Source organism: Chrysemys picta, chromosome 25 (genome assembly GCF_011386835.1).
Source record: "Chrysemys picta bellii isolate R12L10 chromosome 25, ASM1138683v2, whole genome shotgun sequence".
Classification (NCBI taxonomy): Eukaryota; Metazoa; Chordata; order Testudines; family Emydidae; genus Chrysemys; species Chrysemys picta.
In genome coordinates, this window is record NC_088815.1 from 9,201,806 (window position 1) to 9,445,598 (window position 243,793).

General features: G+C 44.5%; 5 protein-coding genes and 2 long non-coding RNA genes across 23 annotated transcripts; 2 read left to right on the top strand and 5 right to left on the bottom strand.

Annotated features, from left to right (window-relative positions):
* Nucleotides 1-3,028: 3,028 nt before the first annotated feature.
* Nucleotides 3,029-8,471, bottom strand: TICAM1 (TIR domain containing adaptor molecule 1). Its single transcript, XM_005281170.5, has 2 exons — nt 8,203-8,471; nt 3,029-5,675 (listed from the first exon to the last, which is right to left on the bottom strand). Exon 2 carries the CDS (start codon nt 5,435-5,437, stop codon nt 3,326-3,328), a length of 2,112 nt encoding a protein of 703 aa, XP_005281227.2. The 5' UTR covers nt 5,438-5,675; nt 8,203-8,471; the 3' UTR covers nt 3,029-3,325.
* A 2,464-nt stretch (nt 8,472-10,935) lies between these two features.
* LOC101953359 (perilipin-3) lies at nt 10,936-27,653 on the bottom strand. Of its 3 annotated transcripts, none has more exons than XM_042841498.2 (8): nt 27,535-27,653; nt 18,564-18,643; nt 17,855-18,050; nt 15,454-15,536; nt 14,317-14,992; nt 13,099-13,298; nt 12,717-12,845; nt 10,936-12,624 (listed from the first exon to the last, which is right to left on the bottom strand). In XM_042841498.2, the coding sequence occupies exons 2-8, from the start codon at nt 18,624-18,626 to the stop codon at nt 12,046-12,048; spliced, it is 1,926 nt and encodes a 641-aa protein (XP_042697432.2). In that variant the 5' UTR covers nt 18,627-18,643; nt 27,535-27,653; the 3' UTR covers nt 10,936-12,045. The 3 variants fall into 3 exon arrangements, with proteins under 3 accessions (XP_042697432.2, XP_005281225.2, XP_023961519.2); XM_005281168.4 differs by having other exon boundaries at nt 10,936-12,627; XM_024105751.3 differs by having other exon boundaries at nt 10,936-12,627; nt 17,855-17,979; nt 27,535-27,627.
* A 5,265-nt stretch (nt 27,654-32,918) lies between these two features.
* On the bottom strand, nt 32,919-41,898 carry ARRDC5 (arrestin domain containing 5). Its single transcript, XM_042841503.2, has 3 exons — nt 41,507-41,898; nt 38,079-38,261; nt 32,919-33,527 (listed from the first exon to the last, which is right to left on the bottom strand). The coding sequence occupies exons 1-3, from the start codon at nt 41,757-41,759 to the stop codon at nt 33,010-33,012; spliced, it is 954 nt and encodes a 317-aa protein (XP_042697437.1). The 5' UTR covers nt 41,760-41,898; the 3' UTR covers nt 32,919-33,009.
* On the top strand, nt 38,074-71,764 carry UHRF1 (ubiquitin like with PHD and ring finger domains 1). Of its 4 annotated transcripts, none has more exons than XM_008168828.4 (17): nt 38,074-38,210; nt 46,795-46,963; nt 54,044-54,307; nt 54,765-54,940; nt 55,530-55,745; nt 59,784-59,890; nt 60,082-60,268; nt 62,832-62,955; nt 63,047-63,154; nt 64,174-64,278; nt 65,651-65,757; nt 66,752-66,914; nt 67,030-67,167; nt 68,650-68,764; nt 68,868-69,025; nt 69,551-69,649; nt 70,366-71,764. In XM_008168828.4, the coding sequence occupies exons 2-17, from the start codon at nt 46,805-46,807 to the stop codon at nt 70,510-70,512; spliced, it is 2,373 nt and encodes a 790-aa protein (XP_008167050.2). In that variant the 5' UTR covers nt 38,074-38,210; nt 46,795-46,804; the 3' UTR covers nt 70,513-71,764. The 4 variants fall into 4 exon arrangements, with proteins under 4 accessions (XP_008167050.2, XP_023961516.2, XP_008167052.2 ...); XM_024105748.3 differs by lacking the exon at nt 38,074-38,210 and adding an exon at nt 43,520-43,796; XM_008168830.4 differs by lacking the exon at nt 38,074-38,210 and adding an exon at nt 46,148-46,399.
* Nucleotides 71,765-75,435: 3,671 nt separating this feature from the next.
* On the top strand, nt 75,436-241,433 carry KDM4B (lysine demethylase 4B). Of its 12 annotated transcripts, none has more exons than XR_010594959.1 (23): nt 75,436-75,608; nt 108,779-108,941; nt 115,196-115,371; nt 118,460-118,574; nt 122,260-122,453; nt 152,683-152,732; nt 158,345-158,448; nt 163,509-163,646; nt 188,940-189,136; nt 194,902-194,940; nt 199,696-199,868; nt 206,456-206,982; nt 213,901-214,021; nt 216,033-216,211; nt 216,578-219,608; nt 223,656-223,732; nt 223,934-223,989; nt 224,676-224,784; nt 231,290-231,475; nt 231,566-231,730; nt 232,795-232,914; nt 235,825-235,917; nt 238,422-241,433. XR_010594959.1 is itself a non-coding variant. In XM_005281166.5 (23 exons), the coding sequence occupies exons 2-23, from the start codon at nt 108,801-108,803 to the stop codon at nt 238,605-238,607; spliced, it is 3,369 nt and encodes a 1,122-aa protein (XP_005281223.1). In that variant the 5' UTR covers nt 75,436-75,608; nt 108,779-108,800; the 3' UTR covers nt 238,608-241,433. The 12 variants fall into 12 exon arrangements, 10 of the variants coding, with proteins under 10 accessions (XP_005281223.1, XP_065434758.1, XP_023961514.1 ...); XM_005281166.5 differs by having other exon boundaries at nt 219,386-219,608; XM_065578686.1 differs by lacking the exon at nt 238,422-241,433 and adding an exon at nt 238,062-238,414 and having other exon boundaries at nt 219,386-219,608.
* Nucleotides 76,464-78,067, bottom strand: LOC135977458 (uncharacterized). Its single transcript, XR_010594961.1, has 2 exons — nt 77,496-78,067; nt 76,464-77,300 (listed from the first exon to the last, which is right to left on the bottom strand). It is a non-coding gene; the product is annotated as an uncharacterized LOC135977458 (long non-coding RNA).
* Nucleotides 96,474-100,090, bottom strand: LOC135977459 (uncharacterized). Its single transcript, XR_010594962.1, has 2 exons — nt 99,515-100,090; nt 96,474-99,214 (listed from the first exon to the last, which is right to left on the bottom strand). It is a non-coding gene; the product is annotated as an uncharacterized LOC135977459 (long non-coding RNA).
* Nucleotides 241,434-243,793: the final 2,360 nt, after the last annotated feature.

Sequence of the window (243,793 nt, forward strand, 5' to 3'; positions counted from 1 at the left end):
CTAACACGGGGCAGTTTCCCACCCCCGCACAGGAAGTTGTAGTGGTGCAGTCTGAGTCCCAGGTAGTGCTGGGAGAGGGTATAAAGAGCAGCGCTCACGCTAGCCACTTTACAATGGAGTGGTCCACTGGGAAGGACATAGCGATGGCTTCACCTGGGTGTAGAGGAAGGTAAAGAGCTGTTCCCCTAAGGAAGTGTCTGGGTCTCTCCTTTTTGTAACTCAAGGAGGAAGAAAGAAGCCAGCTCTGTAACTGGGTTCTCCAATTCCATCTTTCCCCTTAGGGCTTTACACGGAGCTTCCTTCAATGAGATGAGACAGCTTTTTTGTTTCAGCTGTGTAATAGTCGGCCGCCTGGGTTTGCTCAACCCTAGGGGCAATTTTCTCTGTCTCTCGCTGAGCCCGCTGAGTTTGCAGTACTGGTAGATAGAACAGCCTCCGCCCCCCGCATACACACTGCACCATGACCACCATTCCTGTTCTTTCTTAGGGCAAAATTTGCTCTGGCAGTCAGTGGGCCACAATAGGCAGGGAGCATGTGTGTTTGCACAGCAGCGAGTGGGGCCCTGCTCTCACTTTAGGGCCTTTAAACACGACTATAAGAGATGTAATAAATGGGCAATTCCCCCCCCCCCCCCCATCAGCCATTTTCATAAAGTTACTTTTCAGAATAGAGCCATACATGGGAGATTTCCCTTATGGCCTCCACCATTGTGCGTATTGCCAGCTTTCGGGACTATCATGGGTCTTTGCAATATTTGGTCTTAAAACCCCAGCGCCTGGAGTCAAGTGATTATATAAGAATCTCAGCTTGCCTTTACAACAATTATGTTTCTAGTCCTTATGGTTGCAGTAACCCCCCCCCCCCCCCCGACTCAATCCCAGAGGGGAGATAAAAAGAACCCAACACTTATTAAAGTCCCATGGTTTTTAAGCCAATCTCATAACTTTGGGGGGGGCCTGATTCATGATGTTCGATTGCAGAGGGATGGCGCTGCAGGTTTGTTTCTCCTAATGCTGCAGGGAGGCCACAGGGAAATAACACCTATAAAAACTACATCGACCGTAGTTTGAAGGTTGAATCCCAAATTTAAGGGTGCAGTGACGATCCTAGCTTGCCCTGTTGGGAGTGTTTATTGCTATATCCATAAGGGGACATATCCTCTGCAAATAGGGAAATTGATAAATTCCATCTTAATTAACTGGCAATTACATCACAGGTGCTGTGAATGGCCCTTTATCTAGGCGTTTCTAAAGCCTTCATCCCTGTGGCATCTCAGTCCCAGTTTAACACACCTTGATTAATTCCTTGGACACATACAGCAGATGTTACTTAATACAACAGTATGTTTGTCTGGACCATTGTGCTTTAGGTTGGTCTGAGCTTTCATAGAGTGCTTTAAAACTGTGGTACAACCTCAGTTGTCCAAAGGTGGTTGGGACACCCCAAATCTTTGGATATTGAAGGGTACAAGCTCTGGGGACTTTAAGGGTCAGGCTCACTGGAGCTCCTGGGTGCCTGCAGCTGTGCCAAGTGTTGTTTGCATCGGGGGGGAGCACAGTTGTGTTGCTGGTTGGAATCAGGAGTGAAGCGGTTTTGTGCCTAGACTGGTACATTTTCATTACAGTTTTTGCAAAGGTCTTTCAAAGCCTGCTAGCTGGTTCCTCCAAGGATGGGTAGTTGGCTGGCTTACCTACGGCCAGCCAGTTCCACAGGACGTAGGCACTTCAGTAAATTGCCTTTGTCCAGAAATACAGACCTCACGCCCGCTATTTTCTTGGGGCCAAATCAGCCCACGTCTAAACAGGTGTCACTCCCACTGACTTCAGTGCAAGATGTGTGTCTCACTGAGGACAGAGTCTGGCCCTTGAATGTGTCTAATCATCAGAGTAGCCGACTGCAGATTAATGGCCCCTACAAGGAATCTGGTGTAACAACTGGAGTCAAGTGCACAATGGGAGGTTAATACCAGTTTCTAAATGCAGGATCAGTTTCGTCACCAGCGCTGGCACGTTGTGCTGCTTTTGATCATGCCTAGGCAATGCCTGGACATTCACACTTGCAAGGGGGAGGAAAGACGTTTGCCCTTTGACTCCGTGCTGGGCCCAGCGCTGTCACACAACTGGACTTGTTCTGTTACCTTCCCGCCAAGGGCTCCACAGCCCTGAGTTGTGGGGGTCGATGCAGACTAGTCAGGGATTGGATTTGTTTCCACCTGAAGTTGCACATCGACACCCACTTCTGCACACACACGCGCAGGCGTGCACACAAACCCGGGGACCTCCTGACTGTTATCACGGGGAGGACCTCTTCCCAGGTTCAGGCGCTTCTGATAACCCGCTCCCCTCCTTGCCTCGGGGATAGTATGGCCACAGAGTGAGTGGCACGTCAGCATTTTATACTTGCTTCGCACCAGAGGGTGCTGGACAAGCTCTTGGCAGTAGGTAAGGCACTGGGTATAGAAGTGCAGGGATCACCATGCAGCTCCGTCGGAGGGGGGTGACAAAGGGGTGCATCACTCTGTGCTTGTTTGGGGATTGATAATACTTAGCCCTGTAGCTCTCCACGCACTTCACAGAGGCATATAAGCACCACTCTCCCCATTTCTCAGAGGGGGAAACTGAGGCACAGAGTGGGGGGGGGGGGAGAGGCCTAAACATAAAGGAGTGGCCACTGATTTTTTTTTTCTAGGTGACACCCTGGGGCCTCCGGAGTACCCACCACTCCCATTGAAGGCAATGGGAGCTGTGGGTGCTCAACACCTCCAAGAGTCAGACTCCAGGCATCTCAGGCTAACCATTTTTGAAAAACTTTGGCCTAAAGTAACTCACCCGAGGTGATGCAGCAAATCAGTGGCAGGGCCAGGAATAGAACCCAGCAGTCCCAGCCCCTGGCCCTATCCATTGGGCCCCACTGTCTCCCCCTCGCTATTGGCACATCGGACAGGTCCTAGAGAGGTAGCATTAAGAATAAGACCAATGGCAGCCCTTCCCACCCCGGCAAGAAGGCGGGAACATAAAGGAAGAGAAATAAATTAACTAAAATTTATTTCAAAAACCTTTGAGTCTCTCAGGAGTTCTGGGAAATGTTTTCCCAGGAATTTGAGTCTTTCTTTTCCTCATTCTCATTCTCTTCCCTCCAGCAGAAAAGATGGTCACTTCCTTCCACGCTCTCCATGTTCCACCGCAGGCGAGGAGCGGGACCTGTCCTCACCGGGCAGGCAAGTAACAAAGACCACAGCCCGGGCCCTGCCTTAGACAGCTTGCAATTTAGCTATGAAACGAAGTGCTACTTTCTCCAGACCGTGTTGAGTTCCGGCCCCTCCAATCAGTGACTCTCGCTGGTCTCTTCATCGGAGCTCTCAGCCACCAGCCTGGTCCTCTCCACCTGCATCTGATTGTGGTCTCCAATCTGCACCATTTGAGCATTCTGAATGATGAGGGGCTGGGGGCCTCCTGACCCCTGCATCATGTTTTGATGGTTGGGCGGGAGGATGAAGTGCTGGGAAGGAGAGGGAGCCGACTGGGTGGGCATGAACTGACTAGCTGGGTGAGGCTGGTACATGGCAGGAGGGGCAAACATTGGAAGAGAAGATGTCTGGAGTTGGAGACTAGACACAAGCTGCTGCAGAAGTTGCTGAATTCCTGAAGGATACGGCAACAGTCCTGGCAAAGGTATTTGGGATGGGTAGCCAGGCTGGGACCCCAAGTTCAGACCAACTAAGTTCTGTTGCAGCATCTGGAGGTGTTCCTGGTATTGCTGCTGTTTCCTGCGCTGCTCCTGGATGTGCTGTAACTGGCTCCACATCGCCTTCTGCTCACTGATTCTCTTGAGGCGGAAGGTGTTCTTCACCGTCTTGGAGAACACCGGGGAGTTCTCATCCAGAGGCACCAACCCCGCCAGCACGCTGGGGATCGGACACTTTGAGGGGTTCTCCTTGGGCAAGAAAGGGATGACCGAATTGTACTTGGGCAGCCGCTGGAGGGAATCCATCAGGGCCGTGTTCATCTGGTGCATGTAGAAGTGGGACTGGAAGTTCTGGGTCAGTAGCAGGAGGGTGAAGGCAGAGTTGTCTATGGCATCCTGGAAGCAAGTCAGCTGGCATTGCCCAGGGATGAAGAACTCCTCGCAGAATGTGGCACCGTCGGGCACCCCCATGCTCTCCAGCATCTCCTTCACCCGGCAGGCAATGGCCACATCTTCGCTGGCGTGCAGGACAACGAAGCTGAAGAACCTTTTCTCACCACAGTCCAGCTCTGGTGTGGGGGCGGCTGCTGCCTGGGGAGGAGGGAGGCCCCCTGAAGAGGAGAAGGATGCCGTCTCTGCTTTCTCTGTTAGGACACAGGAATCTTCGACTGGCATTCGGATGGAACCAGAGGCCGGCCCTGGGGTACACACGCTAGGGAGCTCGATAAGTGACTCTTGTTCTGGCTTTTGGACCACACGTTCCTGCAGTTCTGCTGTCCCCATGGTGGGAGGGTCAGTGCATTCCACAGGACAGTGCACAGCACTCGGATGCGGAAGTGGGGTTTCGGGAACTGGAAGAGATGGGGGAACAAAGCTACCGGCCTGGGGATTCTCAGAAGGGTGGCTTCTTACTTGGCTTTGCAGAGGGGGTGCAGAGGAGCTGCTGAACCGGCCGGCGTCCCGTGGGCCGTGGCTGACTCTCCCTCCGCCAGGCTGCACGGTGCAGTTGGCGGCGCCCCCACAAAGCTTGCTGGGCTGCGGGACATGGTTACGGTGAGCCGAGCAGGTGTGAAACTCCATCGTGGGGGACTGGCTGATCTCAAAGTGGCTGATGAAGGAGGCTGGGCTGCCAGAGGAACGCAAAGTCTGTGGCCCCGAGAGAACTGATCTGCTCCCGATCTGCACTGGGGGGCTCCTCGTCACTGGAGCCGGGCTGGCAGTCAGGAAATGCCCAGGGTCAGATCTCAGTGTCTTAAATTCGTTACCCGTCTCTGTGGAGCTGAAGTCAATCGTGCACTTTTCCTGAGCCTCGGCCAAGATGCTGCTCAGACTGTCTCTCCGAGGATCCTCGCTGGCTCTGAAGGCCATAATGGCAGCCTTGTAGGCATTGTCCCTGGCCAGGTGAGTGCACAGATTTTCCTCTACCAGCAGCGAGTAGATCCGTGCCAGGGCCAGGAGAGCACCTGCCTCTTGCTGGGGAGTCAGTGGGTTCTCGCTGCCTGCGGTACCCCATTTGCTCCTCCAGATACAGAGGGCTCCTTCATCATCACCCAAAGCGTCCAGACATATCCTTGCCTCTGACTCTCGTCCCAAAGTCAGCAGGACCATGGCTTGCAACAGCTTACAGCTGCTCGTGCAGGGTCTTGTGTGCTTCAGCTTATGTTTGAGGCTAACAAGTCTCTCTTCTGGGATCCTAGATAAAATGCTGAAGACCCCCTCAAAGCCTGGCTGGACCTCGCCAGCCTCTGCCATCTCTTCAACTGGTTATCCAGACCGTTTGCTGAAGAAGCAGGTGATGAAAAGAGCATATTATAGCCTCTGGATGCAGGGACGGAGCAAAGGCCTGGGCCCCTGCTGTGTTTTGTAAAGCACCTGGCACGCTTTGGTAATACATAAATCCTCTCGCGCTCAGCGGCTCTGCTCCCAAATACTTTCAGGATCAAGGGGTAGTGCTGCCATCCTCATCCTCTTTAAAACTCGCCAGCTGGATCTGCAATCAAACAGAATGGGAAGTTAACAGAAACGGGCCAGGCAGAGTCTGGGCACTCCATGCTAGGTTGGCCCAAGGTCACTGGGCTGTCAGCATTGCGTCTACACCACACCTTTTTAAAGAATGTCACTCCGCTTTAGTATGTAGATAGTCTTTGCCATTTGCTTGGTATTATTCATCTTTACTACATACATTATTGCAAGTACATAAAACTCGAAGCACATGGCAAAGCTATAAACACTTTTATATACATTTGCAATGCAGACTTTAAAGTAATCAGTGCTAAGTTATTGACATATTTAGAAACATAAAAATTGCCAGACTGGATCAGAACAATGGTCCATCTCATCCAACGTCCTGTCTCCAACAGTGGCCTATTCCAGATGGAAAGTGCACAAATCCTCTTAATGGGCCGTTATGGAATAAGCTGTCCATAGGGAAAGCATCTTCCTGACTCCAGGTTTATGTCCTTTCAGTTCGTTTATGCCCTTAAGCATGAGGGTTTATATCCGTTACATAGATACAATCTCATGTAATTGTGGATGTTCACATTATCCATATCCATATCTAATCCCTCTTCTGAATCTTGTTAAGATCTTAGACTCACCAATGTCTTCTGGCAGCAAGTTTAATTTAATATCAGAATTCACTCTAGTAGGGTGGAGAGGCCCGGACCAGAAGTGGAAGGTTGATGCGTCTGTCAGTCCGGAGGAATACTGGCTATAGAAGACCAACAGAATATCTGACCCTCTGGAAAAATCTTCCAGTATTTAAAGGAGCATCAGAAAAGAGTGCCTTTAAAAAATGCAGACAAAACAAAAACTCCCACAACAATCTCGCTTTCAGGGGGAAATTTACAATTTCACTGTTTTTAGCTACTAGTTTTTCTACCTCACAAAAACCCTCTGATTGCTTAATGGATGAGATCAGACATATATCTAAGGAAGTTATCCTCCCTTTCCATGAACAATTCTGGTTCACAGAAACTTCTTGAAAAACCAAAACAAACAAAATGATCACTGCCTTTTCAAAACAGCTCCAACTTTGTAAGTCAGATCGATGTTGCATTCATCATCCAACGTTCTGTTTATGCACTTTGCACGAGGCAATACTATCTTTTCGCAAGGGGGAATTGACACTTCGAATATGTTCATGGGGCTCTATGAAATGACTTTTTAAAAAATAAAAACAGACGCTTGGCAAGTAGCACATGCAGAGCAGGTAACGTTTTGGAGAAGGGGGACCTCAGTCAAATTTTAAGATTTGGTTTAATTTTTTAGAAACCTTTGACTACTTCCTGCAGGTGGAAACTGGAGATGTCAGTCTCCTTCCACTCCGTACCCCCCTTCCTCTATACCAGGGATCAGCAACCTTTGGCACGTGGCTCTCCAGGGTAAGTACCCTGGCGGGCCGGGCCGGTTTGTTTACCTGCCGCGTCCGCAGGTTCGGCCGATCGCGGCTCCCACTGGCTGCGGTTCGCCGCTGCAGGCCAATGGGGACGGCAGGAAGCAGCGGCCAGCAAATCCCTCAGCCCACATCGCTTCCCGCAGCCCCCATTGGCCTAGAGCGGAGAACCGCAGCCAGTGGGAGCCGTGATCAGCCAAACCTGCAGATGCGGCAGGTAAACAAACCGTCCCATCCCATCAGGGTGCTTACCCTCGCGAGCCGCGTGCCAAAGGTTGCCGATCCCTGCTCTATACTCATTACTTTACCTTTCTATTCTTCTGTTGTTGTTTTTTGTTCTGTCATTTGGGGGGTGGGAATTCTTCAATAAAAATATCACTTTAAGCAAAGAAGTGTGCGGAGCAGGCCTCTGTTGCTAATCCTTTCCCCATTCAGTCTTTCAAATCCATGTAAAATTGGGATCCCCCCCTTCCAATTCTTTTGTTTGTATTTTGAAACATCCTCCAACGGAAGCTATTAGAACATTCATTGGGAAGTAACGCACAGAACCATGAAACCTGCCCAGAAGTTAAGGATCGTAAACTCCTGCTTTTCCTAGGAGGCCCTTGCCTGCCATCCTCCCCTACCCCCCAACTATCCTGCCGTGTAAATCGACATAGGTCCAGTGACATCACTGGGGTCGTGCCAATGTATACCAGCTGACGATCTGCTCCCTACCAGTTACCAATTCCTTCCCAGGGTATTTGGAACCAAGATTCCTCTGCTGCTGTTCTTTACCAGTCCTGGAAAAATACCAAGGCCAGACTTTTTTCCCAACTTTGTCGGGGCGTCCGATTAATTGGCATTTAGGAGCCAAAACAGGATGGCCGGCGCCTCGTTCTGACCAGGCCAAGTTTGAAAATGTTGCCCTGGCTGGCAGCAGCCATGGGATGAATGAAACAGGGGCTGGCGGGCCGGATCCTGCTTTTAGCTGCACCCCAAAATCTGCTGGCAGAGAAGTCCTGGCTCCTAGGACATTGTCCTCGTCCCTGCTTGGCCCCTGGGAAGGGCAGGGCTGGCTGGCTCCACCTGTCACTTTCCTCTTCCAGCGGGGCTCTTACAGGGGCGAGGGAAGGGCGATTACCTGGGTCGCTTGGGTGCACTGAGCGTGGGGGTCCTCAGCTGCTCGGCGCCCGTTTCCAAAGCCGGGTCCCGAGCCAAGGGGGCGAGCTGGCCGCGGGGAGGCGGAAGTAGCCTGACCCCGGTTCACATGGCCCGGGAGGCGGAGCCGCGGCCGCGGGTTTGCCCCGTCGCCACCCCGCGGCAGCCGGAGCCCGGGGGGGGGGCGGTGACGTAACACGGGGAAGTGGCTACATGTCGCTGGCTGGCTACAGCGCGTTCCAAAGGGGGCGGGGCCCCGCGGGGGGGGGGCTATGGGGGAGCTCAGCCCCTGGTGGAGGAGGAGGAGGCCGAGGTGGGGGTGGGATCTCGCCCTCCAGCAGAAGGGGATGGGGGTGTCCCCCCCCCCAGCTGGAGTATGGAGAGCCCCATGGGGACTCCCCCCAGCGGGGGCTATGGGGATCTCGCCCTCCAGCAGAAGGGGATGGGGTGTCGTCGTCCCCAGCTGGAGTATGGAGAGCCCCGTGGGGACTCCCCCCAGCGGGGGCTATGGGGCTCTCACCCCCCTGCAGAAGGGGATGGGGGTGTCTCCCCCCCCAGCTGGAGTATGGAGAGCCCCATGGGGCTATGGGGCTCTCACCCCCCTGCAGAAGGGGGGGTCAATGTGGGGAATGTCGCCTCCGGTGAAGGAGAGGGGGATCTCGCCCCCAGGGGGGAGGGCTATGGGGAAATCCCACTCGCAAAGGGAGGGGGGGTGAGTGGGCGTGGCTCTCTCCCAGCGGGGGGAGCCATGGGGGGATCCCCGCTCCAGCTAGATGAGGGGGGAGCTAGGGGGGAATCCCTGCCCCAGCTGGCGGGGTGGGAAGCTGTGGGAGGCTGGAGAAGTTCTTCAGAGGACTCGCCCCCTCCCCAGCAGGCCAGGGCTGCTCAAGGGAATTCAGTCCAGTGCCCTCCCACGTGCAGCCTCGGGGCAGGGGGGGCTCATGCGCTCAGATTGGGGATATTCCCCCCCCCCCCCCCCGCGCACCAGCCAGAGGCTGGACTGATGCGCCTTCAAGTCCAAGGTGAGCCCCCACTGTTCCCACCAGCCGAAGCCAGAGGGCGCGCTTGCCATAAGGAAATCTAGCCTTCTCCCGGGGCTCCGGGTTTGTCTCTGGCAAGCTGGGGGTCGGGCAGCATTGCGATTGTACCGATTTCTTTGCCAACCGAGGAGAAGGGTTAAGGTAACATGCAGCCTGCTCTTTTCCCGGGACAAAGCTCCCAGTTCGCTGCGGACCACAGAACCTGCTTCCATCTCCTTCTCAGCATCAGTCTGCCACACTGACACCATGCTGCCAGGGTACCAGGTACCCTGTAGGACAGGGGTAGGCAACCTATGGCACGTGTGCTGATTTTCAGTGGCATGCCCACTGCCTGGGTCCTGGCCTCTGGGGGGCTCTGCATTTTAATTTAATTTTAAATGAAGCTTCTTAAACATTTTAAAAACCTTATTTCCTTTGCATACAACAATAGTTTTGTTATATTATAGACTTATAGAAAGAGACCTTCTAAAAACGTTAACGTGTATTCCTGGCACGCGAAACCTTAAATTAGAGTGAAGAAATGAAGACTCGGCACACCACTTCGGAAAGGTTGCAGACCCCTGCTCTAGGAGATGGTGTACCTCGCCTGTTCCCAACAGGATGTATAGGTACAATAGAACCCCAGAGTGACGCACACCTGGGGAATGGCGCGTGTTCCTAACTCTGAACAAAACATTAGGGTTGTTCTTTCAAAAGCTTACAACTGAACCTTGACTTGATACAGCGTTGACACTTTCCTATGCGGAAGAAAAATGCTGTTTTTAACCATCTTAATTTAAATGCAACGAGCACAGAAACAGTTTCCTTACCTTCTCAACTCTTTTTTTAAACTTTCCCTTTATTGTTTTTAGTCGTTTACGTTTAACAGCACTGTACCTCATTTGCTTTTTTTGGTGTCTCTGCTGCCTGAGTGTGTACTTACGGTTCCAAATGAGGTTTGTGGTAACTCTGGTGTTCATAACTCTGAGGTTCTACTGTAAGTATATTTAATCAAGAGGCAAACTTCAGTCTTTAAGACATTAGTCATAGAGTTTAAGGCTAGACGGGACCTTCAAATTACTGACCCATATCTCCCAGTCCATCAACCCCAACCAGCACCTGCACACCAAGCCCAACGACCAGAATTAGCCCAAAATAGTGCAGCCCTCAGGGGACTAAACTATTATGTGCCACAAGCAGAGAATTGAAGGGACTGAGGTGCATTGTTAGAGTAAGAAATACATTGTGGTGTGGTTTGCAGCTGACAGGCATGGGAACTAGGGCTAAGAGATGAAGGTGACAATGTTAACATCATGGGCGGAGCTGGAACTGACCGGGAGGGTCCCTTGGGCAGAGTGGCCAGGGCAGAACACACAGGAGCAGTGAAGTAGAGGATGCTTTCACTAGAAGTTGGAGGTCGAATCTGAGCTGTGCCCGGGCACTGAAGGGCAAAGCCTGATAGAGCAGCTTTTGGGAAAGAGTTCAGGAAGGAACCGGTAGTGAAAGACCAAAAGTACGTTCAGCGTTACCTAGAGAAGTTGGCTTAATTCCTTCGAAAGAACTAAAAGCAGAGCTCGTCCAGACTCTTGTTAGGGTGAGAAGAGGATGCTCTGGGTTGCTGTTTTTCTAATCAGAAGTGCTTCACCTTCAGATTTAAAGATGCCAGGAGAGAGAGAGAGAGACACTGCAAACCGCTCTCATGGTTTGAAAGCAATTGAGATTTATTTTGAAGACCATGTTGCCATTTTTCCATAAATTAAAACTCAGCACTTTGTTTCTGGAGGGACTATTGGAATAAACATCAGTAGTAAAGGACAGGTTTCAGAGTAGCAGCCGTGTTAGTCTGTATCCGCAAAAAGAACAGGAGTACTTGTGGCACCTTAGAGACTAACAAATTTATTAGAAAAGTAGTAAAGGAGTCACTAGGAGTTGATCACCAAGACACACCAGCACCAATCCTTCCCACTGTATAACTCAATTAATCCCACGACAATGGCAATGTTGGATTCATCTAAGCAACTCCTGGAAAAGCTGCTGTTAGCCATTTTTTTCAGTGGCTGCAGAGTGCCTGGGGTGAATATGACATGCACAGAGTTAGTTTTTTGAGTAGGATTTTTAAAAGCACCGAATATGTTGGAAGCACGAGTCCCATTGAACACTGGCACTTTAAAAAAAAAATCCCCCCCTTGATACTATTTCTGTGCAAAAGAAAGGTTTGGAAATGGTCTTGGGAAGGAGACACCCACAGCTGCAGCCGACTGTCCTGTTGATGGTCTCAGCCCTGCAGGGAGCAGAACAGTCAGAAAAGGGGTAGTATATTGTAGTGTACATGATGGACAGCTATAACAATTAAGAGGAGGAAACAGTATCAAAAGTTAAGGGCATCGTTTTGTTGTGTTCAGCGGTCCACAGCTTGGGCGCATACTTGACTTTTTGCAAGACTGCTGCTTTCCTCTACATCTGTCCACAGCTAGGCATAGCAATCCACGCATGGATCGCCACAGACGTGCTGCTCTTGCAACCAACATTGAGAACCCCCCCTCCCCCACCTCAGCACAGTCTGCTTCAGAAATAAGGCAAGAGCGGTAGGTGCAGACAGTCAAGCCACTTTGGTTAGTGAGTTTCCTGCAAGATACAGCTAGATGAGTTGACTGTATGTTAGCTCTGAGCATGGGATAGTGTGTCAGGGGTAGGTGCAGAGAGGCAATCACCCTCCCTTTGATGGGTCTGGCAGGTATGTGAGTGACTAAAACCTACAGGGAAGTTCTGTTCTTTCCATGGAAGCTGGCTGCAATAGTTGGAACATTTCAAGGATATGTCTTAGTTTCTTTAGCCACTGTCTTCTCTGATGCCTTGGTCAATTCCTCTAATGCCTTCTTCAGTGCTTTCATTGACTCCTTTGGTGCTTTAGGTATTTTGGCCTCCTCCTTCAGTGCCACAGCCATCTCCTTCTCTGGTGCCTTGGGGACCTCAGCCACCTTCTTCTGTGCTGAAGCCACCTCTTGCAGGGCAGATGATGTCATCTCTGTCATCATAATTTCTTTCGGCTCCCCTGTGGCTTCTTGGGTCGCTCTGACTGACGGAGAGAAGGGGCCCACAAGCCAGTTGAGGGGGGTGTTGTGTGAGACGTACTCCAGTAGAGCATCCAGAGATTCCTGGGCCTTTGTCATTTTCTCCCGGCTCTGGGTCAGGGAGCTGCTGGAGAGGTCCTGGAAGGAATCAGCTCTGGAAAAGGAAGCGTGGAGCTGCTGCACGTTGTTAACAGCCTGTTGCACGGTTTCCTGGATGTTGCTGGGGAGGCCTTGGATGCTGGATACCAGATTCACATAGGCAGGGTGCAGCTGCTGGGTGATGATCCGCACCATGGCTAGAGTACGAGGCTCGACCTGCTGAGAGGAGAGTAGTGGGTAAGACTTACACTGCGAAACCAGTGTTTAGTGCACCATCCGTCCCAGTAAGTACTCCCCACTAGAGATACCTCAGGCTGGGAAGCATCCTTAGCTGGGCTCCCTCTCGGCTGGGTCCGGCTCCACTCAATCCACAGCTGTTGAAGCTTCTCCAGGCTATCCTGAAGCTTATGCCCAACGCCCTGTTTTACGTATTCGATCTGGCAGGGAGACAGGAACGATCATTGCAGATACCTGTGATCAGCAAGAAACTCTGCAATGCCCAGTCCCTCTTATACAGTGGGGTCCCGAGAACGGGAAGCAGGCAGGACCACACCAAGGAAGCTGCCGCGCATCAAGCAGAGATGGGAACGTAGGTAGACGTGTGACCCAGAGGGCACCCTGGGAACAGAGCAATTTAGCACTGGGGTGAAATGCTTTGCACCGCCAGGGCGGGAAAGGGGGTGTACTTACGAGGTTTATTGCCAGCTGGAGTTGGGAAAGACTGTGCTGGGTGTTTTGCTTGATAAGCCGCAGCTTGTTCAGGGAGTGCTGGTAGGCTCGGTGGCGGACTTTGTTTGAGAGGGAACCCAGGCGCACGAAGTAACTCTGACGCTGTTTCTGTTCTTCCACGGAGGCCATGTTGAAACCCTCGACGGCTATGGCAAGTTTAACTGAAGGGAACATTTGTATAAGGGTCAGGTTATCAGCAGGAATGCCCGCCCCCAGCGATGGTCCTCTTGGGCCCACTGCACAAGATCGGCGACACACAGTCTAGCACTAGCATGACCTAACGGCCCCACTCCTTGTCTCTGTGCCTCTGTTTCCCTATCTGTAAAATGGGGATAATGATACTGACTGCCTTTGTAAAGTATTTTGAGATCAACTGAAGAAAGAACTAATGGTTATTATTCGTGCTCAGACACAGATTTTGAGAGGACAGCCGCTGCCTGAAGGGATGAAGAATGCACGGATATATTGATTTATTTATTTTTTTGCACGGATCTCACCTGCTTTTACCCACCATTTTCAAGGCAAATAAGACAAAACAGTAGCTAGCGAACATCGGAACCTCCTCCCTGTGTCACATGCCAGCTCCTAATGTTGAGAGAAAGTCATTGCGGTGACAAGTCTAAAGCAACTTACCTATCCCAAGACAGGAGAAGGCCTCTGCCATGTAGCAGAAGCAATAGTGTCTGAGCTTGGAGGGAGGAGAGAGGTGCATTTTCTATTGCTAGCACATGCTGTAGAGCAATGGGTCTCCACCTTTCCAGAGTACTGTATCCTTTTCAAGAGTCTGATTTGTCTTGCGTACCCCCAAGTTTCACCACCCTTAAAAACTACTTGCTTACAAAATCAGACATAAATACACAAAAGTGTCACAGCACACTATGACTGAAAAATGGCCGACTTTCTCATTTTTACCATAGAATTATAAAAGACATCAATTGGAATATAAATATTGTATTTACATTTCAGTGTATAGTCTATAGAGCAGTATAAACAAGTCATTGTCTGTATTAAATTTTAGTTTGTGCTGACTTTGCTAGTGTTTTTGATGTAGCCCATTGTAAAACTAGGCAAATATCTAGATGAGTTGATGTACCCCCTGGAAGACCTCTGTGTACCCCTAGGGGTACGTGTACCCCTGGTTGAGAACCGCTGCTGTAGAATGTCTAAGCACTTTCTCACCCAGTTCCTCATTTGTCAGGGGGAGGTAGTGATCCACCAGCGCCTGTGATTTCTCTAGCACAGCATCCACTCCACTCGCCACCAGCTGGCCTGCTGCCTTGGCTTTATTTAGGCTGTTGGTCACCACGAAACTGGTCATCTCCACGCCGTCCTGGACAGCCTCTCTGCTCCGCCCTACAACTGTATTCACTTTGCTGGTCACAATGTCCTTTGCACCACAAGCAGCTTCCTTGGCAGTATTGACAGTGGAGGACACCACTGATTTGGTCAGCTCAACGCTGTCCTGGACAGTCCCTCTGGTCAGGTCCACTGCTTCGGTCACCCTGTTGGTCACAATGTCCTTTGCACCATAGGCAGCTTCCTTGGCAGTATTGACAGTGGAGGACACCACTGATTTGGTCAGCTCAACGCTGTCCTGGACAGTCCCTCTGGTCAGGTCCACTGCTTTGGTCACCCTGTTGGTCACAATGTCCTTTGCACCACAGGCAGCTTCCTTGGCAGTATTGACTGTGGAGGACACCACTGATTTGGTCAGCTCAACGCTGTCCTGGACAACATCTTTGGTTACATCTACAGCGCCGGCCACTCTGCTGGCCACCGCATCTTTCGCGCCATAGGCAGCATCCACCGCACTCATCACTTTAGTAGACACCATCTGCTTGGTGTCTGAAATGACCTAGAGGGGAGAGCCAGAGGAAAGATTATTGTACACTCACTCAAAGACTGAGATGGTTTTTTCCACTGGGGAGATACCAGATACCCCTTCCTTCCCAAGTGGCCCTTCTCTAGATAAATAGTGGCATGGCTTGGTAATGTCATCCATTTGTTTCCAAAGCTGTAGGGCCAACAGGCAGCATGAATTGATGTAGCTCCAGGACATCAGCGCCACTTACACCTGCCAAGGATCTGGCCCTTAGCCTCTCTGTCAGCGGGCAGCTCCTTTTCTAGCCCAAACATCTGCAAAGCAAATGTCTCTTAAATCAGAGTTCACATTGCTCCGTCTCTCCCTCTCGGCTAAGCGCTGCAACCCATCTGTTTCCCTATGGCAGGCCTATGCCTCCCTATCCGTAGCATTGGCCCTTGAGCAAGTTGTAGCTTCCCCTCCTGGGGAAGGACGCTGGATGCAGAGGCACTTACCTGCTCCGTTGGTTGTTGAAGGAAGGGCAGGTTCTCCTCCAGTTTGTCCAGTCCCTTGCAGGCGTACTCATTTACCGATGTGACTAGAGAGAGGGAGAGGCACAGACTTAGTTCTCTGAATCTGTTTCAGTTTGACTCCGGCTCCCAGTGGCAAGGCCAGGAAGAGGGAGCCTGGTCAGCCAGGATAAGAGCTTCACAAAGACAACGCAACCGGACTGGTTTGTGTAGCCTTGTGGCCACGCCCTTTGGGAACCCGACTCCCTGTGATGGCAGGAAGTTGCTCCAGGCAGAGCTTAGCACACTTCTCCATCGGAGGGGGTGTCTTTATGGCTCAGTTGCAGCCACTTGGGAGCCACATTAACTGGGAAGAAGGAATCCTGGTGGTCCTCCAGCTGAAGGTTGGAGGATAGGAAGAAAACCTCAAGCTATGGGGCAAAAAAGACTAACCAGCCCCTCTTGCCCAAGAATGGAATAGCTGGGCAGTAGGCAACACGGACTCCGATTTAATACCAGGCTCCAGGACAGAAATGCACGGCGTCCCAAGTTCTGGAGGGCAAACATGTCAAGCAGGTTGGAGAACACAGAGTGGCTGCAAAGGGCTAGATGCCAGTCTCACTGGAGTCCATGGCATTAATTTCACCAGGCTCAGGATCTGGCTGAACCCAGGGGGCAGCAGAGTGGGGGAGTCAGCAGTGCTATGGCTAAGCAAAGAAGTTAAATGGAGGAACTGCTGGTTCCCTGCGGTCTGTGCCAAGCAAGCCCAGCTATTGTTGGAAAGAGTTAGCTAAGGTGGATAGGAAATATGGCTGTGCGAGGAGATAGAATCATAGGGCTGGAAGGGACCTCGAGAGGGCATCAAGTCTAGTCCCCTGCGCAGATGCAAGACCAAGTAAACCTTGACCAACCCTGACAGGGGTTTGTCCAACCTGCTCTTAAAACCTCCAGTGATGCGGATTCCGCACCCTCCCTTGGAAGCCTGGTCCTGCGCTTCACTATTCTTATAGTTCAAAAATTTTTCCTAATATCTAACCTAACTCTCCCTTGCTACAGATTAAACTCATTACTTCTTGTCCTGCCTTCAGTGGACATGGAGAACAATTGATCACCGTCTTCTTTATAACAGAAGACTTATTAAGTTCCCCCCTCAGTCTTCTTTTCTCAAGACTAAACATGCCCCGTTTTGTTAACCTTTCCTCATAGGTCAGGTTTTCTCAGCCTTTTATCACGTTTTTTTGCTCCCCTCTGGATTCTCTCCAGTTTGTCCACATCTTTCCTAAAGTGTGGCACCCAGAATTGGACACAATATCTACCTGAAGCTACACCAGTGTGGGGTACAGCAGGACAATTACTTCCCATGTCTAACTTATGACACTCCTATTAATATACCCCAGAATGGTATAAGACATTTTCGTAACTGCATCACAATGTCAATTCACTTTCAATTTGCGATCCACTATAACCCTCCAATCCTTTTCAGCAGTGCTACTGCCTAGCCCGTTAGCCCCCATTTTGTAGTTTTGTGTCTGAATTTCCTTCTTAAAGTGTAGTACTTTGCACTTGTCTTTATTGACTTTCATCTTGTTGATTTCAGACCAATTCTCTAATTTGTCAGGGTGGTTTTAAATTCTACTCCTGTCCTCCAAAGTGCTTGCAACCCCTCCCAGCCTGGTGCATTCCACACATTTTATAAGCGTAATCTCCATTCTCCACGTCATTAATGACAATATTGAATAGTACGGGACCCAGGACTGACCATGAGATACGTCCTCCCAGTTTGACAGCAAACCATTGATAACTACTCTTTGAGTATGATTTTTCAACAAATTCTGCACCCACCTTGTAATAATTTCATCTAGTCCATAGTTCCCTACTTTGCTTATGAGAATGTCATGTGGGATAGTGTCAAACGCTTTACTAAAAATCACAATAGATCAGGCCTACAGCTTCTCCCCGTCCACTAGACCAGTAACCCTGTCAAAGAAGGAAATAAGGTTGGCTTGGCATGATTTGTTCTTCACAAATCCTTGTTGGCTATTCTTTATAATATCCCTGTATGACTTGGAAATAACTCAGATGCTAGTTGAGGAGCACGTACAGTAGGAAGGGTGTTAAACCCACAGCTGTTTTTTCTCTTCCTGCCCCATACTGGGCATCACAAACAGACCTTAACCACATCGCCAATACTCTCAGCAGCTGGGGCGTTCACACCATGGGACTAAAGTGCTGGGATGAGAGAATGAGCCAGCTACCCAATGCTGCTCTCCTGTTAAACAAGTCTTCCCTGCTGGTCTGTGTCCTGAGCCCTCCCACTCTTCGGCCGTGCAGTGTAGTCTGAGAAGTCCCAGGAGGGTTCTCCCACCCCCGCGCAAGGGAGGAATCACTCGTCTCAGTGTTTACTCACTCTGAGGTTCCAGGTGGCTTAGAATTGGCTGCACGCCACCAACTGCGCTGCCCACTGCCATGGCAGCCACGGTCTCTGCCACGCTGCAGATGTTGCTGATGTACGGATGTATCCCCTTGGTGTAGCTGTAAGCAGAGGAGACCAGGTTGTAGGCAGAGCTGATAAAGGGCAATCTGGCCACCCTGTTTACTATGTTCTGAGCAAAGGAAAGAAGAAGTGACATTAGGGGCAGATCCTGTGGCTGGCGGGTGAATATAAACTGTAGTCTGAGCCATGCGTATTCCCAGAGAGGGTCTTTATGGAAACCACTCTGTCCTCTGTCTGCTCAAGTGCAGTGACAGAGGTGAAGGGACCTTCTCAGGGCCACACCAGGAGTCAGTGACAGAGCAGGGAGTAGAACTCAGGACCATGCTTCTTGTCAGTCACCTACCGATTTAACATCACCCTACCTGGATTTAGCACTGGAACCCATGGCAGATCGGTCTCTCAAATTTCAGCCTTATGGCGCTCCCCCCACACGTGAAGTTACCGCCCTCTCCCGAGCAAGAGGAAACTGCATTCTCCATATTAAACTAGAGCCTCAAAGCAGTCTGTGTGGCTGGACTCTTCTCTTGCCTGGATGTTGGGATGAGTTAGTGCGCTGAAGCACCTGTTGACAGGTGAATTGCGGATTACACTTTGTAATACTAGCTACCTGTGATTTACCTACCACTTGATGCTCTTCTTCAGCCTTTAGAGGGCCAGTATTCGTGGCCTTGTTTTCAGATGCCATTGTGAAGTCGGATGCAACTGAAAGGAGAGAAAAAGAACAGTTACAACATTATGAGTTAGCCTTCTGATATTACCAGTAACAGCTGGTAGACAGGATAACGCCACATGCACTTGGATTATTGTCCACCACATCTTAGGAACTTCAGAGCTCCTCTTCCTATCAGGGGTGGCTCCAGGCACCAGGGCAGAAAACGCGTGCCTGGGGCGGCAAACCGCAGGGGGCGGCCTACCGGTCGCTGTGAGGGCGGCAGTCAGGGAGCCTTCAGCGGCATGCCTGCGGGAGGTCCGCTGGTCCCGCGGATTCAGCGGCAATTCGCCGGCGGGGATGCCGATGGTGCAGCACTGGCGGACCTCCCACAGGCATGCCACCGAATTGGCGTGACCAGGGGACCGCCCGCAGGCGCGCCGCCAAAAGCCGCCTGACTGCCGTGCTTGGGGCGGCAAAAAACATAGAGCCGTCCCCGCTTCCTATTCCTTACAAGAAGAATGTGAAGATATTCTAATAGCTCCGTCAAGTCATAGAGATTTCATGAGTTAATGTGAATCTTTACCAGGGATCAGAATGGGTATGTAGGAGGGAAGCAATATCAATCTACCCAACCTTCTTCCCCCATCCCAAGTCAGCTGGATGTTCTTACTAAAATAAGCAGCACTGAAATTGCGTGGATACATTAATTTCTTAGACATCAGAGTTAGCGCCCCAGTGAGATGAATTGGGGCAGTTCTTACTCATATTAGGCCCGATATATCTGTCTAGAAGACAGAGATACTCAGGCATCAGTGTCATGTTCTGAATGTCCTCTCTGCAGCTATTAGGGTGACCAGACGTCCCAATTTTGTCGGGACTGTCCCGATATTTGCTCGTTTGTCCCGTGTCCAAACCAATGTTTGGTCGGGACACTGGACAAACAAGCAATTTTTGCCCTCCGCTCTGGCTTGCGCCCCGTCCCTCGCCCCAACTCCGCCCCCTCCTTCCCCCATTGGATAGCTCCCCAAATCCTCGCCCTGGCCCCACCCCCTCACTGCCCCATTGGATCCCTCCCCAAATCCCCGCCTCTTTCCGAAGCACGCCGCATTCCTCCTCCCTCCCAGGCAAGTGCTGGAGGGAGGAGGCCCGGGGACGGCAGGGTGAGTCCGGCCTGGCCCTGGCCCGAGCGCAGGCAGAAGGGCGGGGGGGTACCTGCAGGGGGCAGCCCCGGGTCCAGCCTGGGGAACCGGCTCCCTACGCGCCCATGGGTGGGGGTGGGGGGGGCAGCAGCTGCCCGCGTGTGGACTCCGGTTCCTCGGGGCTTCACCTCTGCCACGTGCATCCCGGCCCCGGAGGGGTGTAGTTGGTGCTGGGTGCCAGGCACATGCCTCTGCCTGACATGCGGCGAGGGAGAGGCGGAGGAGCGGCTGGAAGGGCCGGTCGGGCAGCGGCTCCGCCGCGGTGCTGGGGATAATTAGAATCTGTGAGTCTGTCTGCCTCCGGGGGGCAGGGTGGGGGGAGCAGTGCATGCCTGGCTGGGTGTGCGACCCTAGGTGAGGAGATCCCGTCCCGCGATGCTTGGGCGAGTCCCGGCCTGGGGGCCGCGGCAAGGTCCCGCTTCTCCAGCGGGGTGTAGCCCAGTGGCGTGAAGGTAGCTACAGCTCTGCACTCCTGGGCCCGCAGGGAGCTGAAGCCTGCCAGGGAAGGGGCTGCCACACGCCTGCGGCCAGCCCAGGATGGTCTCCGCGCAGGGACTTGGTGGGGGTGCTCCCCCTGTCCGTGCCCATCTCCGCGGCATCGGGGTGTCAATCCTCGGGCTCCGGGCGGGGGTTGTTGCATCCCGGGACTCGGGGGCCGCTGTTTACATCTGCGTGTGGCCAGCGTTCGTGCTTTTTTTTTTTTCCTCCCCACCGGCTTTTTTATTTTTTGGCTCCGCCCCCTTCCCTCCTCCACTCCCCGCGTCCCGATATTTCGCCTCTGTGATCTGGTCACCCTAGCAGCTATAAATTATAGGATGCTTGAATAAAAGCTTACACCCTGCAGAAGATGATGGCTTGTGTCACTGCATGTTGTTCCTCATCTTACTATAATTAATCTTGGCAGAATTTGAGGTGTATTTATTTTAGAATTTTGATGGATAATTTAGATTTTTATTTTTAAGCATTTTTTGATTTTTATCAATTTAAATTTTCATGGTTGTGGGAAATTAGGGGGGTTCAGACAATAATTATTTAATGACAGCAGACACTGAGATTCAAAAAGTTAAAGCTTTTGTGACAGACCCAGACCAGTGGGGTACAGGAGTCTGGTAGAGGGCAAATATATTGGTCACTGGATGAGTAGTTTTCTGTTCCCTGGGTGACCAGAGCAGGGGCTGCACTAGAGTAATCAGGAACCTGCTAGAACCAGTTAAGGCAGGCAGGCTAATTAGAACACCTGGAGCCAATTAAGAAGAAGCTGCTAGAATTAATTATGGCAGGCTAATCAGGGCACTTGGGCTTTAAAAAGGAGTTCACTTCATTTTGTGGTGTGAGTGTGAGGAGCTGGGAGTAAGAGGCGCAAGGAGCTGAGAGTGAGAGGGTGTGCGGCTGGAGGACTGAGGAGCACAAGCGTTATCAGACACCAGGAGGAAGGTCCTGTGGTGAGAATAAGGAAGGTGTTTGGAGGAGGCCATGGGGAAGTAGCCCAGGGAGTTGTAGCTGTCATGCAGCTGTTACAGGAGGCACTATAGACAGCTGCAATCCACAGGGCCCTGGGCTGGAACCCGGAGTAGAGGGCGGGCCCGGGTTCCCCCCAAACCTCCCAATTGACCTGGACTGTGGGTTCTTCCAGAGGGGCAGGTCTCTGGGCTGTTCCCCAACCCACATGGTGAATCTCTGAGGCAAGAAAATCCGCCAATAAGTGCAGGACCCACCAAGATAGAGGAGGAACTTTGTCACACTTTATAACCTTTAAAACGCAAACTGGCAACATCACATGTCAAACTATACAAAGTCAATAGCCTTAAATCAAACTCCTACATTCTCAAGCAGCATTTTTCTTATTTTGCCGATCTGTAAATTTTGATCATCCTTGACGTAAATACGTTTTCATGGGTTTGGGTGTGTATGGTGGAATTGACGTTTATCAACATTTACCGCTAAAAATCGAATCCTTCCAAGCTTAACTATAAAGACAAGAATTAACAATCCAATATGTCATCTTGACAGTGACTGCTGCAAGAGAGAAACTGCATCTTAGCCGTGGAATGAGTGGGGAAGGCAGGTTTTCAGAGTTCTAATTTTGGAAACCTGGTTAGCTCATTGTCATGATATAATGACAATGGTGTTTAAAGTTCTATTTTTAAGACAACTGAACTTGCTGAACAACCGCTTTGAAAAAGCTCAGATTTCCCCCATTGATTCTGACATTAAGCTGGGTTTCCCCATGTCTCAATCTATTTCCCAACAGGATGACGCGTTTGAGAGCACCCTGGCAAAACCTTAACTCCCATGAGAGAGAGACACAAGGGCCAATCGCCTAACAGAGATGCTGACACAGTGGCAGGCACTTCCACCATTAACAATTTGATGAACTAGTAACCGTGACTGCCATGTTTGTTTCAAGGCTCATTCGACACAGTCCTCTGATCTTGGAGTCTCTCTCGCCACAGCTCTGCCTACTCTAGGGATGCTTTAGCATATTTACCGTCACTGCGAGCACCAGTTCAGCTTCACCAGCAATAGCAACTTTGGAAGTCTTAGAACTTTGTGTGTGCATGGGGTGGAGTGGAGAGGGAAGGGGTATATCCTGTTGCCTTGACTTGCTGGCTGGTTCAGTTAATATATTTTGTCCGTGGGAGTTGCTATGTAAGCAGTGGGAAGAAGCTAAGGAAAGGAGGACAAGAGAATCCTTGAAGACCGCATGTGTTGGGACAGGCTAGCTACGCACACAGCTAGGGGAGACTGAAGAAGATACACGATATCGCTATCGGCGTCCTTACCAACTAGCTACCCGGTTGTTATTGGTTGTCGTTTTATGGCAACCATTGCAGCAGTCTCTAACCAACTGTCGGAGCACCCAGGCCTCAATTCAGGAGAGTACTTAGGTGCACGTTGTCCAATTAGACTCATCCTTAAGTCTCACCGAAGTCGATGTGACTCAGGTGGGCTTAAGTGCTGCCCTGAACTGGGATCCTGGAGCTTGTGGACTGGGCTCTTGGGGGGCACGGGCTGTGGCAGCGGCAGGCACAGGAATAACAATTTGGCTGCTTTTGGAGGGGCACTTTCTGCGTCCCCCGTGGCTGGAGGAGCTGCCTCCTCCCCCTTCCCCAGCGGCCCCGGGGTCAGAGGAGTTCTGTGCCCCTGCTGATTGGCTTGCCCCCCTCCCCTTTGCGCATGCCTCTGGGCTGTGGTGTTTAAGTCTAACACACACAGTGTGGATGGACTTCTGGCTGCCCTGGCATTTTTAACTCTGCACCAGTTAGACCGGCTCTGAGCCGAGTTACATGGCACGGTGAAGTCTTTGGGCTAAAGACTGTGTTTTGTGTATGTACAGCACCTGGCACAATGGGGCCTCGATCCTGAATTGGGCCCGGTTAGGCTCCACCGCCGTACAAATAATGAGTGTTAACACTGGTGGCAGCATCTGGCGAGCTGTCTCCACCCGCCCCAGCCAGCGGTGCTTGGTAATCCCTGTGGGGCTTTCCGTTTATGTGGGTACAGCACCTTGCGCAAGAGGGTGCCTGAATAAGGGGCCCATTAGGGCACTGCCACAATCTAAACAACACCTACCCTGGCGAAACGGCACCAGGGTCTGTCTGCACTGCTGAGCTGGCCCTGGTGATTGGCACTACCCCAGCACCACAGCAAAGTCCAGCCCCGTTCCTGTGTCCTCCTCACTGGCGCTGTGCTGCGCAGTGTGCATGGGTCTTTGTGTCGCACTGAGCTGAGACACTCTAGGATACTTTCCCAGTGAATTGTGGGAGAACTTGTCTGCCCTTCTGGGCACAAGGTGTGGGGGAATGGTGGGAAGGTGCCGGAGGACTGTCGGCACTCATGTGGTTTATCCCGCATCCTCATGGCAAAGTGGCTAGTTACCAGCCCCGGGGAAAGTAGCACCTGGGCTCTAACCCACCCACCCCCCAGGCAGACCAGTTTGCCTGGGTTGAAAATAACACCCCACTTGGGTGAGAAGATTGTGTGTGGATGGGAGGGGGGGTTGGGGCAACACCCAGGTGAGGGCTCGGGCTAACTCTGCTGTGAAGACAAACCTCAGTATTAGCCAGTCTGGGAAATTTGTAGAAAGTTTTCCTAACGTAGGCAGGGCCTGGGAGTGGTGAAGGCCCAATACCAGGAATCAAGAGGCTGCTCACAGGATGCACGTGACTAGCAGTAGTGGTTACACTTTCAGGAGGCTGGTTTGTTGTCAAAGGCTAGGCTGAGTCAGCCTGCAGGATTTGTCAAAGGGACCTCCCCGCCCCTCCACCCACCCACCCAGCGCACAGATGATGCAACACCACGTAGGGCAGCTCCTGCCCACAATTAGTTTTTGTTTTCAGTCTGGAAATGCACTTTGTTTTTGCACTATAGCTCACTGGCCTTGGAGTCTGGGTTACTCTAGAGTTAAAATCTTGCCCCGTAAGATTGTCTCCTAATTAGCGTGTCAAGGAGCAAGGACAGAACACCTCGCTCCTTGGGCAGCCTGAGAAAAACCGAGGGCCTGAGTTTCCTCTCTCTCTCGCTGGTGGAAATCAGGATCAGCTCCTTTGGCGTTAAAGGAGATCTGCGGGTGTTAAAACTAGACATGACAGGCCTGGTTTTGGTACAGTTTTCATATGTGAGTGACACGGTGCTTGGGGCATGAGCGTGTTAAAACACGGTTTGCACGTGCCTGCGTAGGTGGGACCAGCCCTTGTTACGGCGCCAGTATCTGCAGCGTAGGCAGACCCTTGTAATGCTGCGGCCTGATTTTTCAGAGATGCTGAACAGCCTCTCACTCTCATTGACCTCGGTGGATATTGCAGGTGCTCAGTACCTCTAGGGGGGGAAAAATCAGGTCACTGGTATCTCAAGACTTTTTTTTTTTTTTTTCTTGTATATACAGGTCAATACTGTAGTGTTCACTGCTGAAACTTCCATCTGGTTGCGGAGACCAGAAGCCCGTTCACCCCTTTGAAATGACTTACTGTTGCAACAAAAGTGTTTGATCCTAGCTGGAGGAAGGCCTCTTTCAGACAGGCCAGTCCGCCCTTGTGGAATACCCCAGCCTGCTTTCCCAATTCAGCACATTCTGAGGATCGGCCAGATGTTTGCTCAAGACCACATGAGGTTCTGCTTATCAAGGTAAGGACTAAGTTGCTGCCATTGCTTTATCAGCCTGAATGTGACTTGCTTGTGTGAGCCAGGAGATGGCTTGGGTGCCAAGTGGTTTTTCCCTACATGTGGAAACAGGTTCTGCTCGCGTTCGCTACTGGTTATGTCCGCTTTATTTGCTACATTCTTATGCAAATAGAAATCTGGGATCTCATCAGTCTGGAAATCTGCTTCCCGCATTCAAGTAATCTTTGAAGTCCAGTCTCTCTCCTCCAACTGGCAAGGACTGATTGATCAATAGGAAGTAGGAAACTAGGTAGACTGGATAGCTAATGACTCTTTTATGAGCGACAGCTAGGGTTAATCGTTTGGATGGGAGGAGGGAACACTAGAAAGAATGTGAATGGGTGTGTGGACTCTGTCAGGTGTCCTGGGTTCCCATCCCAGTTTTACCACTGACTTGCTGGGTAACTAAACACTGTGCCTCAGATTCCCTGTCTGGAACATGGCGCTAACAACAAGAGTTGGTTGTGAAGTGCATTGTGATCAGAAGAGGCGTCATGGCCAACATTTTCAGAAGTGGCCAGTGATTCCCAACTTGAGACACCTTGGGCCTTAGGTTTCAGAATTGCTGGGAGATGTGGCTCCACAGCTCCTCTGACAATCGGACCCAAGAGGTCTTGCCCTGGCCCCCCAAAACTGATGCACCCACAAAACATAAACGTCACTGGCTGCCTTTGAAAACGTTGGTCCAAGGAGTTTTGTAACATGGTGTGAGGCTGTGCATGGGGGAAACCAAGGGTTCTCAACCTTTTTCTTTCTGAACTCTCCTCCCCAACGCTATAAAAACTCAGTGCCACAACGAATGTTTTTCTGCATATCCAGTAGATTAAAAGCCAGGGCCAGCATTAGGAGATAGTCAGCAGGGCAATTGTCCAAGGCCCCACGCCACAGGGGGCTCCACAAAGCTAAGTTGGCTTCATCCCCATACTTAGTTCAGGCTTCAACTTTGGCCTTAGGCAGTGGGGGGGAGAGGGGACTCAGGCTTCGGCGTTCGTCCCTGGGCTCCAGTGACTCTAATGCCAGCCCTGCTTTCTGGTTTATTTTGGCAGACCCTCTGAAACGTGCTCACGGCCCCCCAGGGGGCCTCAGACCTCTGGTTGAGAACCACTGATGTAAACGACCCGTATGGGTTGAGTAGAGAGTCAGACTGTGCTCTGATCTTCTCATTGCATCCTGTCTACTGTCTATCTTGTTTACTCTGAATCTTTTAGGTCAGGGACTCTATTTGTATCTTGTGCAGCACAGAGCATGTTGTCAGTGCTTAATAATTAGCATAGCTGGATGCCCTGTAAGGTTTCTAGCAGAGCCTTGTGTAATTAGTTGCTTTTTCTTCCCTTGGAAGGTAGAGTCTAAAGCATCAACTCTAGGCATATATAGCTACCACCATTTTTCAGGCCCTACTATTATCCTACTGCAGAAATACTGAATGTCTGTATCATGCCTATGCCAGATGGTCACCACTATAGAAAAGTTCCAGGCAGGTCTCAAGGTCCTGGAAACTGGAGAGACCCTAAGGTTTCACTCATCAGTTTCTCTTAGTCATTGGATTGCTGACATCCCTTGGATAGCCACAAAGTCTGTGTTAACATTAGAGGTAAACAGAACTCAATAAGTCAGTTCTTTGCTTATAGCCCACCCCACTTCATAAGAGATCGACCCTCCCATGGATTGCCTCTCAGTCCCCCATTACTTGGTTCTCAAAATGTTTTCTTCTGCAGGCCGCTAGTGGCCCGTGGGCCACGGTTCAAGCACTGCAGCACTAAGCAATCCCACCAAGAATTAATTGAGCCTCACTACCAGTAGCAGGCTTCTGAAAACCACAAGCCCCTTCTAATTTCTATTATGGTCGCATCCATAATAGCTCCAGGGGTGGAATCCGGCACTGTACAGACATAGGAAGATGTATCTGCCCACGAAGAGCTTACAGGCTAGGAAAACCCTGCCCCCCCAAAAAACTGCACAGAAGGTAGGGATCAAAACAAATACACATAAAGCAAAGTGGTGTGTGTGTGATTGCAGGTCTTGTTAGCACTGGTCTCCCCACTGGTCTTAAAAAGTCTCTCTCCCCCACACAGGTGCATGGGGAAGGGATGAGAAAAGGGTAGCCTTAACTGGGTACTTTCTTGCCTTTCTGCCCTCTCAGTTTGGAGATGGTCTTGGAGAGACCAAGGATAGAAGGTCAAAAGCAGGGGCCCGATTCTTCCTTTCCCCTGCAGTTCGTGTCGTTCGTACGCCAGTGCAAAAGGCAGACCTTCGGATCGGGTAGCGGTTCACACACCCACGTTGCACTGGTGTAAATAACTACACAAGGGGCAGGGCAAATCTGAGGGGGCCCCCAAATCTCCGGATCCTCCCCGACAGAGCAGCAGCCGTGACCCCCAGAGCAGAGACTGTAGGGCCGACGGACAGGTTGATCCTCCCTTGGAGAGCGCTGTCTGATCTCCCTCCTGGTGGCAGTGGAAACGGCTCGTTCCAAAGATCCCAACCAAGCACTGAACTGGAGTAGAGAGTTAGCCTGGAATTTAACATGCCCACTTGCCAAGTATAGCCAAGGCTACAATACTGCACCTGCCGCCCGGTCTTACCTGGTCTTTTGTCTCCTGCTCGCTGCGGCGCCCGGGATTCCTTTGCCCTCCTGCGCAACCGGCCAAGTTCTAGTCGGAGCCTGGCCCGGGACTGCCCTGCACATGACAGACAGCTGAAGAAAGCCAATCCAGGAGCGGCACTCTCCACCCTGGCCAATCAGAAGTGGCAGGTGGGTGGGGCTAGAATGTTGGAAACAAGGGGGAGAGGGAAGTGGCAACGCAAGATTCCAAAGGGCTCCCTGCTGGGGCCAGCAGGAGAGGGGAGCTTTCTCCAGGTCTCCAGAAGCGGGAGGTAGGAGAGGCCCAGCTCAGCCCAATGGTTCAAAGGGCTCAGGGCTGCCAGGCCCTGCCTGTCTGAACAAAGGTGGGGGGATTGCAAAAGTGACTGTTTTGATTCTCAAAAGCATGGCTCTGGTGGACGGGGGTGGGGGTGTTTGCTGTTGGCATGGCCTGAAGGAGCTAGTCAGGAGGAGGACCCACAAAGTATGGTGGGGATTCTAAGTGCAAGCCCCCAGGATAGCCAGGGATTGAGGGGTGATTGGGGGGCACCCCTGTAGGAACTGCCTCGTTTCAGGGGGCACATGTATCCTGCATCCTGGGAGCTGGGGGTGAATTCCTGGGCACTGGGGGACTTGGGGACAGTATGGCATGTCAAGGTTCATTCACATGGCAATTCAGTGTTCATTTTCACACTGCTTTTATGTAGTCCTGAGTCTTAGGAGATGCTTCTGGGCTTCTGAGTCCTTCTCGCCCCCCTCCCCAATTGACTGGCATAGGGTGGTATTGGTGCAATTCCCAACTCACCCTCTCTATTTTCTCTGTCTGCTGCTGAACTGACGGAATTAGCTTCATCCCCATGAAACCCACCCTGTCTACGACCCCCCAGATGCTGCCTTCTCTACCCCCATGAACTCCCGTTGCTTAAATCCCTGAGCTACCAAACCCTGCAGCTCATTTTCATGTCACCCCGGCCCCAATGCCCATCCTTGCTGCTCTATATGAAGGAGGGCATCCTGGCTCCTTCAGAGAAACTAGTAAATTAACCAGAGACCCCAAATGTTATGGGTACCCCATAAATAAAGAGCCATGAAAGCAATCCAATGTGTGCAAAGTGCCTCAAAGAACTGGGGTGCATGGTCTGAATAAGCCAGAATATTTACCTTCCAGTCCTCTCCTGCCCTGAGTGCAGGTCCCATTGCTAACAAGGGAGTTGGCTGGTCCCTCCTGTTCTAAAATCTTAGCTGGCTACAGATTGGCACAGGCAGCAGTGGGCTGATACATGTGACTGTACCTCCACACTGCACAACAATGAAATGACGTGAGCCTCAGGTGACGTGTGAGCTCTTTGGGGCAGGGACTTTTGTTTGTACAGTGTCCAGCATAATGGGTCCCTGATCCTGATTGGGGTGTCTAGGTGCTTCTGTGATAGAAATAATAAATAATAAACATAATGAATACTTTGCTCTGCTGTAGCGTCTTTCATCCTGGGATCTCAAAGCTTGTGCCAAACAATTGTTAGCTGAGCTCCACAACACTCTCACAGAGGGGGAAACTGGGTCACCACAAGGAGTTAAGGCCAACATTTTCTCAAGTGGATCCATTATTCTGAATATTGTAGTTTTTGGGTGAGAACGTAGTCTGATTTTTCATGGGATCCATGGGATGCACGGAAAGGACCAGGATCTGTGGGTGTTTGGCACTGGTGGAAATCTGAAGTTTGGTACCCAAAAATGTCGGCATCCAGAGTCAGTTGCCACTTTTGAAAATTGGACTGCATGCGACTTGTCCCATTCCTGGGTGAGGTGGTCAATGACGTAAGTTAACCGTCGGTGGGTGAAAGGGAGTCTAAGTAGGCCAGTTTCGGAAATGGTGGTGAAAGCCTCGTCAGACGTGGGTCTGTTACGCCATTCAAGGCGTGTAAACAGGCAGTGCAACTTGGGAGCAATCTAAATGTGCGGCATGTGGGACTGTCATGTGGCACAGCAGTTGGTTGGCTGGATTTGAATGGCTATTGGCCGTCTAAGTGGCAGGTGGAATGGGTGTGCATATCTCAGCGATGATGATTAATTCTATATATATTGCCTTAAGTGCAGGTGATCCGAACCTCACAATCTAATGTATTTATCCTCACAACATCCCTGCTATTATCCCCACTTTACGGATGGGGAGATAAGGTACAGAGAGGCTAAGGCCGGGGTCTGCAAGGGGCTTAGGTGTCTAGTTGCAACGTTAAGCACTTAAGTCCAGCATTTAGGCTTGGTCTACTACAGAGTTAAGTCGACATAAGGCAGCTTACGTCAACCTCATTATGTCAGTGTCTGCCCTAGAATGCTGCTTCCACCAAAGTAAGTGCCCTGCTATCCCGGTATAATAACTCCACCTCTATGAGAGACGTAGCACTTATGTCGGTGTAGTTAGGGAGCCGCAGTGTCCATGTACACACTGCGTTATTTACATCAGTTCTTGGCTGTCATTCTTGTCAGTTTCATGGCTGCCTCTGGCTCAGAGCAGCACTGCTGGGCTCACAGCTGGAGCCATGAAACTGACAAGAATGTCAATTTCACTGCTGGTAGGATCTGTGCTGTGAAATTGAGCCTGGCGCTGGTCTCACAGCTGGCCCTCCACCGCAGCTGTCAGCCGGGCACTGAGCTCACAACTGGAGCCCCCACCCTGGGAGTGACAGCCTCCTGTTTCCCACTCACATTTGCCCCAGGTAGTGGGGCTCCATTCGGGTGCATGCGTCTGGCCATGCAGAAATGTTTGCAGGATCAGGGCCTTAGGCTGTAGGCTCCCCCAACTTTCTCTGCACCTCCCTCCCCTGCGTGGACCTTCGTAGCCCAGCATCTTCTGCCTGGGGACCAGGGTCCCTGAAGTGCTGCAGCCTAAGGGTCACATGTGACCCAGAATGTCTTAAAAGGTGGCAAGCGTAGCATAACCGCAGTGGGGAAACCATCACTGATTCACTGCAGGTTTGTTGTGCTGGCAAACTCTGCCAACAAGCCATTCCCTGCTGTCTATCAAGGCAGATGCAAGGAGGAGCAAAGACGATTTGTGAGGGCAACACTTAGCTCTGGTTTCTAAATGGCACATAAATCAAACATGGCCCTCAGGTTACTCGGTGGTGCCACAGAGCCCAGGTGCCCCTCCTCCAGGAGCTGAGGAATGACGTTATTTACTAGTAGGTGCAGCCCACAAGGGCTTTGCCAGCCCCTGCAGGCGGCGAAGGGTTAATAAAACACTGGCTGTCATTCCCGCACCCTTCTTTCCCCTGCTGCTTTGGGAATCCACCTCCTTATGTTCTTCTCCTGTCCCCTGCAGAGGCGCCTTTGTAGAAAGGTTCTAAGGTTGTAGAAATATTTTCAGCTGATAGCCTTGATTAAAAACATTCCCCACCCTCTCCGCAGCATCTTCGCTCCTTTGGGGACTACTGGCCAAGGCCATCATCTGTGGGGGAAGGAGCGTGGCGCATCCTTGTGCTGAACCAGCCCGTCAGCCCCAGCCCGTCGGGTATGCAGACCCCTGAGCAGAGCAAAGGAAGAGGTGTAGGTGGAGATTTTTGCTGGAGCAGTAGCCTTTAAACAGTGCTGGAGCTGCCATGGCTTGTTGTCAGCCTGCCTGGCCTGGTGGAGAGAACAAACTGTACTTGGCACTGGTTATAGCTGTACGTTCTAGTCCCAGGCCTGCTGGGGGCTGCTGGGAATCCTCAGGGGCACAGTGGGAAGGAAACCTCCTCTCTAGGCTCCAGAGAAGCAGCGGTTCCACTCCACAGCTGCCCATCCGCCCTAAGAACTGGCGTAGCTCATGCTGCCGGAGGCTTTTTTTGCAGTAGTCGTATTAAGTCTGGCGCGGGGGGGGGGGGGGGGGGGGGCCTTGCCACCACGTGGCCTTAGTCTCAACAAGCTCTCTTTGCCTGAGGGAGAAAGGTACTAGTGTCCCTTAAGAAGCCTGGGGGATATCTCCAGGGCCTTCATTTAAAATTTGTATTTTAACATGTCCTGGGAATTGATCAGTTTTTATTACAAAAGAACCCAACAACAAATAGGTGAAAACTGGTGCAAAAAATTATCGTCACAGTTTTCTGGGTAAATATCAGGGTTAATTTTGGGGGACGGGAGGACAGGAAAAAAAAGCAACAAATAGAGAAAGAGAAGACTATTGAACGTAAAAGCAGTTTAACGCTCTGGTTCGTTTCATGAACTGTACGTTAAGAGTAGGTACACATGGAGGCACATGTCTGTATGTGTGCATCTTCCCCACTACCTTGTCTGACTTTAACCGACAGCGTCACATTGACACCAAGACTCATGTATCATTAACGGAAAAACATCTACCTATTGCAGTGGATTAGATGTTCTGAACTTACTCAGTCTGTTCATGTACTTGACTGGTTAAAAATTTGGGTGAAAAGCAGGAATACCCCAATAATAGCTTTTGTAAAACGTGGGAACTTGCTGGTAAAAATTATTAAAAACTGAAAACAAAGGGCCGTAGGGATGCTCCAGTCAAGCACCTGGCTGTAATTCTGAGGTTCCCTCCTTGCCCAACTCCTAGACCCTATATTGTTTTCCTGGCTAGGGGATTGCTACAGTGCCTGGCAGCCTCCTCTCTGCACCAGAAGATGCAGAGGGGTCTCATCTATCTTTTGCTCCCTGTATACCTGCTGCCTGGTCCCCTTCCCACCCTGGCAGCTCCATTAGTGCCTTCCCAGCCTCTGCCCCTCCCCAGGCTCCATATGCAATCCCACACAGCCTGGTTTCTTTCCCCAGCCTCCCCTGATGCTACCCATTCAGCAGGCAGGCTGGCTTGTTCCTGCCCGCTTTCCCAGCCCTCTGCTGCTGGCTCTCCACCTGCCAGTTCTCCACCCAGGCCTGCTCCTCCATTCTTCCCTGGACCTTTAGGTGTTGTCTCTGCTCCCAGTGTGTGTGTCCCCCTGGGGCCAGCTATTTAAAGGGTATTTGTCCTCCTGGGTCCAGGCCACTGACCTAGGTCTTCCTTCTCACGTCCAGACAAACCATGACACAAGACACTTGGGTGGGTGGGGAATGAACCTGTGGGTCTGCTCTAGTATTATCCCCATTCTACAGAGCGGGAACCCGAGGCACAGAGAAGCAGTGAGTCAGCAGCGAAGCTGGGGTTAGAAACCAAGGCTCTTGATGACCCTTCCTCTGATCTAACTAGAACACATTGCAACCCTGAGTTGGGAGGCAGGCAGCATCGCTTTGTATTCTCACCCTGCTCTTGGGTCCTAGCTAGCCCCACCCTCCCTCATTTTGTGACTCATTCTGGCACCTCGGCCCAATCCAGAACCCGCTTGTGCAAAGCCCGGTTGTGAAATCAGGCAGCTGGCGCACACATGGTTCACAGGAAACCTTTATTATCTGGACCTCAGCAAACTTGTTCCTGGATCACTGTATAGAGATTTGTCTGAAAACGCTGGGTGTGTCCACGTGGTCACTTTGCTTCTGCACCCCTCTGCTAGTCCTCAGGGATGCCTACAGCTGTGGTTCTTATGATGATAGGCACTTTGGCCACAATTGTGGTCATGGACCAGGGAAGGTAAACTGTCCCTATCAGCTCATACCGGACTTCCATGATTTCATTGGCTATGGACATGCTGCTGACAGACAGTAACTTGGGCAGAGAGAACATGCTGGTGATCCTTGTGACCTCAAAGGGGGCTGCCTTGGTCCTGGATTCCAGCCTCATCACTTCGTTTCGGTCTTCTAAGGAGCGCCGTTCTGCCCTGACGGTGTAGCCCAGGTAGAGGATGATGGAGTACAAGGCAAAAACCACCTTCCTGATGGACCTGCCTGTCTGGTTGTCGATCTCTGTCGTGAAGATGATCTGTTCACCGGGGGCGAATGTGTTTTTCACCAGGGAAATCCGGAGGATGACGAGGCCGTGTTTGAAGCAGCAATGATAAGCTACGTGCTTGTTGACTTCCACCACCAAAGGGTACTGTATGGGGAGGGGAGGTAGAGTACGGTGAGTGCCTATCACAGGATACAATATGATTGCCTCGGTTCCTTACCCACATGGAACTGCAGTTGCAGGAGCAGAGGCTGCTTCACACTGAAAGAAATCTGCAGACACCCAAAACTTCATGCTGCATGTGTGGCCCTTTGTACGTCATAGAAGCTGTCACTTGAGCTAAAGGAGAATTTGTGTTAGCAGTACAGGGCATGTGACACACAACTTAGCAGTCCTGATTCCATCCAGTAGAGCGCAAGGGAAATGCCCACAATATATATCTACACCAAATTCAGGGGAAGGTCACAAACAGACCATTAAAAGTAGCATTTTCTCACCATCTTGATGCAGTGATTAGCATTAGGTCTCAGGCCTTGGCTACACTTACCAGCTAGTTCGACGGCTGGAAATCGAACTTCTGGGTTCGACTTATCGCGTCTAGTCTGGACGCGATAAGTCGAACCCGGAAGTGCTCGCCGTCGACTGCGGTACTCCAGCTCGGCGAGAGGAGTACCGCGGAGTCGACGGGGGAGCCTGCCTGCCGAGTGTGGACCAAGGTAAGTTCGAACTAAGGTACTTCGACTTCAGCTACGTTATTCACGTAGCTGAAGTTGCGTACCTTAGTTCGAATTAGGGGGGTAGTGTAGACCAAGCCTTGGTGTAGGGGATTTCAGTAACAGACAGATTGTATGCAGTGCAAAGTTCACTCAAGGGCTCAGACCCCAAAGCAAAAGAACAACATTAATAGTCACACTTCTCTAGCCCCTTCCATCCACTAATCTCAGAGCATGTTACAAACAAGAATGAATGAAGCCTCATCATCCACCTTGTGGGGTAGAGAAGTGTTATCTCGAATCACTATATTATTTACGCCACACCATAAACTGTGCAGTCAATAATACAAGTCAAGTAATAAAAGACCATAGGCCTGAATCCGAGCTCACTGACACTCCCATAATTCCATTGACTTCTACAGAGTTAATCCTGATTTACACCTGAGAGAGAGAGCAGAGTTTGGCTCCACAGTCCGGATTCTCATTCATGCTCAGGCCCTTTTACACCACTCTGGCAGTGCAAAGGGGCCGTACTGTAAATGGGAATCAGGCCCCATGTCTCTACCATAATGAATTTGCAGACAAAGGGGCTAATCCTGAGGCATGCGAGTAGCTCTACTTACCCATTGAGTTCAGTAGGACTACTCAGGTGAGTAATATTTTCAAGACTGATCCCTGGGTGTATATGTATAATGTAGCCATGAAATAAGAACATGCATAATTACTGTTCAAGGAAAACGATGTGTGAGGACATTTCTCCTGGTGTCTGATAACGCTTGTGCTCCTCAATCCTCCAGCAGCACACCCTCACCCTCTCAGCTCCTTGCACCTCTTGCTCCCAGCTCCTCACACTCGCACCACAAACTGAAGTGAGCTCCTTTTAAAACCCAGGTGCCCTGATTAGCCTGCCTTAATTGATTCTAGCAGCTTCTTCTTAATTGGCTCCAGATGTCCTAATTAGCCTGCCTGCCTTAGCAGGTTCCTGATTACTCTAGTGCAGCCCCTGCTTGGTCACTCAGGGAACAGAAAACTACTCATCCAGTGACCAATATATTTGCCCTCTACCAGACTCCTGCACCCCACTGGTCTGGGTCTGTCACAATACTTATAAAGTGTAATCAAGTCACCCCTTAAACTCCTCTTTGGGTACGTCTTCACTACCTGCCGTATCGGCGGGTAGCAATCAATTTCTCCGGGATCGATATATCGCGTCTCGTTAAGACGCGATATATCGATCCCCGAACGCGCTCACCGTTGACTCCGGAACTCCACCAGAGCAAGCGGCGGTAGTGCAGTCGACGGGGGAGCCGCGGCCGTCGATCCCGCGCCATCTGGACCCCAGGTAATTCGATCCAAGATACTTCGACTTCAGTTACGCTATTCGCGTAGCTGAAGTTGCGTATCTTGGATCGATTTCCCCTCCCCCCCAGTGTAGACCAGCCCCTTGTTAAGATACGGAGCAGGCAGCTCAATCTACTTATCACTATAAGGCAGGTTTCCTAATCTTTTACTCGTTCTCGTGGCTCTTCTCAGAACTCTCTCCAGTTTATCAACGTCTTTCTTGAATTGTGGACACCAGACCTGGACAGCGTATTCTAGTGGCAACTGCACCATTGTCAGGAGTAAAATAACCTCTATACTCCTACTTGAGATTCCCCTGTTTATGCATCCAAGGATTGCATTAGCTATTTTGGCCACAGTATTGCACCCACGAGCTCATGTTCAACTGATTATCCACCAGGACGGCCAAATCTTTTTCAGAGTCATACTTCCCAACGTAAAGTCCCTCATCCTGTGAGTATTGTCTGTATTCTTTGTTCCTAGATGTATACAATGACATTTAGCCATATTAAAGCACACATTCTTTTGCTTGTACCTTTGCTTACCAAGCAATCCTGTCCTCTTCAGTATTTACCACTCCCCCAATTTTTGTGTCATCTGCAAACTTTATCAGTGATGATTTTATGTTTTTTTTTCCAGGTCATTGACAAGAATATTAAATAGTGTAGGGCCAAAAACTGATCCCTGCAGGACTCCACTAGAAACCCACCCCTTGCATGATGATTACAATTACATTTTGAGACCTATCAGTTAACTAGTTTTTAATCCATTTAATATGAGCCATGCTAATTTCATATTGTTTAGATTTTCAATCAAAATGTCATGTGGTACCTAGTCAAATGAGTTACAGAAGTCTAAGTATGTTACACCAACATTATGAGCTTTATCAACCAAATATGTAATCTCATCAAAAATATATCAAGTTAGTTTGACAGGATCTGTTTTCCATAAACCCCTGGCGATTGGCATTAATTGTATTATTCACCTTTAATTTTTGTATTAATCGAGGCCTGTATTAACCATTCCATTATCTTGCCTGGGACTCATGTCCGACTAACGGGCCTATAATTACCCGGGTCATCCCTTTTTCCCATTTAAAATATTGGTACAACATTAGCTTTCTTCCAGTCTTCTGGAATATCCCCAGTGTTCCAAGACTTATTCAAAATCAACATTAATGGGCTAGCGAGCTCCTCAGCCAGCTCTTTTAAAACTCTTGGAGGCAAGTTATTTTGACCTGCTGTCTTGACCTGCTAAATATCTAACTATAGTAGCGCTGTTTAACACCATCCTGAGATACTAGTGGAAGGAGTGTCATCATCATATATGACATGACTACATCGTCTGTTTGTTTCCCAAATAAAGAACAGAAATATTTATGGAACACTTCTGCTTTTCTGCATTATTTACTGATAATTATTCAAGATGCGTCTGATGATGCTTATTGGCTCCTCTTAGTAATATAGCCAAGTAGCTACAAAAATTAATTCCAGTGTTTCTGTTGATTAAATCACTGTAATTTTAACAATGATCTTCAACGGAAACAGATAATGGTTGTATGGATTTTTTTCTGCTTTATGATAAAGAGAAAAGGCATGGAAGTTCTTTTTCCCCCCCATGCCTGTTCTTTTTTTAAACCTTCCTATAAATATCAGGAAAGTTCAGCCTGTACGCTTGAGAAAGAAGACACAGGGAACACCTGCAGCACATCTGTTGATCAACGTGGGCTAATGAGACCACGTTACTCCAGTGCTCCATCTCTTCACTGGCTGCCAGTTGAATATCAGATTGGGCTAGAAAGCCCTGGTGGGGCTGAGGCAGATGATGCTACCAAGCCTAGAGTTTTATGGGGGTCCCTGTGGGATGGACTGAAATGTGAGGATGACGTTTTTCTTTTACAGTGTCACTTGATGTGGAGCCCTGAGGAATCGAGGTGTCTCCTCCTTTCACCGTGGCCCTGTTGGCGCACATCTCCTATTTCCCCTATTCTCCTCTTTAATAGGAAACTTCCAGCCACTAATTCCCCAACTGCCCTCCACAAACATACATGCTATCCTATTGCTACCCTTTACCTTCCATGGAATTGCATCCCCTTAGCTGACAACGCCGAGCAATTAGGTGGGAGAAGGTCATGCACTGACTCTTAGGCTTGGCCTGCACACCACTTTTGTAACAATGTCCGTCAGGGGTGTGACTTTTATTGTTACTGATATAAGCATCTTTATACCAGTAAAACGGCATCCACTTTGGGGTGGGGTTGGGTGGGGCTGGAGTGTAGTGCTTTAAGATGTACTTAAAGTGGCACATGGTACAGCACGTAGCCATGCCCTTAGAGTGCGCGGCCCTGATTCAGGTGGCTTTCCTGTGGGTCCCCATATTTGTTTGAACCAGCTCCCAAGTCCTGGTCTTGCTCTCCAAAGCGCCTCGTAGGCCAAACTACATGTCTTTGGAAAAGGGGAGAGAGGAGACAATTCTAGGTTCTGTGTGTAGACCACCTGTCTGGACTTACGTAGTTTTGTAAGGGCGCTCCAATACCATGGGGATGGGCGTGGCACAAATAGCTAGCTAGACCTCATTGGGAGCAGCACCGGACCCTTACACTCTTTTTCTCTCCTCCTGTCACAGGACGAATATTCTCTATTTACCTTACCTGGGATTCTATTTTATTTTTAAGGAGGCCATAGGAGGTCCCTTGCACCAGTAAATATTTCTTCTGCTTGGCTAAGATGAGCTCTCGGGTGGCGCAGGAGGCTTTGAGGAAGTAGGAGACACGGGCTATGTTGCTGCTGAATGTCGATGGAAGTCTGTCAGGTAAGTTGAAATGGAAGTCAAAGATGTGGGTGCCTGACGCCAGCCAGTTACCTGAAAGCCAAACGACACGCCCTCACTTACCGAGCTAAAAGATCACCTCTTATTTATGGGCTGCCTTGCATTCTCGATGGAATTTTTTAATGAGGATAGCAACCCACAGCTGCTTGCAAATTATTTTTAGGGGTCTGCTCCTGCCAAATGCTGAGCGCCATGAACTGTGAATGTGGTCACTAGGCATGAAGGGTGCTCAACAGTTCTCAAACCCTACAGAAATCAGGCAGTGAAATGAATATCTACTTCTCCTTTACTGGTGTCACTGGATACAACAAACCCTCACAGAGCCTAGTTCTCCACAGCCTGGCTTTTTGTGTTTTCAGATACGGGTTAAATTGCTATCAGATCACTTGCACCAGTGATAATATTTTACTTTCACTTTGCATGAATGTGAATGACACAAGATGCAAGGCCATGGAAAATCATTTCAGTGTCTCTGCTCCTGCCTCTTTCTTAAATTCAGTTTGTAATGTAAGCAGGGCCGGCTCCAGGCACCAGCTTCTCAAGCAGGTGCTTGGGGCGGCCGCTCCGGAGAGGGGCGGCAGGTCCAGGTATTCGGCGGCAATTCGGCGGACGGGCCCTCACTCCGCCTGGGAGTGAAGGACCTCCCGCCGAATTGCCGCTGCAGATCGCGATCCCGGCTTTTTGTTTGTTTGTTTGTTTTGGCTGCTTGGGGCGGCCAAAACCCTGGAGCCGGCCCTGAATGTAAGCAGGTGCAATTACATTTAATTTAATGGAGAGGTTTCCTGCTCACACCAAGCTAAAGTTGGCCTTGTCTCACTTTGAACTGATAAGATCATCTTTCTGATATAATCCCCCACATACATGTACTCTTTGGGGATTTAGAATGCCTTTTGTTTTCAGTTTAGTTTAAACCGCTTCTAAAGAGACATAAGCTAAACTGAAAAAGGCACTCTAAATCCCCAAAGAGAATGTGCACATAGGGAGTTATACTGCATAGCTATAGTGATATAATTATACTGGTATAGGACTGCTGGTAAATTTTGTGAAAGAAACCTTGAGAATTGTGGTTTCTTAGTATCTCTGAAAATCAGGCTGTTTATTTAGGAGACTAAATATGGATTTAAGTGCCTGCCTTTAGGCACCCAATTTTGAAACATTTGGCCTTTAAGATATAGAGTTGAAATGTATGATAGGAGCACTGCTTGTTATTATTATGCTAAATATCGGAAAGAAAATTTCACCCTAGATTTACAATAACACCTGGCACAACTTTCAACTTGTAGAAGGAATTTACTTGCCACGGTGAGAGGTAATAGGTCAAATCCAAGACTTGATTGCACATGTAGGAAAAATGACCTTTCCGGTGGGGCATAGCCTTTAAATCCTAATAGTCTAGGAGGAGTTGAAGTCTGACCATTGGAGGTCATAGGTCAAATCCAAGATTTAATGCATTGACGTGCAGCCTAACCTTCAACTCTTAACTATCTAGGAGTTGTTCACAACCCACTGCTTTTATATTCCTGTAAACATCGGGGGTTAACTAATTCTGTATATAAAAACACAGTAAGACCCTGACTAATTTTCATTTACCTCCTCTGTGTAGCTCATAACCTCCCTGCCTCTCAGCAAGGATATAACAGCATAAGCCATAGTGAGGTCTCATGTTATCAAGACTTCAATATTTTGACAAGATGTACTGTGGTACACTTATCAGCACATAAATATATTAAAAATGACAGTTGACAAAATAAATGAACAAAGCACATGGATGCCTGGCCTACACTTAGGACTCGTCTGCATTTAAAATACTACAGTGGTACAGCTGCATCGTAGTTCTTCATTGTAGACCAGTGGTTCTCAACCCCTGGCCGGGGGGCTGCTTGCAACCCAATCAGTGCATAGCTGCGGCCCATGTGACATCCTCAGGGCCATACAGGTAGTATATATATTGTGTGGATGCGGCCCACATAACACATAGAAAGCTCCATATGCAGCTCCATGGTAAATAGGTTGAGAACCCCTAGTGTAGACACTACCTACACCGAGAGGAGGGATTCTCCTGTCAGCATAGGTAATCCACCTCCCCCAGAGGTGGTAGCTAGGTCAGTGCAAGAATTCTTCTGTCAGCCTAACGGTGTCTATACGGGGACTTAGGTTCATTGGTTTAACTACGTCACTCAGGGCTGTGGATTTTTCACAGTCCTGAGCAATGTAGTTATGCTGACCTAATTTTCTAGTGTAGACCAGGCCTTAGAGGTTTGACTGGCATAGCTATATGTCATTTAGGGGGGTGATTCTTTACCTACATAGTTATGCCAGTAAAAGTCCTAGAGTAGATGCAGTTATACGGGTATAGCTGTGCTTATGCTATTACAGATTATACTGACTGGGAGAATTGGCATATGTTATACTGGTATAATCACTTTTATCCCAGTATAAACGTGTTCACTCCAGAGGATTTTGCTGATATAGCTATACTGATATAACTATACCAGAAAACCCCTCCTAATTTAGACAAGGTCTCAGTGATGCATTACTCTGACTATATGTATACACACTCACTAGGGGCCAGATTGTGATACCGTTATTCACATTGAGTGGTACCTTACTCCACAAATCAATCCTTAGATTTCAATGGGACTATGCACGATGTAAACTACTACTAAGTGAGAGTAAGGGTGTCTCAAACTGGCTCTGATGTGCAAAATACCATCATTCACCTTAGGTCTCCTGTTCTCCTTTTCTCCTAATACAAGGACAAGGGGACATTCCCGGGAATTGAAAGGGAGCACATTTAAAACTGATCAAAGGAAATACTTTTTCTGCACAAACACAGAATTAACCTTGGGATATCCATTACCACCATTTTTCATTCACACTTTAAAAAAATGTAAATCCAAATAAATAAAGCTCTCATGGAAGCCAAGAGTTCAGAGGGAATAAAAGGCACTGGACTGTTACATGGATAATGAGATCATCCAGAGTCTAAAATTACATATTTTTTAAAAAGTGCCCAAAGTTTAGCTTCCTGCTGCAGGGCTTAAGCCAACCTCCAATCAATAAGGGCTAGGAAGAAATCCTTCCTGTGGGCAGGTTATCACATAACTGCCTAATGAAGTGTTTCTTGCATTTTCCTCTTAAGTAATTGGGGTAATGACAGGATACAGGGCTAGAATGATCACTGATCTGATCCGATATGGTAATTCCTGTGTTCACTAGTGCAAAATTAGTGAGGTTTTACTCTGTGTTCTTTGACCTCTATGGTTCCAATTCCTTACCTTCTATATAGAATGTCTTTGTTTGATTGATGTAGTCAGCCTTGTTATTGCAGATAATGTCTCTGCTGTAATCCTTGTCAGCATTAGTCTCTTCATTCCACTCCAAATAGCCTCTTCCCACGAGCTCTACCTTTACTATGGGGTTGATCAAAGAGTTGTTAAGGGTCAGAATCACTTGGCCAGCTATGCTGGAGCCTGCCAAATACACCTTCTCTTCAGGCAGCACCACGTTAATCGATTTCACCACCGACATCGGGGAAGAACAAAAGCCAACGGTTGTCTGTGCTTCCTAAGGATCTGTGTGTCTGTGATGTCAAAGGTTTGTGACATCACCGCACTTACAGTGGGTGCGGAGCATCTGCAGTTCTGCTTGGCTTCCATAGCAGTGCCAGGTGCCCTACAGCTTTCAGGATTTGCTCCATTAATGATGTTTTTGAGGGCCTTCTTATTTAGTATTGTATTATGGTAGTGCCTAGTGGCCCCAACTGAGATCATCCGAAGAAGTGGGCTGTAGTCCACGAAAGCTTATGCTCTAATAAATTTGTTAGTCTCTAAGGTGCCACAAGTACTCCTGTTCTTCTTCCAACTGAGATCAGTGTCCCATTGTGCTGGGGCCAAATATACAGTCTAAATAGACAAGATGGACAAAGACTGGGAGGGAAAACAGAGACTAGAACCCCAGTCTTGTGATTCCTGAGACTCTTTTAGGGATTTGATTGTTCCTTAGAGAGAGGGGACACTTCAGGAAGACAGTTTGAGGGGTCATGGCCATCAGGGGAGGGCACTTGCTCATCTTTGCCAAGTTTCCTTGGAGCTTGCATGCATTACTTTTTGTCAGCAAGTGTCTTATGAGGCGTCATGAGGAATCTGTCTGCTGAGAGGTCCATTGTTCTGCTGCCGTTTGTTTCAGACTGAGTAATGCTCCATATTTCTCCCGTTTTTTATGAGCCACAGGGGAAGTGCTGGGTTTTTGCCTGCAGACTAACTGTTCTTGCAGGCACTGGCCCGGCTTCAGGAAAGCAATGAAGCACGTGCTCCAAGTTGGGCACCTGTTTAACTGCTTTTGATGCCTTGATTTCTTTTGCTAAACTGTTATCCTGGGAGATGAGCTGAGTAAAGGAGAGAGAGAGTGCATGATATCAAACCTGTGCACTTCAAAGATATCTTCATGGATGGAAGGAACAGAGCCTGCTCTGAGCTGCTGGGCTCTTTCTTCTCCTTACCCCTCCCCTTTTAGTGGAAATGATATGTGTCCAGCAGTTCCTTGCCTCATTACACCCCTTGCCTCAATCTCCTGTGGTACCTGAGGGGAAGGGGAGAGTTCTGCTTGCCAGGGGCAGCAGCTCTGACTGGCTGTCCTTGCAGAGGAGAGCGGAAATGGGGAAAGGGACTCCATCAGGTGGTTTCCCCAGGAGGATAGACCTGTAGCTTAGGGCAGAGGTGACAGGTCAACGTTTGTCATCGCAATACATTGCAAGCAAGGGGGATGGAGTTCAAAGTGCAATGGAGGGGAGATGGTTGCTCCATAGGCCATGACCTCGGATGGCCCTTCTGACGGTGAACTAGAGCCCTCTCCTCTCCTGTGGTTTATTGCCTAGAAACTCCCGGCCCCGTTGTGCGGCGTGGCTGTGCGCTGTTCAACGTCCCCCCTGTTCCACCCCGGAGGAGGCAGGGTTTTCCTACGGAGCGATTTCTCTCGGGAGGTGGCGCTGAAGAGGGCCGAGGTGAAAGACGCTGTAGGCATTGTACCAGCCACGGGAGAGAGCTCACCTCTTCCAAAGCCCGGCTGGAATGAGCCTCAACACCTGACCCAGGGGCTCATGCGTCTTGAGTCGGACTGGCAAGGCTGGGAACAAAGCAAGCCCCAGGCGGGATGCAGCGGCACCTTCCAGCTCCCGTGCTTCGGTCCCCGCATCCCAGCGCACCCCACCCGGCGCCCTCCCCACCCGGGCCTGCAGGGTGCACCCCAGGGTGCTGCCGCAGCAACCCTCCCTCCCCGCCCCCGGCATCCCCGGGCCGGGCGTGGGCTCCTCCCCGTCTTCCTCATTCCCGCCACCAGCCACCAATCGGCAGGAGCCCGCCCCACACCGGGCTTTTCCGCGCCAAACTCCAAAGCCAGCCGCCGGGTTCGCGGGCGGTAGCAGTCGCTGCGGGGGGAAGCTGGGGCGAGCGGCTCGGGTCCGGGCTCCTGGCGCTGCATTGAATCCCGAAGCGGACCGGAGCATCGCTTGCACCCGCGCGCGCCCTTTCCCCAGTCTCCCACCCCGTTGCAGGCACCCGATTGCGAAAGGTGAGTGTCTCGTGGTGGTCCCGCAGTGGGGCTGGCTGAGGGGTGAAGATGGCAATGGCTTGTTTGCAGGAAAGGGGGGTTGCAGCGTGAGCGGGGAGCAGCTTGTGGCAAATGGGAGACTCTTTGCCTCCTTCCTCCTCCCCCCAGCAGAAACCAAGTTTTGCAAACATCGGAGGTCCTGTAACTGTCCTAGCTGGGGTGTAACCTGCAGATTTGTCTGTAAAGGACTATTTGCAGTATAGCGATAAGGAGGGAGGGGGGAAGTTATCCCATCAGTGGTATCTTATAGGAAAGTCGCTCAAGTATGAGATCAAGTCACTGCAAAAGTCCTGGTGCCCCTACCCCTTATGAAATACCAACGCGGAATGGAGCAACTTAAGGGGTTTTTTGTTTGTTTGTTTGTTTTTCGGTTTTTTTTTTTTTGCATTTTAAAAAAAGTTTGTTGTAGAAGGGAGGAGCCATTTGCAGATTGCTTATTCACTGACAGCAGCTAGGAAGCAGGGGATCCCCTGAGCCCGCCTCCCAAGTGCAAACAGAGAGAGGGCGAGCCTATGCCCAAAAAAGTGTCTTGCTATAGCAGCAAATGCCAACGAGCAGGGAGACATTTTGAGTCCCGCAGGGTGTTTATAATGTCGATGTTTAGACGATGGGATCTTGCTCGTACAAGGAGCAGCTGCTGTGGGCTGTGCAAACGTGGGATACACACACAGTAGCTCCTCGGAGAGACAGTCCCCGTCTCTTAAGCAGTCTGTCTTTTCCCCAGCTCTGTCCCTTACCCGCAAACTCCAACTAGTTCATGGTATGTCAGTAGAGTTAAAAATTGGGTGCCCCTATTTATAGAGTGCAGCGTTTACCGGGTATGGCATAATAAACGGATTCTACCTTTCCCCATCTCCAAGTACAAGCAGAGACAAAGTTCTCTGCGCCTCGAGTCCTGAGATGCAATGGGAAGGCAGTCTGGAGATCGCAATCGGTTTTTATGTTTTAAAGCCTATTTTTAGAGAGGATAATAGGTTTAGGTAATGAGCAGGTACGGTCTTCGCCTCCATCCGTCACAGTTGCCAACAGGGAGCAGGCCGTTTCAGAAAGTGAACGGAAACTAGAAATCTTGCAGTTATATGTGAAATTCATTTTAGGGACTGGTGGGTTTGCAGATTTTATTGGCTTGCCATTGCACGCACAACTTGGAAATACCTCCCCCTGAGAAAAAAAAAACAAAATAAATAAAGCTAAAACAATTGAAAGTTTAAAATGTCTTATTGCCGGGAGGCATTGAGAGCTGCTTGCCTGTGATTTGAGCTCTGGTTGTACTTGGAGAGAGCCCTCTGGGTCTACATGTTCATTGGCAGCGAATGACAAACAAGGAACTCCCTCCCAGGTCAAAAAAAGTGTCCTGCTATTCTCAAGTTCTAAAATTTAAACTGCACCTATCACCTCTTTCTACCTCCCTACCTACTTACCGCCTTGAAGAGGATTTGCAAACTGCCATAGACTACCATCAAATGTGCAGTTTGTATTCCCATGTCCCCACCCCCGCAAGTACTCCCTGAAATTTGTAGGTGTTTGTTTTAAAAGGCCACTCTTGCAGCTAGAAATCGAATTATAGAAGCTGGTAGAAGCACAGCTTTTGTAGTAACGGTCTCTGCATGCACTTGGAGGACTGGGAGACGCATCTGCTGACCACATTCACCATATGCTGCCACTGAATACGCAGACAAGTTTCCCCTCATCCTAAGTGCAAGCAACAATCGGACACGGAGTTCCTATACTCTCACCCTAGTCCCTGAGATGCAAATGTGGGAATAGGCCTTCTAAATCTTGCACTTGTTTATTCTTAACCTATATACTATGGGCTTTTTTTTTGGGGGGGGGGAGAATCGGATTTGCACAAGACAAATTAATTGTCAGCCTATGGCAATTTGGAAACCCCCAACTCCAAAAGGTAAGAGGTCCCGTTTGCATTTCAGAGCCTGGCAGAAGGACGCTGCTTGGTCTGTGCTTGCACTTGGTAGTTCTCATTTGTGATATGCTGTAGCTAATGCCCAAACAAGGGACTCCTTCCTCCCGGGGCAAGCAGGCAGTGCAGTAAGAGTAGGTGAGTGACGTGTCCTTCTGCCTGTCAGGCTATAAAATGCACCCTAAGAATGTGCCCCTCTATAAAGGTTAAGGAACGTTGCAAACTATAAAGGGAGCATGGGGGAGAAAGATTTGCACCTTCAGTGGCATCGCTGGTCTCTGACCCTTTAGAACTGCCCCTTTAAAAAGCCTGGCAGCTGTCTTCTGTTATTTACATAACCACGCGAGATGTTCCTCGTGGGGAGGAAACTCCGCGAGACTGAAGAGAGCGTTTCAATTGTGGCGCGAGATACAGTTGGCGCGCGGCGCCTGCCCGCGAGGAGGGAGACGGATGGCCTGGCGCAGCCTAATGGGCTAGGTTGCAGGGCGGGGCGGGCCTGGGCCAATCGGCGTTGAGGCCGGCCGGCTGCGAGCCAATAATGTGGGAGGAGAGGGCGGGCCGCTCGGAGCGGAGCGAGTGTTAGGGTGAGAGGTCTCATTGATTCGGTGGCTGAAGACCGAGCGTCGCCCCCCAACTTGTGGCTGAGGTGGGCGCTTGGGAACGTAGCGAGCGGCCGGGGTGGGTCAGGGCGGCGGCCGGCGGATGGTCCTGGGCTGAGGGCCGCCTCCCGCAGCGGGGCTGGCCGGCTGGGGCAGCGGGATGTCCGCCTTGGGGAGATCTCCGGGGGGGCTGGTCCTGGGGGTGGCCGGCCGGGGTGGGAAGGGCTGAGGCGGGATGGTCCCTAAGCCGGGGGGGGGGGGAGTTAAACGTCTCCCTGGAGCGCGGTCTCGCAGAGAGCTGTCCCCCAGGATGGGGGGTGTCACCAGGCGGGTCTGCCTGCAGGATCTGGGTGTGGAACCAGCCCTAGACCCGCCCCCCCCCCCCATCCTGGGACGTCCCTGTTGCTAGGTGTGTCACCCGCTCCCCCTTCTTCCTTGGCAGAGCCGCCGCCATGTGGATCCAGGTGCGCACCATGGATGGCAAGGAGACCCACCGGGTGGACTCGCTCTCCAAGCTCACCAAGGTGGAGGAGCTGCGGCTGAGGATACACGAGGTGTTCGGCGAGGGCGTGGAACCCGACAGGCAGAGGCTCTTCTACCGGGGCAAACAGGTACCTGCCCTGGTCCCTTTCTTCATGTAATGAACCGGCACCCTCCAAAAATCCCCCTCACATTCCCCTCCCCATAGCGAGTGGGGGTGAAACTCCCCCCTTCTCTACCCCCTGGGCTGCATGGCCTCAGACAAGGAATCCGTCTTAAACTGTGATCAAATAAAGTAACAAGTCTAAGGGTAGTGTTAATTAGATGTTCCTGCCCCACTGGAGTGACCAAACAGTACAATACAAGTCATTACTTTAACAAAAAGAAGAACAGGAGTACTTGTGGCACCTTAGAGACTAACAAATTTATTAGAGCATAAGCTTTCGTGGACTACAGCCCACTTGTTAGTCTCTAAGGTGCCACAAGTACTCCTGTTCTTTTTGCGGATACAGACTAACACGGCTGCTACTCTGAAACCTGAAAAAATAGCGTTAACTTTGTGACCCCATAATTCACCCTTTTACAGAACTATGATAAATTTGTACAAAGTATACCTCATGAGGTATCGTTTGAAAACTCATAATGTGCTGATTATTATTGTCCTGTTAAAACTTGTGGCAACATTGCATGTAAAGTTACAGGATTCCTCTGTATGGAGTTTCTAAGACATGTTCCATGTCTGAGAGGAGCAGCCACAAATCAGGTGTCAACAAAGTCAAATGGACCATCACCTCGTTATGTGGCCATTCTTTGGCAGGGAAGAGGATGTGGGTGAAAATCTAAATCATGACAAAACAGCTGGGGGTTCCTGTCCAGATAGACTTTGTCTCCAGAACCTCAGCTGGAGATGTTTCTCGAAGAAGAGAGAGAACTATAAGAGGAGAGGGGAGATGCCCCAAATTATTCCTCTCCTTCTCTAGCCGTGGTATCCACAACACCTGACGAACAAAGGAAACTGTTTTGGACTGGGGAAGGGATCCTGACTTAAAGAATTCAGCTAGTAAGACTGCTAGAACATGTAGTGAGAGAGACCTTTGCTTTGAATTCACTTAGCTTGTTAAGTTAAGCATTAGTTGCATTTTACATCTATTTCCTTGTAATCAATTCTGACTTTTATGCCTTGTTACTTGTTGTCACTTAAAACCTATCTTTTGTAGTTAAAACAACAAAAAAGTTTATTATCTAAACCAATGTGTTTGGATTGAAGTGTTGGGAAACTCCATTTGGGATATCGTTTTCTATTAATAAAATTATGGACTTTATATGAGCTTGTATTGTCCAGGAGAGAGCTGGGGGAAAATCTGGGACTGGGAGTTTGCTGGTGTTGCTCTGCAGTGTAATTCATAAGTGGCTAACTGTAGCACTCATACAATATAATTGGGAGTAATTTACATGCTGGAGGCTGTGTGTGAGGAGACTAAGAGTGGTAACCTTCACAACGAAGCATGTAAAAGGCACCCCAGTTTGGAGAACTGAGGGGACAAAGCTGTTAATCAGTCCAGATTGTACCCTGGGTAAATCAAGCACAGCTTTTATGTGGTGAAGACATAGCCTATGTGAGCCTTGAGCATTAAAATGTAAGGGAATAGTATATCTTGGTATATGAGAGAGCCTCCCTCCTATTAGGGGTATGGTCCCCCCCTGAGCCCATTGTTTACCATTTTTGTGGCTTGAATGCAGTGCTGGCAAAGATCTACTGAAGAGATGGTGGTTGTGTGCAGGGAAGAATTTACCTTTCTTTAGCTCTCATGAGTGAGAACCGCATGGTATTAGGTGTTAACAGGGTGGGTTTGTGGCTTAGCAGAAGTGACTAGTTCTGGTAGTATGCCTGTGAATAGAGTAGACCAAGGAATTAGTGTAAAGACAAAGGAGCTGGTTAAACAGCACATTTGAGTATAATGTAGTGATTCAAACTGGAGAAGTACTGTGGCAAGTTTTGTCTGGTGTCATCTGGAATCATTTTGTTTTTAAAACTATGGATTATGCTGCCATCTAGTGATTATTTTTTTTCTTACACGTTTCTATACTTTGTGTTTGGGATATTCCATGAGGGATGGTGCTTGGCTGTATTTGCTAGAATAGGGGTAGGCAACCTATGGCACGTGTGCCGAAGGCGGCACGCAAGCTGATTTTCAGTGGCACTCACACTGCCTGGCCACTGGTCCGGGGGGCTCTGCATTTTAATTTAATTTTAAATGAAGCTTCTTAAACGTTTTAAAAACCTTATTTACTTTACATACAACAATAGTTTAGTTATATATTATAGACTTTTATAGAAAGAGACCTTCTAAAAACGTTAAAATGTATGACTGGCACGCAAAACCTTTAATTTGAGTGAATAAATGAAGTCTCAGCACACCACTTCTGAAAGGTTGCCGACCCCTGTGCTAGAAACTTAGGGGATACTCCCATATACAGTCAGTGTTGGCTTTAATGGTCATTTTCACAAGCTGTGTGTTTTTCAATTTTAGTTCAGCTATATCTATATAATGTGTACACACACACATACGGTCAAAGAGGGTAGGGAACATAGTTGTGGTCTGCTCAATATGAACCATTATCCAATTAGAGCATGACTTGTCTTAACTCCCCTAAACTTAATCATCAGTCAGTTTCACTGCATAGGTATGATGGTGAAATGTGATTTATAGACTGATCCAAGGGCTTGTCAACACATTGAGCTATTCAGAAACAGCGCAATGTGTGGACACGCTTGTATCAGCATAAGAGTACCCTCTTCTGGTTTAGTTTGCTGTTCTTGAATAAGTGTGTCCAGACATGGAGTTATTCAGAAATAGATACTCAATTTTAAATTCACACCTTATCTTATTCTGGAATAATGTTAATGTATGGGCAAGTCCTAAGATTTTTGATGATTGTGAAGAAAATTAATTGGCTGTAAACCAACTGTAGTGTTTTCCTGAATCTGCAGGCAGACAGGTCAGTGCCTCTTGTTGTTCAGAGCTTCATCAGTTAATTCTGGATAATTTCATTACTGCTAATTAGAATCTGATGGGTGGTAGTGAAAATGTCACTAGTCAGTTTCGTGTTGCTTTGCTTGAGAAAGCTATGAACTGCAGCTAAGTCAGGTGTTGTTCAATTCATTTGGTGGTAGAATATAAAACAAAGGCTGTGGGAGTGTGGAGAATCTCACCACCATCATAGTAGTCTGGGGAGTGCTAAGAACTTGACATTTTAAATAAAAAGGATGGAGCCCCTGAACATCGTTCAGTGAGAGTGCCCTAGGAGACGTTCTAATACCTCTTCTAGAAACTGGGCTTCTCACCAGGACATCATTCCTGGACTTCGCTAGTGGGGCTGTCATCTTTCATTTTTCATATCTATCTCTGTCTATTGCATCACATACATGTTGTAATGTCTGCAGTATCTGCAGTTGTGCACACACATTGCATGTAAGTACTTCATGTAAATAGCTGAAAACAGACCGCTGCTGTGAAATAGATGACTTTAATAAATAAATGAAATCTAGGAGTAGTCTGCAGTCTAAAAACCAGATTTATTCCTAATCCTGGCTCAACATCTTGGTGTTTATCCAAAGTAGGACAGCTCTATTTTAGTTGGTCAAAGGGTACTTGTAAGAAAAAGGCAGTTACTGAGTTTGTAAAATCACATGGTATCTATGAATCAGATTTTACTAGGCTCTGTGTGATCTCAGACTGTTAGGTTTAGTACTAAGTTTTTCAAGTTCTGGAAGTTTTACTGCTTTGAGGGGCTATAAAGATCTTGATTCACAGGAAGTAGTCTGTCTCCTGATAGCAGAGCTTTTTAAAAATCATGGGTAGCTGCTATCAAGTTAAACTTTGGCTTGGTAGTCTTGAGTGATTCAGTAAAAAAATATTACATTCCTGACACTGTGTAGGACATTACATTTGTGTAACCAGAATGTGTTTCCTTCCGCAAGAAGTTACTACTTCTATGACTAGCTGAATTTCTGGTAAAATAAGCTTAAAAGGCTCTTAAATACAGGGCTCATATCCTACACTGATTTGCATCATTCAGTTACATTCTAAAGCTTCATGCAAACTTCAGCTTGGTTAATTGGAAATTAGAGTGCTTGGAGAAGGAAGAAACCCCATTTATTTTACTTGACGTTTTTGCTTTAGCAGCACGTATAACCAGTTTCCCCCTCAATTATGGTTACTGCCTTCTGTTAATTGTTCTAACAAAAACAAACCCCACAGTTGTAAAGGGAACACTTACCACTTGTCTGGGGGAAATAGCTTGGGTTTGTTCAATATGAATGTCTCCTGTCATGCTGGCTGGCTGCTAAAGTCTCAGAATGCGTGCGGTGGAACACTCCGAGTACAGTGCTGATGTATTGGGGTGCCATTGGAAAGCTGAGAGGTTTATTTTCTTGCGTTCAGGCAGAACTATGCGCCAAGTTGTATGCCTTGTGTGCTGCCAGAAGCACATTTGAATGAGATTCTGCAGAGATTGTAAGTTTGTCTACGTATTTGGCAAATGAAGAAGGATTCCTTTTGAAGGAGCCAAGAGGATGGAGAATATTTTGGAACAAATTTGAAACAAATGCAGAACTTTAGCTCTCATTCAGTGCTTAAATACCACAGTGCCTTTATAAGTAACTTGAATATGTACAGACACTAACAGAAATAATGGTTGTTCTAAAATATTTGGGGTCCTTTTTCAGAAATTGGGGCCAATCTCATCTTGGAATCAAGCTATCAGGGTAGTAGGTGGAATCAGGCTGTTTGTTTCTTCCCTTTTTAATGTTATTGCTAGAGTAGGAAGATTGAGCCCCTGGACCAACTCTGCAACTCAGCTTAATCAGCTGTTTGCTTGGCTTGTGCTTAAGGCCAGCCTTGCGTTTTTAGTAAACATTATTGCTAAAGAAGTTGTCACACAGTACTCTTTTTCCAGTGTGGACACAGTTCAGAGAAACTTATTTTAGAAAAAAATCCTACCAATCAAATACTGGTAGCCCTGATGCAGGCAAGGTTCCTGCACCCAGAACTGTTTTAACCACTAATGTAACTTTACCCTGCTAAAAAGCAAGCCTAATCAAACATGTACCAGAGGTATGGACCCTCTCTGGTTTGAATACCTGACCCAGTGGGGATATTTTGTTAAATTTTCCCAGTGTAGGTGGGACTTTGAGAGTCTGAGCTTTGGCTGCAATCATCCTTGAAAAAGAGAACTTGAATGGTACTCCTGTGAGAGCCGTTATTAACATCATGCTTTCTTGGTTGGAGAGGTGGTGATTCTTTCCTCCCTTCCTAGCTCCCTACCTCCTTGCTTTAGCTCATTTTTGCATGGTCTGTTAGTGAAACTTGCTTCCTGAAGAGCGGAGCTTTAACAAAGCAGGGTTTTTGTAAAATACAAAATTACCCACATATTAACTGGAGCAAAAGATAGTAGTATAGTTGGAACGGTTAACAAGAATTCTCCCAAAGGTGAAGTGTCTCAAGATACTCCTATTTAAATAAGTGACTAGTGGACATTGACACACTGGGGGCCTTGAATTAATAAGAGCTTTGGGAACAGTTATTAACAGGTATTAAAACTCCCACTGCAAATTGCAGTGCTTTTGGCAAAGCGTAGATAAAGCAGCATATTGTTACTGTTGGCTATAAAGAAACTAGTGCTGCTGTTTAAATCCCCAAAGTATCTTATTTTGTTTTACCTTGTTTAGGGTGAGGCAGGGAATGTAGCTTGCACAGACTTTAGCAGCCTCAAATGCATGAGGGAACCAAAGAAGACTTTAAAAAAAAATGCAGACTTAAGAGAGCTGTGAAGTGTAATGCTAGTACTGGCTTGCTATGTATTTAATGGAGTATTCTCTAGTATGAGATCAGAGGGACTAGACCACAAAAGACTCATTCAGGGCACAGAGAAGGAATAATGGACTCTGATGGAGAGAATGTTTGAGGGTAGGGTTTAGAGTGAGATTTTTCCCCAACGTAGTGCCTTTTCTGATTTGAAGTCTGTCAAGTTTGTGATCTGATTCATATTGCAAAATGATGGCAGGGGGAAAAACCTCCAATAATAAAACATTTGCAGCTGATATTGCTGCTTTCAGCATGTCATCTGGTACTCTATGCTCCTGTGGCTGCTCCTTGTGCATGTTCTCTCATCCTGTGCTGCTCTTTTCTTGATCTCGTCCTTTTGGTGTTCTCTATGCTGTTCTTCTGATACTAATTGCCAGTCGGAACCTGATTTTTGTGATACCATTACTCTGGTAGTAAGTATAAGAAGATTCAGCTGATTCTCGATTTATGGATTTGATTAGTGCTATGATTCTTCGTCTCTTTGCTGTTCTCATCCATATTTCTAGTAATAGCCCCACAATTATTTTATGCCATGAATCACAATTCATTCTCAGTGATTCTTTTGAAGTGCAAGTTTTTGTGGTTAACTTGTTTCCCGCTGATAGAGAACAAAGCTCTGAGGATCACTTTTTTTAGTGGTTTGGGCTGGGAGGGATGATGATGATTTCCTGTAGAATTTCTGTTAGTCAGACCTTAAATATGTGGTGAAGCTTGTCTAAACTGCTAAACTTGCTCCAGCATCAAGTCTTGTGCCTTAAATCTGGAATAGTAGTACTTCAGTAACTTCAAGAACTTTAAAAGGTACAGATTTATTTGGTCATCCATATCTTTATTACTATTTATGTAGTCAAAAGTCAGAGTTCTGCCATTGTGCGGTGCCTCTTTTTTCCAAATTTTAATTTAACTTTCCTTCAAGTTAGCTTTATCTTTAAAAATGTGAGAGACAGTTCAGTCTTCTGAGTCTGTAGACTGATTCCAGAGACTGCAACTGCTGCTGGCTTTGCTGAACAGCTGCAAAGTGAAATTAGGACTGGTCCGTTTCACACTGCCATTCAGAACCTAGTTAGAGAAGTGGTGAGTTCTACCATAGCGCAGATGAATTTTTTTCTCCAGTATTTGCATCTGAGTTTGTTCTATGAACAAAGAAATTTCCAAACAGTAAGAATAAAAATCTACTAGACACTCATAAATGTTTGAAAATTACAAATATTGCTTAATTCTTGTTGGTGCTTTTCAAGTATATTTTTTACATATACCTGCATACGTAACCAAAGGCCGTTTTGAGTTGGCTTTAAAATATAAATTGAATTAACTAGATTGTTACTTTCTGAATTTATCCTGTAGATGGAAGATGGTCACTCCCTCTTTGACTACAATGTTGGATTGAATGATATTGTTCAGCTACTTGTAAGACAAAGCCCTGCTATGCTTCCTATGGTTAATAAAGAGAAGGACTCTGAACTGTCAGATACAGACTCTGGCTGTGGCTCAGGCCAGAGTGAGTCTGATAAGAACTCCAACAATGGCGAGGGGACAATAGAGTTGGAGTGTCAGCCTAGTACAGTAGCACAGGCTGACTGGGTTGATCCAGGATTTGGACTCTATAAGGTGAGTGTACACTAGATTTTTTTTTTCCCTCAGGTACAAAGTACTACACAAATGAACAGCAAAGCCTCTTTCTAAAACCTTTGAGAAACTGATTGCTCAGAACAAGTTCCTTTTTTATATGCTTTTTACAGTGGGATTTTTAAGGTATGAGTGTGTTTTTACCGACCCAGTACAGACTATGACCATCTTGCAAGGCTGTCCTAAATTATTTACTAACACCATTGTGTGAGTGATGATGCACAAGACAAATGTTTAGACAATTCCTGACCCTATCAGAGAGAGAGAGAGAGAGAGGTCAGGATGTGCTGTGGGACCATCAAGAGAGTTCAAACATAGGTACTTAAAAGTGGCCAGTTATAGTTCCCAAAAAACTAAGCCCTGTAGAGAGTGGCTTAATTGAGTTTCAAGCGTACTCTGAAAATTTATTTTGGAGAGTTACATGTCTTGCTTTGTTTAGATCAACGAGTTTGTAGATGCTCGGGATATGAACATGGGAGCATGGTTTGAAGCCCAGATTGTAAATGTGACCAGGAAAGAGAAGGCAGCAAATGAATCAAGTGATAGTGATACAGAGTCTGAACTGCAATCAACTGCTGCTGAAGAAGATATCCTATATCATGTGAAATATGAAGAGTGAGTTATAGCTAATGAAGGTCATTTTGAATGAGATACATTCCTGATGATGATGGAGAGTTTGGTCCTGTAGAGAAGCAAGATTTTTGGCCTGATTTGCACTAGAAAGCTTTATCAGCATAGCTGTATTGGTAGAAGTATAGAAAGAAAAAATCACACCTCTAAACAACAAAGCTGTACTGGCAAAAAAGCCCCTTTATTAAAAATGTCTCCAAATGGAAGGCGCTATACCAGTAAAGCTGCTTCTCCACTATGGGTATTTTGCCAACATAGCTCTACCATCTATAGTACTAAACCATTTTAAGTGCAGAAAGGATGTAACACTCCCAGCTTGTCTGAACTCTATGCACTTTAAAACTGGAGGATAAGTGTCACTTTTGTTGGACTAAATGGCCAAAATATTTAAACGGGATGCAGCACTGAGAATTTTGGTGTGCTCTATGCTAGCAATGGATATGCTGGGGTGGAGAGAAGAGAACCAACTTTTGAACAGTTTTATGTTGTGTTGGCATAGACTGTTCTTAAAAACAGGTGGTTAAATGTGAAAATTAGATTATATTAAATAATTTAACTCTTTTCCCCAAAAAAGCTACCCAGAGAATGGAGTTGTAGAACTGAGTTCAAAAGATGTACGTACTCGAGCACGGACTGTTTTGAAGTGGCACCAATTAGAAGTAGGGGAAGTGGTGATGGTCAACTATAATCCCGATGAACCAAAAGAGAGAGGTTTTTGGTATGATGCAGAGATTCTGCGAAAACGGGAAACCAGAATGAACAAGGAGATGTACGCAAAGATACTGCTTGGGTAAGTAATCCTGACCCTAAAAGAATGAAATAGAGATGTAGAGTCCCAAAATTACTTTTAAATGTTCTGTTTGTAAGTATTGCTCTTCTTTAATAGGTTTTGCTTGTCATCATTGCCTTCAATAAAGAAACCAATTACTTTCAACTCTTAAAAAAGCAGACTTTGTTAGTCGTCTTAGCACCATAACCAACTGAATGGAATGTAAAATTCTAACTCTTAGCCATTTGTTTTACTTATGTGGTTCATTTTGATTTGGACAACAGATATTAGACTAGTGAGTCCCACTTGCTAGTTTTAATTCACTAGCCCAGATTTGATTATGAACATTGTCAGGAAAGGTCGACAGTCGGGTAAAAATCTTTCTCAATAACTTTATATAAAAAAAAAAAAGAGAGAGAGAGAGAGGAAGTGAACTAATTGTTTTCATTTTACAAATGCTGTGTAGAAAAATCCCTTTGTGTGTAGGTTGCCATGTTAAGCTCCTTTTTGACCAAGTTCTGATCTAGAACATGAAGGTAGATGCAAATATCTGGACCCTATGAACCCATGCCTTTGAAAAAGAAAGTATATTAAAAAAAAAGTGTTCTGTGCCTACATGATATCCTCACCTTTGTTTATTACATCATTTAAATGTTAAATTTTTTTTCTAGGTCTTATCTGCACACTTCTATTTTGTTTTTGGTGTCCGTTTTTAATTTGCACATTTTTGGCCAACCTTGTGAAGGGCTTATACTCAAATCAGTGGCATTTTTGTTTGTATGTAATGAAGTAATTGAATGTGGCATTTGGAGAAAAAAAATGAACATTTTAGGGACTGTTCTGGGCATCAATGGTCAGAACCCTATTGATTTTTAGGGAATTGGAGTCTCTCCCAGCTCCTTAGCATAACCCTAGCTTCTAGAACCTAGAACCTCTGCAGTTGTCTACAGATCAAAGAACTGCTTGATGGTATCCATTAACACTTTCTAGCATAATAAACCTCATCTTTGCTCATCATATCAATAGTTTGAATATATTGACACACTGACTTTTCTCCAAGACAGAAAAAAGAATAACGGCGCAGGAGGAAGTGCACACAGTCCCTGGAACAAGCAGCAGAGAGTCCTGTGGCACCTTTAAGACTAACAGATGTATTGGAGCCTAAGCTTTCGTGGGTGAATACCCACTTTGTCAGATGCCTGACGAAGTGGGTATTAACCCACGAAAGCTTAGGCTCCAATACATCTGTTAGTCTTAAAGGTGCCACAGGACTCTGCTTTTTACAGAGCCAGACTAACACAGCTACCCCTCTGATACTTGAGTCCCTGGAATGTGAAGGGAGAATAGGGGACCCTGGTGTCAGGGGAGGGGGAAAGGTGGGCGCACGCAGTCCCTTACATGTGAGGGAAGAGAGTAATGAGAGTTCATACAGAGCCCTGCCATAGGGAGGGAAGAGTGGAGCATGCTGGAATGGGGGAGGAGGGTGATGTTTTGTGTTTTAGCCCAGACCACTAAGGGATTGTCAGGACTTGCTCTGCAACTTTGGTTACCTTAAATGCTAATGCTGCTGTGGCTCAAAGCCCTGACACTAACAGGCAGTGTGCAAGTCACACCCGCGCTTCCACCACCCAGTTACTTTTTGAAAAGTGATCGAACACCCACTTCGGCTTGAATTTCCTTGAAACAGTCTGCCTCTGTAGCATCCAGTCCTCTTCTGGAACATTCACAAGTGGTTATTAAGTTTGTTGTTCCTTTAAAGAGTCAATATACTGCAACTCATTAAATTAATGAGTTTTTGACAAACACTTATTTCAATCACAGCACTGAATTGGTTTAGAGTAAAAGTAAAACACTTATTAAACAAAAAGTCAGAGGCTTGAGTGATGCCAACTATAAGGAGTAAAGATAGAAAGGGTTACAAATAAGTAAAAATATGTTTCTAAGATGAAAATGTAACTTTGGCAAGTTACAATCTTTGCTGAGGTTTCTCACCTATATTCAGTCCCTAGAGACTTCAGCTGCCTTGGTTGAAGGACCCAATGTTCTGTGATTTCAAGAGCTCTGGTCCCCGGGTGATGGACCAGTAGGTAGTTTTCTCCCCTTTCTTTTTATAGTCCAGGCAACCTTTAAAATGTATTATTTGAAAAGTAAGCCCAGACTAAGCTTCTCTCTCCTGTTTGTTAGCTTGCTAGGTTTGTTTACCTTATGTGTTAACGTATCTTTGTTGTCTCTGCCTGATGACCAGGCAAATACATGTTCCCTTGACTAAGGCACAGTGTGCTTATGCATTCCTTGTCAAACACACTTTCAGAATATAATTCTAGCACATACTTACATCTTTTGTACATGGCCTACACATATATCACGCTAATATTAATAAGTGAGTTGTTAGTTTTTCCAATGAGATGTTACATGACACCTTTTGGGTATATATCTTAACACTGTTAGGTGTAGTAAGTATGTCAGGCCTGACAAGAGTTACTGACACAGAACAGTGAATCAATCACCAACGGGCCTTTGTGTTTTAGGGGGGCACGCAGAATCCCTAGTGGGTGATAGGGATACACTCTAGACCTGGAATGGGGAACACACAACGCATGCCATGGGTGGATATAGGAATGGCACAGAGCCATTGGTGTGGGGGCAGAATGGGGGACCCTGGTATGGGAGGAGTATGGAATGGGGGGCACATAGAGACCCTGGCACAGAAGAGTTTGGGAGGAAATGTAGGGAGTTCCTGAAAAAGATGGGGATGGAGGGTGGCACACGCGGTGTTCAGTTTCCGTAATAAAAGTTTGCAACCTTTTGAGGATATCGTAATAATTTAAGCATAGTTTTTGCTGAGAGACTCTTTTGAACTGTAAGTTCAAATTCTGCAAAGTTCAACTCGGCCTCTAAATCTACTTGAGGTAGTGTTGCCTTCAACCAATCTGTGTTAAGGGATATTAAACCCTTCATGGGTGAATTTATTTAATGTGAAAAGGAATTCAGGTTGGTAGTAAGGATTGTAAACTTTCAGGCAGAGGCTGTCTTTTGTTCTCCATTTGGAATCTAGGTGGGGTCCTGGTCCATGACTAGAGCTTCTAGATGCTACCTCAAAACAAAGAACAATATGGGTGGGCGGGGTGGAGACCAGGCTAGAGGTGCTGGAAACAGCCCGGAATTGTTGGGTAGTCAAAGTGCAGCTAAGGTAAAGAGGCTGTTAATAGAAGAGGAATTTGCTATGGAACTGGATTGAAGAGGCATTGGTTGGCCAATGGCAGAGGGGCAGTGGCATAGGGCAGGCATGTTCCAGGTGGATGTGGAAAAGACAATTGGGGAGGGTGGACATGCTGTAGTGGAGGAGCAGACACTAGAGCTTGGGAAGAAATGACCAGCTGCGTAAACAAAGCTTTTGTTTTACATAATAGCCCTAACTTGACTAAAATAGCTCCTTGGAATGAATTGATTAAAGCTCCTGTCTTTTTTGTAAGAACAGGCATTACTGGCATGCTTTTTAAAGAAACAAAACAGCATAGTTAGCACTTAACTCAGAACCCAATCACCATTTAACGCTCCATTGCAGAGACTTGGGGAATTTAACACATTTTTAAGACTTCTTTACACACAGGCTTTGCACCACTATAACTATAAAGCACTTTTATACAGGAATAACTGCATCGATACTCGCAAAAAGAACAGGAGTACTTGTGACACCTGCATCTATACTAGGGTTTTTTATATTACCTTTAACTAGATCTGTTTCTAAATCAGTATAGCTGCCCAAAAATAGGGTATAGACCAGCGCTTAGTACTGTTGCTCCTGTCCAGCTGCAGACTAGGGCCATATCTATACTATGGGCACTAGAGCAACATAGCTACAGTGCTGTTGCCTCATTGACTATTCTAAATCTGTTAACTGATCATCTTGTACGTGATCCAGATGCTTCATTGAAACTACTTGTGATCCAGGATATATTGCACCTGCCTCCCAGCCTGCATTACATAGTATATCTGTGCAGCAGTGAGGTGTGTTTGTTTAAAGGCTGATTTTCTTGACTTATGCATTTCTCCCCTTAGGGATGCTGGTGATTCCTTGAATGACTGTAGAATTATCTTTGTGGATGAAATTTACAAAATTGAAGAACCTGGCAGTGTTAGTCCAGCTAGCACCAGCCCGTTAAAAAGTGAGGTTTTTTTTTTTAAATGTTGCCCTTAAACTTTACACTACATCCTATTGTTATGATTTTAGTATTGGATACCCAAGAAAATTAAACTTTTTAATATGTTTGTGGTTGAGGCTTTTTGTCCATTTTAGTGTAACTAGTATTTTCTGAAATCTGAAGCAGCAGTAATTGTGGTTTCTGTATGTTCATAGGGCAGAGTGGACCAGTGTGTAAACATTGTAAAGACAACCCAAACAAGACCTGCAGGATGTGTGCCTGTCATGTGTGTGGAGGTAAACAGGATCCAGATAAACAGCTAATGTGTGATGAGTGTGACATGGCTTTCCACATCTACTGCCTCAACCCTCCCCTTAGTAGCATACCAGATGATGAGGACTGGTAAGTCATAAAAATGCCTGTTCAGGCTTGTAACTTGTATGTAGGCTTTAGGTGGTGAAAAGTGTAAGGCCTTGTGCGTGCGCGCACACACACACACACGTCTCTGAAGATGTGTTTTTAACCAATTGTGTTATTCCAGAGCAAGACCTCATGAATGATATTAAAATCAATTTAAAGCTGAATTGTAGCTATTTAGTTTTAGCTCAAGTCAATTCCTTTCCTTATTTACTTACTATAATTCAGGTTTAAGTTGATTTTTTTTAATTGATTCCAAGAGATTTTGCTCTTGTTTAACAAAATTTATTAACACACCGTCAGAGACATTTCTGCAGCTTTGGCCTGTCTGTGCTCAAAAATTAGACTGACTTAGCTATGTCACTTAAGGCTATGAAAAATTTCACACTCTGAGCACTGTACTTAGGTCACCCAAACAACCAGTGTAGATGTGGCTAGGTCTACAGAATTTTTCTGTTGACCTAGCACCACCTGTTGGAGAGAGTGATTGATGGAAAAGCCTTTGTCAATGTAGTTAATCTAGAAAGCCTTTACGCCAGTGGCTCTCAACCTATTTACCAGTGTGGGCTGTATATGCAGCTGTGTCATGTGGGCCGCATCCATACACTATATATTCTACCCATATGGCCCTGAGGATGTCACTTGGGCTGCAGCTGTATGCTGATTGGGCCATGTGTTGAGAACCACTGGTTTACACTATATGGCGCTACAACGTCACACTTGCAGTGTCATAGCTGTGCTGCTATAGCTGCTGTAGTGTAGATAGGCCTTTTTGTGTATAGTCCAGGCCTAAATGTAAATACTTGTTTTGATGGAGGCTATACCTTCTAGAAGTATTGGGACGTAGCTGCGTAAGACGTTACCAGCCCTATTCAGCTATGCCTTCTCTAAATTGGGATGGATCTCTGTGAATGTGGCCTTGTCTACACTACAGGGGAAATTCTATCTAAGCTACGCAATTTGAGTTACGTGAATAGCATAACTCAAATCGACGTAGCTTAGATCTACTTACCGCGGGGTCCCCACTATGCAATGTCGACCGGAGAGCGATCTGCGGTTGATTTAGCGGGTTTTCACTAGACCTGCTAAATTGACAGCCGCTGCACCGATCACTGCTCGTTGATCCCCCAGTAAGTGCAGACAAGCCCTAAGACTGTTCTGAGCTTTGCAGCATTTGCTGAAACATAAATGTTTGTTTATAGTACTAAGGCCTTGTCTTCACTTACCGGAGGGTCCAGCGGCAGGCAATCGATGTTCTGGGATCGATCCTGGAAGTGCTCGCAGTCGGCGCCGGTACTCCAGCTCGCCGAGAGGAGTACGCGGCATCGACGGGGGAGCCTTCCTGCCGCGTCTGGACCGCGGTAAGTTCGGACTAAGGTACTTCGAATTCAGCTATGTTATTAACGTAGCTGAATTTGCGTACCTTAGTCCGAAGTGGGGACTTAGTGGGGACCAGGCCTAAAAATATGCTGGGCTTCTTACAGAAACATATGAAAACCAGGTCTGTGATTCAGTTAAAAATCTAAAATACATTTAATAACAAAGCAAAGTTTATAGCATCATAAGCATGAGGTTTCTTCAGCCAGATTATTACTCTTCTTATAGGTAAGTTTACTGAATGCTAGTTCTATGAACAGTGCTGATTTGTGGAAAGCAAAATAAGCAGCCACTTTGTTGCTGTTAACACTAGCCAGTCAAGTTTGAAAATATGCAGTGCATACATTTCACAAGTTAAAACTTTCTCCTGGTCTCCTTGGACTAAATTTTCTAGAATGATTAGTGATTTTTGGGGTGGAAGGGATTGCCTAAGATGACTCCTTAAAGGGGTCTTCAGTACTCTGAGAATCAAGTCCCTTTTAAGGCATCTCAACTTGGGCAAGCAAAATAACTAGATTGGGTGGGGTGGAGTAGTAGGGGCTCTTCTCTCAATGCTGCATTGTTGTGGAGGTGATAGCTTATGTATTTTTTAAAACTAGGACCTCTAGATATCTTATCTGATAAATGCTCTCTTGTCAATGTGATCTTTACAGTTGCTAATCTGACTTGTAGCCTTAATTGATAGGAAAGAATGTAGCCCTTTGGCAGAATGGGAATGAGGCAACTTGTTTTCAGTACAGGTTGCAGTCACATGCAGATCCTATCCATAGTGGAGTCAGAATGATGCCAGCTAGTTGAACAGCTATTGCAGACTTCGTGTATGTCTTACCTTACCCATCATGAACAGGCCTTTTTTGAGAACCATGTCAGTTAAAACATGCTGTACGTTAACATTCTTTTCTCTTCCACATGCTCTATTCCAACATTCCGTAACTTGGGTTTATAATATTTCTCAGAAACAGCCAGGAAAGCTGTGCGAGAACCCTGTCCTAACAGCTTTATTTAGTACAATTTTAATTCTGTTGTTGAGAGGCTGTCAGTATAGGGGTGTACACAACTTCAGATAAACTTCCCAAGTTTCTACTTTATAACCCACCAATACACTAAGAAAAACACCATTTTTAACTTGAGGGGCTACCACAAACTAATTTTTATTGACTGGCAATTCTAGGTATTGCCCTGAATGTCGGAATGATGCAAGTGAAGTGGTTTTAGCAGGAGAGAAGTTAAAAGAAAGTAAAAAGAAGGCAAAGATGGCATCTGCTAATTCATCCTCTCAGAGAGACTGGGGCAAGGTTGGTGTAAAGCTTGTTTTGTCTTGTATCTTAATATGTAAAGCATGATGATTGATGGCAGTTCTTAGATCTGGCTTTCTTATTGAAACAGGGTATGGCATGTGTGGGTCGCACAAGGGAATGTACCATTGTCCCCTCTAACCATTATGGACCAATTCCTGGGGTTCCAGTTGGCACCATGTGGAAATTCAGAGTCCAGGTATGAAATAACAGTGCTGGAGTGAACTTCCAGAGTGGGAAATAGGAACGATGTAACTCTTGCCCAAGGAATTTGAAACAGAAGCTATGTTGGCACACTTGCCACAGGACTTCAACGTGCAGAGAGGAAAAGACTGGCTTTGTCTGTTGCGAGTGTAAAGTGTGGGGAATTGTTTTGACTTACACTTTTGATGTAAAAAAGACATGAAATATTTTAAAAATACCAACACAAGCAGACAGAAAAAATAATCTTCTACAGTCTTGCTGAAAACCTCCTTTGAGTCCCTGGATATATGAAAAGGGGGGTCCTTTCACCCCATAATTGAAGGGAGTGAGGAGTGTGAACTGAATTAACCAGAACGCTTTCTCCCCCCCCAACTCTTGTGTTATGAACAGTTGGAATAAAATTGCTTTCCCTCTCAATAGTTTCACTTCCTTGGTATCTGGAATATCCTATACCTACTAGTTGTTTAGTTGGCAGTCTTCCAGCACAAACATTAAGATAAAACCTGAATTTCTGATGATTACCTTCACATAGTCAAGCTATTGTTGGAGGGGGGAAAAAGTGGATTTGTCCTTTATGGGTTACTCTTAAGACTTCATCTGTTCCTTCTCTCTTCAACCTGAAGTTATAGGGCCCAATTAATTGTTTCTCTACACCTTGGGCAAAGCAGATGCAAAATGCGAATGTTTTGATTTCACGGTATTTTACACACACTTTGCACTGGTGTAAATGACTGCACATTGTGCAGGGCAACAAGTCAGGACCCTTATCTGTTGGAAGATGTGTAATATTAGATATTTCTTGATGCAGGTAAATAGGAACACATGAAAAGATTCTATTTTTGTACATACAAACAAATATCTGAAAACGATAAGGAAAACAAAAACTGAAGAAGTTGTGCGGGCCATCAGCAACTTAGTTGTGCACATGCATTGATTCATTTTGGTGCTAAATAATTGCAGTTATTTGTGGCCTGTTGGAACAGCTGTCCAGTAAACTCTACTCATCTCTTCTAGGTGAGTGAATCTGGTGTTCACAGGCCCCATGTAGCAGGTATACATGGCAGGAGCAATGATGGTGCTTACTCCCTGGTCCTGGCAGGAGGTTATGAAGATGATATAGTAAGTGAATCTTGGAACTGTTTACTCGTTGATCTTCTCTATAAAAGATCCCAGAGTACTGAATTACACTTTTGTATTTAAAACAAAAACTTGGGTTCATCTGATACTCTACATTCTACATCACATCTTTCATCTGAAGAACTTAACACCAGTTCAGACAGGGAGTACCAGGCAAAGAAAAAACATAACCCTGAATAATAGGATATTTTTGCTTGGAAAGAGGGTCAGGGATAAGTTAAGTAAGCTTATGACACTTGTGCAGCCTATCCCCTCTCCAGGAAACACTGTCCTCTTCTTAGGAGACCCATTTCCCACTCCAAAAAGTGCCCAGAGAACCTCCTGTTTCCCTCTTGCCATATCTCCCTGTGTCAACAGTATTCAGCACAGTTAGGAAGTACAATTGAACCACTACTGTTAAGTATTTGCCCATTGTTTTTGTGGGGTGAATAGCTTTGACTGGCACTGGCTTTGCCCAAGAATACTTCTCATTTTTCCACCTCTTCCCAGCCTTATTTCCCCCAATGGGTGCCTCCACAATCCATGAAATAGTCAGTTGAAAACATAAAATGTAACTGGACTGCCCAGTGGCCTAAGGCTTAAGTTTACTTGCCACAAGGTCAGTCTTTGGCAGATTTATGTCTACTATTGCAAGGACCAAGGGGAGGCAAATTGTATCCCCCTAATTCTAGGGCTGCAAGGGCTGGTTTGATTTCCTGATGCAGGCTAGTGGGGAGCCCTTGTAACTTGTGCTATTGGCCCTTCCCTGGGCTATTTAAATAGGAAGCTGGGTAAGGGAGAGCGGAACAGAAGCTGTGCAGTAGGAAGTGGGTTCTCTCTGGCAGCAGGAGACTAGCCTGACCAAACTTGACTTTGTTCGAGAGTTTTAGGTTTTGGAGCTCTGAGTCCTGAGGTGAGGACTGTATGACATGTTTATTGTAACTGCTCCTTTCCTGAAATCTTTGGAAAGTGGTTATGCTGTTTTGTTAGTATGTGTGGGCTTTTCCTCCCCCAGATCTGTTTAAAGTGAATTTATTGATGCCCATTTGGAAAAGTGAGGTTGCGGCTCCCCTGCAGTGCTAGAGCTGATCACAAGTGGGTGCACAGGGACTGCCAACACCTTTACAAGTCCCTTTTACTGGTGCTGTACACCAGGAGTCACCTTGCAACTGTCCTGTGGCTCCTTTTGTAGTGGCTACCTCAGCACAAGGACCCATAGGACAACTGAATCTGGCAGAGCTGGGATTAAGAATCTGAATCCCCTGTTCTCTCTACTAGATCAGTGTATTACTCTGTACTATTGCACTAGATCTGTATTATTTTGTTTCAACTATTTTGTGAGTATGAATTACTGAACAATCAATGTATATTTCAGGATCATGGAAATTCTTTCACTTACACGGGGAGTGGAGGTCGTGATCTTTCTGGAAACAAACGTACGGCAGAACAATCTTGTGATCAAAAACTCACCAACATGAACAGGTTGGAAACATTCACGCTGTGCCTCATGAAACTTTAACCAAAACTAAGAGAGATCTTCAAAGTTATGGCTTCGCTGTGCATGATGGTTATGCATCAATGTGTAATGGGAAAATTCCCAGTAGGACACTGGAAATGGGATTAGACCCCAGATTTAATATTTGCTGCAACTTCCAAGAACAGAGGGATGAATTAGAACACAAGTTTTCAAACTGTAGCCTGTAGTACATTCATGATCCGTACAGCACTTGCTACTGATCTGCGGAGATGGCAAGTCACATAGGACTGTTCTTCTCCACCTTATTTTTAGCTGCTAAATTACATTAAAACAACTAAAAACACCTTTAAAATCCTTTTATGTTCGTACTCTTCCAAATAATCAAGTACTCTTGTTGGCAAGAAGATGTGTTTGTGAATGGGAGGTAATTGAGAAAGGCAGGACAGGCAATCTCTGTATAAATACTCTGTATTAAAATTTGGTGATGAGGACCATTATCATGTTTATACCCAAGTGATTGCTTGGCCTTCCCTGAAAGTTAATATTTCTCACTTTTTGTCTGGGCAAAGGAATAAACAAAATGGGTGGGCAAGATTCCATACTGTTACCTGGAATTTTGGAAGATTGAATACCTTCCTTACTGCAGAGAGTCGTAAAAGCACAGATTGGCAATAATAAGTAAATCCCACTACTGAAAAGGGAATAGTGCCTGAGCAAAACCGGTCATGTCAGACTGCATGGTAACAGTGACTGAGAAACTACTAGCACTGGTGAATCTTGGCTGTATATCTCTGTTCTGCTTCATACAATTCCATGTTGTGTTTCCTGCTTTGGCTTTGATATATGTGCTGCTCAGAGGGGTACTGAACATTAGTACTACCTTACTGTACTTCATATTCATATCCTTTCTATAGGCTTATTACCAGGCTTTTCTTATTTCATATCTGCTTCTGGATAGTTCTTCCTTAGTAAATACATTAAATTGGTTTATTCTTGCAGAGCTCTGGCTCTGAACTGCAGTGCCCCCATCAATGATAAAGATGGAGCAGAGGCCAAGGATTGGAGAGCTGGGAAGCCAGTCAGAGTGGTGAGGAATGTAAAGGGAGGCAAACACAGCAAATATGCTCCTCGAGAGGGAAACAGATATGATGGAATATACAAGGTAAGCAGACATTCCCATCTTGGAATTAATTGGGAGAGGATGATGAAGATTGATGTTTGGTTATGGCAGAAATATGTTTCTGTAGCTTATAAGTGGCTTATGTCCTTCCTCTTAGGTTGTGAAATATTGGCCTGAGACTGGGAAATCTGGCTTTTTAGTGTGGCGTTACCTACTTAGGAGGGATGATGAGGAGCCTGCCCCCTGGACCAAGGAAGGGAAGGACAGGATGAAAAAGCTTGGCCTAACAATGCAGGTACATAATTCTTATTAACGAACTGTTCCTGCTGAAAACTAGGAGGAGTGCAAGGATTGTTTTATTGTCCTTTTACCTTGGCAGATGTGTTAGGATTCTCTGCTTTGTCTGTTTGAAGGAGGAACTTAAGAATTAGTATAGTACTTCCTCAATTGAGGGATATTGCACCTTTATTACTGTGAATTATTTGTTACCAGTCTATTAGCATATCTGAAAACTAAACTTGGTTTAGTGGAATCTATTCACTGTTTACTCCAAAATACAGGCAAAATGTACTTAGTCCTACTGGAACTCTTCTATCCCAAACTGGTGTTCTGTGGAATATAGAGTTTTGCTGCTTGTACTCTGCTAGCAAATGTATCTGAAGATCTTGTCTTCATAACGCTCAAAGGTGCCACCCCTTCCTATTTCCCTCAGAGCTGGTCATAGGGTGAGTGGTTATGGTCAGTGGAAATTGGCACCTTCTTAATCACAAGTGTGATCTAAGTGCCGGGAGTTCTGCCTGTTCACCTTACTACATTAAATTGTTACTCCTATTGCTGCAGAACCAGCACAGTTTAAGGTAGGTTGAATTGAGATTCTCTTCTGGCTAGCACATCAACAACAGAATGGTTAATGTCTAATAGCAGGGCCAAATTCTGCTGTTATTTGCACCCGAACAATAGGATTGTATAGGCAAAATTTGGCCCATGAAATCTTACAGGTGGTGATGTACAAATTAGGAATAAATCTTAACTTCCAGAGGCCAGTTTGAGCTTGTTGAACAGGTAGTTGGTAAAATTCCCTTTATTAGTAAAGTGAAATTGATCTGGGGTCATTGAGATATAATAAACATGGAATCTCACAGTACAAATTTGTGTCACTTTTTTGGAGTAGAACTGCAATTTTTATTGATTTATTTGCTAGCAGTGGTTCCCAGTGTTACTTGTCAGCAATGTATTTATCAGTAGGAAAATTGAACTCTTGGAGCCAGGAAGATGCTACTTAATGGATCTCTTTTGAGACTGGTTCACAGAATCCCAGGTTACAAGCAAATAATGGCCAATTTTATTCTTTGTCTTGGGTTTTCTAGGAGAAGCTGCTGCCTGAAATCCTTGCAGTGTGTTTAATATAATCTACTGATAAGTACCATTACTAAAATTAAAGTTATTAAATGGCATAATTGTAGCATGATATTTTGTTCCTACCATTTGTTTACATAGACTTTTCCCTACCATTTGTCTGTAAAATTATGGAATAGGAAACCAGAAAGTTTGACGTTTCTCATTTTCTGTAGCCTGAGCCTGACATGTTTTCCAAAGGAGGAGGGGCAGGGGGTTGAAAACTTGAACATCTTTCTAAACTGGCTTTAGATCATTTTGGTGTAACCTAATCTGAGAGGTCCTACCAATGAGAGTGGTACGTTTGCATCTGATATTTTTATAATTTTTTTCTCCTCCATCTTCCCTGCTCCCCCCCCCCCCCCCCCCGCCCCTCCCCCAGTATCCTGAGGGGTATTTGGAAGCTGTTGCAAACAAAGATAAGGAGAAAGAAAATAAGAGAGGTGATGAAGAGTGTGAAACACCAGGGAAGGGAAAGAGGAAAAGGAAATCAGCAGGTTGGTATAATAGGCAAGTGAAGGTGGCAAACTTTCTTTAGCTCTTTTGGTGCTTTAGCAAGCTGAATATTTTGTCTCTAAAAAGGTCCACATGCTTTTTTAGGTGATGAGATAAAGCTCCCCGCCTCTCCTAGAGGGACTCCAAAAAAGACTAAAGTTGAGCCGTACAAGCTGACATCCCAGCAAAAGACCCTTATTAAAGATGATGAATCCAATGAAAAACTATGGAATGAAGTACTAGAAGCTCTCAAGGATGGACCGGTATGTCAGATACTCCTCATCCCAGAACTGTAGTAGCAATAGCTACCTGTTTGTCTTCAGACCTGTGCCTCTTGGCCTCGCTACTTACAGGGGAATAGCCTCGCTGAATTCCATGGGAAACATTCCTTTGAGTCGGCAAGGGTGAAGGGATGGCTATCTTCATTCAGAATGCTGCAGCCAGGACTGTTGTGCATTGAATCCTGTTTCTGGCTTCCTCAATTGTTCTAAGCTCTTCAGACAAGAATAACTTCCAGAAACTACTTCCATTCAATTATGTCAACTGCTGTTTTGCTACCTGGAAGTCCATAGCATGACTCAAATTGAATACTAAATATTCTGATTGGAGTAATCTGTTGTAATTTAGGTTCCTTTCTTGGAATTCTACAGAATATTCTGCTTTCATCTTCAATTTAAAAAAGTTTCTAGCATTTCGCAGTTTTATGAATGGTGTCTTCAGTAATTTTGGATTGTGCTGCATGTTTGGAGAGCAGTAGTAATGGAATGACTCTGTATTTTCTCTCCTAGAAATTCCTGAATAAAGTGGAAGAAACCTTCCTGTGTATTTGCTGTCAGGAAGTGGTATTTCGGCCAGTCACAACAGTGTGCCAGCATAATGTGTGCAAGGTGAGTAGCCAGGATGTCTGTTGCCCAGTAAGAAAGCTGTGAATTTCCCTATTCAGAATAAAACTTCTCTACAGCCTTTAAGAATTGTATTATGGCTTGACAGTTATGTAATAGTTCTTCTCATAGGTAAATCAAAGTGTCTTTTGATCTTTGTTACGGTCACATGAATGATTACTTGAATATTCTGTGACACAGAAGTGCCTGTAATGGACTATCCACTGTTCTTTCCTGCCAGCATCTGAGTAAGAGACAGCAAAAGATTAATCTCTGTTGGTTGAGTAAGCCTGCTAGCCCATTTAACTATTTTTTGCAGGGTCATTGGTACCAGGATATTAGCGGGACAAGATACTGCCTCACCCACCTCGTGCCCCCCACTTTAACTATTGACAGACTTGTAAATGATTGTGAGAACTGTTGTGAATTATTTCCTGCGGAGACGGTGACTGTTCTTAGCAACTGTGGAGTTCTTGCTCTTTCATAGTGTAATCATATATTGAAACAATCCATATCATGTATTTAAACCTTGTGTCTGACCAAATCTCTTCACAGAAGAAAACATGCAAATACTTCCACTGTCTCAGATAGCCAATCTGGGTTTTTCTCAAGTGAATTGACTTTGCGCATACCTTCTCCTCTGCCCAATAGGGGCTGTGTAAAACGAGTGAAGCTCTGCAACTTAATCTCTTAATGTCTCTTCTGTTTCTTTCCTCTCCCAGGATTGTTTGGATCGATCCTTTAGAGCAGACGTGTATAGTTGTCCAGCTTGTCGCTATGATCTTGGCAAAAACTATACTATGCAGGTGAACGAAACGCTGCAGGCCCTTCTAACTCAGCTCTTCCCTGGTTATGGCAATGGACGATGATTCTGTAAAGCACTTCTAACTTCCTTTTGTTTAAACTTGTTAATGGGTTTTCAGTGGGCTTAATTTAAAGAAATAGTTTCCCTTCCCCAAAAAAGTTTTAAGTCTTCCTTGTTATAAAATCTATAAACTTTGCGAAATCTTCTTTTGTATGTTTGTGGGTATTATGTTTTTGTTTAATGTTGGATTTTGAGCTCCTTTTTCCCCCCCCCGAAACCTGCCATTCATCAGCACAGTGTGGTTTTTTTTTGTTTTTTTTTAATGGAATTACAAACTGCTTCCGGTAAGGCTGCTAAAGATCATGACAAAGTTCTCAATGTTCCCTATATTTTTGTATTCATTCAGAAAATGGCTTATTTGCTTAGAACAATCTTTATGAAGTCTATGGATTTGGCCATAAAAGTAGATCTGGGTATCTCTGTGGCAGCATTTTGATGCTCCAGTTGTACAAGATGGTTCCTGGCTTATGACTTGTGACCTAGGTTGTTTTTTGGTAACCTTTTTTCCCCTTGTGCTTGTATCAAATTTTATTAAAAGCCATTCCCCACCAGTTTTGTCCACAAAAAGCCTTCACGCATTAGCCAAGTAGTTGGGGCAATAAGAACTACTACCTCAGTTGGACTTGTCTCTTACTTAGGGAACTATTTGTTCAACCAGGTGCTCTCTTCTATCCAGAATGCCATAGTAGAACATACTAAAGCCATTTTTAAGTGCCTTTGGTCCTTTATGGGAAAGACAGGGGTCTGAATTGCCAATTTTTTTTTAAGCACTGTAATGTTTAAATTGCCAGCCGGATTTCTTTTGGGTAAAAGTAACACGGTAGCTGTATGTCAGTAGTGTGGAGTTGCAAAATTTTAAGGTTTTTTCCTGGTGCTAGATGTATTATCGTAACATGCATTTACTTTTTCACTGCATTTCTACCTAGAAACGAAGAATAAGTTGTTGAAAATTGTTAATTAAACATCTGATGATTGTACATGAGACCAGGAAACCTTAATTTTGTGAATGGAATGTCTTTTCCTAACAGTACCAAAGTTAGCAGTTTAATACCTCAGCATACCAGGGTCTTTTTAATTACACTTTAGAGCGCACAGACTGGAACAAATATGCCTGTTTTTTAACTTTTACCCTTTTTAAAATTATAATGTTAATATGTTAGGGAAAAACTTTTTTTTATAGTTTTTTGCTGAATTTGTCACATTTTGTAAAATGTGCAAGTTGAAATTCTCAAAATAAATATCTTTTCAGATTAAAATGTTTGCCTTTTGTCTCCTTAAGTTTTGAGATTGTGAAAATATTTCAATATTGAGATTAATTAAAATCTAAATTGGGATTCCTTTGAAAATCCCACCCTAGATCTAGTATAAATGCAAGAACAAGGTAGAAATTAATTTGAATTTAGAAAACTTCGTACTCTTAACACTTTTGTTAAAGGGAACAAGGAAATGGATTTTCAGACACATCTAGTTCTGGAGGATTGTATTGGTGATTCATTATAAGGAACTCATTAAGATTTCTACCTCTGTCACAATTTTTGTCAAGGTAACAAATAAGATTGTGGAAAATAACAATACTGATAAGATATCTTTGAAAGCTATTGCATAGACTCTATAAGAGAGGATTATATAGTACACCTCTACCCCGATATAACGCGACCCTATAGAACACTAATTCGGATATAACGTGGTAAAGCAGCACTCCGGGGGGGTGGGGCTGCGCACTCCAGCGGATCAAACCAAGTTCGATATAACGTAATTTCACCTATAATGCAGTAAGATTTTTGGCTCCCGAGGACAATGTTATATCGAGGTAGGATGTAATTGAAAAACAAAAATGCATGTGTAAAATATTCCTGCAGATGTATACTTCTTTATATGAAGGATCTAGCTATCTGTGAAAATCTGTCTTGCTCTTACATTAAAGAACAAAATGAACATTCTGCAGTTTAGGGCTGTTGAAATGTGCAGAAGAGTGCTTCATGTAATCTGTTGGACACCATTCATTGGAATACGGTTTTCTTGTTTGCCTTTGAGGAACTTCCCTATGGCTTTTACCTTCATTTAATACCTTCCTTCTTTTCCCTCTTCCCCAATCAGTTGGAAATTGTTGTTTGTCTACACCACAAAGAAAAATCCACTGTACAGAGTCTCTGAGCCCAGGTCAATTGACTCAGGCTCATGGGGCTTGGGCTGTGGGGCTAAAAACAGCAGTACAGATGTTCCTGTAAGGGGCAGAAGGATCTTGGAGAACACATGTTTTGACTAGAAAGTTTTGCTGGCATACTGCTGACCGCTATTTTGGCAGTGGGCGTTCATATCTGGCTGCCTTTTGCCACTGCAATGTCCTGCAATACTGATTGTATCACTTAAAGACTTTTTTTGTATAGACATCCTTGTATCCCTGCACTGCCCTCTGGCACTTTAACTTGTGGGGAAAGTTTTGCAGTGTATTGTGGTGCTGCTGTCTACTGTGGGCTACCATCACTTTCAGGGAATTGAGACTGTGAGGTCTGTTCCATCCAATAATGTGCTTTTTTCCCCTCACTGTTTTTTCCATCTTGCTGCTAAAAAACATAGATTCAGCACAAATCGTGGGACTGAGCCAGTGATTTTCTATTTGTGGAACCACAGTAGCTGGACATAAACAGGGATACTGAGGATGAATGGATGAATAGACCGTGAATGAAGCTGACTAGCTACTGCGGGTATTCACAGACCAAGAGCGCACAGTGGAGTGGTGGCTTTGGGCCTGTACAATGAGGAGAGGGGTGGGACTAGAATATAATCCAAATCTGCAATGACCAGCAGTGGTTCCAGAACTTTTGGATGCACAAGGCCATGTTCTGGAGTTCTGTGCCAAGCTCACCCCAGCCCTGCAGTTCCCAGACACCAAGATGAGAGCTGCTCTGCTGGTAGAAAAGTGGGTGGCAATTGCTGTCAGGCTATGGACAATCAGTTTGGTGTTGGAAAATCTGCAGGGGAGGGGGGGGGGTCACTCATGCAGGTATGCAAGGTGACTAAGTGTATCCTGCTGCATAGGACTGTCATATTGTGCAACATGCAGGAAATAGATTGATTCAATGAAAAGGGCTGGTAAGGTGATATATGGGATACATATTCCAATTTCCTCCCAGTTGTTGGTCTTCTCCCCCAACTTTTCACACTCCATTATTTCTCAATACATAAACTGAAGAAGTACTTCACCATGAATATGCAATCACTGTCTCACCATGGATAACTTACTGACATGGAAAGTTGGCTGATCAGAGAAGGCTGCTCTTTTCTGTAGGAATACAGGCCTTCATTTGACAAGCTGAAAGCAGGGACATTTTCCCCAGTGCAGCCTATTGATGCTATAATGAGATTGCAATACCAACTGTGATTCTCTGGAACATAACCTCTCATTGGCTTCCTGGCTTATGAAGTCATTCAGTGGGTATCTGGACAGAAAAAAGATTTAAGTATTGCCTGAGCAGGTGCAAGATGGGTGTGGAGTGTGTTTGGAAAATTGAAGAGCAGGTGCATATGTCTCATAACCATGCTTGCTTGGTCTCAGCAAAAAAGATATTCCTGTTGCTGCATGCTGTGTATTGCATAATATCTGCAAGGCCAAGGGGGAAATGCTATTACCAGGTGGAAAGGTGCTGGCTTTTGAGCAGCCTGAGACAAGACCAATTATTGGTGTTAAGTGCTGTGCAGGTAAGGGAAGTGTTAAAAGCATACTTATGGTATGTGGTACCTAGCCAGTTACCTAATTTATCAGTTGTGGTGGTGGGGCATTTGTATCCGTGTTGTATGACAGAATAAATCTGGGTCTTCAAACAAAACTTTTTGAATTGCATTATAAATGTTTAAAGTAAAATCCTGGGGGGGGGGGGCGGGGGGGTATGCTGCTAGTCCTACTCCAGGTGTTGCTGCAATTTAGATGTAGTCAAAATTGTTGTTCTTGTAGACTAGACTGAACTTGGATGGAAAGGATACTGGGGCAGGGAGGACAGGTGTCGCTGGAGTGAGTTCTTCAACCCTTGGCAGAAAGAATAGTTAGGCGCTACGGTCTATTCTCCCTTTAACTACAAATAGATGGGAGTGGGAAAGATCCCTTAGAAAAGCTGCACTATGCAGCTTTTTATCTGGATTAAATTACTTTCTTTTCCTGCTGTGCTAACAGAGGAAAAGCACAGTTGCAAGCAGGAAGTATTTGTAATGCTGGGGGAAACTTGCAGTTGGGACCTGCACTTACTTCTCAACAGCGTTTTTAGGGTACAGGGGGTTGGAAGAGAATCAGGTGCGGGTGAAGGGGTGGTGGCTTTACCAGGGCACTGTGCCTAGCGCTGCAGCAGATGTGTGCGCGCACAGGGTGCCGCCTGGCTCTCTACCTTACCCTTTGCCCGCTGTTAATGGCTTTCAGGGCAGGCCCTTAGAGACCTACACGTTCAGAGGGGGGTAGGGCGAGAGAAGAAGGAAGGTGTAGCCCTGCCTCAGTCCCTCCTCTCCCTGGGGACCAGCCCTTGGGCCCCTGCCCTATTGGTGCACAGAGCCCTGCAACCCCCCTGCTTGCAGCTGTGCGGCTCCTCACGTACTCACTTCCCCGCAACTGAGCCTGACAGCAGGGAAGGGGGCGGAGTGACGGGCATCTCAACCAGCCCCTCCCCGCGCGCTTCACCTTCTCTCACCCAATAGCAACGTCGCAGGGGCGGGGTCGTCTCGTTCCTCGAGCGGGTTGGCCGAAGGCCGGTGAGTGGCGTGAGCGCAGGCCATGGGCCTGCCTGATTCGGCTCGAGGGGTGGGCGGGCCCTGTCGGAGCGGCCTCTACCACTGAGGAAGCGCGGTGGGCTTGTTGTGCGGCAGAGAGGCCGGGGAGTAGCGGACGCCGCCGTCCGTCACGAGCGAGTCCACCAGTGGGCGCGGAGGTAGGGGCGGCCGGGGCCAATCAGGGAGGGAAGGGGGCGGGCGGCAGGTGCTGGCTGTGGGATATTGCCAATATCCACCCTCAGCCCCCTTTCCGCTGTACTCCCCCGCCCCCGGGCCGCGCCGCGCTGTGCTGGCTGGGAGCTGCGGGGCGGCCGCTGAGCAGGGACCGGAGACCGGCCGCAGGCTCAGGTAGGGCCCCGCCTGGGGGACGGGGAGTCACCTCAGCGGCCTGGCCTGGCCTCTTCGGCCTGGGGCCCGGGCTCCACCGCCGGGGCCAAAGCTGCCCCCGCTCCCCCCCCGGTCACGGGACCCGGGCCATCCGCTCCGCCTCCCCCCCGGCTCGGAGCAGCTGTTCTGCCGTAGCGACTCGGCCCGGCCACCGGGGCTTCCCCCGGCCCTCCCGCCGCCCCCTGCTGGGGGCCGGGGCCTCGAGCCTGCGCCCTTCGGGGCCGGGTGCCCCCTCAGGCGCTGCCCGCCCGGGGTGGGGGGAGCCCGTGCGTGGGGGGGGGGGCGTCCCCGTCTCGCTTTGTCTCGGGGGTGCCTCGCTGCTGCTATTTTAGGACCGTTAACTGCGCTGGCTGCGCGGAGCGCCCCCTCCCCACCGCCCGCTCTTCGGCTGGGCCAGGGGGCTCGCCTCCCGGGGAGACGCGTCCCGCCCCCGCGAGAGCTGACGGATCGTCCCCCAGTCTGCCCTGGGTGGGGGGTAAGGCTGGGAGAGCAGTGGGGGGGGGGGAAGGATTGGCAAGCTGGGGGGGAGGAGACGGTGGCGAGGGAGCCCCCCCCCCATATGTCTGTTAATGTCTTGTGAAAATGGGTGGGCGGTGGGTGGGCAGGATGTGCCAAGGCCCCAAATGTCTCTCGATGGGCCTGTGCAAGCCCCGGGTCTTTGAGGGAGGAGGGGGGTGTGTGAGTGGGTTTGTGAACAGTTGTTACATGATGGAGGATTTATTGATGCGGCGAATAGTAAATGAGCTGGTAAGCGATTTACAGCAGGATTTTCCTCTGTGAAATGAGATGTTCGTGTTTGTGTCTTGGGGGGGGGGGTTGTTTTGCTTTTGGTAGCTGCAGACCGATCTGTGGTGTACTTTTAATATCTCACTAGTTCACCAGAAGCTCTTATTTAGTGGAAATGTGGGTTGTATTATTGTGGTACTGGAATTGGCACCGTCTAGGAGCAATATTTAGACTTTTCGGTTCTAATAATATAATCCCAGTGTTAATGGAAATGTCCTTGTTTATATTTAGAAATTTTTGCCCTGCAATGTTTGCAGCACAAACATTGCAGCTCTGTGCTGCTGAATGAGAAAGTGAAAATGGTTCGCTGGGTAGTTTCCAAACAGATCCTGAGCTGGGAGTGGTCTGCAGAGGACTAGTTTGTTGGTCAGATAGTACTGTCCTCCCCTTGTTTCTAGCTGATAAATTGTGTTTTACAAATAACTAGAAATATATGAAATACTTTTCTGTCTCAGTGGTAGTATGTGATTACCAATAGATGGGGAGGTGGGCAATCTCTACGGTTGAGTGTGAATGAGTATGTGTGTCTTGTGGACAGTCTGTTAATTAAACTGTGATCTAGCCTGCCAAAAAGTTTGGTAGCCCCTGAACTGGAGAACTTGGATTCTTCGAGATGAAAGTGTTACATGGAGATGGAGGCACAACATTAACTGTGAAAAGTAAATTGGATTATACATATGCTTTTAGTTTTAAAGTGTTAAATTTGGGCAAAAACTTGGTTTTAGAATAGTTGTGTTTTTTCTCTGGCATTTTATATCTCTTGTAATGAACAAATATGTTGTTACACATATGGATATTACCTCAGTGTAAAATCCAGACCTCATAAAATTCAGTTAGCAACCCATTTCACAAAATGAGGATCAAAACCTCATTAAAGGTTTCAGAGTAGCAGCCGTGTTAGTCTGTATCCGCAAAAAGAAGAACAGGAGGACTTGTGGCACCTTAGAGACTAACAAATTTATTAGAGCATAAGCTTTCGTGGACTACAGCCCACTTCTTCGGATGCATCCGAAGAAGTGGGCTGTAGTCCACGAAAGCTTATGCTCTAATAAATTTGTTAACCTCATTAAAGAAGCTCTGCCAATTTGAAGTTCAGCCTGTTTTTGTTTTTTAAGTGTTAAAGGTTAGAGGTTCTGCTTTAGCCTTTGAGATTCCCTTCTACTTTTTGTAGCTTTATGTTCCCAGTTACCTGTTTTAAATATTTGTGTCCTGCTGCTGTGTGTGTTAATGGGAATGTCATATGTAAGATGCAGGAGGTAGTTGTCCCGCTGTACTTGGCACTGACGGGGGCTTAGCTGGATATTGTATCTGGTTTGGGGCACCATGCTTTACGAAAGATGTGTCCAAATTGGAGAAAGTCAAGAGAAGAGCAACAAAAATGATAAAATGTATAGAAAACCTGACATGAGGAAAGATATTATTAAAAAAAAAACAACAAACATGCCCAGGTGTGTGTGGTTTTTTTTTTTTTTTTTTTAAGTCTTGAGAAAAGAGGGCAGTGGGGGATAAGTGGGCAGCAGAGATAACTCTTCTGATAGGTTAAGGACTATTATAAAGATGATGGTGATTGATTGATCTTCATGTCCACTGAAGGTAGGACAAGAAGTAATTTGCTTAATTTGCAGCAAGGGAAATTTAGGCTAGATATTGGAAAAATGTTCATACTTTTAAGGATAGTTAAGTACTGGAATAGGCTTCTAAGAGAGGTTGTGGAATCCCTGTCATTGGGGGTTTTTAAGAACTGGTTAGACAAAACAGCTGTCACGGATGGTTTAGGTCCTAAACCATCTCTGACAGGTGTTTGTCTAACCTGTAAGTATACTTGGTCCTACGTCTGCATGGGGGATGCTGGACTAAGTGACCCATCGAGGTCCCTTCTAGCTATACAATTCTCTGTTTTTGTTTTGAACTGAACTGCTGTTGGATCAGATGTAACAGAAATGTATGATAGCCTGCAACCCACACTAGGGTCTCATCCTTTACCACTGTAGTTCTCAACTTTCTAGACTACTGTACCCCTTTCAGGAGTTTGATTTGTCTTGCACTTTGATTTGCAAGTACCCCCAAGTTCCACATCACTGAAAAACTATTTATTTGTTTACAGTATCAGAGGGGTAGCTGTGTTAGTCTGAATCTGTAAAAAGCAACAGAGGGTCCTGTGGCACCTTAATTTGTTTACAGAATCAGACAAAAATACAAAAGTATCACACTATTACTGAAAAATTGCTTTTCTCATTTTTACCATATAAGTATAAAATAAATCAAGTTAAATATAACTTTTACTTGCATTTCAGTGTATAGTGTATATAGAGCAGTATATAAAAATCATTGTCTGTATGAAAGTTTAGTTTGTACTGATTTCGATAGTGCTTTTTATATAGCCTGTTGTAAAACTAGGCAAATATCTAGATGAGGTCATGTACCCCCTGAAAGACCTCTATGTACCCCCCAGGGTTATGCATATTCATGGTTGAGAACCACTGCCTTAACAGATAGGGTAGAAGTGTGGGTTACTTACTGATTTACAGATCATAGCAGGCACCTTGAATGATCAAAAAGAAATTCAGGTATTTTCCATATTCAAAACTTGAACTGTTCTTGTGGAATAACCTTTTGGAGGAATTTTAATGATTGGGAAAAACTGGTATAGCCAGCCTTAGTGGATAAGCACATTGGCTGTGTGATTTCTGGGAAATTTATCAGCAGTTATATAGTTAATAGTTTTCTGGTAGGATAATCAACTGATATGGTAAACAATGTCTTGGCATTTAAGTGGCCGTAATTAGGCTACAAAGTTTACACCTCATTAAGATGAATAGGGAAGTTCACACTTGGTGATGTTGTTTCAGTCTGTCTTCCTGCAGGCTGAGACAACCATGCATCAGTTAACACATTGTGGAGTGTCTTTGCAACCATAAGGGCTAGATACTTTTGAATTTTTTTAATTAAATGGAAACACTGGGAACATAGAAAAATCTGGGAGACAATGAATGAGTTTCCCATCCCCTTCTCCACTGACTTTTGAATGTTTTGGGTTGAAATATAGAAAGTGCATTGTAGTAGCTGACCAATGTACTCCATTGGTTACCTGCTTGCATCTATGAGCAGCAGTACATACAATATAATGTCCTTTAGCTGTCACCTATATTCCAAATTGAATTTCGCAGTCTAAGAGTGAGAGATTCATTTAATACGGTTAGAAGCCATTATGGTTCTCTGTAGCAATGCAGGATGGTGTGTTTGAATAATAGGTTTATAATCCATGTGCTGCATTATGTACTAAATCCTAATTTAAAAATTATTGCATGTAAAATCTGAATCTCAGATGTTAAAGCCAGTTTTAAAATACAAAGTAATGATTTATCTTTATCATGGGCTAAGTACAAAATCCTCAATCACTAGTTTTCTTGGCAAATATTTTCTGTCACTGGTAACGTATACAGGAGGCCAGACTAGCTGGCCTTAAACTCTATAAATAGAGGTGTTTTTTAAAGTTTGTTGGATGAATCAAAAGTTTACACTACTCTTGGCCTGACTTCACAGGATTTCAGAGCAAAGGGATTAGCTGTAGTAACTACAGTGAGGATGCTATAAAGAAGGTAACACACTGTCCCCCAGTAGCAATGTACTTGGATATACTGTCTATAGCAGTGGCTCTCAATCTTTCCAGACTACTGTACCCCTCTCAGGAGTCTGGTTTGTCTTGCATAGCCCAAGTTTCACCTCACTTAAACACTCCTTATATACAAAATCAGACATAAAAATATGAAAGTGTCACAGCACACTATTACTGAAAATTTGCTTACTTTCTCATTTTTACCAGATAATTATAAAATAAATCAATTGGAATATAAATATGGTACTTAACATTTCAGTGTATAGTGTATATATAGAGCCATATAAACAAGTAATTGTATGAAATTTTAGTTTGTACTGACTTTACTATTGGTTTTTTATGTAGCCTATTGTAAAACTAGGCAAATATCTAGGTGAGTGGATGTACCCCCTGGAAGACCTCTGCAGGCTACCCCTCGTTGAGAACCCCTGGTCTATAGTAAACCATTGTTGAGAGGGATGGCATTTTACCATCTTGGATTTGTTCTACTGGGATAATTCTGTTTGCTACTCAAGTTTTTTCTTAGTCTTGGACCAAATATTACCTGTTGTTTGCTCAATTTATGAATATGGCTGTAAGATTAGTTAACAAATAGGATATGGTGGTAGGATAAGTATTTAAATTTATACTTGTATGGTTTAAAAATCATATTTCATTTTATAAGTTGTGCAACTCCATAATTATGTACTTGTTGGATGGCTGAAGGCACTAGAAAATACACCTATGCTTTATTGTGCTGTTTTGGTGTAAGAAGATCTTTGGTCTTTCTGTGCTTAGACCATGGAGATGGTTTGCAACATTTCCTCTGCACTTTCACACCAATTACTTTGGGTGGCTAGTATATTCATTTTCCCTATCCCCAAAGAGACAGAACTGGTTCACAGATGTTATTTTTAAACTTGATTTTGGAGTCATTGTATTTGAAGCTGCAGTTTGGTGAAATACAAGGTAATCTTGTTTGCAGTTCAGAGTTCATCAAGAGCCTGCCTTGAAATGTTTGAGAACTAATGCTGCTAAGAATCTGCAAGATAATGTGTAGAGCACTAGAAGAGAGCTCAGTAGGACTCAGGGATCTTATGTCTTCCTATGATATTTTAAGAAATTTTGTGATGTCAAACAAATACGGCAATAGTTCATTGTTGGCCTAACAACCAGCATTTTCTTGCGTCATTAATGCATATATTAGGGTTTGAAGCTGTAGACTCGAGAGAACAGAGCTGCTTATTAAAGCTGAATTGGAGAACTTTATCTTCATAAGAGATTAAGGGAACAGGGATGCTGTCTTGCTGCCTCCTGTGTGAAATTTATGCTGCATATATTCGTGTCTTTGCTTTTGTTTTTTTCTCTTTTGTATCGAAGGCACCTTTTTTTATATTGTTTTCTGAGAAACTAGCTTTCTTTGTTCCAGATTTTGTTTTAACTTTGGGTTTGATTTGCAACTCTTCCTACAACCCTAACTTTTAAAATAGGTATATGAAATTGAAATTCAGGAAACAAATTTGTATAATGTCCATTTGAAAACTGTTTTTACATTTTTCCTCACTGCAAAGCTAATATGTGTAAAAACTATCTTAATTCATACTAATTCAAATGCTTTTTGATGCTTTAAAGGTTTCTTCCGCAATAGTATTTTACTGAGGTATATTTAAAGAGGCAAGTAGAATACACTCTGCTTCTAGGTCCCCTCTTTCTCTCCGCAGTCTTGTACTCATGCTCTGTCTTTTTCTGAGCTGATCATTTTCTGGCAGTGCAGCTGCCGTAAAGCTTGGAATCTAGGTCAGTGTGTCACACCCATTGTAGGCAGGGCCTATGAGTATCCTGTCTACGAGAGTGCAAATAAGAACTTGAGTTCATAGGACAGTAAAAGCATTTATTAAAATCTCATGCAATGAACAGTAAATATCTGAAGTTACAACCCCATGGACTACCAAAATCCAAATTGACCAAATTGCTGAAAATGTTATTGCAGGATTGTAATCATGGTAGGGTTGCTGAAGGTGGGCTGTTGGGAGTTAATCTTTATGAAGCTATTCATCTGCTATAGGAGTTGCACTGAGTGGTGGAGTAATTAGGTTATAATTGTGTAAAATTATTTCAGGTGCTATGATAGACAGGCAAACCGCAAAAAGAGACTGTAGATCACCTCAACATTATTAAGTTTGCAGCACTCTAAACTCTGAATCAGGTGCTGTGGAAAGAACTTAAAATTATTGCTCTAAGTAGGAGTATAAGTAAGATGTACTAGACTTTTCAAGTTACCATGCCAAGGGGAAGAAGCTGCCCCTTGGCATTTGAAGTGGAGAATCCTGAGGGCTGGTCGACACTACAATGATAGGTCAGCTTAACTATGTTGCTTGGGGCTGTGAAAAAAATTCACTCTCTATGCAGTGTAATTAAGATGACCTAAACCTCGGTGTAGACACTGCTCGGTCAACGTAAAAGTTCTTCCAAGCATCTAGGACAGGGGTCGGCAACCTTTCAGGAGTGCTGTGCCGAGTCTTCATTTATTCACTCTGATTTAAAGCCTCACATGCCAGGAATACATTTTAACGTTTTTAGAAGGTCTCTTTCTATACATCTATAATACAACAATAGTTTAGTTATATATGTAAAGTAAATAAGGTTTTTAAAATGTTAAAGAAGCTTCATTTAAAATTAAATTAAAATGCAGAGCCCCCCGGGCTGGTGGCCAGGACGTGGGCAGTCTGAGTGCCACTGAAAATCAGCTCGCGTGCTGCCCTTGGCACGCATGCCATAGGTTGCCTACCCCGATCTAGGATAACTGCTTCTCAGAGAGGTGTATTTTACTACAATGATGAAAGAACCCCTTCTGTTGCTGTAGTGTCTACACTACAGTGTCTTGGCAGGGAGCACTGTAACGTTCCTAGTGTAGACATTCCTTCATGTTGTGGTGTTTGTATTCTGGCTAAGTTCATTATCTGAACTGCTTGCATTATGAAGAAACTAGGACCAGGGTTAAAGTATAGCACCCAGGGTAGCAATGCACAGTAGTGTTTAGGCTTCGTAACCCCTTCCTTTACTCTGTGTCAATGTTGCTAACCTTAGTGATTGTTTTGCCAATTTGGGCTATTCTTCAAATGCCTTTTGGTAACAAAAGATATTGAATCAGCAACAGCAGACATTTGGGGCTACAAATTACTGTCTTGTGACAAAATTTGGGCAGTTTTACTTAGAGCCCTGCTGCTCCCCAGTTGCTGTTCTGCGGCCATCTGGTGGCCTTTTAAATGAACAGCTATTGGGGCACATTCACAGCTGGACCAAATACACCTTTCCCAATCAGCAAAAGCCATGTGGTATGTGCACTGTTGGGAACAGCGCCCCATTAGCCATAGCAAAGCAGAGCTTCTAACTGGCTGTGGGTTGGATGCCGTTGGACAGGGAAGCAGCCAATAGGAAGGCCGGGGTGGAGTATAAACCTGGAAGTGGCTTTCATGTGACTCAGTATAGTGGTGGCTGCTGTACCATTTTGCGAGCCTCTGTGTTTTTTGGTCTTTCAGTGATTTTGGGGCTGCTTTGTGTTTATCCCTGTACAATTGCTGTCAGCCAGAAGGCAATTCTTAGACCCGCAAACTGCTTTATTCTCTATAAGTGAGTGTATGCAAATGAATACCATGCCTTGCACAAAGGCAGTTAACTTTGTATATATTTATGTTCTGAATCCTAACTCTTGGGTGTCCTCTGCATTAGGAGGAAAGGTGCTTCTTTCAGTTGAATTAGCTAAGTTGAACTACTTTAACTCAGTTCTTCTTGTCGGATGTGGGGCTTGCCAAACCAATTTGCAGCAGCCTCATCAGTGATGTGCAGAGCCCTAAGACCACCACCAAATCTGGTCTGAATCTAGTTATAGTGATGTGAGACATGTGGCTGTGACCAACAACAGACAATGTGGGATCCTTTCATTGGTCCCAGGGGTAACGGCTGGCTGCATGTTGATCCTTGCCTGTTTGAAATTGTTTCAGAAGAGCCCATTAGTGGTATGGCAAATCAAAGCTGGCTACATGCATGGTCAGGTCAGTTATAAGATACTGATTTTTTGATGTCAGCTGCAGACCATTCTTCATGCCATGTCAGCAACACACAGAAATCTGGCCATGGAAAGTGGGTCCACAATGGGTGCCTTGATGACAAGCACACTCTTGGGTGGTCAAAGAGGTTTGTGTATAGTGGTATACTTGGGTTTGCTCTGATCTTCTCAAACATTCTGGCTGTAGCATCCTCACAGTGGAGGAGTGATGTTGCATAACACATGGAGCCATGGTACTGGTATGGGTCAAATTGTCCCAGTTACGATGCTCATGGTTGAGTTATAGTGAGACAAATGGAGCCAGACTGGAGCATAGAATTGTGCTGCAAAATAACAGGGCTAAACTGGGTGATTGCAGAGTTTGAACATTTACTCATGAAGTGAAGACCAATTTGCTTAGAAGGTTATGTGATCTCACCTTAGCTGCAGTTTTCCTCAGGTAGTTAAGATGTGTGTGGGATCTATCCAAGGTTATTCTGAGGTAAACTGGGTGGGATTCCTGTTTCAACAATTTCTGTTGTTTAACTCAATTGAAAACCCCAGTTAAACCCAATCGAGTTGAGTTGTCTCAGCTGAACTAACTCAACTGAAAAACTTCCCCCACCCACATGCTCCCCCACCCTCCCCCCATCTAGACAATGTCTTGGCTATGGAGTGAGCTAATGGGACTATTGCAGTATGCAGTTACCTGCAGTTGGGACTGCACCTGGTCCTAGATTCGGTCTATTTATGAGGCTGCTGCTTCTCTTTATTCTGTTAAACCTCTTTAGGCTTTCACCTATTTCCTGTAATTTTAGGGGAGAGTAATAGATATTCATTCCTCTTGGATCTGGGTATGAATTTAGTTGAAATAAACTCTACAGTCCTGCTTCTTATATTGATAAGATAGTATTTAGTAATTTTATTTTACTATAAGTTACATTGCGGTCACAGTTAGATTAAAATGTATAAAGCACTTTCTGCTTTTAAACAGCTGCTTTGTTTGTGGTTTCAACTTTACGTGGTTTTACTTCATGTTGAAGTAATGTTTAAAGAACTGTACATTGTTCTTGCCATATTCAAAAGGAAGCTGTTGAAGGAATTGCAGCTATTAATGTAACCTTGCATTATTTTACTCATATCTCATTCCCTGCTCAGTTTCAGTATAGTGAAATCCACAATTTCTGAGACTTCCTCATGGGTTTCCCTGTTGCTGTATTTTATGCAATTTTGAACTTTCTTGAAAGGAAAAAATAAAAAAACCTAGCTAAATAAAGTGAAATAAATCTAAAGAACTGTTTTGCATTTTCACACCAAGTACGTACACAAGACAGATGCCAAAAAGAGAATGGGTATTTAGAAATTTGGTCACTCTTTTTAGTGTACGCACAGGAGGAGGGCTCCCAGAATCTTTAGCCAGGTTCTTTGAATATTAACCTGATCCTGAATAAGTAACATATGATGTAGTAAGTTTAACATTTTATTGTAACGTTGCCTTCCTAAAAAGTGTATTAAAAAAAAAATCCACACCCCTTTTAAAAAAAAACCCAACAAACAAAACAAAAAACTTGTGCAGCCAGACAGATACTTAATAGTACTAAGAGGTGAAAACTTCAATTGTTTATCTTAGTGGGCAACTAACTTTAAAGCCTGATCATGGTTACTTAATTGGTAACCTAACCTTTAATTGAAAATCTTAAGAAACTTTAGTGGATTATCTATCTATCTAGATCTAGATATTAAAAAAAAAAAAAAGGGGGGGGGGGAGACTTGGACCAATGTAACTAAATAGGTATAAATCATGCTTAAACTGATTTAGTTATTGAGCTAACCTAAATCAGTATAAGTGCAGGTACATTATTAGTTTGCATCAGTGTAACTAAAATCAATGTTATGCCAGTACAAGTTTTTCTTAAGCCTGTTAACTGAGGCTTGGTTTACATTTAGTATGGGTATTCTACTGTTGAGAATAGCCCACTTCCACTTTCATTGAATTGTCTCGTTAGCACTGATCCCCCACTTGATAAGGCAACTCCGATCTTTTCATGCACTGTGTATATATACCTGCTGACTGTATTTTCCACTCCATGCATCTGATGAAGTGGGTTTTAGCCCACAAAAGCTTATGCACAAATAAATTTGTTAGTTTCTAAGGTGCCACAAGTACTCCTCATTGTTCTTGTATACACTGAACACGCTGAAATTCTCCCTGCCCTTGCATTAGCAGCAGTGGAGGTTCACCAATAATATTGATGGTAGGGTACTATTACAAGCGGAGCTTCTGCAGCTGCTGACATGTTAATGACTTATTACTATTTATTATGTGTATTACAATAGCATCTAGAGGTCTTGACTAAGATTAGAACTGGATTGTAGAAACATAGCAAGGCAGTCCCTACTCTAAAAAGTTTGCCTCCTATATTTGTCTATTTAAATTGTAAAACAGAGGCACAGAAAGGGGAAGTGACTTGCCCAAAGTACTGCAGAAGGTTAATGGGAGGTGAGATTAGAGGGGGGGGGGGTCCTCTGGGCTCCCAGTGCAATGCTTTAGCATTAAGCCATGCTGCCACTGACTCTCATCTAGACATGCTTGAATCCGGGTTAGATGACACATGGTAAAAATGCTAACAGCAAATCTACGCTATTGCTCCCACTGTTGTAACTGTTGCCTTGTTAAAACAGGAAAATATACAGGCATAATAATAATGCTGTATTAGTACTGGTGTAACTCCCTATGTGGACATACTTATTCTAGAATGAGCACCTTTTTCTGAGTTAGTTTGTCACTAAGGCACCTTTTTGAAGAAACAACATGAAACTGACATAATTGACAGTTTCACTGCTGCCTGCAGGTTTGGAGTAGCAGCAAGGAAACTGACCAGGCTTGTTTAGTCTGCTCTGCTGCTGTTTGGAAAAACTACCAGTTAGAGCAATCACAGGAGAACTGATTGTCTGCAGACTAGGGAGGACAACACTGCATTGCTTACCAGTTGTTCATAGTATCAGAGAGACCTTTCCAAATGTGAAGTCAAGCAACTTAATTTTTTCAAGTCATTATGTTGAAGGGGCTTCAGCCCATTTCAGATATTGCTGTGATGTGTGAGAGATAAAAACTTTAATAGATCTGGTTGGATTGGTGCATACTAATTCTCATGGAAAAACAAAATTGTCAGGTAAGGAGTGAACTTGCTCATCCAGCAACCTGGATGGCAAAATTAGACTGGATGCTTTAAATATCTGTTCAGTTTCATGCTTTTCACTGTACAAAGCTGCAAAGCTTGAATCACAAACAATGTGGGAATGTTCAAATCCCAAAATACTTGAATTGAAACTGGAAAAAAGTTCTGTTAAGCTTTTTTTCAAAAGTTGCAAGTTGAGCCTACATTATTAGTATTTATTTATGTTAACTAATAACAGATCAATAAGGTGAGTGTACATGGTGGTAACCTCCATTACTGAAGAGTACAAGACATACCTTAAGGAAGAAGGTCTGAGTGCAATGTACATTTTTTTAGCCTTAGAACTAATACATATTCTGTAGTTCTAGTGATTTGTGTGTGTGCACTTCTTGTATGAGAGAAGAATCTTAAATTTTCAATTATCTGAGCTATTTAGACTTGGCATTGTTATATCTAATCACCTTCTCATGTTTTTCAGTAATTGGGGTTCCTTGTGTTCTTTATTTCAAGTTAGAGCAAATTGTTCTTGGACTAGATATGCGTGTCTCCTTTAAAGGTGTATAATTCACTGTTTTCAGATTCTTTAGGTAATGTAATGAGCTGTGAAAGTTAATTTTCTTAATTGTTGATGGCACTTCCACCAGACTTTGACAAGTGCAGTGATGTTGTCTGCATTGATTAGATTAAGTGGTTAGTAGGTTCAATGCTCTGTAATAAAAGGACAGTTGTACTGAAGAACGCCAATAGTCTTGTATCTATTCTTAAGTGAGTACAAACTACAGTTAGAGACTGTTAGGGGCTTTTTTTTGATGGGAGGAACAGATAAGCTCCTCGAAGGCCTTAATATTTTGCATTGCATTGGTACTCCTCTCTAGAGAAAAGGTATGTTTCTTCGCAGCTGATGCTGCTAAGGCCTGGTCTAGGCTACAAAGTTAGGTCTATGTAAGCTGCCTTGTATCATCCTAGTTGTGCATGCGTCTAGACTTAAATGTGTCTCCCACAAATGGAAGTGCTCCGTTACAGCGACGCAGTAACCGCATCATCACCCTGAGTTCCACTATGGATGTGTATGAGGAACCGGAGTCGCAGGCTCCTGCCGTGACCATTGAGGAGGAGGAAGATGGGGGAGGGCCTTGCTATGCCACAAACCAGGATCTGTTTGAGACTCCACCGCTGTCTAGTCAGTCCCAGTAGCTGAGCACGAGTGTGCCTGATGCAGGAGAAGGAACCTTGGGTAAGTGTGTAAATGTATTTCCTATTACAGTAATGTACTGATGGTGCCCCCAACTTAACAAGAAACAGCTATCAACTTCTTATTTATTTATTTATTAAACAGCTGTTTCGCAGTGGGAAGCCTGGGAGTGAGGGGGAGAAGCAGGGAAGGCGCACTTAAGGGAGCATGCGGAGCAGAGGTGAGCTGCCGGTGGGTGCAGAGCCCCCACCAATTTTTCCCCATCGGTGTTCCGGCCCTGGAGCACCCACGGAGTTGGCATCTATGGTGCCACTCACTCAATGATAACTTTGGCAGACACCATTGTAATAAACAGGCTAGTTGAATATGGGCCTGGGCAGCTCTGGTACGCCAGCAACAGCTGTGCTCTGTGCCTTTGTCATACTCAGGAGTGAGATGCCAGCTAACATCACCACTGCCTGTGGAAAATGGTGTCAGTTTCCAGTGCAAATGCCCAATACTCATATATTTGTGCAACAGCCTCCTCATTTTCCCTCACTCCTGGCAAGCACTCCAAAGCAGAAGTGTCAGAAGCATTTCTTGTTTAAAATTTTAGGTGATTGAGGGACGGGAGTTCTGTGTCTTAACTTTCACTTTCTGTTGTGACTCTACTGACAATGGTACCTCTGCGTTTTACCTGTAGCTGCAGCTGCTGTTGCAACCTTGAGGGATTGCCCTTCCACAGCCGCGGAGCATCTGAGCCAGATAAGGAGCAGAAAGGAGAGGACTTGGGATGACCTGTTCAGTGAGATCCTGCAAGCCAGTGCTGCATCAGACCACAAGCAGAGGGCTTGGAGGGTGAATATTGCAGATTTTGTGGAGAAAGGCCCAGGTGTCCTGTCAGGAAAAGGAGAGGGAGATTCATCAGGACATAATGAGGCTTTTCTAGCAGCAAACACAAGGTTCAACAATCCCAAGCTTGCCTCTCTTTGCAGTCCATTGAGAACTCCATTATAGCACCTCCCTACACCCCCCTCCACATTCCATGTGGCATCAGGGGCCCCGTCCCTTCCCTCCCACTCCATGCCAGGGGACATTCAGCTTTACATGTGCTGACTTGTGAGAGCTGCAGTTGCTGTATGTGTAGTTAAACTTGACATGTATGTTGTTTCCCTTCTTAAGCTGTGTTCCGTAAATGTATTAAGTTTTTAATGTATCTGCTTTCAACTTGCACAGAATTTTTTTTGTAGTGGTTTTGTTACTCAATAAAATTCTATTGTTTGGAAAATAATTAATCTTTATTAGTTCTCACATGGTACAGAATGCCTAGCGGTACTGAAAGCGCACACATTTGTTTTAGTGATACACAACTCATAGTATCGGTGTCAAAAACAGTTTTGCGGTACTTGCTGTTTGTTTATGATTAATAGATGCATTGTCAGCATCACATTCCTAGATGTACACCAAGTACCATGCAATTCCAAACAGGCCCCAAAACAGCAGGGCCAGGTAGAGCATAGTACACCACAGGACATTACTGTGACTCTGTTAGTGTTTGTTCAAAGGCTTCCCTGAACCATGTATTTCCTCATTGAGCTCTTCTAATAGCCCTTGTGCCTGGCTGTTCAAACTCGGGAGACAGCCTCTGCACCTTCACCCTGTGGCAACTTTTCCATCTTTGCTTCACAGCTATGCAGGAGGTTACAGCAGGCAGCTATAACCATTGGCAGGGTGTTGGTTTTTTTTCTTCACTGAGGTCCACTTTTGTGAGTAAACAATGCCAGTGGCCCTTCAGTGTACCAAAATCACATTCAATTGTCACTCTGCTCCTGCTGAGCTGGTAGTTGAATCTTTCCTTGGTGCTTTCAAGGTGGCCGGTGTACGGCTTCATGAGCAAGGGGGTAGCCTAGGCCCCCAGGATCACCACTGGCATTTCAACATCACCAATGGTGAACTGCTGGTCGGGACAGAAAGTCCCTGCTTTTAGCTTTCTGAACAGTTCAATGTTCTTAAAGGTGTGGGTGTCATGTACCTTCCCCTGGCCAGCCAGCACTGATGGTGGTGAAGCATCCCTGGTGATCCACCAATGCTTGCATGAGTATAGAAAAGTAGCCCTTTCTGTTTATGTATTCCGTGGCAAGGTGGTCTAGTGCCATCTATTCCTTCACTGCAGTTCGGGAACCTCATGGCTGCAAATTCATCCTCTATGTTCTGACCGTTGCCTAGAATCACAGTCCTGCATAGCAGAAGACAATTAATGGCCCTGCACATTTGCATGGAAATGGCCCTCACAGTGGATTTTCTAATTCCAAAATGACTTTCCACTGACCTGTAGCAATCCAGCATTGCAGGTTTCCACAGTGTGATCATTGCTCACTTTTCCACTGTCAGTGCCGCGCTCACTTTTCCACTGTCAGTGCCACTCTCACTCTGGTCTCCCTGTGCCGGTCGGCTGGGGCAAGCTTGATGCACATGTCCGGGAGTGTGGCCTTGTACATAAAAAATTCTGCAGCCGCTGCTCGTCATCGCAAACCTGCATTACGATGTGATCCCACCAGTCAGTGCTTGTTTCTTGTTTTTAGAATCAGCACTCTACCATCTGCAGCTGTTCTGTGTACACCAACAGCAGCCATGAATTGAGTATTGCTGTGTCCCAGAGAAGTCTGGTCTCCACAAAATCATTGTGTTTCCCCAGTGATTTGGTTTTTGTGGGTCTGCAAATGCTGGAGGATTGTGTGTCCTGTGCTTGCAGCAGTCATGACAGCAGTGCAGAGCTTTGCAGGCTTCGGTTAGATGAGATGGACAGTGAGGAGGCCCATGAGGGTCCAGGGGATTTTTAAAAAGGCATGAAAACTATGGGATATGGATGACCTTATGGGATGGAGAAAGTTGATGCTGGGAAGTTGACCCTTTGCTACTAGTCACCCATGGCTGGGAGCTCATGTTCAGCTGATTATCCACCACAACCCCCAAATCTTTTTCAGTCACTGCTTCCCAGGATAGAGTCCCTCATTGAGTATGGCCTGTGTTCTTTGTTCCTAGATATTTACATTTAGCTGTATTCAAACATACATTGTTTGCTTGTATTCAGTTTACCAAGTGATGCAGATCACTCTGAATCACCAACCTGTCATCCTCGTTGTTTACTACTCCCCCCCCCCCCCAACGTTAAAAAGTGTAGGGCCAAGAACCTGCCGGACCCACTGGATGCACACCTGCTTGATGACATCCCGTTTACAATTACATCTTGAGACCTATTGGCCAGTTTTTTATCCGTTTAATGTGTGCCATGTTAACTTTACATAGTTCTAATTTTTAAATTAATGTTGTGTGGTACCAAGTCAAATGCCTTACAGAAATATAAATGTTACATTAACACTGTTACCTTTATCAACAAAACTTGTATTCTCATTTAAAAAAAACACCAAGTTAATGTGATAGGATCTATTTTCCATAAACCCATGTTGATTTGCATTAATTACATTACCCTCCTTTTATTCTTTGAGTCCCATATCAGCCACTCCATTATCTTGCCTGGGATCGATGCCAGGCTGACTGGCCTATCATTACCTGGGTCATCCCATTTATAATTTTTAAAAATTGGCACAGTATTAGCTTTTTTTTTTTTTTTTTTTTTTCCCAGTTCTCTTGAATTTCCCTAGTTCTCCAAGACTTCTTGAAAATAAGCACTAATGGTCCAACAAGCTCCTCAGCCAGCTCTTTTATAATTCTTGGATGCGAGCTGTCTGGACCAGATGATTTAAAAATGTCTGACTTCAGAAGATTCTGTTTAACATCCTCTAGAGACACTAGTGGAATGGAAAGAGTGTTATCCTCTCCACATGATGAGACTATATCCTCTGTTTTTCCCCAAATACAGAACAGAAATACAGTAACTCTTCACTTAGTCGTCCCAGTTAACGTTGTTTCGTTGCTGATCAGTTAGGAAACTTGCTCGTTTAAAGTTGTGCAATGCTCCCTTCTAATGTCATTTGGCAACCGCCTGCTTTGTCCACTGCTTGCAGGAAGAGCAGCCCGTTGCAGCTAGCTGGTGGGGGCTTGGAACCAGGGCGAACTGGCAGCCCCCCCATCAGCTCCCCACTCCCCTAAGTTCCCTGTGCAGCAGCTGCCCAGCAGGCTAGCAGTTGCAGCTGTCCCTCTCCCCACCGCCATGTGCTGCTCCTGCCCTATGCCTTGGAGCTGCTCCTCAAGACTCCTGCTTGCTGTGGGGAGGAAGAGGGGGGGGGCTAATGTTAGGGTGTCCCCCTGCTTCTGCACCCTGCTTACCCCATCTTCCATAGAGCAGGGGGGACACACGACAGGGCTCAGGATGGAGGGAGCTTGCTGGCAGCAGCTGCGGTCTCAGCAAGCTGATCTAATTAACAAGGAAGTGTACTTAAAGGGGAAATGTGCATCTCTCTCTCACACATGGTGTGTGTGTCTGTCTGCGATGCAGTCTCCCCTCCCTCCATTCCTGCTGCTTTGTAGAGTGAGAGAGTTAACCCTTGAGGGCTCAGCTACTTGCTAGTTCATTAAGACATTCCCTGGGAAATATCCCACCCTCTGACTCCTCCACCTCAACCAAACTTCACAATCAGCATCACTGTGTACCAATATTAAATTTTGTTTAAAACGTATACTCTGTGTGTGTGTGTGTGTGTGTGTGTGTGTGTGTATATATATATATATATATATATATATATATATATATAGAGAGAGAGAGAGAGAGAGAGAGAGAGAGAGAGAGAGAGAGAGAGAGAGAGAGAGAGAGAGAGAGAGAGAGAGAGAGAGAGAGAGAGAGAGAGAGAGAGAGAGAGAGAGAGAGAGAGAGAGAGAGAGAGAGAGACAGTCAGTCAGTCAGTCAGTCAGTCAGTCAGTCAGTCAGTCAGTCAGTCAGTCAGTCAGTCAGTCAGTCAGTCAGTCAGTCAGTCAGTCTTTTGTCTGGTGAAAAAACAATTCCCTGGAACCTAACCCCCTCATTTACATTAATTCTTATGGGGGAAATTGGATTCGCTTAACATCATTTTGCTTAGTCACATTTTTCAGGAACCTAACGACAACGTTAAGTGAGGAGTTACTGTATTTACTGAATACTTCTGCCTTGTCTGTGGTGTTGATAATTCTACCATATCCATCTAGTAATGGACCAATACCACTGGAAAAACTTTGTAAACTCACAACTTGCACATGCTCAGTAGAGACTTCTTAAAGTTTAACAACTAAAATCTCCATTGACTCCATCTGCATTGAGGATACTCCGGCATCTCCCAGATCCTGTGTGTGACTGGACTGGGTATGTGCCATCCTGGCAGAGTGACTGATCATGCTCCAGCACAGGGCTACAGAGCTGAGAATGACTTTCCCTGTAATTGATGCTCTGCCCCAGGAAGGGGCAGATATTGGAAATGAAAGCGTGGAGTTTGTCTTCTGTGTTCTGTGACCACCCTCAACTTGCTGTCCCTCAGGTAGCAGAGCGGGGACAGAAGGCAGACTAGGGCTTGGGAAAGGAGTGGATTGAGACAAGGATCCTGGTGGGACTGGGACTGGCTGGCAAGGAGACTGAGAGCTGGGGAGAATGACAGACTGGGGCTGTGAGCTAGGGAGGGAAGGGAAGGGGAGACTAGAACTTGTTGGGCAAGGAGACTGCGAGCTGTGGGGGGCGGGGGAGGTCTCTGTGATCAGTAAAGGAAACAGGAGCTGTGGGGGGAAGATGGGACTGGGAGGAGGGTGGGGAAATCTGATGAGGGGGTATGGGGGGAGACTCACTGATTCCTAGTGGCAGGGGGAAATGGGCACAGGGAGAAACAGTTCTGACAAGGAGTTAGGATGCGGGAGAACTGGGACAATGTGCAAGTGAGGTGTGGAAGACTGAGATTGGATGAAGACCCCAGGAAGGGAGACTGGGGCTAAAAGCAAGTGTGGGGGAGAGGCGGAACGAGGGGAGGGGAACTGCTACTGAGTAGGCAAGGAGACTAGGATGACAAACCTGATGAGTGGGGACGGAACTGGATGTGCAAATCTGAGGAGGAATGCAGATGCTCTAGTGTGAGGTTTGCCATATGCTCTTTGGTTGTCCGCAAACTTTAGTCACCACTGGAAGGTGTTAATGACAAACTTGTGCTCCTCCATATTGGCCTGGCTAAAGGTCATTATGCTTTTGTCATCAGCATAGGTGCACCAATAGTGATCCATCCAGATGAGGATAAGGAGGATTTCTGCCAAAACCTTGATAGCAGCATCAGGGTGGTCCCATGTAATCTCTAGGTGATTTTAATGGCAGGACTGGTCATGACTATACAGCATGGGGCAATGTGATAGGGCATCATGGAGTTGGTAACGTGGGCTCTCACAGCTTGCTAATACGTTCCAAATGCAATGAATACAACCTTGTTATCACCAACAATGTTTCAATAGGCCAATAAGCATAAGATGACCTGGATGCATCCTTGTTTAAAACACTGATGTGATCGGTTACATTATTGTTTGGTGAAGAGATCTCCAATGTCAGACTCACTCGTGTCATGAGAGGCTTCAGCTGCTGGTCAGACCATAGATTTATAAGAAGTCAACTGTCTTTCAGTACTGCTCTAAAGCAACATAGACAGTAACTAGTGGGGGAAAAAAATCAATATTTCAAGCCTGGAAAACTGAGACAAACAGTTTTAATTCCAAGAGAAAATCATGGAAGTATTTCCCTCAGTTATAGCATTCTCAGTGGATGTTGAGGCATGCTGGAAACATTTTTGGGACACTACATATTATATGGCTGGTGAAGTTCTTGACTTCATGAAGAGGAAACATCAGGATTGGTTTGATGAGGATGATCCCGAAATATGTCTGCTCTTGAATTCACTGCATGCTATCCATTGAACACATAGCAGACAGAGATTCAGCATCCAGGAAGGCTGCATATCATCAAGCAAAACAGATGGTTAGACCAGACTTTGGCAAATGAAAAGCCCGTGGTGCGAAAAGAAAGCAATGGAATTAAAACTGGCAGCAGACAACGAAGACACCAAAAACATTTTTGCTGGCCGTAATGCTGCGTATGGCCCCAAGTGCAATGGGATAACCCTCATACAAACTGTGGACTGCAATAGACTCTTAGGGCTGGTCTGCACTAGAAAACTCGTTTGACCCCGGTATGTTGCTCCGGGGTGTGGAAAAAAATCCACACCCCTGAGAGCTGTAGTTGAGCCGACCTAAATTTGTGTATGTGGAGGAGATGGATTACCTACACCGATGGGAGAACCTCTCCCGGTGGTATAAGCTGTGTTGCTGTAGCTTTTCAAGTGTAGACCAGCTCTTAGTTGACAAAGAAAACTTGACTGAAGGATGGAACGTTTTAGTTAGCTTCTCCATCACCCTCCCAGTGCTTCTGAGGAATCAAGCAATGCTCTTCTACAACTCCTATTAAAAGAACTTGTGCTTGTCCCCCGCCTTATGAGAGACCATAATAGTAATCATGCAGATGTCATAAATGAAACCACCTAGATCAGATGTCTTTCCAGCAGAGATCTATCACAGTGCAAGGCACCTCACATGGCGCTCCTGCGTTACCTGGGAATGAGAATCGATGCCACAGGATTTCAGGGATGCCAGCATTGTTCACCTCTATAAATGTAAGGGTGTCAGGGCAAACTGCTAATCCCTGTAGCTCTTCCCTAGTCTCTATTGCTCAGAAAATTCTTGTAGGGGTCAGACTGAATATAGTGAATACCTATCTTGTGAAAACCATCCTCCAGGATTCTCTGTGGATGGGGCACTATAGACATGATCATCACAGCCCCCTAGGTTCAGGAAAAGAGCTGGGAGCAAAACCGTGGTCTTTGTATGGTGTTGGACATAGCTAAAGCTTTTTACTTTGTAAATTGTGAGGGACTCTGGAAACTTTTGTTCATATTTGGATACCTTGCAAAGTTTTTCTGTCATTTGGCCCTTCCATAATGAGGATGATGGTCACAGTGGTGGAAACTAGTGAGATATCGGACCCCTCTCCAGTCACCAGTGGGTCTAAGCAAGGTTGCAGGCTGGCTCCCACACTTTTACATCCTTTTTGGCTATGCTTATGGATTAATTTCATGGCACTGATAGAGGATTTATCTATTTCCACGCTGCTGAGAAGTTGCTCAATCCGGAGTGCTTCTGTGTTTGCACAAAAGTGGCAGATTTACTCATTTAAGGGGCTTTTATTTGCTGAGTGAGCAGCCAGTGTATAATCATCAATTGATGACATTTAATTTATAACTGATCACTTTGCTTGTGCAATCAGTCATTTTGGCTTCACAGTCAGCCTAAAGAAAACTGAAATACTGTACCAACCTGTGCCTGGGGATGTGCACGCCTACCCAGTTATTAAGATCGATGACGTGCCTCATAAGTCTGTGGACAAGTTTTGCTATCTAGAGAGTATGCTGTCTCAGAATGGTACTATTGATATTACTCACCATATAGCCAAGGCCAGGTCTGCATTTGGAATGCAGTCACACTGCCTATAGAATGATGGAGTTGTCAACATAAGCACTAAACTAAATGTTGGCAGTGTTGTTGTAGTAGTGTCGGTCCCAGGATATGAAAGTCACAAGGTGGGTGAGGTAATCTTTTATTGGACTGACTTCTGTTGGTGAAAGAGAGACCCACCTTGTTTCTCACTAAACTAAATGTCTATAGGGCAGTTGTGCTTACAAACGCTTCTGTATGGTTGTGAGACATGGACAGCAGGTCACTGCCACATTAGGAAACTTGATCAGTTAAGTCTGGTCTCTTTGCAGCGTCAGATGGGTGGGACAAGATTCCCAATATCAAAATCCTTAATTGTTGTTGCATGTCTGATGTACAAATTATGCTCATAAAAGTTCAGCTGAGTTGTCGAGCAATCTCATTTGACTCGAACAGCCAAGTGATCAGCTAAAGACAGCCACCCAGTCTCATGGTGGCCAATGCAAGCAATATAAAGACACTCTGAAGTTAAACTTGAAAGCATGTCAGGTTTACCCTAACAACTGGAAAGCAACAGCCATGAGAGGGCAAGGTGGCAGGAATTTTTCATGTCATAGAATCATAGAATATCAGGGTTGGAAGGGACCTCAGGAGGTCATCTAGTCCAACCGCCTGCTCAAAGCAGGACCAATGCCCAGACAGATTTTTGCCCCAAATCAGTAAATGGCCCCCTCAAGGATTGAACTCACAACTCTGGGTTTAGCAGGCCAATGCTCAAACCACTGAGCTATCCCTCCCCCCCTCACCATTAACCGCTTTGAAGCAAGGCGCATTACATGATGTGCAATACACGAAGAGCACAAACAAGGGTACAACAACCTGCCGTGGTCTTGGACAATTTTGTCTGTCCCACATGTAGCTGTTTGAGGTTCTTGCGTTGGTCTGACCTTGCATATGGGTTCAACTAAAACGTTTGCTGAATCTTCATACGTTGATGTTGCATGAGACTCCATTATCACATAGGAATAAGCGTGGAGGAGGATAGGAATAGATGTATGGAAGGGCTAGGAGAGTAAGGGTGGCAATGATAGGACCGAGGGACAAGGATTGGAGGAAGTTGGGACAAACAGCAAGTCAGCTAGCAGAATGTCCAGAGTTCACGCGTGTGTTTTATTTTATTAAAAAAAAAAAATGGTAGAACTGCTTTGTTTTTTTTTCTCTCTCCCCAACTAAACTTTCTTCAGTCTAATCAGTCCCTTGAAAGGTCCAGCCATATTTCAACTAGATCTGGTGTTTTTGCAACAGATCAGAGACATGGTCACTCACCATTACTGCTAATAAATGGTTTGGTTTAGCTCAGTGATACTCAGACTGAGGTTCATCAGCTGCAAGTGGCTCTTTAATGTGTCTCCTGCAACTCTTTGCAGCAAATGATATTAAAACACGTGATTTAATTATTAACCAATAAGCGTGCTTTTACTGTGTTGTTAACCAATTGTAGTTGATATAATACTTGGCCAGTCATTTTGCTGTGAGAAATATATATACACTAAACATTTCACCAGTTATGCTGTTTAAATGTGAATATATTGTACTATAGTAAATGAAATAATGAATTCACACTACTGTGGCTCTTTTGGGTAATGTTGAAGGTGAATTTGGCTCCTGAACCACTGAGGTCTGGGTATCACTGGTTTAGTTTGTGTCCAGGCAGCAGTTTTGGGACACTGTGAGCTCATTAGCACATCCATACCTATTTTATACCTAATCATGTGTGTATCTGGGTTAGCTATCCCATAGCAAACTTCTAACCCATAGGGGATAAAGTGCCTGCAGGACATACACACAGGAGCATCATCAGCCCATGAAAACAATGCATTCTGGGGATGGCCTACCACACAATGCCAATAAATGGTTACAGACTTGGTTAAAAGTTGTAGCATGAATTGTGACCCAGTCTCTCAAGAAGTGGGCCATGTTATGGTCAAATTTGGGAAACTGTTCTATTGTGGTTGGGGATGTAATGAAATTATGACTTCACAGGAGAGAAACAAAGCTGAGTAAATGAGGAAAGGGAAGAAGATTCAGTAGTTTTTATTTTTAGTGTTTATTTAACTTGATGACTAATGAACACTGTGGAGAATGTTTTTTTCTAAAGATGCAACAGCCTCTTACCCTCCACCACTTGAATTATGGCTTGAGAGCTCACAGTACACATGCTCAGAAACTCCCAAGAGGTCCTTCAGCAAACTCAGAGAAGACCAGACTTGACAGTCCTAAGGGGCAATTTACCAGTGTTACTCCTCCTGTGTTGACATTCTTCTTTCCCTGTGTAGATCAGACCTGATATTTCTAAGGCCTTGGCTACACTTACCGGCAAGTTCGACGGCTGGAAATCGAACTTCTGGGTTCGACTTATCGCGTCTAGTCTGGACGCGATAAGTCGAACCCGGAAGTGCTCGCCGTCGACTGCGGTACTCCAGCTCGCCGAGAGGAGTACCGCGGAGTCGACGGGGGAGCCTGCCTGCCGAGTGTGGACCAAGGTAAGTTTGAACTAATTCGAACTAAGGTACTTCGAACTTCAGCTACGTTATTCACGTAGCTGAAGTTGCGTACCTTAGTTCGAATTAGGGGGGGTAGTGTAGACCAAGCCTAAGTTAAGAGAAACAGGAAAGTCAGATATTTTGCAAACAACTTTCCAGATGTTCATACAACATAAATAGGCTTTGAAGGATTTGATTTTTATTGGTAAACATTAATAAGCATTGAGTTCATGGTACATACTCAAACAGTGCAAAAAATTTCCATTGGTAATAATTGAAATTTACTGATCGACAAAGCAAGAATAGTGCTGCTTAAAACTTAGTTTGATTTTAAGATTATTTACTTTGACATAGGATGTTGACAATTTGTGTTTTAACTGTTATAAAGCTGTAACTGCTTGAATCTCAGCATCTAGTATCATTAAATAATTATCTGACCCTCCCATAATTTCCTGCATTGTGAAAATTTAAATAAAAATAAAGCCAATTAAAACACACTTTTATGCAGCTGTAAACATTTAAATAGATTATAAAAATGCTCAAACATTGATATGTCTAAATTATAAAACAAATTCAGCGAAGTCTTAACATAAATGAAAAGGTTTTAAGCCCATTTAAAAAAAACAAAAACAAAAAAACACATCTGTTTTTGCTAGCATTGTTTCCTCCTTGAAACTGCAAAACTTACGATGCTATGGCTTGCTGCTTCAGCTGCTTTCTTGCTCGTCCAGTGTGATTGGAAGATGGTGAGCAGCCAGCAGTGAAGGGCGGTGTACAACACAACAGCAATTTTCAAAGCAGTTGTAAAGAAAAAAACACTGTTCTCTCCACCTCAAAAGCCAGATGTCTGAGTGCTCCGTTGGAGCGTCTGTGCTTCTACTCATGTAGAACAGCACATGGCCTTGGTTGGTAACAGGATGTTGTTTACATACAGGTGTCCCTCTGCTGATCCTTTTGTAATGAGAAATGAGAGAACTGACTCCCCTGGCCCTCATGGGTTCTATAGTTGGCGGTTGTAATAGTTTGATTAGGTTAACTGGCTGAACATCAAGTATTATCTGAGATGTCTGTTAAGATTCTCATTAGAAAAGTGACATCAGATTAAACGTTATGAAAAAAATCCAAGGTGCTTTGCTCATTCCTTTTGTGTGACGCTCCAGGGCGCTGGACACCATTCTCTTGCTTTTTCTGGGGAATTCACAACTGTGATAGATGAAATAACCTCCCATGCATAAGACTAGTCACATTGTTGTTACAGTTTCGCATACGCTGTTAGTTATCCTCTCCTGGCAGATCGAGCGGAAAGCAGAATGATGGGCAGGAGTTTTGAGAGAAGATGGGATAAGAGCTGGCTAAGAATACTTACATTGCAGTCAGGGAACTATAATAAAGCTGCCTAAAATGGGGAGGCATCCCTGGAACAGATGGTCTCAACAGCATTAGCATGGATTCTCCTCAAGAAGGCACTTCCTGAGTCCGTGCCCTATGCCAGGATCTTTTAGGTCCGTTTTTAAACAGTGCTAGTACTGGACTTGAATTTGATTTTCTGCTTGCGCAAAGAATTTTTGTGCAGTTTCCTGATTCACTTTTGGGTGAGAATTTGCGTGCTTTTGTAAACCTCATCTTGAAATTTATTCTTGTGTTGACTCGTCATCCCTGGTTTGAATTCAGTGCCAGCTTGCTGTGCTTTCCTGGTAAATGGCATTTTCCTAAATAACTAATGAGAAAATTACTGATGGATTGCACCGGCATCAGATGCTAATCAGCTCCACTGGTCAGACCCTGGCAACAGGAGATACTGTTCACTCTCCAGTATTATTGTAAAACATTTATATACTACAGTACGTGTAAATGGTACATACAAATGGAGATGAAACACGTTTCCTGCCCAGGAACGTGCAGGCTTAATGTAGAAGCATCACAAAGCCTGTTAAGTACTATATATAAAAATGTCTTCCCTCACCACTGAAATGCAGCCTGCTCTATGGTGAACTGTGGCAATTGCTTAAAGGGATTATCAATTTGAAGATGATTATTTCTGAGAATGATCTAGCTATTGCAAGTAAATTATAACTCATACCACTACTAGAGTAGAGGGGTGTGTGGGGGGTGGGGGTGGGAATGCAATCTCTGTTTTTCCAGTTTGTTGATTTGGTGGCATTTGACAGCACTTTGAATAGTTGGTTTCACTGTCTTGCTGATGAGCACTTGCACCTCTCATGCTTTGCTCTGGGTGATGAGCTCTCCTGCCAGCCCTTCAGGCTCTGCAAAGAGGGTATTTATTGGTAGCAGCATTAGCAAAGCTGCAACTGAAGAGGCTTAAGGCAGATGTGTACGCACAGAAGGATGGGCTAAGAAGAAATGGGCCCAAACTTTTTTGGTGGTGTTGGTTTTGGTCCTGCAGTAAAGGACCTCATAAGCACAGTGGTGGAATGTGTAAAGCCTTAACTTGTAAATAAAATATTATTTAAAAGGGTGCTTTATTAGAAACCCCCCCTCAAAGTTCCCATTAATATTAGACATAAATGATATTGTACCCAACTGAAACCATAGGGGGAATTTTCTATCACTGTGATCAGGCTTAACACCCTACTTTAGACGAATAGGCTGAGAGATATTTTAATTATAGGTGACAAGCGCCTCCGTTGTCTTTTGCAAAAACAGCTCAATGCTGAGCGTTGGTTCAGTGTTAACAAACACAGAAATGTGTTGCCAGCATCACTTACTGCAGCGCCTGGATTTTTTTCTTGGTGGTTTCCCATCCCAGTACTGACTTGGCCCAGACCAACCATGCTTTATTTTGTGAGATCTGACAAAGTCAAAGCCCAAGTGGCATTGCTGCATGCAGGTTGTAGTAACCCATTTTACATACTTTTAAGGATTAAAGTCCTTTACTGCCCTCTAGTGATATTCCATGGGTATAGTGAATAGACACACACAATTTAAAATATTTAAGTCTCTCTCCATAGTTAAGTTTGCAATCTGAGTTCCATTAGGACTTTTTTTTTGGCCATCCTTGTAACTTTCTAAATTAATACTTGAAAAATTTACCGTTATGAAGTTAACGTGGCTCATGGTGAAATAGAATTTTTACTGCAAATTTGAAGGAAGTTATCCAATTGCTATTTGAGTTGATGGAGATTTAAAAAATGACTCATCTACATTTTTATGAAGTGTCTGATGCTTCTTTGTCTCCATACACACTGCAGATTTAATCAAATTATAATGCAGGGTTCACATACTAAATAGCTTCTATCATAACCTTGAGAAACTAGTACTCAAGCAAAAAGCTATCTTTATTCCCAACCTAGTGCATGAGTTGCTGTCATTGAAACAGATGGAGGAAAAGAAAAAAACATGCTGCCACAATTTTAAATGACAACCACTTACTTCCATATACATACTGATTAGAGAGGGCTGAAGTTGGTGGAAAAGCTTAGCTGTCGTCATTCATTCAGGTCCAACCACTTGCACATAATGAATGGAGGAAGCTGAAGGTTGTGGATAAGCCATCAGCTATCATTGGGCCTTGTCCTAAACACACAGATGGTACAAGTTGTACAACTCCTACCCCCATGTGGACAGTTATACTGGTATAAACATAGTTATTCTGGTATAGTTCATTCCCATAGGGGAAGGGGAATAAACTATACTGTCATTATCTATCTTAGAGTTTGCTCCCTATCACTGACTATCTGAGGCCTTGGCTACACTTACCCGCTAGTTCGGCGGCTGGCAATCGAACTTCTGGGTTCGACTTATCGCGTCTAGTCTGGACGCGATAAGTCGAACCCGGAAGCGCTCGCCGTCGACTGCGGTACTCCAGCTCGGCGAGAGGAGTACCCGCGGAGTCGACGGGGGAACCTGCCTGCCGAGTGTGGACCAAGGTAAGTTCGAACTAAGGTACTTCGAACTTCAGCTACGTTATTCACGTAGCTGAAGTTCCGTACCTTAGTTCGAATTAGGGGGTTAGTGTAGACCTGGCCTGAGAGACTTCATAGAGTTTCTGGCATTCCTCCCTTTTTATGTTGTCAGAGTTCTGCGTGTGTTTTTTTTTATGATGAGGTAGGGTGAGGTTGGGAGGGGTTCTGGAATAAAAGGGGCATTTGGGTTGTGAGTATCACGGTGGAAAGGCTTTCTCAGAGAGAGAGAGAGGCTTTGCTAAATTTCCAAAAGATGATCAGGCTCTGGATTTGTTTGATCTCGTCTGGATAATTGTTCATAGCTGGATCTCCTTGACAGAAAATGCTTTGTCCCCAGCTCTTACTTGCATCATCCTGGGCTTTGTGGTGTGCCTTGTCCCAGAGGAGGGGTTCATAGATTGAAATTTGGTCTTTGCTGTAGCTTGACATATTAATTGCTTTGAAAACTAGGACCAAGGCCTTAAAATGGCATCAGAAGCTGATTGAGAGCCAGTGGAGGGAATTGAGCACAGACCTGATGTGATCATGGCAGCCTGAACCAGGGAGAAGATGGGTAGCCACATTCTGTACCAGCTGGAACTTGTGCATAGTCTTCTCATTTCATGTCGGATACAATGAATTTACTCCTGGGGGAATTTTTGAACCAAAAAATCAAAAATTCTGTGCATATTATTTTAAAATTCTGCATATTTTATTTGTCAAAATAACACAACATAATCATGCCAGTTTCAATCATTTTGGTAACTTATTTCAAAATGCCTGTCAGCAAGTATGTCTGTAACAATACAGACAACAAAAAAGATTCCCCCAGGAGTAGAAAGTTAAAGAAACCCCTTGACAACCCAGCTCCTGTTTTCTGTTATGCTTTTGTTGGATGACTGAGTCTGGTGTGTCACGTGCTAGCTGGACATATCTGGGGGGGGAAACTGCCCCTCTGGTCTCTTAGTTAATTCTTGTTTTTTCATCCTGCCCCTGTAGGGCTATCATATAGAGGTACCCCAAAAGAGGACACTGCCGGGGGGGAGGAAGAGCTGGAGGGGGGAGGTACAGTTGCCGGGCTGTTGGAGGGGGGTGTTGCTCCCCCGCCGAGCCCAGCCGCGGGGCTAGACACCTGCACCACCCCCTTTCCCCCCAGAGCCCAGGGATCCAGAGGGTGAAACAGCCTGATGCCGGTCTGGCTAGGTTTGTATGGAGTTTCCTGTGGTGACTTCAGTGTTGGACTGTGCATGGCTGAGACTGCACAGGGGCTCCGCTCACTGCATGCTGCCTCCTTCATTCAGGGTGTGCTAGGAATTGCAGCTGCTAGGATCCCCTTCCCCTCCCACCGGCAGTGTCCTCTATTTGTGAGTTGGGAAGCCTGGTTTTGCTGGGTCCAGTGGCCCCTAGTGGCGGCCAGCAGTTCTGCAGTGCCAATTCTGCCGGGGGGGGGAAATGAAATTCTGTGCAGAATAGGGTGACCACCTTCTCAAAAGGCAAAAACAGACACATGCAGGAGCCACGCTCCCAGCCTCTCCTCTTTCCCTTAAGGTCCCACCCCCTGGCAAGGTCAGAAGCCGGAGTTGGGCGGTGGTAAGAGTTGCCCAGGCCACTCCACCTGCCCTGGATGGGGGGCTGGAGGGCCCGAGAGGAACCCCTGACCTGTGTCCCCACTCTCTGGGGCATGCAGCCCAAGGCAGGTGGAAGGTCTGGGCTCCCTGCAGCGGCTCAGGCTCCCTGGGCAGCTCTTACTACTGCCCAACTCTGGCTTCTGGCCTGGCCAGGAGAGGGGCCTCATGGCAAAGGGGGACTAAGGCCCACCTCAGCCTTCCTATTGGGAAGAGGCTGGCACGGTCTCTGAGCATTGGACAGGCGCTGAGCAGCGCCGCAGGGTATCTGGGATAGTTGCTGTACTGGAGTCCTTCAGACTGGGACTTAAACTCTGCATTTCGGGCCTGTCCTGCCCAGTTCGGGATGGGTGGTCACCTTAGCGCAGAACATTAATTCAGTGCAAATTCTGCATTGTGCAGTGGTGCAGAATTCCCCCAGGAGTATGAATTATAGCTGGTGACATGCACGGATTACTGTGGCCTAGTCCTGATCCACGAGGAAGGAACAAAGTTTTCTGGCAAGCTGGAGGCAAAGGAAAGAAATTGATGCTACTTGGTCAACAGATTTAGCGAGGAATCAAACAGAATCTTGAGGTTTTGCACTACTTACACACTCCCCATTAGTGAGCCTTTAATGGAGCGTGAAGACTATGGGCTTGGCTACACTTGTGAGTTACAGCGCATTAAAGGAGCCCCAGGCACACTAACTCACTACCCGTCCACACTGGCAAGGCACATAGAGTGCTCTGACTCCACAGCTAGAGCGCTCCTGGTACTCCACCTTGGCGAGTGGAATAACGTTTGATGCGCCCCCGCTGGAGCGCCCCAGCGTCAGTGTAAACGAGGTGTTGCATTACTGCGCTCTGATCAGCCTCCGGAAACGTCCCATAATCCCCTTAAGTCAAGTGGCCACTCTTGTCATTGTTTTGGATATGCCCTTTGAAAGCTCCGTTTGACAGCCAGCTGCTTATCTGCTCCAAGACAAAGCAACCATTACTGTGGAATGCTGTGTGTATGAGAGAGAGAGGCAGCAGGGGGAGGAGAGGGAGATCTGCTGCTGTCTGAACTTACAAGACAGCATGCTGACATGCTCTCAGCCCCCCAAAAACCCACTCTCCCTCCCTCCCCACATACACACAACACACTCCCTGTCACACTCCACCCCCCCTTTTGAAAAGCACATTGCAGCCACTTGCATGCTGGGATAGCTACCACAATGCACTGCTCTCTGTGGCCATTGCAAGAGCTGCTAATGTGGCTACGCCAGTGCGCTGTCAGTGTGGACAGACTACAGCACTTTCCCTACTGCACTCTACGAAGGCTGGTTTAACTCAAAGCACTCTACATCTGCAAGTGTAGCCATGTCTTATCTAGCTCTCTGAAGTGTTTCCCCTTTCTGACCAGCATTATTCTAGTCTTGCCTGGTCCAGCTCTTCTACATCCAGAGCACCTCTACACTGGTGTAACTGTGACCACAAAAGGGATTGTACCAGTATAACTATACATGTAGGGAAAAAATCACAACCCTAACCAATAGTTATACCAGTACAAAAACTGTATATCATGTCTGTACACTATAATACTGAAAAGAGTGGAATGTAAATATAAGTCATAAGCCTCAGCAAAGGAAATAAATGGTATTAAAATGAAAAATAGGACTGTGCTGTTTTAATCCACATTAAAAAACTGTTTGTTGGAACAAAACATCTAAAATATAGTGTAACCCTTCTGCCAGGTAGAGTCAGCAGCACCAAGGGCTGGGTTCAATATCCAGGGGTCCCTCTTAACAATTCCCCACAGAACTGGCTTGAGCCCCACCCAGTAATCTGGGAAAATTAAACACCACCTTTGGGTGCCTCTAAGAGGCAATACTTCCCCACTCGCAAACACTGAGTCTGTGTTAGCAAAGAACATTTTTAATAAACAGGGCAAGGAACCTGGCATTAATTTGGGAAAACACCATGATTTGCACATATCTGACCATGAGCAAAACTCCTGCCCAGAGTACATTGGCCAGTGGCCTTTGCCTCCGTTTCTCACCTTGCAGTGTGAAAATCCAACAAACAAATGTCCCTTTAACATGCCACTCCCCTCTTCCTCCACCCTAGCCCACTTACAGCTGCTGTCCTTGGTCAGCAGAGAACCAGAGTTCAGAAGTGGGTTCATGTGAGTTCACCTCCCACGGGGATGCGTGGGAGAGGGACATCAAACAATGCCTTCATTGCTGCTGCTGCCACAGCTGCTCACAGTTACCACCATCCACCTGTGTCGCTGCATGCTGTCATTTGTCGTGCCACCATTCGCTTCACCACACCACTCTGTTCTGCCATTGATGGCCCTGTGCCATCACCTTCTGCTGCCACGTGCCTCTTTACTGTGACCTCTGTGTGTCGGTCTGTTGAGGTTCCATCCAGCTCTCGTGATTTTAGCAGCTAGTGAGGGAATCTCACTGGTAGTACAGGCTGGGCAGTCTCTTCCACAGAAACGCTGTCCTGCAGCAGGTCTAAGGCTATGTCTATGCTAGCACTTTTGTTGACCTAACGTATGTTGCTCTGGGGTGTGAAAAAACACCCCTCCTGAGCCTCATAAGTTGCACCGATGCGAACATTGCTGTGTTGGTGGGAGACGCTCTCCTACTGACATAGCTGCTGCTACTCGCTGGAGGTGGCTTAATTATGTCTATGGGAGACCTCTCTCCCATCGGCATATTGTGGCTACACAAGCGATCCTACAGTGGCATATCTGTATCGGTAAAGCTGTGCCTCTGTAAGCTTGCTAGTGTAGACATGGCCCGTGGCTCATCACTTAGACCTGAAATCACCAAAAGTGATTGCTTAACAAAACAAAAGACTCTTGATGGAGCCTAATCAGCTCTGTTTTTAAGCAGTGGTGAGGAGCAGGTCAAATGGTGCCTGACTCTTAGGAGGAGCCCACACCGCCAGGCGGAAACACCTGTCCCCACCTTCTCTCCTTCCACTGCAATTTGGCATCTGAACCCCATGTCAGCGAGTTCAGTTCAGTTGAAGGTGACCCCCTCAATCAGGACAGGCCTCAGCTATGTCTACACTACGGACCTTTCAGCGGCACAGCTGTGCCGCTGTAAGGTCTCCCGTGTAGCTGCTCTTTGCTGGCGAGAGAGCTCTCTCCTGTTGGCATAACTAAACCACCCCCAATGAGCGGCGTCGGCTATGACACAGCGCTATCCACACAGCACTTTTTGTGGGCCAAACTTAAGTTGGTCAGGGGTGTGTGTTTGTTTTTGTTTTTTTTTTCCTCACCCTGACCAAGAAAGTTTTACTGACAAAAGTGCTTGTGTAGACAGAGCCTTAATACAGGCCTGCTGGCCTTTACTCTTACAATAAGGATAGCAAAATTTCATTATCTGTGCATTCAATACTGAAGTGATTTGTAACTCAACACCAGCCAAAATTGATCACTTGGGCAACACAGCTGTCTGCTGGATACCTAGGCATAGTAGGTGTGTTCATGTAAATACAGTCTGGCCATGAAATCTACACCCTTCCTCTCCCCCAATCTCATCACTAGATGTCAGGGAAAAGCTTGTTCCGACCTTGCTTACAATCGAATTTTTGTTTACGATTGTGGCTCTGCATAGTGTACATGGGCACTGATTATAAAAACATAGTGTTAAAATTGTTTCTGGCAAAAAGCTCCCCATCTCCTTACCAATAGGGCTCCGAAATGTTTGAATGGGGAAAATGGAGAAGCTTGCATATGTTTATCTTGAGATTTGTGCAAGAGAATGCGAGGGAAGAAATGTCTTTTTTTTCCCCTTTTAACTTGTCTGCTTTCTCTCTCCCTCTCTCTCTCACTTCCCCACCCCTTTGCCTTTTCATTTTTCAGGTGCTGAAAACTCACTGGAAACATGGGGTCTGAAAACCCAAGTCCGCAGAACCCCGGCTGTAAGATCATGACCTTCCGTCCCACCCTAGAGGAGTTTCGGGACTTTGGGAAATATGTTGCCTACATCGAATCACAGGGAGCTCATAGGGCAGGGCTTGCCAAGGTGAGTTTGATCTCGACATACTGGATTTAGAGAAGGTGGAAACCTCAGCATTGGGCTTATGAACAGTTGTACTGGATACAGTATCTCAGTTGAGAAGTGCCAGTTATGTTGCAAGGAAGGCATCTGGGGACAGGTGTCTGCAAAACAGTACTAGCGAGAAATAGTTTGCTTTTATTTAGTATTGCTCTTTCTTTGAGTGTTCTTGACGTTATCTAAATGTAATGTGCATGGATAATCCAGGCAAAAATAGCGGCCAGTATGTGCCTGGCTGTAGTTTGTATGTTGTTTGGAAACTAGAACTTTTTGTTAATGAGCAGACATAATGGCCAAACCATTGGGATTATTCCCTATTCTTCAAACATAAGTGATTTTCATTTCTAGCTGGAGAACTAGACACTGACTTGTGTTAACGTAATGTCTGAAAGACTCCTATCTAATAGCATGTGCCCCTTGGCATTGAAGCAGCCTGACCTATAATTAGAATGTGTGCTGGGAGTCAGAACTCTGAGTTTTGCTCCTGGTTCTGCGGTGGACATGCTCTGACCTCAAGCAATTTACATAAAATGCAGCTTTTAAAATGCCAAAGGGAGTTAATGCCCAAATCCCAGTGGAGTTATGCGCCTCATTCCCTTTGGCACCTTTGAAAATCATACCTGTAATTTCTTTTAAAACAAACAAAAGGAAGTATTTTTTCACACAATGCACAGTCAACCTGTGGAACTCCTTGCCAGAGGAGGTTGTGAAGGCCAAGACTATAACAAGGTTAAAAAAAGAACAAGGTAAGTTCATGGAGGATAGCTCCATCAATGGCTATTAGCCAGGATGGGCAGGGATGGTGTCCCTAGCCTCTGTTTGCAAGAAGCTGGGATGGATCAGTTGATGATTACCTGTTCCGTTCATTCCCTCTGGGGCACCTGACATTGGCCACTGTGGGAAGACCGTATACTGGGCTAGATGGACCTTTGGTCTGTCCCAGTATGGCCGTTCTTATGTTCTTTGAGCCTGTTTGTCCATTGGTAAAAAGTAGTCAATATTCCCCCTGATAGGGAGGTGAGTGGGTTTATTGTGAAGTGCTTTGAAATAGTTTGAAAAGTGCTATTTTGGTGTAAATTATTACTGCATTCCCATGTAGCATATGTGCTAACTATCCCTGCCCTTTAAAAAGCACCCCTAGTTCGGTGTAGTTCAAAGAAAAATCCCTATTTTTCTTCCCAAATGTCTGTTCGCTAATGTCAAGCTGGCAGGCGTGTATGAGCTAAAACACTGGAAATTCAGTCAGAAAAGGTTTACTGATTCTACGGTGTTTTTAAAATTTATTTTTATTTTTAATTAACAAGTCATCTTTGTATAACATTTAGTGTTAATCCTTGCAATAAATGTATTGAATAAACATGGCTGGTGATTAGTCAGAGAAGTAGATGTCCTCAGTTTGTCCTGTATTAGGGGAAAAGAAAATGGGGTAAATTTTGTCAAAAACACTCAGTTGATTATAAAAATAGTCATTCCTAGTTTAAAAAAATGTATTCCAATTTTTATCAAACGTCTGTGTAAGAGTAGAAAACAAAATGAAACTAAGTACTGGGCCATTGTGAGAGCTGGTTATATCTGATTTCTACGTTTAAATACAGTAAACCATAAATGTTAGAGAAAATCAGGGCAAATTAACTAGGAAGAATTCTTTTGTGACCATATCTTGTTGCATCACAGATTGACTAATTTGTCCTAACAAGGCAGATATACACTTGGCATTTAATGGAACAAAATAGAGCGCACAGATAGAAAAGTAAAACTGTTAGGGATGAGAGACTAGCTCCTTGTTAAAACAGGTCAATTACTGCTTTTATTGCAGAATTGCAAAATGGAGCCTGGTATTGATAAAAAGCTCTCCATGAAGTGTTTCCTTGCTCACTCAAGCGTACTAATGATTTAATTCTCTCTGAGTCCTCTGGAGTAGATTATTGTAACTAGTCTAAAAGCTGTTGGTGAATTCAAACCTCAGAAAGAGGTAGCTTTTCCAACAGTACTATGTCTTCAGTTTTGCAGAATGTTGGTTTTGTGCCTTGACAACTTTATCCAGACACGGCCTTCTAATTGGCAAAAAAGCCCACCTTACCCTGGAGAACCCATCTCCCTGACAATCAAATCTATCCTTCCATATCTCAATCATAATTAATCTTTTTTGTTTAAATTCTTATGTTTTATTCTTCAAGTTTGAAATACGTTTCTTTAGGGTTACCATATTTCAGCGAGCAAAAAAGAGGACGGGAGGAGCCCCGCCCTAGCCCCTCCCACTTCCCGCCCCCCCGACCTCCCAACCCTCCCCCCGTTCCTTGTCCCCTGACTACCCCCTCCTGGGACCCCTGCCCCTAACTGCCCCCCAGGACTATCTAAGCCTCCCTGCCTCTTGTCCCCTGACTGCACCAACCTTTATCCACACCCCCACCCCCAGACAGACCCCTGGGACTCCCACGCCCCATCCAACCACTCCCCACCCACTGACAGCCCCCCCCCCAGAACTCCCAACCCATCTAAACCCCTCTGCTCCCTGTCCCCTGACTGCTCCGATCCCTCTCTCCACTCCTGCCCCCTGACAGCTCCCCCCCAGAACTCCCAGCCCCCTACCCCCCCCGCTCCTTGTCCCCTAACTGCCCCCTCCTAAGACCCCCCCCCAATTGCCCCCCAGGACCCTACCCCCTACCTGTACCCTGACTGCCCAAAACTTTCTCCACTCCCCCCAAAAAGCCCCCCCCCGTTTCTTGACCTCCACCTCCAGAACCTTCCTGCCCCCTGACCTCCTTACCCTGCTGCTCAGAACAGAGTGTTGGGCTCTGTGCAGCCGAGCCGGACACGTGGCTGAGCTCCCCAGCACAACAAAACCCGGTCTGGCCCTGCACAACAAAACCCGGTCTGGTCCTGCACAGTGCTGCTGGACTGGGCTGCAAGGGAGCTGCTGGCTCAGAATGCAGGGCGGATCCGGCTCCTCTACAGCTGCTCCTGAGTCCAGCCCGGGACTTCCCTGCAGCCCTCCCAGCCACTCTCTGCTAATCCCGGACATTGTGAGTGCTTTACAAATTCCCCCCGGACGCTATTTTTAGCACACAAAAGGAGGACATGTCCGGGGAAATCCGGACATATGGTAACCCTAGTTTCTTCATTGTCCTTCGACATGCACCTTCCATGCACAAGGGAACCTCCTCAGCATTTAGGCCTAGAATTATTCTATTTAAACTGACACTTTCACCTTCCAAACTCTACACTGCTCTGCAGCGTCTTTTCACACCTTCAGCATTTGCCTGAAAGAGCCAGGAAACAGTGGGACATCTATCCTTAGTGAGAGCCAATGTTTATATCTTTAGTGGCTCACTTCTTAAAACGAGCACTCTGTCCATCATCTTTGTACTTTTGTCTTGCCTTTTCCCTTCCTAGGCCTTCGTGGCTGAGTCTATACTAAGTCTATTATCTCTACCTAGGAGTTTACCCAGCTGGATTTCCCTGACCAGTGCGGACACACTTTTATTTACTTATTTTTTGGGGGAGGGGCAGGCGGGAAGACCTCTGCTCTACAACACAGCAGACCACCTACATCTCCCCAGGTGGCATTTAGTGTAGTTTTATAACACTACTTTTAGCACAGTTCTCAGACAAAAATCCCCATCTGTGCCAGCCAGGAAATCTATGCTGGCAAAAGCTATTTAGACATGGATGTTGCTGGTAGGGCTACAGCCATAATATGGGACAGGCCCTCTGTCTTTTCATCAAATTTTGCTTTTCTTTATGATAAGCCTCTTCTAATGGTTTTCATTGCATAAAATAGAAAGGATTCCTTTTCAATCCAGCTTTGGCGCGAACTGCCTCTAATAAGCATATGAACTCTAAATATGTGCCCCTTTATTTACTTCAACTAGGTGCTAGCTGTAGTATCTACTTATGGCCATTTATTAAGCACAATAACAAGAAATATTGCACTGGAGTAAAGGCAGTTGGTTTGAAATAATCATACTGAGTACTTATGTAGAGCTTTGTTTTCCAAGCAATTTATAAACGCTAGCTACCTAATTAAGCTTCTCAATGCCCCTGTGAAGAAGCCGAATATTATCTTCATTTTCCAGATGGGCAGAAAGGCCTAGAACTTAGTTCTTCTCATGGTTTTTTTGGCCCATCTATTTTACAAACCATGACAATCCTGCCACGTTGCCTGAGTTTGAAGAGGACTGAAGTTTGCTTACTCCCGTTGTGTTCCAATCTATCAGCCTCTTCTTGTAGCACTGTCTTTTAGTCAGTAGGACGGACGTGTTGAAGTCCTGCCTAGATATTGAAATTTAACAGTGTTGTAAGTGGGTTTCCCAGACATGGATAGAAATTGTTTTGTTCTTACTGATGATGGAACCTAACTGTGGCTTAATAGTGTTCTTGAATTGTGCTACTCGAGGTTTTAGCATGGTTTAGAGCAGGGGTGGGCAAACTATGGCCTGGGGGCCGCATCTGGCTCTTCAAATGTTTTAATTTGGCCCTCGCGCTCCAGCCAGGTAGCGGGGTTGGGGGCTTACTCTGCTCCGTGCATGCCGGGGCTCTGCATGGCTTCCGGAAGCAGCGTCATGTCCTCTCTCCACCTCCTACATGTAGGGACAGCCGGGGGCTCTGCACACTGCCCCTGCCCCAAGTGCCACTCCCGCAGCTCTCATTGTCCAGGAACCGCGGCCAATGGGAACTGCAGGGGCGGTGCCTGCGGACGGTGCAGCGTGCAGAGCTGCTTGGCCACACCTCTGTAGGAGCCATAGGGGGGACATGCTGCTGCTGCTGCTTCTGGGAGCTGCTTGAGGTAAGCATGTCCCAGAGCTTGGACCCCTGCCCCCCTCCTGCGCCCCAGCCCTGATCCCCCTCTCATGCTCTGAACCCCTCAGTGCCAGCCTGGAGCACCCTCCTGCACCCCAACCCCGCATCCCCAGCCCTACCCCGGAATCCTCACCCCCTACTGCACCCCAACCCCCAATTTCATGAGCATGCATGGCCTGCCATACGATTTCCATACCCAGATGTGGCCCTTGGGCCAAAAACTTTGCCCGCCCCTGAACTAGGGTGTCCAATTTTGGTTGGATGTATTCCTGGAAGTTTCATCACATGACATCTTTAATTCAAGATTAATCTTTAATTCCTGGAAACTCCAGAACAGTCATGGAGGGTTGGCAACCCTATATGGAAGGGCTCTTAGAACCTATTTTAAAACAGTCTTTCTAACCCAGTCCTGATCTACCGTTCCTGGGAAAGTACTTTAGCATTTCTCTAGCAAGAATAAAGTATAAAAATTAGCCATCAGGCTAATTCTGTTCCTGTTTAGTGTAGGGAGAGCTTGAGAGCCCCTTGAAAACTCAGAAGGGTTTAATAATCTGTAGACTTTAGTGTGACAATCTCAGCAGGGTTTGCCAGCCTTCTTCACATTACCATTGGTCCTGAAATCATTCTGTGAAGCAAATTAAAAATAGTGGTACTGCAGGTATCCAATGGAAAAGAAGTTCCGCGGTATGGGCCTGTTCTAACTCCTAGTGAAGGCAATGGGAGTCTTGAGTTGGATTGGGTCCTACGCGGAGGTATTCCACAACATACTGCTAACGGGGGAAATTCCTTGTGATTTTCACCAGGTTTTATCTCCTATTTTCCATTTTGGGGTAAAATCAGAGTCCTCATGTGGAACTTACAAACTTATAACGGAAAAGAAGCAAACTACTAATTGAGTTATACCAAACAATGTCAGTCTGGTTGTGAATCTCCCCATTTTTAATTGTTTTCCCCCCAGGGAGAGGATAGTGTCACTAGAAATCTCTAAAAGGCTCTGAAATCAGCGGGTGTGGGTACTGTCTTGTAATAGGGCTGATAGTGGATTTATTATAGTTTCTTAGGGTGGCAGGAGAGCAAAAAAAGCCACCTTCCAGGAAAGAAGGATATAAACTGTTTTGATGTACAGTGAAAGTCTAAACTAACCTAAAAATAATATTTCTCACCACTGATCTTCCTCTGGTGCAGCTCCATCAGTGGGAGGGGCTTGTAGTAGACAGGCTGCCAGTGTTTTAACCACTGTCACCTAGGCCTGCTCTGAGCAGGGTTAGATGACATGATGGTTAAAATGCATGTGGCTGGTCTATGGTAGCTGGAGGACTGCAGTAGTGTGAAATATGCCTACACTAGCGTTGGTCTTAGCAGAAGTTAAGTGTCTGCATGGCGTAGATGTGACCTTTGTTTTTCTTTCCTCCTCCTTCCAGGTGATTCCTCCCAAGGAATGGAAGCCCCGAAAGACTTATGATGACATCGATGACATGGTCATCCCAGCGCCTATCCAGCAGGTGGTGACTGGGCAGTCGGGGTTATTCACCCAGTATAATATACAGAAGAAACCCATGACGGTGGGAGAATATCGGCGTCTGGCCAACAGTGAGAAGTATGTAATTGTTATGAGTGTCAATCTGGTGCGGTATTATGAATTGGGAGGGGCAATTGGAAAGCCTTTCTTCTTTACAAGCTGGGGAGGAATTGCTGCCAAACTTGTTAAATTGGAAACATTTCAGTGGGAATGGCTTGTACTTGTAATGTTTCAGATTCATAATCGGAGGAGGTTGTGCTGGAGCATCCTTGTATGTTCTGCTGAATCAGTGTAGGAAGGCCCTGTTTGACGGCTGTCTTCTCAATGGAGATATATCTCACTGAGAAAATGATTATGGGATCCATAGAAGGGCAGTGCCATTTATCTTGGCACTGTGGCTTGCCAAACTGGTAGCCACGTGGAGCGTGTGCCACAGGTGTTTTACTGCCTAGATACAATGCTGACAGCCTTGGAAGTGTGTATGCTAGTGTTTGTGGCATGCGTGCCTCTCTAAATATGTGGGGATGTTTCAAGACACTGTGTGTGTGGCAATCACCTAATCTTACCCAACTCACCAGCTATGTCTTCCTTCCAAATTTGCACATCCAGAGCTGTGGAGTATCTTGTTCTTTGGTTCTGGGAACTTTGATAACAATAGGATCAACATAAAAACATACCTAGTAGAAAAATGTATGTATAACTTGTATCCTTGATTTGGTTCAATTCCTGACTGCTAACAGACTCCTTTGGCAAATCACTTCACCTCTATGCCTTATCCCCATTTTACAGATAGGAAACTGATATTTCCATACTTCACATAAGTGTTGTGAAATATATGTGAGGTGCTTATGTACACGGAGTTCATAGGCAGTACGTTTTATGTATCCAGGGCCGGCGCTTCCGTTTAGGCGACATAGGCGGTCGCCTAGGGCACCAGGATTTTGGGGGGGGGGGCAATTCGGCAGCAGGGGGTCCTTCCGCGCTCCGGATCTTCGGCGGCAATTCTGCAGCGGGTCCTTCACTTGCTCCGGGACCCGCCGCCTAAGTGCCCCGAAGACCGGGAGTGCGGAAGGACCACCCCCGGCCACAGAATTGCCGACGACGACCGGGAGCGTGGAAGGACCCCCGCCTAGGGCGCCAAAAACCTTGGCGCCGCTCCTGTATGCATCTAAGAATTAAAAGCAACATGCATATTGAATAACCTGAGCATGTCTGTCTTTTATCGGAGGGAAGTTTACTCCATTAAAAAAAAAATCTTCAGAAACAGCATTGGAAAATGAAGAGTGTAAAAGAGGAGAAGGCTGTTTGTTGTATTTAAACTACAGGATTAGGAGCAAAAAGAACTGGGTTCTATTCCTAGCTTTCTCATTGACTTGCTGTGTGATCATGGGCAATTCACTTCACCTCTGTCTGTTGCAGTTTTCTCCATTCTGAAATGGGGATACTTCTATATCAGTGGTCCCCAATCTTTTTATGTTGCACCCCCCCTTACCCGTAATGTAATCTGTCCAGGGGCTGTGGCTGGGAGTGGGGGAGCCAGGCTGCGATCGGGGGCCAAGAGAGGGGGCCTCGGCTACGGGTGAGGCTGAGGCTGGAGTTGGAGTAGAGCTCGGTGGTGCTCCCCCCGACCCTCGGGGGGGTGGGAGGGCAGGAGCAAGGCTGGCATTGGGGGCCAGGTCAGGACCAGGAGTTGAAGTTGGGGCCTCGGCTGGGGGTGGGGATGGAGCGGAGATTTCGGCAGAGCAGGGCTGGGTGGCACTCCCTGCCTGCCTCCAATGGGGGCTGGCCTGGGCCCCACTGTGCCCCTCCAAATGTTGCTTTGGGGCACACTCCACAGTTTGGGGACCACTGTTGTGTATCTTCCAGGAGCATTGTAAGGCTTAATTCACTGATGTTTTCAATGTGCTTTGAGATCAGCGGATAGAAGCTGCTATAAAAATGCATTAGCAGTATTGTAAAAAAGCAGAGAGGGAACTAAGCCAAAGTACACGCCCACTCTAAAACCTATAAACCAGTTGTAGCCTAAGTTCTCTCTAAGGTGCATGGCCGCACAGCTGCCTATTAAGCGCCACGCAGGTGCTCAGGGCTGTGACAGGGAGAGATGCCTCTCCGTGGCCTGGCCCCAGCCCAGCCTCGGACCTGATGCGGCTGGGGGACAGGCGCCCCTCCCCTGTTCCCGACCCAGCCTAGCCCCGGACCGGCTGCGGCTGGGGTACAGGCGCCCCTCCCCTGACCCAGCCTGGCCCAAACCTGCCACAGCTGGGGGATAGGCGCCCGACCCAGCCCAGCCCCGAACCTGCCATGTCCGGGGGACAGGCGCCCTTCCCAGGCCCTAGCCCGGCTCGGACCTGACGCGGCCAAGGGAGAGGTGCCTCTCTTCCACCCCCTCCCCCCCCCCCAGCCCAGGTGCTGCTGCAGGAAGAGAGAGCTGGGGGGGGCAACCTCTCTCCCCACCGTAGCCCCGGGGAGCCCCACTGCACCCCAAACTCCTCATCCCTGTCCCCAACCAGAGCCCTCCCCCCCCCCCCGCCCCAGCCCTGAGCCTCCTCCAACACTCCAAACCCCTCGGCTCCACCCCGCCACATTAATTTTGTTATGTGCACCAATATGGAGGTGATGTGTCACACAGGTTCATGTCACATATCACCTCCGTATTGGTGCACATAACAAAATTCATTCCGCACATGGGTGGGAAAAATTAGAGGGAACGCTAGTTGCAGCTAATCAGTTACAGTAGGCAGAACAGAGTGATTAACTAGGTGTTCTGATATAGGTTCCTCTGGGTCTGCTAAGTAGCTCAAAGTATAGAAGACAGTAACTATACTTGTTTAACATCTAAATGTCCTCTTCGGAGTCCAGGCATCTATTCTGGTTGTAAGGCATGTCTAGTCTGATATAGTGTTTTAATGGCTCCACAAGCTCTTTTCTGTGCTCTGGTTACAAGCTGGTATAGCAGTTCACTCTGGGACCGATTATATCAGCACTGTACCTTTCCTCTTCATAACCTACTGCTATGGAGAGTCTGCTGCCCAAACTATAGCTCCCAGCTATTCCTACGCTAACCTCAAAGCTGAGTAGCTTATTCGTTTTTGTAATCTCTGCTGAACATAAGTTTCTAAGGTCTGTGACTTTTCCTGAACTCTTAGCTTTTCCCTTTGCTGGTCAGGTACTGTACTCCTCGCCACCAAGATTTTGAAGACCTGGAACGCAAATACTGGAAGAATCTGACATTCGTCTCACCAATTTATGGGGCAGATATCAGTGGCTCACTATATGATGCAGTAAGTGATATGTACATACTTTTCAGCTGCTTGTTAGATGGACCATAACGTTTTGTTCCTACTGAATAAATAGCAATAATACTTTTGCAGTGCCTTGCAATGCACTAGAATTGCATTGCACTTTACAAACTGTTGATTTAGCTTGGCAACACCTATGCGATGGCAGGTATTGTCCCCATTTTCTTCATGGGGAAACTTTATGGTCTGATTTTCAGAGTGCTGGGCAGTGGAGTCAGTGGAAGCCGAGTGTGCTTAGCCTCTCTGAGAATCAGACAAAAAGTACCTAATCAAAGATCACACGAAGCCTCTGGCAGAGATGAGAATGGTGATCTGTTCTCCTGATTCATCCGCAACACCATTAAAGAAAATGGCCACCCAGTTAGAATGGAATGTCCAATCAGATGCATTCTAGGAAAAGCAAGCGCACCTCCCACCTTCCGGTTTCGGGTGTAGTTTTTTTTTTTCCCCTTTGGAAAATCAGCCAAAGAGTGAGATTTCTGCTGATGTGCTGTAGCGATCCGGAAACACAACACTTCAGGCCTTGTGCTCATAATAAAAAATTATCTTCACTATCTGTAAATCCAACCTTTTAACTGAAAATAACACTCCTTTTTGGGGAGACAAAGTAACGGAATGTAAACTGATAAATCTCTTCTTTTAATACATCTAAAATGTTTGCATCTGAAGAAGTGAGGTTCTTACCCACGAAAGCTTATGCTCCCAATACTTCTGTTAGTCTCAAAGGTGCCACAGGACCCTCTGTTGCTTTTTACAGATTCAGACTAACACGGCTACCCCTCTGATACTAAAATGTTTGGTTAATGTGGACAGTTTTGTTTATAGGCAAGTATTTTAGAATCCAAGTACCATGGCAAATAAACAGGTACTACATTATATTAAGTATAAAGCTGGATTTGACCAATGAAGGGTCTTTTCTATCCCTAATATCTGATTTTTACAGACTTCACCTATTTTTAAACCATCTAAAACAGTAATTCAATCTACCTTACTTAACAAAGAGTTACTAATTTTTTCTCTTTAAATATGTAAATGCAGATTTATATAAAATATTTTAAAATAACTTCTAAACCAGACACAAATCTACAAAATATCTGTTATTGAATGTGTATTTTTTTTTGTACACGGAGGTGGGATTTTCAGAAGAACTCAGTCTTGGTCTAACTCTGCTCCTGTTGAAGTCAATGGTGAAATGTTCTTATATAAACCATTTTAGCTTCATGGATGAATAGGAAATTGATTTGGATTTCTAATTCTTCATTTTGGGTATAATTGTCCTGCACACCTACCTACACTGAGCTGGGATAAAGAGTGAACACGTTTCACTGGTTAGAACCAAATGTGCAGAGCAGAGTCCATATCCAGTTGGAACTACAGGGGTTATTTAGGTAACTGCAAAATCTCTTTTCAGAGGAATGGGCACTTTTAATTGGTCACGGGTGTCCTAAGATGACTTTTGTGTGTTCACTGGGGAAGGTGACTAGATAGTGGCTATAAAGAACTTATAAAAATCAGAATAAGGTGCTCTTTGAAGAGAAGAAATATACAATGGTCCCCTCATCCTTATTTCCGTTTGAGTAGAAAACTGCATCTCTGGAGTGTTGACTGACTGGTTGTAATATTTAGACAGTTAAAATGAGATCACACTGTCAAACGTGTAGTGCTTCTGTATACACAACAGAGCAAACATTGGAAACAAACATTCTACACTAGAGCTTCTTGATTGTATAAAGAAAAATACAGCCCCCGCCCCCTTATCTGACTTGGAATAAATACACATTATTGAGGCCTTCCACTGCAGTGGTTACTCAAAATGTTCGTTGACTTAAATACATTAATATTAGTATCTCCTGCATGCCTGTGGCATTTTCCAGTGATGATAACCTGGACGAAATGTATTGATTCTTTAAAAAAACAAAAACAAACAAACAAAAAAACACTTTTCAAAATTGATTTTTGCACCTGTATTTGAACCTTATAAATAGGGGTTATTCACTTCAAATAAACAAATAACATGTAATTGGATTACCAGAAATTTGAATGTATGCGCATACTCTTGGTAACTGGCTTTGTCTAAGTATTTGTTGCTTCCGTCACTGAGGTATTGGAATGCTCAAATATATAGTTACGTTACACCTGTTGTGCCACTTCCTTTCATGTTTTTTATTGGGATCCTTTCTGTGGTGCTGTGCAGGTTGATGTAAAAGTGGAATCAAGGGACACTTACCTTTTAATGTGTTCCATGTTTCCATGTATTGCAAAGTGCATTTGAATTGGCCTTTGGCATAACAGTAGAGATACTTTTAACGTAGTTGTGAAAAAGGTTTAATTTAACAGTTAGCCATTTAAACCATGTTAAGTTAAATTGCTTTTTAAAAGCAGTAGTGTGGATGCAACTTGAATCTCTACTAATCCTATAGGTGCTGCAAGCAGGTATTTCCAGAACAATTTTGAATACATATGGGGCATTGTGGCGGGGGAAGAAAGGGTACTGCTAGCTTCCTTTTGGAAATTCTACACTCGGTCAACCTTTCTGCTACCAGCTTGTGCTCATCTGTGGTCTTACCAGTCTCTACTGAGATGGAGAAAACCAGCTAACAGGAACTGTTAAACTTTTTTCTCTCCACTGTTAATTCTCTTAAAATCTTGAAAATAGCAAAATTCCACATCCCAATTTTGTCTTTGACCTCTAGGCCAGCATTTGAGGTGGGCCACTGTAATGTACTTTGGCTTTGCATGTATTCTCATTAATTAAGGGCACTTTTGAAAGCAGTGCATCTAACAGTCTGTTCAGTGAAGGATTGCTGCTGCTGCTTTAGAGCCATCTACTGGTATAGGCACTATACAGTCCAGTGCACTTGATCAGTGTCCCCAAAGTGGATCCTGCACTTGGAAGTGATTTGAAAAGTGCATGTAAATTTACTTTACTGTTACTCAATTTTATTTTTCTGATTGAGTCAGTTTCCCAGTGGTGGAGCCCCCATAGAACACACATGCCTGCTCTGGAGATAATGCAGCTTCTAATTAAACACGATCTTGAAGCCTTACCGAAAAAGTAGCAAAATCTTTCCTTAGTGTATGGTGAACGTTTATTTAAAAAAAAAACAAATGTACTGGAAATGATTGGCACTTAAAGGGATTGAATTAGTGCAGACACAGAAGCCTGCCTGGAAAACACAAGACTCTAGAATAACTTTATATCCAAATTTTAGGCTTTAAAGAGAGGTAAAATTTTGGATGTGAACATAATTCCTTTTAACCTTTTTGTGTATCTTATAGCTTTTGTAATCACTTGGGGGTGTGTGTGTGGGGGGGGGAGAGGAGATGTAGGGCATAAATTGCACTGCATAAAATATATGGATTTAAAAAAAAAAAAGATTCATCTATTTATATGAAAGAGTAGCACCTGACTTCATATTAACCAAGATAAAAAACTTGCAAGGTTTATCACTGTCATGTTTCAGAGCATGCATTGATCCCTCTTTGGGCTCAGGAAGTTAGCCCTCCTTTCTTTGTTGTCGTATTGTACCTATGATGTACCTGACTTCAGCAAATTTTGGAGTCAGGATACTGGAGCAGATCAAGGATTATCAGTCTGTTCTGCTAAAGCAGCTCCTGATAGGTTTCTACTTTGACTATGCTGAATTGGAGCCCTCTTGTCTTGTAGGATGTAGAAGAATGGAATATTGGGAATCTGAACACCCTGTTGGACATGGTGGAGCATGAGTGTGGGATTATCATAGAAGGTGTGAACACCCCCTACCTTTATTTTGGCATGTGGAAAACGACATTTGCATGGCATACTGAGGACATGGATCTCTACAGCATCAACTACCTGCATTTTGGGGAGCCGAAATCCTGGTAAGTGGGTAGAATGCTGATGAGAGAAATAGTCATGAACCTTTTGTCTCTGCTCGGACACTACCCTAACCTAATTTTCTACTTCTGTGTAAGGTCTTGTGTATCACCCCAGTACACAATCTTAAACAGCTGGCTTCTTTCATTGCACAAAAACTCCTGGAAACCCAGTCTACACTAGCATTCCTTTGCAGGCTATTCCAATAGAAGTCTACACAAGCTCTCTCTTTCCCTACTCTTTCTCTCCTACTTGCCATTTGAATACATTATCTTTCCTTCACTTCTCTGTCTTGCTGTCTCACTTTGAAGTGTAAGTCCTGGCTCTGACATCCTTCTTTAAGGGTGTCCATAAGAGAACAGGGCATTGGGGAGGGAAGGGGCTAAAAACCGTGAGAACTGTATTTCAGCAATTGAGACTTTTTGTAATGAATGCACAGGATTGAAGCTGAGACATAAGCAAACAGCGATAATGAAACATGAGCACTGCTGAAGCACTTCGGTATTAAAACACTGCAGTCTTCACATTTTGCTGTGGGGCAGATGGCATCTGTTCTCTTAAGCTTCTACGGGCAGGTCTACACTTACTTCCTGGTCCGGCCATAAGCAATCGATCTTCTGGGATCGATGTATCGCGTCTTGTCTAGATGCGATAAATCGATCCCAGATCAATCCCGGAAGTGCTCACCGTCGACGCCGGTACTCCAGCTCGGCGAGAGGAGTACGCGGCATCGACGGGGGAGCCTGCCTGCCACGTCTGGACCCGCGGTAAGTTCAAACTAAGGTACTTCGAATTCAGCTATGTTATTAACATAGCTGAATTTGCGTACCTTAGTTCGAAGTGGGGGGTTAGTGTGGACCAGGCCTACAGTTCAATATGCAAGCTATTCCCAATCTCTGAAGGCAGGTGAGGGAATTACTTTTTCCTGACTGATTCTTGAATCAGCATATGAAGTATTTTTTGGAGGCGTTCATGCATCTCCTGGTTAGAACTAACTTTCTATGAAAATGATCAATAAATAGGGTGAAATGGGGGAGTCAGGGAAGATGGAATTAAATAGCTTACAAAATGCCTGTATATTTGATTTCCACAGGCTTCCTTCTGTTTAAAAGTATAACCAGAGAGACTTGGCGACCCAAAAGAGTGATTTGCTGGGGATCTTGATGTGACTAATAAATATTGACATTTGCATGCAAATTCAAGCTTAAATGTCACAGTAAAGCTCTTGTCACTGTGCCCTGGCACTGGCAGACAAGATCTTCCCATCTCTCAACAATATGAGTCCCCAGTGATGCCACTTATCTCCAGGCTGATAGAGCCTGCGGGTGTATGAGAGTTACCAGGAGGAAGGAGCCTGTAATGGATAAATATGGTGTTCCGTTACAATGCAGAGGGAATGGGGAGGAGGGGCTGGTCTGTGACACATTCAGCCATGGTCTTTGTGCAAATCTTTAATATCTTCCATTGGGTGATTCAATCTATTTTTGTGGCTCACCTGGCTTCACGGTTTCTCTTATTCAGGCAGAGGTGAAAGGACCTGCAGGAGCAGTTATGCACTCTATGATAAACTAGTGTGACTTGAGGAAAAGTGGATCTCTGGGCTCTGAATAAAAAGTGACAAACTTTCATTTTAGATACCATCAAGTTGTCGTTGTCTTTGGAAGCAGCACATCCAAAATCCTCTTTATTTGGTCCCTGGTCTCCACTAGGTGGTGCCAGAGGTGCATCAGAAATTTTTACTATCCTTTAACCACATAGAAGTGAACATGAGGAAAGGTAAAGCGTAAGGTCTTGGTTCTGGTAGTCTAAAGCCACACATCAGCATATAGATGTAAGTTGCTGTAAAATGTGTGCTCTAAAATGCTATGTGCAGAACCCATCTTTAATGTAAACAGGGTTTGTATTGGGGACATGTGGTTTTAATGATACCCAGTGACTCCTTTACACATTTGTGCATAATCAGCCCCTTTTCCTTTGTTTCTTGAGGTTTTTCATTCTGTACCCAGAAGAGGAGTGTTGCCTGCAGAAAACAGGAATGAGACCAGTTTATCTCTGAGAGGAAACATAGGCCCAGCACCAAAATAGTAGCTGCTGCTTTGTATACAAAGACCCTACGCAGTAGCATTTGGATTTTGTGGGTGAAGGTTTAAGAATAAAGTCTAGAGAAAAGAAGCCATTTTTAAAGGGCACTGTAGATATATGAGGCCTGACTTGAAATGTTGCCCTTCTACCCTGCATTTTTCCAGTTTCACAAATTCTTTGCGGAGTAATACAAGTAACGGGCAGTGAGGCTTATCAAAAGGACAACCAGCTCTTCCTGTAATGCTGTTGCGGCTTCCTTCAATACCAGTTCTGCATTAAACAGTGGGATTCCCACAAGCTAGCCCGTTTCTGTGGGAGAAGTGGAGCTTGTAGTAAAGATGACTGTGTGTGCTGCACAGTTACCGGAAGGAAGCAAAACCGAGAGAACTGAAAGCTCAACCTGTGTAGTAGAGCCAACAGCTGCCAAAGTGTTTAGAGGGTTTCATCTGCTTTTGTTTCTCTCATTTTTCTCAGGAGTTGGGGGTGGGAGCAGGTGAAGCAAGAGGAGACCTGCAAAAACTGAATCCCAGTTCCTAGTGGAGAAGTAAAGAGGAATCACAGTTGTTGGAGAGAGCAACCGCCAGACATTTGTGCATGGGGTGGGGAGGAGAAATGATCAAACCTGCTTTTAAAGGGACTTATGAGATTTGTGTGTGTATTTATTTTTTGGTTTTGCCCATTAAAATCACAGGAGATTTTACTGCAACTGGTGGAGAGCTGATTGTGCCATGTTTAGCGATGGAGGGTGGATAAGATTTTAGAAAAAAGAACAGGAGTACTTGTGGCACCTTAGAGACTAACAAATTTATTAGAGCATAAGCTTTCGTGGACTACAGCCCACTTCTTCGGATGCATCCACTGCTGTAGTCCACGAAAGCTTATGCTCTAATAAATTTTAGTCTCTAAGGTGCCACAAGTACTCCTGTTCTTTTTGTGGATACAGACTAACACGGCTGCTACTCTGAAACCTAAGATTTTTAGAGTAACCCAGCCATTCAGTGGCTGGGCTGGTTTTGTATTGTAACCAATTACATAAAGCAAATATTATGAAAAATAAGGATGTTGAGGTCAGGCCATGGGTTGGGCAAAACATTTTTCTGTTGGGCTGCGCTTGTTATATAGATGACAGTCTCTAACACAAAGGTAGATGTGTTGTGACAAGATGCCATTGCTGGTTTGGCAGGACTTCCGCTGTTCCCTTAAGCGCAAGGCTAGAGCACATCACTTGCCCAAGTCTTTTCCTCCTGCTCTTCACCCTGACAGCTCCAATTAATGATTTCTGAAGCTCTTCTGTGAAAGCACATTGTCTGATAAGGAGTCTGGAGTCTGCAAACTGCTCTGAGCAGACCTGAGAACTTTCAGGCATGCTAGCCAATTCTCATCTCCCAGCTCTGGTTGCAGTGCTGCTACAAATAAGTCGGGGGAGCTCCTGAGCTTCAGAGTAGAGACTCCTGCACAGCAGGCCGGCCCCAGAGAGGTCTGTAATGATGGTTCTGTTTTTCTGGCCGCACCTCCCTGGAAATTTCCCAGCGTTCTTCATCCTTTTTATAGACTCTTCGACCCTGCCAGTGATCATCTTAGAGGCACCTCGGGGAATAGCAGGAGTGCAGAGAGTTACAAACTTGACCAGTTTGGCGCTGTGTTCTGCAATAATAGAGGGAGGGCTATTGTTAGGTTGTCAGCTAAAGATATTTCTACACTGAAACTGAATGATCCTTTCTATATTGGTGGTCTTCCACCTGCTCGAAGTAGTCCATCAAATAAATAAATGTACCCTCCATACACGTAAATATAAATATTTTTCTTATTCACATCGTTTCTTTAGTTTAATCCAGAATGATGCTGTCAGGTTTCTAGTGAATAGTCCTGCTTTGCAATGGAGGGGATCTTGCCCAGCCTAAAAGGCTGCTTATCCTCCTCCTGTCGGGAAGGGGGCAGAAATCCGGCTGAATGAGGTTGCCTCCCAGACTCTGGCCCTGGTGGGTTCTGCTGGAATTATCCCCCTCCAAATTTTACTTTTCAGTGGACTCGGTAAAGGGAAGAAGCCCTTCAACTCTCCTCAGGGACGGTGAGGAAAGTTTAGACTGTGGAAAGCCACCTCAGGACTCTTTCCAGTGAACATAAAGGGGAAATGATAAGGCTCTCACTGGAGAGGGAGGTATGCGATATGATATGGGAGAGAGATTTTGTGTGGATGAGTCTCAGAGGGGAGTGTGTCCAGAAGAAGTCACTGTGGAGTAGCCTCTCCATTCCTGTCCCCAGAGATTCTGGGGTAAGTCAGCCTCCCACAAAGCATGGATTGTGTATGTTGGTATGGGAGTTACAATGAATGTTTGCATTTCAGCGGATGAATACCCTGCGTATAAGCTGTTTGGTTATACAGCTGGTTGTTTTGTTTGTTTGTGTGTGTGTGTGTGTGTGTCTATTTCATTGCACAGAAGCCCTGGTGCCAACACCTCGTTGTGTTACTTCACTTTCATAGACTGAGCAGAACGAACTGTGGCAAAATCAGTTCCTCCTCCAGTCTCATTTCCAAGGGAAGCAGATGCGAAATGTTCAGAGTAAAGTGAAGTGCGCAGACAGTGGAGGGTCATCCAGTGATAAGAGAGATAGAAAGCATCAAGAAGAGCAGCTTTCTCTCTGCTTCCAAACTCTCACTAAACAATTGCCCGGGTCCCTCAGCTTCTAAATCAGGGATAGTCAATTATTTTTGTCAAGATCCAAATTTCTTGGTCAAGGTATAATCAAGGATAGACTCCAGATAACTTAATAATAAAACAACAGTAATGATGATAATTAAAAAAAATTTTTTTTCAGGGTCCATGCAAAAGCGTCTGGTGGTCCAGATTTGACCCGTGTTCCGCCTATTGACTTATCCCTCTTCTAGGTCATCATAATACACACACACACACCCTGGGAGAAGAGATGGGTAACAGTGTCTGTCCTCAGCTGGTGCTGTTCCTGCTGTAGAGATCAACCCAAAGGGGGCACTGTGTTTTGCTTGCCTCTCATCAGAGAAACTTGATCATGTCTCCTTTGATGCTCCAATGTTCAGATTCATCTGTAGCGTGTTGTGATGACCATGTGGCTGTCTCAAGCTCAGCAGAGGCCATTCTTTGAGGCGTGAGGTAGGAAGGGGGCACCTCGCCTCAAACACACACACACTTCAGGAAACTTTGAACTGTTGAGTAATTTCATTTTAAGCTTCACAGTCATGGAGCTGCCAGATTGAGTCTCTTGCTTGCATGTCTCTCCCTAATTATAATATACTGTTCCTCTTACAGTAGTAGCTTAATTACAACCTTTTCATAGTCTGTCTTCATTTTCTAAAAGTTTGAATTTATTCCAGTTTGCAGCCTGTATTAAACCTCTTGTGGTAGGAGTTTTTACTGTATCAATTATACGTATTATGTACAATTACCTTATATACCCATATGTGGAGCTTTAAAATGCAGCGAATTGTCAAATGATGTTAACAGGAGACTTGACTTTATAATGGCAAAAGCAACTAAATTGAATGCCAAGACCAATGCTCTCTGCTCATCACGCTTTCTGCTGAGGGATGTCTTTTGCCTCAGCCTTTGTGAACTCAGAAGTTGGTGTTGAAGCCGTGACAATAGCAATGCTACGAAGTGCCATATACCGAGTTTATATAAGCATTCCTATATCCTATGTTGAAGCTTGGTCACTATATCCACTCAAAGCTGCAGTAGCAGTCATGTAGATTTAAGGTACCTGAATCAGCCCTCGAGGGGATAACGCTGCTTTGCGCTGTCTGTTGCCATCTGAAGATTTCCAAGTGCTTTCCAGACATTGCCCTGAAACAGCCTTCTGAGGTAGGTGAGTGTTAATATGTACCCATTTCACAGAGCAAGTTAGTAGCAGAACTGCTGTCCTTGGTTCCCTTTATGCAGCTTGTTTAGTCTGCTGAGATACAGTTAGAGAATGAATTCCTAACTTAGAGGGTGCGGTTAATTACAGTTGAACAATTTTTAATTGTGTTCTGGGCTTTAGAAAAACTGGCCATTGAGGTTAAAGCTAATATAGTCTTTAGTCTACCTTTGCCCTGAAGTGCACATAGGAGATACATTTGAAATGTCTTTGCCCTAGGATGAAGAATTATTCAGTACCTAAACAAGTCCTTAAATTGTGAGTGAGTTTGATACTGTGGATTTAGTTGGATATGTACATGAGACAGTAAGTCTCATACTCTTAGGCATCCTCAGATCTGTGGTGTGGAGCACACTGAGTGTGTAATAAGGGTGTGTCTTAGATGTTTTGAGAGCATCCCTACATGTGGATAGTCGCACTATTTGATCTTTTTCCAAACACCAGTGGAATAACATTCTTTAAAACTTTCTCTCCAAAAACACAGCTTGAGTCAAAGCAATGTGGGAGGAGGCTTCCCTGCATAGGATAAATCTCTGTCCACAATGGTCAGGAAAACCATATGAGGCCTGGTCTACACTAACCCCCCAATTCGAACTAATGTACGCAACGTCAGCTACGTGAATAACATAGCTGAAGTCGACGTACCTTAGTTCGAACTTACCGCGGTCCAGACGCGGCAGGCAGGCTCCCCCGTCGACTCCGCGTACTCCTCGCGCCGAGCAGGATTACCGGAGTCAACGGGGAGCACTTCTGGGTTCGATTTATCGCGTCCAGACAAGACGCGATAAATTGAACCCAGAAGTTCGATTGCCTGCCGCCGAACCAGCGCGTAAGTATAGACAAGCCCTGAGAAACTTGCTTGCCTCAGCCATGTTTGTAACTAGCCTGTTTCTGATCCCAGCATTGTTAGGGCCTAAATCCCCATATTTTTCAGTGGAGATGAAATGGGAAGATAAATCTGACAAATGTTTCTGTGCTAAGATATTGTTTATCTGGAAATGGAATGTATTTGAGAACCCTCCTTCCCTCTCTCCTGACCAATGGCAGATACTGTAGCAGCTGCAAATGGAAAAGAGTTGATAGTTTTACTGCAGATTTTGTTTTTCATTATTGTCTCAGGGTGCATTGCAGCTGTCTTGGCCGGAACCCTTGCCCTCCCCGTCCTCCAGGATAGAAAATGTTAATCCCTCGGGAGTGATCTTGGATAAAGAAAATGACCTGCCTAATGCTGTTGTGAAGCTCAGCTTTGCCAGCGTCTTTCCTTCCCTGAGCTAAATGCATAGGCAGGACATTTTATCCTTGCTTATCCCCATTTCCCCTATGTGGTGTTCTTTACCCCCCACCCACTTTAACACACCCTCACATATGTGGCAATTTGCTTTGAGCTTGGTGCAATCTCATTTAAGACTGCTGGGTTTAGTGTTTGGTATTGAATTGTCTGGCAACAGGGGGGAGTTGGGAGGGATATTTGTCTCTCACCCCATTATTGCCTTCTGATTATTACTCTCTCAAGGGGGCCATAGCACAAGGATGTTCAAATGTGAAATCAATCATTTGTGTGATCAAACTTGATTAGTGGGATCTCTTTAACCCCGTACACTCTGGAGAGCATGTGAGTCGCTTAAGGATAGATTAGCTGGAAACTTGAATGTGCCTGTTGACCTCTAGGAAACTGAGAACACTTTAAATACATTGCACTGGGAGTTTTTTCCTTTGATTCATCTTCACGTATATATTTTTCTGCTGCGTTTATTTTCTTCACTCTTTGCTTTGGGAGATTTTCACAAGAGAAAATATTTTTTCCCCCCACCGACACCTTCAGCAGCCTCACACAGGAAGCATGTTTTAGTATTTGTGCACTGCGCACTTGCATTGTTTGCATGTTCCATTCTGGCAGGAGAGATTTATGGGCATGGGGAAGTAGGGGGAAGGCCATTCATGCAGCGACAGGAAATTTGTGAGCTGCAGGGAGCCATCCAGCCTCTGTTCCTTCATGTAATCTGTTTTATGGTTCTGCAGTTTTGGATGGAGGGAGGGTAGAATTTATGGTGGTGATTGATTTATGGATTAGCTGAAGCACCATTTGTGCTTGGGGTGATTTGCCAAAGCAAGGCTCTTTTCAGTTGGTGTGTGTTTGTGGTGGTGGTGGTGGCGGGGGGGGGGGTTGGGTAATGTGTACAGCACCCGCTCCCCCCCGTCACCCAACTGTGTTTGGTCAAAGCTGCTCTGGAATGGGGCTTCTGCATTAAGAATCTGTGCGTGCGTGTTGATCACTCTGGGATTCACGAAAGGAATGATGTATTGAGATGCAGAGTTGCATCCCCCTGTAATTCAGTGATAGATGGGAGGAATGCAGCAGAGAGTTATTAATATGGGCTTTCAGGCTTCATATACCGCAGTCATTAGTTAATCAATGCAAACCGCACCATACTGCTAATATTCAAACAAGCCTTCTTGCAGGCTCCCACATGATGTCTGAGCAGACACAGTTTGGCCTGCAGGTGGTGCTAGAGTGAAGGACGCAGTAATCATAGAATCTCAGGGTTGAAAGGGACCTCAGGAGGTCATCTAGTCCAACCCCTGCTCAAAGCAGGACCAATCCCCAGACAGATTTTTGCCCCATATCTCTAAATGGCCCCCTCAAGGATTGAACTCTCAACCCTGGGTTTAGCAGGCCAATGCTCAAACCACTGAGCTATCCATGTGAGGCAGGAGCAGCGCTGCTTTTACAGTTTGTTCTTAGGATCCAGAGAATTGGTGTATTCTAGGGAGGCTGAAGCTTGGATGAGTTGAATGGTTTTAATGCCATTAGAGAACCAAACCGTTGCCTATGAGGAATCGTTATTCAGCTCCTAAACTGTCACCCTTGTTTCTTTCCCCAGAGCAGAAGTCAACAGTTGAAACAATGGGAAATTCTCTTTAATCCGATAAATGTTTAAATGATTGTGTTACATTGCTGTGGACGTTTTGTAAACTGATAATTTTCCCAACACGTACTGTGCACTAGGACCCAGGTGGTGCCCCCTATGTGTTCTTGGGGGGGGGGGGGGAAAACCTTCAGAGACACTCTCCAGACAGTAGGAGCAGCCAAAACAGAGAGTGCTGCCTGCAGGGGAGGATGTAAAAAGGGACCCTGCTGGGCCATCCCTCCCCCCAGCATCCCCACATCCCTAGAACTGTGCAGGGGAGATCTTCCCACACACTGTGAATGCAGGTGGTGCCTCCCTTCCCCCACAATGTAGTTTTGAGGAAACAGTGCAGAAAAGAATCAACGAGAGATTCCAGCTGTTCAGAGCAACTGTAGAAGAAGCCAAACCAGGGGCCTGGGACATTGAAAGAATTACTTACAGTTTTGACTGGGCATCGTGTGCCCCAAGTTGATTGACTGTTTGCTCTAAATCCTCTTCCTTCAGTCGCTTCACCTCAGCTTCATTCCACAACTGCCCCTCTTACCCTCTGCTCCCTGCTCTGTTCCCCTCATCCCACTTTCCTTCAATGTCCTGTTTCCCCTTGCTTTACTTTTCATTTAGCTGATTGTCTCATAACTACCTCCCCCATCCTCCAAAAATAATGGCGCTAATACGACATTTCCTATTCCTGTCATCGCGTTGTTCATTTGTCTTTTTATACCCCTTTTCCCCCACCCTGTACCTATCTTGTCTGTTTAGGTTGTAAGCTCTTCATGGCGAGGACTGTCTACTACTATGTTTGTACAGTGCCTAGCACAGTGGGGCCCCTCCATTCCTGGTTAGTCCTAAGGCAGTCCTGTAATAAACATGATTAATAATAATAGATTTCATTCCTTTTTCTACAGCAGTGTGTCTAAATGCGTTCCTATTCTTCTGGCTTAGTGTATAATGCATGAACTGCCTTCTCCCCCAGCACTAATAATTCATCACAGCTATATAGTCCCAATCTGGATTGAAAGAGGCCCATCTTTGATGAGAGAGAAGGCTCTTGCTGAAACTCAATCTTCTGTTTTGCAAGTGTCTGCTCAAAGCTCAAACCTGATTTGAAATGAAGATCTATGGAAGTCTGACAGGATCACAGATTGGTTTTAATAACTTAGGCTTTTGAACAGTGCACTCTGTCATTGATACAAGATGTGAAGGAGATAGAAGTGTTTTCCTTCTCCATATAACCCTCTCAGCCTGATCTGACTTGAGCCCTGTGGGAGAATGGGCTTGTAGACTCTGGCTTCATGTGACAATGGCAAATGGGTTGGCTAAGACTGAAAGGGCCCACCAATGGCACCAGAGGACTGTTTTCATTCATGCCTTCTTAATATTTGGGCATGAGTGAAGTTTTTCTCTTTATTCAGAAGAGGAAATTGATCTAGGATGGCACAAGTGCAGTAAAGAGTAGTTTAAAATAGCAGGTTTCAGAGTAGCAGCCGTGTTAGTCTGTATCCGCAAAAAGAACAGGAGTACTTGTGGCACCTTAGAGACTAACAAATTTATTAGAGCATAAGCTTTCGTGGACTACAGCCCACTTCTTCGGATGCATATTTTATATTACATATTTTAAAATATCAGACACTGTAGGAATTCTGCTATTTATAGTGCTCTACACCAACAAAGTTCTGTGCAAGAATCGACTATTTAATCCTCCCCCTGTGTGAGGAAGATTATTAAAAAGGCACTTCACTAGACCTGGGGGGTTGGGAGGCATAAAGGAACCTAGGGAGGCCTCTCATTGACCTGTATGTTATCTGGAATACCTCTATTTACTCTTCAATGCAGTGGGTGACTAGAGCAGGGATACTGATTTCAGACTGGAAGGTGCTATTGTCGGGTGAAAGGGTACAGTTTGTCACAGCAAAGCCCTCTGCTCTGTAAAGTTCCTGCTTGAATGGGCTTCTCTTCAGATTCATTTAAAAGGGCAAAAAAAGGAAGAGGCTTCCAGATGAGACCACCATCACAAATGGACAGATTTGGTTTGTTCTGCTGCAGGCATTTATTCTATCTCCATTCCAAGAGCAACAAGGGGGGTGCATGCGTTCTTTAGTGCCCAGTGAAGGGGACAGCTCTTGCAGGCCAGTTGGTACAGGATAACATATTGCCAGACACTTAGTGGTCTCCCCCCACAGTGCATGTGCATAATTCTGGTTAACATTAATAAGAGTGACATATGCTCATTAAGGGGGAAATAGATCTCTTAATCTTTCTAGACTTTCTGCCAATAAACATTTCACTATGTTTCTTTCTGTGCTGCACTTCTACTGTTTCACCCCCATGCAATGGCTGTTGGAAGTATAGGATAGTATTGTCGAGGGTTTTTTTGGTTAGGTTTTATAGGCATTTTAAGGTGACTTACTGGTAAGAAGGCTTCAGTTAGTGCTGATAAGTTGTAAGGGTGAATCTGACCTTGTAGCCCTTAAAACTGGGACCTTGTCCAGAAGAGAGAAGAATTGGAAATATGTGAAATGTGAGTGCACTGTTATCTGACACATGAACTGCTGATAACACAGGTTGAGGTTTTTCATTTTCATCCATAAGAATTTATTAAATTTCCTGTCATGGGACAATGGATGGAGGTCTCTGTGTTAACTCCTCACTTAGAGAAGTGGTTTAATGCTGTGACTAAAGGGGCCAGCGTAGCCAGGAAGCTGTAGAAAATGTACAGCACAGGCAGCACCCTTCGGCTCTCCCCACACAGGGACTTCACCCTCAAGTTGTACACCTTGTCCAAATCGCTCTGTCGTCTCAGATATCAAGGGCTACAGGGTGGGATCTTGTGCATGTAGGATAGACAGGATTGTATAGCCAGCCTGACAGTGAAAGAAGAGTTATTTTGGCATTTTCTTTTTTACCCGAGTTAACTTCTGGTAAGGAACCATCAGCATGTTCCTGTATGAAATGCCCTTTATGTTGCCAAGAGTTACCAGGAGCACCAAGGTGGTCTTCTCTCCCTTGTGAGTAATGGAAGGAACTTAATTTCCCTGGCTGGGAAAGTCAGGCTTTTTTTGCGGAGGAACATGTCATTCTCATAAAAATCTGTCCTGCAAAGCCAACTCTATGATGCCTACAAGTAACCAGCTGGCAGATAATGGTTGTAGGACAGTTTTTATAATTTGTGTGTGTGATATAAACTAAACATGGTGGTAAAGTTTTGCATTAGCTGGATGATACCAATAACCACCTGGCTATCTTGCTTGGTGTGTGTGTGTGTGTGTGTGTGTGTGTGTGTGTGTAACCACCTGGCTATCTTGCTGGGTGTGGGTGTGGGGGGGTGTAGTTCCTGCGCCTGTGACCATTTTGGGGGGTGAGCTTTTCGGAGCATCATGTGTGCCTCTTTTTTTAATGATTGTACAGTGTCTGCTGGAAGCAGCCAATAAGTAATAATTGATTAACAGTTCATGGAAATATATGCTTCATAAATGAGTGCTGTAAACTGAGATGATGGAGAATGGCAGGGGAGATGAATATTAATCTGTTGAAATGTGTAGTAATTATCTTCCTGGTCAAAATGGAAGAGTAAGCCATTTCAGAATTTGTTTTCCCCAAAAAAACCTTTTTCCTTAGTAAAATACGCCCTTCACACTCACTCACTCATTCACACACTGAATGCAGAACCTCAATCTAGGATTATTTCCTTCGCTGTGGACAGAGCTGCTTCTGTCGGTAACCTCCTTTCTGATTTTTAATTGTCTGTGGTTTCTGTCCTGTATGTGTTGTCATTAAGTGTACTGATGGTCATTCATTTTGAGCCCGTTGTTTAAAGTAATATTTAAAAAATATATTGCAGTTTTGTTAGAGACTTTCTTTAGTAAGTCACTGATTTTTTCAGGTAAGCAATGCAGAATCCAGAAGAGAATTTTCCCATTGCTTAGTCGTCTTTTGGACGGGTTATAGTTGGTGCTTACCAGCTGGCATGACCCATCTGGAAAACCCTGTGCACTGCACCCCTTCAAAAAATAAAAATTCTGCTTTTTGCAGTGTCGTTCCTGGGGATTAATACCTTCCTTAGGTAATACTTTTTGCTGAGAACGGCATTAGGATTAAGAGTTTATCAGCAGTGTGTGCTGTGTACAGGTTGGGCTGGGGCACTTTTAGCCCCACTGATAGAAGATTAGCTCCAGCCATACTCTCAGAATAACTTTAACAATTCAGCCCAGAATCGCGGGACAACAAATCAAGAATTTGTCTATTACAAAAAAACCTTAACTAAATACCAGCATATTACACTTTCACAAGTCTCAGTTTTGTGAAAAGGGTGAGAGGAGAAGTCAGACTTGTAGGTGGGGGCGGAGCATTTCATAGAATATCTGGGTTGGACGGGACCTCAGGAGGTCATCTAGTCCAACCCCCTGACAGATTTTTGCCCCAGATCCCTAAATGGCCCCCTCAAGGATTAAACTCTCAACCCTGGGTTTAGCAAGCCAATGCTCAAACCACTGAGCTGGGGGGCGGGGGGGCGCAGGGACATGCTGGCTGCTTCCAGGAGCTGCGTGGAGCCAGGAAGCTTGCCTTAGCCCCACTGTGCCGCTGACCGGACTTTCAACAGCAGGGTCCCTTTTCAACCCTCTTCCAGCCCCCGCGTGCCCGCTGCTCTCTGACCTCCCCCAGCAGCCACACAGCTGAATGGCAGGGCCCCCCCCACAGTTGTGACTGGTGGGTGCTGAATACCCACCATTTTTTTTTCCCCATGGGTGCTCCAGCCCCAGAGCATCCACAGAGTCTGTGCCTATGGTTTTCAGCGATGGATGCTCTATCTACCTCTTTCCTTCCTGAATAGGCAAAACTTCCCTCTGGATTTGATAAGATACAGCTGAGGAGAGCACAGGCAGGCAGAACTTGCATGTCCTGAGGTGGGATTTTCTAATTCTAAATTACAGCACAAGATGGTGCAAACTCCATTGGTGGGTGGTGGTCTCCAGTAACCTGTGCTTTGAGGTCAGGTTGCTTCCACTGTAAAGGCTTATTCAATGACCACCTGAATCCTGCATCAGAATTACTGTTGGCTCCACCTCCAGACACCTCTCATTGTCATGACATCTGTGAAAGTGGCTGATTTGGATGGCAAGAAGGTGGAACAAATTCTACTGTTAGACTGATGTAAATTGGAAGTAACTTCTGTGACTATGGATGTAACAAAGCAGATTGTGGCCCATTGTCTTCTTTGCATTTATAAAATGCCTTGTAAAATTCTGGTACTGTTGAGGTGGAGATGAAAGCTCCTGTTTAATCTAGAGAGCTGGCTTTTGGCAGTGTAGCAGCCTGTCACTGCAACAATACGGTTCTTCTGTTTGTTAAACGGGGTATAATAAGACAAAGGAGGACTTCATGTAGTTGCAGGCCTGAGAAATCAAATGTACTCTTGCAAACATCTTAAATTTTTTTCAGTGCTCTTAGGTCACATCGCTTTTTCCACGCAGGACACCTCTCTTGATTCACGTTTTGCATCTGTTCCTGTAGCAAGGCCCCCTCTAATCTCGATTCCACCAATTATTATTGTAAATAAAGGAATTCATATGGAATCTTTAGTGTGTTACTTACGCTTATCCCACTCTCAGACAATTTTCTTTCCTCCCCATGCTTAAGGCCTCGCTCATTTGGACCCCAGCTGAACAGCTGGGGATGGCTGTGAGCAAATACCATGTTAAAGAGGAAAAAGCTTCCTCCTTGTTCTGTGCTACTGTCTGATGTTCACTTGTGAATCATCAGGGAACATCTGATCTGTGTTCATGCTGTGCACCTGTTAATTTTATTGAGGTCTGTGTGTGCCGCTTGCAGAGCCTCACGGTGACACTGCAGCCTGTTCTGCATTCACTTGTCCTGATCTTCCTCCCATGATGGCTCCCAGAAGATTGTATTTGACCACCTGTCTGCAGAGCTTATTTTTCCTTTGACTTTATAATGTGGGTTTATTTGGTGTCTGTGTATCTGTAATCTTGTTCTGTCATTACCTATTTACACGTTATTATGGTTTTCTGAGCAGATACTCCCTAGTCTGTGTTTATCTTGTGCACTTGTGTGTGTTTCAATAAAAATGTCATTATTTGAAATCATTGACACTCCTGGTTAAAGATACTAAATTCCATCATCCATTGTCCCATAAAATGATCCATTAAAGATAAAACTGCAGAGACTTGATAAGTTTCTTTCCTAGGAACAAGGAACTCTCTGATCCGTGTGAGATCTTATCTCCAGAGCAAGTGTGTGTATTCATAATGTAAAAGATTCACAACAGAAGGGGGCAGACAGGGAGGCAGAGGTTTGCCTTTCCAGATGGTGATCCTCTGACGTTAAAAGATGGTTGCTTAAAGCAGATGATTGTTCAGTGTCAGACAATTTCAGATACCAGTGAGGAGAAGTAAGTGAATTGGGTCCCCTCTTTGGTGACTGAATTTATTCCTTGGGTGGTGAAGGACTGTGAATTAGTGGGGAAACCTGTAGCAATTGCAGTGTTTTTAATCCATCTTTATGTTGGCCTTAACTTCCAGAGCAAATGTGGACACTGATTGGACAACTATTGTAAATATTCCCCCATCCTTCCTAGTAAGGGCAAAAATACTGTTTGTGCTTTGCGAGACCCACTCAGGTTAGCTTTATTTTTATTTTTTTATTTTAAAATAAAAGTGACCAACAAAGGATTTAAAAAATATTAGGCTTGTGCTCTCCCTCTTCCTATCTCCCTCTCCCCCACTTTTCATTATGGATAAAGGCCAGAAAAGTGGATTTGTTTTTGTGAGGTTATCTTCTGTTTCTTCCCCCATTAGAAACAGGAGTGTGACGTTTGGTTTTCATGGATGACTGAGGGGGTATCTGTGAACGTGGTGATATGAATCTTCAGCAAAGACACCCGTTTCCCAGTATGTTAGGTAGTTGTAGGAGTTAAGAAAAACACAAATTAAAAATCTGGCTAAAAGTTCCTTCCTCTCTCAATTGCTTAAGGATTATCCTCCCACCCCACACTGTTAGAGAGTCAAGATTTTTTTTGCTCTGAAAGACACTTTTGACTGAAGAATTAAGAAAACAACACCGGAGTCAATAGTGAAAGCGGAGCAATTGAGGAAAATAATAGATTTTTAGTTGTGTTTAAAACTTCACAATGGTCCCTTCTAGTCTTGGAATCTGATCATCATCTTTGGTTTCCTGTATAACACGTGCCATCGAATTTCCCCAAAATAATTCCTAGAGCAGATCTTTTAGAAAAACGTACAATCTTGATTTAAAAATGGTAAGTGATGGAGACTCCTCCATTACCCTTGGTAATTGTTCCAATGATTAGTTACCCTTGCTGTCAAAAATTGACACCTTATTTCCAACCTGAATTTGTCTAGCTTAACTTCCAGCCCTTGGATTGTGTAATACGTTTCTCCGCTAGATTGAAAAGCCCATTATTAAATATTTGTTCCCCATGTCTTTACTTATAGACTGTAATCAAGTCACCCCTTAACTTTCTCTTTATTAAGCTAAATAGATTGAGCTCTCTGAGTCTCACTATTCTAAGGCATATGTTTAAATCCTTGAATCATTCTTGTGTCAATTCTCTGAACCTTCTCCAATTTATCAACATCCTTCTTGAATTGTAGGCACCACAACTGGACAGTGTATTCTAAGTGAAGTCGCACCAGTGTCAAATACAGAGATAAAATGACCTCTCCACTCCTACGTGAGATCCCGTTTTTGTGTTTAAAACCAATTTAACACAATGCTTAAACATTTTGGAGAAAGGACGTCTTTGTTAAAGATTCAGAGCTCCTACCCATTCATTTTAGGTGGTAGAGGATGTGTAGTATGTGACCTCTCCCACCAAGGAACTCTTCAGCAAAAGTAAGGGAAGAAGTCGCTTGACATTCCTCATACTTCTAATGTTAACCCCCCATAAAAAAAACAAGCAACCCAATAAATATCCCCCAAAACCTTGACAGGCAACCTTTTTTTTCATTATAAAGAAGCAAAAATGGCAGAGGCCTGTTTCTGCCCCGCCCTGGTCATCCTTCTGAGTACTGAGTGTGTTACAGATGGAGTGTCTGGCTTATGGAGAGGAAGATGGTGGGTATGCCTAATGTCTCACCACCTTCACTGGTTTATGAGGAGGTGGTCTTGACTAATTTTGAAAGCTAACTTGGGTCTATTTTCCTGGCCTGGAAATTAGGAGGAAATTAGAGACTTGAAACATTTTGGAGGGAGAGGGGATAACTTGTGTACCTTAGATGAAGGAGCCATTGATTTATTTTATGTAAATGACTAGGCAAAGGTTGCAAACTATACTAAAGTAATGAACAGAAGAGGTTTCTGTTCTTGCGCTGATGCCTTGACCTATGTTCTCTTCTATCAGTATAATGAATGCTTCACTTTAAAAAGATACTCAACCTTCAAGCTAGAGCATGAGCTTAGATTTGTGGGGGTAGGGTACAGCTGGGAAACTGGTTTGTAAATAGCTCAGTAATCCATAGGTAGGGCCCTACTGAATTCACGGTTGATTTTGGTCAATTTTATGGTCATAGGATTTTAAAAAGGTAAATTTCATGATTTCAGCTATTTAAATCTGAAATTTCACGATGTTGTAATTGTAGGGGTCCTGACCCAAAAAGGAGTTGTGGGGTAGGGGTCATAATGTTGTTGTAGGTGGGGTTGCGGTACTGCTACCCTTACTTCTGTGCTGCTGCTGGTGACAGCACTGCATTCAGAGCTGGGCAACTGGAGCCGCCAGCAGCAGCACAGAAGTAAGGATGGCATGGTATGGCATTGCCACCCTTACCTCTGCACTGTTGCTGGCGGGGTGCTGCTTTCAGAACTGGGCGCCTGGCCAACAGCTGCCACTCTCTGGCCGTCCAGCTCTGAAAGCAGTGCAAAAGTAAGGGTGGCAATACCATCACCTCACCCCCATAAAATAACTTTGCGACGCCCCTGCAACTCCCTTTTGGATCAGGACCCCTACAATTACAACACCGTGAGAAATGCTGGTCTCCTCCATGAAATCTGTATAGTATGGAGTAAAAGCACACACAAGACCAGATTTTACGGTCCATGATGTGTTTTTCATGGCCGTGAATTTGGTAGGGCCCTACCCATAGGTGATGGTGGTTCATTGTGACTGCCACTGTATATAAATGTTCTTGATGGATCAAAGGATCTTCTTAGGGGCATTGGTTGTTGCTATCACGGCTATAGGCATGAAGGTTAGGGTTCAGATTGCGCATCTGTGGACACTTATGTTTTATGGAGATTGAAATAATGGCTTTTCCATTCTGCCTGTCACCAGGGAGGGATAGGTTGGCATTTGAATCTGCCAAGGGTCATTATTCTTGGCATGAGTAAATCTGCTTTGAAGACAGATAACTAACCCTCAGCTTGATGTGTGGTCTTAGGCATTTTAAATGTGCTGCTCTATTTTGTTACCGTTCCTTATTTCTGTAATTATATCTTGTTAAACTGTGTGGGGCCTATTTGTCCAGACCTTGTGCAGACACTGTGAAATTAACTTTCTTACCCTCCAACATGAGTTGGACTGAAGTGACACTTTCAAAAGCCTTGCAGTTGAACCTCCTGCCTGTGGTGCCCATTCTGTTGAAGAAAAAGGGTGCATGAAGATTTAGTAAGGTAATTGCTGCTTAATTGCTCTATGTTGTTGAAGGGAGACTCGAAATCTGACATGCTGTGGGGGTAGATGAGGTATGGTATCTATTCTATCTGATATTTTGCATATATAAGAGGTACAACTGTATCAAGAAAAGGTTTGGAAGGTTCAAAAGAAGGTTGGATGGAGGGAAGAGATGGCCTGGTGCTCTGTAGAAGCTAGGGAATTGCTTCAAGTGGAAGCAGTTACGTTTAAAGAGGGAGACCTCAGTGGAGAGGGCATGAACAGGCTGAGTGCCTGAGGCAGCTATGTTCTGATGTGGATAAGTTTTTAATAGCTTGCAGTGACTGAGAATAAGAAAAAAAATAAAATTTCTTCCTTTTCCCCCTGCCCCTAAGCAGCAGCCTTGAGGATAGAATATAGGCTAGATTGGAAAGTCCCTTTAGGAACACCTGATGCTAGAAGTAAAAGCGAATCCCCTGCTGTTACCTTTTAATGGCTTTTGAACTGGTCCTTGTACCCCAAGATGGTTGGTCTCTGCCTCTTTCCTGACACATGCATTTAATTTTTAATTTGCAAGGCATTTGCTTATTTATTTTCATTGGTCCTGATAATAATTCTAAGCCATTAGAGGAGAAAATTGTATTCAAAAATGCTGTTTCACACTTTATTTGTTTGATGATTTAGAGTGATAGAAAACAGCACATTTGCTGGCTTTTATAGTATGATAATTATTCACATCCATCAAGCCATTCCAGGGGAATAAACAAAACACTAAGAAAATTACACTATTAATAGCATCCTCCATCGCAAATATGCGGGATCTTTTTCATGCTTTCATCTTAAGGATAGAAAGGGGATTGTCCAGTTAAACACTCTCTCTCTCTCTCAAGGGGGAAAAACCCACCTCTGTATAGAAATGACTGTGACAGGTTGGATCACAGAACCCCCCTTGGGAGCTGCCAACTGATGTGCAAAGACTACTTCTATTCCTGTTTTCCCTGCCAGCTCAGGACTTCAGCACCCTATCTTGCTGAGCCAGACACTCCCGTTTGCTCCAACACAGACCCAGGGTTTGAATTACTTGCCCCAAAGCTGCAGGTTAACCTGAAAACAGCTCACGGAAGTGTGCTTGTCTTTAGCACTCAGATGCCCAACTCCCAATGGGATCTAAACCCAAATAAATCTCTTTTAAACTCATAAATTGTTCACCCTCTATAACACTGATAGAGAGAGATGCACAGTTGTTTGCTCCCCCAGGTATTAATACATACTCTGAGTTAATTAATAAGGAAAAAGTGATTTTATTAAATACAGAAAGTAGGATTTAAGTGGTTTCAAGTAGTAACAGACAGAACAAAGTAAGTCACCAAGCAAAATAAAATAAAATGCACAAATCTATGTCTAATCAAACTAAATACAGATAACCTTACCCTCAGAGATGCTTCAGTAAGTTTTTTCCTCAGACTGGACACCTTCCAGGCCTGGGCACAATTCTTTTCCCTGGTACAGCTCTTGTTCCAGCTTAGGTGGTAGCTAGGGGATTTTTCATGATGACTTTCCTCTCTCTCTTTGTTCTGTTCCACCCCTTTATATATCCTTTGCATAAGGCGGGAACCCTTTGTTCCTCTGGGTTTCCACCCCCCCCCCCACTGGAAAAGCACCAGGTTAAAGATGGATTCCAGTTCAGGTGACATGATCACATGTCACTGCAAGACTTCATTACCCACTTGCCAGAACACACACATACAGGAAGACTTACAGGTAAAACAGAGCCATCTGCAGACAATGGTTCTGGTTAATGGGAGTCATCAAGATTCCAAACCACCATTAATGGCCCACACTTTGCATAATTACAATAGGCCCTCAGAGTTATATTTTATATTTCTAGTTTTAGATACAAGAGTGGTACATTTATACAACTAGGATGATCACACTCAGTAGATTATAAGCTTTGTAATGATATCTTAACGAGAGACCTTTTGCATGAAGCATATCCCAGTTACATTATATTCACTTATCATATTTTTATAAAACCATATAGACTGCAACGTCACAATGACAGTCTAACACAACTTCAGCATTTGAGTGAGCACCTCCTGAACCTGAGACCCTGAATTTTTTTGTCAATAAATGAGGCCAGAATCAGGTTTTGGAGAGACCCTATGACTCTGAACACCACATTAGAACGAGCTTTAATAAGATATTCTGGAAACCTGAAGCAATGGTTGGGAGGAGATCTCTCTCATTTTGCTACACTGGGTAAAACTGAGACCATTTCAGTGATCCCTTTTGAGTCCCCACAGATGTTTTCTCAAGAGCAGAATCAGTCTATAAAAAGGGGTTGTTCTTATTGAGGGTTATTAAAATAGTTTATGCTGCCACCATCCCTTCTGTTTAGTTTTGAAGCTGTTCAGCGCAGAGTGGAAAATCCCTGCTCCCTAATCTGTAATGGCTCAGTGTAGCATCATATCAAGGTTAGATCAAAGTTAGGCTGATTATTCCCTTAACTTTTGGTTGTACTCAGTGTGAGCTATTCACAAAGCTGCTTCTGTCAATAGTGAAGCATCTGATAATTGTCAAGAATGATACTTCCTGCTGATTATAGCTCAGCTCAGGATCCTTTCAGGATACCAGGGGTTCTTTTGGTCAGATAAGCTAAAAATCTCAGTACCTGTCCGATGAAGTGGGCGGGGCTTTAGCCCACGAAAGCTTATGCTCAAATAAATTTGTTAGTCTCTAAAGTGCCACAAGTACTCCTGTTCTTTTTGTCTGCCCCTTGTAAATCTTTTTGTCTGATTTTTTTTTTTAAATAAATTCAACCATGTTCATAATTGAAGGGGTAGAAAAAATACTCAGGAGGAGAGAATTACACTGCATAGTAAACTGGAGAGATCAGAACAGTGAGAGCTGCAGACAACAAGGAAAAAGTCAGTACTAACAACTGTAAATACTTATCAGTGAGGGAAAATAAACAATACAGATACAAAATAGTTGAGTTTTCACCAAGCAGCTATAACCATTGCATTAAAGCAGGTTTATTTTGATCTTGTTTCCTTAAGACTGTGCGCTATTTTTAATTTTTCCTGTAACTTGGCGCTACAGTTGCTAGAGGAAAGCTGTGGGATTGTGAGAAGCATAATAAGTCAAAAGGGTAAGGTGAAACTTAGGCTTTGTCTACACTGCCAAGTTGTCGACACAAATTTTGTCTTTCACGGGTGCTTAAAAAAGCACCCTCGCCCCCGGAAAGACACGAGTTTTTTGCCGCGGCAAGTGGCAGTGTGAACGCGGCTTTGTTGGCAGGAGCGCTGTCCTGCCGACAAACTGAATGCCGCTCGCGGGGGTGGAAGTATTTTGTCTGCAAAAGTGATGACAAAGTGCTGACAAGCGTTTACACACACTGACTTAGCAACAAGGCTGTGTCGACACAGCCCTGTCGCTAAAAGCTGCGTGGTGTAGACAAGCCCTTAAGTTCCTTGGGACAGGGAATATGTCTCTTGTGTGTTCAAGACCTTGTACAATGGGGTCCTGGTCCCTGATGTGGCCTGTAGGCATTATAACAATACAAATAGTAAGCTCTAAGGAAGAATAGGGAATAACTGCAAATCCAGAGATATTTGCATAAAAAGGAACCTATATGTACAAGAAAACTAGTAAAATTTGTATCAAAACTTCAGAGACTAGACGGTTCAGAGGAATGGTAATGGGTAGAATCTCTTATCTCAGGGTGAGCATTTCACTGCTAACCCATGTTGAATTTGGCTGTAAGTTACCAAGTTGCAGATTTTAGTGGCCTGTATGACAAAAGTTTGGGTTTCAATGGAGTTGGGAGTGGACAGGTGAGGACTAACTGGCACTAATCTTTCTGGCAGCCTCAACAGAAGAACCAACAACTGAATTGACATAGAAACTGAGCTCCCCTTTCATCCCTAAAAACAGGCTCTGGCAAGTCAGGATTGAAGCACATTGATAGAACAGTGTGGAGAAGTTCGCACTTCTCCTTCCTGTGTTGTACCTGTACAATAAAGGACATAACCACAAAGATATGGCACCTTTTGGACACAATACATTTAGACAGTCAAAATACTGAAACAGAGATGTATTCTTAATACTTTAAAGAACTGAGCAAACCAACTCCTTCACCTTTCCATGCTCATCCTGGATTTTCTTCCAGTTCTTGTCCTTCTCACAGATTTTCACTCCAGTTGTGTATATCTTGGAGAATGCCCCTTCTTTGAAGAAGAATTTCTGAAAGAGAGAACTTTTTTTCTTTCATTTTCTCCTTTCAAGAACTTTAAGTTCTAGCTACCCAAACACAATCCCACTACTACTACTTTAAATTTAAATAGCAGCTTTTTTTCAAGGTGCATCTGTCTCGGTTTACAACTTTCCAAAAGATGAAGGAACATATATTCTGCTGCTATCTGATAAAAAGTGCAGAAATTTCACCTCTGAAAGAATAGAATCCAGGTGAAACAGCTCTGAAGCCTTAGACTGATGGGGTGATTGGGTGGACAAAAGGGGACAAATCAGAGAAGCTGCACAGATAAGTAACAAAAAAGCAACCTTAACAGAGGGCTAGATGTTGGGGGATGGGCTGTGGAATGGAAAATTTACACTAGGGACATAAGAGCAACCAAAGGGAAAATGGGGAAATCTGTTCAACATCTCTGATGTCTATGCACAAATGCAAGGAGTATGGGGAATAAACAGGAAGAACTGGAAGTATTAATACAGAAATTAAATTATGACTTAATTGGCATTATTGATAATGGGATAAATCTCATGACTGGAATATTGGTTCAGAGGGGTATAGCTTATTCAGGAAGGACAGGCAGAGAAAAAAGGGAGGAGGTTTGCATTATACATCAAGAATATTTGTTCTGAGGTCCAGAACGAGGTGAGGCAGACCACTTGAAAGGGGGGGGAAAAAACCAGGAGCAACGTCATGGTAAGATTCTGCTATAGACCTCCAAATTAGGAGGAGGTGGAGGATGAGGCATTTCTAGAACAAGTAACAAAAATATAAAAAAAACAAGACTGATAGTAATGGAGAATTTTAACTACCCAGATATCCGTTGGAAAAGTAATACAGCAAAACACAAAATGTCTACGGGAAAAACTTCGTTTCAGAAGGTGGAGGAAATAACCAGAGGGACAGCTGTTTTAGACTTGATTCTGATTAATGGGTTTGAAGGTTGAAGGCCATTTGAGTGAAAGTGAACATCCAAGGATAAACTTCATGATTCTAAGGAAAGGAAGGAGTGAGAGCTGCAGAATAAGGAGAATGGACTTCAAAAATGCAGACTTCAGTAATTTCAAAGAACTGATAGGTAAGGTCCCATGGGAGGAAAATCGAAGGGGAAAAGTAGTTCAGGAGAGCTGTCAGTTTCTCTGAGACAGTATTAATGGCACAACAGCAAACTATCCCAGTGTGAAGGACAGTTAGGAATAGGGGCCAATATGTCTGCATCAGAAACTCTTAAATGACCTGAAAAGAGGGAATGTTACAGAAAGTGGAAACATGGTCAAATCGCTAAGGATTGGGTACAAAAGACTAACACAAGCATGTAGGGACAAGATTAGAAAGGCAAAGGTATGAAATGAGTTACACCTAAAAAGGGACCTAAAAGGCAATAAGAGGTTGTATAAATGTTAGGTACAAGAGAAAGACAAAGGAAAGTGTACGTCCACTACTTAGCAGGGCAGGAGAGCTAATAACTGATCATATCAAGAAGGCTAAGATATTTGTTGTCTATTTTGCTTCAGTCTTCACTAAAAAGATTAATTGTGACCAGATACTTAACATAATATTAACAACAAAGGAGAAGGACCACATGCCAAAGTAGGGAAAGAACAGGTTAAAGAACACTTAGTTAGATGTATTCAAGTCAGAAGGGCCTGATGAAGTTCATCCTAGGGTACAGAAGGAACTTAGCTGAAGCAATCTCAAAACTGTTAGCAATTATCTTTGAGAATTCCATGGAGGATGGGAGGAGTCCGAGTTGTCTGAAGAAGGGCATACATAGTACCTGCCTTTAAAAAGGGAACAAAGAGGATCCGGAGAATTATAGTCCAGTCAGCCTGACTTTGATACCTGGAAAGATACTGGAACAAGTTTTTAAACAATCGATTTTGTAAGCGCCTTGAAAATAATAGGGTTATAAGTAATAGCCAGCATTGATTTGTTAAGAACAAATCATGCCAAACCAACCTAATTTCCTCCTTTGACAGGGTTACTGGCCTAGTGGATGGGGTGGGAGGCAGAATTCTAGACACCATATATCTTTATTTTTAGTTAGACTTTAAACATTGTCTCACAACATTCTTATAACAAACTTGTGAAATGTGACCTAGATTAAATTACTGTAAAGCGGGTGCGGAACTGATTGAAAGAGTGTAGTCAGAGGAGTTATCAATGTTTTGCTGTCAAACTGGAGGATCTATCTAGTGGGGTCCCACAGGGGTCTGTCCTAAGTCCAGTACTATTCTATATTTTGATTAATGACTTGGATAAAGGAGTGGAGAGTGTCCTCATAAAATTTGCAGATGATACCAAACTAGGAGGGGTTGCTAGGACTTCGCAGGACAGGATTAGAATCCAAAATGACTGACAAATTGGAAAATTGGTTTGATATGAACAAGATGAAATGCAAATAAAAACAAAATATTACATTTTGGAAGGAAAAAATCAAACCAACAGCTTAGGGTGACCAGACAGCAAGTGTGAAAAATCGGGACGGGGGTGGGGGGTAATAGGAGCCTATATAAGAAAAAGACCCAAAAATCGGGACTGTCCCTATAAAATCGGGACATCTGGTCACCCTACAACAGCTATAAAATTGGGAATAACTGTCTAGGCAGTAGTACTGCTGACGGGTATCTGGAGGTTATAGTGGATTGCAAATAGAATATGAGCCAACAATGTGATGCAGTTGCAAAGTTTATCATTCTGGGGTGTATTAATAGGATTGTTGTATATAAGACCACAGGGGGTAATTGACCTGCTGTACTCAGCAATGCTGAGGGCTCATCTGGAGCGTTGTACCACTCTTTAAGAAAGATCTGGAGTCTGTCCGGTTTGTCCACAGGAGAGCAACACAAATGATAAAAGGTTTAGAAAACCTGCCCTATGAGAAAAGATTTAAGAAACTGCATGTTTAGTCTTAAGAAAAGACGAATGAAGTGTGACCTGAACATAGTTTTCAAATACGTTAAGGGCTGTTATAAAGATGATGGTTAGCATGTCCACTGAAGGCAGGCCAAGAAATAATAGGATTATGTTGCAGCAAGGGAGATTTAAGTTAGATATTAGGAAATTTTTTCTAACTATATGAATAGTGAAGCAATGGAATATGCTTCCCTGGGTACGTCCAGACTACCCGCCGTATCGGCAGGCGGCGATCGATTTATCAGGGATCAATATATCGCGTCTTAACGAGACACGATATATCGATCCCCGAGCGGCGGTAGCGGAGTCGACGGCGGAGCCGCGGCCGTCAATCCCGCGCCGTGTGGACCCCAGGTAAATCTAGCTAAGATGCTTCGACTTCAGCTACGCTATTCACGAAGCTGAAGTTACGTATCTTAGATCGATCCTCCCCACCTCCCCCCCAGTGTAGACCAGCCCCAAGAGAGGTTGTGGAATCCCCGTCATCAAGAGGTTTTAAGAACAGGTTAGGCAGACACCTGTCAGGGATGGTCTAGGTCCTGCCTCTGTGCATGGGGCTGGACTGGATGATCTTTCAAGATTCCTTTCAGCCCTACATTTCTATGATTTTATTAGATTTCACACTGCTTTTGAGGGGGCCAATTCCCTTAATTGTCAATGCAGGACTCTATCTGTTGACAAATCTTATTCCTGAAAGAAGCACATATTCAGAGCTCCAACACTTTATTTGGTGTTACTTTTGATTAGAGGGTTTAATGAAACCCTTCCTGTCTGTCTCTTGCAATCTGCATCTGCCCATCATAGAAGTGGCTAGTTCAGTGGCCAGAAGAGACATGTAATTTTAACTCACGATTGGTATGTGTGGCTTGCAAAGGAAGACATAGGGAATGGAATTGTCCCTGTTCTGGGAAAGGTCTAATAAGATCTTTATAGAGTGCCAGACACTGTATTATGCTAAATACACTTACTTGTCTTCATACCAGAGTTGCTTTAGGACCCACGAGTTGCCAACATAAAAAAACAGGCCCTTTTTGCTCTAAAATAAATGGCCATCTCTTACTGTTAACCTGTGTGCCCTACAGGATGCTTCTCTAGAGAGGTGGAGGCAACTGGTCCACCAAAGCAGAAAACTAGAGAGATGATAGAGGTGTACGACTGTTATCTCTCAAAACTTGCTGTGGCCACTTATTGGTCAGATGAATAAATCCTGCAATGCTGAAGGGGTTTTGGAGCAACTGGCAGAAGCTATGTCTATGTCTACACTTAAAACACTACAGCGGCAGCACTGTAGCTGCACTGCTGTAGCACTTCAGTGTAGACACTTACGGCTGTGTCTACACTACAGCTGGGATCGAGGTGCTGAGACCACTGGCGGTCGATTTAGCGGGTCTAGTGAAAATCCGCCAAATTGATAGCAGATCGCTCTCCAGTCGAACCCTGTACTCTACCCCCAACGAGAAGAGTAAGGTAAGTCGACGGGAGAGTTTCTCCCATTGACCTCCCGCGGTGTAGACCTTGCGGTAACTCAACCTAAGGTACGTCGACTCCAGCTACGTGAATAGTTCGTACGTAGCGTAGCGTAGTTCGACTTACCGCGGTAGTGTAGACATAGCCTTATTACAGCAATGGGAAGGTAGGTAATCTACCTCCCCGAGAGGCTGTAGCTAGGTTGATGGAAAAATTCTTCCATTGAGCTTAACTTCATCTCTCAAGGGATGGATTTTTCACACCCCTGAGAGAGACAGCTATGCCGATGTAACTTTTCAGTGTAGACCAGCTTTGTTTCTGGGCAGTTGACATCTCTTTGTTTTGACACCTCATCCTGAGGTTAATGAATTAGTATTTTGATTTTCCATGACATTTTGATGTTTTAACCTGAGGACAAACATCAAAGCTATCTGTCTCTCAGCATGAGAACTAGAGTGCTTTAAATGTGAAATTAAATTACTGTTTAGCACTAGGTAGAAATCTCCTCCAAGTGTTAAAGTGATGCCCGTGCCATGAGGAAGAGGATCATGTACAGAAAGTAATCCTGTTCTACCTGCAGAGATGGTGTATAGTAAAGCATCGGTTTTGGAAATTAAAAATGTTCTGTTGTTGACCAGAGCCCAAGCTATGGGTACAGTACCTGAAACAAGTTACAGCAGCTGCTGTTGAACGGTAGTGTTTTTTTCAGCTACATCTGTCAAAGATTTTATCCCTAAAGCAATTGCCATTTTTCATAGTGCTAGCTAAGTGAATGCAGGAGGATAATGTCATTATTAGGCCATCTATGATGGCCAGACCTTTCACTGATATAATTACAGTAATTCTTTTGATTGTGGCCATTTCTAATCTTTCTGTCACCTCCTTTTTCTTCTGCCTTTTGATTGATAATTTCATGTCTGATCACATAGGCTTTGTTAGCTCAAATCTGCACAGTACTTACAGTTGAAAGGAAAAGTTTTCCTCTTTTTTGATCTTAAAACATAGCTGGCCAAATTCCCGCTACAAACACATCAGTGCAACCCTACTGAATTCAGTGGGATTGTGTTGGGTGTAACTGAAGGCAAAATTTGGCCTGCTTTTAATTCCACTGTGACCGATTTTGTTGCTTGCCAAGAGTAAATCTGTAAGATGGCACAGCACCTCTTCTTTAAGTACTCTGATCAGAGTAGAAAGTTTTATAAATTTTGAACCAATTGTTGCACTGTGTGCACCTGCGAGTTTGGTGGTGGCGGCGGGGATGTTGACCTATAGATGTTTACGCTTTAGTGTTTTGAGCGCACTGGAAATTCAGTTCTGCTGTGTTCCTATCCAAGCAACTCTTATTCAGGCTCTCCATGGACTCAGCTCAGCTTCTTGCAGGCTGCAGTTTCAGATAACACAATGACCATGTTTCAATGTATTAAACTTTTAACATCCTCTGGATTCAATTAATCTTATCTTTACAACTCCCAATTACAGGCACTAATTAAGTGAAAGTAGCATTGTAGACTGGGGATATTACATTAATCAGCAGCAGCCTTGTAGACATAAATTAGTTCTTTCCCAATCCTTCAGTATTTTCCCAGAAGGAATGGAATGTTTCATTTCCCATATTTAAGGGACATTAATCCCACAAAGGAGTTTTGGATTAGGATTATTTTTATCACTTTTATGTAAGTGATAAATGGCCATTTAAAAAGAAAAGCTCCTAGCTTTATCCAAGACAAATGAAATTGTTTGATAATTATACAATTTAAAATTCTGTCAAAAGGTACTGGGAGCACATTAATATCTTATTCTGTAATATTAAATGCTACATGGTGTTTTTCTTGGAAAATTGTGTTGTTGGTTTTTTTTAAAGCTGACAGTTTAAATCAGCTTAGAGGCTAAATCTTGAAGCACCGCCTGTTATCCTCTCTCCATTAGATCATGCACCTCCAGATTGCTATGTGCGGAAATTCACTTTGGTTTCATACAAAGAAAGTTTGAAATATGACTTCCCCTCTGTTACTCTTTGCAGTCTGGATAAATGACTCTCTTGTCTTAGAACTGAGGAACAATGTGAAGGGGACTGGCCTCTAGAAGGAATGTAGTCTTTCTAATGTAATTGAGAGTCCCCAAAATAGGTAGAGCTGGTAGCACTGCTTATTAGGATTGCCCAACTCTTCCTGTTATAAGACACAGTTTTCAGTTGCCTATAATTTTACCAAACTTTAACCAGCATAGGCAACCGAAATTGTGGCACGTCATAACTTCTAAATGATTGACTTTGTGACTGTGACCTTAATGTTCTTTTAATGTTTTTGGTGGTAGTACAGATATTAAGTATCTATTATGGCCCTCTCTGCCCCTTTCCCAAGAGAGGAGAGGCCCATTTCTAGCTCTGTGTAGCCTTTGATGATATTTGGCTAAGAAACAGGTAGGTACTTAGAACTGAACCATCCTCTCTTCTGTTTGAATAGAGGATTTTGTAACCCTTGGGACAATCTCGTAGATCAAAAATAAGCATATAAATTACTGGGCTCCTGTCCCATATGTTCTGCTGAACTTTTGCCTATGTTGAGTGCCTAGATACTACTTAGATAAAGGCCATCTACATTCATAAAGTAGATATTTAGCCTAGAGCTTCTTATCAGTTAAGTTCAGTTTTATCTTGTATGCAACTTTTCTACTAAAGAACATTTAATTCATTTTCCATACTTGTTTACTCCTGGGCTTCGCTGCATTGTATCACCATTTTACCTCATTAAATCTAATTTAAAACCTTTCTCTTCTAGCTTATGAGTCACTCTCTGTGACATCTTGTGATGCTACATAATAATAATACTGCAGAAAAAAAGAACTCTTACGAAGTTGCCAAGAACTTCAGCTCCTTCAGTAACAATCTGGCTTTCCTCCTAGAATTGTATTCATGTTTTTATCAATATCTTTCACACTTCTACATTTTTTTGTTTGTACTTCCTTCTTTCATTTGCAGATTGGGGCTGAACTATAGTAGTGATGACATTCGCCCCCATCTGTTTCCATTCTGAGACTGTATTCTGATTTGAGATATGGCATTTATTTTCCTGATGAGTGTTTTGTTTTTTCCCTAGGTATGCCATACCACCAGAACACGGCAAGCGATTGGAACGCCTGGCAAAAGGTAAGCTTTAGCTGCCGCTTTGTTAATGTTGCTGTTACTGAGACTGAATGTAGTTTAAAAGCTGTGCAATGAATTTGCATTGGCTGTACTAGACCCAGAGTCATTGCTGTTGAGGGCTGAAACCTTGTTGTCTCATCACTAGTTCTGTAAACAGTAAATACTGGTGCAGCTGGCTTTTCATAGCCACACTTTCCTGACATACCAAGGCCAGACTAAAACTGATGATAAAACCTTTCATTTTGAGCTTTTGAGACCAAACCACTCTGTTGTCCTGGGCATGAATTTCAATCAGAAACCCAGCTTGCATCTCCATTTGCAATTGATGCCATGTTAAAGCCTGCCTTGGTGAGATGAGAGCTCTACTGATCCCTTTATGTGGAGGGCCATCACTAGAGCTTCTATGGCAGCTTCCCTTCCCCTACTGCTAGGAGAAACTCTGAAGGAGAGTATTGTAGTGGGTTGTTTTTTTTTTTTTTTTTTGGCTACCCTCACAAGTCTGTTAAATACAAACTGCATTTGTATTGATTGTTGCTGAGCATTTTTAATTTAAAAAAAAATGCTTACAATCTCAGTAATGGTGGATACAGGGGCTATAATTATTGGAGTTCTCTCTTCATGATGTATGTAATGACATGCATACCCTCTTTGGTGGCATTCCGGTTACTGTTTACAGGACAGATTCTCTCCTTTATAATAAACTTCATGTTAAAAAATAAAAAGATGCGGGGACACAACCAAGGCTAACTGCAACAATGGGGCGCGCTCTTCCTGAGTGTGCTGTATTCTAGAGCCAGTTATTTTCATCTGATTAAAAATAAGGGAACAGAAGGGGGAAGGGTAGCAAGGAATAGAGTTTGATATAGCCAAGTGATATTCAAGTGTAAGTTTTTTCAAGTGCATTGTGGAGTCAGAGCTGAAACATCGACAGAGCTGGGTCCCACAAAGCACTGTATCCTTTCAATTTAATAGGTCTTTCCCAGCCAAGTACCATGTAGTAACCTTATGCTTAATACCATGAAAAGAGTTCCCTTCATGTTCTGCTCTTAAATGTGTACTCTAGTCTTCCCAGTGACAGTTCATCCAGTTTTCCACTCTTTTTAGAATCGCTTAAAAGAGGAAGGTAGAACAGATGAGAAATGTTAGACAGTTTATTAATATGTAAAGAAAAAGGAGAGGATAAGTAACAGTGACATCTGCAACATGGTCACAGAATTCTTAAAGGGTAGCATCCTATCACATTTATTCTGTATGACTTAGATTTGAAAGGCCTTTGCTGATGGGATCCTATATTCCTTCTACCACCTCCTTCTATATAACCTTAAAGAGTTCCTGTGAGAGAATTTTGTGTGCCTTTTCTGTGATCATGAGAGCCTGTGCTCACTGAAACTAAGAATAGCCCCATAACAGAATCAGCAGGTGAAATCTGACATCCCTCACATTGCCATTGGATCACAAAAGCATTTTCCCTACTCTCCTGAGCTCCACTGATTCAGATACAATGGTTTATAGGTTTAACCCAGATCTTCTCTATATCCCTCCAAACCAGGAATTACCCCGTTTACAGGGTTTGCCCTGGAATCCCTGTGTTTTACAGGAATGGGTGTCTTCTCTTGTTAGATTCCATAACCCCCTGCAGGCTTTAGACATCTAAAGAGCTGCCTGCCAACTGAGCCTGTGAAATTGACAACAGGGTGATGGGGTGCATATGCATTGCCAAGGACCATTTCCAACCAGGCCTCTTGTACTTTGCTAGCCTCCCAGAGAGCCTCTCACCGTCAGCTGCTAAAACACTATTGTGTATATACACCTGCCTGACACGCCACTAAGGTTGGCCCACGTGCTGCTATCCACCTCCAGTGTATTATGGCACCAGCACCTCACTGGTGTGGATACAGCATAGCATCGCCATTTTGGGAAGTAATAGTGGTGTGGATTTTAAATGGGAGAAGACTAGTATGGGAAGCTCCTCTGTTTTAGTGACTGGCTCCAGAAAGGATATTTATCTCCCCCCTTCCCCCCCCCCCCCCATGGAGTTCTATCTCTTTGTACTTACAAATATTATAGGCACACATGGCTCTGTAGAGTAGGGAGTCAGTACCAACCAAAGTCCCTGCTCTGGAATTACTAACTAAAAACCAAATCTCCCATTTAGTGAGGCAAGCTTTCAGCTATAGATTTCAAGCAGTCATTATCATATAGATGTGTCTCCCTTGTTCAGTCATTATGCAAAAGAGGGTGGGAAAATAGACAGTCTGGAAAACTGTTTTCTATTCAGTTTTTAATCCGGTGCTAACCACCAAAATGCACTTATAATATTAAAATTTCTCACTGATCGTCTTAACATTTTTACCGATCATGTCATACCAGAAAAAGCCAATCAGGGGTCAAGACTAGTCTAAATGTGTATGGGCTTCCCAGGGGAAGGGAGTCTTGTTCTCTTGGCTTTTAAGAGCCATGTACACCAATGACACTATATAAACAGAGAGAACATGGTGAAAACAACTACCTGAGAAATTAGGGCTTCAAAGCAATTATGGATCATACAATTTTTGTCTGTGGTCATGTGTCAGGTTTCCTAGAAACTACCATTTCAGCCATCAAAAAAAAAAAGCCCATAAATGCAGATGTCATATAGAAATGGAATTTTATACCAGACTAAAATAAGTCAAGGGATATTTTCAAATTCTCTTTTGTAATATACTTTTTACTGACAATGAGACAAAAACCAATGATATATTGCTAATGACCTGGTCTTTCATTTTGGACTCCCCCATTCCCCACCCACACCATCCCTTTAGTCCAGAAAAGAAAATGTCACTTTTTAAACATCCCCCTCCCCCCGACTGGTGTGTCAATGGACTGTATTATGGAGATGTTTGGTACAGTGAAATGAGTTTGCGATTAATATGGAAAATGAATAGCTGAGCTATAAATGGGCTCTCTGGGAGAGTTGTGGAGCCCATGGAGAGAACGTTAATGTGTTGCCACGTTATTGGTGCTAATCACTTAAAATGTGCTCCTTTATTAGTAGCTTTAATGAGAGCCACTTAAACTGTGCATTAAAAAGAGGAACTGCAGAGAGGGACGACAAACTGGGTGGCAGGCAGTCATAATTCTAATTGAAATGCTTTTAGTGTTTTTAAAAAAAAATGTTGCCGGAATCCAGTAATCCTTTGCACTTTCTAAAACCTCCTCCAGTACATGCCATCAATTTAGTTTTGTTTCCAGGGCTCTGGTTATATTATCTCTCTCCCCCCCCTCCCCCCGGTGTTTTTTCCCCTTCCACCCCTAATTTGGATTGGTTTAATCAGCCATCTGCAATAGGAAACATTGTCTAGAACAAAGGTTCTCAAACTTGGGGGTGGGCTCCCCTGGAAGTACAAAATGTATTGTAAAGGTGACGTGAAACGCTTTTTTTGGGGGGGGGGGGAAGTCACCTCACTGCTGCGCACATTTTACCCACAGCAGTGAATAACTAGCAAAGCTGATTCCTCCAGACATACCAGGTCCTCAGATGGCGCTGTGCATTTGACTGTTAAGCTTGCCTAGCTTTATGCAAAGTCATTGCTGTGTGTGTGTTAATCCATTTGCTACAACATGGTGTGCGTTTCATTGTAAGCGCTGACCACAATCAGTTTTTGCTTTTGCTCTTATTACAATGGATTGTTGGTTCTGTTTGAACCAATGCTTTACTGTCTTTAATATTTAGTGAGAGTTGCATGTTGATTTTTTTTTTTAATTGGTCTATGTACTTGTGTGGCATGAGGAGTGAGGGCGTAAAGTACTACAGGTGCAAAGAAGGGGTGTGTGTGATCAAATAAGTTTGAGAACAATGCAGTAGTGTTGTAAGTCCAGAAGGATAAAGGGCAGGCACATCAGTAGAAGACCAAGGAGGGTGACAAGCTTTACTGAGGCTTGTTATTTTTTATATTGTTAGTGCCTGAAGGCCTCGGTGAGGTTTGGGGGTTCCCATGGTGCTAGGTGCTATAAAAACATTAGGAGATATGGTCCCTGCCCTGAAGGGCTTAAGACAGTTTAAGACGAATGTATGTGACAAGCACTAGGAGGGAGGATGAGGGTAACAGTAATAAAATATAGTGGACGGTTCTTAAATGTGTGGGGTTTTGTTTCTCTTTTTACCCCATGCCCTAGGCATCATTCTGAAGTACAGCAATTATTGCCGTATGTGACCTCTGGCAAGTCACTTTGCCTCTGTGCCTCAGTTCCCCATTTGTAAAATAGAGATTCTAGCTCTTTCCTACCCCACAGAGGTGCTGTGAAGTTAAATCCATTAAAGATTGTGAGGCACGCCGATACTACGGTGATTGTGGGGCCGTATAAGGTAGACAACTTCTAAGAGTGAGGATGAACGTTTTGTTCTTAAATTTCAGACACTATATTTTTGGAAATGGGAGTATATGTAGGCAGTGACCAGACAGTATTTGTGAGAGATCCTAGTTTAGGTTACCGTACGTCCGTTTTTTCCTGGACATGTCCGTCTTTTTGGTAATCAAACCCCCGTCCGGGGGGAACTGCCAAAAAGCCGAACAGGTCCGGGAAAAATACCGTCGGCCGGGCACTTCCCCTCCTGGGCTCCGGCGGCTCAGGGTCCGGAGGCACGGGGGCTGCCCGAAGCTGGTAGCGCTCGGGCAGCTCGGCTCTTAAACAGAGCCGAAGAGTCAGGGGAGGAGCACAGCAGCCGGAGCCCGGGAGGGGAAGTGCCCGGCCGGGGGAGCAGGGTCTGGAGGCATGGGGGCTGCCCAAAGTCCGAGGCATGGGGGCTGCCCAAAGCTACCGGCTTCACGGTTTGCCGGGCAGCCTCCAGACCCTGCACCCCCGGCTGGGCGCTTCCCCTCCCGGGCTCCAGCTGCGCTGGGGAAGCGCTGGCCGGGAGCGCAGAGCCTGGGGGCTGCCCGGCAAACCGTGAAGCCGGTAGCGCTCGGGCAGCCCTTTTCACGTGGCTGGGAGGGAGGAGGGGGAATGCGGGGCGCTCAGGGGAGGGGGCGGAGTTAGGACGGGACCGGGGGTGGGAAAGGGGTGGGGTCAGGGCCTCGTGGAGTGTCCTCTTTTTTTATTTTTTAAATATGGTAACCCTATCCTAGTTAGTAATCACTTTCCTAGAGCTCAGTGTACAATATTTGAGCTGCAAACCTTATTGGCAGTGCTTTGTGGATAACCTGTAGCAGGTTGGAATATCCTAAGGTCTCAGGCCAGGAAAATCATAGGTTGCAGGGAAGATGGCTGACACTGGAATTTTGAGGCCCCTGATCATGTATTTCTGGGGAGCACTGATAAAGCATCAGTATGGCGCAAGATGAGGTGTCTTGCACCCCTTCCTCTGTAGTTTTCAGTAGCGTTCAGGAGGCTGGTCTTCTCTTGCGAAAGGGTAATACTTGTTAGACTGCTATTTCAAGACCACTGTTGTCCCTGTCACTATTTTTTAGGCAATGAGCGCATTGCTACTTATCCTGCCGCAACCTGCAATTGTATACCTGTTACAAAATGTTTGGGCAGATTAACATTTTTGCTGTCTGTTTGCTGGTTAATGGGTGTATCTAGCTGGGAAAATCTGCCTGTGGTGATGTTTTGTTTTCCTCTGAATCCCTCTGCAGGATTTTTCCCAGGAAGCTCTCAGGGATGTGATGCCTTCCTTCGCCACAAGATGACCCTCATTTCACCCTCCATCTTGAAGAAATATGGCATCCCATTTGACCGGGTATGTACAGAGGCTGTTTTAAGAGAAGTCTGTAGGTTTGTTGACAGCTTGGGGCTTCTCTCCTCTGCTTAAAGGAAACCGTTTCAGGGCAAGCAGTCTGGGGAATAGAATACTTCATTTCTCAATGCATTGTTATGTAAACTATATACTATCAGTTAAAACCAGGTGGCTGTTTAAAAATTAGCATTCAGGGCTTGGCTGAAACAAATTTTTGTAAAGTACTTCTAGTACTCGAGTACCATCTTTCATCTGAGCATCCCAAAGCATTCTGCCAACATAAACATAAGGGTGGAGGTGGTGGTGGTGGTGTGTGTCTTATTAATTTTGTCCTTTTTCATCCTCTTTACGTCCCCATTTCTGAAGAGAATATTGCCACCATGCTTTCTTCTAAGTAAAGTAAGGATTTTGCTAGAGTTAGTGTCTGAGACAGAGTACAGAACTGAGTTGAAAGGCCCCCCCACGATACTTTGAGATGGAATTAATATCCGTTTGGAAATAAAAGATCCTGGCTCTTGTACAGCGTCAAGACTATGAATTCATTCAATTTGCTGCTCCAGAAGCTGCTTCATTTTTCCTAGCGAAAGGCTGTGATGAATGAAATTTGAAGTGCAATCATCTGACTTCTCAGATGGACTTGCTGTCAGTGCAGTGGAAGCTTGTGAGATGCAGTGTGACGCCTGTGGTTCAGCATCAGACATTTGACTGGGGCCCAGTTTGCGCACACTGGTCCATATTAAATTGCTGTTCAGAAGAGGTCAGCAAACTTGGATCCTTAATGTGTTTTCATACTTTCACTTGTGGAGCCCAACTTCCAAATGGAAGCACATAAATGCTTGATTTACACAGCTAAACTCCAGTGGGAGTACCCAAACTTGGGATCTGAATATCCTCTTAAGATGCTCACAGTGTAAATTCACTGTCTTGAGAAAATAGATGGATGGCTGGAGCAATATGTGGGGAATATGGGTAATGTGTGTCCGAGGGTAATGCATAAGTGGCCGTTTGGGGAATTATTTATTCCTTTTGATAAAGAATTTTGGAAATTCACTGTCCCCACTGCTTACCTTGAAATGTGAGTCCAGAGATCTTCAGAAGAGCACCTGGTTGCTTATTTTGGAGCCTAAATGGCAGTTGAGTTTTGAAAATCTGACTGTTAAGTTTTAGGGATTTCTCCTTTGCATTCCTTTGCACGCTTGTATTGGTTGAACTCTAGATCTTGCTTCTCACATTGTTGTTCTGATATCTTTGAGTTTAGAAGCTCAGGTCCCGGTGAACATAATCAGCTGAATTGAGCCTAAAGATTGGTCGCTGCTGCATCTCAGAATGGTGACAAAAATAAAAAATCAGGAACCTCGTACACCTTTTTGACTATCTTCTAGTAAGAGGAATTTGCCACTGTGTCCCTCGGTGTCATGCTGACCTACTGCAAAGAAGGATCAGGAAATGGGGAAATAGTTTCTGATATTTCATTCAGGCAGCCTGCTAGGACATTGTTTTTACCTCTGTCAAAGTCCAAAACTTAAAGTATATATATAAAAAAAAAATCCCACAAAATTTCAGTTTGTTGCATTTTCCAGCTTACGGTGTCTTCTGCGTCGCAAAACTGTTGCAATATGCCTGCTTTTCCGTTTACTTACTTGGTGCAAAAATCATATTGATGGCTAAAGAACATCCTAAGTGAATGGTTTCTGATCAATAACTAAGCAAATATTTAGTGGTGTTCTTGCAAGACAGTTTGTAAAAGAAGGGTGTCTGTCTGTGTGTGTGTCTCTCTCTCTCTAAACTGATCCCAAGAAGTGTGTATTGAACAACATGATCATAGGGATAATATGGAAAGTGATTTCCAATTCACTGCTTGGTGAAAGGGCTTTTCCATCTTCCTAGCTGTTATCCCCTGTCCCCCTCCCCCAAATAATTTGATTTGTGAAGAAAAACTGTGCAAGTGTCCGACAGACAAGGCTTTCTACTGAGTATATATAAAACCCAGTGAAATATGAGGGCAGTCTGTCTTGTGCCAGTGTTAGCAGAGTCAGTCTGTCACTGAATTCTATTAAAAGCCAAGAGAGACCAGCATAAAGAACAGCACCGTTTTGAAGACTGAACGCTCCCTTTAAAGCAGGGGGGGATTTTTAACAGTCTAAATCTCAGAAGCCTGACCTGCAGAAAGGAGTAGGGGATGTGCTTTCATAACAGCTTCCCTTCTCCTCCTATGACTGAGGCACTCACTGAAAGGCCCTTAACAGTGAAGGGTTGGGGGGAGGACTTTTTAGTCTGAGCAGCCCACCTCTGGATGAATCCTAACCAGAAGTAGCAGCTTCAAATACAGTATTTTACAGGGAAAGACAAATGTTTTTTCTCTTCTTCTAAAAATACAGGCAGGATCCCTTCATCTAAATTCCTGGCAGACTTCAAACAAGTGAATACACACACATTTATAAATCTCTGTAATGGTATTTACTTCTGGAAAAAAAGCAGATCAATACTAGAGCTTTTTAATAATTAAAAATGTGTATTTCTGTAATCCCCTATTGATTTCTCCATTTATTCTGCAAGCTCTTGCAGAAGTCAGTAAATTCAGGGCTTTCTCCATGAGTGGCAGTTTGTGCTGGCTTTCCCTCAATAGTTATTACTTTTCTACATGGCCTATCCATCATCTTGAGTGCTTTCTAATTTATTGTTGGGATAATGTTGACAGCGGTGACATGGAGGACATACACTGTGGGCTTGAAATGAAGACACCAGGATGTAGATTTTCTGACAGGAACATAATCTTTCCGCCTTCTTAATTTAACAATCTGCAGCTTTGCCTTGATTTATGAAGGGGCTGGTTGGGAGGATGCTCCATGAAGCTGGGTAGAGACCAGACTTGAGTTTCTCTCACCCAGAAAACCCACAGAATCCTCTTGGAACAGCTTTTGTTGCAATTAACAGTAAGACTATTACATCAAAATAAAGAATTGAAAAGACAAGAAGGGGTTAGTATTTCAGTTCTGTGCAAACATTATTAGAAGTGGGAAACTTTCTTTAAAAATACCTTGTTGAATCCTTCCACAGACATTGATCCAGGTCTGTCCCTCTCTACTTCTCTAATTTAGTTCCCTCATATGCATTGTCTGTGTCCTACATCGGGTGAGCTGAGAAGAATAAAAATCCTTACATAACAGGAAGAGACATTAATATTGCAAGCAGTATTGTATGTGCCGCATACAACTCTTGTTTGGTGGTGAGGGTCCTATTCAGATGACAGCCTTTAAGTACCAGTGTTCTGAACTATACTGCTCGAATGCAGTTTAGTCCAGATTGGACACTTCGATCTCCCAGTGATCTGAAGAAGGCAAGCAGTTTGAACATTCTTTTTAAACTTCTTTCCTCCACCTCCTTTCTGGCTGGTGCTTCATTTGTTTAATAAGTGGTGGATTAAGTTTTGAGGTGCAGTAGCTCTTAGTTTGAAAGGATGTTTGCATTGTTCATTGAGACAACCAGAAAGACCATTTTGAGTAGGGCTTTGCTAAGTAAGGGATGAATTGGGAATCTGCAACAGGGGGAATATTTTCTTCGTCCAGCTTTTCAAACATAAGTGTTTGTAGAACCTGGCTGACTTTAGCACCCCTTCCCCCATCCCCTCTTTTTCCTTTATATCCGATTTTGATATTTCATGATTGTGTTGAAACTCATATGAAGCCTCAAAAGGTTGAATTTTTTTTAACTTGCAATCTTTTACTATCCAGGCATATTTTTAGTAATGGATAAAAGTTCCTAGAATCCTTTTTAGGCTGTGAACTGATGAGTTCCTCTTGATAGGAAGTATCTTGAGTATAACTGATAGCCACAGAACTACTCGTATAGTAAAGGATCAGCCAACACTTTTTGTATTAGAAAGACAGTGTCAGATGAAATTTTGCCTCTTTCTCAATCTTTAAGATGGAGATGCTACCACCGGCCTTCCTGAGATGTTGTATCACTGATCTAGTGCTAAGTATCTTTATAATATAAACCTGATCAGCCAGATTTTCAACACTTCCCTACTCCCCCGTAACTTTAAATCACTAGTTTTTGTGGGAACCACGTAATTTTGAGTGTTTTCTGATTGCGGCTGTCATCTCTAAAGCTTTTTTTCTGTGACTTTTAATCTTCCTTCAGTACCTTAAGTCAATACTGTACATAGATGAAATTAAAAACAAAATACACATTAATAAGTAGGCAAATAATAGTGTCATTTTTTCTATTGTTTGCCTTGTTATGCATGTACAGGTAGGAATGAGGCTAATGTCTTGGGGTGGGTGAATGATGTGAATTAGTTTAAAGCGAAGCTACATGAAAGGTAGGTTCATTTCCAAGTGAAAGCAGTAACATTATGGGCATGTTTGGGAGGAAAATACAGTTTTGCCTAATCCTTCTAACATGGCTAGACAACTGGAGATTATGCACTTACGTAGACTTGGTGCTACGGTTAGCCAAACTACTCACTGTCTAGAGATCTCTACGGCATTGGGGATGCTAGACCCTGGGACCAATTTTATAATTTTAAACTCTACCCTGAGAGTCAGGTGATGGTGTTTAAACTGAATGGTTTAAAGTGACAAGGATTCAGAGCTCCCTGACAGCTACTATCCATTTTAACATCCTTTTCTATGGAAGTATTTTAATCTCTGTAAAAACAATACAATGGGGTTAGTTCTATCTTTTACCCAAGAGTCTGCTCCTCCCATCTACCAGGATTAACTATTTATAAGCATGGATGATGACACTGTGTGTAGGAAGCTAGTTAGCGTGGCGAGGCTCTGTGCAAACTTCCTTTCTTTTTCCATTAGTCTACCCATGCCTGTATGTATCTTCAGCAGGAACACCCGCTGCCCTTTCAGTTCTCTGTTCTCTACTTTAGAATAAAAGTTTTGTGTTTTGTTTGTCACACACACAAATGCTCCATAGAAGCTGGATGGAGACAAAGTTCATTTTTCACAGATTTCCTTAAGTTTATAACCCTGTTCTCAAACCACGGGGCCACCAGATATCCCCCAAGGGATCACAGTTTTATCTTTGTTTCCTTTATTTTTTCTCAGATCACCCAAGAGGCTGGAGAGTTTATGATCACATTTCCTTACGGCTACCACGCGGGATTCAACCACGGCTTCAACTGCGCCGAGTCCACCAACTTTGCCACACTGCGGTGGATTGACTATGGCAAAATGGCTACGCAAGTAAGTGTCTTTGTTTGGATGAGTGGGTTCTTACTACCTTTTAGCTGATTTAAATACAAATGAATGTGGAAGTGTCCACTAAGATACATACAAGAATGAAAATATTATCCAGCTGAGAACATATACTCTCCACATACCAGTTAAATTGTTGCCTTTGATTGACCTCTGCTGTAGTTGAATAGTTCAGTAACTAGGAAGGGGAAGAAGAGACTTGCAAAATAGGGGGGTAGGATGAGAGGGGATTTTAATTAATCCCAAAGTCCTAGTTCTTGAATGCGAGATGTGTGTTACATTCTGTGGAGAATAGTGCTTTGGTATATGGGTCTTTATGGGAGGTTGATAAGAGACATTTTAATAGGTTTGGTAGCTTTCTGTGGCACCCCAACTAAGTTCCACAGGGAAATATTATCCCAGAATAGCCTGTGACTGCTATATTTTAATGCTGTGTACCCAAATGCATAATAAAAAAAGAAAGTTTTATGTAGCCATTTAACTCTTAACAAAAATGGACAACAACTCAATTTCTGTAATGTGTGCAGCTTGCTTTCACTCCTGAATACTTGAAAACACCCTCTACTCACTCTTTATCTCATTTAGAATCAACTGAAGTGCTGCAGCTGTTGGTTCCTGGGACAAAACTCTGTAGGGAAAGCTGCAGGGTATCTTCAATGGAAGGTCTTTTTTGTGTAACTTGTTCCCTTTGACAGCTCACCAGAATTAGAGCTGGTGGCCTTCAGGGTACAGTATATGGAGCATTTGTTTTGATACTCATTTATCTGAGTGCTTAGTAATGGCAGAAGGGAAATACCTTCCAAGCTAATGAATAGAGCTAGTGGATGGCAGAAGTGTTTCAACGTCTTGCCCTAAATGGGTAGTGTTTTTAATGTATTTAGATCATGTGATGTGACATGCTCAGATGTGGTGGTGCCATGTACAAAGTATGAATAGGGGTGTGTTATTTCTGGTCCTTTTAAGGATCCCCTTCCCACAGGCTATGAAAAAGGATGAATGATTACACAGGTGCTGATGGTGGTTTAGTTTGGGGGTATTGCCCAAAATGTGCCATGTTCCTTTCCAAACACAGAGGAGAAAACAATCTCTGCCCTAGGGTAGCTTACTACAAGCATATCCTTCAGGAAAAGCATAGTTCAGACTCAGGAGGAGAATCTGAACACTAATGTTCATAATGATCAAAATAATATTTTGTTCCATGGATTGGGATCCTGAAATGTGTATAGCTTATTTATAGTGAAGGTTCAGTTTGGTCCAGAAAAGGTAAGTGTCCACTTTTCTTTAAGAAATGACTTGTGTTTTGTGAGTAAGAGGAGGTGCATGGTTAGTCATAGAAGTTTTTTACCCTCTTTTCATCTCCCCAGGGACATTATTGTTTTTGACAGCTCTCTCACTTTAACATACCCATCTTCAAGGCATAGTTCCTTCAGCTATCTTCCTCCCAACCAAGTCAGGACATCCTAGACAGGATTCTATTCAGAACTAATCAATGCTGCTCATTTTATCACCATGAGTGACGGCTGCTTGAGTGATGGGAGGCACTGCTTTCTCTCTAGAGGCTGAATATGATCTCTCTCCATAACTCCAATACCAGGCTGTCGAGGAACTTGTGAAATCACAGAAACCATGATATCTTTAAGAAATGTTACTGTTCATCTTCTCGTCTTTTTTTTATTTCAAGTTGTCATTCTTTATTGGATTTATACCATCTACCCAAATAGAAAGCAAAGCTGCTTGTGTCTAACTTCATCCTGAAGAAGCACTTTCATTTGCTACATCTCCTTCCCCTCCCTGTTCGGTGTTCTGTGAATTTGCCTAAGCAGGCACAGACAGACTGGCTGTGACTATCAAATGCCATAATCTTCAGTGTCTGAGCAGCTCATCCTACAGGAAGTATGCCCATCCCTCTAGGCTACTGAAAGGTGAAACGCCTGTCTCGTTTATTTTTCCAGTAATTTTCAGCCCATGTCTCAGGGGATCTATTATTAGCTGACAAATTTGACATCTGAACTCTGTGCTTGTTCTAAAATAAATTCCCCTTAACTCCACAAACATACATCTTAGCAGGGTTTTTTTTTTATTGACAGTTCGGAGGAGATGTGAGGCCACTTGATGGGAATTCCACTGAGTGCCGATATAGCTCAGGGCATGAAGAGAATTCATCAGCCAGTGCTGTCCTGTCTTGTCACATTGTGATCAGTGCTTGTTTCCCTCTATCAGTTTGCCTCTGCTTTTAGTCTTATAGTGGGGAGGTGGTGAATGAGAGCCATAGATGTAGGCGCACTCATTCCGATTAGGCTGGGATTAGACACCAGTGTAATAAACACTAGAAAATATAGTCATTAGCCACGGGGAAAAGGGGTAATTATCATTAAGAATGAGTGCCACATCAGAACAGATCAATTTTACATCTAGTTTGGTCTCGTGTCTCTAGCCGTGGCCAATGCTAGCTTCTTCAGGAAGAGATTTAAACCTTCAGACTATGCTTAACTGAGCAATCATATACCATGGGACAAAATTTATTTCTAACCTCCAACTAGTTTTATGACCTGAAGCATGAATCCTAAACTCTGTTTTTGAGACACTACCATTAATTTTCCAAGGAGTGATGACTCTAAATTCACAAAAATACATGCCAAGGAGTTGCAGAGCTTGCTGTTTTGCTACCAGATGGGCCAGGTCATGAAACAATTAGTACAGTTGCCAGTTGTCTATTGCTCTGGGAGGAATGTTAGGAGGAGGTTCTGGCAGTATTGACTGGGCTGTAGCTAGCCACTTAATATACTTTAATTTCATTTTTTAATCTTTTAGATGCCATTAAACCAAACCTATACTGAAATAATACCCAGCAAACCTCTTCCAGTGCAAAGTAAGATAACGGGCTGTCTTAAAGCTACAAAAGCCATGGAATTCATGATAGTATTGGCTGTCCCAGCTTTAAACAGATCCTTTTGTGTGCGGGCACAGATGGAGTAGGGATTGGCCAGTATGTCATAAACTCTTATCTGGAGGAGGGTGCATCAGTTTAAAAAAAAAAAATTAAGCTTAAAAAAAAAAAAAAAAAAAACTTACCGCCCTCATGGCCACGAAGAAAACTTTTTCATAGCATCCAATGCAGTGCTCTGTCTGAATCAACAAGCTGAAATGAGTGATCTCATTTCAAATATTACATATGCTGAGCTTTCTTAAAATTCCCACTATCAGACTAGCCCCACTGCAGCTGTGGTTGGGAATGGTGGGAGCGCTAGTATAGAACATCCACTGCATGTTTATCGTTGCATTATCTAGGCCATCTTTGAACAGAGTTAGGAGACGTACAGTGGTAATAAAAGCCCGCTGCCTTGCCAATGCCAGTGTTTTTACCATAGCTAGTACCAGTGCTAGTGTAATGCTATGACACTTAAAGAAAAAGCTTCTTATAGATAAATCTCCATGGGGTATAAACTCCAAAGCTTAACAATAACAATTTGGTCAATGCTGTCATTTAATCAAATGCAGATCTTTACAGCAGAAACATCCAGCTACTATGGGATTATGGAGATCTTGTGTAGTTACCTCCTCTTTCCCCACTCAAATAGCTGAACCCTACCCTAGGGTGTTTGCAGCCTGTTAGATGTCAGATTATTTATTGAGATTGTAGACTAAGCCATATTCTATTTATATCTGTGTTCTGCAGAATAAGGAAGGGTGGAATGGAAGTCATAACTCTGAGATTGTGTTTTGGAGTTAAAGGAGCAATAAGAAAAGCCTAAAACCCACAAGAGGTCTTAAATAAGTTTTGTATGCATCAGACTTAAAAAAAAAAAAAAAGAAATGGCTACGTAAATTTGATTTGAAATTTTAAAAATAGTGCTCAGGTCTGCTGCAACCTGGCATACTAAGTTTCAGTCTGTAGCAAATGTTCCTGGAATTGTAAACCCCAGAAAATGGGGGTTTAATCATGGAAATTTTGATAAACCCTTAACTACAGCGGCGCCACCGGGCACTGCTCTAATATTAAAAGCAATTTTGAGCTCAGCCATGTGTTCACAAACAAGTGACATTTGGGAAGTGCAGTTTTAGATTGAGCCTCCATGCTCACATTGTTAAGCGGCATAGCGTGAAATTACTGAACAAACAGCATAGAGAACTCTGAGCAGATCTGGGGAAAGAAAGTTGGAGAGTGGAAGGAGATGCCCAATTTATTTCCATTGCACCAGGTGACACTTCTCTGTTTACAGGATTCCATTTACTATTTCCAAAGTCATGAGTTGCATGTGTGTGTGTTAACCATTTGTTGCCAGGGTAGCGGATTCCAGATGAGGTGTGAGCTCTGTTATGGTATATGAGCAATAAGTTCATTGACCTCTCCTTTTTAAGTTAAACAAGGATTTAATGAAATATCAGATGGTTGTGTGTAAACGCAGATTGCCTGTGCTTTTCATGGTGAAATTAAAATCCTGGACTGTTCTTTTCTGGTTAAATACCACAGGCTTTTTTAAATGAGTTGACTAAAGCAGCTAATCTGATTTTGTTCGTTTTTGTTTTTTTGCTGTCAGACAGAGCTGTATTATATTCGCTTATACCAGAGTGATTTTTCCCTATCATAGTTCTTAAAGTGCTTAGAAATGACACTGTGGAAGTACAGAATATTATTTCAGTTTAAAAAAAAAAATCAACCTATTTGGTGTTCCATCTCTCCAGGTTGCAACAAGCAGGCTGACTCCTCTCCTTACCACAACACAGGAAGACAATAACAGGCCTTTCGCAACTAGCCAGATGGACAGTGCTCTTTTTTCCATATGCTCTGACACTAGACTGCAAAAATGCATTATAACCAGAGCAGAGTTTAATGATCAATTTACTAGAAACTAGTTCTGCTGTAATTGTAGGACAAGTATCAATGTTCGCAGAAAATCAACACTTCAGCAGTGGCTGTAAAGTTGCATAGGCAACTAATTATAGATATGTGTACCTTACATCTTTGTAGACTTGTAGCTAGGGCTAGTAAACACGTGTGTGTGTGTATTTGTTAAGATTCAATTAGAAGTTGGTCTGATGGGCATTTAAGTGGCTAGTTTGCTGCTATAACATGAATTTTTTTAAAGAACCCAGTGGAAATTAAATGTTTCTGAGGTGAACATGGGAAATAGTCAAAATGACTAGAGGGGTGTATAATTGTAGCTGAACAGGAATATTTAGTGTTAGAGATCTGAACTGTAATCTGTCAGCTAGTCACTGATAGACAGCCCATTATCATATTAGCATCTTTATCCAAGAAATCCTTAAGTAAGCTAAGGGTCAGTGCATGGTACAATTATCAAGTCAGCTTTGTGTGTCTCTCTTGTATCTGCTTACTGTGTCCCAGACTCAGGTCCTGGTTCTTGGCAGACAGGATACCTTGGATGGTCAGCTGAATTCTGTGGTTTCTGCCTCAGGCCTGGCCTTTTTTTTTTTTTTTTTTTTTTTTTTTTTTTTTCTTTCCAGTTCTTTGATCAGAATAGGTGTTCAGTTGACCTGACCTGAAGGAAGTAATCTGTCAAGTAATTGTTTTCTGCCTCTTTCACTTATCGTAAACCAATACCTGGCAAACACCTTTTTGTCTCGAGAGGTGTATAAGAAGTATCTGAAAACTCTTAACCTGCTATTTTAAACATTCTACTTCTCTCAAAGTAGGGAAATTGTCCCTATCATGCATACCTCGATTGCCTCCTGCAGCAGAGCTTAATGAGAGGATGTTTCCAAGCCGTTAACCCAGTTTAGGGAGTGATTACTTCGTGCTTTTAAGCTTTCCTGAGTCTGAACTGAGTTCAGTCACTGCCTCTGGCTCTGGGATACTGCTGCTGGAGGTAGGTGAACATGTGCTAGTGTTGACTGTGTAGTGTAGTTGCTTGTCTGAGAACCGAGGTGTGTACTTGGGAGGCTAACCCATTGTGCTGCTGTAGGTTATTTTAGTGTGGTAGCTCAATCAAAGCTCGTGTGTGTACGTCTAACCAAGCTGGAAATTGCATCTCCAGCTGCAAAGTAGATGTACCCTCATTCTCTTTCCAGCACACCCTTCATGGAGATGATACTTGGGGTCCAACTGCCTAATCATGAAACTAGTGCCAGCACCCCCAGACTACCCAGTTGCTTAATAACGTCCTTTCCGGAACTCCAATCTTGTGGGCACTCTAGCTTAGGGTTTACCTCTTCAGGGACATGCCTGTTTGCTTCAGCTACCACAGTCTTTTGCAAAGGTTTCTAACAGAATTACTCTTTACTTAGTACAAGTGAGAAACGGATCAAGACAAAATAAAGATCACCTGCATGTAAATCTCTGCCTCGGTTTCCTCACCAGTCTGCAGTGTTCTTTGGGATTTGGTCAGAGTCTAAGGAGTCCAGGATAATGATTACTTTTGTTATTTCGGGCAAGGGGTATGTTATGTTATGTAGTCCTTATCCAGCCCATGGATCATTTATTACACATTGGGGTTTGGAATTAGACAGAGTTCATAAAATCAGTCAGAATCCATAGGTTGTACATAGATCTCCAAATCATCACATTATCCCTGTAAATGCCTCAACCTGTCCTCGAGATTGTGTTGCAGCCATCATCCTTCCAGTCAAGAAGGCTTGAATGGAACCTACCAGAGCCTGCCAATGCCATTTCAACACGAGGAGCTGAAGTTGAGCATTGCAAGTTGTTTCTGGCTGTCTTTGTGGAACCAGTGGCTCTACTGGTCTATGGGGTGGGGCAGAAATCTGATATCAAGCTTTAGACTCATGTATATCAGCATGGAGCACTATCACCAGGCCTTCCCAGCCACTTCTAGATTCCTTGGTATGTCACATGGAGAGATCGAACTCCTGCAGGAAGTGTTACTTTTAAAGATTCTAATGGGATGATATTGAAGGGTTGTGTTTGAGAGGGGGGCACAACATTTCAGGTGTTAGCCTGCCCTCTGAATTCCCTTCTTTAGATCCATAACTTGATGCAAATGGTATTGCCATTTTATTTGAGTGTGAGTGTTCTTTGTACGCTAGTAGTCAGTGTTTGCAGGCAGACTGTTAGACACGGAGAGTATAAGAGGAAATGCTTCATACCCTCACACATTTTTGCCCCCTTCAGCATCTTCTCGTGAATCTTTCGATAGTGGTCTCCAGTTAATTCTGTTTTTTGTTTGGTTTCTCTGTTTAATACTGTCCAGGAGGTCTTATGGCTGAAACAAAGCAACTGATTGTTTTCTCTTCCTGGTAATGTGTAGTTTAGCTACAGAAGGCTGCAGTCCCATTCTGCATTTCTGCTTTAGTTGACTTTGCTTTCGGTTGTCATCTGTACAAGGCCTCTGTCAATCAGTAAAGCTTATAAGATGATACTATTTAATCAAGTACACTACTAATAACCCTTTTTATAGCCTGCATTTTTACATTGTCCAGCTAGAACCCCCTAAACAGCCTATACCTATAATCTTCCCTTATTCACGAAGGCACTTCTGAACCTGCAATTACTCAAGAAATTCATGTGCGTATCACAGGTCGGCTTTTCTATTTCTTTTGCAAACCTGACTGGATCTAGGTGGATGGGAGCAATTTCTTATGTTCCTTATTATATTAATAGCAGACACTAGAGGCTGATAACATCTATGTTACTGCAGGCTGGCATTTTCATAGCTTCATTTCATCTCCCATTTACTCCAAAGACAGTCTTAGAATTATCTGTCTCAATACAAAATGGGGTCAAGATGCTCTGTCTGCCAGAGTCCTACTTTTATGTGCTGGTACAAGTAGCCTTCATCACCTCCTGGCTAGCTTTCCATCACAGATCTCCACTCCAGCTCTCCTGCTTGCCTGTTTCCTTTTTAAAAAAAATATAGTCGAGACTACATACAACAATATATATAGCCTGCCTTTCTTTGGAAAAAGTGCTCTTTTCGGAGCAGTATTTCTTTCCCATAGTTTACTGCGCCTGAACCTTTTCCACCATGGCTTGCCATTTGTCATTGATATATGTCTAATTTAGATTTTAAGTGCCTGGATATTAGTGATCTTGTCTATAAAGTGCAGTGTACAACAAAGGCACTGCGAAATAAAGCAGGGCAACACGTTAGGGATGTGCCAACTGAAGCGTTGCTTATTTGACACACTGGTGTCAATGGATTTTATCAAAGAAGGTGGGTTTCGTTTCCTGTTACTATAATTCCTGAGGAGTTGGCAGGAATAATTTGAAAGTGTGGCCTGGGGTCACACTGCAGGCAGCCTGCCTCAGTTTCGCTCTTCACCCAGGCTTGTTCCCTCCTTGGGTATTGGGTTTATTAATATGAAATAAACACCAAACAAAACTCAGAATCCCAGAACCAAGTCATTCCGAAAGTCCACACAAAACAAAAGTTACTCTTCCTCCTCCCAGGCCTTCCTGCCTGGGGCCTTTCCAGCTTTGGCAGGCCCTATCTGGCTGGTGTCTCAGTCCTAACTCCCAGGACTGTGCTGGAGCATGCTTATCTTAGCAATCTCTGATCCCTGAGCATTTCCCCCCTTCATTGCAGCTTCCAGCTGATCTTTACAGAGAAGATACCTCATCTCTCCCAGGGGTGGTTCCTTAGTAATCAAGGCAGACTTGCTGCAGGCCTCCTGGCCCTTCAGGTCAAGCCACCCTGTTACAGAGCTGTTGAGATTGCTTTGCAAGCTTTCTGTTATCAGAGGAAGAATATTTACCTTTTTAAAGCAGAATGATGGTGCCTTTTTCTTACTCCAGTTCTGAGGGGGATCAGTGAAGATGGCAGCCCATCTGAGATTTCTCAGTTCAGCACTCAGACAGCTTTTAAAAGGAGAGGCCTTTTCTAATACTTAGCCTGGTTTACTTCAAACTTAATTACCATACAGTGTAAACCAGATTGGTTTTGGTGCTTTTGAAGACTTTATTCTTCCGTTTGGTAATGAATTTTCCTGCTCTGGGTGATTACTGAAGGGCCCAGAGGAGATGGGCTGGCCTTTTGGAATGGAAAGCTGACCCAGTTGATTCCTGAGGTTGACATGATCTCCTGGTCTTTCTGCGTCTCACTAACCCTCTGATTTATAGTGTCGAAGGTGCTTTGTGGTTGCGGTAAATAGCTACTTGAAGAATGGGTTCCCTGCAGCTTATTCTTTCAGCTTCCCTGTCACACAGGAGCCCACCAGCTCCAGTCGTTCATGTAGCAGAGTGGAGGCTTAAGGAGGTTCACATTACAAGCCTATCAAAAATCCGTTCACAGATCTGCTTTACAGTTGTGTCAGCTGGTGTCATCCATTGGAATAGCCTCAGAAGATGATACTGGAGGGTCAGCCAGTGAGTGTGGGCATAAAACAAAAAGAACAGTTCCTAAGATTCCTGTCACCAAACAAAACATTGGTCCTCTCAGTTCAAGGAGCACATACATTCTGGACACTTTAACTGGATAGGTGGTTCCTTGCTGATGGCTTTAGTGGGAGTAGATCTTTCTTGGAGCGTTATTTATAAATATTGTGTTCCAGTTGGTGAGAGTTAGGAGGAAAAACTCGTGTGTTCTCAATCATTCATGTTTCCCAGCCATTCATGGAAGGATTGCATATGTCTTAAGCAAGTTTGGGATGGATCAGAACTTTTCCTCCTGTAAAGTCTGCCCCTCTGGCTAGAGCAGTAGGTAGCAATGTAGATGTGAAGTTCATGAAGTTTCAGTGGCAAAATACTCATGAGAAATGGAGATTGCCATTGTTACTATAGAACTTCTGTGCAGCCTAAAACCCCAGTAAGGAGGGAGAGATGAGGGTCTCAGCCCAAGAGAGGTTACCACTGGGAGCTGGAAACCTTAAATGGGTGACCTTCAAGGGGCCCCAGAGGGGAATACAGGTGCAGTTACCTGAAACTGATAGTTGATCAGAATAAAAATGTGCGTCCTTGCTCAGTCAAAACTCTCAGTAAAGTCAGCAGAAGACTTGCCTTGTTAGAAACCGAGTATAAACTTTGGAATCTGGCCCTTAGACATTAAGTTGTGTGTTAGTTGAACTTGTTGTTAGTCGTAGTGTAGTGTGCTTCACTGAGTGCTAGTACCATTGTGTTAGATACCGCAAAGAGTTGTGGAGAGGGTAAGGAGTGGGGAAGACAGTCATTTGGTGTGGGAGACGTAGTAAGAATACCCACTGCAAATGAAATGATGCCCCTAGTTATAGATGTGTGGGGCTTAGAAGGAAGTGGAACCAGATACGGTTTTACTTTCAGTTGTTAAAACTAAAAATTAATGTTGGTACAGCTCCTTCCAGATCTGAGGTGTTTACAATGTAATCTTAAGCCATACTCCTACATGTATTTTTTTTACCCAACATCTTCTAATATTCACACACAATGTTCAAGGATATGCTTATTTGCTCTTTGAATCCATGTTTGCTTGCATAGCTGGAAGTATGGGTATGACAGAATATACCCCTGCGTTTACACCCTATGCGCTATTGTAATAATCTTTGTACAAAATATGCCTTGTAAGGTATAATTTAAAAACTCATAATTTGCTGATCAGTAATGTCACGGCAAAATGCACATAGCAGGGTTATATATGAAGTTATAAACACAAGCAGAAATCATGAGTAAAAGTGTTTTCCAGATAAGTCTGGGGAGTGGCCAAACCAGTTCCTCAGAGACAAAGGGCAAGCTGACTCCTCAGCCAGGTGTAGACCAGGCTGATGGACCATTATCTGCCAAGTGGCCGTTCTTCAACAGGAAAGGGGCCAGGGGCAAAAATCTACATCTTAGCAAAGAAATAGCATGAAGTCTCCTGCCCCACAGACTGCTTGTCGCCTTGCTCCCAACTGGAAGTGTTTTTCAAGAGGTGGACTGAAACTATAAAAAGCAGGGGCAAATACCCCAAGACACCCTCTTTGTCCCCCCTGCCCATCGGATGCACGGCACCTGAAGAGACAAAGGAAGGAGCCATTGGACTCTGGGGGATGGGTCCTGACCTAAAGTGTTTGGTCAGTAAGATTGCTGAAAGCATGTGGTGAGAGAACTTTATTTTTAATCTAATACTGGTGCCTAACAAACTATCAGTGTTTTATCTTTATTTTTCTTGTAATCATTTCTGAGTTTTATGCCTCATCATTACTTGTACTCACTTGAAATCTATCTCCTTGTAGTTAATAAACTTGTTTTATTGTTTTATCTAATCCAGTGTGTTCAAATTGAAGTGTCTGGGTAGCAAGCTGTGTGCATATTATTCCCATAAGGAATTATAGACTTAATATATTTGTACCCTCCAGGAGAGGGCTGGGCAGCGTAGGACATATGTTTCTAGGGGAAAATCTGAGACTGGGAGTGCGTTGGGGTCACCTTGTGGTAGTTGTTAAGGCTGGTGTGATCCAAGGTGTGGCTGGCTGGCTGCGGCACAAACACAGACGTAGCAAGGAGCGACTTACATGCTGGGGGCTGTTGGTGAGCAGTCCAGGTTGGAGGCTTCAGAAGCAAGGCATTGTAAAGGGCATCCTAGGTTACAGGGCAGGAGTGACACAGCTACTCATTAGTCTGGGTTGTACCCTGGTACATCAGAGTGGGTTGAAGCCTGAGCCATGCTTTAGCTTGGGCTGGAACCCATTCACTTTTCAGTGAGGGTGCAGGCAAGATCGCTCAGATGCTGATAGTTCTCCAGTGCCCTTCCCACAAATCCTCCTGAGAGGCGGGCAGATTTTTCTGCAGTTGACAAGGTTGACTGGGAAAGAATCCTACAGTGCCTCAGCCCAGAAAACCATGGGATATGCCCACAGACACGCATGGGCAAGTACAGAAATAACAACATGACTGTGGTTCTGCTATGAGAATGCTTGTACTTGAGCTAGGCTAACTCAGTGCCTGGGCTAACTATGTGCAGTGTAGTCCTACCCTGAATGTTAGGTACATTCTGAGTATTATTAATACTGCTTGTCTCTTACCTTTCACTTGGCTGCGGGGGAGAAGGTAAGTTGTCTTTTCATAGCCTCCTACTTCCCCAGAACTCTAGTCCCCATTGTTTGATCCGGTTGAAAGCCCAAATACAAAGTGAGTATCCTTGATGAGTATGCCAGTTAAAATAGAACAGCTGGTTTGGGAAACGAGTTACCTTCTAGATGGTAACTTACCGAGATCAGATGTGCTTTGAGATGGAAAAGCATTTTCATACTCCTGATTGGTGGGGCTGGCTACAGATGCTCTTTATGCTGGAATCTGGGCCAGTGCATCTGTCATGTAACTCTGAATGAATGTTGAGTGGGATGATTTAAAACTAGCACTCTTTGTGGTTCCCTGTTCCCCCTTCTTCTAGCAAGTGAGAGCAGCTTTAACCATTCAAAGAACGGGAGTACTTGGCTGCCTATTATAAAATAAATTCATCCTTCCAAACATCTCTATTCCTGTGGCTTTTTCCTGCTGGTGACAGGAATCTAACTCAAACTCTGTGGGAATCCTAGAAAACGATTACAAGTGTAATTTAAATGCATCTTTATTCTTTCACAGTAAACATGCTTCAGGGGAAATGAGTCATCTCGTGTCTCTGTCCTGTTCATCTTTCCTAGGAGTGTGCATGCAGTGGGTGTGTGTGGGAAAAGGGTGGTGTGGTGGTCAGACAAGTAAGAGGGATGGGTGGGTGAGCACAGGCTGGGAGTTTTTTTTTTTCCTTGCCTTCAGGGTGACAATGAGTCCATATTGAACAACCTTGTGCTCATGGCTCCTTGGAAATGATGAATGTTCACGTTAAACTGATGTCACTACAGCTGAGATGCTTGTTCTCTCCACTTGCAGCACTCCTGTCTACCTTGGTTAAATCATTTGCTTGCTGAGCAGGGCCCCAATTTTCCTGCCCACTCTGCTCCCCTCCCCAAGGCCCTTAGAAATAAAACTTTTTTTTTTTTTTTTTTTTTTTTTTTTTTTGCTGCTGCTGCTGCTTTTCCAGTGGTCTAGTTGGAGATGATTCATCTTCAGCTAGTCTGCTGTTTTGTCTCTCTCTCTGTATGGTAGATGGCCTCATAGCAGGAGAACTCTGAGAGGAGTGCTACCTGTTTGATAGTATTGATGCATGGTTAATACATTAATACCATCTATTCCAGGAGCAAATTCCCTTGGCAGTGCTGGGAGAGGAATGGCTTTTTTCCCTCTCAGTGCCCTTCCCTTTGACTCCCCCCCCCCCCCCCCCAATGCCTTTTTAAATACCTTCTAAACATTAGTATTCATTACTTCCTCCCCGCCCCAATCCTTATCCACGTGTACAAAGAACACTTTAAAATTAAGGCTGCCTTTTGTGACAGTGTAGTTGGAGCAGACTCCTTCCAAACTGCCTGTCCTGATTTTTTGGCTCCAGTTTGTTTAATCGTTTGTCTTTCCTGACAGAAGTGCTCCTAATTTTCTTGCAGCTTGGTTCCATGGTGACAGGTGCAAGGTTTTCACTGGGTGGCTCAGAGAGGAGAATTATGAATAAGGAGTCAGATCTTGCGTGTTCTCAGTAACTCACCAGTTCCTCATGCTGCTTTGAAAATATCCACAGGTGGATGTCGATTCTGACTGAAAGAATTAGGAGTGCTTTATTTATTGCATGGTTTTCAAAAGAGCTTTGGATGTCTGTGCTATCTTTTGCCTTTTTCAGATCTATACATAGTCTCCTGCCTGCCTTATTTATGCACAAACTTTCTCTCTCTGCCAAATTCTTGCACTTGAAGATACACCAAGTGAATTTTAGCTTCTTAACCTCTGAAAAGAGGTTAATCCAAAGTACATACTAGATGCTAGTAATGCCAGAACATACTGTGGCTAATTCATTGTATGGTAAATGAGCATTCTGTGTATCCAATAAAAAACTCTCTTATGGTAAGAGGTGCCAATATTCACCCTAAACTGAAAAGCATGTCAGGCTTGGTAGAGTTTGCTTCCAAGACTGTTTCTAGAAAAGTATGTGTATGCCTCTGTGTATGGAGGGAGAGCAGTGAGGCAAGGTATTCTTGAGCTGGTTTCACCATATGCTGCAGCTGCGTACCTGCTCAGAACAGGAGTTATCTTCCCCCAACTGGACAATTTGGTGATTATAGAAGATAAAGTGCTCTTTTAACTTAAGGAGTTAGAGGTCTGTCCTGGGGATTGTGAAGGTCCAAGGTTCAAGCCCTGTTGACAGCCAGAGTTGGAAGGTTCTCATGGTTGCTCATGATGGAATTAGTTCTTTCCAATGTTCTTCTGGTTTATTTAATTCATACAATGAAAAGTTTTACAGTTATAATTGGCTGATTATAATAGTTTTTGGCATGATACCCAACAAAACACAGGTTTTCCACATGCTGGTTATTTGTCATATACTTTGGTTACACGTTACCCACTGGCAGATTTGAAGCTGGTCCAACTGATGGCTCACAGGACGATTCCTTCTGGCCCCTGAACGCATCTGCCCATGCAGCAGACCTGCTGTACAAAATGGTGTCCTCTGCGCAGCATGACTTTGCATGTACTGTACATGTGAAGTCATGCCACATGGAGGATGCCATTTTGTTTCTGTATGTGACGTATGGAGGTGCTACTCATGAGGCCTACGTCACTGGAAAAGTTGGACCACCTCTATGAAGGGTTGTCCTGATTGGCTGCAGTGGTATTTGTGCTACCAATGATACACAACCGCACGTGAGGCAATCTGTTCCATAAGGTCCCCGTGGTCACAGGTCAAACCCCATAACAATGTGGTTGTGTTCCTCTGGGATATACTGATTTGTGCTAGCCTATGAAAAAGCCTGATTTGCAATTAGGAAAGTACTTCCAAATTCTTTCCCTAAGTTATAGTAATGATGGAAGTATCATTTTGGGATGGGAAACCCATGAAGAGGTGTTCCGTAGGCAGGGCCCTTCAATGTCTCCAAGAATCCAAACTTTATATGACTATCATGGGAATACCTGTGATCCTTTATGTGTTCTGTCTTTTGGATCTGGTCACCAAAAAGATGGCTTCATTTCAAAGTGTCAGGGCCCTGTGCTACACGTAAGCCAGTGTGCTATTTCCTACAGGGTGTGGGACTGGACTGTGATTTCCTGGTCACCTGGGACAAAAGGAGACCGTGATTACAGACCAGCTTCGCCAGTTGATAATACACCTTCACAAACAGTCCCTAAATCTTAAATGTGGCACTTTGGACATGGATGTTTCACTGAGCAGAGTTACGTTTCTGCAAAACTGCGACAGCGATGGAAGTCTTCTCTCCATAACTTGTATAATGACAGATCCTTGGTTCCTTTTTTTGAGCACAAAAGGTAAAAACCACATGGAAAGCAGAGTATGCATAGAGACTGCTTTACTCCTCAGCGGGGTAGTCTAGGATTGCTCTGGTTTAGCTTGGGAATTTTGAAGTTGTGTGGGTGCTGCTATCTGCTCACTTAAAGCATAACCCAGGAACGGTGACCATCGGAGTTCCTGAGTTAACTGCACCTCTGACCTCCTTAAGCCCATCCCACTGAAGTCTCAGCCTCTAGCTGTCCTCTTTCTTGGAGCAGAGTCCCATGATTTTTCTCCCTCTAGACCTGGGCCTTAGGCTGTAGACTCATGCAATTCACTGATTTTTTTCGGCAGACTTAGCTTTAGCGCAGCACCTGCAGGCCTGTTCTCTCAGGGGCAATGACAGGGTTAATCAGTGATCAACCAGCTTTGATATAGCAAAGTACTATTTATTCAGAACCAAAGCATTAAAGAAAATAAATTGTAATGGCAAACAGCTTAAATACAGATCTAGCTTACCAGATGGTCACCCTTCTTTCACAGGGAGAGTCCAGTAGGATTTAAAGTACTTCAGGTCCACTGCAGACCTGTTACCTGCTTTGTTTCAACATTGGTTTTTAGTTCCTATAGGAAACATCTTCTAGCTCACCCATTGAGCCAGATATACAATCACTAGCCAGCCCGTAAAGTATCAACTTTAGAAATGTTTATGTAACAATAGTGTTGGAATATTCCGTGTTTCCATAGCATCGCAACTGTCAGTGGACTATTGTAATTACATACTTTCAGAACAAGCAGTACAAGTGAGTAGCCTTCTTTCACGAAGCTGTAAATCTTGTACAACAGTGGAGAGAATTGAACTTTTTCCTACTAATGTCTCAAGACACTCAGCAGGTGTTGTTCGATACAAATGTATAAAATGCTTACTACATAGGCAATCGTTTTATTTAGCCCACAAACTGGAATGAGGCTGTCAAGAAAGAAAGGAGTTGATATTTTATTGAATCCCCATTTGCAACGCTTCTGAGAAGATTCTGACAGGCCTGTGGCTCGAGCTCTGGATCTCACTGATTTGGAATTTGTTTTGTACTGTAATTCTGTTAGCGGTATAGAGGAACCGCCTGCCTGTGTTTAGGATAGATCCTAGACTAATGCCTTGAGAGCTTCCAAGTTGGAGGGTAACCACCTGACGTAGATCTACAGAGACAGGAACATAGGACTGAAAGGGACCGTTAGGGTCCCATTCATTGCTGTCGCTGGTAACCCGGTCATATAATACTGTTCATAAACTTATCAAGCTGCATCTTAAAACTAACTAGGTTGCTTGCCCCCACTGCTCCTACTGGAAGGCTGTTCCAGAATTCCCCGGATGGTTAGAAACATTCGTCAGCCTATGTAGTGAAGACTCTGAGGGAAGGCACACAATAGTTTTAGGGAATTGTTTTTTTTAGTTTAAGATATGAGAAGAAGCTTTGTATGAAGCTATTAAATTTTGCCCAACATGAGAGAGACTTCTCAACGCTGTCTACCATTCTGTTTCCTGAACCAGAATTCTCGGTTTTGATCTTGTTTATGGACAGAGTGGAGTAAATCTTGCCCTTATCTGACACCATGTGTCACCTATCCACTGTCATTCTACCCGCAAAAACCTGCACAGAGCATTACAGAAGCAAGCCGAGAGGAAGCATGCCCTGCAGCCAAGGACCAGGGGGAGTCCTTATAAGTTTTTGCCTAATTGTTTTGTTTATCAAACTCTACAGTGTGTTTCCAGTGGATTTCCTAATGAACTGGTTTGTTTTTGAGACTTACTGCAATGCTAGTAATTACACCAGAAACAGGGGGTCAAGATTCTTTCCTTCCTGCAAGCTTTCAACTACCAGCGAGTAAACATGCAAATGCACTTTTTTAGCTCTTCCTATTTCCCCCCCTCAAATTTAACTTTTCATTAACCTGAGGACAGGTAGTCCTCATTTGCCTTTCCCATCTTGCATAGGCATCTTCCTGAAACTTATGGTGCCTTGGCCAGTTTACAAAACTTGGGCATCTAGATAGGTGTCCGCTTGAAGCCACAGAATGTGGAGTTCAGTGGAAGGAAAATTTAGAGAGGGGGCACATGACCATGTTTCCTTTGCCCTATATGGGTGGGTAGTAATTAGCTGAATCCTAGTCTGCCTGAATTAATTCAAAGACATAAACCTGCAGGTTAGGGTATTGTACTGGGAAGGGAGCCTTTTGGAGACACCTGCATCTCTCAGAGTAGTTAACAGAAACCTGTAACCTTCCTGCTCAGTTAGTGTTCTGGAATTTTATGTGGAAAGGGGCAGTGTGAAAAGTATTAGCAATATATGTTTTCCCCCAATATAAGTGAATTTGTGGATAAGAATTTTAGTTTCCTCTTGGAAGCAGCCATTTTGCTTGCAAAGCAACCTCCTCTGTGACCCAGCGTCATGGGCAATCCAGAGTTAGAGGCATTAAGTCAAAGCTCCTGTCCTGTTTTTAAAACTGCCTTAACAAGGAGAAGAACTTCATCTTTGAATGTGTACATTTTTCTTGTGTTTAAACTAGCATTAAAGCAAAATGGAATTTAGTTCAGTCTTGGCAGATCTTGCATATTGCCAGGTCTGAGTTCAGCAGGAGGCCCAGAAGTGCCATTTTTTAAAACCTGATTTATTTCACCTAAGCGTCTATTTCTGCATGAGGAGAAATGTTCCTTTGCATTAACTTTCCATATGCTACTGAGCAGATTGGATTCTGTTTTCTTTTAGTAGCTGGGAAGTCAATTGTTGGGGAGAGAATCCACCTTCCATAAAAGGGATAAAATGAAATCCAGCTTTCTGTATATTTCTATTTTATTTTCATTACTGTTTATCAAATGAGCAATTTGACTTAATTTGTGTCCTTTTACAGAGGATTATTATTAGTGGTCATAAAAGACAATTTGACACATCTGAAAGGCATTGGTGAGACTTCCCTCCTCCCACCTACTGGGAATGGTAAAAGGATGGTAAGAGAGAATGGGAAGGAAGTCCTTGGCTTGACTAAATAATCACTTCTCCCATTTAGACTGTGGGAACGTGGCAATGAAATGACTTTTTAGCCTTTGCAGGGCTAGGACACTGTTTGCCTCTTTAGGAAAAATGTTTTATTGTGTTCATGCAGTCTCAGGCTCTCAAAGGGGCCTGCTGTACCAGTTCTGAATTGATCGCATCTGCTGGGATGGGATAAGTTGCAGGACTCAAGATGGGGATTTTATTTACTACTGTCTTTTTTTAAAATTTATTTTAATAAGCTCTGTCTGTGTTAATAAGCGCAGCCTGAACTCTGTGTTCTGTGATAGTGCAAAGAGAGGGAAATCTGTTCAATATTGACTGTCCTCCAAGCTGGAATCTTCAGCCTATCTAAACAGATTTATTTATGATTCTTTTACATTTGTTTTGCCATGATTTTATCTTCATAAACTATCCTTGGATAACCAGATCCCTATTGCTCTTTGGGGAGGTGGTCAGTGAAGTCGCTAGCTTCTGAAATGAGAGAGAAGATGGGGGCAGAGGAAGCCTCAATAGAAAATATGTGGAGAATTCCCCTGGATTTGGTGAATTCCTAAAAAGCCCTTCTGGGCTATGAGGAAGGTGGACTTTTTGTTAAATACTTAGGTCAAGGGAAATACTAAAACTGAATATATAGATAGATAGATAGATATTTGTTATTTCACTAAATGGGCCCTTTGACTCTGTATAAGAATCATGATTCATGTGGGCACAAGGCTTCTGCCCTCTCATGCTTCATGTAGGCACCTGTGCTCTGTCTAGAGTGCAGGCAGGATGAGAGAGAGCTTGTTATGTTAAAAATGGTAGGCATTCACCCTGGGGTGCAGGATTTTATCAACAGGCCAGTGAGGGGTTCACCGGGTGAAGCTTTTTTACTGAGCTGTCATTATTTTGTTTTTCAGAAGTCAATTTGTTGCCGCTTTGGGTCTCTGATTCTCTGTAACTGAAGGAAAACAGCAAACCCTACAACATACTTTCATTTTCCTCTGAACTTGCCAGCAGGTCCTAGGAGACCCTGGTTATGAATATTCTGCTGTTTGATCTGTCACTTTCTCGGCATGCATGGTGACAGCCACGCTGTTTCCCAGCAGTTTGGTATGGCAATCTGGGTACCAAATGAGAGGAGGAGAGACTCAAAGATGCTTGATTAGATCCCAGAGTCCCTTAACTCCATAGCTGTAGATTTTTTCATCTGTCATTTCAACTTGACAAGTGTACGGCCTTCATGTTGCCATTTAGTCATGGTCCATGCTTTTGATGACCTTGTCACTCTAACTCCTTCTGTGGGTCTAAAGCAGGGATGAATTCCACTGAGAGAGCAGAGAAGGAAGCCTGTTTTAAAGATTCCTTGGGCTGCTTGAATGGGGTTTTTTGTAGCATTTCACTTGTAGCATGTCTCGATGGGTAGGGAATGTAAAGGGGAGTTGGGGCTGTTGTGCTGTGAAGATTGGGACTTCACATCAGGGTTTCTGTAGTCCATCCAGCACCATTTTTTGAAGACTAAAGACATTTATTGTTTATAAAAGTGATTAATCTAATGCATGCCAACTAAGCTGCACAGCAAATGAAATCTTGTACCTATTAAATCCAGGCAAAAAGGTAGCAATGGTTAAACTTTTGTGCCACTGACAGGAACTGGGGCAGCGTTTTCTGAGCAAGTTTTTTTCCTTGTGCAGATCTTTTAAAATCCAGTCCAGAACTGGCCCAAGGCACGCCATCTTGTCTAAAGGTATTAGCATTTAGGGGCTTACATAAAGGGAACAAGATTTCATACCTCTCCTTAATGCTATCATTTGGGTGTAGACTTGCTCATTTTATAGTATTGCAACTAAAAGGCCTAGGCATGTTTTAATTTGAAAGCACAGATTTTTGGAAAGCAAATTGAACTTTGTAATGAGGTACTAAATCTCAGGATTCTGTGTAGCTTTAATTTAAATGTGATTAGTTCTGCTTTGGACTATTTTACCACACTTTGTTTATGTGCAGACTATTTTCTTTTCTATCCTATTTATAATTTGAAGATGCATCATAAATATTGAGAGCTACCGTCTATGTTGCGTACAGGTGTTGCATGCACTCTCTACAGTCTCTGGTGAACTGTCAGTGTTCCAGCTTTAGTGACCTAGCTTATTAGGCAGTGCTACTTATCCCATCCTAACCCTCCAGCAAGGAGAATTGGGAGAGGCAGAGTAGACATGGGCAGGGTTGTTGATTTGCGCATGCCTGTTGATCTGTGTTTTCTGCAGCAGTCACAGAAATCCATTACAGACATTCAGGGAATTGATTAAATTGTCACAAACAGCTGTACAGAGAGGGGTTTCTTGAAGCACGGCTCATCAAGATGTCCGGTATCTCTACATGCGAGGCACAGCTGAAGGGAATGTCACTGTCACCAGAGTGTATAACAGTAAATAAGGGGCAGGAGAGGGGAGGGCAGCCACAAGGCTTCAGTGCATGATGTGTGGCCTGGACTGATTGTGAAGAAGGTTTAATCTCAAGATGTAATGTCAGTTCCTTGTATTCAAATGGTGGCTCTTCTGTTCTTGGAGTTGTGAGGAGGCCGATCAGCATCCCTCATCTGAGTTCATGCTTACCTGAGATCTGAAACAAGGGTTATTTCCTCTCCATTCTGAGTGTGTCCTCATCTTCTGCAGCCCCTGCTCTGAACATCCTGCAAAAAGAGTTGGTCTCTTTTATTCATAGCTAGATTATAAGCAGAAGAGGCCTGGCTCCTTAATGTAGTCACCATTTTTATACTTGAATACATCATAAAGGGGAATAGCTATAGAGTAGAATCAGTGCTCCTGCAGTACAAGTCATTCAGGGGGCACCAATTACTCTTTTGTCCTCGTCTCTTACCATTTTATACAATGGTTGAAACACAATAGGTCCCCGGAGTTCTCAGTACTTGAGAGAACCTTTCAAACCTCCTTTAATCGCCCCCCCCCCCCCCCATTTGTTCCTAATTTTTCCATTAGAAACTCATGGCACAGCTAAACTCCCTTTCAGAGAGCTTTCTGTCCCTATTTGCAAATTGGCCGAAGGATAAATGGGGTGAGAGAGAGAGAGTGTGTGTGACTCACCTTCAAGAATTCTAGCATTTGTAGCCACATCTAGATACTTACCCATCACTCCATTTTTGCAAATATTGCTAAGAAGGTGTGGAGGTGGGGCAAAATATTTAGAATTGGGTGAGTTATCTAAACAGGAAAACTGAAGAATATGTGCTTTCTTTGTCCTGTTTCAACTGCAAAAACGGCTCATGCAGAAGACTGGCTTTAAATGCACCTCTACAACCCCCAGTTTGCAGTTGCACTGAGAGTACTTGCTGGTTGAAGCAGGATTACGCTGCTGTGGCAGAGGGAAGGGGGTGAGGGGAAGAATTGTTTGGCCTTTGTGGGACCATGAATATGACATAATTGCTGTGGCTGAGGAAATATCATTGCACAGGCTGGAAGAGGCCCCAGAGGAGAGGCGCTGTGTGTAAATTATTCATGCTCGCTAGTGTGAAAGCAATAAAATAAAATTAAAATTGAAATATAAACATACATCTTGTTACATTTGTGCAGAAGGCAGGGAACTTGGCTGCTGCAGACTTGTGGCATTGTCGGGGATTGCGGAGGTTAAGCCAGGGAGACTGCAGCCTGGAGTGTCACTTCCCTGAATAACAATTGGACCTGAAATAGCCGAGTGTGTGAATTCCTGGCAATCTTTGTACATTGAGCCTTTGGGGCTTGCAGCCCCTGCCTTGTGGGAGTTAGTGTTACCTGTTTCGGCTTTCATGGTTGCATTCAGGATACTTAGCCTCATCTGGCTGGATATTTGCCCTGTATTCCCTGAAGGGAGATGACCTTAGTGTGCTGAACACATGCTGGTACCAAGGCAGATGCAGGAAAGGGGATGTTCCTTGTCTGTACAACTTTTTGTCTGGATTAGCCCTTTGCAAAGGGGAAAGGGGCCAATCTCTAGGACCAACTGGTGATCCGCTCTGCAGGGTGCGGCTTCAAGTTCCCCCTCATAGGAGCACACAGGTGCCTTTTTTAATTACTTAAGGGAAAGTAGTTGAAAAGCCGCTCGATACAAATCCCTTAAGCCACTATTGATGGAGACACTGGGGAAAGCTTCTGCCCAGCCCGGAATCTGAAGCATGGGGCACCATCTGTGTTCTGGCAGCTCCTTGGCCAAATTACATTCCAAGCCTTTCTTTCCTGCACTGTTTTTTATTAAATGAATTGAGTTTGCTGGAAATTGTCTGGCCATAAATATTCCCTCCCGCTCAGTACAGTCAGGTTATTACTGCTCCCCAAGTCAGTGCTTCGTTGCAGAGCAGAAGGTGACTAGCACTCCTTATGAAATGAAAAACAAGGGGGGAGGGGGGAATCCTCTGGCTGAGGAACTGGGACAGCAGGGAGCTCTGCAGAGAACCTTTCTTCTCTCTACTGCTTCACATTCAGGGCCATAAATATTTTAATGCTGTTGGTAATAAATGAGAGGAGAAAGGGGAGGAACACAGCCATACACTGTCTAATTTAGTGAATTTCTGCTGAGAAAGTGATAGAAATGTAAGCGGATGGCTTGGAAAGGGTATGTGTGGGTGTGAAACAGCTTTAAAAATATAGTCCTGGAAAATGGCTCTAATTACATCATCCTCTGACTACAAAGCAGAATGGAAATCCAGCGTGAGTGCAAAACAAGACAAGAGTTTGTGGTTATCTGAGAGCCCAGCTAGTAGGGTGCTATCTGCTTCAGAGCACCAGAAAAGGAGTAAGCACAACTCACTTGGGGGGATAAGTTGGCTTTTGGGAAGCTCTGCATTCCCCTGATCTGCTAGCAATTTACAAGGAGGCATATATGCTCTGGTGCTTCAGTGCTGGGGGCAGAAAACGCTCTCTGTGAGGGGTATGGATAGTCTCGTACATGACTTATATAGGTTGGCATGGTGAAAATCTGTCCACCTAAAATACATTTGTGTCTAGTCTTTTGCACAGCTGCATACAGTAATAAATGTGTATTTATAGGTCCACAGGTCAATTTTAATGCTGTTTTGGTAGCCCCCAAAATGGTATAAATTGTTCCCTGATCTAGAGATGCTTCCTCTAAATGTCAAACAGTTATTGCTGTTTAGCCTTTTCCTTACTTCCCATCTGCTCAGCTCTTTTTCCCCTCTGCATCCCCTGCAATTACATGTACCACTCTCTTCTGAAGCTGCAGTAGCACAGATCATTTTTCAGTGCTGTAGACCTCCAGTCTTTAGTCACCAGAGGCTGTGTGTGGACACAGCCAAGCCTCGGTCTCTGATGTTCAGTTCTAACAGTTTAACTGTTACCATCCCACTCCTGGGAATCTAATAATTATCCTGACAACTGTTTAGGAGTAATAAATCACTTTTTAAGCATCTGTTGAAAATCATTTCCTTAACATGTGGATAAATGTATTCTCTTGGTTGAAGTGCAATCAAACTCAGACAAAATGAATAGCAGTCAGGTTTTCCCTGCAGGCTGTTGGTTGACCACTCTACTTGATACACATCTGTATTTTTATTCTAGTCGTTTTTGTGTGGGCATAGCTGTTTCAATGACCTGATTGCCAAGCAGGCCTCTTGGTTACTAGCTGCATCCAGAGGGATCAGCGTATGCCCCGTCCCTGCCCCCCTCCAACTCCTGCCAACTAGTCAGTTAACTTAGGGTTACCATACGTCCTCTTTTTCCCGGACATGTCCAGCTTTTCGGCAGTCAATCCCCCGTCCGGGGGGAATTGCCAAAAAGTCGAACATGTCCGGGAAAATGGCGGCTCTGCTCCTCCCCGACTCTTCGGCTCTGTTTAAGAGCCGGGCTGCCCAAGTGCTACCGGCTTCGGGCAGCCCCCGTGCCTCCGGACCCTGCGCCGCTGGAGCCCGGGAGGGGAAGTGCCCGGCTAGGGGCGCAGGGTCCGGAGGCATAGGGGCTGCCCAAAGCCCGAGCGCTACCGGCTTCACGGTTTGCTGGGCAGCCTCCAGACCCTGTGCCCCCAGCTGGGTGCTTCCCCTCCCGGGCTCCAGCTGCACTGGGGAAGCGCCGGCTGGGGGCGCAGGGTCTGGGGGCTGCCCAGCAAACCCTGAAGCCGGTAGCACTGGGGCAGCCCTTTTCCCCTGGCTGGGAGTGGAAGGGAGGAGGGGGCGGAGTTAGGGTGGGGAAGGGGCGGAGTTGGGGCGGGGCCAGGGGTGGGGAAATGGCCGGGGCCAGGGCCCGTGGAGGGTCCTCTTTTTTTATTTGAGATATGGTAACCCTAGTTAACTTTTGGTAGATGGGGACAGCTGGACAATGCTGCTCCTCACATCCAAGCTATGCTCCTCTGCCGGCAGTGAACAGGGCTTGATTCTGAATGCTACCACTTGCTGTGCACAGTCCTTTCCAAACCAGACCTCTTGATTTAGGAATGTAAGATTTAACAGGTACAGTGTGGCACCAGGTTGGGCTTTTGTTCCTTTGAGGCCTTCTTTCAGTTAGGAAATGTTGTCCTGAGGGGTTATTTGTATTAGTTACATGCTCACAGGCGATTGGATAATGGGGATCTAGAATCTTTCATCTCCGAGCTTTCAGGTCAAACCCTGCCCGGGTCTGTAGTAACCAAAGTTTCTTACCATCTGACTGATGGCCTCAATCAATTTCAGTAGACCAGCATCCCATTACCTTAGTTGCCACTAATTGGCAAATTTGTCAGCAGTCTCAGAGGACAAGAAAAGGATTAATTGGGGGCTGAGGTCTCAAATGCTCTCTTCAAGTTTCACCAGATCAAGGATGAGGGATACTGGCAGGGCTGCATGGGGAGCTGGCACAGTGTCTGCCTTTCCCTTATCTGTTCTAAGGGCTGATGGAGTAATTCATTCGCCAAGGTTTTCACCAAATATTCTCACATCTATACACCCCTGATATCAGCTGTGGGAGTCATAAAGTAGATATGCAAAGTATTAACCTGCTTTGGGAGGGGGAAAGTCTGGAGGGGTTGGGAGGGGAAAATTCCTCGGAGCTGGGCACACTGGCGGAGGCACTGGACTGATCACGGTGTCTGGAATTCTTTTGCAGTGCACTTGCCGCAAAGACATGGTGAAGATTTCCATGGATGTTTTTGTGAGGGTTCTACAGCCGGAACGTTATGACTTATGGAAACAAGGGAAAGATGGTGCTGTTCTGGACCACATGAAACCCACAGCTCTGACCAGCCCAGAGCTGGATGCCTGGAATGAGACAAAGCCTGAGCTGAAAGCTAAGCTGCTCCGCAGGTAAGGAGGGGATGGCGTCCACTAGACGCTCCTAGTTGTAGTGACTAGAGTATTTGGGACTTCTCTGTCTGTCTGAGGGATAGCTACCAACCCCTGCCTGAAGAGTGCCTGAGGAGCTGCTGTGCAGTCTTGGCGGTACAGGCTCTGGTGCTGGGGTTAAAATTTCGATTTCCCATCTCTAACCAGAAAAGTTCATATGGGGTTCAAAATTCCTAGGGCTCATGGGTTCCCATTTATCTAGGCATTTGTACTGCATTAATCACTGTGATATAAGAGCCCTAAAGCAGCTGGCTTTTGTGTAGGGCAAGTGTTGTCAAAAAGGTCCTGCTTGGGACATGTGGCTCAGTGCATTGATATTTCCAGGGAGGAATTTATAGGCAAGTGAGGCTTGGTCTACACAACCCCCCTAATTCGAACTAAGGTACGCAACTTCAGCTACGTGACTAACGTAGCTGAAGTCGAAGTACCTTAGTTCGAACTTACCTTGGTCCACACTCGGCAGGCAGGCTCCCCCGTCGACTCCGCGGTACTCCTCTCGCCGAGCTGGAGTACCGCAGTCGACGGCGAGCACTTCCGGGTTCGACTTATCGCGTCCAGACTAGACGCGATAAGTCGAACCCAGAAGTTTGATTGCCAGCCGCCGAACTAGCGGGTAAGTGTAGCCAAGGCCTGAGAAGAAGGGTTTACACTCCTCTAACAGTCCAGAGTCCAGTATCTTGTCCTCCAGTGGTAGCCAGTACTGGCATCTCTTAGACAAAGCCATATTAAACCCATAATTCACCTGGTCCACTCTGCAGTGGTGCATATAGCCCATCTCAGTGATCAGTACAGTATGAATACGAACATAGACAGACATGGGGAGAAATTGCTTCCTGACTTTTGCAGGCAACTTAAGCTCTGAATAATGAGATTTGATTACCTTATTTTAGCTTCTTTAAACTTGAGAGCAATTGTATTCTAGTGTGTACATCTGGGGCTCAGGAGTCAGTACTCCTGGGTTCTGTTTCTAGCTCACTGTGACATTTTGGGCAAGTTACGTAACTCTGGGCTTGGTTTTACACATGTGAAATGGTGTAATACTATTTTCAGAGTAGCAGCCGTGTTAGTCTGTATCCGCAAAAAGAACAGGAGTACTTGTGGCACCTTAGAGACTAACAAATTTATTAGAGCATAAGCTTTCGTGGACTACAGCATCCAAAGAAGTGGGCTGTAGTCCACGAAAGCTTATGCTCTAATAAATTTGTTAGTCTCTAAGGTGCCACAAGTACTCCTGTTCTTTTTGCTAACACTACTTTGCTTTCCAGGGTTAGGCTTAATGTTTGTGAAGGACCTTAGCGGAAGGACACTAGAGAAATTCAGAGAACTATTAGTATTGGCACATATAGATAGGCTTGGAAGGATTCGACTTTTATTGGTGAATGTTGGTAACCCTCGATTTCACCGTGCACACACAAACCAACAAAAAATATTTCCACTGATGATTATCAAAATCTACAGATAGCCACGTTCTTCTTGCTTTGCCTTAAGTTTGATTTAAGGATATTTACTTTATATATTTTGACATATTATGTTGGCAATTTTTGTGTTAATGGTTATAAAGCTTTAACTTTTTGAACCTCAATGCTTATGATCATTAAATAGTTTCCTGATCCCACCAATATCTCTCACAACTGAACATTTAAATTGATAAAACAGAAAATGCTTAAAAATGAACATTGATATTATCTGTCAAAATTATTTTTAAAAAAATTCTGCCTGGTGTGTATATATAAAAATCCTTTCTCCAAGACAACCCTGATTCTTAGTTTTGCTTAGTCTTTTCCCTTTGGACAGATGCCCACATCTCCACTGGCCCTCTTATAGTTTCATCAGAAGGGTCAAAGATTGAAGCTCATTGGCAGGGTCGTGTGATGAAATACACCTCTACCCTGATATAACGCAACCCGATATAACGCGAATTCGGATATAACACGGTAAAGCAGTGCTCCGGGGGTGCGGAGCTGTGCACTCTGGTGGATCAAAGCAAGTTCGATATAATGCGGTAAGATTTTTTGGCTCCTGAGGACAGCGTTATATCGGGGTAGAGGTGTATGTGCTGTATCTGTCCATGCAGTACCTACTTTGCGGATGGAGGATTTCAGTCAATCTGACACATTTTAACCAAAACTAAATTAATGCAATGCAAAAGTGTCTTCCCTAGCATATGGAGTAATTTTTAGCAATAAGAGACTGTCTTTGCCATCTGAGACCGTTCTGGTGACACAGAAATATTGTCCTGGATTTCACTCTCCCAGTTGATGAAACTGCCAATATAAAATTGTCGTTTTAAAATTAGTACCCAGAATTTAAACCTTGTAAATACTGATCTAAAGTAACTTGAAAAAAGTAAGTCAGAACTATTCTATGTCTTTTGGTTGCATAACTCCTTTACAGTTTTTAAATATTATGGCAACATATATTCTTTTAAATATAAACTTGTGTGGCCCTCATCCTGAAAAACAAGATTCCATACAGTAAGTATGATATCTCCATCTACCAGGGAGCAGGAGGAAAAAAGACTGTCAGCAACACAAAGTATATCTAGGTAGGCTCCTTCACATTTTCCTCAGTCTTTTTTTCCCCCCCCTCTCTTCTGGAAGCATGGAGTCCTCTGCCTTTTGCTGCTTTTATGTCTAGTTTGGTTTCTGTATTTATCAAAAGAAAGTAGTAGAGGAAGTGTAGAGAGGAAAATGACCTTTACAGAATTTATGGAGAACTGGTTTGAGACTGCATTCCCTATGAATGTTGCAGGCTCCCAGTCCACAGGTGGATGACTCCCACTCTTTCCCCCTCCCTGCCTGCCCCCCCTCAGGGCACAGTCTGGTCTCTTCTGTGGGATATGGTTAAAATGAATGAGTTGCTGAACCTCTGATACAGCCTGAGCAGCCAGTGGACAGCTCTGGAAGGCTTAGATGCCTCCAGAGCCTCAGGGTGCAGTTCTGGATTCAAACCTCTCCTCCAAGCAAGCCATTACTGGATCTTGGGACCTGATTTCTCAGGGCATGTCTACACATGGAGTTAATCAGGAACAACTCCATGTGTAGACAAGTCCTTAGCTGTCCCTCCCAGGGACTAAGGGCCCAGAGGAGCCATGACTCCTCTCATTTTCTTTGGGTAATTCTAAGGTTTTTTCTCAGACAAGGGTGTAACCTTCAGGTTTCCCTTTTATTTATCCAGTGGGAAAGTACTGTGTTCAGGGAATCCAAGCCCTCTTTATTGAGTGGAGGCATCAGCCCTATTCTTTCAGGCAACTGAGTTCCATATCTCTGTGTTGCCCCATAGTCCGTGCTTTCACTTTTCCCTCTGTATTTTCCTGCTCTCTGCTGCTCGGTCACATATATCTGTGAGCTTGCTACTGTGCTTCTCTTTTAGCTGCCATGTTTGTGTGGCTGCCTTTTATTGCAGCCCCCTGGAGACTTCCCAGGGGTCCTCGATTCCTTTCCTACTGCCCTTTCACTTCTTGCTAACTACCTTTAAGGGCTTGTCTTCACTACCGGGATAAGTCGACCTAAGTTATGCTAGTCCAGCTACGTGAATAATGCAGCTGGAGTCGACGTAGCTTAGTTCGACTTACCCTGGTGTCTTCACGGCGCTGCATCGATGGGAGATGCTCTCTGGTTGACTTTGCTCACTCTTCTCGGAGTCCTGGGGTCAACCGGAGAGTGCTCTGCAGTCGATTTAGCAGGTCTTGACCAGACCTGCTAAATTGATCTCCCGGTAGTCAAGACCAGCCCTAAGTCTATAGTTTGTCCTTTTTTATCTTTTTTTTTTCTTTCCCCCCCACCCCCAGTCTCCAAAAAAGAGGCAAGTGAACTTTCAGCTCTAGCTGTGGCTTTCAGTAGCAACAGAAGACTCGCCAGTTCCCTTAATGGTGGTGGTTACATTTGTGGAAAGTGTACCTAGTTAGCAAAGATCTAGTCTCTATTTCTGACCTCCAGTTCAGCAACCCTGTCCCTTCTCATGCTTCACTCAGTGCTGACTCTAGTCCTTGTTGGCTGGCTTTATCCCCCAGGTTTTTTGTTGAGGTTCTGGTAGTGCTCCTTTTCCAGAAAGGGATTAATTTACCCTTAAGTGGATCGCTTCCTCATCAGGGCATTTTCTGCCCGTGAGCTTTGAGGAGTTGTGTTTTTCCCCAGCTTACACTTTTTATGAATGGAGAAGTTCAGTTCATAACAATAAAGAGTATGGTACAAGTCTGCTGTCAGAAATCGAGCATGAGGTGTGCTTCTAGTGGAACTCTGCAATGTAAGGTTCCACAGGGCAAAAGCCAATATTCAAAGTGCCATCAAGTTGAGCGTAAGACCTTGCTTCACTTGGCCAGTTAAGGCTCTCAAATTTCTCTAGCTTTGACTTTCAATGGGAGCTAGGTGCCTAATCCGCTTAGGCCTTTAAAAAAAAATTCTGCTAGGTATCTGCATCTAATCACTTAAAATATAAATTATCCCTAGTTTCCAGAACTTTTATGTAGATTTAGTTCCTTGCCTCAGCAGCTCCTGCATATGGGGCTTCATATTGTAGTTGGGATGAAGTATATTGTGACATTATATGTAGCCTAGAAGCTGCCTTAATCTTGTCTGCTTCTACTGGCAAAACGAGTTTAGCTTCTAAAAGAATCATTACTTGATTACAAGACTTAATACGGCCTCCCTTTTGTCTGTTCATGAACACATTTCTAGAGCCAATGCTACCACTTGGGCGGAGGCATCTGATGTGGTTGACTTGATTTATGGAAGGCTGTGATTCTGCAGCTGTGTAATTCAGCCTTTGGCAGAGTACTGTACTCCAGAATCTAAGATTTAATTTAAAAAAAGTTTCTATCTCTCATGGTTGTAAAAATAACCTTAAAAATGTGAGCTGAATGCAAACCAATGTGGTGATGTCTGCATGAGTCTACAGACCCCCCCCCTTGCAGAGCTATTGTTTCAGGCTAAGCCGATCTGTTCATCTCAATTGGGTGTTAACTCTGAAACCTAATGTTATGGTCACTTACATTTCATTTTCATCTAATCATAGTGATTATTTTAGCATAAACATCAGCTAATGTGCTTACTTCACAATCCCAAACTTCACTTTCACACTCCTTCTGAAGCCAAAATAAGTAACACTTGGGTTCCTATACTGATTGCACTATATTTTTTCCCATTTAATTTAATAAAAGCACTCTGTCCTTAATGTAAATAAAGTAGGTGCAGAATTTTCAGTTTTCTGCAAAATCTAGGAGACCTTGCCTCAGAATTTAGGTCCAACTTGCTGGTGAGTATACAGGGCCATTGTTTTAGGTAGAGTCACCATATGGTGCTGTGACCACCATCACTCCTCAGCGGTTAGATCTTTCCTTACTTTATAAGGCTGATTTTGGTTGTCACATAAAGCCTAAGTTTTGTTCTCACTGCTTATCACTTCTGTTTGCTGTATGGAATCTTGTTTGGTAGGACGGGAGAAGAGTGGGCATGCTACAAGGGAAAAATTACATACCAGTAATTGTTGTTTGTAGTGCCCACTTTTCTCCCATCTTCACTTCCTCCCATCACTTATACTCCGTTGCTCTTTTACACGCATGTATATGTCTCCTAATTCTGTTTGTTTTTAGGGTGCTTTTTAAATGATTTGAGGGAAAAGGAGTGGAACGTGACTGTATAAATCTCCTGTGCTTTAGAGTCTTTTTGACTTAGCTTCCTAGCAGGTGGCGCTCTAATGTTTTACTCTACTGGGATCTTGTTTTGTAGGATGGGAGATGAAGAAGAGGACAACAAACAAAATTACCGGTATGTAATTTCCCTTTTCCCTTCTCTATTTGCCTGAGGTCCCCATTATGAAAAAGGAAGAACATTACTTTATAGCAGTGATAGAAGGAATACTGAACTCTTCAATAACGGGCTGCTGGACAAAACAGAACCCAATCCCAAGGCTCCGATACTATGGGTATGAGCCACAACATAAATACATAGAGCAAGAGAATGGGTCTGACCGCTTTAGGGATGTTTGAACCACACCTTGTTCTGCCCCATTCTTTCTTTGGTGGGAGATTAGCTGGTAATTAGCCATTTGTTCCACTTCTCCATTCTCTAACCCTGGTGATAGGCATTTATACTATGCTCATATAATCAAATTCTAGCCCCAACGAGACTGTATTATCTCCATGTTTGCTTCTCTGGAAGAGAAATAGCATGGCCTGAATTCCAAACATACATTCAACAGTAGGAAGTTAGGAGTATCCCTGGGTTTTTAAATCCTTTTTCCTAGTGTGGGAACAGCTTCTCATTTCACTCTATCAAATCCCTTCATAATTTTGAATATCCCTGTCAGGTCATTTAATGCCGACATGTCTGACTGAACTGAGCTCATTGTCGTACTGGATTTTAGATGGTTGTCAGTGTCAACTGTATTTGCCACACTGGATTTATATTCAGGATTCAGTTTAAAATAGCTTACAACTGTGAAGGTTTTTCAACAACCTGTGCAAGAAAGCAATCCTGCACTACCCTCTAGGACCTTGATTACCTTTCTTTGGGTTTTGCCTGCTTTGCTTGTCCCTTGAATAGAGGAGTAATTGGAATGCTGTAATTAAGGCTGCTTTATTGGAAGAAGCGTTTCCAGTTCTATTTTCTGACTCTGCCCTGTAGCTGTAGCATAGAGCCACATCCCCAAATCCCTTGAATGACTTTCTCTGTCCTTTTGTCAAACTACCTCTGCTGCGTCATTCATGTTCACATCATTTCTCTCTGCAAACTAATTGCCATCTACTGCCATTAATCTGCCCTCACAAGTAACCCTATTTTATTTTCCTTCTTTGGTAAACAGTCTCCTGCTTTTATTAAATCTGAAGATGTTTTCCTGGCTTGGCTAGGTCTCTGTTGTTTCAGTAATACCAGTCTTAATCTTGAACACCTGTAGCTGTAAAACCAGCTGTTGAGTCATGTCTGATCCCAGTGGCATGGAGGATATTCAGGTACTGTCTCTGAGGCCTCCTTTGTTTTACCTTCGCTTGATTTCCTAATGGTGTGCAGCTCCTTCTGTCAGGAGAGAGGCTTTCCGGGAGCTGTTTGTCCCATTCTAGTTCTGGTCAGTCATTCTTGAATGTGCAGCTGATATACTGAATAAATCTAGGCTAGTGAAGATGCTGCCCTGACATGGTATTTGCATAATGGTTAATTGATTGTGGCTAAAGCTAATTGGTCAACAGAGTGGGTCGCCAATAAACAGCAGCTGCATTCCAAAAAGTTTAATTGGATTAGAAGGTTTTATAAATGGGCTGCCAATAGGAGAAGCAAATGGGAACTGGAAGGAGAATGGTTTCTCCCTTGATCATGTTTTTTTAAGAGGAAAAATCTTTATAAAGAGGAAATTAAATTACGGTAGAGGTTTCATGTGCCCAGATAGAAGCCAAAAGAGCCAGTGTGTGTGTTCTCTTCCGCACGCTCTCCTGCTTTCCTCCTCCTACCCTTTCCATTCCCCACAATGCTTGCTCTCCAATATGCAGGCTAGTTCTGTCCCCTCATTTAGTATTGTGCAATGCTAGAGCATTTCCGGAGATGGCTCCACTTCATCTGAAATTTATTTAAATTGATAACACCAGCAGAATATTAATCACAACAGACCTATAACTTTTTTTAAAACCCTAGAACAAAGAGTTAAGTTTATTTTAAAAAACAGTATCTGAGACAGTCTTCACTAGGAAGCCTGAGGAGTGAGTGACTGTTTTAAAAACTTGCAGACCTAATAAATGTGTCCGTTATCTTAAATCCAGGCATTACTAGCACCTAGGCAAGAAAGAGATTGCTTGTATTAATTGGAGTTTATTTCTGCTTTAGTGTAGCCCTGTGTTGTCCTCCAGGACTCTTCCATTCCCTTTTGTTGCTTTGTGTCTTTCCTGCATACAATACTTGGCCTGTTACTTTAGAGAAAACTGAGTGGTGTGGGGAAGTTCTATGAATGCCTATTTTATATGATGGTCCTAAAATACTTCAATTAGGATAATTTTACAGGTAGTTGGCCTCTTAAATATTGCTCCATCTCAGAGCCGATCTTCCTAAAATAATTTCAGTCTCTTCCTTCTCCCACATAAGCTTCAGGAAAGTCAGCATGGTCTGGTAGTCAGAACTCTTGGGTTCTCTTCTCTGGACTGTGACTGAGTTACTGACCTTCAGCAGGGTCACTTGACCTTTGAGTGTACATTGGAAATGAGACTTGCTTCCCAGGTGTGTTGTGAATTTTAATATCGGTATAGAGCACTTTATGAATGCTAAGTGGTATTCCTTTCCTTCTTTCTCTGTGTGAGCTTACTACTTAGCAGTGAAGCCCCTCAATTAACCTGGGCTGTTGGAAAAGGTCCACCTACCTGTGTCCACTCTCCTCATTGCTTCCCAGATTATTCCAAAATCGCTAATATGCATTTTTCAAGCTGTTGAACACTTGGTCCAGTGACTTCACTTAGCCATATTCTCCATATGTTTACAACTCCTGGATTGAAATAATTCTGCCTGAACACCCCTGCTTCCCTCACCAGGGTGAAGTTTATCTTGTTCTGTGAGTTTGTCCAAACTCTTCAGTTTAAACTACTCCTTAAATCACATTGAAATAAATCTCTTTTCAAAAGAGGCAAATGCCATCTTTTTGGCTTTTTCATCCTTTCCAAATGGTTTTCAAACCCCATAATCAGCTATGTGCTCCACACTGTGAGCTCTACAAAGCAGTAATGTTCTCATGGAAAGATCACCTTAATTTCATGTGGTCGTGTAGATTATCTGCCCCTGGCTTCCTTTTAGCTAGATTTACAGTCTGACCATTTCTGATATTGGAAATGTGTCCAGGTAGGTAACATAGTCTCTTTCTTCTAGTAATGTCAACCCATCTACTCGTAACTCCAGAAATACAATTTCATCAGATGGGAGTGCTGTCTTTTTTTCTTCCCTGCTTATATCCCTTCAGCTTCAGGAGGGAGAAGAGCACTGTGAAACCTTTATTGCATCCGATATTAGGTTAAAACTTTACAACCCGTTGCAGCCTTTGTGCCATGCTTGTGAATAATAGGGGTAAAAGGCAGACATCCTTAACCACAGATAGCCTCCAAAACTTGATTCTACTTTACCAGCTACAGAAGACTTAACATCTGACAGAATTTTGTTCATTTCTCTCCCGTCTGAGGAGGTGGTATGTTTTCAGGATCTTAGTGAAGAGAAAAGCTGTGATCCTTCTGGGTTCAGCTGCATGCTCTGGCTAATGAATGTCTTGCAGGTGTGAAGTTAACATCTATACTTAGAGGGCGACCATATGGTTAGAGTCTAGCAATTATAAATTACTGTGCACGTTGATCAACTTTCTTCTGTATTAATCATTCATTATTTCTCAGGTTTTTTTTTTTTTTTCTTATATGATTTGTTGCCTCATTAAGAGCTCTGTTAACTTCATTCTACTCCCAATCTAATTAGCAGCTGAGTTTATGGACAGACTCTGTGGATGTGAAGCTGGATTCCAGCTCCTGTAGAGACTTGGGCAGATGAGTTGTCATAGATGGCATTGCGGTGGCAGATGCAATGGCATGGAATGGGGACACCATATGGAAGCTGGTACTTTCGAAATGATGAAAGTCTCAGCTCTCTGAATCAGTCTCTGCTGATGAAGGGTTTTGTTAGGCTCAGACCCAGGGTTCAGAGATCTATTTGAGATACTATTTTAAAAACTAAATGAAATGTGTCTCCTAAACGGGAGAGACGCCCTGGTTTCCTGTCCCCTAGCCGCTCAGGGTCACTATCCGCAATCTTCCCTCTCTTGGACTTCACCAGCAAGCCATGTTGCTCTCAGTAAGGGTGTTGTCTCCACTAGGCATTTAGTGTGTCAAATTGATGCTTGATATCTAATGTGCTTCTTTAGTTAGCCTTTCCCATCACCCTTGAGCCCTGTGAATTGTACTGCTCCTGTATCAAGTTTCTCAAAAAGTCATAGACGGTCTATATTGACTTAGTGTAGTGACCTAAGCAGTCCATGCCTTGCTTTTTAAAAATTGGCAGCACCTGGTAGTGTTTGCTAGCTGGATTGTGTTCCTTTGCAGAGTACCTTCAGATTTCTGTAGGGAGGCAGACAGACATCTAGAAAGAGACGAAAAGGTGGCGTGCAGGCAGAGAACAAAATATGACACTTTCCCCCCTACTTCTATAGAAAGTTTGCAGAAAGTGGGCAAAAGGAGCTTAGATTAAAAATATGGCTTTAAAATTATTGTAACTACATAGCATCAGTTTACATTAATGGTGAAAACTTTCTTGGGGAACCTTAGGGACTCCTCAAATTAATAGTCTTTCATGGCTCCTGTGAATGGATCTTAGATGTTGTGCTGTGTCAGGCTTACCTGTTCAATTTTAGACGTCTGCTCTGTCCCTGTGGCTGGCATAGGCCATTGTTAGCCAGCCTGTGTTCTCTCTCCCAGGAAGATTGTTTGGTTTCTATACCGAGCCCTTTGCAAGACAGTAATCATTTATGAACTGAAGGCTGTTTCTTTATGTGAAACGTTATTTCTGCCCCTCCAGGTCTCACAGAAAAAGAAGTCAACCCAGAAGGCATAAAACAGAGGATCAGAAGTCTCTTGGGGAAGTCATAGCTATGGAGACTGCCCTGGAAGAAGTCAAAATGAAGGAGGAGCTGAAAAGAGGGCCAGACCTAGATGAAGAAGAGAGAAGTAAAGTGACTGAGGGGGGAGAAGGTAAGAGTCATGTTCACTGATGGGCACATTGTTCTTAAACAGAAGTGGAGCAAACTGTTTCTCCAGAAGGCATTTTTAAATAAGTTATCTAACGTTGTTTATTCCTCCTGAAAAATCAGTGGAGTTTTTCCCTGTATTAAGTCTGTACTTTCTGAGGTACACCATCATTTACAGTAGCAATTGATTTTTCCCTCTAAGAATGCAATCCAAATAGCTTTCTTGGCAGGGCTTGGTAGTTTTGCCAAAGCTATTAGTTTTGTAAAAATATAATTACAAGAGTAATATTTTTTTAAATATTGCATAAAGGAATGACTCAATACACTTCTTGTCCCCTCCTGTGAGAAGGAATGTTTTGTGCATTCTCGTGGGCATTAGATTCCCCCTACCTCCTCCCGCTGCCCCCCAGGAAGCTGCAAATAAAGCTGATCTTTAGCTGTGTGAGATCCCCAAGTGCCACAGGAGTGAGGGCAGAAATTTGACTTTTTTTTTTTTCTTCTCCAAACCATCTGGTGGAGGGGAGAGAATAGATTTATCTCTGAGTGGCTGAGCTAGCACAAGTCCCTGGGATCCCCACAGAGCCAGCACAGGTTCCAGACTTCGCTTCAGGAGAGGAAGTGTTGTCTAGTGATCAGGGAACTGGGAGTGAAGACAAGGGCTGCTTTCCCCAGCTTTGCCACTGAATCTCTCTGTGTTTTGGCGGGTCACTTAACCTCACTCTGGCTGCTTTTTACACATCCATTCAGTGGATGTGATATTTATTAACCATGCAGGATTGTTGTGAGAAATATTTTTGTAAAGCGCTTTAAAAGCCTTGGTTTAGAGGCACCATGTCCAGGAGAAAGTATAATTGAAGGTTTGGCACAGTGTGTGTCCTGGCTTGCGGCTGGTGAGTGATCTGTTTCTCTCTAGATCACATGATATGTGTTGATGCTCCCTGTTGAAGAACCAAGTCTTTTCTTAGAAATCTGTAGCTCTTCCCACTAGGGTCCCTTTCTGTTGCTACTAAAGCAGTCTCTGTCAGTGCTGTATTGATTGTGGCAGTTCATACTGCTGGTAAGCTTTTCCTTCACCTGACTTTTGAGGAACTCTAAAGCACGTAACAAATATGAATGGATTCATCTTCACATAGTGTATACCCCCTTAGTTTCCCCCAAATGTAATTGGGAATAATGAGGCAGAAGAGGTTTAAATGTCTTGGTGACAACGTCGCACAGGAAGTCTGTGGAAGACCTGGGACTAGAACCCAGTTTTGTGATGTAGTCCCATGATCTATCAACTAGACAGTGCTCCCTCCAGCTCCAAGGAAGATAAGAAGATGTGGAATATTGGCATGTGGAGAAAGCGCAGCATGAGTAGGTACTTCTTGTCACTCCATCCTGAAAATGCCAGCAGTGCATTAAACTATACACTTGGCTCATGTATGAGTTTAACAGTTACTGCTTGTAATAAATGGCCTGAAAAAGCCGATGTCTCATGGGAGACTAGATATAAGTGGCAGGGACAAATCTGAGATCCTTAGACTGGAAGAGAGGAGAGAAGAATGGCTGTGTTCTAGATGAGCAGATTTTTAAACACACACTTAGCTCTGGTGTTGAAAACTGCTAGCTTAGAAGGGACAATTGCAGAAAATTTTCAGCACCATTGCAGAAAATTTGACAAGCAGCTAGTCTGTTTTCAGTGCAATTTCAGGGGGACACTCTGCTGCTAACCATTGTCAGCAATGTGTCAGTGTCTTAGGGTATGTCTACAGTACCCGCCGGATCAGCGGGCAGCGACCAATCCAGCGGGGATAGATTTATCGCATCTAGACTAGACGCGATAAATCGACTCCCAAGCGTTCTCCCATGACTCCTGTACTCTAGTGCCATGATAGGTGCAGGCAGAGTCGATGGGAGCGAGTGGCACCAGTCGACTCACCGTGGTACGTTTAACTTAGATCGACCCCCCCACCCAGTGTAGACCAGGGCTTAGTGCAGTTTCTTAGGGCTTTTGAAAAAGTTAAATACACCTGATTTTGCCCATCTTCTTACATGCATTCTCATCCTCAAGCTTCATACAAATTTCAGCTAAATAATTAGATTTTCCTTTGTTTATTGTTGAAGTCTGTACGGAGTGCAGAAGAGAGCACCTGGCTGACCTGAGCAAGTAGTTGCATATTTTCCTCCCCTTTTTTCCTTATCTCCTTCCCACCCCGGCTTCCTCATTTTGCTTTGATTTTTAGTCTGGTTGTAAAGGGATTTTCCACTTATACCAGAAAAGAGGAGGAAAGCGGGTTGGGAGGGGGAGGAGGAAGAGTGGGATTCTTCAGAGATCACTGGCAGCTTTCAAGAAAGAAGTCTGTTTCATGTTGTTGTTTTGGACTTCTTGAATATTAATAGCTGTGGTTTTAAGGGTTTCTCACCTAGAAACTTGACAGTGTCTTCTCTTTGCCTTTTATGACTAAGCTTTATGTTAGTAATTTATCATTTCAGTATCAATGCTTTCAGAATTTCCTAGCAGATTTCCTTGTGACTAGAAGTAAGGAGAGAGCCTTCCAGCTCTGCTCCTCTCTCTGAGTGAGTTAGAACGTAATGCATGTACCAACAGGTGCTGTCTGCCATGCTGGGCATGTTATTAGTGCTGCAGGGCTGGGATGTAGACCCCTGTGCTTCACAGGAGGACCCTGTCTTTTGTTGTGAAAAGAAGCAACGAGACAGCTAACTGTGAAGTGGTTATATATGTATTTTATTGTGCACCACTTTGCATTTAAAGATGACACAACCACATTAATCCTATTGCATGTTGCAATTACTCTCTCTCTCTCACACCCCCACCCCCACCCCAAAGGCATGAAATTCAAGTTCAGGCCAATGATTTGTTATTGCCATGTTCTCTGGTGCCTGTAGTAATACATTTTTATATGTTTATAAAATAACTGATTAGACAGTCCTGCAAAACCTGGACACTACAGTTCAGTCAAGAGCACAGTAGACATGTCATCTTGAGTTCTTTTATTGTCCGGTAGGACATCACTGAGTGTCACCCTATTTTCTAACAGCATTGTTTGGGGAGGGGTAAATAAAGTTCCTGGGATACAGTAGTCCTGTCGTAATGTGATGCAAATCATGTCTTGACACCACATCAAAATGGGTTAAGGTAGTGTTGACCAGCAAGGTATTTCAGATCACTTTCTAGCATCCTTTGGGAGAGGCACCCCTGTCAGAATGAAAACTGTTCTTTAAAAGTCAAATGTCATGCTAGCTACCACCTGCTCCGTAGAGAGTCAGTACTGCTGCTTCATTTGACCACACATGGCTCCTGGAAGATGCTTCCTTCCCCTAGGGTTGAGTGTCTCACTCCTGTATCACTTCCAGCTTCTGTTAGCTTGCAAGTTTGAGATCCAGCTGGGTTCCCCCACAAATAATTTGAAGGGTGTAAACATAAAGGATGGAGAGGAATGTTTTAGGGTGTGGAGTCCACACCAAGAAGTAATGAAATGAAGATAAGAAAATGAAAATGAAACTATTACTGGGAAGAGACAATGAAATAGTCTCCATGACTCCTAGAGAGTCTCTCTCACTGTGGGATAGTCTCCAGAGTGGACAGGTGAAAGCCCTATCATTTGGAACACTTTACATGATTTGGACAAAACACTAGAAATCACTTCATGGAGCAATGCAGCATTATTAGAGGGATGCAGTGGAGAAAGACTTGCTAGGTTTCTCACATATCTAATTCCTATTGTGGTTCTATGATTGCTGTGCTGCTAGATTGACACGTCCATCTTATAGTTCCTTAAATTGTATTGTCGACAACTTAAAAAGCATTCAACTACAGCTGGGCCTGAATTGCTGCTGTTAATGTCAGTCTCCAGTCTTCGGTGCCAGTGCAGATATTTGGGCTTATAGTTGTTTCTTAGTAGCAGATGAAGTCAGTACTCTGCAGAGTTTTCAAATGTGGATGCCTAAAATTAGACTCCTAGATAAGTAGCCTGATTTTTCAGAAGTATTGAGCATCTGCAATTTCCGTTGAAATTGGCGTACATTTTCTATCTGCCTCTGCCCCAGCCAGCTCCCCCTCCAAAAATGAAACTACTATTGCATTTTTAAAATTTTCATGTCTACTTGCGGTGCTATTTAGATCCATCTTCAGTGAATGAATAGCTACCCAGGGTCCCTACACTAATCCATTGTAATGAAAAGGTAGTGATTTAAAAATAAAGACCCCTTCTACATCTGTAAGTGTTCCTGATTAACAGACTTCCCCCTTCAAATCTCACTGTTATTCCTGGATTCTGGTGTATCTTTCAGATATCCCTGTAAACTACATCTTTTGTCGTCTTAACATTTAAACTTTTAAACATAGGCCTGGATACCAGCTGCTATCAAATTAGCCTGTTTAGAAGTCAACAAAGCCAGTGAATGACTTTCATTTTGTTGCTTGGGTAGAGAATTCTCTGTGTATAGAGAGTAAATATGATCTGTTCTTGTGTGACTGAGGAGAAATCCAATTTGACTTTCATTCAATGTGTTCTTCTCTCTAAGGAAATTCAGTATTGCTTTCTCTGTGATACTACAAACCAGTTTATCTGAAGTGCTACTTACACAAATACAACAATAACTATTTGGGCTGGCCTTGTAGCCAGTTTTATAAATTAGTATAAATAAGACCCTCAGAACACACACTCCTGGGAAATGTCCAGATTTAGATGGCCACCTAAAAGACTTCAGCAGGCATTCTTACAGCTTCATCTTACTCTGGGTTTAATCATTTTTACAGAGTATCACATTATTCAGTGGCAGCTTATCTGATTTTCTGCAGTGAGCTAAGCCTGGCCAGTGGGTTTTGCTACTCTTTTTAATAGCAGATTCTGAGCTTGGGAGTTGGTCGGTAACCTTTATTATTAGGGTAACGTTCTCTCTCTCTGCTCCCACTTCTGGGTTGTGGTTTTCTCCCTCCCCTCCCCATCCTGTTAGTAGGGAGAGTGACCTTTTGCAAGAGAGTCATCCAGCCCTAGCCACGGTAGTTGAAAAACAATCTTTTATTAAACAAATTGCGGGCTGGCATCGTCTGTGGAACATCTATTATTTACTTTCCTTTGAGTGGACTGATAACTTTATTCATGAAATGTTGGGAGGGGTGAGCATGGGGAACATAATTCACTGCAGATGCAATAAGGGAAACAGTCAAGGCATCTTCCATCCTGACCCAGAGACGCTCACCAAGGCCCAGGAGGCATTTTAATCATGGCTGTTCTGGAATGCTCTGAAATCAAATTGGCCCAATCATTTTGCAGGGTTATATTGGGAGGGAAGTTTGGGAGAGAGGAGAGAAGGTCTCTGTTTTATGGGTGGTCCCCGTCTCCGTAGAAAAATATTGGGGCATCTATCTGCCCAAGGAATTTGTGTGCTGTCACTGCTTTGTAAGAGAGATGTGACAGTATGCAGATAAAATGAATGGCGGGGCCTCAGGAGGGAGAGATGAAAGCAAGCGTTGAAAATGCCCGGAACAGTAGCCACTACTGAGATGGTGTTGGCAATAGACCTGGTTCAGTGCTGTTTGATTCATGGTTTAAAGCCATCTTTCTAAGGCCCTTGTGCTAGAAGCCTTGCAGTAAAGTGATTTTGGTGGCTTGGTTCGATGCTTCATTTCCCAGGGTTGTTGACTGCAATGGATATACAGTAATACTCACATACCAGCAATGCTTTTACATGGAGGGAACAGTAATTGGGGATGGTTTTGAGGTGGGGCATGAAATGGGATATGGAGATTCTCCAAATACATATTGTTCTGCTCAGAGTTTGTCAAAGGCAGAACTATCCTTCCACCTCTGGACTATGACCCTATCAAACCGGAATCCTAAAATAAAGAGGCCTAGTTACATGTGACTTAATTGTGGGATTTTGGGGCCAAGTGGCCATATTTTCAAGCTTAGGTTTTGTCAGGGTTCCAAGAAGTGAGTGAGATGCTCAGATGTTTAGTGCCATGATTCATACACTTCCTTAAGTGGGAAGGATTTTCTGACATTGGTACTTTGGCTTCTGCTAACTATCACTTCTCCCAATGAATAGTAAGGCAAATGAGAAACCATGTGAAATAGCTAGTGAGGGAAGTACGTAGAACTTGCCTTCGCTTAATCTTCTATTCCAGTGCTGTAACCCAGTCCAGTTGGCTTCTAGGATCAGAATTCCAGTTAGCTTGACATCACTATTTCTGCCTAGGCTGATGACTGGTATTGTGTAACTCACTTACGTTACTACACTATACATGTGAACCTTGAAGCTCTCAGTCCAGTTTCTGGTGGACAGGTGTCGTCTGTCCCTGTTGACATTCACATTGGCAGTCTCAGCAGGCAGGTCAAAGACGGAATAGGACACAGGCACAAAATGAGCTTCTGATTTCTAGAGCCAGTCCTTTGGCGTCAGAGCTGAGGGGCAGCATGGTATATCCTGCGTGGCCAGTGCCCGTGCTGCATCGGTTCCAAAGATGATGGGGTCTCTCTTGCCTGTCCTGTTAATCCAGTACCTTTGTACATGGGGGAAGGTGAAATAAAAGAATGTCCTGACATTTCAGCGTGTAAAGTTGATTCTTGCCCATTTCTTTAACAGGAGACAGCAAGGTAAAGGGCCGTCCCCCCAAAGTAAAAGGCGAGAGAAAGAAGAAGCACCCTCACCATCAGCACCACCACCATCACAGTCATCACCTGCAGCCGCCTCCGCCCCCTTTGCAGCAGCAGCTGTTGCCACCGCCTCCTCCACAGCCACAACAGCAACCGGCCGAGGAAGAGGCATCAGCAGCACAGCCACTGATTCCTGTAGCCGCACCAGCATCAGCCCCGGCGGAGAAGAGCTTACCCTCCGCTCCCCTCAACATCGTCCTGCCCTCAGAGGCGCCAAGCGAGGACGATGACTTTAAGCCCCGACCCATCATTCCCATGCTTTATGTGGTTCCACGGACCAAAAAGGTGGTCTTTGAAAAGGAGCGCATATCCTGCCAGCAGGCCTTTGAGCAGTTTGCCACACAAAAAGGCCAGGTTTGGCGGGAGCAGGTGGTCCCTTTGGAGCTCACTGTGAAGGAGGAGGAGAGCGGAGAAGCAGAAAATGCAGATGTTGCCACTGAGGTCAGTGACTTACAGGTATGTGCCAGAAGGAGGGCTTTGTAGCACCTGCTGCTGATGTAAGTAACCATTGACTATCAGAAGACCAGTAAATATTGCTTCCAGGGCAGGGAAAGTACTGGTGGGACAGTAGTGTGCATCATGGGATCTGAGCTAGAGTTCTGTAATGCTTTGGAGCAGTGGTTCTCAACATGTACCCTAGGGTTACACAGCGGTCTACCAGGAGGTGTACATCACCTCATCTAGCTATTTGCCTACTTTTACAGCAGGCTAATTTATATTCCAATTGATTCATTTTATAATTAGATGGTAAAACTGAGAGAGTCAGCAATTTTTCAGTAATAGTGAGCTGTGACACTTTTTTGTATTTTTAAGTCTGATTTTGTAAGCAACTAGCTCTTAAGTGAGGTGGAACTTGGGGGTACATAGGACAAATCAGACTCCTGAAAGGTACAATAGTTTGGAAAGGTTGAGAGGACTTACTTTGATTTGGAGGACTTACTTCCAGCCATGTGGGTTCTCCCTCTTTTCCTCCCCAAATCTGACTCTGCTCTGTCTATTTGAGCTCTTAAGGACCATTCCCCATGTTATACAGTGGAACAAAACAGTGTTCTGTTGTGCAGCATTGTATCTTGTTCTCTTGTGTAGCTACGCAATATATATGCCCCACTTGTGCCTTTAGAGTGTAAGCTTTTCAATGAGGGACTTGCATCTTGTGCAGAACCTCATAGACTTACAGGGACTTCCCTTGCATGTGGGATAGCTGCAAGAATTGATGTACCTAGATCCTCTGGAAAATGGATTGGTTCTATAGAACTTTACCCCAGCAAGGCTTTGATTCAGCTTTGCAATGGCCTGTTGTGTGGTAGAAAGTGGCGCGTTGAACCTAAATCTAGGAAAAGGCCATAGTGCTGCTAGTTGGAAGAGGGAAATGTTTTTAAGAATTTGCTGAGACTCTGTCCTCTGCCCCTCCTCCCCGTGTTTCAAAGAGATGCTAAGCCCTGGGATCTTGTTTGACTCAATACTGAGTCTAGAACTATCAGTGGCACAAAAGCCACCACCTTTCACCTTCAGCTTGCTAGGGGAAACTGCCTCCCCCCCCCCCCCCCCCCGGATGAGGAACTTGCCACAATGAACAATGCCATAGGCCTTGTCTACACTAGAGAAACCAATCAGTGGTATTTCAATACTTTGGTTTTATTGCCAGTTGTTCAGCTGCCCATTTGAGTATTTCCACATTGGCAATGCTGCACCAAGTTAAAGCCCCCTACAATTTTGCTGCTGTGCTGGTTGTGGTGCCACGCCCACTAGGAATGTATCTGAGTTCCCAGCACTGCTGTCTGTCATCGTGCTATATTGGGAACGTTTGCTATCCCACTGAGGACCTAGGAGAGTTTTGGGAGGGAGGGGTTAAACTCCCATAGTCTTTGGGACACTCCAGTAATTGGCTGTGGGGTATTCCAGTATTTACCTTGCTGCCAGGATTATTGCCAAACTGTTTTTGGAACATGTAGGCTAGTGCGAACACTCTCAGGTGTGTCCCGCACCTATGAAGAAAGGTTTATGCTAGAGTTTAGGAAAAACGACCGCGAGGCAGCAGAGGGAGCTGCTGAGATGCAGTGGATTGTTTTTCAAGACCTCATGCTGAGTGTTGGGAGACCAAAAGAATGGTACCTGGAGTCACCTGTCAACTTGGACTTTCAGAGTACAGTTCTCTGATTTATTCCTGAATGAGTTTCCAATGGTGGGGAGAGATGCTTTGGGCCATGTGCACGAGCACAAAGTGGTGGGACCAGAATGTGATTGTGATCTGGGATGTCCAGCAGTGACTTCAGAATTTCAGGAAGAAGACAGACTTTCCTGTGCCTCTGTGCTGAGCTCACCCTGACATTACAGCACTAGAATGCTTTTTCTCCAGGCTGATGGAGGATCTCAGTGACAGCAGTGTGCAAGCTAGCTATCCCGATCAGCTACCAGTCAGTTAGGAATCCGTTTGGGGTCCATAAGTCCATGGTAGGCACTGTTGTGACAGAGGTGCACGTGACCATTTCCTGCAAGACGCATGTGATCATTGTGCAGGACATTATAGCAAGCTTTGAACCATTATTTCCTCAGTTGTACCAGTGCTTGATGAAACACAGTTGCTATCTCAGCAAAGCCCTAGAGTTCTTTAACAAGAAGAGGTAGCACTCCTTTTTGAAGCAGGTCACAGTATATCATTGTAGTCAGTTCATGCATATCTGTGATGGCTTGCCTGGGAAGGTGCAAGTGATTCTCAAACTCAGCCATTTTCCACAAAAACCAAAAATTAGACCTCTGTTCCCGCCCCCCGTTGAATTGACATTAGTTAAATGGCTGTCTAATGTTATTCTGCATATGTGCTTCCCTGGTTTATGAAAACAAATCCTCAAGGGAGTGGAAGACTCAACTATACCCTGAGGAAATGGAGGATATCAGTGGAGTCAGTGATAGATTGAAGGCCACCTTGCAAGAACTGTCTGGACAAACTTCCTTATTATCTCTGCTGCTTGTTGTGTTTTGCACAATATACCGGAAAGATATTTAAAGATGACTGGAATATACGGTCCTAGACACTTGCATCAGGCCGTGCAGATGTGGAGGCAAGAGTTACTGTTAGCAGAGTCACCAACAGGAGGGTTACTTGGATCAGGGATGCTCTGTGCACCTATTCTGAAAACAGGGCAAAGGACTACATTTCATTGTCGGCATGTTGTGACCTCTGTATTCATTTGCTGTATGAAGATCATGAGGAAGGGAATGTGTGCGCACCCAGGGGAGATGGGGTTTGTTATTTTTATAGCCTCATAGATTTTAAGGCCAGAAGGGACCATCACGATCATCTAGTCTAACCTCCTGCACATCGGAGACCACAGAACCTCACCCATCCGTTCCTATAATAGGCCTAAAACCTCTGGCTGAGTTACTGAAGTCTTTAAGTGAAGGGAAATCTGTTATGCTAGTGATATACATTACCTTCCCATTGCATTGCTGCATAGACAAATACATTCTAAAATGACCTTAATGTATGTTCTGAAATGTAATAGTTTATTAACTAGAGCAGATCTGATGCCCCAAGACAAATACATATAAACATCCAAACTTAGAATGCTTCGTGAGGTAAACTGACAAGTTTTTTTCATAGTTGTATGTAATACTGTTTGCAAATGTTCTCCTTGTCTTGAGTGAAAAGTCTCTGATACAGCTGGGATCATGAGGTGGGAAGAAGGGAGCCTCCCAATATGGGATATTTTCAGTGTTTTAAAATGCAGAATATTGGGCAGGAACAGGGAGTCCTATAGCAAGAAGTCCTGGAGGGACACATCCCTTCAATAAGCCTGGAATGCCTCTCTATAAATTCCCATATCTGTGAATGGTGAGAGAAGGATAGGGAATTACAAGAGAGAAATTTCTGCCTCATATACCTGTCCATGTGTGGCTCATCATATGCTGGAGAAACAGAGGAAGGCCCATGAGTCACAACTTTTTCCCTTGCAGCTGGTAAACTTTCTGCTACTCCCATCAGTTCAGCAGATCCATTGTACTTGGTCTTTGGCTTTCTGTCTTAGGTTGGGGTGGTGTTAGTTTGGTGTCGTCGTCCAGGTTGGTGGACTGCTTGTCTATTGGTCACAGCTGCCAATAGTCAACCACTGTCAAGGGTAAAATGGTGAGAGAGCCATTAACCATAATAACCCTTCACAGAAGCCTTGTAATGCAACAGAATGTTGATGTCTGTCTCGCCCTTGCTTCCAGTTGTTAAGTACGATCAATTGTACAGTCTGTCCCAGATGGCGAGCAGATTGCCTGTTGCCCCCCAGTATTGGGCTGCTGTGTAACCCAGGAGCGTTTTTGTGATGCGGTTTTGGGAGGCGGATGGGGAGGCGGGGGTAACTTTTCAATGACAAATACAGTAACAACCTTAACCTATTACAGGCTGCCCTACCCCTGGATGATATCACCTTGAGGAGGATTCCCAAAAGGCAGCGAAGGGAAATATTCAAGAGAGTTAGCGGCAAGCCGGAGAGATACGCTGCAGCTTTATTTTCCCGTATGGTTCCCCCTGATAAGCTGAGGGAATGGCGAGGCACTGTTAGCTATCGTGGGGGCAGAGGGAAATATGCTTTGCCATGCAATACGGTGGCCCGATTAAAACACCTTTTGTATAAGCGTTTCTCAGATATAGTATCTGCAGACTGGAGGAAGATCAGGGCTAAAATCGACAAGTTGCTGGAGCTGTGATTATCTGCGTGTGGTGCCTGCACCTCTGACTACTGTGTAGCATGGAATGCACTTCACTTTCATTCTTAATGCCATACTAAGGACAATGATGCTGCCTTTGAATCGCTAACCCCCTGTGCTGTAAATTTCAAAGCAGGCCAACTTGTGCTCTAATGTATGTGCCTTACACCAAAGAGAGCCGTTGATACTGTGATCACCAGTGCATGCTGCTGGGTGGCAAGTGGGCTGGCAGATACAATAGGATGTAAATGCTTTGGCCGCAGCCTGTGTGGTTTGTGCTGGAGAAATAAAATGCTTCTGTTTTTATGCTGCTTACGTTGTGGTCTCTTTGTACCTTTTTTTAATTTGGTTTTATTTTTTGCTGCTTGTCCTCTGTTTTGGGTGTGGCCGCGTGGTATCGCTCTGCCACTTAACCTGCCATTTCCCCCTGGCCTGGTGCATCTGGCAGGAGCTGGGAGATGATAGCAGGAGTTGGTACAGTAGAGGTGGGAGCGTAGGGGGAAAAAGGAGCATATAATGAGGTGGGGATGTTCACGTTCTCGTGTAGCTATATCTACTCTGCCACAAATCCTAATGGTAGCAGCCATGCGAACCCCAAGCATGTTCCCCAAACATGTTCTTTGATTTTAAGCTGTTTAGAAGCTAGAGTTGTAATCTGGCAATGCCAGCATTACTCTGTATGACCTTCACTGCCAACGGGTTCTGGCTTGATGCCAGTGTGGCTAGCTGCTCAGACAAGCTCATACAGACAGTGGCATTCCTGTGATATGTTCCCAGCTGGGAAGGGGCATGCTGTTTGCCTCACTGTGAGGGGATAGTGTAAAGGTTTTCCTGGGACCAGGCAGTAGAACACCAAGGCATCATATTTCTGAACTCTCTTCCTCAGTGGGAATATGGTTGTCAGAGCCCTGTTAGTCAGGGATTTTCTCTGGGAACACCCCAGTACCATGATCGTGATGGGATGGTCTTTACTGGAGGGTCTTTACTACGCTGCATGAGTGGAAATCAATGGAGATGGGACCAAGATGTCAGCTTTAACACCTGCTCACAATGTTGAGTGTAGTAGTGCAAGAAAAGTGAAATATGTTTTGGATTGGACACCTTGACTCAAGCCCTTACCAAATGACCCTGTGCAAGTTGTTGAATTCATTCTTGAACTTCATGGCCTGTTGTTATTACCGTGGGACAAGACGATGACAACAACAACAACAATTGCAATCAGTTAGAGTTGAAATACTATTCCAGAAGTCGCTTGCTTGGAAAATGACTTGTAATCAAACTCCAGGCAATGCTACATGTATGGGTAGGTGGTTTCTTGTGAAGCTGATCCTTGAACTGTGGCATGCAGAAAGATGACCAGAGAGGCCAGGTTTGCAGTGGCTGATGCGCTAGGAGACAGCAGTGAGAAACCTGCTGTAGTGGAATGGGTCTACTTGGGTGCTCAATCAATTGAGTTAGCATTGATTGAGACTTGCTACCCCCCGCGGAAAACAATATGTACCCTGACTAAAAACAACACCCCAACTGATGCCAAGTACCACCCATGCCAAAACCACCAAGAAAGCCCCCACCCAATAGGCACCCAATTCTTGTAAATAATGAGGAAGCTACCGGGAAAAAGAAACAGACCCCTACTCTTATTTCACATAAATGATCTATTATTTGTAATATGCTTGCGGTTTGACAGAATAAAGGCAGCCTGCGTGCTGTGCTAACTGTAGTAGTTTTCGGACTGCTACCCCAACGCGTTGGTATGTATTGCAATAAACTGGTCTCAGGCTTGAGTCTGTGAACTAAAATCAATACGTGGGTAACTTTTTCCACGACACTATCATTGATGCCCAGCAAACAATCCCTTAAAGTAAATTTTTGTGTGGATGCAAGGGCACTTTCCACCAATTAAAAGGCATTGCAATCTATCATTTTTCTCTAGTGTAGACAAGGCCTTGGTCACCTCCAGAATAGGTGACTGAAACTCAGTACATCTTGGATTGGATGTGGATAAAATGCAGATGTCCCAGTTTGTGCAGAAGGCAGCTCCCTAGCTCCTCAATGGAGTGGGTCACAACACGCCCATCTGGAGTGTAACCACTTCAGTGGCTCACTGCAAGACCTTACTCTTTGACAAAGCACTTTCATTACACCCAGCATGATGATGATGGTGTGTGTGTGTGTGTGTGTGTTTGCAAAGCTACCCTGTCCAGGGAGTGGAGAAGAGCAGAACATTCCTTTGTAGATTTCAAGGATCTAAACCTTCAGACGTCATTTGCCTTAAATATTGTGGTAAAGGGCACTATGAAACTCCCTGAGTTAGATAAGAATTTCATTCAAGGGAAGAATTTTTACCCTGAGGTTTCCAGCTGAAATGCAGGCAGCATGTTACATGACTGATCAGACCTTTCAGAGGCTAGTGAAACTGGCAAACTCCATCTGACTTTGAGGCTGTTCTGTGGAGAGGAAAATGTTGTCATTTACCTTTACCTGGCATGATCTTATAGGAGGGTGTTGGCTTAATCTACCAAAATTACCTGTGGGGATGTCCTTGGTGATCCTACCCAAAGGCAATGATGATTTTTGTGTGTGGGTTAAAGGCCCTATCCTGGGGAATTAACTTGAGTTGGCCTCTGTTGCTCCCCTAAGTTCTTGGATTCCCACGTAACATGCTCTGTTTTGTTTCAGGCCACATCTGCTTTTTTAAAAATGAAGATGGAGATAAAGAAAAGTCGCCGTCACCCACTGGGCAAACCACCAACCCGCTCCCCATTGTCTGTGGTTAAACAGGAGGCCTCAAGTGATGAGGGTGAGTGCAAAAGGCTGTCCAGAATACTGATATGCTGGGGCTACTTGCTAGCCAGCCAGTGGCTTGTCAAATCCCTAAGAATCGTTGGGGTGGTCATTAATGGGACACCATGGCATGAGATTCTTCTGCATTTTGCTTAATTGGTGGAGGCCTCTATGCACTCGGAAGGAAGTGTTGCTGAACGCTAAACCCAGCTCTAGTTTGTTTTTCTGACTTTCTGGGTGAGACCCTGTTAGCTACAGGAGATGTGGTGGGGGGAAACATCATGGGGAAATTTGAGAGAATGATCTGGGCAATGAGTGATGAAATTCCTGTTTGGAGACAGGCTGTGGGTGCAGTGGAGCGGGAGGGAGGGAGGGCAAGTTCTTTGATCTTACTCAAAGGCTACATCACTTGGCAGATCAGGACTTCAAAACACCTGCCTAGAAAATCACTTTCAGATGGTCAAGCTGTATTTGACACTTCTGTCCAAAGGTGGTTTCTATGCTCCCCGGAAGAGCTTTCTGTTCACAGCTGTCCTTGCTGCACTTCTAAGTACAAGTAATGCAGTTTGGAGTCTTAGGCTATGTCAACACTACAAGCTAGGGTGTAATTCCCTTGCCCAGGTACACGTACTTGCACTGGCTCGTGGGTATGTATTTGGCATAACTAAGCCGTGCCTCCGCTACCAGTGCTACTGCAGCTACCCTGGTATTTATACCTCATGCTAGGTTGATGAGAGCTAGTGCATGTATGTTACGCAAGCAGGGAAATCACACCCCTAGCTCATAGTGTAGACCTATCCGTAGCCAGGGAAAATACTGCATATGGGTGTAGTGCTCCTGGCATGAACCTGTGTTCTTCTTCATCCTCATAGAGAATGAATGGAATTAGGTGGGGAGACAGTTAAAGGCTGAGGTCCTCTTTAGCAAACTGGGACCTAGACTTTACTGCAGGGCCCCTTGGTTCCGTGGCCCTGCAGTGCAGCAGGCTGGAAATCTTGTAGCAGATTCAGAAGTTTTGTTTTAAAAGGGTGGTCTCCACTGAATTAAATCAGAAAATGAATAATACAATCGGTATACTATGCCTTGTATTAATTGTAATGTTAAATTAATATTTTACTCTGCCTCTGATCGTTTTTCCACATGCCCCATGTACTTGAATGTGTAGAAGTTGTCATGGGAAGGCTTTGGCAGCTAGGTAGGGGAGAAATGGGGATTTTGGCACCCAGAAAAGAATGGGGAAGACGTTTAGAGTTGTGGGAGAAGCAAATTAGCTGGATGTTTCTGCTAAAACCATCACAGAATGCCTGGGGCCCCAGTCAAAAGTTTGTGAAAGCAAAGAATGACCGAAACTAGTCAGCACGAACAGCTGCCTGTCAGACCTGTGCCAGAAGTAGATGAAGGTTGCTCATTAGATTGCAGTCGATGAAAGGGGGTTGGGGGAGTAGTTGCAGAAAAGTGTAGAGTAGAACCCAGACCGAGCTTGCCTCTTGGGCCCGATTTAAATCTATAGGGTGGTAAGGAGTGCACCCTGTGATGGTAGTTGAGAACAGAGTTGCCACTCACAGATGATGATGCTCAGACCCCTCTTGGAAGCTGGCCTGACCAAATGAATCATCATGTAGTTTCCTGAAAGATGAAACTACCGCCTGGAGGGCAGGGGATTATTATAGATCTGTATTGCACACCTTGAACTTGGCTTAATTAGGGGAGGCTGCATGATCTAATGCCTGGACACTGGGACTGGGAGTCAGGAAACTTGGGTTCTCTTCTCTCCCACTGATCTGTCATGTGAGCTTGGCCCAGTCACTCTCCCTCTGTGCTTCAGTTTCCCCATCTGTAAAATGGAAATGATGATAGCTGGTTTTGTAAAGTGCTTTGGCACCTATGGATGAAAAGTGCTATAGAAGAACTAACTGATGGTGTTTGTTCTTTAACTTCTCCTAAGTATCACTGGAGTGTTTATTTTACACCCTCTTGCTGCATTTCGTCCATACTGAAGACACTTCCCATTGCTCATTTTGCTCTAGAAACGTTTCCATTTTCCGGGGAGGAGGATGTGAGTGACCCAGAGGCTTTGAAGTCTTTACTTTCCCTGCAGTGGAAGAATAAAGCACATAACTTCCCAGCTGAGCGAAAATTCAATGCAGCTGCTGCCCTGAGCGAGCCTTTCTGTGCTGTCTGTACCCTCTTCTACCCTTATAACCAGGTAACTTCTGATACTGCTGCAGATGGGTGGGTGGGTCAGTGGAGGGTGTTGCATAGTGGGTATTTTAGTCAGATTAGTGTGGGTTTGTTTTCATGGCGTCGGTGTGATGATCTAGGCTTTTGTTGTAAATTGAAAAGTCAGAGCCCCAGGTTTGTGTGCCATAGAGATGTATCTAGAAGTAGCACAGACAGTGGGAAAAGCTTACTGGCTTTTCATCTTTCCTTGCATTAATTTTTAATTTTACTTAAGTAAAACAGAAATTCCATGGCAAGGGAGTATGCCGTTAACCTCAGATTGTCTTGTGTTGAGCTCTGCCACAGAATTCTTGTGTGACCTTCAGTACCTCACTTAATCTCTCTGCCTCAGTTACCTTATCTGCAAATGGGAATACTGCCCACCTCAGAGGGATGGTGTGAGAACTGATGTGCAAAGCTCTTTGAGATCCTCTGATGGGGAACACGATAAGTGCAAATTATTATTATTATTAATGTTGTCTACACAAGGCCACCAGGACTGTGCAAAACTTGCCTTTCTCCTAAAAACTGGTGGACCACATGCCTTTTCTCCTCTTCGTCAACCAACACTCGGCGCTTGACAACTTCTCAAGCTGAGTAGGGTCCGTACAGAGAAAGCAGTCTCTGCTCTTTGTGGGTACATCTATACTGCAATAAAACCCAAAACAAAACAAAAAACCCAACCCACAACAGTGAGACTCAGAGCCTGCGTGAACTGACTTGGGCTTGAGGGACTCGCAGAGCAATGTAGACATTCCTCTGAGACAACCCTCCTTGCTGGGTTTCTGACCTAAGCTCCTGCCCAAGCGGGAATGTCTACATTACTATTTTTAGCCCCATAGCATGAGCCTGAGTCAGTTGACCCAGGCTCTGAGAGTTGCTGCTGCAGGCTTTTGTGTTTTGCAGCGTAGACGTACCCGGAGACACTCTGCCTGATTGAAAGAGGATTCTACCTGGATCTGTTTTTACGCTCTCCAGGTTGTTTGAAGTTTGAGGGTGGATTTACAAAATGCTGACCGAGAGTAATATCAGGTCCTTCTGTGCTTTTGTCCCTACCTAGGAGAGGCCAACCTCAGTGCTCCTGAATTGCGAACATACACTACAGCATCCCTCTTTTCCCAGGCTAATACAGGCAGCTGTAACGTTTCAGTTACGCAAGCAAGAGCAATGGTGTTGGTCTCGGTTTTAGAAATTAATGCATTGGAGCTTGGGCTTAGTGTAATGTGGGAGGCACTGTACAAGGCAGCAGACAGGAGAGATGCATATGGAAATCTTTGTGGTGTGTAATTTTGTTTTAATTTTCTAATCATTTGAGTAAATCAGAGCTAATACCCAGAAAGGTTTTCTGGGCACGTCCAGCTTTCCTCCCTTGCCGTAAGAGTCTGCTGGGATTTAAAGTTCTGGGAACTTCGGTTTAAGATGCAGATTTTCTTGGCAATCGTTGCCAAGCAAAACATTGGGAACCAAATCTCCCCCTGCCCCACCTATCAAACATATATTATAAACCAGACCACACAGGGCGGGAGGCTTCCAAAATTCGTAAAGCCTCTCAACTCTCAAGCTGGTCAATTCTTCTGTGCATTGCCTACATAGTGCTGATAACTTAGCTGTGCCTGGTTTAAACGCCAAAGCTGCACATTTCAAGGGGATTGGAAAAAATAAGATTTAACACACTGACACATTTGGGTCCTGTAGTGATTTACAGGAGCAGACATTAATACATACAGTGCTGCTACACTTGCGTATGCATTGAATTGGTACTCAGCATGAGGTAGCCTTGTAGCACAGGTAGCCCTGTAGTAATAGAGGGGGGTGTGTGTGTGTGTGTGTGTGTGTGTGTGTGTGTGTGTGTGTGTGTGTAAATATGTATGAATATATTTGTATGCAGGCATGTGTAATTACCCTCACACCCCCTATAGGTGTAGAGACAGAATCACAAGGAGAAGAGGGTTTTCTATCCGTTTAAATATGCTTGTTCCAACATTGTATCCCCCAGTTACTAGTTTGATGGCTTTCTGTTTCCTCGCATCCAGTTCCACTAAGGTATCGCTTTTCAGAGATGTACTGAATCTCTTCCCCCTTTATTTTAAAAAACTGGAAATAAAAATCCTAGTGGGCCTCTTGCTGTCCCAGCAGATCTGGGTGAATTTTTTTTTTTAATATATATGATTAGTGCAGTATTTTTGTTCAAATGTGCTTTAGCCCCATTCACATCTGTGTGCATTGCTTTCCCTTAGTGTTCAAGCAGTGTTTTGGAAACTGGTATTTAAAATCACACATGCAAATCTTTGCACCAGAAATCCTAGCACACCAGTGAGGGAACAGAAACATACAATGCTATTCGTCTGACCACTTGCATCTAAGCACTGTATCCAGCTTCTGAATATTCACAAGCAAAAAGTAAGATTAGAATAAAAAAATCATCCACTGAATTTGAACATCAACTTTAAGGAATTTTCAATTTGCTTCCAGATATTTCATGAGCAGGAAGGCAAAATTTGTTAGATATGTTATTTGCTCAACTCTGCCCCAGTTTGTCCCTGCATAAATAGGGCACATGGAGCCAGACACAGCTCTGTGTTCACTTGGGGCATGCGTGTTTAAAAAAAAAAAATCCCTGATTTATTCTGCAGACAGGATATAAAGTATCTCTCCAGGACTGCATGATGCTGCTGTATAATGGATTGTGAGGAGACTTGGGTGCAGCTGGGCTGTTTAATCTATTGTTTTTAACTGGTTTACTACCAGAAACCTTTAAATGTCCTTCTGAAGAAAGAACAGGAGAGGGTGCTGAAGGGGAGGGGAGAACTTGCTTATTCTGTTGAGATAGTCGTCTTCTGCAGCGTTTGGGGATTTGATCTTATTTTGTAAAAGTATAAACGCAAGAATAGTGAACGCTGCTCATTGTTCTAATGCTTCCCTGAGCTTTCAAACCAAACGACAAATCCCAGGGCACACCCTGTTGGAATGGAGGGAGCGACAAGATTCTTGTCATGTGAGGTAGGAGTTGGAATAAGAGCACTTGCTGCATGGTTGCAAACAGCGTGAGCTAGTGAGGATTGATTTTTTTCACAAGGGCAATATTCTTTGAATTTTCGAACAGCTGGTGGATGGGCAAAATGGAGACTCTGTGTACCACTGTTTCCTTTTCCTCCTTAAGTCCTTACAGATGGATAAAGAGGCTGTCCAGGTCTCCACAGGGGAGAGCTCCTCCTTGCTCCAGCTTTCAAAGTGTGGGCAGAAGACCAAGCCTCTGATCCCTGAGATGTGCTTTACCTCAGGCGGTGAAAACACAGAGCCCCTTCCTTCAAACTCGTACATCGGAGAAGATGGAACCAGCCTCCTGATATCCTGTGCCAAGTGCTGCCTGCAGGTTCATGCTAGTGAGTGTTCCTCCTTCCCCACTAAGGGCTCTGGGCATTCAGTCACTTGTACGTTTCTTTACACCTCTGCTCTCTGCATTTGGACACTTTCTGGGCATGCTTGCGGTTCCTGCCACACGCTCTTTCGCCAGTTTCTATACTAATGTGCATATACATTTCCTCTTCATTATATTCTCAGGTCTGTCGTGGCTATGACCATCCTTGCATATTTCTGCACATCTGCTTTCTATTCCTCTTCTGCTCCTTCTGGAATTATTTTCTCTGGTCGGGGCGGGGCGAATAAGGGAAAGATCAGGTCCTGCCTGATGGAAGCTCCCTTCTTATACAGGCATCTTCCATGTAAACACCTAATGTGCAGGCTCTCTCCCTAAGCCATGCTGGTGAGTCTGGGGGATATGGAAGTCAGGCAGATACAGCAGCACCACCTTAGACATGTAAATCAGGTGGGAGACACTAAGTAGAAATCCTTGTGTGATCACCCATAGTACTGATTAAAAGCTGCTCACGAGGAAACACCTGAGGAAGAGAAAACAGGTCCATTCACCTCAGTGTGTCAGCCTCCATTTCTAAAGTTGATTGGGGTTATAACAGGGGACATTCCCAAGGGCAGTATTCAGTAGCGGCTGAAACTACAGCCGATCAGCCCCTAAAATGTTTTCAGCTATAGATTGGGCTCCCATTGAGATACTGCACGAACAGAATGGTAATTTGGGTTCTGTAGGACAAATACATTCTTAAATTTCTCTCCCAAAACCTGTGCCATTGACCTACTCTCTTCCAAGCCACTATGGGGAACTGACTGGAGCTTTTAAAGGACAACCTGTGTCTAAAGTCCTTCTGCGCCCCCAGTCTGCAGTAATGAAATGGGATATTGCATCCTTTTGCTGTGGTGGGAAATAGAATCCTGACATCTCCTTTCAGCGATTAAGACAACAGAGCATCATTCTCAGAGATCTTTTGAAATGAAAAGTATCAAACCACCTCATTGAAACCGCTTCATTACATACCTCCTCCTTGCTCACTTGCACCATGTAATGTTTTGCACTTACATGTGGTTATCTGTGATAACGCCCTGTTAGAAATGAGGAAATTCCAGAGCGGACATCTTTGAGCAGATCCTGTTCCTGGCGGTACCTTAGTTTGTTTCTGCCTGCTGTTTTACCTGTTTTGGACTTGGTTAGTGCAAGGAGTCTGACTCTATTGGTATGTAAATTACCATTTATGTATGTCATACCTTGGAAACCAGAAATTGCAAAGTAAGCCACTTACAATCCTCTCACTTGTTCAAATGTTGGCCTACTAGGTGAACCAGTTATCTAGGTTTTATGAGAGAGGGTAGTTAATACCATGATTTCTGTGGGCCTCTGTTGTTCTTGGGAGCATCTGGGCTTATGGAATAGTTTCTGAGATGCATTTTCGTAGTGTCTGTGTTGCTGTTTATGACAAGGTTAGTTTATCACAGGAGACATATACACCTGTTTCTTTAGAGAGGTAAGGTGGGTGAGGTAATATCTTTTATCGGAAAGGTCCTAGACCTGAAGAAGAGCTCAGTGTAGCTTGCAAACTTGTCTCTTTCACCAACAGACGTTGGTTCAATAAAAGATATTACCTCCCCCATGTTCTCTCTAATATCCTGGGACCAACACAGCTACAACAACACTACATGTTTCTTTGATGATTATGCCCAAGAGAGGATTTCTGATAGCAGCTGGTTGAAGGTACTGGTCTGCGTCAGGAGTACTGTAGATTCTACAGCATCTAGTTAAGATTTGCACTAGTATTAGGAGGTGTGATACATTACTGTTCTGCTGTTTGACCTTGGCAGATGGAAAGAATTATTTTACTTCTATCTGCAAAATTTGCTTTTATGGGCTCAGCTTTATAGACAGGAGCAGTTGAGCACAAATGTCTCTTGTGGCGAATTAGAATAAAGGATGAACTTTTCTTGCATCCACGAGGCGGTCACTTCTGGCTCATGGTGTGTAATATGCTGACATAGGGTGAGTGCACACATGATAGACATGGCTTTCTCATCTTGGAGATAGTCGTCACTGGAGAGTTGAGTCTCTTTATCCACTACATGCCCACATCTCCAGTAGAAAGGCATGCAAGAGCAATGTTAGCAAGCCAAATTCTGATTTGGGGAGAGAGATGTGTATATGAATAAAGCAAAGTTAATCTGCAGTTGTAGACAGAGCCTGGTGCATTCTGCTAATCAGGTTTAGCTGTGCTGGACCCATGAGGCTTGGGTTTAGCTGCTTCACTCTAGTTTAAGGTTGCAGATGCCTCTCTGTCTCCTCGTCACTGTCTGTTTGCACTTGTAGATTCCAGTATCCATTTGCCTTTGGTGTGGTGAGACCAGTTTGCTGGTAGACCAGTAGAATGGAGCTACAGCATCGGGGCTTATTGAAGCTGGGCTGGCTGAGTGCTGTAAAACTGCTCAGCAGGCCATTACAGTCCGATTTGGAGGAGTCTCACCCAGCTGTGATAGGCTGTGACAACGGGAGGGATGCCAGGAAACCTCAGCCAAGATTTCTAGGCCCTTGAGGTGCTGACACAACCTATTGAGGGGAGAGAGTAGTTACTTCGCTTGTTTGCTAGCCTCGTTGCATTAACTATCGATTCTGGGCTTCAATCACTCTTGTTCCCCTCAGCACACACTTCTTCCCCTCTCTCTTGCATAGCTATTTCTGGGAGCTGAAAGCCTCCTATTTAAAAGAATGAGATTTTGCCTCTTAGCTACATTCAGAAACACGCTGGTTCCTGAGGAACAGACAGCTGCACTCAAAGGTTAATATTTAGTCTGAGCAGCTCTAGTCTGGCTGGTTTGCTCTTAATAAGCAAGATTTAATTTATTTTCTGGAAAAAAAATGATTATTAAATATGTTTCTCATCATAGTTTCTCCTTTAGGCTCCTCTTTTCTTTCATTCTTTAGTTTGTCTCTCTCCCTCTCTCATCTGAGAGCTGTGTTCCTTCAGAAGATTCCCCCCTCAAGTCCAGAGGTCCCCCGACCTGTGGTCTTGAAACAAGAAATCAATGCTGAAATTTCAGTCTGTTCCACACAGGTTTGGGCTCCACAGATATTTCACTTAAGGGCTTAAAACAGAAGCTCTTGTCAACTTCCTAATCAGTTTTCCAAACTCCATCACCCCGCCTCTTTTGCCAGGTCTGGATTGAATCTGTTTTCGTGACCTGCCACGTGATGGAAAGGAACTCCATATGCAGGAGGCAACCGTGGGTGTATATTATTGACTCTTGTCTGAGGTGGTTTGTCTGGGTTAGGTAGCTGCTTGTTACGGAGGTGGGTACTGTGTCGACCTCGCTGATAGCTGAATATTTACCTGTAGTTTACCCAAGTTATTAACACTAAGTATTGCAGTGCTTTGTATACGAGAGACCCTTTTTGCCTGTTCAGCTGAGATGGCAGCACCTTGATTTCCAGCTTTTAGTGTGTTTGGCTGAAAATTTCTCGTGAGGTGTTTGGGAAGAAGGATGGCGCACTGGTTAGCCTGGGATTCCCCCAGGTTCAATTCCCTGCTCCACCACAAACTTCCTGTGTGATGTGCAACAGTAAGCACATGAAGTGTTTAATTCCCCACTGCTAGATTACTTTATTCTGCTCCCTTTCCCCCCCTTCAAATAAGGTCCTGCTCAATCTTTCTGCAAAGATGGCTGCACCAGTTGGGTTTAAATCAGATCATCATTCTTACCTCCTTTGATGTGTCCGTTTAGTGTAGCAATAGGGGCATATCTTTTGAGACCAATCTCTTGAATGTAGTGCCAGACATCTCCTCCTAACCTCTGGACCTAGGAAGGAGTTGGGGTTTCACATTCTACTTCATTAGTATGTGACATCAATCCTAGCTGCCCTACCCCTAGGTGACTCCTCTTCCTTGTCATTTACGTATTGTGGTCTCTTGGGTTTTGAATCTGATTATTCCAAATTCTATGTCTAATTTCCAAGGTGCATCTAACCTGAACTATCAGCAATGGGCTTCGTGTATGTGTTGCCAAGAGTGTGAGAAGAATACTTTGGTTTCTTTCAGGTTGCTATGGAATACGCCCTGATCTGGTGAATGAAGGCTGGTCTTGTTCACGGTGCTCAGCCAATGCATGGGCAGCGGTAAGTATCCACTGTAGTGGAGACTGGAAAGGAAAGGTTTGGGGGAGAATTAACTGGATGCGTCAACACCGAGGGGAGGTGGGGAGACAAAGTATTTCCCGACATGCTGTTGCCCCAGCTTAATAAATCTCTGCGGAGGTTTGGTTTGGGATTGCCTTGGTTGCCTTTTCAATTAATCTTTATGATCGTTTTTTACTGTAGGACTGCTGCCTGTGTAATCTCAGGGGAGGAGCTCTTCAAATGACCACTGATGGAAGGTAGGTAGCATTTTAAATGTCTTGCATGTATCCTAGAGAGACAAGGTGAGTGAGATAATATCTTTTATTGGACCAACTTCTTCGGAAAGCTCTCTCACCAACAAAATAAATAAAAGATGTACTGGTCCAATAAAATATATTACCTCACCCACCTTGTGTCTGTAATATCCTGGACCAGCACAGCTACCACTACACTGCATTGCACGTATACTAGCTCTCTCATCCAAGCACTAGTGCAAGTAATGTTGTTTATATTGTGAACAATGGTCACAGTGCTCCAGTGTGGGAGCAAAATTTTGCCTCACATGCATAATTGCTGCTCTTTAGAGTGGATGGATGAACTGGGATGTCTGTGCTGTTCCACTCTTCCTCTGCTCTTAAGGGTCTGATTCTGTGTGGCACTGAACACCTTCAGTGTCATTGATTTCACCTTTCAGCACCATACAGGAATGGTTCCCTATTGAAGGAAGTTGATCCCAGTTGTTCCAGAGACCTTTATCTAGTGCAGTGCATGATTAATAACCAGATACTAATATTACCAGTGCTGCCAACTATCATAAATGTGTCCAGATACTATAGAAGGGAAACTGGGAGAAATGTTAACAGCCCTCTAGAGTTTATTCATCCCATAAATGTGCCAACATTTTAAAAAAAAAATGGCAGCTTCTAATTTCTCTGATTTCCAGGTGGATCCATATAATCTGTGCTATCGCTGTCCCAGAGGCCCGTTTCCTCAACGTAATAGAGCGCCATCCTGTGGACATCAGTGCTATTCCAGAGCAGCGGTGGAAACTGGTAGGTGCTTCCTGGGGATTGCTTGAGTAATAGCAGGGCTTGGCTTGGCTAGTGAGAAAAACATTAAATGTTGTGTAGGAGCCTCAGGCTGCAAGGGCTGGAGGATGTTCTCCTCCGGAAGCAATACCATTTGGATATGTCTGAGAGGGTCTGCTTTCCTTTAAAATGTTTCACTTTCTCCGTCAGGAAATCTTTCCCATCTCCATCCTCTGTGCAGAAATTAACAAAGGCCCCCTTGTGGTCATCTCAATAAGGAGGGAATCAGGAGAAGATATATCAATAGGTTACATGCCAGTGGATGGATTTCTAATTCCTTTCTGTGGAGGTTGCAATAGCTTCATCCCAGGGGCTTAATGATTAGATGGAATCAATGAGTCTTGGCTTTGCCTACAGTGCTATGTTCTCCCAGCTGGTTCTGAATACCCCTCTGCTATGGGTGCATTTGGTAAGATAAATTGTGCTTTCTGCTTTTCTTTTGTGTGGGAGTCAGTTTTGGACATCAAGAGGGGGATATGGTGGGGGAAGATGTCATTAGCATTGATGTATTCGGTAGTTAGTGCTGATGTATTCATTAACTGCACAGCTTTTCAGTGTAGGCAGCCCAGCCCTTGCTGGATGAGAGGTTAGGAAGAATCTGTGTATGCTTCTAGAGTTATTCTTCTGTTGTGCAAATGGGTTTTGTACACAAATGTGAATGTAAAAAGCATTCATTATTCAGGTTGCGTGATGGAGCAATGTGATGCGAGAGTGATAAATCTTGAAGCACCAGCTCTTTATGGATCGTCTGACATTTCCAGCATGCATCCTCTTCATTACCACCACTTGTAACGATGAATTAAAAATCCTTTTACACAGAAGTCGCTTGTATTGCTTAATGGGGCCTCACAAGAAAACCTGTTAACTCCTGCATGACTGCCTTGCAACTGTGCAGCATTCATCACTGAAAGCAGCATCACTTTGTCATAGTGAACTCCAGACTGCTTGGCATGGGTCTGTGTGGGAGGACTCTGATTAAAGGAGAAGACTTTACAGGCAGAAGATAATTAGAGGAGTTTGGTGTGTGTATTGGGGGTGTGGGAGAGAGAACCACAAATTGTGGGGGCAGGTAAGTGAAGGTGAGCATTGGGAAGCCTTTGGTGTGATGTTACTTGATTCAGTAACAAGTTTCCATGGATTTCTGTCCACCGTGCAGCATTTTACAGGTGTCCAAGGGCATCGTGGATTTAATACACCTTCATCTGAAGCATTTATTTGTACAACACCTGGCCCAATTGGCCCATGATCCTGATTAGGGACTCATTCATGATACATGGTACCCTTCATGGACTAACAGTCCAATCCAGTATCCTGGTAAATTCCATGTTCCTCCTTTAGCTGCAGTAGACATTTTAAGAGAACCATTCTTTGTAGTAGCTTACCTGTGTTGGGGTTCTCACTGAGGACAGCTGGACTCAGCTGCTTCCGCTTTTGGGAGGAAGAGAAACACTACTTTTCTAGGTGTGAAATGAGCTTAACTCTTACCAGGCAGAGTGTGTGGGGATTTGTTGGATAAGCTGGTGGGTTTTGCTGTGTAGGGCACAGGAAGTAATATTGGAGATGACCGAATACTAAAATAGCATCCTTCCTTCATATGGCATCCCAGCCAGCTCTGCTTTATAGACTGGTCAGTCCAAACATACCCTTGTATGCATACCCACATCAACAGAGTCTTTCTCACACACTGCAATGTTAAGAAATGAGAAGGACCAGATTTTCAGAAGTGCCTATAGAGAGGTTCATGCACACGCTTGACACGTATGCACAAGAAGTGTGTGTGTGTGTGGGGGGGGTGAGTTTCATGCCTAAGGCATTACAGGGTTTGAGATTGCTAAGGCTTGCCAAATTTGCTAAATTACTTGAGCACAGCAGGGTGAGTAAAGGACAGTGTGGGAGTAAGAGCGAGTGACTGATAGCATGGTCTAAAGCTAAGCAGAGTATGGGCAGCAGCTGTGATCTTCTCCTATACAGCTCGACCCATATACCTCAGACCAGTCATACCCAACCTGAAGCTCTCCCTACTATTTTCAGCCTGGGCCTCCGCTCAGATCTGTTAAAACAACTCCTGCTGTTTCAGTCCCGAATAGACAGACAGTCTTGCTGAATTGTACAGTGGCTTTTATTTTGTGGATGAACATCTGCTATGGCATGGGCCAAAATTGTCCCCTGTGGTTTCCTTCGTATTTCATGGGAGGTATAGAATCTTCACATTTGATGCCTCAGGTTGGAAATCAGGACACTTAGTTAACTGTCTATTGTTCTAAGCACCCGTTGGAAGTCAGTAACAGCTGCAAGTGCTCGGCACCCCGTTAGGATATCTCCCTTTTTTCATCTCCTAGAACTGGAAGGGACCTTGAAAGGTCATCGAGTCCAGCCCCCTGCCTTCATTAGCAGGACCAAGTACTGATTTTGCCCCAGATCCCTAAGTGGCCCCCTCAAGGATTGAACTCTCAACCCTGGGTTTAGCAGGCGAAAGCTCAAACCACTGAGCTATCCCTCCCCCTTAGCATTAGGCACCTGATTGTGAAAATGTTAGTCTGTATGACCCACTATGCACTGCTCCATCTTAATCAGAGCAGCCTTTCCCATTGTCGGCTGGAGTCTTAAATGTTTATGCCAAGATCACACATTAGTCTGCTAGCAGGCAATATGGAGGAGCTCAGATACCTGCTTGGACACGCATGCAGCTCTGAAGCTTCCGGCAAGATGCCAGCATAGCCCTTGTAGAAAGTTTCTGCTGCCCCTGCAGTCAGGACTAGTGTTAGGATGTAGGAAGTAGACTGACTCTCAGCCCCTTTATCCCACACCACCAGAATGTCTATTGTGTTTGTTTACTGTCTGCTTGCTAAGATCCCTTTTTGGTTTTTTACTTGTGGGTGCCATTATAATATATATGCACATACCAGTGCTGGAAACAACAATGTGTCGCAGTGTTACCATATATAATGCTGCGTTACTTTTATAGGTGTCATAACGAAGGGAAGATAAATTACATTTTGAGCTGAAATTTGAAATGAGATGTAAAGTCAATGAGTCAGAGATACAAGGAGGCTTTGTTCTGGACTGTAGGATGTTAAGGAGAAAGTTCTTGAACTAGCAGCCCTAGTAAAATTGCATGAAGCGGTGCAGAGGAACTTTGAGCTAGAAGAGCATGGGGGAGCATACAGAGAAACATGGTTTGTGAGATACCATGGAGCAAGTCCATTGAGGCTTTTGGCAAGTGCATCCTGATACAAATGGGGGTGCTAGTAGAGTTGTTTAGAGAGAGAGGGACAGGCAGATGGTGGTCACCTTTCTTTGTGTGTTAGAGGTGGGTAGAGGTATCCTGTATGTGGTGAGGCTTGTGGTGAAGGTGGAGAAGGGAGTTGAAATCAAGGTGAGCAGAAGAGGCAAGGCTGAAGATTTCAGTAGTGTTTAAGTTGAGGCAGATGTAGGTGAGAGTGTGGAGCTGGGATGAACAGACCCACGAACAGGGACTGAAAGGAGGGTGAAGAATGATAGAAGGTCATAGGTAGCTGAAGCAAATGAACTGGAGTAAAGAAGAGAGGTGGCAGGAGATGCCACTCCAGTGGATTCAAGTGCATTTTGTTACTGTTCACATCTCTTTTCCTTAGCATTGTGGGGGTGGTGGAGCAGCACTCTCTGATGTAGGTGCAGGGTGTACTTGGGATGATTTGTTTGAAAATAGTGTCCAGTTGATCTGAAAATGTGCATTGGGTGCTAAGGCCTGGGCTCCCCTTGAAAGCATAGACCTCGGAGTTCATTTGAGCATGCTGCATCATTCTAAAGAGTGCAGTTTGCATGGTTTCTGATTAATGGTGTATTACAGGCTTGTGTGTGTAAATTATGTATGACGTGGAAATTCAGAATAATTAGCTGTCATCCCTCACTGGAGTAAATGAATTGTAGTGTTCATCATGCTGTAGACAGCCCATTCTTTACTCTCAGCTCTCATCTGATTTTTTTTCTGTGTGCATTTATTCAGAGTCTTTTTCTCCCGTACCTTAGACATTCTTTCTCTTCCCACCTCCCCTTCCTCATTAATTCATATCTGTCAGAGCATCTTCCCCACGATACTCAGTCCCAGGTCTTCCACTCATGCTCTGCTTTCACCATACACCACATCTCAAGGTCCCTGTAACTTAAATTTTCCTTTGTCCTCCGATCATGTTTGATCGATCTAATCGGTCCTTTTGGTGTGGCTCTTCTGCACAACAGTGTGTCTCTGCCACTGGGATGCCATTAGATGCATGTTAATCCCTCAGGCTTGGAAGCAGGCTTTACAGCAATAAAACCAGACTCCCTGTACTCAAGGGTTAATACTCCCTTGAGAGGCTATATTGAGCACTTCGTATATCAGCGCTTGTCCCTGCTAGGGAGAGAATTAGGTATTGACAGTTTAATAATGAGATCTCATTGCTATTGACTTGCTCTCAGTGCTGTATTCCTGCTGCGCACTTTGCTGTGGTGCTTATCTACCTTTTGAACATGGCTTACAGAGCGATAAGGGCATAGCTTATTAAATACTAAAAACTACAGTCAGGCAATGCGAAGGGCCTGACTTTGACTAACAAAAGCTAGGAAATTCAGAGTGAAAGCACAGGGCCAAATTCATCTCTCTCTCCACTGATTCTGATACTTACAAGAGAAATGAACTTGGCTTATTGCATCCACATATAGGAGTGCTGCTGATATATATCGGCATGATTGGGAGTGATGGGAACAGATGAGGCAGAGTGATTTCCTCTCTTCCTTTCTCAATTTATGGTGGGGAGAGGGAAATATCTGTCCCTCTTTGGGGCAGGGACAGTCTTTGTTACAGCACTAGTACAGTTGAGGCAGGGAATGGAGGGGGGAAGGAAGGCTATACCTGATGGCAGGAGCTGCAGGGGGAGGAATGTTCTTACTCCCAGTGAAGATGGGATACTGATGTTTAGATGAGCAGAGGGAATGGGGAGGGGAGGAGAGGGGGAGGCCCAATACAGTGTTTTCTTCTGGAGCATAATACCAATCTTCAGGTGACTAAAAAATTACCACCAATCCCTATTCCCACCCACAATATATGGGGAGATGATTTCCATATGATAAATATTTATCCCATACCTGTGTCCTGATCACTTGTCCATGAATCCATCTCCCTGGGATTCTATTCATATGAGCAGTTTGAAACAGTTGCATTCTTCTTTTTAAAGGGCAACCTCCCTCCACAAAATGTGGAATTTCCTCTTTCTCAGGTTATCCCAATCTGCGGCCCAGGCCAGCCATCAGTGACAGCTTTTCTAGACATAAACGTTTTATGAACTAAGGCTGGGATTTCCAAACGAGCCTATAGGCATTAGGAGCCTATGGCATGATAAGAATAATGAATAGTGGGTTAAAAAAGTCTTGCTGGCTGCATAGCCAATGCATAATATTCTCATTCCAGAATAAGAGTGCTTTGTTCCAGTTTAGTTTAATCTTCTTTCAAAGAGGATTAAGCGAACATGACACATTTATTCTGGAATAAGTGTCCACACACACGAGTTATTCCTGAATATCTATTTTGGACTAACTCCATATGTAGACAAGACTTTACATTGATTATTTGCTTTCCTTTCTCTCTAATCCCTGCATAAAGTAACCAAGGCAGCTGGCTTTACAGAGAGGAATACAAGAAACAGTCCAAATGGGGGGAGGTGGGTGGGACTTTAAAGCATTTAAAAACCTTTTTTGTAACATCTGTGGCGTAATCAAAATACATGGTGTGGTGTGAAGGTTTTATTTACCCAAGAGTGGCAAAGCAGTGAGTGAGTTACATGCTTCAGATAATCCCACATAGATGCCAATCGAACCATTATACCATGTCATCATGTATTCCATGTGTATGTATAATAATAAAAAGGGCCTACTTAAAAATAAGATGTTAAACTGTTATTCTGTGTTGTGTTGTTGTGTCCAGAGATGAAAATGGTCTTTTCTAGCAACTTGTTTCCCAAGTTTCAGCTACAATGTGAATTAAAATGGGTACATTTAAAAATCTCTGGAGAATGGGTGTATAATGGAAGTAGAAGTTTTACCGTAATGCTTGTAGGTAATGCTGATACATTACACTCCAGAGAACATTGTCCCAAATTGTTTTTGTGAGGACTTCATTGACTAATACGTATCTGATGGATTGTGTCATTGATAGCTGCTTGAGAGATTAAAATGATGTCATCTTGTTGCTGTTGAGGGGAACAATAGTTCTGTGTGTGTCTGTTCTATTTAGGATGTGTGTGTTTTGGCTCAGGATGGGTTCTAGGTGAGTGCATGTGGTTGAGCGGGCAGATCGAAAGGAATTTGACTACCCTTGTGTCTGTAATGCCCTGCAACTGTTGATAACAAGGAGTTTTGTACCATGTCTAACTCTGGCCTCCAGCCTCAAATATGTTGCTTAAAAGCTGCTGCTGACTTTCTCCTTTGCATAATGTGAACCTGTGTTTCCCTTCAGAAATGTGTGTACTGCCGGAAGCGGATGAAGAAGGTGTCTGGTGCCTGCATTCAATGCTCCTATGAGCACTGCTCCACTTCCTTCCATGTGACCTGTGCACATGCCGCTGGGGTACCCATGGAACCGGATGATTGGCCATATGTTGTGTCCATCACTTGCTTCAAACATAAAGCAGCCAACCACAATGTAAGTGTCTTCTATTTAAAATCCCTCCTATGTACTGTTTCTCTCATGTCTCTTGTGATCCCTGATTGGTCCCTTTCCTTTGTTCCATAGATCCAGTTTCGGAGGGAGGTATCGCTGGGGCAGACTGTGATTACGAAGAACCGCAATGGACTCTACTACAGGTGTAAAGTAATTGGCATGACAACGCAAACCTTCTATGAAGTGAACTTTGATGATGGCTCTTACAGCGACAACGTTTACCCGGAAAGCATTACTGTAAGAAGCTCTTTAGATTCCTCTGTAACTGCAGGGGTGGTCAAACTTACTAACCCTCCGGGCCACATATGATAACCTTCAGGAGATGCCTGCCGAGGCTGAAGCCCCACCACCCCGTTGCAGGGCAGAAGCCCCGAGCTCCCCCTCCTCCAGTCTGGTAGGCAGAGAATGAGGGGAGAGGTGATGGGCTCTGCGAGCCGCATTTTAACTGTAAAAGAGACTTGCGAGCTGCAGTTTGGCCACCCCTGATCTATAGGATGCAATGCTGCATACTTGCTTACTTTGTGGGCAGGAACAACAAAGCCTACCCTGAGAAATCTGTTTACAATAGGTTAAAAAAGTATTGTTGGCCGCATAGCCAATGGATAAAGTGTTCTTCATGCATCCCCTTATATATGGCTTTACTGATTATTACCTGGTTTCCTATCTTTTGTTCCTTGACCAACAGCTGCTGCCAGTGTTGGTTGCTGACGTAAGAGAATAGAGTTTGTTCTGTCTTGCACACTAATTGCATTTTTAAAGTCTAATTTTTTCCCTCCCAAGTCCTGTTTTAGGTAAATAGACTGGACAGTGCGTATGTTTGTTTTAATATAGTAAATAGATTAGAGTCGGGGAGAGTGTATTGAAGAATTGGAGCAGGGTACTAAGAGTTTAGATTCTTGGGTTCTAGTCCCAGTTCTGCCACTGACCTGCCATGTAATACTGTGGGCGAGTCAATTAACACCTCCTCCTCTGTGCTTGTAAAATGAGGGTAATACATCACAGGGCGGTCTGAGCTGCTTTGAGCACCTTGGATGAGTTCCAGAGAATTGCAAAGTACTATCACCAGCAGCTGGTGCGAACAATTGGTTCAATACTTGAGCAATGGCTTGTAACCTGCCTATCCTTAGTGAATTTTTGAACAGATGCAAATTTGCTTATGGTGTGGTAGCCTCCTGGGTTCTTATGTTAAAGCATCATGTTATTGTGGTATCTTCCATGGGTGGTCACTATGACAAAGATGGTCAACTTGTTCCCAAGTTTTATTCATGTCTGTTGTTTTCCTGACTTTCTTCTGTCTTTAGAGCAGAGACTGCATTCAGATGGGACCCCCTCCAGAAGGCGAGTTGGTTCAGCTGCAGTGGACTGATGGAATCATCTATAAGGCCAAGTTCATTGCAGCCCAGATCAGTCAGATTTATCAGGTAAATAGGGAGGGGTCTAAAAACTCCACCACAGCACCCGTGTATTGCACAAGCTTTACTCCTCAGAGGTACAGAAGGCTTGTTATATTTATGAAGATGTAATGTGAACTCCAGAGTTAATATTTCCTGTATTCTTATAGGAACTGTAATGCTCCTAATTAAGAGAGTCAGGAAAAGGGTTCTCAGAGGGAGATTTTGGATGTATGTACACACACGTATGCCTCTCTATCTACACATACCTGCTCTTAGAAATTCACAATGGGTTCTTTTCATTCACACCCTTTCTCTGTGATGAAAAAGGATGCTTGAGTTGGTATATGTAGCTGTGTAGTGGATATAAGCAACTAGAGAAAAGGGGGGTAGTTAGTGAACACTTAAAGGATTTATTAGATTTAATATAGAATTTCTGGCACAGAGTAAATTCTCTCTCAAAGATAAACAGAAAAAAGAAAAATCACTGATCTAAAGAGGTCCTGATCTCTGGAAGATGCTTTGATTGGAAATCTAAGTCTTCCCTTGCCCCTTTTACAAGTGTTCCTGGCAAAGCTTTTGCTTATGATGAGAAGTTTGAGAGAGAGGAGTTACCTAAATACAGAGTACTTGCTGAAGAGGGGGCCTTTCAGATCCCACTGGGGGAATACCTGTTGGGGACTGGGTGATTTGGGATTGTTAATGGGTTACTAGGACATCAGGGGACCCAGGTCAAAAGTGACTTGATACCACCACTGTCTGTTGGCTGTTCAATGGCCTGTGTGAAATGAGCTTTATGACCTCCACTTCCTAACAAACAGGTATTTAGGTAATTAAAACCCTCTTGGCAATAAAAGTGGAGATCAGGAATAGAATGGGCGTGGAGACTTCACACTCACCCTGAAGACTCATGGGAAGGTACATGGCAGAGCAGTATGTGGGAACAAAGTCCTGCTGCTATATCTCCTTTACCTATTCTGTGACTAATTAGAAGCCTTCAGTCTCCAGTTCTGTCATTCATGTCACCCACTACCTTTTCTAGCAGAGAACAGAAGCAGTCAATTCTGCAGCTCACAAGGCTGCGTGCTGAAGCAGTTTTGTACCACATGTGGGATTTCTGTTTACAGGAGGCTACCAATCAGAAAAAGGGCCAGCATTTCAACATGAAGTTCCACAAAATTCAGCACTGTCATTTGACTACATCTAGGTTAAGTGGGCCACAAGAAGGTTCAAAATTACCAGGATTCTGGGAGGTTTCAAGTGCACCCTGCGCGCCTCAATTTAACCAAACACTCACAGTGAAACGTACAAAAAAACCCTATTTTGTGCCATGTAGATTCGTGTTCCTGAGTAATCTTGAAAAGTGTGGTGGGAGAAATTTCCCAAGACGCTTGTCTAAGAGGCATTTATTATACTGTTTAGTCTTTTTGGAAAAATTGCCTAAGGTCTCGACATGCAAACAGAAGAGCATCATAATCCGCAGACTTGTACCCTAAAGATCTCTTTGGCGTGATGTTCCAAAGAAGACAGTCTGATTTTAACATAAATTGTAACTTTTTTACGCTTCCATTGAAAATCTGTTCTTTGCTTTCTGATTTAGTCACAATATAGGAAATTCACATATTGATCGTTTAAAATAGCATGAAAAGCTAAAACAAAATGTAAAGAAGCATCTATTTACCAGCACTAAATGAGAACAAAATATGCAGGCACATATGCATTTGTACATTTTGCAACTCATGTAGTTACTTGTTCCATGTTTTACACATTCAGGTTAGGTGCATATTTTTTTGAAAATTTAACTCCAGTGGTTTGTCTTTAAACCTCATTTGTGTGTGTATTCAGAATGGAGACTGAAACTTACCCATAACTTATTCCCTTGTGCCTAGTTGTTACAGCTGATGTATACCTCTCAGTTAAGAGACTACAGTAAGTGGTGTTGACCTTGCATAACTGATGAACCACGATACCTGTCAAGTATCAGAGGGGTCGTCGTGTTAGTCTGGATCTGTAAAAAGCAACAGAGTGTCCTGTGGCACGATACCTGCGTGCAACAGGAGGGGCAAGTTCAAACATAGGGCTGGTCTACACTGCAAGTGCTACATCGGTCCAGCCGGACCAATGCAGCTGTGCTGCTGTAGTACATGTGGTGAAGGCGCTCTATGCAGACAGGAGAGAGCTCTCCTCTTGGCATAATTGCTCCACCGCAGTGAGAGGCAGTAGCTATGTCTGCGGGAGAGCGTCTCCTGGCAACATAGCGCTGTCCACACCGGCGCTTAGGTCGGTGTAACTTGCATTGCTCAGGGTGGGGGTGTGGCTTTTTCACACCCCTCAGCAACGTAAGTTATATCAACATAAGCAGTAGTGTAGACCTGCCCATAGATTCTTTCGACCCTCTGAATTTTCCCAGTTTAAATCAAACCCTACCTTTCTCTTAAACCGTATTGTGTATGTTTTCTGCATTATCCAGGAGGCTACTGTAAGTCTTCAGCAAAGCAAGCAAGAGGCTCTGAGGACATTTATTTTATAGTTTAAAATTTCATGTGCTCGTTTTCATGAATAAACATCCCTGTAACATCTCCTGTTACATAATTCATGATGTAATCAGTGCTCAGTGAAAGAGGTTTGGAATGAGGAGTTAACACCACCATTTTTTACACCTGACAGATTATGGTTCCTTGTTAAAACACAAATATATTTTGACTTGTGTGAAAAAAATCTTAATTTAAGAAGGAAGGAAGGGCTTATTAATGTGAGTGTAATACCCATGTTACAATGGGGGAGGAGGGGAGGGGGTGTTTTCTTCATGGTTCCCACTGTGTTTTCTGGGTCCATCAGAGAATCCTGGGGACTTTTTAGGCTGATAAAAGGAAGTGAGGAGAGAATTGTTAGCTGTAAATGAAGAAGTCAGTAACCTGATTGCTACTGTGCTCTCTGCAGGTGGAGTTTGAAGATGGCTCCCAGCTGATGGTAAAACGTGGTGATATTTACACGTTGGAGGAGGAGCTTCCTAAGAGAGTGAAATCTCGCCTGGTGGGTATCAAATCCGCAGGGAAAAAAAGGGGAGCTGCTTCTCACATATGCTCATTAGATTTTCTTTTAAAAGCTGTTTGAAAGTGACCTAAAAAGCTCCCTCTCCCTTCTAGAACTATAAGACCCTAATTCAGTCACAGAATATGTGTAAGATTGTAAAATGACTAATGAAGACATTTGAAAAGGTTTTAAACAATTCCTGCTTGTCAAGACCCGATTTCTGTGTTCAGTAAAGTGCCTTGCATCCGGTAGGATACCAGTTACAAACTCCACCACTGAAATGTAGCCACCTGCGGGATGAGAGGATAATGGTCAGGTGAACTGACCTGCAGCCCAGTGGTGTCTTGGAAATTTTGGCCAATGATACTGGAATAAAAAACTTCCAAAAGATATTAAAAATCCCATGGAACACAGAGGACCCTATTTTTTTTAAGCTTCCTCTTAAAGACCAACATATAGTCTATGTCTACACTATGAGCTAGTGGTGTGATTCGCCCTCCTCGTATATATACTCGCACAACATACTACCTGTGCTACTGCAGCTACACAACTATTTACACTCATGCTATCTGGATGAGAGTAAGTGTGAGTGTGTGTGCACAAGTGGGGGAATCGCACCCCATAGTGTAGGCATAGTTCCATGCAGTGAACTGTGGCTGAATTAGTCGACCTAGAAAATAGGAGGGGCTGAGTTGATCTTACTAAGATTGGAATCTGTGGCTCAAGAGTCCCCCTCCCCCCCCAACCTGATGCTGCTTTTAACTTTTAAAGCCATCCCCTCCAGCAAGAGTGTGAGATCAGATGCCCAGAGCAATGAAGCACATACAGCTGCTTGCTTTGTTCTAGATGCCTGTATTGTCAACTGTTGCATGATAAAGACAAAAGGATTATAGGAACTGCCATCCCTAGTCTGTCTGACCACTATCACTGTCTGTGGCCACTAACAGATGCTTGAAGTTGCACATAAAATAAATTAAAATGAAATAACCCTGTAATGGACATTTATGTGGAATAAACTACCTATGGGCAGGGGCCAGAATTTACCAATGTACATTGTCAAAGAGCCACAGGAATATGTAAGCAGCCCCTCATCAGCTCTCCCCCCAACTGGCAACCCTGCCGATCAGCACCACCGCCTCCTTCCCCATGCCTCCCAATCAGCTGTTTCATGGTGAGCAGGAGGCTCGGAGGGGGAGGGAGAGGAGCGCTACAGCAGGCTCGGGAGGGGGCAGGAAGGCGTGGAGCAGGGGCAGGGTCTGTGGCAGAGCCAGGGGTTGAGCAGTGAGCACCCCCCGGCACATTGGAAAGTTGGCGCCTGTAGCTCCAGCCCCGGAGTCGGTGCCTGTACAAGGAGCCGCATATTAACTTCTGAAGAGCCGCATGCGGCTCCGGAGCCACAGGTTGGCCACCCCTGACCTATGAGGATTAAGAAGAAACTTCTCCAGTTGGTTATAGGTTAGTTTATGCCATGAACTATTGAAGGGATTTTTAGTGCCTTATAAAATGCTTTTATCATCTCTAATGTAACTCTAGATTTTGTCATTATCCATATAGATATCTCATCCTTCTTTGAATCCTCTGGTCTCAGACATCTTGTGGCAATGAATTCCACAGATTAACTATGCTGTGTGTAATTTACTTTTGTTCTGGGGGCAGAGGAGCTGCTTGCGTTTGCTTTTATCAAGTGAACAGAGATCGTCAGTCCTTATTTAGACAATATTTTTGTTAGTATCTGGCTGCAGCGCTGCCTTTCAGCAAAGCTGATGAATTTGAGTGGTGAGGTAGGGTGGGTGGGGGTGTCACTTTTGATGGATCCTGACCTTCAAGCTTTGTAACATTTCCAGAGTGACTGACACACACATCCACTCCCCTTTGTGCACACTCTCTCTCGTGCGCATGCACACACACGATGAAAGGTGAATAACTCACATCTGACTTGAAACTCTTAATTCTTTCTGCAAACCTCCTGTTCCCAGAGATTTTTAGGAAGAGTTCTGTGTGAGTGACATACCAGGTACTCTAATAAAGAGCAGCTGGATGAAGGAAGGAACCACGCTTACCAAGAACCTTCTGTCTGCTTTGAGAGTGAGAAGCAGTGTATAAGCTATGTCATGTCTTCTTACAACAATCCCTTCCCCAAACAGACCCCCCTATGCCTAAGGAAGTAAGAGAAGCTTCCTTTACCAGCGTGCTTTGTACGATGAATGAATAACCTAACAGACAGAGAAGGGTTGCAGTGGCAGAGGATTTGTGAGTAGGAGTTAGAGAGTGGAAGAGAACCTGCTACAGAAATGAAGCAGACTTGAAGTTGGTTTTGAGTTTGGTCTTACAAGCCAAGTGGGTTCCTCTGAGCCAGTCCCTGCACTCTCCAGCCTTCATTGGTTCTCTAGCATGTACGTAACACAATGTTCACTTTCTCCTGTCCGAGCAGTTTTGTTAAATAGGTGCGCTTTCTCTCGTGCGCATCTTCCCCTCTAATGATTGTACTTTCCTGTCTCCTGTAGTCCCTCAGCACTGGGGCCCCTCAGGAAGGAGTGTTTTCGGGAGACGAAGTGAAAGCAGCCAAGCGCCCCCGAGTGGGGAATTCCAGGAGTCCCGAGGACTATGGACAGAGCCCAGATTATTTGGCCTTCATGGAGACCCTGCTGCAGACGCAGTACCAGCCAGGACCACAGAGCAACATGTTTTAACCAGGATTAATAATAATAAAAAATTAACCCTTTTCAACCCTGAGGAAAAATAACCAGGAAACTGTGGAACAAAAGGCCAGCCCCGTGCAATAGCCTGCTGTGAATTCCTTTCTTCTGCTCTTGGTTTGGACTGCAAGAAAATCCTGTCTGGCTACAGGCTACCTCTACTCTGTCAGCTGCATTGCTGGCCAATAGAATAGGGAGCTCAAAACCCCTTCAGACAGCATTTCACATGAAGACTTCGGAAGAGTTTGTACTAATGGAGCTTTGTGATTGGCTCCTTTTTTTTTTTTTTTTAAAGGTTTGGAAAGGGTTAAAATGAATGAAAAGTGAAATGACTCAGATTTTTAAACCACATCAAACTCTTTTGTCTTTAAAAGGTGCTATTTCACTGACTACTGAAGCAGCCTTTGGAATCATGATTTCTGTACATATAAATCACCTTTGTGACGTTTTCTATAAATGAGCATTATTAAGAAAAAAAAACACAAACAAAAAATAGGAAAGCGACAATTTCCACCAATAATTTTTTCTAGGTCATTGCTTTAAAACAGAAAAAAATAAAACCATTTTCCCCTCCTTCCCACCACTGAAATGTAATTTAACACTGCAGTGGGGAGAGAGAACAAGAGCAGACATCGTGGGTTGTTTTTTAAAGCAATGTTTTCTTTGTAACCTGGGGAAGGGGGGAGAGAAATGTCTCATAACCCAAATGTTGTTGCAGTCGATGAATTAGATGGTGGGTGTGTGCATTTCTGCCCCGTCATCAGCAAAGAGCAACCAGTGGAGAAATGGCTAGCCATTGCTATTTGCTCCTTCTACTCCTCTTCCTTCCCTTTTCCTTCCCCATCTTTGCAATCACTTAGACTCTGCGGCCTCCAGCGTGCATGCCTTTCGATTCAGATATGCCACTTGATTCCTCCCCTCACAGATCTGGCAGGCATTGTTCTGTTGCTGCCCTCCCCTTCCTATCAGACAGTGGCGTGCAAGGGGATTGTTCTGGCTCTCTATTAGGCATGGCTTTGAGCTGTGCAGCTTACAGTTGTGCGAATCATTCCACGACAGAAGCCTTGGAGGTGTGTGTATATTCTTTTTTTTTTTTTCCCCCCCCATTAAAGAAGAAATTCCCCAAACGCCTTCGATTGTTGTGACATCCTTTGCCTAGGTAAGGAGTCAGCCTTTGAGATGCTCCTGGTGAAGCGGGATGAAAGCCTGCATTTGTTTGGGCTCAGTTCACTGAGTATTAAAATGAGTATTAAAGTCAGAAACAAATCTTGAAATATTGAGTGGGCAGCTCCCACCTGAACGCTGTGTAAGCCGCTCCTGCTGGAGAGCTGTTATGGAACAGTGTTGCATAAAAGACCTGATCCAAAACCCATCCAAGTTGATGGAAAGAGGCTCCCGCTGACTTCAGAGGGCTTTGAATCAGGTTTGAAGTGAAGAGAAATAAGACGACTTCGTGGAGAACTGCAGGGAGATGAGGCTGCTGCAGTGTGTGCGTGGCGGGACGGGGACATGGTACATGTACAGCACCTATTCAAACCCACCTTTGTGTCTTTGCCTGTGAGTTGACAAAGCTATCCAGGAAACGCGTCCTCAGCAATCTTTTTCACTTGAGTCCCTGAACTTCCTGGGCAGGGAGGAACAATAGTCTCTCTTTTTAAGCCCCTTGTAATACAGTCAATATTTTTTTTTTTTTAAAGTGACTGTGTTTAGATATCTTCAGGGGAGTAAGTGGGAAGCATTTGGGGGATAACATGGTAATTAGCATCTTAAGAGACTGGACGGATATTCAGCTGTCCCAGTCAGAGAATGGAAATGGAGTGAAGTGTTCTTTCTTGGGGGAATTAGAATTCCCTTCACTTCTTGCTGCCTCTGCTGTGAGGTGCTTTGCTCTTTTTTTTTTTGTATTTTTAATTTTTTTTATTTTAAGTTTTCAACTTCTCCAAATGAATCTGTCTCCAAAAAAGCATTAGACTGAATTTATAAAAGAAGAATGTACTTTTTTTTTTTTTAAGGAAAAAAGGACATGGTTCTTAAAAGCCTCAGTTTGTGTCATTTTGGATAGAAGACGAATTAGAACCTAGTTGAAGTCTCTTTCCTTTATTTGCTTCTGCACCTGTGTAGCGATTACTCCTGCATAGATGTCTCCTGTTGGCTATAACACGATTTAAAGGATAATTTGCTTGTATAAAAGAAAAAATGGATGGTTGCCAGGCCACAGAAATATTTAAAACAATTGAAAGAGAATTTAAACAGCAGAGGATTTTTTTTTTTTTGGAAGTGGGGAGGGAAAGGGAGGTGTAGGGTGGGATGGGTTGGGGGGTTGTGAGCAGTGGGCGGATTTCCTCTGCATGTTAAAGTCCTGACTGAAGTAGCACCATTACTGTATTCATATGTAGTACCTTTTTAAATACTATTTATATTGTTAAAAAAAAAAGTGTTTCCCTGACCCCCATATTCAGCTGGTGAGTTATGTTTAAACGTGAATCTGGAACTGTAGAATGCCCTTCTTTGTTGCTGGGTTTTTCCTGTTTTGTTTGTTCTTAAAGCCCTCTTTTGGTTCAGGAATGACTTGTGCAGTTTATCTATAATGACCATGTTGAAGGTTTCTGTGCATCAGACTATGGAAAAGGAAATAGGAAATGCACACTTCTTCCCCGCCCCCCAGTGAAATATATTTGTAAGTGTCTGATTATGTGCTATAAAATTATTGATTTTTTTTCCCCTCTTAGATTAAGGATGTGATGTATTTTTTTGCATTTTTTTTTCTCTGCCTCTAGGTTCATAATGAATTAAAGGCTGTTGAGCACTTCAGAATTACAATTTTTAGGAGGTTGAAGTCTCTTCATTTCTAAATAAAAGCTACTGTGCTGAAGGGGAAGAAATCTCCCAAGTCAGAGTGGTTGGTGAAAGCTGACCAGTAACTCGGTCATGAGAAGCTGAGGTTGGTGAATTGGAATGTGGTCTGCCCCTTCTCTAAGAGCTCTGCCCTTGCACCCCCATCTCAGTTCAGAATTGAAATTGCAATGATCCAAGGTCCAGGACTTGGTATAGCTAGATCAGTGCCATAGAAGCACTGGTTAGTTACTGATCAGTGAGAGTTTTTAAGGCCCAAAATAGGGAGGCTGTGGAATTTGTCAGAGGTTTTTAAGAGGAGGTTAAACAAACACCGGACAGGGATGGTCTAGATAATATTTAGTCCTGCCTTCGAGCAGGGGACTGGATAAGTTGACCTATCGAGGTCCCTTCCAATCCTACATTTCTGTGATTTTTTTTTGTAAACCACCAGTGGGTACATCTTACAGGGAATCTGTCTTTTAGCCATCCCAGTAATGGCTAGATAGGCATGCTGAACCCACACAGATAATGAACCTTTTAAAATCACATCCTTTCGATTGTCACCACCCCTTTTCCTCCTCCCCCCACTTGAGTTCTGACATTGTTTTATAGAGATATCTCACAAACTGCTACAGTTAGTGACTAATACTTCAGATCATGTGAAAGCAATATCCCTTAGATTTCAGCTCACCAATACCTGCTTCCTAGCTTTACTCAAGGTAGTCTGATAAAACCATATTATTTGATCCAGAGGCATGAGAAGGATGTGAGAGCCAAAGTCTCTGCTGGTGTGACTGCAATGGAATTACTAGCCGAGAATTTGTCCTGTGATTTTAAGGTCCACTATCTTGTGACCTGCCATAACCAGCAACCCTTTGTGAAGGGCCAATAAAGTCACATTAAGGACCAATAAAATGTTTCCAAGCAGCAGCCTTGGATCAATATCAGAAAGACAAAGATCAACATTTCCTATCAGCGCATCATAGAGCTGGGATGGAGTAGATATTTTCACACTAGCCTTCCCAAGTCTTGACACTCTGTGGGTCTAGGCACTAGTCTAGGCCCTTTCCCTATGCAATCTCCCACTGAGGTAGATTCTGTGGGGCTGAATAGAAAACTGTGCTAGCCCATGTCATCTCACAATGTGAGCACCATGAGGATAAGGTGTGAATACTGCTAAGCTTCTCATTCACTATTCCTTCATCCCAGTCTCTGAGGACCATTTGAGGTGGGGTGGAGAGTCTTCCGTTGAATGCCCCTCATTAGTCTCTTCTTCCAATCTCTCTCTGTCATATCCCTGGGGATTTGGGATGTTTCTTACCCATGCACCTGAATTGCAGTGGTAGCTGGAGATGTTTCTCTGTCCTTTTTTGTCCTGTCCTCCCCCACACACCTTTCCATCTCCTCGATTTGTCTCGGTCCCATTTCCTCTAATCTCTGGAATTCCCACTCCTTCCCCTCTCATCTCAAGTCAGGTACAATCTGTTTGCTGGAGTTAGTACGTATTCCGCAGGTTCCTGTTGCCGGGCAGCCTAGACCAGTGTGATGAACAGACTGCAAAGCCCTTCCCTGGCCTGCCCTGTGGAGTGCTTGTCATGGATGCAGTCAGTGATGGGCCCAGATTACATGGTCTTTGGCCAGATAACCATCTGTTATGCTCCCTCCCAGATCTGAAGCCCTAAAGAAGACCACTTTTGCTATTGTAGTTTCAGAGAAGTACAGCTCCTGTTTTGGGGCTTGTGATTAGCGGGATGTATTCACGAGCGAACCTCTTAAATCCTGTAGTGTAAAAGCCGGTGGAGTTTCCTTTGTGAGTCCGTGTCACAAATAGTCACACGCACAATAAAGCTGTTCTGTGATAATTTCTAGCAGCATTGAAAAGACAGGAATGAACAGGCTGCTTATTTTTGCTGCAACACTGCCAGACGGAGTTTCACCCTAAGCCCGGAGGGTGGAATAGTGGAGGAAGAGAGATGTTTAGCTCTTCGGTTTCTCTGTCTGACGGAAGACACAGCAGCTCAGTGAGGGATGAGAGGAGGATTCTTTTCTTGCAGGTGAGTAATTTGGAACGTCATGTTAAAATAGCAATGCCGTTGGAGTATGCGTTGCTACATACTTTGAGCATCAAGAGGCAATGCATGTAAAGTCAAAACGCTACGGCCTTTATTAGGAACATATGGACTAGTTCTCCGATCAAGATGGTAAATGGTCCAAACTTCTAACCACATTGATCAACTCTTCACTTTTTTGATTCACCTGATCCAGATGTGGAAGTGCCATGAGACGAGTGTTCTCATCGTATTTTGGATCCAGTTGAAACAGTGACTCTCATGGGTGTGTTCTCT

Excerpts from the sequence above, each read along its gene's own strand:
- TICAM1 (XM_005281170.5), bottom strand. The coding sequence starts at position 5,437 with ATGGCAGAGGCTGGCGAGGTCCAGCCAGGCTTTGAGGGGGTCTTCAGC.
- ARRDC5 (XM_042841503.2), bottom strand. The coding sequence starts at position 41,759 with ATGTCGGTGGTGAAATCGATTAACGTGGTGCTGCCTGAAGAGAAGGTG. Across the intron at positions 38,262-41,506 it reads AAAGACATTCTATATAGAAG|GTAACTGGCTGGCGTCAGGC; the intron begins GTAAGGAATTGG and ends TTTGGCTTTCAG. Across the intron at positions 33,528-38,078 it reads GGTGCAAGGGACCTCCTATG|GCACTCACCGTACTCTACCT; the intron begins GCCTCCTTAAAA and ends ATCCTGTGATAG.
- UHRF1 (XM_008168828.4), top strand. The coding sequence starts at position 46,805 with ATGTGGATCCAGGTGCGCACCATGGATGGCAAGGAGACCCACCGGGTG. Across the intron at positions 62,956-63,046 it reads CTCAGAGAGACTGGGGCAAG|GGTATGGCATGTGTGGGTCG; the intron begins GTTGGTGTAAAG and ends TTATTGAAACAG. Across the intron at positions 68,765-68,867 it reads GAGGAAAAGGAAATCAGCAG|GTGATGAGATAAAGCTCCCC; the intron begins GTTGGTATAATA and ends ATGCTTTTTTAG.
- LOC101953359 (XM_005281168.4), bottom strand. The coding sequence starts at position 18,626 with ATGGCATCTGAAAACAAGGCCACGAATACTGGCCCTCTAAAGGCTGAA. Across the intron at positions 15,537-17,854 it reads AAGCCACCTGGAACCTCAGA|TCACATCGGTAAATGAGTAC; the intron begins GTGAGTAAACAC and ends CCCTCTCTCTAG. Across the intron at positions 12,846-13,098 it reads TCCAGCTGGCAATAAACCTC|ATCGAATACGTAAAACAGGG; the intron begins GTAAGTACACCC and ends TCTCCCTGCCAG.
- KDM4B (XM_005281166.5), top strand. The coding sequence starts at position 108,801 with ATGGGGTCTGAAAACCCAAGTCCGCAGAACCCCGGCTGTAAGATCATG. Across the intron at positions 163,647-188,939 it reads ATGGCAAAATGGCTACGCAA|TGCACTTGCCGCAAAGACAT; the intron begins GTAAGTGTCTTT and ends ATTCTTTTGCAG. Across the intron at positions 219,609-223,655 it reads CTGCCTGCAGGTTCATGCTA|GTTGCTATGGAATACGCCCT; the intron begins GTGAGTGTTCCT and ends GGTTTCTTTCAG.